This window comes from Camarhynchus parvulus, chromosome 17 (assembly GCF_901933205.1).
Source record: "Camarhynchus parvulus chromosome 17, STF_HiC, whole genome shotgun sequence".
Taxonomy (NCBI): Eukaryota; Metazoa; Chordata; class Aves; order Passeriformes; family Thraupidae; genus Camarhynchus; species Camarhynchus parvulus.
The window spans coordinates 5977837-6228639 of NC_044587.1; the positions used below are offsets into that span (position 1 = coordinate 5977837).

The 250803-nt window shown below is 48.5% G+C and overlaps 4 protein-coding genes across 10 annotated transcripts; 1 reads left to right on the forward strand and 3 right to left on the reverse strand.

Annotated features, from left to right (window-relative positions):
- Nucleotides 1-457: 457 nt before the first annotated feature.
- SLC25A25 (solute carrier family 25 member 25) lies at nt 458-27566 on the forward strand. Of its 5 annotated transcripts, none has more exons than XM_030961517.1 (11): nt 11103-11808; nt 20034-20160; nt 20248-20335; nt 20779-20814; nt 21113-21224; nt 21945-22103; nt 22818-22970; nt 23079-23186; nt 23415-23582; nt 24068-24218; nt 25038-27566. In XM_030961517.1, the coding sequence occupies exons 1-11, from the start codon at nt 11566-11568 to the stop codon at nt 25220-25222; spliced, it is 1530 nt and encodes a 509-aa protein (XP_030817377.1). In that variant the 5' UTR covers nt 11103-11565; the 3' UTR covers nt 25223-27566. The 5 variants fall into 5 exon arrangements, with proteins under 5 accessions (XP_030817375.1, XP_030817377.1, XP_030817378.1 ...); XM_030961519.1 differs by lacking the exon at nt 11103-11808 and adding an exon at nt 17363-17589; XM_030961515.1 differs by lacking the exons at nt 11103-11808; nt 20779-20814 and adding an exon at nt 458-766.
- A 1857-nt stretch (nt 27567-29423) lies between these two features.
- Nucleotides 29424-34701, reverse strand: LOC115911020 (alpha-1-acid glycoprotein-like). The gene is made up of 6 exons (XM_030961675.1): nt 34548-34701; nt 33869-34011; nt 33192-33265; nt 31823-31933; nt 30962-31065; nt 29424-29553 (listed from the first exon to the last, which is right to left on the reverse strand). Exons 1-6 carry the CDS (start codon nt 34647-34649, stop codon nt 29485-29487), a joined length of 603 nt encoding a protein of 200 aa, XP_030817535.1. The 5' UTR covers nt 34650-34701; the 3' UTR covers nt 29424-29484.
- A 1536-nt stretch (nt 34702-36237) lies between these two features.
- LOC115911018 (alpha-1-acid glycoprotein 1-like) lies at nt 36238-38780 on the reverse strand. The gene is made up of 6 exons (XM_030961672.1): nt 38670-38780; nt 37894-38036; nt 37613-37683; nt 36857-36961; nt 36548-36648; nt 36238-36357 (listed from the first exon to the last, which is right to left on the reverse strand). The coding sequence occupies exons 1-6, from the start codon at nt 38778-38780 to the stop codon at nt 36304-36306; spliced, it is 585 nt and encodes a 194-aa protein (XP_030817532.1). The 3' UTR covers nt 36238-36303.
- Nucleotides 38781-40456: 1676 nt separating this feature from the next.
- LOC115910772 (collagen alpha-1(XXVII) chain-like) lies at nt 40457-189491 on the reverse strand. Of its 3 annotated transcripts, none has more exons than XM_030961168.1 (62): nt 189299-189491; nt 184552-184850; nt 176609-176679; nt 169837-171260; nt 160900-160953; nt 152684-152737; nt 147098-147151; nt 145136-145189; nt 140198-140242; nt 139305-139358; nt 136876-136920; nt 134579-134632; nt 133350-133394; nt 123769-123822; nt 120158-120202; nt 117828-117881; nt 117443-117487; nt 112826-112879; nt 112079-112132; nt 111881-111934; nt 110880-110933; nt 110518-110571; nt 108605-108649; nt 107884-107937; nt 106690-106734; nt 101088-101141; nt 98287-98340; nt 97466-97519; nt 94296-94349; nt 86975-87028; nt 86578-86622; nt 86416-86460; nt 86160-86213; nt 85394-85447; nt 83142-83195; nt 81332-81385; nt 80030-80083; nt 78093-78200; nt 65479-65532; nt 65253-65360; nt 63807-63860; nt 63463-63516; nt 58729-58785; nt 58518-58571; nt 57552-57605; nt 56139-56192; nt 54148-54201; nt 53965-54072; nt 53524-53631; nt 51306-51413; nt 49095-49148; nt 48467-48529; nt 48055-48108; nt 47350-47385; nt 47028-47045; nt 46608-46643; nt 46271-46297; nt 45990-46055; nt 45446-45614; nt 45174-45283; nt 44227-44445; nt 40457-42489 (listed from the first exon to the last, which is right to left on the reverse strand). In XM_030961168.1, the coding sequence occupies exons 2-62, from the start codon at nt 184605-184607 to the stop codon at nt 42343-42345; spliced, it is 5226 nt and encodes a 1741-aa protein (XP_030817028.1). In that variant the 5' UTR covers nt 184608-184850; nt 189299-189491; the 3' UTR covers nt 40457-42342. The 3 variants fall into 3 exon arrangements, with proteins under 3 accessions (XP_030817028.1, XP_030817027.1, XP_030817029.1); XM_030961167.1 differs by lacking the exon at nt 189299-189491 and adding an exon at nt 185988-186425; XM_030961169.1 differs by lacking the exons at nt 44227-44445; nt 189299-189491 and having other exon boundaries at nt 184552-185225.
- Between the last annotated feature and the right edge of the window lie 61312 nt (nt 189492-250803).

Genomic DNA, 250803 nt, shown 5'->3' on the forward strand with positions numbered 1-250803 from the left:
CGTGGGGCCGTTGAGGGGTTGGGCCCACCAGTGGATTTCCTTGCTGGAATCCCATTGGGGGCTTCTCCTGTCCATCATTTCAGAGCGCGCACTGCTTTCCAACCTGCCGGATGCGCGCGACGTCCGTCAAGCTCAAACTGCCTGCTGGCTCCCGCTCTGATTGGAGGAGTTCTCCTTATCACCGCCACCCGAGCGGCTCAGCCAATCGCGGCTTGGCCCGCATGCCTGCACCGCCCCTATGCCGCACTCCGACACACCGCGGCGCTTCCTCCCGATTGGTGCAGGCGGGGCGTCCCCCGTGACGTCACGACCCGCCTCTCCGGGTGTGCGCTGGGGGCGTGTCCCAGGGCGTGTTGCCAGCTCTGATTGGCCGGCGCTGGGCGTCACGTGGCGACGACGGCGCGTGGCGCGAAGGCGGAAGCGGCGCCATTTGCCGGTGCCGCGGGCGTGAGGGGTGCTCGGGCTGCTCGGTGCCGGCGCGGCCATGCCGGGGGCGCGGCGCTCTCTCGCCTCCCCGGTGGTGAGCGGCGTTCTCTGCCCGTGTGGGTCCCCGCACGGGTCTGCGGTGGAGAGCGGCGGCAGCGGCGGCGGCGGGGGGAACGCGGGGTCCTGCGGGCGGTCGCTGTGTGAGGCCTCCGAGCAGGACCGGCGTCTCTGGGCCCTGTTCCAGAAGCTCGACGTGAACCGCGACGGCGCGCTCTGCATCCACGACCTGGCCGTGGGGCTGGGCCGCCTCGGGCTGCACCGCTCCGAGCTGGATCTGCGGGTGAGCGGCGGCGGGCGGTGGGGTCTGGCCCGGCGGGGCTGAGCGCTCCCGCCTTCGGGGGCTCAGGGAGGGTTTGGCCGCTCCCCTCGTCCCGTGTCCGCTCCGGAGCCCTCTCTGTGTTTGTCTCGGGAGCAGGACGTGGACTCTGGAGTCTTTCCAGCTGTGTCCCGCCCGGGCAGCGGTAGCACCATGGCAGCACTCGGGTCTCTTTAGCGTCCCGTTCCCCGGGCGAGAGCGGGGCTGGGATGCGACACGGGCGCTCCGCTCCCCTCCCCAAGGTCCTTGCCTCAAAGCCATCCTGCCGGCTTCCACACTAGACCCGGAGGAGTCAGCTTGCTTGCTGCCTGTAGGCATGTACGGTATTAACTGTCCGTAGTTAATAAGATTTAAACTTTAGTGTTTGGGCAGGAAAAACCATAAAAGAAATCGTGTTTCTGTACGACTCAGGACAGGGCAAGTTGCATGCTGGCTTACATTAGTGGAAGGCCCTTTGGAAGTGATTCTTGCAGTTAGAATAATTGTGCAAATTTCATTCCATCCCTGTGTTCCTCATATGAGTCTGGCAGCGTGTTGCTTCTCATGTTTGCCCAGGATGGCTTATGCCAGACTCGTTTATTTTATGGGTTTGAAAATATCTTAGAACGTCGGGAGGCTGCTGTACTGTACAGTTTGCACGTATAAAACACACAGCTCTGGGAGCTTTTTGTACTCACCGCTCTGTGTGATGCTGTACGCTGAGGGCTCCAAGGTTAAGATGATGCTGCTTTAATTACTGTGACTAGTGTGATTTACATGTCTATGTGGCTTGTCCTCAGTGCTGCACAGTCTTCCCCTGCCTAGTCGCTTGTATTTTATGTGCAGGCCCATAAAAAACTCGGTATCATGTGAAGATAGGAGATAAACGCATGGGTGCAGCCAGGGATGTGCCACTACAGAGTGCCTGAGTCCCACAGGAAGGAAGAAGAGTTTAAGAATAACTTCTGAGTCACTGAAAAGATACTTAATCCAAGTGACAGCTCCTATTCTCTCCCTGTTCTGGGAGTGGTGCCCCACTTTGAGTGTTTTAATTACACAGTCCTTTCCCGAGTTTCTTGTTCCTTTCTAACTTTGACTCTCCAGCATCTTAACTTCTGACATTTCTTTTTGGTTGGCATCTTCCCAGCTGCTGTAAAATACGAGAATTCCTTGGCAGTGTGATCTTGTGTGAGCAGTTTATTTGTGCTGTTTCTAGAAAAAACACGAGTGCCACGGGGGTTTTCTGCTGGGTGCATTTGGGTGTGTCAATCTGCTTGTACCACAAGTGACCTGTGCATGCCCTGTGACACTGACCTGCTGCCACCTCTGGGGCCAATCCTTGACCTCTGGCAAAAATCCCCCGTGACCCAGAACGTTCTGTGCTTACACCTGCACGCCTGCCTCTGTTTGCATGCAATTCAATCCAGCCTAGCATTCTGTAGGCCAGGAGGAAGCACCTTAAAACAAACTGCATTTTTACTTCCCAGCAGAGAGTTTCTTTGCTTGGCGGGAGCGGCACAGAGGAACCGTTCTGCGGGGACCGGAGCGCGCTGCCGAGGGAAGCGCTGGCTGGATGCTGCTTAACAATCCTGTCTTTCTGCTGAAGCCCTTGTCTGTCAGTATTGTTCCTCAGCCCTTTCCTTTCTCTGGCTCCTCTTCCACATCAATAGTGTGAGGGGGGTGAAACTCTGGCAACAGGGTGCACAGAGAAGCTGTGGCTGCACCATCCCTGGAAGGGTTCAAGGCCAGGCTGGAATGAGCAACTTGATTTAGTGGCAGGGGGTTGGAACTGGGTGCTCTCTAAGGTCCTTTCCCAACTCAAAACATTCTAGAGTTTGTAAAGCATTGTTAGTATGGTAGAGCATCCCCTTTAACAGGGTAAAAACCATTGAGAGTGAAAACCATTGAGAATGAGGATGCAGAGTTCAAAACTCTCAAGTTCCAGTTAAGAACGTGGCAACAGCCCTCAGCTGGCTAGCAAACTTGTGTGTCGAGCAGTTTTTAGGGAAATCAGATAAACTTCCTGTTTCCAAGGCAGTTCTATTAATAAGTCAGTCCTTTTTCTGCTTCATCCTTAGCTAATTATGGCATCTCAATGCCTAACTAATGTGAGGTCATGCTCAGGGAAAGTGCTCAAATGTCAAGATAGAAAACCCTTCTGATTTATTGAGCATGGTACTTGGAGACCAGTTTGGGCATAAATCACATGGATTGCTTGTGATTAGTAAATTACTTGGTGCCTGTGGTGCACTTTATTTTTCCTTCCATGCAGCAGTACATTTGATATGGGAGTTGCCTTCTAATGTCTGGGAGCAGATGGAGAAAACATTGGGCTCGTAAAGTGAAGTTATCTCCCATCTTAGCTGTGAGCTGCTAATCTCGCTGCGTCAGTGGGCTAAAAGTCCTCCTGGTAACAATAACTTTTGGGCTGAGCTTGGAAAGAAAATGAGCAATATTTTGGCTCCTTCAATGCTTGAGAGTTCTTGCTGAGATAAAACCCTTTGTGGCATTCTTGGAAAATTGCTGCTTTCTCTTTTAGAGGTGGCCTTCTGTGGTGGGGGAGAGAAGGGCTTGCACTCAGATGTCCTTTGGAGTGGAATTTGCTTATGTAAACGATGCTTTCTTTTTTTTCTTTGTTTTTTGGTTTTTGTTTTAAGCCATGCTGTTATCTTTAAACCAATTGACAAATAACAGTGTGCCAAACCAGTGAGCCTTGTAATGAAATGCTTGTTTGCACTGGTCAGCATGAAGCAATCCACATACTTCACTCTGTTTGGGCAGTAAAATGATAACCATGTGAAGAATTTTTTAAAAGCCTTTCTTGTTATACTGTGTGAAGGGATAGTATTTTACTGCTAAATTTCATCTACCTCTGGGATGGTAAATGTCCTGTTACTATTTCTTTCTGACTTTATATAGACCTATGGAGCTTGAAATATGCACTTAGTGGAAGTATGTTGAAACAGAATTGTTTCCTACTTTGTATCAGAGATGTCCTATTGCTGAAAGAATGTGTGATGGTAATATTTGTGTGTTTGCTAATATAACTGTTTTCCTACTGATCCTGATTAACTGCAGGGCTGGAATGCCATTCCAAAACTTCATCTCTGCTGCTGAAGTTCCAGACAGTCTGAACTGGTGGAATTAATCTCAGCTGCCTAGTGAAAGACTGAACTTTGTCTGCAGCTGCCTCTTCTATAGTGCTCAGCATCTTCTGCTGGACTAGTTCACTTTAAGAAACAGAGAAAACATAACCCTTGTCTCTTTTCAGTCCCAAATGTCCTCTTTGCCCCTACCCTAACAGTGATGTCCTCCTTGGTCTTGTGATACTCTCCCGTCCTAAGTTCATGTATTCAGCTGTGATTGCTCCCTTGGTATCAGCTTCCCCATGGAAAACTGTATCAGCTCCCAGGCTGCTGAAATCTGCTTTCATCACTTCTTCCTTAGCCTCATATCTCCACTTTAATATTCAGGTCCTGGCTGTCCAGACTTCCCCCAAGGTCTGTTTTTAACTTTTCCCGTGTACTGAAGAAGCAAAGCTGTGCTGCTGCAGCTGGACCCTGCAGTGTTCTGTTTGCGTCAGGCCTTTCTTCTGAACAGCTTCGTATTTTAAGTGTGTCCCTGGACTCTTCCAGCTGTGCCCGTGCCACTCTGGGATAATAAATCAGTTGGCTCTTTGGCAAGTGGCTCCATGGATGGATTGAGAAACTCTTTCTACTGTAGCAGTTGCAATCGTAAAAAAATTTAATCTTGTTTCTGATCAATACTTTATCTTCTGTCATGACGTCGTTTAATTCTTCCTCTCAGGCTCTGTTTCTGTAACTGTTTTGTTTTTCAGCGCTTTGGAATACTCTGTTTTATACTATGCACAATGTACTGCAATTCTTAGCAAGTGTAAGGGGCAGAAGGAGCTGGGACTTTTTCCAGTGTGATGCTTTCACCTGTTTTCCATTCACAGCCATCTGGAATTGGAGGACCTGAGTTTTGATTGTGTTACAGAAGTCAGTTTATGATAAAAAAAGCAAAATTCTAATACTGTTCTGTAATTTGGACTGGAATATCTCTCCAGCTCTCATTTAGATCTCACAATACATCTCCAAACCTATATACATTTATGCATTATCACATTTTTATGGTTTATGTGCCCTGAATCCTGCTGGGGCACTTGTGGAGCTTTTAGCTGGGCTTTTGTAATTCACCTTGAAGGGCTGAGCAACACAAGGTTGTACCAGACAAATACTGTTACAGTTTAATATTCCAGTTGATAGCCTTCCCTCTGCTGCCAACAACTTCTCATCCACCCATCTCTTTACTAATCCCAAAGGATTACCTTTTGTGAATACCCCAAACCAGTTTAATACAAGGTGGAACTATTTTCAATAACATGTTAATTAAATTCACACATTCATGAGTAATGTTTATTAAAATAATAAACAAAATAGATCATATCTGCTGGATCTGCAGGGAGTGGAGGCCTGTTCTTGCTCTTTGTAATTATGAAATGTGTGGTTTGGTGGAGACCCTGTTCTTATGCACTTGAGCAAGAGCAGAACTGTAGGTCAGTGATTTAATTGTAGATAAAACTTTCAAATCTGTGGTGAGTGGTTAGTTGGTATGAATTTGGGGGTTGTTGCCTTCTCTGATTTAGGCTGAAGACGCAAATGAACTCAAATCAATCACATGAGTTCTTGACAGCTGCAGGAAAGACTTGGAGAAGACAGGCCTTGGCTTTTCCACAAGGAAACTTCTAGTGTTGGTTATTCATAGCCTTGGCCAGCAGCCCTACAGTGAGAGCTTTGGGACAGGGAATGTCAGGGAGACAGGCTGGCACTGCAGCCACCCAGGCTGTGACCCTGCCAGGTCCTGCAGGGACAGCAGGAGGAGAGGGGTGCTGGGAGCAGGGAACCTCAGGCTGTCCTGGTGAAAGTCTTTACCCACACCTGGTGTCTGGTCAGCCCTGCCTTAGTGTGATTAATGCATGAAATGGGCAGTGTGTGTCCACTCAGTGTTCTGAGGGGAGGTTGGGAGACAGGTTTTAGATGCAAATATGCACAGGAGAAACTTGCTTCTGCATGTTTTCCTTGCATATAAACAAACAATTGCAGATAACACAAGTGTTGCTTTATGTACATATAGGACCAGGTATATAACTCTTGTGGGATGTTTGTTCTTCCAGGATTGTTTTTGTCCTGTCTTGCAGAAAATTGGAGAAGCCTGATGGTTCTCTGGTTTATTTAGCAGAGACCTTTGTCCTATTTGCACAGTGCTAATGACCAAGGGCTGCTGGCTGACCTTTGAGAGATGTAGGTGCAAATTTGACTAGAGCATATAAATTTTAAATGTCAGCATTGTGTGAGTAGAAGGGCATCCTGAATATCACTGATGTGGCCTCACAGTATTGCTTCCTGTTCTGAACTGTGTAGGGAAGTGAATGACTGTAGGAACCCTTAAGCTTTAATGGAATGAAACAACAAAACTCATCCAAAGCAGCTGATTGTGCCTGTGTAGAATATGCAGCAGTGCTTTGGTCCTTCAGTGTGTTCTGTGGGGCATTTTTTAGTGACCAGCACTCAGTGCCTTGGTAAGTAGCGGACACATCTCCTTGTCCTCATCTGCACAGATTTTTAGAATAGTTGATGTTGGAAAAGACCTCCAAGATAGAGTCCAACCTTTGATGGAGCGCCACTGTATTACCTAAACTAGCACTAAATTGTTTTGAGAACACCTCCCGGGATGGTGACCTCACTGGACAGCCTGTGCCAGTGCCTTACAATCCTTTCAGTGAAAAAATGCTTCCTGATGGCCAACCTGAACCTCCCCTGGTGTTGCTTGAGGCCATTTCCTCTTATGCAGTTGCTGGTTGATTTGGAAAAGAGGTTAACTTCCTAAAACCTCCTTTCAGAGAGGTGTCAGATTACTGAGATAACAGCAGGTAAAAAACCTCCAGACTTCAGCATACTTACTGTTTCTTTTAAATTTCATTTTTAATCTACTGAATATTGAACAGAACCTTTAAATGGTTGGTGAGCATTAATAAAAGACATCAAAGCCATAGTAAGGACTTGGTCTTTTGTTTGAGAGCCCTACAAAATGGTGATGCTGCAGCCCTGGGCCCTTGGTTGCACACGGTATAACATGATACAGTGCTGGGAGGAGGAGAAGGGGGAGGGAGCTTTTTCCTACAGCCCTACTTGTAGCAAATGGGAAATGAGTCTTTGTTCTTGTTCATGTCCTATTGCTATATTTGTCCCTGTGAATGTGGGACATGAGCACAGTTTAATGATGGCCCAGCCTTTGTCTTGGGTGAAGAAGCATAGCTGTGATAACTCATGGGAAGGCAGCTGGGATGTCTGAGTTTTTCCAACTCCCAAGTCATGAGCTGCAGGGAGGCTTCTGGCAGCTAAAATGGTTTGCAGTGGAGAATTCTGCTCTAAGAGAAATATTTGAAATTTTTAGATCATGAGTTTCCTGGAAAGGCAGAGCTGCTTGGGATGTGAACCTACGTGGTTTAGCCTAAGGAGAGCTGTGTGGGGGCAGGCCTGGGCCTGGGCTGCTGCAGGGCCATCCTTTCTCACTACCTGATTTCTTCTTAACTAACTGGTGCAGCAAGAAGTTGATTCTCTAATTTCTGGGTATTAAGGATGCTCTGTCTCTTGGTTAATCCCTCTCTTCATATAATATGATATGACCTTGGTAGAACTCTCAGTCCTGGGCAATGGCTCTGTGCTCCCTGTCCCTGGCCAGCTCTCTCTGTATTTTTGTATTTGGCACTGGCTGTGGATGCCTGAATAGATCAGCCTGGGTAGCTAATTCCTTGTGCCAGGGTTTCTGTAACAAGGAGACCTGGGTTGCTTTGTAGTGTTCCCTGAGCTATGCTGTGTCACCTTAATATATGAATGTACTTGAATGTCACCAGACAGTTTAATTATTTAAGCAGCAGTGGCCAAGACATTGAGATTTTACGTCATGGTGTGAGAAGCACCGTGCAGGGTTAACTTCAACTGTTTAAAATGTGTGAAGTAGTGACATACTTAAGGCTTTCCTCTTTCAGAAATGAAATTTGAAAAGATAAGAGGTGATTGGCAGAGTCATGGTGGCCCATCCCAGCTGGGGGCTGGGTGCACACACATGTAGGCAGCAGGGCGCCTTGGGGTGCCTCCAGGAGGCTCCCAAAGAGAGGAGTCACTGCTCATTCCTGCAGGGTCATCTAAGGAACCAGAGATGCCAGCAGCTCTTCCTGTGCTGGAGGAGGAGAGGGGTCACTGCCCCCCCCCTTTCTTTTTGCCCTTCCTCTCACATTTTTTACATGTTAGCAAGTTGTTGGTGATGAGGCTCACAAGTTCACAGGAAAACGCTGTGCATTTATTCAAAAGTCTTCTAGAAGCCATCTTAAAGCAAAAGTTAATTTCTGCCAGGTGTACCAGCCTGGAAAAGGCAAGTGTCTGTCTGAAAAGGGGAGTTTTAGACTCAGCAGGTATTATGATGTGGCTGAAAAGGGTACCAGGATACCTTAATTTATGGCTTATGCAGAACCTCCCTCTGCCAGCTTGCAGTACTCAGGAAAATAATTGAGCAAAACATGTCAGTCTCTTGCTTTTTTCTCTCTCTTTTGTCTCCATTTGGATTGATTACAGCTCTTTATTGTCAGCTTCTGCTCAGGCTATCTAATGACTCCCCATTTTGGTGTGCAGGGCTCTGAGGCCAGCTGCCACAGGCGCCTTCTGTCCCCAGTGGCTGGTGTGCTGGCCAAGAGCCAGCATTCAGATCAGCCCTCCTGCTTTTTCTGCCTTAAATCCCCAGTCTACATCATGTCAGCAGCTGGAATTGCAGAATAGCTGTCTCCTGATGGAGCTGAGGTTGGGAAAGCTGTTTCACTGTGGTCTAGGTGTTCATTCATGATTTCCAGAAAAAGTGAATTCTTGTTCCTCGTGTTCCTTTGTGTCACCTTTCATGCTGGACTCACAATATTTATTACATCTTTTTTGTGTCAATGATTGGCTTCATGGTGGTGTTGGTAGAGTAATGCTTCCCCACAAATTCCCTGTAGGAGTGCAGTTGTCTTGCTTCTAGCTATAATCATCTTGCTGTTACTAGGTTTATAATTCTGACCTAATAAAATTCCTCACTTGGTAAAATAAATGCTTTTAAATATTTTTTTCTTAAATATGATTGGAAACTTCTGTCTGTTCTCAAGGAGTTGTGTGAATTAGTGTGGTGGCAGAATTCCTCTGAGGTTTCCTTTAGTGAGGACAGAGGCCAAAGAAGCATTGCTGAGTTTCTGCTTTAATTACACCCCAGGCATGTAATTTCTTGCAGAAATGATTATTTTCTTATGAAATCTCTGCATGAACAAAGGAAGATGGGGGTCCCTGATGTGCACACACCACTAATATTAATACTAATGCAGGGGAACAATTGCAACAGTGTCAGGTAACATCAGCTGTAAAATGGGGCCTTGTGAGTATTAAGTGACCACAGAGGACAAGTCTCAAGCTCTGCTTTGGGTGCTTTGCCTTCTGTATGGTGACTTGTAGCTGTGTGAGTGGCAGGGCAGCCTGCCTGTGTCTGCAGGCAGCTCAGATGCCCTTTCCACACTTTTTTGGACCCCATCCATGAGTGGCCTTAACTGGTTACCTCAGCAGGAAAGCTCTGCAGGTATTTGGCTGGGTTCATGAGATTGTCAGAGCATGGGAACAAGGTAAGTGCAGGGCTTAAGTGGATGTGTGAGATGACTTGGAGTGGCAGTAAGCTTCAGATTAGTTCACAGCTGCTTGTGAAACCACAGCCTTAGGCTAATAGAAGCTGATTTTGAAGAACTGTGCCCAGTTCAGAAAATCTGCTTTGTTGCTCTGGCTTGAGAGCATTAAAAACTTCCAAATGTCATCTTAAAGGATCTGATTCACTATGTGTTAGAAAGTAGTTTAACTTTTGTGCTTGTAGCCGGGATGACTGACAGCAGCTCAGGGTAATGAAGGCATGACAAGAATTCCTCAGTCTTTTCTGTCTGTGCCTGAGCTGCTGACTGCATCCCAACTAGAACCAGACTGTGCCATTCCTCAGAGAGGGATTGGGCTTTCCCACACCCTCACCTCAGTGTTACTGCTCCATAATTTAAAAAATTTTTTTATGTGTGGTTACTTGTTGGTATGTGTCAAATTTTAAGATAAAAAACTTTGTTGCATACTGTACATAGACCTCGTGATTAAAAAGCATTTTTTTCTTCTTAAGTAGTTCTGGTGTATTTGCAGAAGAATTTTTTTAATGTGGTGTCTTCTATGTACTTGCCTCTCACTTTTTCCATTACTTAGGTTCATTATAGGAATTCAGTGACAGCAAGTTCCCAAAAGTGATGTTCATCTCAAAATTTATGAGCAACTTGGCTGCTTAAGGCTCTCAGACCTTTTAGATTTTGGATTGTATTTTCACATCTGATATCTGTATACCGGAAGTGTCCTGCAGTCTGTCACTCTCACAAGTTAAAAGCTGCAAACTGAGGTCCCTTGCTTGCTGTGGCTCGTGCTGTGTTGGGTATGGAGCCCCAAGTGATGGAAGCTGTGGGTTTGTACTCATTTTTTCTGCCTGTTAAGACCCCCAAACTTATGGAAGAGTCACAGTACTTTGGAAGTGAGGCATGCAGTGCCCTCTGTGGACACAAAGAATCTGGGAATATGAAGTTGATGAACTGTAAAATGGAAAATGTTGGGCTCCTCCAGGGTGGGCTCTGCTGGGAGGCTGATACAGCTCACTAATCAATGAACAACTGCTGCTGTGGCAGCAGAGGAAAGCGTGGCATTCCTTGTAGAAATCCAAGCAATATCATGTGTCCCTATGCTTGTATATATCAATATCCTACCTTTGCCTAGCCTCCTCCAGCAGAGCTCGGCCAGCCGAGCAAGCAGCGATGGTTTGAGCCCAGCTCTCACTCACACTGCTGAATGGCCGTAGGCGCTGTGCTGGCAGCACAATGCAGCACCAAGAGCTATTGTAGGCACGGATGAGACCATAATAGACCGGGGAGAGAGAGTGCGCTTAGAGGTTAATGCGGCCACGGCTGGGCAAAGCCGGCTTCTCTCTGCACAACCATCTGCTGCCCTAACAAAGAGCCGCAGCCGGGGAGCCACACGCACCCCCCGGCCGGGGCAGTGCCGGTTCCCGGGGCAGTGCCGGTTCCCGGGGCAGTGCCGGTTCCCGGGGCAGCGCCGGTTCGGGGCCGCGCTCCTCTGCGGGCGGCCTGCCGCGCCCGGGGCGCGCTCCCGGCCGGCTGCGCGCGCGGCCGCGCTCCGGAGCAGCGCAGTGTCGGGAGCGAGGATTGGCTGGGCACTGCTGCAGTGGGGACGCAGCCCCGGTGCTCAGCATCGCTGCTCGGCGTCGCTGCTCGCCTGCCGTGAGCCGGGACGCGCGGCTCGGTTGGCAGCTCTGAGAGGCTCCTTTCGGAGAGGTTCATCGTTAGCTTTCCTCCCAAGCGCGGCGTCTCGGCTTCTCTGCGCGAGCAGTCTCGGCTTCTCCGTGCCAGGGGGCTTGTGCTTTGTCTGTTGCCATCAGATTTCTGAGGCTCTGGTACAATGAGCTGCTTGTCAGGCCAGGCACGACTGCAGTAGCAGCAATTTCAAAAGGCAGGAAGCGTCCGCAGGAGCGGTCTGTAAAGAATCGGAGCCGGTGGAGTCGCTGGGTTGAAGCTCCCGCTGGCTGCCGTGCCGATTCCCGTCTCGGGGGTGCTTGGTAGTGCAGTCACATCATCCTTGGCAGCGGGCAGCTCCTGAGCGCTCAGGGTTTCCCTGCCTGGGATGCTCGCTGGAGCAGCAATGCTGCAGACCCTGTGGCATTTTCTGTCTAGCTTCCTTCCCAGGGCCATATGCCAAGGTCCTGCAGATGAAAAAGAGGATGAGGCCAGAAACACCACCCCACTTCCAGGCCCCGGGGAGAAAGGGCCAAAGGTGTTGGGGAAGACACAGGACAGAGGGACTGATCCCACTGAAAGGAGACCAACTATCCTACTGGTGGTTGGACCCGCAGAGCATTTTCCAAAGGTAATGGGATATCCAGGGGCCTGAGGAGGGGTTGGTGCACATGACAGTGAGTGTGTGGTCTGCTGGGAGAAGGGGTGTTGCAGGTGGAGTGTGTGAGTAGCTGTGTGTGTGAATTTGGGGAGGGGGGAGAGGAACAGGAAAAGGGAGCAGGGTCTAACGCGTGTGCTTGCTAGAAAGGAAGGGGGGGGGGGCAGGGGAGTGACTGAAGAGAGGAGGTGATCTAACCCTCCAAACATGATGTTCAAAGTGTGGGAGAAAAATGCTGTTTAGGGGCAAGGGGGAATATGGGGGCCTCCAGGATTCCTGGGCAACTTGTAAAAAGCATGACTGAGAGGACAGGGAATGATAATGCAGGTTAGTGGTGAGTCCCACCCCTGCACCCCAGACCAGCAAAGAATGAAATGCATCCTAAAATGTTCTGGAGTCAGTCTCTGGTAATTTGGCCAGCCTTTGGTAAAACTTGCATATTTTGAGCAAATGAATAACTGGCTGAATTATTTGAATGGCAGAGCCCGGAAGAGAGTAAAGACTGTCCCTGGGGAGCGGGTGGCATAAGGGAGAGACTAAAATCTGCGTGAGGATGGGAAGTTCCCAGGGGATGGGAGAGTGGGGAGGTGGTGGGGGCGCACAGTTGGCAGAGAATAAATGGTGAGGCTTTGTCTGGGGGAAGGTGAACAAAAGCTGCTTAGTTTAGTGCTGGAGCTCCCAGCACAGTGCTGGCCGACTGCAGTTCTGGCTTATTTAATGGAGGGAGTGCTGTCTGTCTCCCCTGAGGATGGTGCAGTCAGCTCTGACTACATGTGGTTTAAAACCAAGGGTGTGAGCTGGGATTAGGGGGGAAGGAGTTGGGGATAAGGCCTCTGAAGGGTGGGGATGATACTGAAGGGCTGCAGTAAGGATAGGGGTGTGTGACTTTCAGGATCCAGTTTATTTCACAGAGAATTGGCCATGGTTGTTGCTGTGAGCTTTCTCTTTAAAATGAGGGATGAACAGGTTTAAATTGTAGAGAGGATTAATATCTGTTTTGCTGCTGTTTTGAATGGAAACAAGCAGGGCGTCATTTCACATTCTGAAGAGCAAAAGCCACTCCCTGCTTGAATCAGGCTGAAAAATCTGCAGGGACTTTTGCCTTCATCTCTATCCTTAGCAGTTAGCACTGTGCATCCCCTTCCAAAAAAGGAGCATGCGCGTTTTCAGGAGGACTTTGGTGCACAGAGGTTGAAGAAGGACAGAGGCTCAGAACTGAAGGAAGTGCTGACGAAAACCTTGGAATTACAGGGCTGAAAATCTCTGGTGTCTTCCAGAGAACAATGGTCTCTCTGTCAGGGAGAGTCCATCTGTTCACACCTGGAAATAAAGCTTTCTCTGAAAGCTGATACCAGTCTCCTCTTTCCTGTGTGACCCTGGGAAGTTCTGCTGCATAAGAACGGTAGAATTGGCTGATGGAGAAATACCTAGAGGATAAGGATGTGGTAAAATGGAGTTATTGCATCCTAGGAAGTAATTGCCCATCTGCCAGGAGGTTGTGACTGTGTAATTTTAGCTTGCCCTGATTGTAAAGTAAAATGCAGTGTAAAGCTCTTCTGTTGAGGATTATGCAGATACGTTTCACCTTGCAGTTCAGGCTGGCTTATGCTTCATCCAGCCCATGGCTCAGCTGAGGGACAGTAAGTAACTTGTTAAGATGCAATGACTTGTTTGTGCTTGATCAGATATCAGTGTTCCAATTACTTGTCTGAAGGAGAAGTGTTGGGAAAAGTCTCATACAGCCTTAGGGATAGATAATAAACCACTGTGAGCAAAGAGCGTTATTTGGTGTTAATAGAAAATGGGGGCTTTTGTTCTCTGCCACTGGCTGGCTGTAACCTTGGGAGCAGTCTCTTGATTGGTAGGCCACTTCATTTTATAAAAACACCTGTTACTACTTCTCTTCTAAAACCACACAAAATACCACACCTGATACTGGGGTTTCTGTAAGGAATTGATGTGTATCCATAAACTTCACTAAAGGGGCTTCCTGGCCTTGGTTCTTCAGTCTTGTTATTGCTATGTTCCTCCTCAGATGTTTGCCTGTTCCAAGCTGTTCCAACATGAGGCTGTTATTGCAAATATGGGGAGAAAACAACTGATTGCAAATGTGTTATGTTGGCCCTGGATCTGTGTACACAGGAAACAGGCATGATCTGCCCCTGATGTCACCATCTGGACTTGTAACTTTGGATCCGTGTGTTGTCGGTGGAACAGGTCACCTTCCCTGGTTACCTTTATGTCAAATATCACATAGTGCTCTCTGCTGTGCCTGGTCTCTTATCCCTCCCCTGGCAAAGCCTGGGCTGCTTGCAGCTCTTTACTCTGCTGGGGTCTCTTAAATGATTAACTCCCCTCCTTCATACACTGTACACTCTCTGTGCTTTGCGAGGACTTTCTGTACTGTCCAATTAATTATAAGCTAGTTTCCAGAAATTAAAAAAGACCAAGTCAGCAGAACCCAGTGAAACCTTCTAGCAATAGGGTTGGAGCCCAGAGAGCTGTTTTGCCTCTGAAGGAGGATGTTACGTGACTGTGACGCTTGCTGGTACTTGATATTTTTAGAGCCTTTTTTTTTTAGCAAAGTAAATTCAAAATTAAACAGCATACTTTCCTGCTCCTTGTAAGGCTGCATCTTTCCATCCCTTGGGAGGTACATTCTGGAGGTGATGTAGTAAACCAGTGATGAAGCAGATGCCCAGAAGTGTACAAATGACTTGGAAAGGTTAGCGTGGATGGCAGGGAATGGAAACTGGTAACTCATACAGTATTTAAAAGAATCAAATCCTATAAATAAAATGAAAATGAGTTTGCTAAAGGGAGAAAGAGCTGTGTTTGCCTTCCTTCATGGCTCACTTTCTTGTCATCAAGGAAACTGCAGAGGGTATTAGCCAGGCTGGCTCCACATGGCCCAGAAATGTGTTGGTTCAGTGTCGGGATCGGTGGATGGAAATATCAGGGAGGAGTGACTTCATTTGAGCTCTGTGCCCTGTCCTTGGTTTGGTCAGGAATAGACAGTGCTAATGAGGGATGTACTGTCCATAACTGGTGCCTGGAGCCCTGGGCTGTGTGTGCTGCTGCCTGCAGGTGCTGGGGCAGTGGGACTGGCTCCGTGTGTGCTGAGATGTGGCCAGTGACCCCACGCCAGTGTCCCAGCAGCACTGATCCCTGCAGCTTTGGAGAGCTGCCTGGCTCTTGAGTATTTCCAGCTTTACCAGGATTTTTAAAGCTGAAATACAAAAACTTCTTAATAGTTAAGTTCCCTTTGTCATTATAACCTGAATTGCTGGTATAAACTTCATTTGTAATCTGTCTCTCCTTCTTAGCTCACTGTTCTGTAATTAATACCCTGCTTAAAATCAGCTTTAACTTCATTAGCTTTCTCCTTTCCTCTGACGTAGGTAGAAGGGCTTTTTTTCCTAAAATGTGTCGATTTTGCCTTTTGTCTCTAGCTGCCAAGTCCAAACAGAGTTTCTTAGGAAAATCTGCATCATGTTGGCATAGCAACTGAGCTGCCAAGCAGCTATAATAGTGATGCTGGGCAACTCGTGGGAAGGACTACGGAGGATCTTAAAGCTTTGTGAAGCAAATCTGAGTTAGATTTGTTCACTTACTGCCTGTTGCTGGGGGTGCCCACTCTGCTCCCCTCTGTGGGGGTGTTTGGTGTTGGACAGTGGGGTGTAGGTATCATTAGGGTGCTGCTTGCAGTGAGACTGGACTTGGTGGGAAGGCTGGGGGGTGCTGTGGGCATGCATGCAGTGAGCTGCTGCAGCAGCTGATCTTTAAGAGGATCTGGAGTCCCTGAGAAGATCCTGTTTTCATGCAGAGAGACGTCAGCAGGGAGTAGGTTAAGCCTAGTTAGGTAACCTGGCCATGGTGCCGTGGTAGGTGAGGTGCCCAGGAAGGGCAGAGGACACCATTGTAGGTCACAAATCCCAGGGGTACTGAGTTGCCGTGGGTCGTGATCCATTAAGCTTTAAAAAAAAAAATCCTTGAAATGAAGCCACAGATTAAATATTCCCCGTTGGTGTGATTGACATGCAGCTCCATGAACAGCTCATTACAGACCTTGGCTTTGCTGTAGAGAACAAAACACCGCGGTAAAGACGTCCAGGCACCCTGTGCATGAGGGCCTGAGGAGGGGAGTGCTGCTTGGACTTTGCTCTTTCAGGCAGGCTGTTCAAACACAACCAACACTTGAAAATGTTGCTGTGTCCGCAGCAGTGGGGAAGGCTGTTATCCTGGCTGGCTTGAACCAGTTCAGCAAACACACTTTGTTACTTCTGCTGCAGATAGGATTTCAGTGTTTGGGTTACAGGCTGTGGCTTTTTGCCTCTTCCCTGCATGATATCTTGTCTCTGATTAATACCAAGACTAGAACCTTATTTAAAATTGATGTCAGCAGTCAGTGATTCTGTCCTGAACAGCATTGTTACTTCCTGCATATGGGTACTCTCTCTGGAGAGTGAGGTGTTACCCTGTACCTCAAACTCCACCAAATGCTCAGGAAGCTGTAATTATACCTGCACTAAATGGTGCTTGTGCCACACTCCCTCCAGCCTGGCTTGCTCCTAATGAGAGCTCAGGAACTGCTTACAAAGCAGTTAAACTGTCAAGGGTACAAACTGGAAAATTGTTCTGCCCAGGACACTTCTTGTAGCACACAAATGACTGCAATGTTTAATTAGAGTCAGAAGAGGATGAAAAATATTAAGCTGGTGTAACTGCTGTGTGGATGCTTAGCTAGGAGGCTTAGAAGCAGCTGGGGCTGTTTTGAAGCCTGCCCTTGATTTGGGTGATTTTCTCTGTATTTGGCTCAATGACAAACCTCCACAGGCTTTATTGCTGTGTTGGTAGCTGGAGTGCTACAGAGGGGAGAGATCTTTGCGTGCAGGGGTTGTCTGCTCTTAGCTGGCACAAGTGGTTTTGGGAGGACTTGTGGACTTTTTGGTTGCAAAAGCCAGTCAACTCTGGCATAACAAAATAACCTCGTAAAAGTGGAAAACTTCTGCTTAATCTGGCTATCGTAAACGTGTATTAAAGCAGTAAGTGGCTGGCATCCTGTTCCTACTGCACTTTAAAAAATCATTTTTGGGAAGGCAGTGATAGTCCTCCTGTATTGCGTGATGGGAGAGGTTGTGATCAAGGCTGCTGCCCACTGCTGCCTGTATAAATCCCCACAGAGGTGAGAACAGGCTCAGGAAAGGACTGATGAGATGTAAGGCACAGCAAGAGAGTGTCCTGGCCCTTGGCCAAGGGGTCGAGGGTTAAGAGGGCCGCAGTAAGAGTTAAGTGCAGCGGGGGTGATGTAAGGGGCCGGGTTTGATGGGAGCCAGGTGTTGAGCAATGGCAGAGCTCACGTGTGTCCCCGCACCAGCTGGGTGGGACCGACAGCCCCGGTTCCCTTTTAAGTAGAAGGGCAGGGCTTGTGCAGCCAATCCCGCCGGAGCCGGGCTCGCTCATAGGCGTGTGTCATGAGACTCGCTGGCATTTCCTTTCCACTCGCTACTGAAATTAGCTCGGGGGAATCGCTCAGTTTGACTTCCCTTCCTCGCCGGTCGGAGTGAGCAGGGCAGCGAGTGTTGGGCTCAGAAGATGCTCTGCCTCTGTCTGTACGTGCCTGTGTTCGGGGAGAGGCAGACGGAGTTTGAATACTTTGAGTCGAAGGGGCTGCCGGCTGAACTCAAATCCATCTTCCGACTCAGCCTCCTCATTCCTTCCCAGGAATTCTCCACCTACCGCCAGTGGAAGCAGGTACAGCCCTGAGAGAGGAATGGAAGGGAGGGAGGTGGTGTTTAATACATTTAGTGGCTTGCTTGAGAGGGGGAGAAGGTCATGATGGGTCTGTTGTAATAAGTGAGTGAAGCATGGAAATGCTTCTCGTGCCCCTTGGCAGGGATTGCTGAACCGGTGTGGAGTGAACTCTTTTCTTTTTGATTCTTTTGTTTTGAATCGGGTGAAGTCTCAGTGCCTATAAGACAGTTTAAACCAGCTGATGTGAGTTAAATAGAAAAAAGGGGTTTTCCAAACTATGGAGTCTTCTGCTTCTATGGGTCTGTTCAGATACAGCATTTCACATCCTCTTCCTCCTTCTTACATCCTTCCACATGCCTCCTCCTGGCAGCAGAGCTGGAATGTAGAGTCAGCTGAAGCTGGTGAAGGTGAGCAGGTTTGTGCTGGGAGGAGGAGAGCAGCTCAGTGAGTGACTCAGCCAGGGGTGGGTGGGCTGAGCTGGGGAAGGTTATGCAAGACCCTTTTGCTTTGCTGTGGAAAGGATATGCACTGAATCCGTGGAGTTTCCCATCCTGATGTGTCACAGCTCTTGCTTTCATCTTGCTGCTACTTTTTTTTCATGAGCAGGCTGTCAAGAGCCCAGAGAGCTGATTATTGATCAGCCAAGCAGGGGAGGCTTTTTACGCCTCTGCAAAGACATGGACAGCAGGCTGGAAGGTGTGTGGTGACCACAGGAACTTCTGCAGCCAAAATAGCTGTTATTGGCCAGATTTCATGTTTGCTGTTGAAAGTGAAGAGGTTCAGGCAGATAGTTGTTCACACCTTCAGAGAAGATGCTGGGAGCTTGGCTTTCTCACCCCTCACACGTGTGCTGTGGGTTACTGTCGGGCAGGCAGTGTTTCTGTGCTGTGGCTGTGGGGGAGGAAGGGCAAAGCTTTTATTGCCTGCAGTCTCTGATCACTCAGGCTGCATTTCTGCAGCTGAGAGGGAGAGCAGTTGCAGAGTCACATCTCTCTTACAGTGCCTCCGAATTATTAATGCCTGTCAACTGGTTGGGGGTTGCCAGTGAGAGGGAAGCCCTGATTCAGCTGTTCAAGCCATGTGCTGACAGGAGAGGGGTGTTGGTCTATATTTAGCCCACAAGTTGAATGTGAGGTCGGATCTGAACTTCACAATGGTCATATGATAAATGGCAGGTTAGGAATACTGGGCATGCCTTGGAGGTCAGGGCAGCTGGGACAGCACTTTCTTATTTAAGGTTCATAAAGTGATTAGGAATAATCCTCATAGCATTAGGGCTAAAGAGGCAGGACTTGCTGGGTGAGGGGGAGCGTTTCAATAGCGAATTATTTAGTACTGAAGTAATTTAAAATGACATTGAAACAAAGACGGCTTATGAAGGGGACTGGTGGTCATAGACTGAGCACATATTACAGTGAGTTTAGGCTTGCCTAATACTTTGAAGGCCAAATATTGAACAAGATACCCGTGAATAGAGAGTTAACCCATTTCATCTCAGCTCAGAGCTTCTTTAACAGCCCATCTGCTGTTAACATAAATGTTACAAGAATTAAAACAAAACTTTGGGTGATCCACTAGACTGAATCACACCTAATTGAGTATTGCTCACTGATGTTGGAAAAGACTTAAAGGCTGGTAAAGGCAAGTGGCTGAATCAGAAGGGGGGGATAGGAACTCCCTGAGCCACATTCTTGCAGTCTGGAGATCACCTCACCTGTCAGCATGCAGCCACGTGCCCTTAGAGAGGACAGTCCATGGGCTCTTGCCTCACTGAGTTGCAGTGAGTTAATTAGTCATTTACCTTGTCCTAGATGTCTGGCACAGTTTGATCTTGACTTTAGCTTTGTCCTACTAAGAACCTATTCTTGCTCTGTATGCATCTCATGGAAACTTGTGTAATTAAAGCACGTAGCTTCAGGGTGCCTAAACCAGTTCACAAAAGTTTTTATCTTTGGCTGTGTTCACTAGAGCTGGACAGGATTTTGCTGGCTGGAGTTAGTTACTGCCAGAGGGAGCTTACTTCTCTAAGGATTGTAGTAGGCATGAAAATTCCTTCTCCTGTTATAAGCTCAAGTTTTGTGATTCACTTTTTTATGCAGATCTCTTGACTCATACTTAGGTCTAGAACCTTAACCTCCACAAGGACTTTGCAAGATGTTAATCAAGGTACAGTCCTGAGATTAGACACATGACACTAACATAATATCCCTGATAAAAACATGAGGCATTTCATCTGTGTAATGGACTTTGGGAAACAGTTGGAATCAGGTGACTTTTCAAGCTACTACATTGCTCAACTCTCTTAGAAGAATTATAATTCTGTCAGCTGCTTTTTGGAGAAAAAGTCCAAGTTGTGTGGGAAATGTTTTAAAGATGGTAGAAGGGGAGATAGATCTGTCTGAGTGAAGAAAGGAACTGACAGTTCTTGGTTGTTTTCTGAACAGAAAATTGTGAAGGCTGGAGACAAAGACCTGGATGGACAGCTGGATTTTGAAGAATTTGTTCACTATCTCCAGGACCATGAAAAGAAGCTGAGACTGGTTTTCAAGAGTTTGGATAAAAAGAATGATGGTAAGCACCTTTCTCATGCTCAGGGTGGACTGGTGCATGTGTTAGCCTGTGATGTGTATCCTTGAGCTCACTGGATTATCTTCACAGGCCGCATCGATGCCCAGGAGATTGTCCAGTCTCTCCGGGACCTGGGGGTCAAGATCTCTGAACAGCAGGCTGAGAAAATACTGAAGAGGTGAAGATTCCACTGGTTTTTCTGTTTTATGTCAAGGGAACTAGAAAGAAATATAGGGATGTAGAACCCATCTCTTTTCCCCCTGCATGCACTTTCCAGAGACTTTGGTTCCTCCCTTTTTTCCTATTACTTTCTATTTTGATTTCTCCCTGTGAATTGGCATACATTTATAAAATCATAATGCTTTATTGAGACTTACTGTCAGAGTCTCTCCCTGACCTGTTGAGGGGAAGTGCTTGCACCTAAGCTGATTTGCATCCCTGTCTGACTGTCCTGCTGCCCTAAGCTTGCTGCTGTGGAGAGGGACTGTGCAGTTGCTCTTTGGAAATGCTGAGTGCTTTATGCATGTGGCACTAACATGTTAACAACCACTTATTTGTGCTGTTTTTTTTCCTCTTTTTTTCCTCTGCTACCTTCCCTCTGTCTGTTTGCCTGTGTGTCAGAATAAGGACGGGACACTTCTGGGGTCCTGTCACCTAGTAAGTATTATTTTCCCTTCAGTGTCAGTTATGTCCCTGAATTTGGTAGGAGGGGTTGCAAATACTGTTGTGGGCTGGTTAGAAGGGAGAGAGAGGGGAGGAAAGAGAGAGCCCACTTCTACCTCAGCATTGTTTGGTGAACAGAAGGTTTCCTAGCTTTGTCTTGTCTCTTTTCAAGTCTTTTAGTGGTTGCTTTGCAAAGCTCTATTTGGTGTAGGCTTGGATAATCAAAGGGAGGGGGAGGAGGAATTTGTCACCCAGTGGGAGTCTGTACTCACCTGATGATCAATCTTTTTAGCATGGATAAAAATGGGACAATGACAATTGATTGGAATGAGTGGAGAGACTATCACCTGCTGCATCCCGTGGAGAACATTCCTGAAATCATCCTGTACTGGAAGCACTCCACGGTAAGAAAAAACTCCTGTCCAACAGGTCTTTGCCCAGCTTCTTGGTCCAAGTCCTGGCCCCCAGGAGCTGCTATCAGCAGTCCTTATCTTTCTCTTCATGGTTCACAGCTTCCCTGTAGCCCTTGAAGCTCAATTGCTTCCTGTCCTCTGCTGTAATCTTGCCACATATCACTGTCACAGCTGCTGGCACAGGTAATGCCGACTGCAGTACTGCAGGGAGCTGAGGGTGTTCTCTTGGTGTGCACCTCCAGGAGCTCCTGCCAGTGGCCAGCCCCAGCTGGTTCAGGACCTGTTAAAACTAGAATCTGATTTCAAAGGCAGCCATCCTTCCTAGAGTTATCTGTATGTGAATAGTACTTAATGAGATTTAACAGGCTACCAGCTTGGAAGGTTCTGGAGAGGTCCAGCTTTTCTGCCATGCAGCTGCCTGCAGTGGGTCAGTTTGTTCCTAAATACCTGCAGTATTTTGATGTAGACAAATGTTCAGCAGTTGCCAGGATCTTGGAGAGAAATCTTGAAATCAGAACTCAGTTTCCCCTGTGACATGTCCTAGCAGTGGCAGCTCCTGTGGCCAGGCACAGCAGTTAGGGGCTGTAGATAAGCTGCTGACTTGGAATAAGCAGATCCTGTACTTCAGCACCTGGTGCTAGTAAAGAGCAGTAAAACTTCAGCAAGATCACTGTCTGATGAAGCATTTCTCAACACCTTCTCCTTTTGCAGATCTTCGATGTAGGAGAGAATTTGACTGTCCCTGATGAGTTCACAGTGGAAGAGAGGCAGACAGGGATGTGGTGGAGACATCTGGTTGCAGGTGGAGGTGCAGGTGCCGTGTCCAGAACCTGCACAGCTCCCTTGGACCGTTTGAAAGTGCTCATGCAGGTATGATGGAGCAATTCCAGTTTGTTTAAATACCTGCGCAGATTCCTTTAATAGTTATGGTTATAATGTTCATTAACACAGTGCAGCACTCTGGCCAACGTTAATCTTGTCGTTTTTTTTGTTGCTATTTTTAAAAGCATTTTGAATTATTTGAGTGATCTAAGTCATATTAACTAGAAAAAGAATCTTTTTGGAGGTAGACATGTCAAAATTGTCAGTAGTAAGACAGTTTTATGGAAAACTTGGGTTTTGTGAAACAGGTTAAAACCCTGTGTTCCTTTGAAGAGACCCTGAGGGCACGAGAGTTGAAGTGAATGTGGTGGTCAGTTGGCAGAGCTTGTATTCAGTATTATCAACATTAGGAAGGAGTTGGAAAATTTTGATTTTAGCCTGCTTTGTCACTGCTCTTGAACCAGCTGAGAAGTTGATGGGTAGTTGATCCTGTGCTAGGTATGGGAAAAAGCCAAGACGGTTGCCTATTTAACCTTTCCTCCCATTCCAGAGGGAGATATTGATTAGATTGATTAGTTAACGCTAGACTTGGTAAAAAAGAAAAGAAGCTTGCTTTCCCATTGTAGAAGTTATCTGGAAGGGATTAAAGCCTTGGCAGCTCTCAGGGTAAATAAAAAGGCGCCCTTTTGTCCCTGGATTACAGAAAAACGTTGCACTGTCGTAATGGGGCTGGAACTGATCCAGGCTTGTCCCTGTCCCCAGGTCCACGCCTCGCGCAGTAACAACATGTGCATCATCGGCGGCTTCACGCAGATGATCCGCGAGGGTGGCCCCAGGTCACTGTGGAGAGGCAATGGCATCAACGTGCTGAAGATTGCACCCGAGTCAGCCATCAAGTTCATGGCCTATGAGCAGGTGAGGGCACAGCTGTGACTGCAGAAGGACCAGCTGAAAAGAAAGTGATGGCTGATATCAGTCAGGGAGCCTCACTGTCTGTCTGTCTGTCTGTTGTGGCTTCTGCAGATCAAGAGGTTCATTGGCACTGACCAGGAAATGCTGAGGATCCACGAGCGGCTCCTGGCTGGTTCTCTGGCTGGGGCCATTGCACAGAGCAGCATCTACCCCATGGAGGTGAGGCAGGAGGCTGAGTCCAGCCTGGGAGGACTCATGGGTGGGAAAATGTGGGTGGAACACCAGCACTGTGATAATTAGAGTTCTCAGAGGTGGTACCAAGCAGTACTGCTTGCAGGACACTTGCTGTGGGCCTGACAATTGTGCTCCTAAGAATGACTTTGTCTGTACATTGTTCTCCTGCTGATTCTCCTGTAGGCCTTCATGCTATTTATTCTTGTCCTCTAGGTTCTGAAAACACGGATGGCTCTAAGGAAGACAGGACAATATTCAGGCATGTTGGATTGTGCCAAAAACATCCTTGCAAAGGAAGGAATGGCTGCCTTCTACAAAGGCTACATCCCCAACATGTTGGGAATCATTCCATATGCTGGTATTGACCTGGCAGTCTATGAGGTATGAAGCCTTTAGCCTATTGTTAGGTTAAGCCTAACAATTATTGTATTATGTTTTATGTTATTATTAACCTATTGTAGGGCTGTGCTGCTTGTGTGGCCTTATCACTGTCAGACCTATCAGTCATGAAGGAGTTGAAGTAGTTTATCAAAGCTTTCTTGAACAGCTTTATGGGGGCACACATGTATTTTTTTACCCCAAAATGGCTTAAAAGATAATCCAGTATGATGATTCTAGTTCATAAACCATAGTCAGCATTATGCATGGTCCCGTGTTTCTTTTCTTCATGAGAAAATTGCAGCAGAAAATTAAAGGAAGGATTTTCCCCTGGCACTACAGCAACAGCAGCTCAAAAGATTTGAGAAGCCCTGTGCTTTTGGCTGAACTTTCCTGGAACTTTCTGGGCCTTTACTCTAGATCTTTCATGAAATGTGATACTCCTTTACTTGCCTCTTCCCTGCTGACCTTGGGCTGGTTCCTTTCAGACACTAAAAAATACCTGGTTGCAACGCTACGCCGTCAACAGCGCTGACCCTGGGGTCTTTGTTCTGCTGGCCTGTGGCACCATCTCCAGCACCTGTGGGCAGCTTGCCAGTTACCCACTGGCCCTTGTGAGGACACGCATGCAGGCCCAAGGTGAGAACTTCTGGAACAGTGGGAACTCCAGTGGTGGTGTTTGCAGGGGTCCCAGGACCAGGGAAGAGACAAGAATGTTGACTCCATGTTTCAAAAGGCTGGGTTATTGTTTTATGATACATATATTATATTATTTTAAAACTATACTAAATAGAAGAATGGATTTCATCAGAAGGCTAGCAGGGAATAGAACAAGAATGGAATGAATAACAAAAGCTTGTGTCTGACTGAGAGTCTGAGAGAGCTGGACTGTGATTGGCCATTAATTAGAAACAACCACATGAGACCAATCACAGATCCACCTGTTGCATTTCACAGCAGCAGATAATTATTGCTTACATTTTGTTCCTGAGGCCTCTCAGCTTCTCAGGAGAAAAATCCTAGCAAAGGAATTTTTCAGAAAATATCATGGCTATAAACTGCCTTTATTTTTGAGCAAGGCTTGAAGTTCTCTAGTGTCAGCATTGCAACAACAGCCTCAGCTGGCCCCCGCAGCTGACCAAGGGCTGTTTGTGATGCTGCAAGGGGACAGTGGACTTTGTGCTGCCCTTCTGACCTCTGGGACCAAGGACCTCCAGGACAGAGGTTCTGTTTTGCTCAGATCAGCAGTTCTGGGCTGAGGGCATCTGCAGAGCAGTTTGAGAAAATACTTGCAGTGTGGAGCACAGAATGGGTAGCTGAGTTAAGTTAATGCTGTCCCCTACAAAGCACCTTTGCTCTGGGAACATCTGAAAGCACATGGATCAGTTCTGCTCTTGGAAACAAAAGTGTTTTCACCACATTAGGCTGCATTACTTATTGTGGCTTTCCCTGTTGCAGCTTCAGTGGAGGGTGCTCCTGAAGTGACCATGAGGGGACTGTTCAAACACATTCTGAAGACGGAGGGAGCGTTTGGGCTTTACCGGGGTCTGGCACCCAACTTCATGAAGGTGATCCCAGCTGTGAGCATCAGCTACGTGGTGTATGAGAACTTGAAGATGACTCTGGGCGTGGACTCACGGTGACCAGGAGATGCTGAGGACTTGGAACTCTGAAATCTTGGGATGCAATCCCAAGACATATAAGCCATCTCTCATTCTGTGAATGTGTTGACACTAAGCTGACTAAGCAAAGCTGTGAAATCTCAGATTGTGAGTCAGTAAGGAAGGGGGAGGGGAGGATCTGGTGTCCTTTGCCATCTTGCTACTCAGAGCTCCACATAAACCATCATGGGGTCCTTTTTGTTGGGCCTTTTGGGAGACCAGGAGCTGAACTCCTGGGAGTTCTTAAGGTGGGAGTTGCTGAGGTCAGTTCCCAGCAGTATGACAGAGTAGCAAAGATTTGGGTTACAGGTCTGCTCTCAGCGTGTTGCCTGTACAGAGCTGTTTGCCTACAGATGAGCACCTTCTGACTTGCTGAAAGAGCTTCTTTTTCCATTCAGAGAGCTGCTTTTTCCATTCAGTTGTTTAACTTCCTGCCCATTGTTTAAATTTGTACAAACCTTGTGTAGGAGCTGCTGCCACACCAGGCTTGTTATGTTTACAAATGTTCCTTTGGGTGGGAGACATTTATGTTCTGCTTCCAAGAATTGACATGAAATGTAACTTTGATCTATACTGGTTTGGAGGGCTGGTGGGCAGTGGTTTATCCAGCCAGGCTGAAGGTTACTTAAGCCAGCCTGATGAAGAATTAGGATTATTTATTTTTTATAGGTTTAAGTGTGTCTCATAAACCCACTAACAAGATGCACTTACTAACAGAAGCAGCAGACTAGAGCCTGCATGCCTGTATCCTTTGCATGCCGGGATTGGCTTGTCTTACTCTCTGCAGGGGCTTGGAAAGGGGAAGGAGGAGAGCCCTGGGCTGCCCGGCACTGTGATGCATGGCTTTAGTGAACAAAGACAAAAACAACCACAGCTCCTGTGCAGCTGTGCTCCCAGCACGACAGGAGAGCCCCTGCACAGCGTTGCATGGACCTCTGAATCCCAGCCTGCCTGGTGCCAAGGAGAGCTCGTGAACCTTTTCCAAACCCCGTGCCTATGCTGCTATCTTATCTCTTTAGACCTCTTGGTAGATCCATGTTCAGGTTTCCATTGGTGCCGTGCAGGCCCCAAGTCAGGAATGTCTGCTGTGGGAAGGGGTGTTAGGGAGAGGGGCTGTCACTGGGAGAGGGGAGATTTCAGTCCTGAGGACATGCTTGCTTGCCTTTCAAAGGGTGCTTTTCATAAGGCTAAGGGAAAGAGATGGCTTTAAAATTTCTCTGATAGCATTATGGGCTGCTTTAGTTAATAGGATCCAGCTTCTGAGGCCTGGGAGATCCTCACCCAAATTTTTCATTTTGGGTAAAATGGACCAGTGTTGCATTCCACTGTTTTACTGCTTAAAGCATATTTATTTTGTATTTATTTGAACAGAGTTATTTCAGACTATTTTTATAGGTTTGTTTAAATATTGTTACTGTGCTTGTATTTCTCCTGTTTTAAAAAGTTCTCTATTAGTTCTTTTGCATCACACAGCTGAGTCGTGGGGAGGGATGCTAAAATCACTCATGTACCTTCCCTCTGGGGCTTGAACTGCCTTTCCCACGTTTGGGTTTGTTGCTGGAGGACCTCAGCCCAGAGAAATTCTGTAGCAAGAAGCCATAGGAGAGAAGGGAGCAGAAGCTTGGGGAGAGGGTGCACTGTGAGGCTTGCCTTAGCTTGGAATGGCCTCTGTGCGTGCAGAAAGGCTTTGGGGGGATGGCTAAAGGTGGGAAGTGGAAGGTCTGTGGATGTTGGATGTCACAACAGTTAATTAAGAGAGCTTGGGGGAGTTTTGAGGTAAGGGGGGAAGAGAGAAATCTCAGGGACTAAAGACAATACACATTTCCAGAGAGATGGAAGGAAACTTGCACTTGGACACAAGCTGCTACAGTTGTGCTTCAAGGCTGAATCAGCAGCCCCTGCTGCTGAGCCAGCGCTCATCACGTGCAGGAGGACACTGTGGAGATGTGTGTGAGAAATTGGAAAAGGATTTGCTAGCACTCAAACAGCTGCTTTATTTCTGACAGATTTTGGTGGTTCATGGAGAGTCTCCCACGTGAGACTCTGCCTTCACTTTCAGTGCTGTAGCCACGTGGAAATCTAACCAACAATGGATTAGTGATATGATTTTTTTTTCCACCCCCCCTCTTCCTAAGACCTAAATTCTGCAGTGGCTCCTTCCTACCAGTGTGGCCTAATGAGAATATGAATATCAGAATGCAAAAATCAATGCAAAATGACAACCATCTTTGTAGCTGTAACCACAAATTGTTATAATGCAAATCTAACTCGGATTCTTCATGTAGGGAACAGTCTGCTAATAAAGGTCTGATAAAGAGATACCATGTCTCCATCTCTTGCTCTGTGGCTTATTGGTGCTCTTTGGGGCCAGACTCTTCCTGGGTAATTCTCACCAAGGACACTGACAGTGGGAAGGATTCTCACTGGGAGGACCTGGGAGACCAGAATTCTTAAAAACAAAGCCAGCCAAGATCAAGGCTGATGATAGTGGTGATGAGTCAGGGATGTTCAGACTCTGTTTACCTGTCTGGGTATTGCTGGACTTTGCTCACCTCTGCAGTATCCACAACACTCTGTTTAGAGAAGTGAATTTCCCAGAAAAAACTGAAAGCTCTGCAGTCCAATTATCCCCTTGAAAGAACCTGGCTTATACCATTTCCCAAATAAAGGCTTTTTGTGCAAGTTTTTTCATGAAAAACAACACAGCCAGGAGCTGCCCTTGAGGGTCATTCAGGAGCCACAGCTGGTAGTGCAAGTGGACTCTGATTTGGTTAACAAAACTTGCTCTGGGGGCCAGACTGGCTTTGTTTGTTCCTTATGTCTCCTACTGTAATTCAAGGCTTTTATTCAGCTATAAATCTTCTCATAAAGTCTGGGTTTTTGTGATCTGAGCCACAGCTCTCCAGCAGTGTCAGCTGAGATGGATCCTTGAACTGCAGCCCTGGAGGCTGCTGCCAGCATCCCCTCGACCCCCTGCCCTCAGGAGAGCTGGGGAGTTGTGTTTCACATCACAAGCTGATAAAAAGGTGGGTGAAGCAAGGGCTGGCTGGGTACCTGTGCCTCAAGACCTGGAGGGAATAGGCTGAACTTATTTTTTTATCCTGCAGAAAAGCAATCTCAGGGAGAACCTTCTCTACAATTCCCTGACACAGGAGGGTGCAGTCAGGTGGGGGTCAGGTTCTGCTCCCAGGGAACTAGGGACAGCAGGAGATTTTTGCTAGAGCAGTCTCACCAAAGGCTTAGCACTGCAATTCTGCCTGGTAAAGGCAGCTGGACAGAGACAGAGCACCCTGGAGCTCCAGAGGGAGTCACAGAGCTCACTGCAGCCTTCCCTCTGGCTTCTCTCATTTTCTTCCTTTTTAAGGAAGAGAGATATTTTCAGTGCTTAATTAAGAGCTGAGACTGAATTACTCCCCAGACATGCAGCAGCAGTCTCCTGTTACACTTGCCCATTTTACAATGGCAGGGATGGTGCTGACCACGCTTTGGGGCTGGAATAACGGCTGTATCAGGAGCCTGATGAGTGCAGGGGTGTGCTGGAGGCATGGACAGCAATGTCATCCTTGGCACTTCTCATCTCCAGGGTGTTGAGCTTGCTGAGGAATGTGAAATTGTGACATTTTCTCTGAAAACTAAAAATCCAGGCTGGGTTGAGTTCGCACCCCTTCCCTCTGGCAGGAGGATCATTTCTCAGTGTCAGACATGGTGTGCAAACCAAGCTCTGGATGGACATTACATTATCAGGGAGAACTTGCCTGGTCCAGAGCCTTTGGGCAGGAACATCTGTCCCAACTGGCAGTCAAGCTGCTGTCAGGAGAACTGGGTGATCCCTTTTAGCTAAACCCCCTTTTCCTCAGGCTGCACAGTTCCAGCTCAGTTTCCACCTTCTCTACATCCCAGTTACCCCTGAAATGCTTGTTTTGCTTCTTTAAAATAGTCAATGATTGCCCTCTCCTGGCTGGTCTCTCTTACTGCTGCACTGCAGCGCTGCTTTTTGGCAGAGCACTTTTCCAAGCTCAGTGGGAAGCTCCAGGCTTGACTCTCCCAGCTCCTGGCTGGATGACACACAAAGTGAATTGGGTGCTCGTTCTCTTTTTGCAAACCCCACTTCTCAACTCCTCAGAACCTTCTTCTCTCAAACAACTGGCACCAAATAGTATCTGATTTGAAGGAAACGTTTATTGCCCTGCGTGGGGTCAGTTCCCTGCCCTCCCAGGCCAGGGGGTGCCTGGGGCAGGGGATGCTCAGGCTGCAGCCACGGGCTTTGGGCGGGGGCTGTTGATGCCTTCAGCTGCTTTCACTTGACACACGTCCTGCAAAAACAACAAACACAGGGTAAGTGAATCTGCCAAGCTGCCAGCAACAGAGAGTTTACTCCAGAAAGAAGTATTTTCCTCTCCCCTTTTAGCTGATTATGTCCAAGGGGACTTCCCTGTGCTGGCCCAGGCACAGACAATGCTTGCCCAGGCACTCAGCTCCTGCTGGTGCCATTCTCCATGCCTGTGGCGGAAAGAGGAAAAAGCTTCTGGGGCAAAGCTGGGCTATGTGTGCTCTGGAGGAAAGGGAGAACTCAGACTTTGGGGGAAATAAGTGAAAAGCTTGTGCTGCTCAGGCACTCAGCATAGGTTAAGTTCTGTTAATGCCTGCAGCTGACAGGGGTTTTTGTGAGTCTGCTCCTGTGCTCTGCTCACATCCACCTCCTTCAGCCTGATCACAAAGGGCAGCAAAAAGTTTTCTGTGGTTGTTTAGCTGTTTTTTTACTCCTCAGGTGCAGTGGCTTACTTTGGCCAGTAACTGCCAACCCCAATTGTACCAGAGCTTGTAAGCACAGACACTCCTGGCTAATTCCCCTCATTTTGGCCAAATTTAAATGTGATCCAGAGGCTGCAACCACACAGTTCACAGCTGTGTGCAGTTAATGTAGAGGAGCTGGGCTCTGCCTTTCAGGTGCTGCTCGTTTGCTAAATTGGAGAGGAGACCTGCCCCAGGTGCAGCCCCATTCCCAGGGTTCCACCCTCTGTCTCTGTCCTCTGTTCCCCTGAACCCGTGGGGCAGTTTTAAAAGCAGCTTTTAAGGCTGGAGAAGTGCTGGGGACAATGATGGATCCAGCCTGGTGGCTTGGAGTGGGGTTTTAGGCACCTCTGAAAACTCAGCCTGCTGATGTGGGTGAGCAGGTGACCAGGACAGAGCAGCAAAGGTAAGATGTTCTTCACCTTCACTTTGCAAACAGGAGCCCCTGTCAAGCTGGCTCAGGGTCTGGGTTATTTGCAGGATAAAATGTCTTAAATCAGGTGGCAGAGGTGAGAACTGGACCTGGTTAATGTTGTGGTGGAAAACCTGAAGAGTAAAATCCTTGGGGCCTCCTGCCCTTTCTGCAGCTTCTGGGGACAACTGGCCCTTGCTATGGGGCAAACCCGGGGGTTTCAAGGCACCATCAGTAACTTCAGGGCAAAAATCCCTTGCCTATTCCCCCTGGCAGGGGTGGGCAGGCTATCACCAGGGCTCCCAGAGGAGATGCTCAGGTGCAGACATTCACTTTGGGGATGCTATTTCAAACCTCAGCTGAAGCAAGCCTGTGATGATTTAATCCTCTAAATAATTTCCAACACCTTGAAAATGTGTGTCTGAGAGGCCAGTTTGGCAGCTGGGGGTGCAGCTGGGCTCCTGCAGCCCTGCCCGGAGGTGGCTTTGGGGGTTTTGGTGTCCCAGGGTGCTCAGTACCGTTTTCCAGGGCGCGTACACGATCTGCTCCGCCCTCAGCCCCAGGCACTCGGCGTGCTGCTCGAATTCCTCCCGCTCTGCTGTGCTTATGCTCAGGTTCCTGGCTGGAGAAGGATTTGTCAGGCGTTAGATACGGACTGGTGGCCTCAGCACAGCCCTTTGTGTCGCTGTCCTTGCCGCCCCCCTTCCCCAGCAGTGCTTGCAGTGGATGTGCTCTGTGTGGGGGTCTCTCACCCCCACAGTGAACCCACCTGAACAAAACCAACCCTGGGCATCACTCCTTCAACCCTGTCCCAAAAAACTCGGGTCCTGCATGGTTAAAGGGGGGTTGCAGGATGGTTTGATACTCCTGGGGTGTCAGGAGAGACCAAGGTGGAATATGGAGGCTGTTTTCTACATGTGTCTTCAAAATCTCTCAAGCAACTGCTTTGCAGCCTGGCAAGGTGATGGGGAGCCTTACCAGGGTCAAAACTGCTGCTTTATGGGTTTGTGGTTAAATCTGATCAGCCTTAGCACTGCAAAGCCACGTGCTCTGCCCTGGCAGGTAAGTACTGAAACGTCATGGTCGGCTTGAAAATGTTGAGATTTTACAATGATATCGATGCTGAATTGTATTTGCTTCCTGTTCTTTGAATATTTATGCTGTAAGTGGGTTTGGTCTTTAACTTGCTTTTCCTGCTCTGCCAAGAGATGTGGGGTTTAATGGGGTTTGCAAATCCCATGACTGGCGGGGTGTTGGTCTCAGGAAAGTCACTGACTGCTGGTGACACCGAGCTGCTGTATGGCTTTAGCTGATAACTTTGTGTGGGTGGCTGGGTGTGCCATGATAGCTTTAAATGACTTTAGGATGGAGTTTCATACCGTAGAGATACTGCCCCAAATAGGTCCTTTCCCTCTGCATTTGGTACTGGATGAGTAAAAGGTTTTCAGAGCTCACGTTCATCAGCATCCCCTCAGTCTGCTGGGTCATGGCTTGGAGAGAACAGACACACAGAGAACACAATAATTCAGATTTGCAGTGCTGCAGCAGCAATAAACTCCAGCCTAGGTGTGGCAATGTCAGTACTCCCTGGGATTCAGCCTGCAGTAGCTGGTGAGGAAAAATGTCCTGAAATGGGGTGATTTTTTTGGCTCTTGCTTTATAGAAATTGCATTTCTTAAAAATGGGGCAGGGATGTGAAGAAGCCGAAGTCCCCCAGCTCCTGTCCTGCTGTTGGAATGTGCTGAGTGATGGGGTGTGTTGGGACTCAGGGTGTGAGGGGTCAGTGCAAATGTGTCCCAGGGGGCTGCAATTCCCACCCCAGACTGGCTCACCCCACTTCCTCAGCAAGGAGGAAGAACTCGGAACAAGAGGCTTCGTTAATTCCCGAAACCTGCCCTGGGTGTTCCGTCCTGCCCCCAGGGGATTGTGAAATGACTTCACAAACAGGATGCTGTTCTCCTGCAGGGATGGGAGCAGGCTGGCTCCTGGCACAGCGTTGCTCTGTGGTTTAATGTGGCTGGATAGCAGGGCTGTGATCCCTGGGCTGCCCCAGGAGCAGGACTTCTGAGTTTCTTCATCTGTTCATTTCTAAAATAGTAACGTTCTGGATGCTGTTATATAGGAACCATAATGTTAGGACAGTATTTTTTTTCTTATTTTTGTGAGCAATCTGTTTTGTTTTGCTTAAAGCTAACAAAGTTATTAATTTCTTTAAAGCATAAAAACCTGTATCAAATTACCTTCATCTCTGTGGTTTCTGACACAAAGTGCTTACCTGAAAGCATAAAGCAGCTGTGCCTACATTGATGGATATCAGAAAGGCCAGTAAGACATAAAAGTGAAGTTACAACACCAATACTAGTAAGGCTAATATCTAAAATTACTACAATAGCAAATAAATGAGCAGTAGAACCAACCGATCCCTGTGTTATTTGCTATTGTAGTAATCTAAAATTACTACAATAGCAAATAAATAAGCAGTAAAACCAACTGATCCCTGTGTTAGCCTCACAGTATCCTTAACAGGATTTCCACCTTGCAATCCCATCAGGTATCACACTTCTGGGCTGAGTCCCCCTATCCCCTTTATTCCCGGTGCCCCCGGGTTTGGAGCCACCGGGGCTTCAAACAGGCAGAGACTCTGGAATAAAATACATCAGATAATGTAAAACAGGGAAATGGGCCCTTTGTGTGTCTCAATCCTTGTGAAACCGTGGGCTGGGTGTTAACCCCTTCCGTGCCACTCACCGTTCTTCACCAGCGTGGCGTTACCGGCAATGACTTCCAGGTAGGTGAGGTTGTTGGTAAAACATTGGTCCCCCCTGGAGAGAGAGGGAAAGGGGGTGATGCCGTTGTGTGGAAGGAGCAGCAAAGCCCCAGCCCTGCCCCGGGCACCTGCCACCTCCTCCTCAGGGTTAATTTCTCTCGCCGTTAAAATCAAGGCGTTTCTCTCCCTCCAGTGGCAGCTCATGGTCTCAGCCTTGCCATTGCTCCCCCACCCCTTGGTGGTCAGACGTTTTCCACCCTGAAATAACTGAAACCTCAAAGTGCTGCTTGTGTTGGCACAGAAAAATTCATCCCCTGAAATTCTGCCCCTGTGGGGGAAACAGCTTTTGGTGCCTGGCAGGGTCAGCAGCCACGGCACAGGGACTTGTGGAAAGTTCTCCTTCCCTGGAAAGGTCTTCTCCTTGCCTGCGTGGCTTGGTGCCTGTGAGACCTCTGTGCCCTACAAAACTTGTCTAAACCTGTTTGGTCTGTTGAAATAAACGAGGAAATAAAGGGGATGAGGGAGAGGGTGCACAGAGCAGGCAGGGGCGACTCCTTTTGGAGAAACCAATCTGGAACCGGGCTCGCATCTCGTGCTGGAAGATTTTCGGGCTGCAGCAGGGAGGGGATGGGTTCAGGGCACGGGGACCGCATCTTACACGGCCACGAAGTGGCTGATGAGCAGGTCCTGCCCGCCGGGCCCGGGCTCCAGGCGCAGCAAGGCGTGGTCGATGAGCAGCATCTCCACTTGGTGCCGGGGGAACTGGGCAGCCCCTGCCACGTACAGCCAGGTCCCCGGCAGCTGTGGGGAGAGCGGGGACAGGTGGGTTTGCAGGAGAAACCCTGAGATTTCCACCCTCCCCGGAGCAAAATTGATATTCTCGGATATTCCGCCAGGGCTCTTGCGTTGGCAGCGATAAGGTGAAATATTTGCAAATGAACCGGGGGAAAAAAATAGCTGGGTGTGGGGGTTGGGAAAGGTGCTGGCACCGAGAGGACAGCCCGGCTTTGCCGCGGGAGATTTGCACCCAAAAATACCCAGCCCACCCGCCTTGTTTCGAGGTCACTGCTGGAAACCCGAGAAAACTGGGTCATTCCAGGTGTTTTGGACACCAAACGCTTCCCGTTTGCTGCAGGTGTTTCACCGACGGCGCCTCGGCAGATGCGCTGGACGAGCAGAGGGCACACGGCGGGGCTGTGCCCTTTCCCGGGGGCACACGGCGGGGCTGTGCCCTTTCCCGGGGCACACGGCGGGGCTGTGCCCTTTCCCCCGGCTAAGCAGAGCCCCCCAGGCTGGCAGCAGGCGGGCACAGCCCCAGCCCCGCGGTTCTCTCCTACCTTGGAGGCCGTGATGCCGTCCGGGCGCTGCGCTCCGCAGGGCAGCGCGTCCGCGGGCAGCAGCGCTGCCAGCCCCAGGATGGCCACGAGTGCCGGGCCCATGGCTGTGCGAGCCCTGCACGGACAGACAGACGGACGGACGGACAGACGGTGCTGCTGGCTCCTGCAGCTCTGCTGGGAGGGGACAGGATGTGCCCGGCCGGATCTGCCCCTGTGTCGCAAGCCGTGCCCGGGATGAGCCTCGGGCTTGGCGCTCGCCCCGGCCGGGATGGGGCTGCTGTAGGAGCGGGCTGCTGGTTATTGTAAATCAGTAACCTGGTTATTGTGAATCGATAAGCTGGTTATTGTGAATCAAAGGCCACTCCGATGAAGGGGAGAGAGAATGATGCATCTGACTCCATCATCAGACGGCTAATTAATTACTTTATTATGCTATACTATGTGCATTGTATCTAAACTGAACCTGCCTGCACTCACCCTTGCTGACAGCTGCTCACACTGTACTCACCATCTCGGATTCTCTCATGTCTGTCCCGTGACAGTCCCAACACACACTCTTCTTGGCCCTGATAGGCCAAGGGAACAAAACATCCTCACTTTGGGTAAACTATCTCCATATTGCATTCTACTTTAGCAAGCGAGGTAAGAATTGTGTTTTCCTCCTTCTTGGCTTGTCTCACAGCTTCTCTCTGTTCAGAGGGTATGTGAATACCACAGCTGGTGATGCAGTTACTGCATGTAAAACTTCAACCTGCCCTAAATCTGCCCATTTTCCCTGTGAGCAGCTGCTGTAGTCACCTCCTGCTCTGCTGTTGATGTGTGCAGCCCCTCCCAGTGCTGGTTTGGCTGCGGACCCCCTTCCCAGTCTCAGGCAAAGCCCAAGGGTGTCACAGACATATTTTATGAAAAATCCTTTTGCCAGGATCTTTCCTCCTGAGAAGCTGAGAAGCTTCAGCTTCTCCGTGTTTTGCTGCTTTGGAATGTGATTTGGAGAATTGTTTACCCAGCGTGTGAAATTGTTTTTACTTGATGACCAATGACAGCCACCTGTGTCGAGGCTGGGAGCAGTCACAAGATTTTATTGTCATTCCTTTCTATTCCTTTCAAGCCTTCTGATGGAATACTTTCTTCTATTATTTTAGTATAGTTTTAACATATCGTTTTCTTTTAATATAATATATATCATAAAATAATTAATCAGCCTTCTGAAACATGGAGTCAAGATTCTCGTCTCTTCCCTTGTTACCTGCAATTCCACACAAAGGGGCTTTGGAGAGAAGGTGCTTTTGCTGTCCTTGCCAAAACTGGCTTTAAAAGTGGTGTTTAGGGGCCTCAGGGGTCACCCCTGTCCTGTGGGACACATCCCCAGTGCAGCTCCTGCCCCTCCCTGTCCTGCTGCTGTCCCTGTGGGGTCAGACAGGCAGGTCCTGTTTCTTTGGCATTTGGTGTCAGCAGAGCCTCCCTGAGCACTTTGGTCTGGCTCTGGGAGATGGTTTTTCCCATTCTCTCCCCTTTCCCCTCCTCAGGGACACCTGGGGCTGGGCAGGCAGGAGGGTGTCCCAGAGGAGATGGAGCAGGAGCAGCCAGTGGGTGAAACACAGGAGTTTATTTTGGGCTCAGCTGAGAACAGTGAAACTGGCTGTTTAATCCAGGAGGAAAAACCAAAATGTGGATAGGATAAATAGGATAAGAGGTTCTGAGGCTGTGCTGAGCCTGGAGGAGGATGAGGATGGAGCAGCTGACCCGGTCCATGGGGTTACCCCAGCTGAGGATCTGCATTGTCTTCACCCCTGGGCAGGGGGCAGGCATGCTGGGGGAGAGAGGAGATATCAGCTCCTGGGGCTCACCCCAGAACCCCTGGGAATGGCTGGGGCAGGGGGCTCGAGGGGGAGTGGGGGGAATGGCCGTGTGGGGGACTAAACTCCCGTTCCCCCAGAGCCCCATCCCAGCTGGGAACAGAGCCCGGCCTGGGGCTCAGCCACCCCAGGAGGGGTTTGTACCTCTGTGGAAGCGTAGAACACCTCCTGCTCAGTGAAGCCCAGGCACTGCAGGTGGGCTTTGAACTCCTCCATGTGCTCCTTGCTCACATTGGGTGTCCTTGCTGTCAGAGAAATGGAAAGGGAGGGAAGGAAATGGAGCTTTAGGGTTGCTTTGCCCCTGGGTGGTCTCTGTAGTGCAGATGGGGAGCTCACTGCCTGTCCCCATCTTTCCCCTCTCTGCACCAGGGGAAAAGGGGATTATTGCCCTGCTTGTGAGGACTGGAGATGTCCCTGCCCCTTGATCTGTCCCTGGGGAAAGCATCTGCTCACCTGAGAGACTCAGATTTGGGGAGTCAATGTTGATGTGGTTCAGGATCAGCAGGTCTTTGTCACTTTGGATCAGTCTGGCCGTGGAAGCCACCCCCTTATCATCAACTGGAAGGGATGGAGAGAGTAAGATTTCCCCACTGGTGAGCATCCACCTCATGCTGAGCCTCATCACCTTCCATCCTTGCCACTCATCCCAGTGGGGACCACTCTGGTCCCACAGTGCTGCCATAGATGTGCTGGGTGGTGGAAGAAATTTTTTTTCCCCTACCTCCAAACATGATTTTAGGTGTAAAAGGTTCAGGATGCCACATACTGGGGGGCAGAAGCAGGAGGGTTCAAGGGCTGGCTGAGTCCCCCATCCCCATTCCCATCCCCACCCCCATTCCCACCCCGTTATCCCATCCCACCCCGTTATCCCACCTCACCCTGTTATCCCATCCCCATGATCCCATCCCCATCCCACCCCATTATCCCATCATCCCATTATCCCATCCCACCCCATTATTGCGTTATCCCATTCCATCCCACCCCACCCCATTATCCCATTCCCATCCCCATTCCCATTCCCACCCTGTTATCCCATCCCATCCCCATGATCCCATCCCCATCCCACCCCATTATCCCATTATTCCATCCCACCCCATTATTACATTATCCCATCCCCATCCCATTCCATCCCATCCCCATCTCATCACCATCCCACCCCATTATCCCACCCCATTATCCCATCCCATTCCCATCCCAGTGGATCTTTACCATGCACCAGGGTGGAGTTCTCCTGGGAGACCTGGATATTGCTGAAGTTCCTCACCACACAGGTCTCATTCCTGTGGGGCAGAGAGGTCAGAGGGAGCAAACACCCCCCGGCTTGCCCCAACCAAACCTGAGGGATTTGGAACATGAGCAGGACTGCAGAGCTTCAATAAATGAGGCACAGCTGCTCTCCAGCCCTGAATTGGTGGGGTGTCTCAGCCCAGAGGGTGGAAATGCCCCTGGGGATGGGGGAGCCAGATCAGGGCATGAATCCCTGTCCTTACATCCTTATGATTTCAGTGATGTTGAGCTCGTCCTCGTGGCTGCCAGGAGAGAAGGAAAAAGCCTCAAACGTCACTGCTCTCAGCTCTGCCAGGTGAGGGGGGTACCTGGAGGCACCAGCGATGTAGAACCACTGCCCCAGGAGCTGCAGAGGGGAGCAGAGAGGGGAAGGTTGGAGGGGCTGTGCCGGGTTCACCCCCAGGCACCCCGTCAGGGAAAGCAGAGGCTGTGTCCAGTGTCCCAGGCCAGGAGCAGGTGTGGGGTAGGATCCAGGCTTGGTGAGGCCCTCTGGGCTTTGTCCCCTTTCTGTTAAGGCACTGCTCCAGCTCCCAGGCTGGCCAGTTCTCTCTGCAGTAGTATTTTTCCTGCTCCAGGCCAGGCTGTCATTGCTTTCCTCCCATTAAAAGCTCCCGAGGGATTCAATTCTGTTTATGCAGTGAAGAGTTTGCAGATGGAGACTCCTGACCTGAGCCACCACCACTTGAAGGACTTAAAACAGAGTGGTGAGGCATTGGGATGGTGCTGGCCAGCCTGGTTTGCTGGGAGATGGAAGCAGGACCCCCCAACAGTGCCTGGTCATGAGATTATGGGTGCAGAACTGCAAGGCTTCACCCCTTCCCTGTGCAGCAGCCTGGGTTTTTTAGGAAAACAAGCATGGACAGGCAATGAGATAAACACTGAGCTGCCAATGGTTCTCCCATGACCTCCTCCTGTGTCCACAAGGGCTGGGGGCTGACAGGAAAGGAGGGGATGGTGCCTTGGCTGAGGCAGGGCTTACCTGAGGGACGGTGGTGCTGTTGAAGGTGACGGGGACGAGCGGGGCGCAGCTCTGGGGCTCGGTGGCCAGGGCCAGGGGCAGCCCCAGAAGGAGAGTGAGGGTGGCCAACATCTCCTGGCTGTGCAGGAGGATGCTCCTGCTCCGCCAGCTCAGCTCTGTCCCTTATATAGGGCTGCCAGCAAGGCTGGACATCCCCAGCACCAATGTCCCTGTTCCGCTGCTGGGCTGTTTGCTCACGCATGAAGCAACAGCAGGTGGAGGAAATCCAGCTTGCAAAATTTTGGATTTCTCCAGCACAAAAGGAGGAAACAGCCCCCCCTTGCCCCAGCCTAATGCTTCCCCAGTGCAGGCTTTTGTTCTCAGAAACTGCAATTAATTTTGTGGGTGCCTGGCAAAGTGCTCGGCAGCTTCAGGTGTGTTTGGAGACCTTGGGGACACCAAGGGCAGCAGGACATGGCATTCCCTCACAGGGCAAAGGAACCCTCGTGGAGATGGCTGGCTGGCAGCTCTGAGAGCTTTGGTCCACACTCACCTGGGGGCACACGGGGCTGCTCAGGTGTGCCCTTGGGAGGGCAGGTGCCATGGGGGAGTCCATGGGGGTGTTCCTTGGCCAAGAGGCAGGGAACCCCTCAGTGCAGTGGGCTCTGACCTTTTTATAAACCATAAATTAGGCTCAGACCTTTTAAAAACCATAAATTACTTCTTTAAATGCAGCACCTCCCTGTCTAACAGCGCCGTGCAGCTCCTCTAATGTTGGCATCGTAATTAAGCGTGGTGATTAATTAATGAATTAAACGTGGTTGCCTTCACCCTGCCCTCTGCAGCTGCTCCAGGACAGCGGCTCGGGGGGGACAATCACCCAGCCGGGCTGCGGGGCAGCCCCAGCCCGGCGGTGCCGGGAAGGGCCGAGCGGGGCTGGCCAGACGCGGCTCTGCCCCGGCCAAGGCAGCTCCGCTGCTTTTTGTCCCCCCCAAAACCAGGATTTTTTTTTTCTTTTTCTTCCTTCTTTCCATTTTCTGCCCGCTTTTTTTTGCCCCCTCTTTCCCTGCTCTTCTTAGTTTCCCCCTCCTCCTTTCCCCCCACCCCAACTTTTTCTCTTTCCCTTAGTTTTCCTTTCCTCCTTTCCCCCCTTTCCTTTCTTTTTCCTTTCCTTTCCTTTCCTTTCCTTTCCTTTTCCTTTCCTTTCCTTTCCTTTCCTTTCCTTTCCTTTCCTTTCCTTTCCTTTCCTTTCCTTTCCTTTTCCTTTCCCTTTCCTTTCCTTTCCTTTCCTTTCCTTTCCTTTCCTTTCCTTTCCTTTCCTTTCCTTTCCTTTCCTTTCCTTTTCCTTTCCTTTCCTTTCCTTTCCTTTCCTTTTTTTCTTTCCTTTCCTTTCCTTTCCCTTTCCCTTTTCCTTTCCTTTCCTTTCCTTTTCCCTTTCCTTCCTTCCCTTTTCCTTTCCCTTTTCCCTTTTTCCCTTCCCTTCCCCTTCCCTTCCCTTTCCCCTCCATTTTTCCCCCTTCCCCCCCACTTTTCCCCCCTTTATTCCCCCTTTTCCCCTTTTCTTCTTTTCCCCCCTCCTCTTGCTCCCCAGCACTGTGGCAGGATGGGGACAGGGATGTGTCACAGCAGTTGGGTGCCAAGGGGATCCCAATTTTGTGCATTTGGCATCAAAGGAAGGTTTGGGGTGTGGGTTTTGCTCCTTGGGGGAACCCCTGGGACATGGGGTGTTTCTGCACCTCTTGCTCACCTAGTTTCTTATGAAGAGAACAAAAAAAACCAAACCATTCCAGTCCTGTTCTGTTGCCTCAGTTTTAAATATTTATTTAAAGTTAAAAAAAAAGAAAAAGAAAAGGAGGAAAAAAAGCTTTAAGGAGAACAAATGGTAACTGCAGCCTTGAGAAAACACAAAGCCAATGGCATGGGATGAGAAATGGAGGGATCTGGAGTATGGGGGGTTGCAGGGGGGCAGTGAGTGATGGGTGGTGGTGATTCTGGCCTGGGGATGAGGTATTTCTGGCAGGGGCTGCGTGGAGGGCGAGGTATTAGGGACAGATCCTGTTAACCTTTTCTGATGGTGATTGGGAACCAACCAGCAGGCAGTAGTGACAAAACAAACAAACAAAAAAAAAATACACAAAGAGAGACTCACAGATAATTTTTTTTCCCCTCAAAAAAATAAAATCCATAGTCCATATGAGACATGAAAACTCCAAACAGGCACTGAAGAGTTTCTGATACAGTACAGCTCTGATTACATCAATATTATTCCTTATATAGAATTAAAGATTACCATAATTATCCTCTTTAAAAAAAAATCCTCCAAATTTACATATAGAGACTAAATTTCTACAAAACTTAACAGAACAAAACCCTTGCAAGCTTGGCTGGGTTCTGAAACAAGGTACCATCATGTCAGTCTTGACAGAGGGGCTGAGGGAAGAGTTGCAGAGCTGGGTTTGAACGTGAGCTTAGTCCAGGGAGTCTTGTGGGCAACTCAGGACAGCCCAACTCAACCAACTCCAAAGGAGCTCTCTGAGGCTCAACACTTCCACATGAGCTGTGTCCCTCACTCCCCTCCCAAAGCAGTGAAGTGCTGATGAACAAAAAACCCAAAAAAAGCAAATTTGCTTGTAAATTATCCCGTAAGTGATGCCGGCTGTGGTGTGAGTTGTGTTATTGACACCCATGACCACTGAAGGATCCCTTTTAAGGTGGCTGTTTCTCTGATTTAACTGTAGAACATAATCTCCTCTCTTCCCAGAGAGATGATTCTATGGGGCTTGTTTTTGTTTTTTGGGTCTGTGGCAAGACATTGTAGCACCTTCACAACCTTAAATAAAGTCATATATATATAAAATAACACACTTTTTTAAGAGCACCAGAGATTTCACAGTGAGAGGTAGAAACAAATCAGATGAGCCCATTCCCTCTCTCTATTTTAGCACCAATCTCTTCCCCTCTGCTCTTTCCATTCCCCCTTCCTTGCTTCCTGACTCTCCCCCTACTCCAACACCACACCTTGAGAGGGAGTCTTGATTAAACTCATGGAAGGAGGAACTTGGCTTTTTTTTTTCTTTTTTTTTTTCCTTTTTCTTTCTGCTTTAAATAATATAATATATATATTTTGTTTCTTCTAATATTGCACATCAAAATGCTTCCTGTACACAGAGCAGCCAGATTCACCTTGCAGCTCCGCCTGGGAGACCTGATGCAGCACGTGGCTGTCCAGAAGGCAACAAGCTCTGAGAGGGAAGCTCTATTTTTTTTTAAAACATTTTTTTTTTCCAATGGGAAGAACATTTGGTAACTCAGGAACCAGACAAAAAAGGATAGGTGGGTGGATGGGGGGGGGAAGAATAAAAAAACCCACGCGCTGCAAGTCGCTTGAGGTTTCTCTCAATGTTTTCTTTGGTCGTGGAAAAAGCTTTGTGTGTGTGGAACCACAACACTCAGCCCCCTGATCCCTTTGCACTGCTCACTCCTGACTGATGCCCGCTTCCCCCACGTCCTTGTTCCTCCTCCTTTTTCAACAACTGGCTGAGTTCAGTAGATCATGGGCTCTCGGAGACCTTGAGCAGGAGTTGGCCCAAAAGGCACAGCCCAGCTGTCCCTGCTGCAGAGAGGGGCAGAGAGAGCCCCTGTGAGCACAGGCCAGGGTGGGGTTGGAGCTCAGAGCCTGGTGCCACAGCTTGGTTCAGAGGAAGCAGACAGGGCCGACCTCGAGGTGATACTGCTGTCCTGGCTGGGAGGGGGGCAGGTTCTGGATGCTGACAATTGGCAGCTGCTGAGGGTCCTGGGTCCGGAAGGAAAAGAGGGTCCTGTGCCAGCGTCCGTCCTTGATCTGCACGGGGAGGGGTGAGACATTACCTGAAATCTCAGCTCCTCTAACATCTCTAAATTCCTTAAAGTTTGAGATAAGCTTTATTGGAGTTAATCAAAAGAAATGGGTAGGCTGTGATGGAGTTAAGAGTTAGTAGTTAACTAATAATTGATTGCTTGTCAGCACCATGTTTGGTTAGCTGGGTTTATAATGAAGAATATAGAAACTGATAAATAGCATTTAGGAACATAAGACAATTGTAGGCCTCCTCTGTTCTGAAACCAATTGAAGATGGGAATGGGAGTTCTACCAAGGGTTCATTTGCCATATTTGCATTGAAAAGGTAGAAAGGTCAGAAGAAGGAAGACTTCATTTACTTCCTCATTTTGGGACCCCTCCCCATGAAAGGGACCACCGACCCATTTCAAGGAACAAACTACTCATGCTTAATGGCTTTTGAACTAATTACCATACTTACCAAAAGGGGGGAATGGGATGTACCAAGGTAATGAATATGCATTTGTATTTTGGGTATTCAGTACCTGTATGGATAAAAGGACTCTGTAATCACCTGTAAATTGTGGTGTGTATTTGGGAGCTATACCACAATAAACATTCACTTTCTAACTTCAAACTGTTAGAAAGTCTTTGTCCATCACAGTTGGATATCGGTACTAGATCAATATCCATATTTTTAGTAAATCAGGGGGACAGAGAGAAAGCTGGTGAACCAGGGGGTCAGTCCTGCTGGAAAGGAGTGTGTTCCATGAGGTGTGAGCCTGAAAATCCCTCTGTGACACACAGGACTGTCCCTTGGGCTGGGGTGGGTTTAGAGAGCATTTTGGGGAACCCTTTATCAAGCTGGTGAAAACTGAGCTTGGGTGGTACCACCAAGACAAACTCCTCATGCTGTGAGCCTGAATGCAGCCCTGTGTCTCCTGACTCTGTGTGGCACCAGACCAGAGCCAGGGTCACCATCCACGGGGAGCCATTCCCCCTTCTGCCATTTAACTGCTCCTATCCATGACAAATAACTTCAAAAATTCATCTTTGGCTTTGTATTTGAAGGCTATCTGCTTCACAGGAGCTGTATAGCATCCTGAACTGGAAAATTAGTGATAAACCTGACCCTTCTCCCTTGTAGGATAAACAGCACAGGTGTTGTTGGAGCCCCAGAGTGGGCTCTTGTGGTATTTGCAGGGGTCCCCAGGACGAGGTGAGAGATGAGTGAATCTGACTCCATGTTCTTAGAAGGCTAATTTATTATTCTATTCTATTCTATTCTATTCTATTCTATTCTATTCTATTCTATTCTATTCTATTCTATTCTATTCTATTCTATTCTATTCTATTCTATTCCATTCCATTCCATTCCATTCCATTCCATTCCATTCCATTCCAGCTATACTAAAACTATACTACTGAATTAAGGATACAGACAGAAGGCTTAACGAGAATGATCATGAAAAACTCATGACTGACTCCTCAGAGTCCAACACAGCTGATGGTGATTGGTCATTAAGTAAAAACAATTCACATGAAACCAATCAAACATGCACCTATTGGTAAACAATCTCCAGCCACATTCCAAAGCAGCAAAACAGGGAGAAGCAAATGAGATAATATTTTTTTTTTCTCTGAGGCTTCTCATCCTCCCAGGAGAAGAAACCCTGGCGAAGGGATTTTTCAGAAAATATGACAATGACAGGCTTTGGCATTTCTCTCCACTTATTTTTTCCCTCTTTCACAGCAACATACCTTGCAATCATCAGCTGCCACCTCTGGCCTGAGCTGCCCAGTGGCCTGGAACACCTGCCCGTTCCAGGCCCTGAAGCGCAGGGCGCGCTCCGAGGGGCTCTCGGAGGAGCCCTCCCTCCACACGGAGGTGTTCAGGCAGTGGATGGTGATGTGCTGCACCACCTCCGAGCTCAGCAGCCTCAGGAAGTTCATCTGGACTCTCCCGATGTCGAAATCCAGCTGGAAGGTGACACAGAGGTCATGGGGACACCCTGCACAGGGGCTGAGGGTGGGGAGCAAAGGGGGTCCCTGTCCTCTGCTTCATTCTGCACCCCTGTCCAGAGCTGGGTCTGATGTCAATATGGGCATGAGGACCAGATGCCAACTCATTTTGGAAGGTTTTTGTGACATAAAACTTTCTAGTTTGTTCTGCAAAGCAGGTCCTTTGCTTTGCAGAACAAACTAGAAGGTTCTTAAGCAGGAGGAAAAGAATGTAAACTTCAAACTCAGTACACTTGCAAAGCAGGTTCCAGTTCATCTGCAAACGAGCCCAGATACTGCTATTTGTATTTTTAGTACAGGTACTTCCTCAACAAAAAATCCCATAGCAATAACTTCACTGGAAACTTGTGTATTTAGGCTGACCTCACTTCTCCAGGTGGCAGAGAACAAACTGCAGGAGTGACCCAAACATCAGTCAAGTCAATAAAGGATTTGGGAGCAGCATGTTTGTGAAATTGCTGGTCACATTAAGCCTATGGGTTCATTAAACACCACTGGAACACAGAGCTTTGTCTTGAGCCTTGGGTGTATTTTTTAACTCCTGAGAGCAGTTCTGAGTGTCACCCTCATGCTCCCCCAGCCTGTGGGCTGTGTCCTTGTGGTCACTGTCCAGTGTCCTGGGACAGCACAGGCTGTGTAAATATTTATCAGTGGGAAATGCTGCTCTGGGGCTGGGCTCTGCCTACCTTGGAGACAGTGACAGGGCTGAGACACGTCTGGCCACCGTTGGTGAAGTTACAGATGACCTGGATGGTGTCTGAGGAGCAGCCAAGGTTTGGGTCAATCCAGTAGGTACCTGAGGAAATACAGGATTTGGGGATTAACAAGGACACTTCACCTTTTCTGAGAATGACAAAAGGACAGTTTTGGTTTCTTGGTGACTGGTCCCAGGGAAGGAGAGTGTGTGCAACAGCCCTGTGGGGGAGGATGCAGCCTTTGCACATCTGGGGCCTCCTACCATCAGTCATCTTCTGTTCACAGTTCATGAGGTCCCGGCAGATGCGTGCAGGGTTCTCCTTGGTTCCCAGGGGTCTTTTGATGCTCTGAATGAGGTTGCTGAGGTAGTGTAGAGTCTTAAAGATCTCCCCTCCATGGTCCAGCATGAGAAGGTCTGGGTGTTGGTAACCCTGGAGAGAAAAAAGCAAGTCAGGGGTGCCTTGGGGGCACTGAGGGCTGTAACCACCAGGGTTTCTACATCATTTTGATAAAAATCAGTGGTCAAAGACAGGCTGTGCTGGCTTGGGGCCAGTGAGCCACAGGCCTTGGATTGTCCCAAACAGGACATTGCTGAAATGCTGGCAAAGTCACAATGGCAAAGTCAAGAGATCTGCAGCTTCACAAATCAGTGACACAACAGAACGGGACCTTTGCTTGCATAAATTCCAGATATTCCACTAGAACAGCGACAAAGCAGGGCTCTGTATCAACCTTCTGCACACAGAAAGCACTGATGGGACCATTCCCAGTCTCCAGGCCAAGCAAAGACAGAAATGCCCTCGTACCTCTCTCTTGAGCGCGGTGTTGGAGTCGATCAGGGTCTGGAAAGCTGCCCCAAAGCCATCTTGCTGCTGGTGGGTGTGAAAAACATGGAAACTGAGGCTGTTAGAAGCTGAGCATGCCCTGATGCACAAAAACACTTCTCAATCTAAGGCTGCGGCTCAAGCACTGCTCTGCTACCCGAGCCTCTCCTGCTGTGTGTGTCTGCAAGGTCCCAGCAGCACCTGGGCTCTGCAGGACTTGTGATCATCATTACAAACAAAACATGCAGAGAATGGCAACTTACAAACGAGGCTGGAACTCCTGGTGGTCCCTGGAAATCAGAGGAGAAAAGGGGCATCAGGCAGGGAGCTGGTCAGTCACTGCTGCACAGATTTCAGCCATGGCCATTGAAATGCCCCTCAGTGCAGAGAAGTGAGAGAGGCAACAATGCTGTCTCTATAAAACTCTTGGGGGTGGTTTGGACCAAAGCACAAGAAACACTGGTGCATTCACACACATGGTTTTGCATGGGAGGGATGGGGCTAAGCCATAATTTCCAGTGAGGGAGCAGTCCCTCTGGAGAGTGTCATGGCAATGATTTCAGCTTGGTTCAGTCATGAGCTCTTCCCTCAGATACCTACCGGAGGGCCAGGGTGTCCTCGTGGGCCTGGAGGACCCTAAAGACAGAGTGGCATCAATTAGTGAAACATCTCCAGTTTTTATTTCCATTTCTCATGGTTTTTACCAGCAGGAATCTGTTCCCAGCTGGATTTTTGGCACCCCACAGCAGCCTGTCCCTCAGAACCTTCAAAAGAGAGGGGATGGCCCCATTTTGTCCCTGATCTGGGTACATCTGTCTACACCTGGTCCATTCCTGCTGCATCCCCTGTTCCCAGCCTTTCAGCTCCTCAGTTGTCACTAATGCCACCAATGCCACATCCCCAGGCACTCATCACATTCCAGATGTGCAGTTACCCACCCTGCACCTTTACACTTGCTAAAAGCAGCTGTTTTATTGAAATACAAGATATCAGTCAGAAAAAAATATGTGAGATACTCACCCTTGGACCTTGAAGACCCTGCAGAGGAAAAAAAAAGTGCAGAAGCTGTCAGAAAATGCTCATTACTGCCCCAAAATCTCCCTGTACACCCATGAGCTGTTCCCAAGGCAAGGGCAGGAGATTCCACAGCTGTGGACAGCATGGTGAAGGGTTGCTGGGTTAAGGAAATGGAAATGTTACCAGCAGAGGGGTGTGGATATGTGTACACATCTGTGAGCAGTGTCCGGCCCTCGTGGGAGGCTGATGGTCACAGCAGAGCCCAGAGTGACCCTTGGTTGTTCAGAGCCACCCTGAGGGGCACTGGGGTGGGAGCAGCACTTACCATGTCCCCACGGCTGCCTTTGTCTCCCTTGGGGCCCTGCAAGGCACAGGAGGTGCTGTCACTGACCAGGCACAAGCTGCCCCAGGAGCTCCTGGCAAGGACTCATCTCTAACTCAACAGCTCAGGCTGTCGTATTGGCCTCTCCATCCCAAAGCAAAAAATGCCATTACTGGCTGTTTTGGCAATGTCTGAGCTCATCTGACTGGTTTTTATCTCTGGACCAAGCTCTGAGTGGTGCCATGCTTGTGTTTTCACAAAGCACTGGGCTGATCTTTCATCTGTGCTCAGGGCCTTTGGCATTTTAGGACAGGCAGGGATTTTCAACACTTCCCAACATCAAGTGGTTCCCAGTTTAATACATTTTCTTAAAAAAGTTCTTTAATGTGTTTCCCCCCACCCCAGGCCAAGCTCTTTGGAAAATCTGGCTTTCAAAAATCTGCAATAACATTCTTGTCTTCCAGTCTATTGAAAACCTTGCACTTCTGCATTGCTGCTCCTCACTTCTCAGCTAATAATCTCCCAGAAATTGTCTATGCAGCCAGAGACTAAGCCTGCACTTTTCTCAAGCTGCTGATCTTAAAACCCATTTTATTTTCCTGGTTACAGCAGGATTTGGGGGTTACTTGTGCTGGCCTCAAACATCTGGGATCTCATGCATTTAAACTCTTCTAAAAATACAGGCAGGAAAGAAGTGTGGATACTTACAGGGCTTCCTGTGGGACCCTGAATGCCCAGAGGACCAATAATTCCTTCTTTTCCCTAGGAAAGAAAAGACTTGTGAGCCACCAGGTGGGACCTGACAGTCATTTTCACTCAGTGAAGACTCTGAACCTTTGCTGCTTTTTCTTTTCTTGGTGGTGGTATTTGCTGTATCTGGAATAAAAAGCCATTTCCAAAGAGACAAGGCCTCACAGTGTGGTTGCCATGAGCCTTGTTGAACCTCAGGAATTCCATAAATAAAGGATTTCAGTGTGGCTGGAGGGCTCTGTGCAGCTGTGGGGCTCAGAGGTGCTGCCATGGCCTTGGGCACTGGGCTCCTCACAGCCCCTGAGCCTCACAGGGATGGGGTTGAAGGGAGAAAAATCCTCCCAAAGCCACAAACTGGAGAAGCACTCACCATGAGACCTGGTGGCCCACGTGGTCCCTGAATGCCTTTGAACCCAAGGTCTCCTGGGGGGCCCTGTGAGCAAAAAATGAGATGTGAGGTAAATACCACTAAATACTACCATTAATTAACCAAACCCTGTGTTTGTGCCCTTGCCTAGAGCTCTGCTCTAAGGACAGGGCTGCTGCCTCTTGTCTATGGGACAAGGAAGACCCAATTTGTTGTAAATTCTTTTCTCACTCCTGTTTTGCAAGGCTTTTACTTTTGACAGAAAACAAACAGTTTCCTCTTCACCAGGGAAATGATATGGTGATAAAATGAGTCTGAATTTCAAGTCAAGGCTCTCAGAATTAGGGATGCACAGTGGTGTCTCAGGTGCAGGCTGATGGTTGATGCTGGAAATACAAATGTCAGAAAGGGGAAAACAACCACAGAATCTGTAGGACAGCCCTTTTCAACCAACAAAGCATGTGTAAGCACACACTCACTTAACAAATGAGGAGTCATAAACTAAAGAAAGTTGGGATCAAAATTCAATTTCCACAGTTCCTGCAGAGCTGCTAGCAATGCAACAAGTGTAGCATGACCTGTGCCCAGTAAAGTGAGAGTAGAAAAGCAGCTGGTCCCAGCAGCCTCTTACCTTTGGCCCAAAGAGTCCTGCAATCCCTGGGAATCCTGCCTCGCCAAAGTCTCCCTGCACAGCCAAGACAAACACAAGAACAAAGGACAGCAGTGAATTCTCACTGGTGGCTGCAGATCTCACTCAGAGATGCACCAAGAGCTCAGCAGCTCCAGAGACAGAGAAATCTGTGAGCATCCCTCAGTCTAAGCAGCACTGATGAGGAAGAAGAATGAAAAACACCTGGAGGAGGAGCTGCACAAACATCAGGTTAGAAGCAACTCACCTGATCCCTTAGAGCTCACCAGGGCCACGTTTTTGCCCCCAAAATGGGAGGCAAACCTACACTATTCCCACTATTCCTAGCAGATGCTTCTCTGGCTTGGCCCAGCAGAAGCAGGATGCAGAGCAGCTACTCTGAGATTGATCTTGGAATTTCATGCTGCAAAATAACAGCCTCAGAGTTCTTTCAAACAAGCTCCTCTTTTATTTCTAATACAAACTGGACTGACCTACTAATTCAAACTGTAATTTTAAACTATGCTCATTCAAGCTGTTAAAAAAGTGCATGTTCCTACAACACAACCTCCCACTCAAGCCCAGGAAAACCATACTTATCCCCAATTCTTTTCCTCTTCAACTCTGCAGGGATTTTCCCTCAGTTTTGTAAGAAAAATAATAATAAAATAGTTGAAAGACCATCAAGCTTGAATCAGCACATAGCATGTACTCTGAGAATAGAAAACCCACCCTGGGTAGCATGTCCTTATGTAAACATCCTCCCTTCACCATGCTGGAGATGGTCGTCCTTTGATATTTTTGGGCTTCTCAGATGTCAAAATTCAAGATGATTCAACGTTTTAAAAAAAGAAAGGGGTCAGAAACCTCCACCAGATGATTCTTCTCCAGTGTTAGGAACATCAGAGACAGATAAGGCTTGTTTGGCCTTTTGGCAGGGCTGTCTCACCCACCCTGACTGTGCTTTTTGGGGTGTAATACAATGGTTTGTGAATGACCCAAGTGATGGGGCCCCCCTTTATTGCACAGCTGTTCCAGCATCAGCCTAGGAACCTCAGGAAGTTTTCCCTTGAAAAAGGCCATGAAAGTAAGAAACTGCTTGGCAAGAAAGGGCTTGGTTGGACTTGGTGGTGTGCAAGAAACTTTCCAAGGATACAAATTGATTTAACTGCCCATTTCTGGGTTCTGGAAAGGAAAATTGCTACTATCAGGGGACTAAGGTCTTTCCTGCATTAGGGGAATCAACCAAGGCTTCTTTCTGGAGGAATTTCAGGCAAAAGCACACAGAAAGTCAGAAGGGTTTAAATGTCATGGAGTCATCTCAGCCAAAGGGACACAAGGTCACTGGTCCTGCAGCAAATCAGGCAGTGACAATATGGGCAAAGAAATGTGTCACTTGTGTCATAGAGACAAAATAATCTGTGAGATTGATCTATGACCAATGACAAAATGATATATGGTGGTGTTGGTCACTGCCTTTCAGCCTGAAAACTGTTAGCACGAGCTTTTATGTAAAACAGCCAAACAAGTGCATTTTGTTGAGGTAGTTTGGGTTCATTCTGTGCCTTGTTTCATATTGAGAGGAATAGTGGATTTGTCTTTACAAACCAGCTGTGGGTCTGCTGGGAGATAAAACCAGCACTGGGAGATAAAAGAAATAATGGGAAGGATTCCACTGATTGGTGAATGGAAAAAGATATTTGCTTTTACAAATAAACTTTAGGTTTGCTGATAAATGAAATTAGACATTGAAAGATGAAAGAAGCAACGGAAAAGAAAACCCCTAAATTCCATAAGAATTAAAAATGAAAAGGGAGGGTTATACCTTAGAGGGAAATCTTTGGTATCAGGTGTTTTGGGAAGTCTGAACTTCTCAAGTACCTCAGCCCATGGAGAAAGAAAGAAGGAAATGTGGCTGGAAATTGGGATAAAAAGGAGGCTGTGTCCTCCAAAAATCTGAGAGATCCCAGGGGAATGCCCCATGGCCTCTCCCTTTATTGGAATAAAGTAAAAGGACTCCTCTGTCTCCTTTTTGGACATAAACCTCTGGTGTTTGTGGATTAATTTTCCTAAAATATCAGTCCTAATCCCTGTCCCAGAGTCATGCTCCAGCTGGACATGGGCTCCCCTGTGCAGCCCCTCCCTGGGATCACCCTGCTGTCCCAGGCTGGATCTCCTGCAGGGCTCAGCTCTGCTCAGCCCCACCACACTAACCTGCTGCCCTTTGGCTCCTGGGTCTCCAGGGCTCCCTGGAGGGCCCGTTCCTCCTGGTGATCCTCGCTTCCCAGCTTGGCCACTCTGTCCAGGCAATCCTCTTTCACCCTGAAAAGAACAGAATTCAAGTAATTCCAAAGGAGGGGAGCTGAATATGACAGCACTCAGCTGAGAAGGCCGTAGGTGGGAGGCTGGCAGAGATGGGATGAGGAATGTGGCTCCATCAGGGGATGCCCCAGGTCTGCTGGGCAGGATGCTCAGGATGCTCAGGGTGAGAAAGGGCAGCAAATGTCTTCTCTCTGCACTTCCCATAATCTCTGTCTGCCCTGCAGTTTCCCATAATCTCTTTCCCCAGCAGGCTGGCAATTGATGATTAATTCATGGAAAATGCTGAAGGCATGCCAAGAGCAGGACTTCAATCCAGAGGCTGCAAAGCCAACATTTCCCCCTGTGTTAACCCTACAGCTTCAACCCAGAGAGGGCCTTCTGCCTCCCAGCACCACACTTTGCTCCCCACCTCTCCCCCAGTGCCAGGAGCAGCACAAGCTCCAGCTGCTCAGTCTGGGGCAGACTGGGAGAGAGGAGCAAAGGCAGGGAGAGCCCAGGATGGTGGAACAGCCGGAAAAGGAGCAAAGAAATTCCCCTGGAGCCAGGGTGTGAGTGTGACAAGGACATGGAGTCCCAGTCACCTCCTGTTGTACTGCCCAAGGCAGCTGGAGGGCAGCAAGTGACAGATCAAGGGCTGTGGAGCCCTAATTTAAATCAGATCCCAGAGCCTCTCCAAACCCAGCTGGAGTCTTCCTATTTACAGAGCCTTTCTGCAAACGACTGAATTGCTGTGGGTCCAGTTTAGATCCTGTGGTGAGTCTGGATCAGGGCAAGGACCAGGAAGAAACCCCAAGGTCACAAAAGCAGCTTGTCCCTGCTTCCACCCAGAGTGATGTCCAAGCCCATACTGGCTCCAGTCATTCTAACCAGTAAATATGCTAAAAACCAAGCAGCACAAATTTCCCTCCAGCAGTTCAGGTCTGGCAGAGCAGTAGAACACCTGAATCTCCTATGGAGTTGTCCATTCTGAACATCCTACAGCTGGCTGTAGTTCCTCTGCAACTTCTCCATGTTTTTTCTAGCCAGGTTTCTCATGATGAAACACTCAAGTGTTTGTAATGTGAATATGTGGGTCTGCAGGCTCCTGAGCTCCTTTGGTAAGGGAGGGAAGGTCTCTGGGACATTCAGCTGCTGTGTACATCAGGAAAATGGATGGAGGGATGGAGGGACGGATGGATGATGGATGGATGGATGGATGGATGGGTGGATGGATGGATGGATGGATGGATGGATGGATGGATGGATGGATGCGTGGGTGGGTGGATGGGTGGGTGGGTGGATGGGTGGGTGATAATGGATGGATGGATGGATGGATGGATGGATGGATGGATGGATGGATGGATGGATGGAGGGATGGATGGAGGGATGGATGGAGGGATGGATGGATGGATGGATGGATGGATGGATGGATGATGGATGGATGGATGATGAATGGGTGGATGGGTGGATAATGGATGGATGGGTGGATGGATGGATGGATGGATGGATGGATGGATGGATGGATGGATGGATGGGTGGGTGGATGGATAATGGATGGATGGATGGATGATGGATGGATGGATGGATGGATGGATGGATGGATGGATGGATGATGGATGGATGGATAATGGATGGGTGGATGGGTGGATAATGGATGGATGGATGGATGGATGGATGGATGGATGGATGGATGGATGATGGATGGATGGATGGATAATGGATGGATGGATGGATGGATGGATGGATGGATGGATGGATGGATGGATGGATAATGGATGGATAATGGATGGATGGATGGATGATGGATGGATGGATGGATGGATGGATGGATGGATGGATGGATGGATGGATGGATGGATGATGGATGATGGATGGATGGATGGATGGATGATGGATGGATGGATGGATGGATGGATGGATGGATGGATGGATGGATGGATGGATGGATGGATGGATGGATGATGGATGGATGGATGGATGGATGGATGAGAAGATCCACAGAGCCTCTGGCTAAGTGAGAGATGGCAGCAGGAGCTGAGACTATATTAGACCTTGGAGAGCTCAAGCTCAGAGGCATCAGGCTCACAGACTGGATCACTCACAGCAGCATCTGAGGCAGTCAGAAGCTCACCTTGAATCCTGGTGGTCCCTGGGCCCCTGGCAGTCCTGGCACGCCGGGGTTCCCTCTCTTGCCTGACATCCCGGTCACGCCTTCCTCCCCATCATCTCCCTGCTCTCCCTAGGAAAGAAACACATAGGAGGTTATGAAACAAAACCCTTCCCCTTCTGGGGGGCCAGGGGAGTGGTGGGATTCTGCCCTCAGCAAGAGGGGGCCAGGTTTGCAGGGCTGGACAGAGCTGTGTGCCTGTGAGTGTCTGTCAGGCTACAAACCCCCCTTTATTCACAGATCTGGTCATGCAGAGGAGCTGCTGCCTCTGTGTGCAAGGGATATGTGAAGATCTGCTCTGGGTGCATGCAAACTGGAATACCCATAGCTGGATCACATCATTTGTCCTGTGCTGCCTTGCAGTTTTCCAGCTCCAAGGCTGTGTTTGCTGCAGCTGAAGCTTACCAGCATCCCTGGCATGCCGTCCTTCCCGGGCACTCCGTCTACTCCAGGGGCACCCTCTTGCCCCTGCCTTCCCACCACTCCTCGAGGGCCTGGTAGCCCAAGGATGCCCTAAAATCACAAAGGTATTAGAGAAGGAGGTCCCAGACAGCATTTCCTGGGGCAGAAAACTGAATGTTCACCTACCGGTGAGCCCCGGCTCCCTGCACTGCCCTGTGCGCCTTGCTTTCCTTTTTGACCCTGCAAGCAAAAAAAAGAGAGACATCTAAAATTGCAGCAGTTCTAGCACAGCTCCACTTGGGACTGTGACTTCAGGGTGTGCTTTTGGGTAATGATTGGAAAGAGTTTTATAAAAGGGACATTTATAAAGTCAGTTGCTCCAGTGCTGGGGAATGAACTGCTATTTGGTTTTATTACAAGTGATTCTTCGTATGTCTTGAGAGTTCTAGGGCAGGAATGAATAGCTAGAAGGCAAGGACCTGCATTTTTCCTAATACAGAGCAGATGAGGACAAAAAAAAAGCAGGATGAACTTGAGGGAGGATTTGGTACACTGGCAAACATTAGAACAAGATGCTAAAAACCTGAGTCCTCCATCAGTTCATTGACAGCAAACCCAGGACCCAGAGAATGCTTTGAGGGGGTTCAGGGGGGCTTCTCTCTGAGAAGTAACTCTGTTTGGAGACCTAGTGGAAATTAAAAAGGGTGTCTTCTGTCTGAAATTTGCAATGCTGCTTTGTGAATAAAGACAGAAAATAAATACTCCTGAGGTTTATTAGCTGTAAAAAGGATTAATTTGCACAGAAAGAACGGAAAACTCAGCCTCATCACCTTCACTAGGGCTCTCTTAGTGAGGTCATGTACTAAAGCACTTTTAAATTGAAGAACTCATTTTCTGTGCATTGTTTCTCCATCTGCAGAGGACCAGGCTGGCCAGCTACATAAAAGAAATATTCCTGGGGGTGCTTCCCCTGCTATTCATTAGACCCAAAGACAGTTCCAAATTGTCCATCGATGGGCAGGATTAATTTGTCTTATCACCTGGTACACTTCTTGCCAAGAAGACCTAAAACTATCTTCTGGCATTACCCCCAGCAGGGTCAGATAAAAAACCCTGACATCTGCCAAGAGAGAGCAGGAATTTGCTGAGTATTGAGGTCACATACTTATGTTTTAGCAAATAAAGCCCCTGGTCTGTGAGAATAATTAGCAAGCTGTCATAACAGCCAGATGTGGAGGTAGGAGTAGGTGTGGGGTGCCCCAGTGAACCCTGAAGGACCCGTGTGCCCTGGGTGTTCTTGCTCAATAAGGACAAGAAGTTAAGAGGGATTGTTCCAAGAAACAACTCCATGAATAAATGGACTCCAAACCCAGAAGGTTCCAAGCCAGAAAAGTTTATGGTTCAAGTGGAAGGGACAGACTCTTGCCTGGCTCAGCTCTCCTTGGGGATGGAGGAGCCAGCTGTGGCTGGAGACAGCACTGTCGCAGACATCTTTTATAAAAAATCCTTTTACTTGGGATTTTTCCTCCTGAGAAGCTCAGAGGCCTCAGGAACAAAATGTAAACAATGATTATCTGCTGCTGTGGAATGCAACAGGTGGATCTGTGATTGGCCCATGTTAAATGTTTGTAATTAATGGCCAATCACAGCCCAGCTGGCTCAAACAGAGAGTCCGAGCCACAAACCTTTGTTATCATTCTTTCTTCTATTCTATTCTTAGCTAGCCTACTGATGAAATCCTTTCTTCTATTCTTTTAGTATAGTTTTAATGTAATATATATCATAAAATAATAAATCAAGCCTTCTGAAACATGGAGTCAGATCCTCGTCTCTGCCCTCATCCTTGGACCCCTGTGAACACGGTCACACAGCACAAAGAGGGCACAGGAAAGAGACACAGCCCATGGCAGGGACCAAAGACCTGCCCAAAGTCACCATCATGCTGGAGCTGCAATTGATCTGACCTTCTCCAGCTCCACAAAGCCAACAACCACCGGGCTTGGACACCCAAATGTTTACAGCCATCCCACAAGGATCTCCACAGCCTTTCAAGGCATAGAGCATAGGCTAAAAAAAAAATCCCACATGCTGGGCAAAACCATGAGAGTCCTCTTAATTAGAGATTTTCTTTAAATCTTTAAATTGGGACACTGTAAATCCACCCTGCTGAAACCTACCACATCACCTTTGGATCCCTTTGCTCCTGGCTTGCCTGGTGATCCAGGATCCCCCTACAAAACATGAACAAGAAAAATCTGCTTAAAATTCTCTTCTGGCAGCATCTTGCATGAAGTACAAAGAACAGCATTTTTTGTGCCCTAATAACACTGACTGTATGGAACCAATTCAGGGAAACTGCCTACACTCAGACAGGCCCCAGGGGGAAAAGGAGCAGGGAGCTGTCTCTAGAGAGCATTAACAGGGTGTCAACTGGAGAAGAAGCAACTCTGCCCCTCGCTTGGGTGGTGCCTGTATTTGTGGAAATCATTCACCACATTCCAGATGGTGCCTGGAGAGCTGGGAGGTGGGCAGGAAGGAGCCTGTGTGCAGAAATTGTGTGCACAACGAGCATTTTACACAGTGGCTGCTGGTGCCTCCTCCCTCCTGAGCACTGCAGCCCTTGCCTTGGTTTCACCTGGGGGTCAGGTGTTAGAAAGCTGCCAGTGGGGTAAAGCAGAGAGGGTATTTCACTGCTCTCTTCCCCATCACACCCATCTCAGTCTTTTCTCCTGGCCAGCCAGGCTGGGGTTTTTTGGTATTTGTGTCAGTGGCAATTTCTGGACTTACATCAAATAAATGGTAAGGAAGGACTCCCTGCAGAGCTCTGCCTTTTCAGCCTGTTTTTGAGCCACACTTCTAATGGACCTTTGCTAAAGACAATCCATCTGAATCATCTGAGGGGCTACCAACCCCCAAATAAACTACATCCACTGGGGAATGCAGCAGCTCTACTCATTTCTGGGCCATATAACAGAGCACTACCATTTTAAACCCAAAATAGAATCTGTTGTTCCTCCCAACATCCTTACAAAGAGTGGGAATTGATTCAACTTTATTTCCCAATACAAACTACATTTAATGTGCTGCTGCTCTCACAGTTGCAATAGTCACATATAAAGATTAAATGCTACTGTATGTAACAAGGGAGTAAAAAGTCCTTCCCTGGAGTTTGGATTTAATTTAGTCTTTCACAAAGTCCTTCAGTAGTTTGAGAGGAAACATCTTGCAAGTGGAATAATATGGTTTCACCTCACACTGGACCAGCAGCACATCAAATGGATCATTTCCAAGCAGACCTTTCCACTGCCATTGTCATCTCCCACCACCCATCTCCCAAGATTTCTACTCCCTCAGGGACCATTCAGGAAGGATGGTTTTGGAAACAGGCACTGGGAGTGCTCCCTGTTTTGTCACCCATTTATTAGTCTCAAACATGGCTCAAAATGCCTGTTCCATGGGCAAAATGCCTGGCTGGTGGAAGTGGCCACATTTCACAGCTCCCCACACACTCCCACTGCAGCCCTTCCCACCTCCCTGTTTCTCCTGTGCTTGGGGCATTGGGTACCTCTCAATAAAGCAGCATCTCTTACCGGTGAGCCTTGCTGCCCAGGTTTTCCTCTTTCTCCATCAAGCCCTTCCTGACCCTTAAATAAAAAACAGAGAGAGAACATGCCTTTGTTCTTTTGTGGCAATGAGAAAAAAAAAAAAAAGAATGCAGAGTGATTTAAGGGGCAGAAGAAGACACATGTGTCTGCATTCTGCTGATACAGAAATGGGGAAGTTGTGGGGAGTGCCCAAATCCTGTGGAAGTGCTGTGGAAAGAGGAACTGCTCAGCACCAGCTAAGCAGCACAGAAGGTGTTCTAATGCATCCCAAAATACACACAGCACTAATGGAAGTGAACAGTTGGAGACAGCTGTCCTAGAAAATAAGGCAGCAGCACTGCTACTCTGATGAATTCAAAATCTTCTAATTATAATGGGTCACTCTGACATGGTGCTTTTGAATGGAGGTAACACTTAATTCATGGAGCCTTTGCAGATCAGCCCCAATCTGCTGAACATGTCCTGCAAAGAGGGAATAAGGAGCACAGCAGGATATTTCATAGCCATGGTTTTGCTTTTGAGAGAAATCTTGCAAAGATTTTGGAACTCCCCAAAATCTTAAACTTCACAGATCTTCCCATGGAAGAATCTACAGCAATGGGCACATCAGTCTTGAAATTGTCCAGCACTGACATGGACTGTCATGCACACATCTTGTCTAGGATGTCTCCTTGACAATCACAGAGAACTGTGCCCAAATGGTCCTGCTCATTCTTTCAGCCCCACTCTGCAGGTGCAGGGCAGGGTGAGGTGCTGACTTTCTTGCCTTCAGCAATGTTTTTATGCTTTAGGTAAAGAATTGTTCCTTGTCTGAATCAAAGGCATGTGCAGCAGCTGGCCAGGGACAGCAGCAGGTTCTGAACTGGGACTGCAGGTCTGTGGGCTGGTGTGGGCTGGGAGCACTTCCCCAAGGCAAACATTTTTGAATCATGCACTTGGAATAAGACTCACAGGATAACCAGTGTCTCCAGGCTCCCCTCGGTCACCTCTGTCACCAACAGGGCCCTACAAGAGCACAGCAGAGACTTGAGGTGGATGTAAACAAGCTGCCATCTGCAATATCTCAGTGGCTTGTGCATGTTCTACAAGTAAGACAGCAACCCAACTAATCCACCCCCAAAACCACTCCAGGACTGATTAGAGAACGAATTTAACATCTTACTCTGTCTCCAGGTGGTCCCTGTGGGCCTTCTACCTTCCCGTCATCACCTTGTTGTCCCTGTGAGTAAAATGTTAGTATGAATATAAACAGCAGATTTTAGAGCAGATGTGTCTGTACAGACCTTACTTCCATATCATGGGAAGTCAAAGCCTCTGTTGAATTTACTCCCTTTTCATCCAAAGAAAGACTAAACAAATTTTTGTGTTGTTTGTTTCACTGACTCTCCACACTGCTTTCCTGATTTCTGGTGGTTGTTTTTCCCTGCCCTAACTCTCCTCCTTAAGTAACCAGGTGCAAAGGGTTATTTTCAACAACTCCTAAAAACTCAGCAAGCAGGATGTAATTAGGCCAACATGGGAAATAGCTCAGTGCCTCTGAATTTTATTGCTGACAGTTCAACCAAACTCTTTAATCAAGCATTTCCTCGCCCTCGCCGAGTGCTGCCTGGGCTGTCCTGGGAGCTGGGGTGGTCTGGATGGGCTCCTGGGTTGTGTGCCACCATTGTGGGCTTGTTTTACCATCAGCCAGGTGAAACAGCCTCTCACACACCCCTGTCCTCGCTGGGATGCTGTCACACACCCCTCTCCTCACTGGGATGCTCTCACACACCCCTGTCCTCGCTGGGATGCTGTCACACACCCCTCTCCTCACTGGGATGCTCTCACACACCCCTGTCCTCGCTGGGATGCTGTCACACACCCCTCTCCTCTCTGGGATGCTCTCACACACCCCTCTCCTCGCTGGGATGCTCTCACACACCCCTCTCCTCACTGGGATGCTCCATAGCACGAGCTCAGAGCTCATGGTTTGGCTGGCAGATAACATCACCCGGCTTATTTATGACTGAGGTCTCTCCAAAACATCCACAGAGAGGTCCCTAAAGACTTAACAGAGACACTATCCTTTTAAATTCTGTTGTGAAAGTCGCTCAGGGTCACAATGTCCTGTTTTCTCTGGAGCCCAGCTCAGAGATGGCTGTTTCTCAGCTCCCCATGGAAGAACGCAACATTCCAGCTCCTCCAGCTTTTCACTACTCCACAGCAGTCTCTGGCACTTTGGCTCCTTAGGATGAACATGTCTCAGAGCTCCTTTGGTGCAGTTTGGGGGGTTCTGGCACAGTGGAGGTGCTTGGGTGCTCCAAGAAGCCTTGAACATCCAAATCTCAGCAGATTGCAGAGCCAAGTTTTTCACAGACTCGTGTAATTCTCAGTGGTTGCACCAGCCCTTTCTGGTGTATTTACAGCTCTCTTTGACCTTCTCTCTGGGCTACTCTCCTGTTGGAGTTACAGCTGCTGGTAGTAAGGAAATTTCTTGGTGAGCCTGCCTGTCTCTGAGAGAAACTTGGGTGGAGGAGAGGAGAGGAGAGGAGAGGAGAGGAGAGGAGAGGAGAGGAGAGGAGAGGAGAGGAGAGGAGAGGAGAGGAGAGGAGAGGAGAGGAGAGAGAGGAGAGGAGAGGAGAGGAGAGGAGAGGAGAGGAGAGAGAGAAAGAAGAAAGAAAGAGGAGAGGAGGGGAAGGGAATCAAACCCTCACAGGCTCTGCCAACATTTCCAGTGCTACTGAACTTGCTGCTGGAAGCCAGCAGCAAAATACCTGGCAACTGGCTTGCCTTCCAGCCACTATCTAAGGAATGCTGCCTAGAAGGGAAACAAAGCCACCATGTCTCAACTCTCAGGGAAAAAAAGAAATCATCCCAGTGTGTCTGTTGCTATGCAGAAGTCTTGGCACTGATTGCTTCTTCCCAAGCAGGATGTGCTCACCTTTGCCATTTGGGACCTGAGATGAGTGTGATGAACTCAGAGAAAGCTCCTAATTCTGGGGACCCTTGAAGAGCATCAAGAATCACAGATTTTCTCCCCATTGTGGCTTTGTTTCCCCTTGAGGCTGATCCCCACCTTGTTCTCTGTCTCCTGCCTGAGAAAATCCTGCAGCCTGGTCAGCTCTAGGACTGTGAAACCGAGCTCCTCCAGAGCTTCCTGGTGCCTCAGCTGCTTGAGAGGGAGATGAAAGGTCTGTGCTCATTCTTCAGAAAGTCTCAGTGAAAAAAAGTTAGAGTAAAGGGCAGCAAAGTAAACATGTTAGGATACAAATGGAAAATGCATGGAGAAGAAGGGAAGGCTTGTTGTTGTTGGCTCCTGTCCCAAAGTGAGATACACCAGTTTGTAATTTTTAAAAGGATCCCATCTGGACTGCTTTAAGCAGCTGCCAAGAGCAGGCGTCTGCTCTGAGCAAGGCCTCTTTGAGGAGCTGCAAATGTATGAAATGTGGTGGAGTGGCTGGCTGGGATGGCACAAGGGAGCAGGATTCCACAGCCTCTCTCCAAACTTTCTTCTCTGAAAAAGGGAAGAAGACCTTCCCCACCATTGCATCCTCCTCCTTCAGCACGGCTCCATCCACCGTGTCACTTGCAGCTCACGCAGTGCTCACGGTCCCATTTCCATTTTCTCTTTAGTTCTCACTTTCAGGCTCCCATTTTTGTGTTCACACTCTTGTGAGAGGTTACAGATGTCTGGAGGGAAGGAATCTGTCTGTCTTTAGGCTGGGATCCAGGCAACTCTTGGGAGATGAGGGAGGGTGGATAGGAAAACTTAGATGCAAGATTTTGTGGAGCACCTGGATGCTGCAGGAAGGGGTGCTGGAGGCTCAGTAAATGATTCTGTGCTCTCCTGGCTCTGCATCTTCTCCTTCTGCTCCCCAGCAAGACCCACTGGCCTTCCAGGAGAACATGGGTGAGGAGATCCAGCTGCCAGTGGTCATTAACAGGGCTGACTGCTCTTAGCAGGGTGCACTGAATGCTTTGGTGGCTTCATCAGGGCTCAGCTTGGATACTTGCATGTAGAATTAATTTATCATAACATTGCTGTGCTCTTTTGATACCAGATCCACTCAGGGAATGCTTTTCCACTGTCCTTTTGCAGAGCAACATCTTGTTGATGAAGGGAAAAATGCTCCACTGAGCACTTCAGATGGATAATTTGGGGGTCATTTGCTACTGAAATTACAAGAGCTTTCAAGATGGCAACTTTAAATGTTTTCAAATAAAACTACAGCTGCAATTTCAGCAATAGACATACATATCTGCACACCTCAGTGGCTGCAGGGTCAATGGTTTGCTTTTGCTTGTCATGACTCACAACTTTTTGCCAGGATGCTCAAGGTTCGACAGTGGAATTGTGAGGAACCTCTGGGGCAGGTTCTGAGCTGACAATGTTCATGGTCATGAGCTCTCACATCATCCTGGGCTGGCTGTGCTTGTCTCACACTTGCCAGGAAGTTCAGCAAGGCAGCAATGGAGATGGGAGCAGCAGGAACATCAGCAGCTGTTCCTCCATGGATGTGTTTCAGCAGCAGGAAATGGGAGAAAAAGCACAATTGCCATTGTTCACCCCCAAAGCAGAATTTCTGTGTGTGAATATCTTAGTGGAACACAACAGCTTTCCCTGCCCCAGTGACTCCTGGCTGCAGGGGGAATCTCCAGGCAGAGCATGGTGTGAGCAGGGTAACCCCAGGAGCCTGAAGGGATCCATTGAAAGCCCCAGCAAGGGCAAGTCCTTGTAAACTCATTTTATAAGCAATGGAGCTCCTGTCTGCACTACAGCTGCCCTCCCACCTGTGTGCAGAGGCAAAGCTGAATGCTCTCTTGGTGATGGGGAGCAGAAAATGAGCAGAAAGAGTTCATGCATCTCTCCTCTTCATGGGGACCTCACAACTCACCAGCCTCCATCACCATCACTTCCCTCCCCACACCAAAGGAGAATCACAGAATGGTTTGGGTTGAAAGGGACCTTAAAACCCATCTTGTTCCACTCCTTGCCATGGACAGGGACACCTTCCACCAGACCAGGGTGCTCCAAGCTCCATCCAACCTGGCCTTGGACACTTCAGGGACAGGGCAGCCCAGACCTGTGCCAGTGCTTTACCACCCTCTGACCAGAGAACTTCCTGGCCAAAATCTTTACACTTTTGTTTTAAAAGCATTCTCCCCTGTCCATTGTAGGAAACTGTTCTCCTCTTTTAGAAAGCCCCCTTTAAGCACTGGAAGGTCACAAGGGGCTCTCCCCAGAGCCTTCTGCAGACAGGCCTCAGGAGGGAGGGAGCCTTGCTGCAGAAGGCATGTGAAGGACACCATCAGCCCTGGGAGAGCCAAGCAGCCCTGGAGCCGACAGGAAACCACTGAGGAGTGAGTCACTGCTCCAGCCTGGACTGGTTATGGCTCTGCTGACTCAGCAAAAGGGGGAAAACTCCCGGGAAAAGCCACCGTGGAAAGAGGGCTCTGAGTCAGGGCAGCTGCAGCCAGGGGGCTGTGGGAAGGTGGGGCACAGGGAACGTGGAGCAAGGGCCATGGAGAGGGGAAACACCAGCAGCTGGAGATCTGCTCCTTTGTGCAGGGAGTTACTGCGACCTGAGCACAGAAAGACACGAGTCTGATTCCTCTTGGCTTGGGGATGGAGCTGAATTCCTGTGGATGCAGGCAAAGCACATCCTCAGCCCCATGCTGGCTGGTCCAGCCCCTGGCACAGGGCACGTGGTGTCTGGGAAGGACGTGCTGGTGGCATGGGGGTCCTGGCACGGGCTGGCACAGGCAAGGCTGCAGCTTTGAGGGGTTGTGTGAGAGGCTGTGTGGTGAAGGAGGCGCCTCTGCCTCAGGCACAGGGTGAGCAGAGTGCACATGCATGGGAGTTACAGCAGTTGTCTCATCCAAGGGGAAATGAGATGGCCAAACCCCCTGAACTTACCTTTTCCCCCTTTGGCCCTGGTGGTCCAATTGGCCCTGGTGGTCCTGCATGTCCCTGTGGAGAGCAGACAGCACGTGAGGGCCAGGAAAGAGCTGTGGGACTGAAAGCCCTCCCTGGTTCCCTGATCTCACAAGCCCTGGGTGGTGCATGCCAGCTTTGGAGGGACACGTGGGGCACACGGGCAGAGATGAACCAAATGCAGGTGGTGCAAATGGGGACCTGACAGAGAACTAAACTTGAGGTCAGAAATAAATCACAGTTTAAGAACAATTTGCATCCTGGAGCGGCAGTTTTGCTGTGTTTAAGAACAGATAAAAGCTGGGAGGTGAAAATAAAACCCTTACCTGGTAACCCTTTAAGCCTGGGTCCCCTTGAGCACCCATCCTTCCTGGAGCTCCCTGGAGAGGCAAAGACAGAGGGACTGAGAGAGCAGCCCGTGGTGTTGGCACGAGGGGAGGAGGCACTGGGCTGTGCAAGGCAAAGCTCTGCACACGTGGGAGCGTGGCCTGTCCTTCTCCTGGCCACCACTGAGCTCTGCTGTAGCCACCTGATGGCTTCTCCTTGGCTTCAACCTCTTACACATGGAGAGGGGTGTGCCAGGAGGCCTTTCCATGCCTTTGCCTGCCTGCAGCAACAGATTCTCCACCTCACTACCCAGATTTGCTGTCAGAAATGGCTGCATTTGTGTGCCCTTCACCTGCCCTCCTGCACGCCTCTGCATCCAAATATCCAAATCAGTGTTGTGCTAGGAAGCCCACCAGACTTCCACAGACCAGAATCACACCCTCAGCACAGTGAACAAAGGGGTTTAAATCAGATCATCACACTGAAGTGAGTCACAACATTTCCATATAATCCCATTTAGCATGGAATAAAGCCCTTTCCACAAGACAAAGACATGTCCACCCCAATAGACTGTTGCTCAGATATTGCTTTGCTTCCTTGTGAAATAATCCATGGAGGCTTTGCCAAAGACTGTTAAGGGAGGATATGTGGTGAGGCCACAATTTTTAGTGCAGGAAAACACTATCAGCAAAACCATCACTCCATCACTCATTGGCTACTGTTCTGAAGTATCACCACCATTCCTAGTGCATAAATAATTCCTGATTTTGCACTAAGCTCTATCAAATAGAGTGCAAGAAGTTTCCTACCCAGCCTGCAATGCATGAGAGGCACTTTTATGTACCACTGCTGTCTTGATGCATTTATCTCTTGAGCCTAAAGCAATTAAATATCTTCCCTCTCTGCCATACTGTGGCTGTTCTCTCTGGAAGCCTCACCTTCAGTACCCAGTTCAAACCCTTTCCCATGCTATATTTCTTCTTGCTCCAAGTGTTTTAGATAAGTAGATCAAGAGTGGGTGTAGAAACAGGGCAGAAATCCAAGGCAGAGTTCCTTATAACAACACAGCTTGACTTGGAAGCAGCTCTTGCCATGAGTGTGCAGTCTCAAAGGGGAAGATCTTAGCAAAAAATAGCTTATCAGCTCACTCAGCTGAGGAAAAATCCCCAATATTTCAGCAATTTCAGCCTATCTGGGGAATTGTGGAGAACTGCCTCCATGCAACGTGAGCTGGGCTCACGGGGCACCAACCCAGCCACCCCTATGGACTCTCCCCTGTGCTGCTTGGGACAAGGGTTAAGATGTTTTTGGCCAATTAAACCCATCTAACAGGATTTTTCAGTGTATTTTTCAGGCTCTGCGGGGCTCTGTGCCCCAGTCAGGCCCGTCCCACCAGTGCCAGGTTTCTGTGGGTTGTGTTCAGCCGTTTGCAGAGCTCTTCTCACCATCGGTCCCAGGGTACCTCGGGATCCTTTGGGGCCTTGGTTCCCCTTCGGCCCCTGCTTCCCTGGGGATCCCATCTCTCCAAGCTGCCCCTGGTAGCCTTTGCTGCCCTGCAGAGCAAAGGCACTGACATCAGCGTGGGACAAAACTTCTGCAGGAAAACGTCAGAGACAAGGAATGGAAGGGAGAACCACAGGCTGTGAAGTTATCAAGGAGAGATGTTCCTACCTTCTGGCCAGGCTTGCCCTTTTCCCCCTGTTTTCCTGGTTTCCCTTCTGGTCCCTGGAAGGGAAAAAAAAAAAAAGGCTGTTGGAATGGGAAAGCAAAGGAGTCACATCCCAACCAGCCACTCCCAAGCTGTCTCCCTGGCACACACAAACCTGAGAGCATCCTCACCCACACACGGGGCCAACAAGGAGGCCAGGAGGTTGTGCAGGTCAGATCACAATCCACAGGTGCTACAGATGGAGGAAAACTCATTGCTTAAAGGTGGAAAGCTCTTTGTGCTCAAATGGCTATGGGGCAGCACAGCTGAAAGGTGACACTGTGATAATTTTGATGATGATGACTTTGAGGTGACACCTTGAAGATAGGTGGGTCATGGAAAACTGTGTCCATCGGCCTCCAAGGGTGCAAAAGAAGGATCTCCAGACGTGCACCTACCCAGCCTCTGCTAGAGAATGGGCTGAAATGTGGAAAACACATTTACCCTGATTCCCACAAAAGGTTTCCTCTGGTTTGCCCCTGAACCAGTAGGTATCAATACTTTTGATAGGCACTAACTTAGGTATCAACAATTTTTATATAGTTTGAGGACCCTAACAATAGAACCATTGATTCCACAGCATTTCTCTTTATTTTTTACCTTGTGAAAAAAAGCAATGGTTTCATTCTCTGTGCACCTACCACACACAGCCTCCTGCTCCCAGTGAAACCCCCTCCCTCTATTTGTGTTATTACTGCCACACACAGAAACCACAATCTACTGATCAGGCTTCTAGAAATGCAGTGGGATGCAAAACTTGGGGTGGGAGCCATGGCAAGCAGAGGCAGGAATGCTGAACTGCTTTCAGAACCCAGTGTGGGTGCAGAACCTGCAGCCCCTCCTTGCACCCACACCACAGGCATGTGCTACCATGAGCAGCTAAATACAGCAGCCTCTCCTTAGGGACCTCAGGGAACTCATTTTTTCCAGTGTTTGACCCTGTTGGCTGCAAGGGAGACAGAATATTTTTGAATTTGACAGAAAGAAGCAAAAAGTATAAGTGAAGAAAATAACTCATGCTTTTTGGCAATTGTTACAAACTTTTCAACAGCATCTCCACACCAGCACCACCTCTCTCCCTCTGCTCCCCTCCTCCCAGCTAAGAAGGTATAATTTTCACCATGGTTGGTGTTGCAGTCTCAGCTGAATAAAAGCAACTTATAAAGTGAGACATATCGGGGGGTTTTCACTCTGATCTGAAACATGGGCCTCAGAAGTGCCTGCTCTGAACACAAAGGAGCAATTCAGCCTCATTCCAACCCTAAAGGATTGTGCCAGTTCACTTCCCCAGAGGGAATAGCTCCATTTTACCTAAGTCAAACATTTCAGGAGTCCACCTTGCCAACACCATTAGGCTTCACAAAGCACAGGTCCCTGCAGAGGAGCACATGAGCCTTGTTCTGTGTCTCTTCCATACTGCTCAGGGTTGGTTTTTTTTTTTTGTGTGCGCTATTTTTTGCTGCCACTTTCCAAGAGATCACTTTTGGAGCCGCTTTCCCACAGATGCCGAGCAGCTGCAGCAGAGGAGGGGTGCCAAGCCTCCAGCATCACCCACAAGATTTACACTTCTGACAGGAGCACAGAGAATGAAAGCACTGATTTCACTGATGAAAGCATCAGAAATGGCCAGAACCTTCCAGCTCCACAGCAGCTCACTGTGGGACCTGGTACTCAGCACCTGAGTTACTCCACAGCCCCTGCTCTGCTGGAGTGCCCTGGCACATCATGGCTTAAAAATCTGGAGAGGGAATGGTGGAATCAGTCAAAAAGCCTTACTGTCAAAACAAGATGTGACTGAATAACGAGACAATTGGGGTTTTTAATCAGTTGCATAGTGTTTTTTCTATCAGTCTCCCTGGACTTGTGGAAGCACAAGCAGTAGATGCTTCCTGCAGATGGGACAAGCCCATTTTAAGCTAGATCTGTTTCTAAGCAGTGATGGCCAAGGCCTTGGTCTGCTCCAGCAGAGCAGTTTTGCACATTCAGATGTGCTCCTGGATCTGTGTGCTGTGGCAGCTCATGAAACAAAGATTGCCATGCAAAGGCTCCATCCCCAGGCTGAGAAAGTGTTATATTGTCTGTAAAAAATGCAGATAGCAGGACATTGGTGAGACACACTCTTTATCATTGGGCAGAGCAGGTGGACCCTGTTCATGGGGAGGTCATGAGGATCTCACAGCTACTTCAGAAGAGTCTGAGGTACAGCCTGGCTCCCTCCACCAGGATACATCTCCCAGGGAAGTTTCATGATTGAAACTTGAATTCTACCCTGCATTGGAAAATGTCTTTGTTTTTCGAGAAGACAAGTTTAGGCTTTAAACTTTCCCATCTGAGAAACAAAATTTCCACACTGCTCCTGAAATCTGCCAGCATTCAAGTTCCTGCTTGCACTCGCCATCGTGGAGTACAGATAGAATCATCTGGGAGAGGGTAAACAATAAAAACCAAACTTTGACAGCCCAAGTCCTGCTCACAAAACTGAGCTCAATCCACCGTGAGACTGTGCTGTGTACAAACAGCTTCTCAGACTTTCTCAGGCCTCCTTCAGCTTGTCTTTTCCCTTGCTGGTGGGTGTGAACAGAGATATGGGCTCCAACAAACTCCTTGTACCATCTTCCCCTTATGACACATCGGCCTCAGGGAGCAGGGATGTTCATCTTCTCCAGAAGGTTCTCTGGGTCCTCCAGCTGGGGTGCAGCTCTCTCTCCATTGCTGAAGGAAAAAAAAAAAACCATTGGCAGCATCACCAGCTCCTGTCAGGGCCAGTGAGAGGAGCTGTCACTCGCAGGAAGCCATGGAGACCTCGTTCCAATCCTCCCTTGCTGTTCTTGACTCTCATCCACTGGTTAAAAGCTTGGTTGGTGTATAAAATGGGTCAAACCACGCTGGTGACGCCACGGGCAGAGACGTGGCTCAGATTCTGAGTTCCTGAGTCACCTCCTCGAGAGGAACGAGCTCTATCAGTCAGGGACATTTCCCTGCTCTCCCAGCACGCTTTCTAGGACTTTGGCCAGCAAGCTCTGCTGGTGAGTGGGAAGCCTACCATGTGTCTGATTTTCCTGGATATGCTTTCTCCAACTGCGCAGGAATTCTGCCCAGATGAATTTAGAGGCAGTTCAGCACTTGTCTGAGGTTCCCAGATATGTGATATCTCTACTTGTGATGATCCAGATGTGGTTGCTGTTGCAATCCCAGATGTTCCCAGGGCACATACGCAGGGGTTTGCACAGTTCCCAGAAATCACTGCACTGCCCCACTCCACACATTTCACAGGGAAGGAAAAACCCAGCAACAACTTTGGTAGCCTGCAAAAATCCTCCCATCCTTTTTCTCTTCATTCTTCTGACTCATCTGTCCAGGGATTAAAAAAAATCAGGGCCAGAAAAGGGAGAAAAAAAAGAAAGGATAAAAATAAATATCAATGAGATGGTATCTTCATCCAGGCTCTCCCCAAAGTACAATGGGAATGCAGCACCTTTTGGTACCTCTTCTACTGCAGTGTGAAGTTCCTCAGGTTCCTAAGATTTCTTCTCTCTTTAGCAGAGATAGGAGTGAGGGCAGAAGATGTACAAAAGCCTGCACATCAAAATAATGAAACCCAAATTCCCTTTGCTGGACTCACATCAGCTGGGTCACTGTGCCAAGGCACTGAACACTTGGTGCTTTTGTTCCCAAGGTTTGTACACATTTTGTTGTAGGCCTTGGGTTACTGGTTTGCTGAGAAAATATATCTTCTTTCCAAGCTTCTTCCATCAATGGGACTATTTTTAAATGGTGATTTCTCTTTATATGCTGCAGTCTTCACTAGAGAAGCATATCAGTACCTCCAGATGATGATGGTATTTGTGACCAGAGACTGTGGAAAGCAGCAGTTTTAATAAGTCACATGCCTTCAGCTATGCCAAAATATCCAAGGAAAGAAAAAAAAATTATAGTCTTAGGTCTAGCATGTTTAAAATTTCATTGTCATCTTCAGTAAGGACGCAGATTTACAAGGATTTTTTTTTAGTATATCCTTAGATATTCCCCTAAGGGAAAGAAGAATGGTTTATTTTCCAATGCAAATTGGTTAATTTTTAAAGAAAAAGAAAAAGAGACTTCCAGCTGCTGATGGCCTTGACAGAAAAGTCAGATCTATTGCCCAGCACAACAGCAACGTTTAGTGGGAGCAAATAGATGAGCAGCTCAGCTTTAAATTCTCCAGACATCAACAGTTGAAATCTATGTTCCGACAACAGCATCCAGAAAAACAAAACAAGGAAGTTGAATGAACTGCAGAGAGATATGCCCTGAGCAGAGCCAGACAACAAACAGGGCTCAAATCCTGACCCAAGCTTCCCCACAGCCAGTGATGCTCTGGCTGCAGGCAATGGGTCGGGGAAGTGGTAACAGAGATGTGACTCACCATCCTGCTCTGGCTCTTGGCATTCCAGAGGGCAAATGTGTTCCTGCCTTCCTTGCAGCACAGGAAGGAAGCTCTCAGGGCACAGAACTGCTGTGAGAGCTTCCCCAAGCTTGCCTCAGGTTGCTTCAGGACTGCTCAGGACTGCTGTGGAGCAGGAGCATATTTTCAAACTTTTTTTGGTGTGTCATTGAGTCAAGGTCTGAGGTCACTCCTCCCTCCCAAAAAAAGGGCAGGAAGAAACAGAACCACCAGAATACAGCTACTGAGCAAAGGAAAAATGTGACATGGTGACAGGAAAAAAAAAAAAGATAAGATAGTTTGAGGCACTGGATGTAAAAAGGGCAGGAAAACTAAAAGCAGCAATAAAGGTAGGAAGCATGAACCATAGGATGACCATGCCCATATCGTCCAGGCCCAGCCAGTGAGCTCATTTAAAGGGAAATGAAAAAGCCCCATATAATTTCCTACTGCTCAGCAATGTCTCCATATGAGAACCTCTACTTAATAAACTTTGATGGAGAGAAGCCTCCCCCCATGGAGGACAGTTCACAAGCACTCAGGAAATTAGTGGGATTATTTAGGCCGGGCATTTGAAGACATAAATGTTTTGGATTTATAAGAAACACATTTCATAATCACTCTGCCTAGCAGTAGTCTGGAAGGGGAGGAGACAGGGCAGCAGCTCCTGAATGAGTATGGGGAAAGAAGAAAGACTCAACTGTTCTCGAGAAGAAAGACCTGATTGTGCTGTGAGCTTCAGAGGGTTTCACTGGGAGCACTGGGAAGTAATGGGCTCTTGGCCTGCCTGTGGAAACCCGAGTGGGGAGTGCAGGTAGAGCAGGCTGTGCTCAAAGAAACAGCAAATTGGGGAAATCCTACAAAAAGGTCTTGGATGGCAAGGCTGCAGCCAGAGTCGCTGTGACTTTCAGCTGAGCTCCTCGGCTTAAAATGGGAATCCAACCCAAAGTTGTGTATCCTGAACTCTCTGCTTAAGAGCAAACTCTTATCTGCATGCAGCTGTTGAGCTGAAACTTGCTGCTTTCAGTTTTGTGGAGGAGGAGGAGGAGGAGGTCTATTTAACTTGATTTTTCTGAGCAGCCACAGTGTAAGGCAGCAAAGAGTCATGCACAGAGCAGTGCTGTGTGCTCTGAGCTGCTCTGGCTCAGTCTGAGAGCCCTGAACTGCCACTAATTTGCTGTTTCTGGGATAATCCTTTTTCCCCTCACTCTCATTGCCTCTCCTTCCTCATCTCTAAGAAAGCACAGGAGACAAGATGCCACCGAATTATTGATGGATGAGTGGAAAGTGTAGGAAAAGTGCAAGGTCCCATCCCCACTGAGCTGTGAAGCTTTCATACACAATGAAACCAAAATGCTCCAAAAAATTAGTGTTGGAATCTGACAATGGGAAAGAAAAGAACAGAGAGAGCACCTGGACAGCACAGCTCTGACTGACACTCCCCCAAACACTAAGGGTTAATATCTTCCTTTTGAAGGACACAGATGCCCTGGGGTTGTGGAAGAGGAGGGGAATGAAATCCTCTCTTGCAATAAGGAGGGGAATCTTGGAGCAACTGCCCAAAAAGTGTGTCTCCTTCGTCTGAGTCAGGAAAGAAACTGTGCCAAGCCAATGGGATTTATTTCAACTTCTGGCTCCTTTTGACTCCTATTAACTCTAAACTAAGACCAGCTGGGATCAGGCTGCCTTCCCCAGCAGCAGAGCCTGCGAGGGCCAAATGGCCCCTCAGCTGCTGGAGAGCAGCCTCAGTTGCTGCAAGCAGCAGTTCCCTGGGGATTGGGAAAGCTCTGTGATTCCCTGCAGGATGCTCAGGGCTCACAGGCAACCCTGCTCTGCTGCAAAGGTGTCAGTGGATTTGCTGGGCTGAGTCACAGACAGCATAATGGCAAAAAAGGGGGAAAAGGCCCCACACAACATCACCCAAACAAGAAAATCCAGCATGTAGCTCTGCATGAAGTGGGATGTTCAGGAAAGGCTGACCCTGGGGCCACCAGCTGATTGTCAAAGCAAGGGGAGAATCTGATTGCAGCTGTGGGCAGGGGTGCCCAGGGATGCTCACTTGGATCCAGGAGGGGAAGCAGAGAGACCCCGACCTGCAGCTCCACAGAGAGGCACTGCCCTGACTCTTGGTCTCAAACTCTTCAAGGCAGAGGTTTTCAGCATATCTGACTGCATTTCTGAGCAACTTCATTCACCTTTGGTTTTTGATGCAGCACAAATACCTGCTTATGGCTTTCCTGCTTGTTGGTCTGCATGAGCAATGATACTCCAGGGCTGTAACTCAAGGACACACACCAAGTGCAAACACCTTCAGGCCTGGAAAATGGGCTCCAGGATAGGAGCTGGTCCCCTCATACAGCAGCTACTGGAAAGGACAGGCTGTAGGGCAGGGGGATGGCCTGCTGTGACCCCCTCTGCCACCAACTGACCTCCTGCATCACTCTGGACCCCTTTACTGTCCTGTGCATCTGCTTCTAACACATTATTCAAGGCAGGATTTGGAGTAACACCACAAATTTCTTAAGATTTAGGGTGTGAGGACCTCACTGGTACCACTGACACACTGCCCTCCCCTGCACACCCAGCCTGGTGTTCTCCATTCCTTCCTCTGCTCTGTCAGAGGGTGACCCCACACTCTCTACTGGGGGATTTTAAGAAATTTCATTCAAGTAATTACTCCACAGACAGCCCATGGTCCAGGGCACAAAAATCAGCTTTTCCAGGAAACAACAGCTCAGTACATTATCAAAAAAACCATATACAATTTCTGCATGGAGAGCAGAGATTAAAACCAGGGGTGACTCCTGGATTGTCCTCAGTGTTTTCAGGGAGCTGGATGCCATGGAAGTGGTGCTGCCAGCTGTGGCTGAGCTCATGTGCATGCAGAGAATGGCTGGATTCAGCAGCAGCAGCAGAGCGAGGGGCTTTGTTGCAAAAAAGCCTTTGAATCATGTTTTCAGCGGCAGGAAACAGAAAAGAACAAAGAGCAAAAACCACTCTGGGACAAATTCTGCTGTAAGTGATGTTTGGACAGCATTGTACAAGAGCAATGTGTCGCATGAGAAGATGCTCCTGCTCTGCCCTGGCACTGCAGAGCTCAGAGAGCAGCCTGGCATTGCAGCTCTGCCAGCTCAGAGCAGAAGGTCCATCCTGGCCAGCAAGCCATCCTTCCACTTTGGGGTTGTAGCTTGTAGATGAGAGAGGGACAGAAATGGGTGGGAAGGATCCTCAGGACACCATGCACAGCATAGAGCCAAGAGCCACGAGTTCACTCCACGCTCGGCACTGGGCTGGAGAGTGGCTGGATCTTGTGAGTTCCCTCAAAAAACCTTCTCAGCTCTCCAGCCCAGCCCAGCCCTGTCAGTCCACCCTCCTGAAGAGCAAATGAAAGGACTTTGGATCTTGTTGCACCAGAGCAAAAGGATTTACAGCCCTTCAAGCTCTTCTGGGCTGATGGTGCACATCTGCATGCCACAACAGGGCCGGCAAAGGCAGCAAGATCTGCTCTGATGTAATTGTTTACGGCAATTCAGAGCACTGGAGTGTCTGGCTCGAAGCTTTCTGAGTCTTGACATGGCTCGAATGACACTGCAGATAGGATTTCAGGTTAAAACTGAAGTGGAAAGAACTCAACTCCCAGTTTTGCTGAACAATGAGGGAATTTCTTGTTTCAGAGCATGTTGTATTTCAGTACTTCCAGGCTCTCCAATTGCTTTCCTGGAACTGTAAACCCCTTGCTATCAGATGTCTGCCGTGTATGGCAACCAGCACATTACACAAACCACAGTGCAGAGCCACAGAGCACAGCTGGAAACTCATCACCTCCCTCCTCCAACTGGCCTGGGCCTTCCTCAGCCACTGCTGCATCTGTCATCCTCCCAGGGAAGGGCTGCAATGCCACATTTGCTGTCGCTGCAGAGGAGAAGCAGAGGAAGGAAGCACTTTTTGGAGGAAGAGGTTGTTCTCAGGGCAGGTTGTTGGTGGCACACCAGTGACCTCAGCCTCTTTTACCATGCTCTGAAGCCATGAGCAGCTCTGATGGGCAGTCAGATCCTTTGTGAGTGCAGGTTGCTCTCCAGGGATGTTCTCTGGGTGTTTCAGGCTCTGTGACACTATTCCATCACAGCCTTACAGATGAGCAGATAAATGATCTTTTTATTTTGGCAAACCACACCACGACACTTGCACTGCTGAGGGATGCCTTGCCAGAGTTCATCAGGCTCTTGTGCTTTCCAGTGTCCCCACACAGTGAGGAGAATATCCTCATTCTTCCTTGCCCATGCAAAAGTTCTGGATTTCCAGCCAGTTTCTCTGAATGCAGGTGCCCAAACAGTCCCTGGTGCTCTGCAAGGGGAAGGGATTTTCAGCCTTTTGTTGCTCAAACCATGTTCAGATAGCAAATGGCCATGTTCAGAGGAGAATCAAGATCAAGTGAAGGCAGTGAGTTTGTGTTAGAAGACAGAAACCACTGGGAGGAGATAATTCATGGACAAGCAGCTCAGGAAAGGTGCACATCTCTGGAAATTCCAACTGCATCTTGCACTGGGGCTCTGATTTCTCTCTTATGGCCACGGGGACAACTGGCCCATTCCTCCACTGAGCAGGAACTGGGGCTGAAAGGAGCAGTGTGAACTTGGACAAAGTGACCAAAAGATAGAGGATACTCATTTATCTCAGCTCCAGCTGCCTCAAGCCCTGCCAGCCACAGCTGTGAAGCTCATGGACCATCTCAGCTGCCAGGTTTGTTTGCTGAAATCCACTGGCGTTGAAACACGTACAAACCACCCCTGGAGACTCAACTGGGGCCTCCCTGCCGCTTTTTGTTTGAGACTCAAAACCACAGTGGAAACTGGTTTTCAGATATGTTAATGCTGGAAATGGCTGAGCCAAGTGAGAGCTAAAGAGCTCTGAAAAACCTTTCCTGAGCACTGAGGGAAGTTTGGTTGTGCTCAGGCAGACATGTGCTATCAGCATCAGGATGAGCCTCTGGAAAATGAAGCCTTGCTCAGGAAAGCCAGATGTGCCTGTGCTGAGCCCACTGATCACCAGGTGAGTGTCTCTCTTGTGCAGGACCCAAAAAAGCAGCTCAGACCCAGCTTCCTCCAGCTCTCAAAGGTGCTCTGGGGTACATCCCTTCATCTGCCATCTCCAGGGAGCTCCAGGACTGCAGAGCCTCTAATCTCCTACCATCCTTCATGCTGGCCTGTTGCCACATTCGGTGTGAGCTGATGGTGCCAAATTCCCCAGCTCCTCTGCCTGCTCTGCCAGCACCAACCTCTGCTGCAGCCAGGATACACAAATCAGGCTGAAAATGTACCAGCAGTGAAGTCAGATCCTTTCAGAGCAATCTGGCACCTCATTTCCTACATCTGTCACAAGGACACTTGATAGTGAAGTGTCACATTCCTGTAGACATAAGCAAAATAAAGATTAAGACTAAACATTTCCTTGGCATTAAGGACAAACCTTCAGGACATGGTGTGGCTGCAGAACCCTGTGATGAAAAGGGGTTTTTTAGAGGTTGTTGCTGTCCATGGAGGGCATATCCCTGTGGGTGCTCCCTCTGGAGTAACACAGGGACAAGCCAAGGTTTAGGAGAACATTTCATGTGTCCACAATTGCAGATGGGCATCAAGGTCCTCAAACTAACTTCCAGGAGCAGAAGATGAGCTTCACACCCCAAATGGAGCTCAGCTGGTTGGCACAGGTAACTGCACAGATCCTTGTGTGTGCATCTCTCCTAAGGGCATGGAAACATCAACACCTTCCCTGTGCCCTTTGGAGCTGAGCAGGATATCCCAACAGATACTGGAGCTGAGGAAAAGCCCAGGAGAGCATCACTGGATCCAGGCAGGAATGTGGTGAAGCACAGATGCCAGGAGAGGCCAAATGGAGATGCAATAGCCAAAGATGAAGTTCTTAACACCATCTAAAGTGATTACTGGACATCATAACACTGTCACATCAGAAGTGTTAGAACCATTCACAACAGGGTGGTGTGGAATCACCCAGTACCTGCACATCCAAACCCAACATGCTCCCTCTCCCTGCAATCCAAGCACCTCCAACACCTTCCCCAACCAATTTCTGTGCCACCACGCAAATCCTGGACAGGAGCTGGTCACTTTGATCTGCCCTTGCGTGAACAACCTTCACGACCTCTCCATGACAGATTTTTTGTTATCTTAGTCCAGCAGCCTCTGAGATTTCTGTGCATTGTGCAGTTTGTGGTGGCTTTTGCAGCATGTCCTCCAGGGGATGGCTTGGCTGGATATTCCAGCTCCTGACCCTCAGAGGGGCTTGCAGTTATCTCTGAGCTGTGAACCTTATCTTGACAGAAATCTAAGGAAGATCCCATTGATATTTCTACTCTCCAAGGGAATGTAGAATGAAATTCTCAGTAATGGGAAGAGGAAAATTATTTGTGCTCCTGTCAGAGGACTTCCATATTTAAATGACCTCAGTGAGCACAGGAGCACCAGGCTGTGTATTAGGTAACAGTGTCTGGGCAGGGCAGGCAGCTCTATCTGGAGACTGTGCAGGTCTGAAAGTCTGCCTGAGCTTAGGCACAAGGAAATACAAAGAAGTATATTAAAATAGTAGATGGAAATATAGCACTTTGCAGTAAAAAAAAAAAACCAAACAGAAAGGGAGTGATTATGAGCAGGAATCTTGGCTCTATTAACTGCCTTTTTTTTTTTTAATAAAACAGAAAACACCATCATGTTCCCAGGGACATGCTGGCAAACAGCAGGGACAGAGTCTGACAGAATCTGTATTTTATGCTTTATAACTTAATATGGCTTTTGCATGATTTTAGTATTTTTATTGGTTCTTAAAACATACACAAAATGAACACGTGAAGCAGCCAGAAGTACAGCACATGGAGGCCACTGCCCAGCTGTGCCAGCCTGCAGCTGGGAAGGAGCTGGGCTGCTGGGGACCACCCTTGCCTGTGGCATGATCCCAATCCTGAAAGGGCTCCCTGTTGGGGACAGGGGCCTGTGGCCAAGGGTGCCCTTATTTGGGGCAGGACTACAGGCTGCTTCTGCACATTTATGGTGCTGCACTACAGTATTAAGCCAATGTTTCCACTTTCTAGTTGAGTCAGTGCTCAAATCCCAACCTCAGCCCAAAAATAACATAAATCCATCTCTTTTGCTGCTTCCATCCCCTCACACCCTTCTCCCTGCCCTCCTTTTAGCCAGCCACAACAGCACCAAGAGGAAAATCAACGTTTCACCACAGAGCATCCACCCAGGGCTCTGTGGTACCTGCTGGCCCTGCTGCTTCACACCCAGCCCAGGCTGGGATTTCAGAGCTGCTTTTACCCTTGGGCTTCTTGTTCCTTCTCCACAGATGTGTGGGGTTGGAGCTGGTGTGTTCCCCAGCTGCATGAGGGGCAAGGCCACAGGGGAGCAGTGCATCCCACTGAGCTGGGCTGCCCCTCTGCTCTGTGAACCTTGCTGCTGATAACTCTGATCCAAGACAACAATCACAATGAATACACCATGTCAGCAACCTGACAAACTCCACATTTCAAGCAGAAAGGCCTGACTTGCAGAGCAGCCCACTGGGGCACTGGGAAGAGCATTTTTTCACTTGGCACTGCTTTGCTTCCTCTCATCTCAGAGCCAGAATCAAACTTTTTCTTTCTACAGCACCAAGATCAGACCTCCAAAACCCAGACAGGCCCAGGATATTCACTGGGGATTCAGGAGTCATATCCTGCTGATTTCTTCTAGTTGTTTTCTATATTTAATGGGGAAATCCCCAGAAGCAAGCAAGTAACCATCAGAGAAGGCACGAGGTGGCCAATTCCAAGCTCCAGGCCCAAGCCAGCTGTGGGAACCAGGGAAAAACCAGCCTCTCTCAGTCCTCTGGACCTCCCCCCCTAATACATCTTACAGAAGTGTGGGAGGGAGGCACATCCCTCATTTCTCAATCAGATCAGATTCCCATTCTCAAGTGTGAATCCTAGCTGAAAGACCAAACCCTCTCCTGGACATATTTTGTCATGAAAAACAGCACACTTTACCATGATGTTTAGGACAAGTTACATCTCAGGGGAGCTGCTGCCCTGAGCAGTGGCCTGGGTCACAAACCCATCAGAGCAGGAGCCCAGGGGTGCCCAGGGCTGGCTCACAGACTCACTCGGACACCTGGGATGCCGGGATATCCAGGAGCTCCTTCCTTCCCCTTCAGCCCTTCACTGCCCTTCTCTCCTTTCTCTCCTTCTGGGCCTTGCTCGCCTTTGTCTCCCTGTGGAAGAGAGGAGGGTGGGAGGTTTTTGTATCCACACAACACGTGGGTGCAAAGGTCCTGTGAGGGAAAACCCCACCACATGATTAATATTTCAGGAGTCTGAGAGGAAAAGAGCCTGCAAGGAAAGGGATGAATGAGGATGAGTCATAATACACTTGACATTTAAAAAAAGGAGCAAACCCAGGTTTCTTTTCTTTAAAATCTCTTGGCTGAAGGAGAAAGAACTCCCCCATTACACAGAGTAACCTGAACCCCTTTGCTTCTCCTGAACCTCCCACGTGAATGAGGCAGGCAGACAAGATGTGAAAGTCTCCCTTGCCTCAGAAGCCCTGAGCTTGGGATACTGAAAGACTTTTAATGGGATGGGTTTGTCTGGAACAGCTGCTCAGCTCCTGCTGCCAAACAGAAATCAGCCCAGGGCTCCAATAAACACTCTGTGAAACTGTGTCACTGTGCCCTGTAAAGCATCCACGGCCTGAGCAGTGGGTATGCTGTCAAATCACTGCTCTGACAATTGCAGAATCACAGAATCAAAGAATCATTTGGGTTGGAAAAGATGTTTAAGATGAATTAATCCAAACTTCAACCCAGCACTGACAAGGCCACCACTGAACCATGTCCCCAAGTGCCACTTGTAGGGACAGTGACTCCACCACTTCCTGTTATAATGCCTGGCCACCCTTTCAGTGAAAAAAATTTTCCAATACCCATTTAAAGCTCCCCTAGTGAAACCAGTCATTGAAATTTATGAAAAAATCTGGCAGATAATAAAATTTCAGTATTTGGCAAGATCAACCAACTGGAACACAGACCAGAAGTATTATAATAGAATGTAAGAAGTAGATTTATAGCTGCTTTTCTTTTATCAAAATAAAAAAATATTGTAAATATTTTGTATTATTCAGTACTACCACTCAAAATCATAGGGAGAAAATGATAAAGGCCAGTTTTATACTGAGAGCAACATGTGCAGCCAAGCAGCCTTGAACTGAACCATTTTCCTCTTGCACCTGTGCTGGGAGAGCTCAACAAGATCCCATCTGGTTAAAGAGCACAGACACATCTGCTGAAGTGTCCAGAGACACATTTGGGGTGGAAAGAGCTGGTTTGGTTCAAGAGCTCCTGGGCACAGCCAGCACTGCAAGAGAATACAGAAGCCTTGATTGTCCTCAAGGAAGAGATTTTTGGTCCAACATTCAGAGATAAGCAGAAGCACAGACACATGGCAAATAGTTTAACTAGAAAGAAGCAATAAAGTGCATTGTTGTGGGATGGGCTGCTCTTTCTTTCCATGGAACAAAATTGTTGGCCTGTTTGGAAAGGCTGGCTGTGCAGGACAGGAATCAGAGCCCTGTTCCAAAGGCAAGGTAGCAAACTCACAGCAGTGAGAGGCAGAGCAAACCCTGAGTGAGATCCTGGGGCTCTGCCAAGGCAAGGGGATCTGGTTTCTTTACTCTCTAACATTGTTCTGGTCAGTGGTGCAGGAGAGAGTGATGGACAATCCTTGATTTCCCTTGCCAGGCCCAGGAATTCCTGATTAGTTGGAAATTTGATCTGTAAAGACTCAAATAAAACAGACAAATTGTTGGAAACCAGATTTTGAAGAACTTGACCTTTTTGGAGATCTGATCAGATGCCAAAAAACGTGGGCAGAGGAGTGAAACAGGAGGGGTTTGTTATGTGTGCTCGCAGAAAAAAATCCTTAGAGATTGCAGGGCAAAGGTTTATTCCACAGAGGACCCAGTAATCCCCTCAGCCTCACGCTGGCTCTGGGAATCACAGGGACCTGAGTGCACAGAGCTGGAGCTCCATGGAGGGAGGCTTACCTTGATCCCATCTGGCCCGAGCTGCCCGCTGTCCCCTTCCAGCCCAGGCTCTCCCTGTGGACAGAACAAACACCATAAGGCTGTGCCTAAAAGTGCTTTTCCCAGCAGTGATGGGAGCCCAGCCCTGCACTCTTACATGTCCCATCTCATACCCTGATGCTGAACAAGGAGCAGGAGCAGGAATTCAGCCTCCTGCTCTATTCTGAGCCAGTTTCTCCTCCATGGACCTGCTATGGGAAAAGGAGCTCAGGCTGAATTCATTTAAGCTGGGCCTTCCTCCTCCTGCTCCAACAACTGACCTCAGTCCTGGGAAGGGACACAGCCCCTGCCAGCCTCAATCCATGCATTCATCCCCCTGCCATGCCCACACAGTGTGTGCAGTGTTTCCCTGCTGAGCTGCCTCTGCTCCAGCCTGCACAGCCCCTGGCCAACAGGAGGGGTCTGTTCCCCCCTGTGCTCCCACACTGCCCCTTTCACACTCACTGGGGCATCTCAGGGGCTCACAGGCACTGCTGGGCTCGGGCTGATGGGCTCTGGGGGGAAGGTGCTTCCCCCAGGGGCTGGTCTCAAATCTCAGCTGCTCACAGTGACTCTGACATAGGTACAAGACTCTTTTCCCCAGCCTGGCTGTTGAAGAAGGAGTCGGGATTCTTCTGTTCTCGTTCTCAAGGTTGTTTATTGTTTCTTATCTATAAAATTCTTCCTCCTGGCCTGCCGAGGTCTGTCTGGCAGGTCGGGTTGAGGCACACTGGTGTTGTCTTTTTATACTCAAAACTACACGTACCTTATTCACAATAACTTCCCAATACCCATCACCTATGTTAGACAATGAGCTTCTACTCTAAACCAATCTAAAAATGCCAACATCACCCAGAAGATGGAGGCTAGGAAGAAGAAGGAAAAAGGACAAGGTACACCCAAATTCCTCCATCTTGGGACCCAGAGCCCCATTCTAAAAACCTCAAAAATCTATTTTTCACCCTGTGATGAATTCACTATCATTCTACTTAAACTTTCATGGTTTGTAAATCCTCATATAAGGTTGGTAATTTTTTCCATGGGTCAAGATCAAAGGCACAGGGGTCTTGTGCTGTGTGCCAAGGTCTCTGAGCCCCCTGGGCAGGGGCTGGAGCCCTCCAGGGCAGCCAGAGGAATTCCCTGGGTTCCGACGGGCTGGGGTGCAGAGAACAGGGTCAGCCTGTCCAGGCTGTGGGACAGCAAGGGCAGAACCTCTGGGGAGCTGATGAGGCACAGGAGGTGGCCAGGAAATGATGAGGCACAGGAGGTGGTGGCCATACTCACTCTTTGGCCAATGAGACCTTGCTCTCCAGGGATCCCCAGCTGGCCAGGATCACCCTAAAAGGAAGGAAGCACAGACAGGGACACAAGCTGTTTTTACTGACACCGAGGGAGCGTGAAGTACTTCCCACCGCACTCCTAATTTTGTCTATTTCTTTCATTCTCCCACACAAACACCTTCAGCTGAGGTTTCAAAGGGGGCTCAAAGGCCCAGCACAGGGGCAGCAAAGAAGGACACATCTCACAGGCTCTGTTTCAATGATGCAAACGTGGACAGGACAGGTGTCACAGAGGGTCTGAGCTGCTTGAAGCTGCAGATCCAGAAGGAATTTTTGGCATGGTCCTTCACAGACAAGCAGCAGGGTGGGTGCAATGTGGTGTGGTGGCAGACATGGCCAGAGTGAGGGAGGAAAAAACCCAACAGCTCTTTTAGACCCAGTTCCAGAAGAACCAGAATCTTTGATAGCAGTTACATGAGTGAACAGAAGGAGCTGGCAAACAAGTGGATCTTGCCAATGTGGCACTGGGGTAGGATGGCCATGGGGCAGCTCTGTCCCAGGTGTGCCCATCCAAGCCACCTGCTCTGCATGGAGGAGAGCTCAGGAAATGCAGAACATTCAAGGGAAAAAGTTTGAGATATCCATAAACCATAAATTCCATTACCATAATAACCATAAACTCAAGGGAAAAAGGTTTGAGATATCCATAATAACCATAAATTCCATAACCACAATAACCATAAATTCCATAACCACAATATCTGTAAATTCCATAACCATAATAACCATAAATTCCATAACCATAATATCCATAAACTCAAGGGAAAAAAGTTTGAGATGTCCATGAACCTCATCCCCCGGCAAACTGCTCTGCACAGACCAGTCTTGGTCCAGCTCCTTCCAGCTTGGAGAGGAGCAACTTCCCAGTGAGGCCAGCAGGTCAGGGGGTGTCTGTGCAAATCATCATGTCCTGCTCCAAGGAGGGCCAGCCAGGAGCACTGGAGCTGAAACACTCCTGCAGTGTCAGGATGCCAAAGGCACGGTAGCTCCAGTGAAGTGTCAGAAGGTTTGCCAAGGAAAACATGGCAAGGGATGGGCAGGGGGGTGGGAGGGAAGAGCAGCACAGAGGAAATTGCATTTAATCCCCACATAGAGTTTGTTCAAAAGCTCTGCTCACACGAGCAAATGCTCAGAGCGAGTGGGTTAGGATGAAATAAAACCCTCTCTGAGCAGCCCAGCATTGGGATTTTACTCAAACAAAGAGATGGCTTTTATGTGGACAAGAAGGTGCATTCATGGTCTGCAGCAGGGCACCCTTCCCCCTTAACCATCAGAGCAGCTCAGTCCCCAGAGAGCTGAGCCTTGGAAACTGTGGCAAGACCTTGTCTGAGGGTATTTTTAAGTCTGAGACCTTCCTAAGACCCTTCTGGTTTTGAATTAGAGGCTGCCTGGACCTCTGAGCCTCAAGGACTCCTCTCTCCATTGAGATTTTGGATCTGCAAAGATCCAAAGATCTTCATTTTGCAAAGATCCAAAGAGCTTCATTTCCCAGGCCCTTCACAGCTCTTGAGGCACAAGATCCCTGGGATGGGGCATTGACAGCCTCTCCCTCAGGATGGGGCTGAGGAATTTGTAAAAATGGCTAAAATTAACCCAGTTTTAGGTTTTTTAAACTTTATCTTTTATGGAATGCACTATCTATCTGCTTTGGCTGCTGGAGGGTAAACCTGCAATGTCACTCAGTCTTTCAGGAACAGAAGTTACCATTTATCTCCCCAGTTTGACAGAGAAACCACACTCAGGGTTTTTCTTACCTTCATGCCAGGTTCACCTGCAAGACCAGGTTGTCCCATTGAGCCTGGCGGTCCCTGGGAACAAAAAAAAAACCCCAACAAGATAATGAAAAAACCCATTGTAACAAAGCAGAAAGCAAGATCAAAGACATAACTCCTTTAGCAGAGCACTCCTGGGACAGCCAAGCCCTGGTTGCAATGCAATTACCTCCCTGGAGCTGGCCCGGGGTCCAGAGCATCAAAGAGGCCCCTGGTGCCTGGGAGGGCTCTGATCAGCTCTCACACCTCCCCTCTGCCCAGCCTCCTCTGCCAAGCACCTTCCTCTGCTCCTTGCAGTCCCTCTGCTCTCTAAGGTTAGCAACCCCAGCAGGGAGCAGCGCTGGAACCAGCTGGGGTGGAAGGGAAAAGGTCCAGAATTGGGTTTGGGAGCTCTTTGCAAGGGTCCAGCAGGCTGGGCTGGCACAGGAATGTTTGGCTGTGCTTTTGCTCTTGCTCTCTGCAGCTCCACTCTCCATTCCCACCTGTGTGAGCACATCCTCAGCTCCAACAGGCTCCTCCTGATGAGGGGAAAGCTGCCCCACATCTTCCAGCTGAGCCTTTGCCCCCCTTCCCAGAGAGGCAGGGGCACCATGGTGCTGCTGCTAAAGGGAGCTGAGGGTCAGCAAGGTGACACTGAGCCCTCCAGCACAAATTTTGGCCAGATTAGCCTTGACATCCATCAGCCAGCTGTCTCTGGCTGTACAGGGCCAGAAGATATTCAAAGGCCAACACCTGGGCTCAGACCAGAAATCCACAGCCCAGGCTGGATGGGCTGAGAGAAAGTTTCACCCTCTCGTGTGAGCACAGACTCTGGTAGAGGGGTTTGGCATTCCTCAAAGAGCCAAAAATGAATGCTTGACCTGGAAAAAGATAGGAATTAAGATAGAAAGATGGAAGATGTGAGAATGACCTTGCAAACTGTTCTCATTGAGTCCGGCTCCATGTGCAGCCCCTGACAGAGGGGTCACAGTCATTCACTATCTTTAGTCCCAAGATCTGTTGGGAGCTTTCATCCTTGTACATTTGCTCCTACCTCTGAGAAGCGTGGGGAATGAGAGTCTGTGAAACCAGCCCAAAGATGGGACAGTAAAGCTTCTCTTTAAAGGATTTGAGTGGTTTATTTACTTATGATATTTGCATTCCAGACAACAATCTCCCTTCTCTTTACAGTTGGGAATAAAGGAAAAAAGAGCACATAGTCAAGGGAGCTACCCAGGGAATAAAGCCAGTTCCTGGCTTGCTGAAAAGGATTCAAGCAGAGGAGGGAGCAGGGTGTGTGTTGGGTTTGTGAACAAACGCTCGTGTCACGCAATGAGAAAATTCAAGCTCCAATGAAAGCAAAAATCCTGCTTTGGTTTCTCCAGAGGTGCCAGTGCAGAGAAAGGCTCCTGGAAGAGTTACAGATTTGAATGAAGGTCTGTACTTTCTTGGTTGGCAGCATCCAGAGTGGCTCAGCAGCAGCTTTCCAGCTCCCCAGTGTGGTTTACCATGCTGAGAGCTCACTCCATCCAGTCCAGCAGCCATGAGAATGGAAACTTTCATGACTCACACACTTTGCATAGACTGCATTCAAAGGCACCTCCACGTCTGTGCTACAGCTCAGGACCTACAGAAAGGAGCTGTGCAAGGGGCACTGGCACACGGGATAAAAGAGCCAAGACTGTATTATTTTAAGAGGAGTAAAATAAAGCCAAAAATGCAGGGGAGTTGGGGGAAACCAAGGAGGCATCCCCTGCACTCCTCTGGGGCAGTGTTTGGCAGCTGCTGGTCGGTTTTGGTGTGTTTGTGTCAGTGCTTCATGGCAACCCCAGCCCAGCAGCACCGTCAGCAGCAAAGGCGTCGCTGAACTTCCTGCTGGGGCTGCCTTGGCCATCTGGGCAGACCTGTGTGTGTCAGAGAGGGAAGGACTGGCACTCAGCCTGAATTGTGCTTGTATTGGCTCCCTGACTCTGCCCCTTGGTGCAAAATGTTGGTCCCTGCCGTGGCCACCTTTGAAATGCATTTTCTGTTGGGAAGATGGGTCTGCACCTCCAGCAGCTGGGTGTCTGTGGACTGTGGTGGAAAGGGCGCTCAAATTCCTGATTTTCACTGTTGGTTTTGGAAGCTGACTGTCAGATTTCAGGGAAATCCTTCCTTGCAAGGTGTGGAGGGAAGTTCCCCTGCAGGGTCACTCCTCCCTCAGTCCTGCACTCCTGAGGGAAGGGGAAAGCAACAGCAGCAAAGCTCAGACCTACCTTCTGCCCCATTTCTCCCAAAGGCCCAGGTGGCCCCTGTGGTCCTTGGGGACCCTGCAAAATAGAGACACAAGGCTCTTTTCACACAAATGTTTTCATTCCTGAAGGGCCATCACTTCCATGGTCTGCAAGGCGAAACTCCAGTTCCCTCCCAGAGCTCAGAGGAGTTCTCACTGTGCAAGATTTGGCTAGAGGGGTGGAGAGGCCAGCAGTGGGTGTGCTGAGGCACCTTAACAGGCAAAGAGCTCAGAAGACCTTCCTGGCTCCCATCTAAAACAACTGCAGTGGCTAATCTGCAAGTGTCTGGTTTGCTCTCTCCCTTCACAGTCCAGCACTGCTGCCCCTCCTTGGGTCTGTCTGTCCCCAGTGACTCCCCCAAAGCTGTGGGTTCAGTTCTGACACCATCAGCCTCCCTCCTGCTCCTGCTTCCACTCCACCTACACTCCAACTCCTCCTGTTACATCTGACCCTGTCCCAGACCCAACCTTGCTTTTCTTTCCTACTTTCCCTTCCAAAATCCACCCCAGGCTGTATCCTACACTCTCCCTGGTAGATCCATGGCTCCCTTTGGCTTTCCAGGGGTCTGACCTTGTCTTTCCTTCTGGCTCCTAGGACTCTAGCCAAGTCTTTCCCATCTCTGACCACGCTGGAGTTGGCAAGGACAGAGAAGCTGGGAATGGGATAAGTGGTGGGAAGCGACAGACAAAGAAATGAAGTGTCTGTGTGCAAGGAAAGACAGATGGAGAGAGAGTGATAAGACACTTGCCGGGTCTCCTGGAGCCCCTTTTGCTCCTGGAGGTCCAGAAGGTCCTGGGACACCCTAGAAAAATTAAAAACACCAGGGTCAGCTCCAACCCAGCAGCAATTCAAATTCCTCAGCAGAAATTGCACCTCAAAAGTGCTCCAGTGACAGGAGGGGAGAGGTGGCCCTGCAAGTGCAAGATAGGGTCCAGATTCTTCCACCTGGACCAGGACTCAAGGACTTGAGGTTGTGAAAGGAAGCAGAAGGGATGGACACTTACTGGGAAGCCGCGTGCTCCAGTCTCCCCAGTCTCCCCCATCTTGCCCTGTGAACACACAGTTACAGCAGTTATCACCTGGGGATGTGCTGACACACCTGTGGTGCTCTGAGGACACGTGGCTGTCCCCAGGGCTGGCAGCTGTGGCTCTCCCAGAGGACATACCTGCAGCCCATCTGGGCCCACCCTGCCTGGCTCCCCTGCTCGGCCCTGCAAAACAAAGAGACAAAGACACATCCAGCAGGAGCACTGGATGTTGGTGGTGCTCTTCTGCCCCAGCCCATCTACTCTTGCATTTTTAAGCATCATCCCTTCCAGTTCCCTGCAGCTTTTGAGAAGCCAAATACCTGACATCATGCCCCAGGGAACACCCAACCAGCTGGGAGTGTGGGCAAAGGCCCCAATAGCAATGCTGGATAGATTTCACTCTGGTTGTAAGAGACTCATTCTTGCACGTTGATCCTCATGGAGCAATTGAACATCCCCGTTCCTGCAGGAGGATGTGACCTTGATCCTGCCCAGAGCATTTCTCAGCAGAGCTGGGAGCAGCCTTGGCACTCACCTTGACGCCTCGCGGCCCTGGCTCGCCCACGGGGCCATCAGGCCCTCTGGCACCCTAGGAGGAGGCAAAAGAGAGGCAAAAATAAGGACACAGAGCATATGGCTCACTGGAAAATCCAGCTGTCACTTTAGCCTTGGCCACCAGAACAGTCCATGAGATCAATCCTGGCTTAGCCAATTTATACCTGCTTGGGTTGAGCACAGCAGCTCAGAGCCCAGCACTAAAAGGATTCTTTCTGTGTTTTGTTGCCTCATTTCTCACTGTTACCAGCACACAGCACTTTTGATTCCTGTTAAACCAACTACCAACCACTAACCCAAGCCAGAGGAGAAAAGCAGGCCAGGAACAAGCTTATTTTCAGACAATGGTTACATGACAACAGTTTTGCAGCGCACAGACAAACTTGCAGTTCCAGCCTCATTGACAGCAAACCTTTTCCTTCCTAGAAACCTTGCTTTTCCAACACCTTTGCCCTTAACCCTTGCCACACCACACTGTCACATGGTCACAGTGTGGTATAGAGGTGCACAAGCCCCAGTACCTTCACATTGGGCCCCAAATTCCTCCCAAAGAGAAAGGTGTATTTGCTGGCAGCTGAACTCCAAGCCCTCAGCTACAGCTGGGTGATATTTAAAGATCTGGCTGCTGTTAAGGACCAGGCAGGTGCTCATGCATATGGAGGTGGGGAGGGTCTGGTGCCATGCCTGGCCTCTGTTCCTGGCTGTGGGAGAGTGAGGTGGGCACAGGGGCCTCGGGAGGTGTGTGGGACACACACCCTGCTGCAAATGAGCAGGTGTGAGTAGCTAAAATCAAACAGTTCATGGTACAGCTTGGGCTTCACTGAGGAAGGTGCATCCTTGCTCTTTTAGAGGGTTCCAAGTGGGGAGAGCCCTGGGAAGAGGATAAGGATATGATCAGAGAATCAAAGAAAAAATAGTTTGGGTTGAAAGGGACTTTAAAGACCATCTATCTTTCAGGAAAGCTCAGCACACAACCCTCTGCACCATTTGAGCCCCAGAGACCAGTGTGTCACACACACAGAGAATAAAGAGCCACAGTGAAAGGAAATAAAAGACTTAAAAAAGGCTGTGTGAAGAGACTCTATGAACAGACATCATGTTCATAATCGGTTCATGAGCTCAGTTAGGACTCTTAGGCACTACTGCAGTATAAATAATAAATAAAAGCACAGAGCAGTGCTAGGACGTAGTGGTAAGAGGAATTCTGAGAGCTGGCCAATGCAGAAAGGGAAAACAGGAGCCAATGTGCTTAATCGGGATGCAAAGCCAGTGCCAAAAGTAATAACAGGGCTAGGGAGCCAGTGTGTTAGAAAAGCAACTCCAGGATGACAGGCAAAGAGAGAGACTCACAAAGAAAAGCAGTGTACAGCAGAAGTGTATAGGAACCCCAGCCAAATTATTACAGCAGACAAACATTGTCAATATAAAATAATGCAAAAACTCCTACTGAGCTTGGCAAAGCCCTGTGCTGCTCAGAGGAGCAGAGACTGAATAACCAAGAGCCTACATTGCACTGCCAGTATGGCACAGCTCTGAAGAACGCTCAGCGTGGCCTCCAGGACAGACAGACAGACAGAGGGCTGTGCCCCAGATGGGACCCCCACAACCAAAGGGGTGTTTCACAGCTGGGGCTGTGCTGCACAAATGTCACAGCACCTCTCACCAGCCCAGCACCCCAAGTGCTGTGGCTGATGCTGGCCCCTAGATCAGAGAGCAGTGAAGACCAAAAGTTTTATTAATCCATGTCCCTGTAAACCTCAAAGCACAATGACGAAGACCAGAAGGTCACTAAAAAGCTGGGCTACTGTCAGCTGGAGTCAGACAGTCCTGTTACTGTGGGGTGGTGGGAGAGCAGGGCCTGGAGGCATCTTGGAGCTGCCTGGGTGATGGGACACCCAGCAAACACCCAGACCTGCACTGGGAAGGGAGGAGGCAGCATGGGTGTGATGTTGGCACTCTGGGAAAGCACCCTCAACAAGCAAATGCTCATCCTCCCTGGAAAACAGACTGTTCCCCTCTTCTTTGAGCAGCCACTTGGATATTTTGTGCAATTACATCTCTACTGTCTGAGAGGATGTGGTGAGCTGCCAGTGAAGCAGAGGGAGAATGTGCAGAGGGCAAAGATTCCTTAGCTCAGGCCTGGAAGAGGGAACAGGGATCAGAAGCAAGTGGGACATGGAAATTACAGTGATGAGCCAGGTCAGAGTTGGGAAGGAAACTGGAATGAGTCTGGGCCCTCCAGACCCATCTTCTGTAGCCTGTCCTGCCCTGTCCAGCCCTTTGCCAGTGCAGGGGCTGCTCTGAGCCTGGTGGGGTTTGTTGGGTGCCCTCAGTGGTGGCTGTGGCTCTCACCAGGGCTGGCTGGGGAGGTGTTCACAGGATCCTCATCTCTTCCAGCAGAGCCCTGTCAGCAGCATGGCAGGATCTGCCAGGGCAATCTCCCTTCCCAGCAGTCACCTGCCTAATCCCACCACAGCACCTCTCATTGGCATCTGACCTGAAGAAGGAGAAAGTGACACTCTATTCTCAAATGCATGTGACAACTTCATCTTCTCCAGCCTCCTTGGCTGAAACCTGGGATAAAGGCTTCCCCTGATCCACTCTGACAGGAAAAGTTACATTTAGTCAATTAGTTAAATTTTTAAAACTCTCTTTTACTGACAACACTGGCTGGAGATGAGTGAGTGAGGTGCTGGCAGCTCTCCAGGGAGCATCCCAAAGCCAAGAGCCTTAAGGCTCCTCAGAGGACCTCAAGGTGCCTTCCCCCTGCAGCCCTGGCAGCTTGGCCTTGCAGGTAGGGCTGAGCACAGCCCCTGGGCTCCCCTGAGACCCTCAGTGCAGGCCAGGACAGCATTTCAGCATTCCAGCATTTCCCTGTGCTGAGCCACACCCAGCAGTGCTATCAGAAACCCCAGGCTAAACAAGGGGCTCCCACAGTGCCTGGAGGTGACATCTCACACAGGAAGGCAGGGGAGCCCAGCTCCAGGCTCTGCCAGGCCAGGTGAGGCAATAGGGATATATCTGCTGCTGAGGCAGACAATGCTCCTGCAGAACTCAGCAAGGGGTTTCTGCAGAGCAGTGCTGCATTTCCTGCTGTTAAACACCTTCTCAGAGCTCAGACAGACAGTGAGCAGCCTCTCCAAAGCAGCATGAAGCTGCAGGCAGTAGCTCCTTTCCAGAAACCCAAAGCTCCTTCCTTACCCAGTTATCCAAATATTGATATTTTGCTATCACAGCCTGGCCAAACAAAAAAGCAAGCAGATGCCTTGAGTGAAGCCAAAGGGAGACATCCCTGGCCATGGATCTGGAAAAGAGCTTTTCCTCAAACACTTCTAAGGCTTTCTCAGTCAACCAGAAAGATCCCTGGAAGCAGAACAATACCCTCCACTTCTCCATGAACAACAACTCAGCTGGGCTTGGAAAGGCAAATATTTTCAGGTTTGCTTAGATAACACCACTTTACAAATGCCTGGCATTTATAAATCCCTGCAGTTGCTGATGCTGGAGACGACTGGGTCCATGTGGCAGAGGCAGCAATTCCTTCCCTCTGGCGTGGAGCAGCAAAGGGCCTGGAGTGCAGGTGTGCTCCCCTTGTCTTGGATTTACAGGAGTGGATGGATGAATGGCACAGTGGAAAAGAGAAATGGGCTTTGGGATTTGAAAAGCTCCCCTGTATCACCTGAGCCAGAACCCAGCAGTGAGAGGATATAATTCTAGAAATATTGGCAGGCACCCTGGCCAGGAGAACAGGGCAGGGTGAGGCACAGCAGGATTTCAGGTGCAGCTTTGTAATGTGGGTTACAAAATCATGGCTCTGGTTGATATTCAGCCTTTCATAGAGACTCCCAGTCTATTTGATGACATTATCCTTAGGAGACCACACATTTTCCTGCTGTGAGGAGCAGAAATGTGCTTTAGGATTTAAATGACATAGGGTGAGGGGCTTGCTGGACCAACTGCCTCCAAATTTAAACCCTGATTTGGCTAAATAATTAGGTTTAAGCATGTACATAGCTGCCATTAGCTGGTTGTTAAGCACATGTCCAAGTGTTACACTGAGTACAGATGAAGGGAAATGAGCCTGGGCTCACATGTCCAAGTTTCTTCTCCTTAGGGAAGACTAGAAAGGAAATAACATTTGAGGAAGATTGCTCAGTATCAGTTTGGTGGAATAAACAAAGACTTGTGAAGGAACAATAGCTCTGTCAGGACTAAAAAGAAGGTTACAATTTCTAAAAAGCTTTTCTTTCTACAACATACATATCTTGACACTGTGAAAGCTATCACAACATAAATGCAGACCCCAAAAATCTCCATTGTTCCTAACAATCAAAACCATATTTGCTATTTATGTTTCCTTCAAAAGCAGAATAACTTTAATGAAGCATCCACAAACAGAGCTCATGGAATCCACAAACATCTGGCAGGGGCTGCATTCATGTTTCCACTCTGAATTGAATTACATCCCTTCTGCAAGCTGGGATAGACAGAGGGTAATGGGTGAAATTACAGCTGGGGGATCATTTCCCCATCCTGAGTAAAGCAAGAGCTGGAATCACAGGAGCAAGTAGGCAAACATAGGATACTGTGTGCCTGGAATATCTTCTAAGAGTATGAAGAGAAGGAAAATGTGAATGAGACAGATTTGAACCAGAAATCCTCCAGGCAGGAGATCTGCTGGTTCTTACAGTACTGACTTCCCTACATCACATCCACTGAAATCTGTAGAATTCCACAGCAAAGCCCAGGTTTGTCCTTCCTGCTGGGGATCTCAGACGTGCATCTCTCTGCCTCACAAATTCTGCATGGATGAAATCACTGCAGTGCTCAAACAGCACCAGATCTCCACCAGAGCCCAGCCCAGCGATGGGAGCTGAGAGCAGAAGCACCAGCAGCAGATCCAGAGGCTCAGTCCTTGCTGGTAGAGCTTTAGGCAGAGTTTTACCCAATACTGGTGTCCTTAGGGCAAGACCAACTCCTTAATGCTCCCTTTTCCCCAGGCACTGCCTCCTTTCTGCCTCAATGCTCTGCACATCCAGAGGTGATTTCTGCAGGCACTGCAGCCTGTCAGGGTACAGCAGCCACTGCTGCATTCCTGTTTGCAGGGCTGGGATGCACTTTGAGGTCTGGCTCTCTCTGTGGAGGCATCTCCAGAGGGAGGGAGTGGCACAGGACCTGCTGGGCTGAACATCTGGAGGGGAAGTGTAAAGCCAGGCCATGCAGCTGAAGGTCTCTGCTGCAGGATGTGCCATTCTGAGCATGGGCAGTGCTGGTGGCAGCTGATGTTCCACAGGAATTCCCTGGAGGGTTTGACACCAGGCAACCTCCTGTCTTGGGAGCTGAATCCAGCTGTCCTTGTGGGCTGAGGAATTGAGGCCAGCATGGATGTCAGAAGCTGAAGGTGGTTTAAGTGAGGGAACCTTGGACAACCCCAGAGCCAGATACTGCAGTGCCTGTGCCTGCCTGCTGGAAGGAGAAGCTCAGGGGCAGGGATGGATCTCTGGCTGGCAGCTGGGAGGAGGCAGCTCCTGGACTCCTTCTCTGTCATTGCAAACATTAAAGGCACTGGCAGAACCACCTGATCCCCTGAGAGGACCCACCTCTCCCAGAGCCTTCACATTCACAGCCTGGATCCATCGGAAGGTGTTTCCTGTTCAGCCCTGGGCTGCAGTTTTACCTTGGGGTATTTTCCACCATCCATTCAGAGCCTGCCATGAAGGAACACCTCCAGTTTCTCATCCAACATGATCATGGATGTCCCAGACTGCCCAGGTAATCCTGCTGGGCAGCGCAGGGGAACCACACTCCCTTTGCAAGGGGATCTGGGGAGGGAACTCCATGGGCCTTCCCACCAAGGAGCACAGAGGAATGGGAGCTTTTCCTTAAAAGATGAACCCTGATAAACATCTGCCAAGCTTGGATGTAATTGGCACCCTTCTAGATGTGATTTTAAAGTTTAGAGCAGTTCCAGAGTACATAACTCCGTGGTTACAAAGCTTCCTAGCTGGTTATTCCATTTTCTTTTGCTATTTGAAGAATAGCACAGAAATAGTCCCAGCTATTTGAAGAAAACATTCACTCTGGCATAGGGAAACACAAAATTGTTGGCTGTCCTGAATCCCCCAAGCAGAAGTTGCAGGAGAAGCAGAGAGTGGGAGTAGGTAAAATGTATAGTTTACTCCAGTGTATGCTTTTGAAAATGAAACATGGAAACAGATCCTTGGAAGGAGAAATGCAAAATATGTTGTTGTTGGGGCCTTCAGCAGAACTCATGTGTGCTTGCTATTAATACTTTGTAAAGCAGCTGGACAAGGAAAAACAACCCAAAGCAGGGATGCTGCTGCCATAAATATCCAACTGGAGAGGAAAGACTGAAGAGCTCAGTGGGATGGGGGCTGGATGTCACAGGCAGGAAAACAAGCAGCTTTGGCAGGTCTGGAGGTCACTGTCCTGACAGCTGTCACCCAGACACAGCAGGGAGAGCCACACAGGAACTGACTCTGGGTGTCTGTGAGCTCTTTATGGAGGGAAATGTGAACTCACAGCACTGCCAGGGGTGCCAGGCACTGGCACCCAGCACAAGGCTGGGGCTGCTCTTGCCAGGAGGATGAGGAGTGACCTGTGCTCACAGGGTGGTACTGTGAGGTGTGTACACATCAAATCAGGGCTGGAAAAGCCCTTAGAAAGGTACAGAACATGTTTATAATTTGATCTACTGACAATGCAAGGCACACCTTCCTCACAAGCCTGTGGAGCCCTGCTGGGAGGTGTCAGTCCTGTGGGACTGGAGGGGAACACAAGGGTAGAACAGCCCAGCTCTATTTCTGTCAGACTTGTCTCTCAATTCTATGTCATGACATAACATTTCCTCCTTCATCTGCCTCTGGTTATTTCACAGCATTTCATATCTCAGCTACTTTTTCTCCCACAGCATCAAAGGCACCTTTTCTGCTTTTCTACCATTACCTTTCCCACAATTTCAGACAACTAAATCCTCATCATCCTCACCAGAAGCATCCATAAACTGTGTTTTGACATGGCAGGTAGCTGGAAAAGACAGTCTGGACCACTTCCATGATAACCTCTACTCTGGGCACCCCTCTGCCCTTACACATCCTTTGCATGCACTTTCCTGGTAAGATTTGTTCAAGGACCTTTATGTGCAGCAGAAACGTGTTTGTGGAGGTGCTGCCCAACTTCTGCTCATCTTCACACCCCCAGACCAAACCAGATTTAATAGATTATTTTAGATTATTTTTCCAGTATCTGGAAGAGGAGAGGGATGACAGCTCAGTGCTTACCCTGCGACCCTTCATCCCTCGGACCCCTGGTGCACCCCGGGCTCCTGCTGGACCCTGCAAGGGGAAAAGGACACAAAATGAGGAAGGCAGCAGCTTTGGTAGGACCCTACATCCCTATGTGATCTGCAGGGGCCTCAGATGCAGACCCTTGACCAGCAGATTGGTTCGTTAAACACTTGCTAAAAAACATCACCATTTTTACTTGCCTATAAATGGCTTTTTTTTTTGTGTGTGTGTGTGTGTGACAGATTGTCTTTGGATTGTGAACATTTAGGCCAAAGACCCTGGCTGAGTTTTGCATGCTTAATGACCTGCAGGCTGTTATCTGTGTCAGTGGTGTGATGTGAAGTTGAACATCCAGAATCCTCTCTGAATCTATTAAAAGCAGCTGTTTCTCAGCATCTGTTCAAAAATAATAATAATAATAACCAGGATCTGGTTTTTAGATGTCCAAATACAAAATCAGACACCTCATCTTGGGTATCCAAGTTTGATCTTTTCAGCCAAATACTGATTTTATCTTTAAGTAACTGTTGCCCTGTTAATGCTGCATAAATATTGATATTGGCAGCTAGATACTAATTTAATGTGAACTGTTGGTGTTGTGGATGATCCTGTTCTTACAGTTACAGAAGGATTTCAGGTTTTCTTTTAATCTGGATTTGTACACACATGATTCATTAAGGTGCATACAGAAAATGCAGAAAGCCAGGTTTTTTCCCTGCTAGAATATTTATCAGAGTGAAAAATAATAAAGGATATATTTATTTAACAGTACTAAATTTTGTATCACAGCTTTTTAACCTGATATTAAAGTTAGTGCCTTTTTGCTGTCAGAAAAGAAAACCTCAAAATGACACATTCACTCCTTGCTCTCAAATATTCCACATCAAATTTGGCTGTTTACATGTTAATAGCTTTTACCAACTGTCAGCCCTGCAAACTCCACCACAGATCAGAACAGAATTGGACAGTGATCTTCCTACTGCTCCTACAACTGCCATTTATGAGGATTTTGCTTTTGTGCACGGCATGTAAGTTCAGGATACAAATGCTGAGCTGTTCTCACCCAGGATGGAAAAGGCAGTTGACTGTAACTGTGTTTGTGCTCACAGAACATCTCAGCTGGGGTAGTGAGGACAGTGGTGACTGGCACAGGCAGGGCATGTGGCAGAGGCCTGTTTTATAGAGATTTTTATGATAACCATGTACTGAAATGAAATCCTTAGCTGGTATTTGGAATCTCCTCTGGAAGTCTCAGCCTATCCCAAACAGCTTATGAAAGTACAAGGACAGAGACATTCATTGTGCTGGCAAACGTTGAGGGAATAGCTAGATACCCTGCTGGAATTCCAGTGAACTGTTTAGGAGAACATAAGTGACCTTTAATATTCCTATATATACACATTATTTCCAAAACTGTATACAAACAGAAGAGATGCACCATAATGGTGAGCAAGGAGAGGAAAAAGGAATTCACAAGCTTCAGGAAGCTGACACCAAGGGCAAAGTTTCCTACCATTGAGTTTGCTCCCCATTTCCAGTCATCTTTTGTTGAATTAATCAGCCACCACTGCTAAGGCTCATTCAAAGATTTTAACAGTTTAGGACAAATAACAACTGCATGCCTCAGGTCTGGCTTGAAAGGCAAGTAAGGAATGTTTGGTGGAAAAACAGCTGGAGTTAATGAGTGGGGATTTGATATTAGGAGATTATTTGATTTACTGGCTCTGTGGGGAAGTTTGGCTTATTGAATTATGACTTTTTAAAATGCATTTGTGGAGCAAACATTTTGCTTGGATGAACTTGTTATTTGCCTGGAGGAGAAGAGGGAACTGAAGGAAGCAGAAGGACCTGGGGACAGCCTCCGCTCCCAGAGCTTTGCTGCGAGGTTTTGGTATCTCCACCTGCATCTGATGCCTCAGCTCTTTCTCTTGTTATGCCCCAGTGGAGACAGACAAAATTTGGCTTCACTTGAAGGTACATTTAGCGGTGCATGGGATGGTGCTCAGGGCTGGAGCTCTCTGCCACAGCACAGAAACTGCCCTGGTCATGGGTGCTCACAGGCCTGGAGCAGGAGGGAGCCCAGAGCTCCAGTTGTCCCCAAATAATGTGGCAGCTAATGATGGGAATTGTTAAAAATGAGACATCTACAGATATGCAGCTGCCTCTAGGCTTCTGTCAACAAGTGCTGCCATGAGGGGCCACAGAGCAGCTCAGTGCTGGGGGCTGTGGGTGGCATTGTGCTGCTTTTATTGGAAGGACCTGGCTGGTGCCACATCCCTGCTCTCCAGGCAGAGATGGGTCACCCTGAGGTGCTGCTTGAGCTCAGATTTTCTCTTTTCCTCACCTCCACTCACTTGTTACTGCACAGTCAGTGCCCAGGCGGCAGCTGCCTGCAGCCAGTGCACCCAGAGCATCCTGGAGCTCCTGGCAGTGGCACAGCTGACCCTGATTTGGAGGCCACACCTTTGGCACTTCCTGGGCATTTCACTGCTGTGATCTTCCTCCCTGTTACCAGCACTGTGGGAATTCACAGACTGAGCAAAATCCATTCCCTGCACCCACCCAGGGCTGCCTTTTTGTTGGCTCCAGCAGCTCTTGTGCTGCTGGGAGAGCCCGAACTACATCTAAGGAACATCTGTGGGAAACTGGAGCCAGGCTGAAATCTGCCTCCATGGCCATGGCATGCTCCAGCCACAGCTGCAGTGTGCCAGATGAACCTGTGCAGATGGAGGGTCTGTCTGGGGGAGCTGCTCTGCTGCTCCTCTCGTGCCAGCAGGGGCTTTGACCAGGCAGGACGGTCACACTGCGTGCCATGGTCACTGTGATAAATCCCCGTGATAAATCACTGTGATACATCACTATATCACATATCACCACACTGCCAACCATTCCCAGCACAGAACACCTTGAACTAGGGAGCTTGTGTCCTGCCAAAAGATTGAGGCTGGATTGTGACTTTTGCATCCCTCCTTAGGAGTACAAAATTTTGAATTAAGCACTGTGCTTTTTTTGTGTCTCTTTCCATGTTGCTCCTCCCCATGTCCCAGCCCTCTCCCCATATCTCTGGTCTGTATCAAACTCAAATAAACTGGAATACAGTTGCTGGACTTAGCCCATGCATGCCCAGGATGTGGTGTTACAAGGTGGTGATAGCCTTTACTTACTGTTGGTCCAGGGATCCCAGGAAAACCCACTGCTCCTGGCATCCCAGGGTGCCCCTAAAAGGGAAGGAAGAAGAACATGCCTGCTGTGAATGTCCACAATCTGCACAGACCTTCTTCCTCCCAGTGGGAAGACAGGAAAAATGGCATTGCTGGCTGCTGGCAAGGTCAGGCAGAGCTGATATTTGTCAGGGTAAAATTGCTCAGGGGCAGAAGGAAATGGCCAGACTGCCACTAGCCCAGCTCCAACCCAGCCAGCGATATCAGCAGCAAGACTTTCTGAACAGCCCAGAAGAGAATGGGCTGAATTAATACAAAAATATGTCTTTGGGTCTTGTACTATGGTAGACAGGAAACAAGTGTCAGAGAAGACAAGATCCAGCTGAGGTCCCCACTGTGAAATTCCTAAATGCAGTCCCCTGAAAGGCAGAGCACAGCAAGGCACAGTGACTGTGCTGCCCAAGCATTTCCAGCTGCCCTGGTCAGTTTGGACAGATCCTTGTTGGTGGGCACTGTCTGTTCTAGAGCCAGGATGGTTGGGAACAGGCAGTCCTTCAGCTCCTGGTCGTCTCCACTTGACAGAGCAGGCCCTCAGCTGATGGAGCCACAGAACACACCTCAAACTGCTGGGAAAACTGCTGGACTCAGCTGCTGGGGAGAGGCTGCACCTCAATATCCACTCAAATGCCCATTCCCATCCCCACAGACAGGGGAAGAAATTGCAGCTGTTGTCATGAAAGTCAAAGACAGGAGAAGCTGCACCCGTGGCTAGGACAGACAGAGAGGTGGCAGCAAGAGTGAGAGAATGCAGACTTACTCCTTACCATCGACCCCTTGACTCCTGGAGGGCCTGGGGGTCCCACTGGGCCACGGTCACCCTAGGAGAGAGACACAGGGAGAGTGATCTAGAGCAATGAAACAACTAAAAAAATCCACAAATTCATGTCTGTGCCATCAGCTTTCTACCAGAAATGCTTCCAGTATTACTCTCTTTCCATCCATCTCAGTAATGGAAGAATTGTAGGAATTAACTAATCCTCCACATCCCAAGAGAGGGGACTTTACTCTTGCCATCAAAAGCACCAAGGTGTGAAGGAAACAGGCACATCACCTTCAATTCCAAACAGTGCTAGGGCTGAACCCAAGGAAATCTCCAGCTCTGCCCACCCAAGGCAGGACATGGCTGTTCTGCAGTATCACAATCCCTACACATGCTGGCATTGTCAGAGCCAGGGATTTGAAGTCTGTTGTCACAAGGCCCTACTGAGAGCAGGATTCCAGCTGGAAAAAAACAGAGATGCTGCCTGGTGCTTTCAGAGGAGACTGTGGATGTTTTGGGGTAACTCTTTGTCCTGTTGCTCTTACTGAGACCACAGTTCCAGCAACCACGACCTGGAGGTCTGATTTATGAGGGGCTTGGAGCTGGATGACTCCCCAGCCCACCCTAAAGATAGGATCCCTTCTAAAACAAGCAGTTAAAGAACTTAATGTACCAAAACATCCCTTATTCACTGCAAAAGTCTTCCTTATCCCCTCATGCAGCCCATCTCTCTTTCCATGAACAGGTCCCTGACCCAAAGGTAGGAGACAAGAGGGTCAAGCCCCACCAGCACCACCACAACCTGCTGATGTGAGGGGACATGAAGGTGTGGCTTTAGTGATGGGACATCAACAACTCCTTTGGGAGATGGTGACAATTCCCACACAACTGTCTGTAGTCTCCCTGCAGCCCCGGGGGTGCACTGGGAATTAGGTGTGTTAGGTTTGTATGCTCAGGGGGATGAGGAAGGAGGAATTAGCAAATGCTGCCAATTAGTTTACGCCCAAAATCTGACCTACCTTCCAACAGCAAAAAGTGTAAGGGGAAATATTTTCTGGGCTCTAAGGAGCTTATTAAAAACAAACCCCAGAGTTTGTGTTGTCACCAGCTGGCCCTTGTAAACCAACGTATGGATTTTTTTTTCCCTGAATGGATGGATTTTATTAAGTGTGTATTAACTGTATTGTTCTCTTTGATAATCTTTGGATTCTACTGGCTTCAGTCTTAACTTTTGCAGCTCTCAGGATGGAGATTGCTGACTCAGCTATGTCTAATGAAAGCATATTTCCCACTTCATTTAGCTCACAAGAGCGTAGTAAGCTGTAGGATACTATGCCAACTGGAGGCCTGGTTGAGGTTTTGATTTGATGATAGCTATTTCTGTCATCCCTAAATTTGTCCTGGTAGAGAAGCCTGATGGAAATCCCAGCTGTGCTGAGGATCTCCAAGGGCAGACTTTCAAAGGACATTCTGGGTTTGCCTTGACACTGATGTAACATCATCCCATTACAGAGCTGATCTGGAAGTTGAGGAGATTTCATGTGGTCAAGGCTTTGGCATGGAAGGCACAGGGACAAATGTGAACTTAATGGAATGGAGGAAAAGATCTTTCCTGCATGGCAAACACCTTATTCTTCATTCAATTCAGGGCTGCAGCTGCCAGTGAGACAGCTCACTCAGGCACCAATTTGCTGTGTAACCACCCTGGACACATTACTCTTTATTCCTCTGTTTTCTTTCTCTAAAACACAGCCCACATCATGTCACTCTTTTTAGTTCTTGTGAGCCTTGACAGCTTGGACTGAGACTGACTCTGCTACTGCCCCACCGGGGCCCACAGGACAGAAAGGCCTTTCCAAAGGCTGCTGTGGACAGACAATAAAATGGATCTGCAGCAAACACAGTATAACTGTCACAGAGTCTTTACATCATTACCCAGAGGACAGGGCTTGAAGCAATAAAAGTGAGAAAGAGAGCACTGATGTGTGGAATGCATCGTTTTATGCTCCTCGCTATCTTTACAGCCGCACTGTGAATAATTAAAGCACCAATGAAAACCAGCAGCGTGCGAGTGAGGTACAATGAGTGACACACATGATTTGTCTTTGGGAGCTGCCTCTGAATAAAAGTTTACACTCTAATAGAAAACAAATTAACGTCCTTTTACGTTTTTATGTGAAATAAAGTCCTTTTCATTCCCCTGGAAGAGGTTTGTGTCTGTAGTGTACACAAGAGGGCACCAGCCCTGAGTGTGCCCAAAGCATTCAGGGGCAGCCAGATGGGATGGTCCTCAACAGATAAAAAGGGAAATATTTGGACCAGCTCAGATGGGTGGCTGCACTCTTGTACACCTGAGAAATTGCTGAGACCTCGTGTTCCATGCAGGCTCAGCCCTGGTCCTGTGTGACCCCCCCTTAGCAACCCAGAGGACACCTCTGCAGCAATCTGTAACCTCAATCCCATGGACTCCTCCCATGACCAGCAACATAGGGCTGATGGATCTCTCGTTCCCATAAAAACCACAGCTGACTGTTAAATACAAATTCCCTGGCATATTATGAATGAGGAAAGCTAATTTTTCAAAGAATATTTGACAGCATCTCCCTGGAGGACAGCGCATGTTAATTCCTGAATGGGAAGTGGATGATTTTGGCCTGCTCCTAGTCTAGCTCAGACACCCTGGACGTGCTTCATTCCCAGCTGGGTGTTGCACTCACATCACAACTTAAATCTCCACAACCCTTCTCCCACCCCAGCCTCGCTATCCTGCAAAAATTACAACAATTTCATTGCAAGCAATCTTACCTTTTCTCCTGCTATTCCAGGCTCCCCCACCGGACCAATGAAACCCATGAGACCCTGAGGAAAGAGAAGAGCACAGCTAATTTTCAGTCTTTATTTGCTGAGAAAGTAAACAGTTCCTTTGGTCCACCTTGCTGGTTGCAATAGCACAGCATCCCTTGTCTAATGCTCAGTAATTCCTACTGGCTACCAGAGCGGATGGAGTTGCTCCCGGCCATGGGAATGTCTAACTCCACAGCTGGTTCTGCTTTAGGGGCCAGCTGGAACAGCAGCACCAGGATCTGCAAGAACCACAACACACAGAGCAGTGGATGAGAGAAGGAAGGAAGGCTGAGCCCATAGTGAGGCTTCGTTCTGTGAGCTTTCCCCAAAACAGCTTCCCCAGGAGCTCCTGGGCTGTGCAGAGACAGAGAGTCAGCATCATTTTAGCAGCTGGACTGGGTAGGCTTCTTCTGGGTTAATCCAAGCTGCCTCAGCCCTTTGTGCAGACTAATTTTGCCCTGGATAGTGTTGTGCTGGTGGGATGCCAGCAGGAAATAAAGGTTCCTGCAGCCAGAGAGGCCAGCAGGGCAGTGGATCTCGCACACCACTCAGAAACCATCTTGGAACAAACCTCCAGCCTAAGCTCAGGGTTTAACAATGTTCGGGATAACGAAGAGGCAAACAGAGCTGCTTTTAATTAGGAAGATGGAAACAGATGCAATCTCAAGAGAAGATTCCTGAGAATTAAGATAAAGCAACCTCCCTACCAGCTCCAGTGGTTTCTGGCTCTGGAAATGTAAGGGACTGTCCCCTCTGCCACTGCAGGCACTCGTCTCCTCTGTGCCATGGTGGAAATACCAATCAGCCATGGGATGACAGCTACAAACAGAAAAGCTCCACACATCCTGTAGGGGTGTCACCAGCCTTTCTGAAGTGGTCTTTGCTTTGAAATGGCCTTTGTGTCAGAAACTGAGGCAGTCCTGGAGCACAACATTGTCATTGTGGCCCGGCTGCATGAACCAGATCCCCACGGCAAGCAGAGCTGGACTCAGCACAGATTGCCCAGTGCAGGAATCAACTGGAGAGCAGAAAACTCTGCAACATCTGCCTATGCAAGGTTGCCACTGGGTGGCATTGCTGAAGGCTGCTGGATCAATTATCCTTCCAGCAAGACACAAGTGCAGGTACACAACCGCATCCAGTTCCTGAATTTTTCCAATAGCCCAAGGCCACGAAGACGGCAAATGTTATGGCAGAGAATGGCAAAGCAATGAGATGCAACAGGGAAATGCATTGCTAGGCAAAAATAGACAATAAAGAGAGAAAGGCTACATCTCGTTAATTTCTAATTTCTTGGAAAACCACAGAACTCTTTCTCCCGGGAATATGATCTTTAAGAAATTTCTGGTTCCCTAGGCCAGTTCCTGCAGAAGAGGGATCCCTGCTCTGCAGAAAGTGTTGGTCCCATTCAGAACAAGACTCTTTCAAACTCCCTTCCAAGGGGTGCTGCATATCCAAGCTCAGCTTGAAGGCCAATTTTCAGACCCACTGTCCATGGCAGCTTCCACCTTAAAAGCCCCTCAGGAATCTGGATCCTGAAGCCAGGTGTACTGGTGATGCTTCTCAAGCTGGCCTGCTGGTGCTTTGCAGAGGGGTTTGCAGGGATCTGAGCACACCAAGAGCCCCCAACACCCTCCTGAGACCCCCCCCTTGCTGTCACAGATGTGCTGCTTGTTATGGCAGCTTGTGCAGAAACCTGCTGGCATGGCCAACACTGCTCCTGCTGCACAGATGGGATGGAAGGGGAGCACAGCCAACATCTCAGCCCAAACCCAGGGGAAATTCTGCCTGCGCTGGTGCACTGTGGCACTGCACAGGGGAAGATGTCACTGCTCCCCACGTGAGAGGAGCATCCCATGGTTGTGAACGTGAGATGCAGGGCTGGGACCTTGTAGCTTCCAGCACAGTAGCTCTGCAGTGTTTGCAGCCAGCACTGTCTGCTCTGGGCTAAATTAACCGACATTGCTGTGTCTGCAAGCAGACACAAATCGAGATAGATATGTCTATGCCAAATAAATCTCAGTAATTTATCAGGAGTATAAGGAAAAACAGGGGAAGATTGGGTAATGATGCTCTTCACTGGCCAAAATGGGATAGACACTAAAGGCGAGGAGATTTAGGTTTTAAGACAGAAAGATTTAGGTTTTAAGAACCAGAAGAGCTGCCAATGGCAAATATTTAATCAAAGCAGACACGAATTGTGGTCATTACACTAAAATGGCTGTGGCACAACATATTTTTCTCAGGTTCCCAGGGTTGAAAAGAGGGCCTGCACCAAGCAGGGCTCTGGGCAGTGTGTGTAATGATGCACGTGAAGTCCCAGCAGCAGTGGCTGCCCGGATAAAGGCCCACACTATAGAGGAAAGAATGTAAAACATTTATATTAGACAGGAGTTCAGCATGTCGCTCATGATTCAGTCTGCTGTACTCCCCAGCCAAGGGCACGGCGGAAAAGGGATGGAGATTGTTAAAAAGTTGCTGGGGGCTCGTGGAGGGGGGGAGCAAGGAAAGGAGGGGGGACTGGTGGGTTGTAATTCCTAACTCCTGTCTCGCTTTTCCCATTTATTGTCCAGCCCTGTCATAATTAAGCCCCCCTCTTGGCTCCGCCAACAGAGAGCAAGTCAGCACTGAAGGCTTGCATAAATCAGAGCCGGTTTGGGAGGGAGAAGCAGCCCAGCATGAGCAGGGTCTCCCAGGGACGGGCCCGCTGGTGGCTCCCAGCGGGAACCGATGGCGGCCTCTGTGTTTGACTGGTTCACCAGAACTCAAAACAAAACAAACCAGGCACAAAGGGAAGGGACGGGAGGGAGTAAATGTACAATCCTCCCATTCAGATGAAAGAAAGGGAAAGTAAAACAGTAAATATCGCGGTTTATAGACAGGAGGACGCTCTGACCCGCAAAGAACAGCCATGTGGTTTAACCCTCTGTGCACCGGGCTCAGCCCGGCCCTGGGGCTGGGTTGGGTTTCCACCATCCTGGCAGTGAGGGGAGGGAAGGTGGAGAGGTGCTGTGGAAACACCACAGTGCCTGAAAATCCCTGACTGAGATGTCTGGAGGCCAGAGACGCCCTGGAGCAGAAGGTGAAGGGTTGGAAAGGAGCAGTGCTGACATGTGGGAAACACCAGTGCACTTCCCTGCTCCATTCTTGGTGACCCTCTTGACCCTGGCCAAGACAATCACGACGTCCCCATCTGCAAACCTGACATTAGAGCCCCTCTCCTTTGGAAGGGGAAAGACATGAAGGAGATGGTGCTATTGTCCTTTGACAAATGGTCTTAGAATACTGATATTGAGACATCATACTTAGACCTTAAAGGAGAAGAGAAGGGCGTTGGGTGCCCTTCCCAGCACAGAGTGATGGGTACATGGCTGACCCTGACACAGCCCCGTGGGTGAGCAGGGCTGTCACTTCTTGTCCAGGGGAAGGGACTCAAACAGCTGCTCCTGCTGTGACAGGACCTCCCAATCCCATTGAGGACATGAGGCAATTGGAGCCTCTTTCAGCAGGCACAACTCTTCACTGGGAATTTTTGGTGCCAAGCAGGGGCTCCCTGGGGTGGCAGCACCTTCCTGCCTGCTCCAGGCTGTTGCTTCTCCCACGGGGCTCTCTGACCATCAGCATGGACATTTTGGTGACATTCTCCTTCAGCGACAGGAAGGCTGGTGGCTTCCCTGGCCAGAGGCCTTGCATTCATCTTCATATCCTTCTGACTCCATCTCCAGGCAAGGAAGGGTTAACCCACACATTTCCAGGGTACTGGGGCGCCTGGCAGCTGGAATCCTTCCAGCACAGGGAGACAACAAGCATCTCATGAATGATCTTCCCCAGTCGGTGTCCTTGCAGTGGAAAAACAACACATCAGGGGCTGCCCTGTGCCTTAAAACCTCATTTTTCAAGGAGAGCTCAAGTATCGCCGGAAACCTCACAGAAACTCCCGTGTTTTCCTACACAGATGTCCCTAAGAAAGGGAAGAAATCTCCAGTGAGATGGATGGCTGCTCTCTTCTCATACTGTCATGCTGAGATTTTCTACTCTGAGAGAAGCCATTTGTCAGGCAGAGCAGCAGGACTGAGAAGTGTGATGTTTTCCACCCTTACTGTGGAATAGAAAACATCGAGGTCTCCACAAGAGAAAACAGGGTGAGGTGATGGTGTCTTCAGTGCCAAGGGCTCTGCAAAAATCCAACCCAGCCCCAACACCAACTGCTGACGTTTAAGTGGAGGGAGGAAGGAAACCCCAATGCTCCAGCATCGTTCCGTGGAGAAGTGAGGGGAGAGGAAGTTATTTCTCACTACTCTGGTGAGACATTTTTGTTCTAATTACTTGACTGGTTCAGAAATGGAAATTTTCTGGGTGATATTTCTAGGCAGAGACTAATTGACTAAGAATAACACAGGCAGCTTTCCTACCACTGTGCTGGTTTCAGTGTCAGCAGAGGCCAGCTGTGTTTTCTTTTCGATGAACAGTGCCTACAGTTCTCATCCAAGGTCAGTCCTGAGGGAAGTTAAAGAATAATAATCCTAATGATGCTTTGCCCTTCAAGGACAATGTCTGGTTAAGGATCTCAAAGCACTTTTAAATATCCATTTTTAACAGTGTCCACAGGTGCCACTTCAGAACAGGAGGCACTGGGCTAAGGTCTGCTCAGGGCTGTCTCACACCTTCCACAGAAGGGGAAACTGAGGCACAAAGCACTGGGAAGTGTTGTCTGAGATCGTGCAGAATCTGATAAATCTGCAAGTAGAAATCAGATGTGCGGAACAACTTTGCTCCTTCAGTAGTTGCTCTTCAAGGAGCAAATTAACAACCATAACACAGAAATGGCTCTAATTTCCAAAGACAAGTAACCACCTTTGATATGTACAGAGGCTGGTATCAGACTGCTGGTACTGAAAAGGATCCACCTTGACTTTTGTAGACTTGCTTGGTCAGAAACCCTTGGAGGAAACGACCCAAAGAAGAGCCAGAGAGGCTGACAAGCTAAACCAAAGCAAACCAAGCTGACCATCCAGCAGGGAAAGTGTTGGGAAGGACAGCAGTGGTGGGAAGCAGCACCCGCAGTGCCAGGGCCAGCTGCCGCAGCCACTTTGGTGTGGTGGTGCAGGAACACACAGAATTTGTTGGAGGCTCTGTGGCTTCACTTTCAGGGCTGTTGGTGGACAAGTTTGTTGGTTTCAATCACAGAGATGTGGGAACAATTGTTGCTTTTTCCTTGATGCCTGTGGTTCCCCCAAAGCCTACAGGGATTGTGCATGTCCTGGGTTATGCCAGCAGAATGCTCTCCATGAAATTACAACAAAATGCAGCTCAGTGTCTCTCTTCCCCAGGGTCTGGTTTCTTTAGCTGCTAGCTCCTCTACTCCCCAGAAAATCTAGGGGAAGTGAAAGCACCCAAAGCAGAGAATCCTCTCCTTGAAGCCTGGAACCTGGAGCACCAGGGCTGTGGGCAGCTTTGAGGTGGCCAGAAGTGCCTGGCCACTGCTCTCTGCCTGCACTCTGGGCACCCAGGACACGTTGTGCAGAGGAGATCATCAAGGAGACAAGGAAAATGAGGAATTTACCTGCTCACCAACTTTCCCTGGTCGGCCACGGTTTCCTGGCTCACCCTGCAGGACAAGGAGACAAGGGCACATGGGTTACTGGGCGCTGCCAGCCAGACCTGGCTCTTTGTACACCCTTTATTTGGGCTGCAAAGTGTGAATCAGGGAAAATCTGTGAGAAACAACATCTTACAAAACCAACTGTGACTTGGAGGAAGAAAGAACTTTCTTACTTATCCAAAGTAAGAACACTACTGACACGAACATGGAGCAAACATTTGCTGTTCTGGAGTGAAATGCCCCAAAAGCTGGTCCTGCTGTAGTAAAATAACCTTCAGAGAACCACACTGAAACATAAGATATCTATGGTATAGGCTCAGCCTAGTCCTGGCTACTTTATCCCAAAGTTTTACAAAGCAGAAGAAGAAAATACAACCCAAATATTCCCAGGCAATGCTGGCCCCTGATTCTGTTGTTAGAAAAGCTCAGACAGGCACACGTTACAGTCACATGGAGCCTCCACAGGAAAACCACAGCAAGAACCTGTGTGAGATAAATCCCAGTGCAGGAAGAAGGAGTCCAGAGCATGAAAATGATGAGGGGTGAAGGAGAAAGCAGAAGGAGAAGGATTGCACACCCACCAGGGAGCAGGGCAGCTGTGGCAGGCAGAGTGCCCTGCATGGGCCAGCCAGGCTCACCAGTAACCAGCAGTGTCTCCAGGACAGCAGCTGTATTTTCTCAGTAGGCAGATACTCCAGATGTGCTGCCAGAGCACATTTTTGCTATTTACTGTTTGAAGAGGTTGTTTTTGTTGGGTTTTCTCTTTCCTTTCGAGTGTGGGTTTGTGGAGTGCATTGCCCTGGGATGGCTCCTGCTGATAATTAGGCAGCAAAGATAGGAATGATGTGCATTGTTTTAGAACAAAACCATGGAGAAGCAATGGAAAATGAAGTGATGATGGAGGGAAAAGTTGGTTAATATCAAAAGAGGAACACATTTGTTTATAATAGCTTAAAAATGCACCATCATTCTTTTTGAAGAAAGAAGCAGAAGCGGAGACCCCAAAATTCTGAGAAAAAGATGAACCCTCAGTTCTCTTGCTCTCTCTGGAATGAATACTTGGGAGAGTGGTCAAGGGTGAGAAAAGACATTTCCCTCTTCCTTTCCTCCCTTCTACCCACTGCTTTCCTGATCAGGAACAAACTCTTTTCTTACCTTTGGACCGTTGGGACCAGGTGTTCCTGGAAATCCCTTCCGACCAGACCGACCCTGAAATACATTGAAAAACCATAAACATCAAAAGCTTGCAGCTGCTTTGCTCACAGGTGCTGCTTACATGCTTGTAAAATAAAATAGAAATGTAAAATATTCATTTTCTGATCCACCTATTACAAATTTTTGGGATATTTTACTATCTTGAGGTGACAATTATGTACAGATCCATTACAAAATCCTGAGCTGGCAAGCTCAAATATGAAAATATTCTTTTTGCTTCTTCTAACTCTGTTTCTGTGATATATCACAGAGGTCAAAAGGACTCTCTTTGACTGTCCAGTCTTTTTTTTTTCTCTTTCTTTTTCCTCTACTCATTGAAAAATACTATAAATCAAGGAAGAAACACAAGGGCTGGTTATGGAGATGCTTTCCAATCAATGTCATTTATCTTGAGGATGAACTGTTTAAACATTAGAGGGTTTCTCAAGGTTTGAGACTCCAGGAAAGTCACAAACTCAACACCCTGTGCAAGGCACTTCCTGGACTTTCAGCCATCCTGGATCAAGCAATCGATCAAGCCCTGGACAAGACAATAATTCATAGCAGGGTAGATTAACTTCCCAAACCAGGAGGGTGGAAGCTTTATGAGAATTTAACTACAATTCCATTGCAAAGTCATCAGAGCTGGTAATGACTGAGTGAATAAATGAATGAAACCTACCTCTGGACCAGGGACTCCTGGTGGTCCTAAGGGGCCTTCATCTCCCTGAGTGGAAAAGAAATTAAAATAAAAGACAAAATTTGGACTCACCATGCAGCAAGAATGAAATGCCTGCAGTATGAGCAGCGCTTAAACACAGGCTGTGTGTTCAGCTGTCACATTTTAACAGCTGAGCCCTTCTCTATCTTAGAGCAGCCTCTGAGGTTTCTCAGGAAAAAAAAGATCTCAAGTCAAGCTCTGCCAGCAAAAGCCATCCAAAATTTGACCAAGGGAACACCAGTTGATTTGGTCTGTGATGAGCTGGATTTGGCCCCTGGGGTACCCTGGACATGCTGCCATAACTCTGCTTCATTTGATTTGGCAGGGACGTGAATGCTATAGAGTTCTCTTTTTCTCTCTTCCCCCCAAAAAAGCATGCTCCAAAATTTCCCACAGAACCACTTGGCAACTGTATGAACGTTTCCCTTTTGCTTTCAGCTGGGACTACACATGCTGCAGAATGGAGCTATCACAAAATCTCACACAGCAATTGGACTCGCTCCTCTCCCTTGGCTCCACACCAATTTCTAATGTGATAGGATCAGATCTACAGTTTCTAAGAGACCTTCAATTAAGCTTCACAAAAATTATCTCAAGTGTCTAAACCCAACTGCCAAGAGAGGAATTAAAAGCGCCCTTGGCAGCCCCAGCCTGGCTGCTCTCATTTTGGTGGGCAGCCCTGGTAATGAAGGGGCACTGGCAGGCTGAGGGATGGGACTGGGGGTCAGGAACCCAGCTCCAAGGGCACAGACAAGCCACCCACAATATGCCCCGTTTCCAGAGGGATCTAATTTAATTCAGAGCCCTGACCCGGTGCCCTGGGTGAGCACAGTGGTGAGAACACAGTGCTGTGCTCTGCTGCACACTCTGAGCCCTGCAGCACAGCTCACACCAAACTCCATGTCCATGTCTTTGGGCTCACTTTTACACTCACTAACTAGAGCAAATTGAAGGCAGCTTGGTCACGCCTGCCTGAACCTGGAATGCAGGGCTTCGATTCCCTTTGTATTTTGGCTGGAATATTTTTTTTTCCCCCCTATTTCACTGCAAATAAATGAGCTAATTTGCATTAATCCCATTTAGAGAACAAGCAGAAGAGTTCCCAGAAAAAGTTAAGAATTATTAGTGCTATTAAAACGAGCTCCTGCCCATGCATGTGCTCAGTATTATTTACACAATGTCTCGTGACTCTGGACAAACAGCTTACACTGGCCTGAGTGAGAGGAAATTACACCAATGTCACTGGAGTTACCACAGGATAAACAGGGAACCCAGACATTCTCTGCTGCTCCCATCATGTACAATTAAATCAGTGACAATTGTTCCCTTCCTAATGACTGCAAGGGGAATGATGCTTCAGGTTCTGAGGTGAAGCAGTGAGTGAAAGCTCTCAGGTGCTGGGCAAATGAATTTCTGCAGAGCAGCAATTCCCATTTCCTTCTCTTTTTACAGAGGGATGTTTCTCCGTGTGAGAGAGCAGAGTCTGCAGGTCTCATGGTTGAAAAGGAACACACTTAAAAGGAGCAGAAAGCAGATGCCAGGCCAGGGCATGTCTGTGCAAGGGGATGTGCAGGGAAAAGGGCTCTAACACCCATCTGGGGGTGGGGGAACAGGCTTTAAAAGCAAAGCCAAGGCAGATTTTAGGGTCAGCAGATGCCAGCAGTGACTGGAAGCAGAGATCACAGGCCTTGGAGATCACACAGCTCAGAGGATCTCCTCTTCTGCAGGGCTCTGATCACTCAGTATAAGCATCTGCTTCCAAATTCAGAGGGACTAGAGCATTTTGAACCACAAACACCATTTCACCATACATTAATTTAGAAAATTCAGCATTCTTCTGTAAATCAAACCTCTTTTGAGCTGAGGACACTCACCTCTTGTCCAGGCAGTCCTCTTGGCCCAGGTAAACCTCGTGCTCCTGGCTTTCCCTGAGAAAGACCCAAAGGAAAAGATACTCAGAAAATAGAAACATAAGCTCAGAAGGGCAATTAAAATGAGAAAGTCTCTTTCACAGCCATGGGACATTATCCAATGTCAATTTTGTTACAGAAAAAAACTCTGAAGAAAAGAAAACGCTGCACTTGGAGGCACCTCAAGGCAAACAGACCAAGCTGAGATGCTGGCCAGGACAATCTATAGGAATCTCCTGGGCTTTCTCTCTTCCCCCCTTCCCACTACTTTGTTTTCCCTGGCTGCTTCCAACCCCACACAGAGCTGCAGTCTCTGCTCCACTCACCTTCAGACCTTCAGGGCCGTTTTCTCCTGGTGGGCCAATGTCACCTGGGAAGCCCTGGAGGAAATGAGGAACAGTCAGGGTGCAAAGCTGGAATTCTGCAGGCAGTGTCAGCCTCTGTGAGGTTTAGTTAGAATCTAAGGGACAAGGTGTGTTACATGCTGGCAGTGTCCATGTGGGGGCCACCACAGCTTTGGGAGGGAAGGGGACACAAAGGAGCAGCACCATCAGTTTGATGGAAGAGCAGCCTTTCCCTAGCTCCCTTACAAGATTTATTGCAGTGAGGGCCTCCCTGTCATCACACAGCTAAAAGCAGCGATTTGGGTTTTAATTAATCTTTCTGAGCCAGCTCATAACCTCTGTGCTCCCAGAAAGGAGCTGCAGCCTCGGCGACAAAGGGAAGCAGGCGAGGAATTAGGAAAGGTGCTGACACCCTCGTTAGCTGCCGTCAGCCTGGCAGGGCTCCTTCCCACCCAGCCACCCACCCATCGAGCAGGAAACAAAGGAATCCCTGCTTATTTCCAATAGCAACAAAAAGGAACGATTGCTAAGTGGCAGCACTCGGCTGAGAGCCCTTCCAGACCCTGTGAAATACCAGAACGCTGATGAGGGGAAAACAGACATCAGTTGTGCTGGAAGGGGCTCTCCAGCATCTTACAGACCTTGTCTGGTCACTTAGGAAGGAGAAAAAATGATGGTGTGCTGGTGGCAGCTCATCCTGCATCTAAGGTATCACTGTGACCTTTTTTTGGTAGGGGAAGTAAGAGGCTTTTCTACTTTAAGTGGTATTTTAAAGGGGGGAAAACTGAAAAAAAAACCTCCTTCATTTTATCTATGACAAAAAAGGGGAAGGAAAAACCAGGATCTCATCTACATGAGATGTAGAATGGGTCATGCCCCATCTTGATTCTTCCTACCCCATCACCACTCGTGTGCCCTCATATCTCAGCAGAGAAGTGAAGCCTGAGGCTTGGAGGATGTGAGAAGGAGGTGGTGGGACATACCTCAGGCCCAGGTGGTCCTGGAAACCCAACTGGTCCTTTGTCACCGACTTTTCCCTGCAGGAATTGAAAGAACACGGGGAGAAGTGAGCTGGCTGCTGGCTGCCAGGTTTCCTGTTTAGAACAGCCAAGCTGTCTTTCCAGCTGGGCACAGCACCTTAGAAAGGGAGGTGAGGGAGCAGAGGGTGCTCGGTTACTTACCAGGGGGCCTGCCTTCCCTCGTGCCCCAGGGACCCCAGGCAAACCCTGGCTGCCCTGAGAGAGACACATTTTTTTCAGAACACAACGAGGCATCAAAAAAAATTCCAATTCCCCAGGCTCCAGCTTTGCTGCAGAATGAGGAGCATCTCCTAAAGGCTGAGCTCAGCCCTGCATGGAGCTGGGACAGCTGCACTGATGTCAGGGAGATGATCCTGAGGACAGCCCTGAATTTAGCCCCAGAGAACACAAACTGCTGCAGTTGGCTGTGGCTCAGAGCCACGCAGGCTCCAGCACAGGGCGATGTGCAACATTTGTCAGCCACAGGCAGTATCACATTAAATCACAGGGGAGAAGTCATTTGATCAGAAGTTATACAGAGCATTAAGTGGTTCCCTGGGTCAGGGTTTAAGTTGCTGCACTGAGCAGACAAAATCTCCTGAGTCTGCAGCCTCTGGACCACACACATTCACACACATCCCCATCAATGCCATCACTCCCAACCTCTGCTAGGAGACATAGCCCCTACAAAAAAACCCTGCAGAACTGCTTTTACTATGAGTAACTATAAAATCCATATTCTCACGTGGATTTTAGAAAGGCACAGCATACCCCAAGTGGGAACTATCCAAGCAGGGGAACCTGACAGCAGGATGCAGCTAATGCCAGCTCCTAGTGGAGGAACTGAGATAACTGGTGGCCACTGCTATGTGAGGGGAAAAGAACAAAGAAGAAAAGAAAAACAATTACCTTGTCTCCTTGGAAGCCAATATCTCCTGGAACACCTGCTCTTCCCTGATCACCCTGGGTACACATCACCAGAGAGTTAAAACAGGCAACAGCAACAGCCAAAATGCCCAGGTTGGTGCTCAGAAGGTGCAAAAGACTCAACAGCAGCTGCACTCAGAACTGAACTGCTGGCGAGCTGCAGATCACACTGAATGCAGCAACAACCCTGAACAAAGTGTGGATTTCCCAGCTTGATTCTAAGGTGAGGAAGGAAACTGCAGGAGAGCAAAACCCAGGAATTCCCCAGCATTGTGTGTCTGTAGGAGCTGCAAGAAGAGAGAGCACATTCCTCTGGCTAACAGGGACCATGATGGTGGTGAAGTGTTAAATTCAGCCGAACAGAAGAGTTCAGTTTTCAATGAATGAACCTTTTCTCTCACAAGGCTCTATAGAAAAGCAAACAATCCTCAGGGTTTCTGTGAGCATATCCTAGTCCTGACATCAAACATCAATCCTCTTCCATAAGAAAACAAGAGCAACTTCTGGTAATGCTTTAGTAGCACCTCACTGCCAATCTCTGAGCTGAGATTCCCTGGGAGGGGTCGGGGGTGCTCACTGGGATGGGGAGCCCATCACTGACAGTATTTCCTCACCAAGCTGTCTGTCTGTCTGTCTGTCCCTCATTGGACCAACATAACAGATTCTGACTCCTTGGGTGGAAGCCAAATACCCCTGAAGGTTTTCCAAGGAGCAGTGGGCTACCTTGCATTGGCTCTCAGCCCTGCTGTGAGCAGCTCTGGACCAAATCACCTCCTGATGCCCCTTCCAGCTTCACGGATTCATTGATTTACTTAAACAAAGGATGAGTCAATGATGGGGCAGAGAAAGGAAAATTCTACTTGGGAAGTCAAGGGAGGAATGACTACAATAACTTGGTACAATGACAAGACCCAACAAAAATAACTGCTGGAGGAACTCTGTCCCATGAACTTGGCTCCCCAGCAAGGGAATGAGCCACTCCAGGGCTATATGTTTAAACATAGCCCACATGGAAGACATATGGAGTCCTGCAACAGAGCCAAAGTCCACAGAGAGATGTCAGAGAAAGTCCACTTCACTCCAGAAAAACCACCCACTCTCACCCATCAGAGAGCTGAAATAATTGCAACTACTTCAGTAACATGCAGGGGATAATCAAATTGTGGACGGTTCAGGTTTGAGTTAGTAAAAACTTTTCAAAGACAATTTTTCAGAAGAAAAATAATTAAGAACTATGCAGATTCAATGATGGAAACATTTCATGGATTCATGCTAAATTTGCTTAAATGTTTTGGCAGATCTTCCCAGAACATTTCACTGAACCATCTTCAAAACAAGTCTTTTACGTAGCAAAATTAAAATGTTGCTCTTAAAAATGTTAAATTGATTTTACTCATTTGGTTTTCAACCTAAAATATTTTAATTTGAGTCAAATAACCAACATTTTGTTTCATCTGAACTATTTTCCATATTTTTTTCCTTTGGCAATGCAAAATGGAAACAATCAGCTCTTTACACAGCTTCAGTTCGGAAGAAACCCAAGTATTAGATAGAACAGAAATGGTAAAAAAGCTACTGTGTGACCCATCTCCTTCACAGATTTCTCTCATCTTCTCTGAATTTTCTACTTATTTTATGTAGTCCAAAGCTTAAAACACTGAAATCTACTTAATTCTGGCTCCCAGCTGAAGGCAGCATGGAAACAACTTTTCTGGAAGTGACAGGTTGGCTCTGAGATTTGGCTTTATCATCAGTTCTGAGGGTCAAAGAAGAAAGATTATATTTTTTATTAAGCAATTTTCTACCCAGAGAGTACAAGTGGCAATTGAAATACTGTTTCACAAGAAATACTTGGACACTAAGTAATAACTACTAAAATAAAAGAGTTTCCTGAGCATAGCAAAATGCAGGAACAAACTTTTGTTTCCAGCCTTTAGGAAAAGTGGGGCATGACAGTGAAGCCAGTTTTCAAACAACTCTGAGAAATGGGCATTAGAGAGGGTAAGAAGGAAGCAGGGAAACAAAACTCATCTCTTAACCTGAGCTGGACTTCACGCCAGATGTTCACATGTTATTGTGATAGCACAGCAAAATGTCACAGCATGAACAGTCCATCCATGGCTGTCAATCTCTTAAACCAGAACTGAGCACTGAGGCATCACCTTTTACCTGCCCTGGGACTGGGACTTGGGATCTGTGTCCTTAATATGAGGGAAAAATTACAGAGGAAAGAGGTCAGGCATGGTTGTTATTAAAAACCGAGATGCTGAGATGACGAAATGGGCCTGCAAGGACTTGGTTCATGGGGCAGGAAAAGGAATGCAGGATCTGAAATTACAAACAGCCTCTGCCCATGGGATGTTGCCTGTGCTTCATGTTTCACCTATAAAAAGAAATGCAGCTTCAGACACCCCCAGGGCTTGTGTAACCCAACACAAACAGAGAGGGGCTGCAAGGGAAAGGACCAAATGCACAGCTGTGGGATGTGTTTGCTGTCTGGGGGATGCAGAGGAGGTTGTTGTGCAAAATCCCCTCAATTTTCCTCAACTGGAGTCTCTGTTCCCAAGACTTCCTGCTCAGCAATGCAAAGGGAGCTGACGCCACACAGCTCCAGAGGTATTTGCCTGAGCCATGTCCTCCACAAGTTACAGATGTCCTGATTCATAAAACTCCTTTGTGAGAACAAGTAGCTGGGATTTCCTCTGCTTCCTCCTCCACCTTTCCCCTGCACTCATCACCCCACGTGGCCTTCTCAAGGCCAGTCCTGATTTCAGAGTCACACAGTAATTCCACTTTTCCCTCTCTTCCCCCTCTCCCTGCCTCCATGAAAACACAGGAATGCAAACAGAAGGATGACCTGGATCTGCCTGTCTAGCTTCTAGATAAAAGGATGTGATTTTAGCTGGAGGAGTGAGATGCTGTCCTTTATTCTGGTTCACACCTGGCCATGTGATGTGAGGACATTCTCCCAGTTGGATTGAGGTGGCAGATCCCAGTGACATTCCTGCTGCCTACACAACCATCCAGCCACCCTGTCACTGCTCTCAGGTTTTACCAGCATCCATCTGACTGCTGCTGACTGATGGGAGTTTTCCTCAGCTACAAAAAACCCAACCTGTACAAGGCCACGTGTTTTGGATGTGACCAAGACAGATGGGATTAATAGGAGCTTGCAGACATCCAATTAAATCTTCATCAACCCAGGAAGGCAGGATGACCTGCAGCCTGGAGCTGGCAGGGGGAGGCACCTGAGGGGGGGAAGGAAAGGTTTCCTGTACCTCAGGAGCATGGGATTGTTGGGAGGATGGATAATTCCACACTTGGGAGTATTGTAAGGATAACTCCAGAGAGAGCCACAAACCATTTGGGTACTGTGACAGCAGCGGCTGGGGAAATACTGGGCATAAACAGAGCAGTGTCCATAAAGTGATGGAGACTGAACTGTCCAGGAAGGTTAATTTTGCTAAACAATGATTTAGATCTTGGTGGTTTTTAAGGTATTTAACCATTTCTCCCAAGGAGTGGATGGAGGAGTCTGTGGACTCCAGGATCTGGGGTTTAGTCCAGAAACCAGCTACAATGCCTTAAGCTTGTCCTAAAGAAAAGCCCTTCTCTTGCCTTGTCACTGCTCTCAACAGAAGTGGCAAAGCAGCACAAGGGAGAAATGGAAATTGCAGACACAGGAGTCCTGGCAAAGAGCTGCTATAGTATAAGAAGAGTTGAATCACTGGTTTGACACTACTTTCCCCCCTGTGCAGTTTTGGGCTGCTAAATCATCCTCTAAAAGCAAACATCTAAGAAGAGAATAAAACATCCGACAGGAGGAGGAGAATACGCTTAATGGTCATTTTCCACTGCCCTCCTGAGCAATCAGAGCCAGCAATAAATAACTGCACCTCCCACTCCTTCAGACTAAATAAATCCTACAGCTGAATATCTGTAGGAGGAGGGTTCTTGTGACAGTGAGACATTTACACACACAGCTTCATGCTGATTTAGCTGAAGCTGTGTGGTTTTGTGCCAGCACCACTAAATCACTGCAATCAAGGCCCCTCTCCATTTTGCTTTTTCTACAGTGATTTATATCAGTTTGGGACAAGGCAATTTCCTCCCAGTAGGAAGCTGAACTGAGGTGAGGCTCCTTGAACAGGAGCAGAGGTATCCAACACACGACAGTTTTTCCAGAGGATCCACCTGGTTTGTTTGATACAGAGCTGCTTTTCCACACCACACCTTTCCCCCAAATGCATTAATGCAACCTCACTATCAGTGTTGGATCACCTCCTCCCCATCCCATCATGTAAATAACATAAAAACAGTGGAGCACCAGGTAATTGGACATTACTGTCATTATCAGGGGGAGATGGGAGCTCCAAAGAGGATCTGAGCTTAGCTTATCTATACTCCATGGAAAAGGGGATGGGGAAGATACCAAAGAAAGAAAAATCAAAACTAGAGTGTCACAAATGGAGGGAGAGTGAGAGGATGGGGTATAGATGGCCAGGGTGGAACCAGCACTACAATGCTGAATAAGAAGCTGGAAAGGGGGTTTCACATGCAAAATTAAAACACAGTGCAATAAGGGAGTATTCAGATCACCTTATCACCTTTCAGTCCATGTTCTCCAGGGTTCCCCATCAGCCCCTGAAACAAAAGAAAGTTCAGAGTGAGGCTGAGCCATGGTGGAGACTTGCTCAGGTCTGTGACATTGCTGTTTGCTGATGGGGCTGGTGGCTCAGTCCCACAGCACTGGCCTGGGACAGTCCCAAGGTCCAGTACCAGACTGCTCCCAAAGGGTGCTCCATCACACATTCTTCTGTGGGAAAATGCTTCTGGGATTCTCCACTGACAGCACCAGTGGGATGTTGTGTTCAACACCACTGCTGCCCATCCTTTCTCTCAGGGCAGTCACCACTGCCCCAAGGAGGAACAGAACAACCTTCAGCCCAGCTATGGAGAGATGAGAGCTCAGAGATTCCCTCACCTTTAATCCTTTTGGTCCTGGAAAGCCAATTGGTCCAACAGGGCCCATGTCACCCTAGTGAGAGAAAGAAAATTACCACAGTCATTAGGTGCAAACCCAACAGCTCCCTGCATGTGGTGTGAAATTCCTCTGATATCCAGTGTCAGTATCCCTGCACTACTGATGCAGGGAAGAAATGCACTACTGAGATCAGCAGCAGCACCCTGGCTTGAGTCAAGGCTCTTTGAATGTACAGACAGCCCCTAAATAAAGGCAGCACTCAAAGAAAGGAGAGGAGAGGCAGGAGATGGGGACAGAGGGGTCTCATCCTGCTGCAGTGAGAAGTCAGAGTGGCACTGTGTGTTGGACTCAGTCTGACACAGGAGGACAGCAGAGCTCTGGCTGTTGTGGGCACCCATGTGTGATGTACAACAGAAACCCTTCAGTGCTGGTGTTGAAACGGGCTCTGGCTGCTCCCTGCCATGAAGAGAGGCAGTGACAGGGTGCCTGGCCTGGCCTCAGTGTGTAAATAAACAGGGCAGGCTCCCTGAAGGAGCGATTCTCCAGCCTCAGCCCTGGGCCCGCAGTCACGCAGAGAGAGCTGGGCTGCAGCCACCCCAACAGAGCCCTTTTCATACCTCCCAGCATAAAGGCTGCTTGTGGAAATGCATTTACTCAGAGCTCTGCCCACATGGCTAATTAGGAGAGCAAGAGGCTTTAGTTACACCTAATTCTGCTCTTCAGCCTCTCTTACACCGTGAACCAAACTCCGCGGGGTGCGTGAGCAGAGCCTGGCTGGTCCCTGGGGCGGCTGCAGGTGGCAAGGAGGAGACTGAGCAGGGGCCATGTGTCACCTTCTCCATGCCCTGCAGTGTGTGCACACCCTGGGGAAGCAGCTGGAGCTCCTTCAGGGAGGACAGGACAGGATGGATGTGCTCCCTTCTCCTCAGGAGGATAGAGGAGGTCACTGCCAGTCTACCCTGCTAGAGATGCTTCAGCAGCCTGAATTCAGGAGCTGCATCTTACCCTGGGACACAAGATCTGACTCAGCTTGACCCGAATCTCAGTTTGAAGTTTGGCCGGGCCAGTGTGGAGGGGAGGACAGGCAGCTTCTGGCTCCATCATCTCTAGAAGGATCATGATCACATTTGCCATCTCTGACCTTACACTTTCTAACAAGCACAAAATCTGTGAGATAATGGCAACAAGGAAAAGAGAAATCTTTCCAAATATCTGTGAGATAATGGCAACAAGGAAAAGAGAAATCTTGTCAAAAGCAAGGATGCCTTCAATGGTATTGTTTTAAATAGCAATTTTCATCTTCCAGTTTTTTTGACAGGAGCGCATCCTTTCTGCTGCTATGGCTAAAGTAGCTACTTTCATCTCCACTAATGAGGGAAGCAGAGCTAATTCCTGGTTCCATGGAAAACCTTCCTCTCAATCCACCTCTGCTCCAATCCCTCATCTCCAAGATGGGTGTTCCACCAGATTCCCTGCTGTTCCTTCCAGGAATGTGAGATTTCTGGGTTTGTGCAATGCTTAGTGCAATGGAGGCCTTGATCTAAGCTGACACACACTCCTGTAATTTAAGCTTTGGAAAGGCAAAAGGGGAAGGTTTTAACCATTCCTTGTAAGTCGAGTTTCCATGATTTGTCACAGCTGAGGAGGAATCATTATGAAAGAATGCTGTAGTAGTAACAGAGCTTACCAATTTTTGTGCATGGAAGAGAATAACCTAAAACAAGTGCTGAGACCTAAAAATAAACCCTACTATGTTCTGCTGGGCATTCACTAACCCCCAGCACAGCTGCCAGAGGAGGAGCTGCCACCCATCCTTACAGCCATTTCTCTCCTGCTGGGGGAAAAGTGGTAATGAAGGGTGGAATTTGGCTGAGTAAAATTACCTGGATTAGTGATGGGATGGTGAAAGGGCTTTTAAAACTCCTGTTTACCCAGAGGACAGGCTGTTCCTGCCCTCAGACTCTCCAGTGAACAAGAACTGTGTGTCCCTGAGGTCACTGCTGACAGGGACTTGCTTTTTAAGAGATCCTGGTGTGGAAGGAATGCTGCATCTTTGAAGAAATACCCTGGCAAATGCTATCAAAAGGGCAAGCTACCATGAAAAAAAAAGACACTAACAACAGACTTCTAATCTGTCTCCTTTTGCTTGGAAAGGGTTTGTCCTCCTCCACCTCTGAATCCACCAGGACACCCCCTCTCTCCCCAGATGCCACACCTCCCCCATGCAAACAGTCATCCTGCTCACAGGAAGAAGAGAATCTGTGTGCAGTTAGGCAGGTTGAAAGGGTTAAAGCCCGACAAGGCAGATCTCCATTTGTTTTTGTACTTACAATGAGTCCAAGGACTCCAGGAGGACCTGGGGCTCCCAATTCTCCCTAAAAGGAAAGACAAACCCACACGGTTGCAGAGCACTTTATAGACAAGCAGAGGCTGAAAGGCAGCTCAGTGTTTCAGGGGTTTGAGGGAAGGGAAAAGACGGGAAAACACCATCCCTCCCCCTTCCATCCCCCTCCATCCCCAGCCCCTTTCCCCTCCAAAGCTATCCAGAACTTCCATTTGCAGGAGAGCACATCCTGGGAAGACACAGGCTGCTTGTTTTTGGCAGTTATTCCCAGGAGCAGGCTGGATGAAAGGAACATTTCACTGTGCAGGGGAGAGGTGGGAGACTGCCCCAGGTGGGACCCAGCCACTGGCAGGGAGAGGGAGCAGGGGACATGGGGAGAGCAAGGCTAAGGTGGGAAGGAGAGGAAAGCTGCTGCTTAAACATTGGGAAAGGTGAGTTTTGGGAGTGGTTATGCACCAATAAAACTCATAGAAAAAGGAAGACCTGCATGAAAATGAAACTGGGTAATTTGGGGAGAGGGTATGGCAGGTTCTGGTGCTGGCAAATGTGTCCTGGGAGTGTTTTGGCACCTTGGAGCTCATCATTCCAAGGGTCAGACTGCTGATGGGGCTGGTGGAGCTGCTTTGGCTCCTCAGCTTCACCACAAACTTTCTCTGCGTGAGCTCTCCAAAGCCATCCAGAAGCACCGGCGGGTAGGTACCTGATGGCATCTCCAAGCGAAGCACAGCAGAGAAGCTCTGCCAGACCCCCACAACTCACCCATCCAGGTCCCTGAGCAGTTCAGCAACCATGGGCTGCTCAGCCTGTCCTGTGTCCCTCTCAGTGGCCTCCCTGGCCATGCAAACAGTGAGCTGCTGGCCAGGGCAAGGACCTGCTCTGACACACCTCCATCTCCAGCAGGGCCTCTCAAAACAAGTGCATTGGAAATGCTGAACTTCCCTTTCACTCAGCCAGTCCTGCCCCTGCTCTGGATCATGCTGGCTACTTCCTCTGACAGCCCTGCTCAGTTTATGGTGCACATCTGGTGGAGCCCCCTCCAGTGCAATAGAGCTCCCCTTTTATGGAGAGGTTTGCCTAATGGAGAAGGAAAGAGAAGGGGATGCAACGTGACTGGATATGCTCAGGGCTCCTTGGCTAAAGGGTTACGTGTGTTTATTTTATGGGAAGTGGAGTAAAGGACTATTGGGCAAGCACACGCACAAAAAAGCGTTTCATAATCTCAACCAGCCTAAAATTGCCCTTTTTTTTTTTTTTTTTTAAGGCCAGTTCCTTTCCTGCATACTTGGGACATCTGTGGAGCAATTGTTCGTCATGGGTGGGATTTCTGTGTCCTCAGAGCTACTGTTATAAGGTCGGCTGCAAGCTTTCAGCCAAGGCCTGGCATTACTGGCTCAGGAAGGAGAGGGAGCATCCCAGGAATGCTGAGCACAGGAGCTGCACGGTGGCCTGGGTTCCCCAGGAAGGGTGGCTGGGCTGCAGGCTGGGGGATGCTCAGCTCTTGGTCCCAACAGCTCCAAGAGGCATTTCCCAGATTTTCTGCCTTGTGTCCTATTGCTGTTCGTCGGCAGAACGGCTGTCTGTGGAAATGCATGAGCTCACAGCTAACAGAAGAGGATTTCCTCTTGGAAGAGGAGGGGGTGGACTCCCCTGAGAGATGAGGACAGGACTAGTTGTTAATTTGAGCCATTCCCTGGTCTAGGAAATGGAGGATTTACAAGTGGCCTTTCCTGGCTATCAGTCCCTGACCTGTGAGGGAAATCAGGCTCTATTCTCCTTTTTTCAGTGCATGGACCGGGCACTGGGACAAGAGAGAAGGAGATGAATCAACAGCCCTTTCCCACGTCTAATTCCTGTGATTAAGAGCCTAATTGGAGTGGCTGGAGCACTCCGGGGGAACGTGGGATCTGGAATGCCATGGCTGACAGTTCTCATCAGCTGGCAGGAGGGAAGAATGGCCCTGGGCTGGAGGAGCTGTGCCCGGAGGGGCTGCAGAGCAGATCAGAGGCTGTGGCTCAGCCTCCGCAGCCAGCAGGGGATCAAACAGAGGATGTGGCAGCCGGGCCCGAGGCCATCCTGCCCCTGACAGCTCAGCTGCACACCCCACCTACCAAACCTAGCATATTTGTGCGCTCCACAAACAGACTTTCTGGCATTTTTCTGCGTCTGTGACTCCACTTGTGACCCTGTGAACCTCCCTTTAAGTCAGCCCAAACAGTCTGTTTTCATTCTGCCATGGCCAAGGCACATTAATATTTAAGAGCCGTTGATAAGATGAAAGAGGAGCAATCCTTCTGGATGAATTAACGGGACATTTGCTGCTCTCCCAGGCTCTGGGAACAGCCATTCAGCTGACTGGCATTGAGAACATCTTCTGAATGGGGCTTAGACAACTTGCATATTCAAAAGAAAACAAAATAAGTTATTTAGGGAAAACAAACAAAAAAAGTCTTCCTGTCCTCCAGGATTCCTGCTCTTCCTGGTGGGCTGGCTGGAAATAGCAGTACAATCAGAAAGTTTTCCACTTTGGGACTACTGATTCCACTCTGACCCATGGCTTAAGTTGACTGAAGGATGGGAAAAGTCCTGCAGAAGTGTTCCTTGGGAACATCATTCTTTCAGTTCGCTGCATTTATGATTCTTGTGCTGAATTCCCACAAAAGCTGGAGCTGTAGCTGAGCTTGGCTTGGTGATTGGAGTCTGTTGTGAAAATAACTTTTATGCTGCATACATGACAAATGGGAGCTTGCAGGCACATGTGGAGTGGGTTACTTCACACAAATCATCCCCTCAAACCCCAGAGCAGCACGGTGATTATGTGTGAATAACCAAGGCAGCAGGAATTTCAAAGATGAATCAGTGCTGCTCACATGCTAATTCGGGGAGAACCAACAAAGTCATTCAGAAAATAATTTAGGATAATTAATACATCTGAGAACTGCTGCAAACCACGAGGACATGTTCTGTGAGCAGTGGCAAACACAGCACATCCCCACAGTTTAGTGCTACAAGAGCAGAGCAAATTGAACTTTATCAGCACCCAGCTGCTTAAATGACCTCGGTGACCATCCTGACCCGATCCCCAGGAGACACATCCCACCCTTAGGAAGGCAGCAGGGGTCAGATGAAGACTGAAGGGCAAGAACTGAGGAGACTGGAGACTTTACTCCCCATGCAGCCCCAGGGCTGGCTGAGCTTGGGCTGTGGATTCTGTCCCTCAGTGCTCCCAGACACTGGAGCAGGGAATCTGTACCCTGTGGTATGGACAACATGGTCCAACACTGCCTACTCTGCCAGAGCAACATCCTTGCCCTTTTTCTCTTTATTTTCTCTTTGCCACACCTTCTGGATAAGAAGGTACCTGTCATGACTGAGGTGCAGGGAAGGCAAGAGATGGAGACAGAAAACTGATGGCAAATGACCTGACAGTTACAGGAACCAACACAGGAATTTTCAGCAGGGCAGGGATGTACATTTTTTTTTTCAGAAGGGACAAAACCAGCCAGTAGCTGCACAAAGGTTAAAAAAAACCTAGCATGATGCAGTACAGTGTGCTGTCTACTGCAAAAGAAAAAAAGAAAGGAAAACTTGTGAACTTACAGGGTTCCCATCGATGCCTGGAGGTCCTCGTTCTCCAAAATTCCCAGGAAAACCCTGAGAAGGGGAGGCAAACATGAATGTCAGTTACTGAGGCTCCCTGGTGCAGACAGTCAGTTACAACCACTCCCCTTGCACCCCGTGCAGCACTTTGGGAAGCAGCAGAACACGGGGACATGTGGGACAACCAGCCTGCCTGTGCCCATCCAAACCACTCCTGCCACACCAGCACAGCTCAGCAAGGCCAAAACCCCTGATTCACAGACTCACTGCAGGGACTGTATTAAAAATGGATTGTCAGTCTGAATTATTTAGTGCTGTCTGCTAACAGGACTCTTTGAAGAGCACCCCCTCCTCTCAGGATAGCTGGAGAGCACAAAGCCTCTTGGAGCCCATGCAGATGCTTAATGGAGCTGATGGGAGATGCCTGGTGAATTCACTCCCTTTCAGCTTGCCAGAGGAGCAAATGCTTCCAAACTCATCCCAGCCCACACCCCAGGGCTGTGAAAGGCCATGTTTACTACAGGAAAAAGTCACCACAAAAGAAGATTCATCTCATTATATCCGAGACAAGTTTGGAAGACTTCAGACAATTGTAGAGAAGGGAGGGGAGGTGCTGAGCCAGAGCCAGAACACGGTGCTGGGACACGTTCTCTCTCACTCTTGGACAGACCCTGTGCTCCTCTAAGCCCCCAGTTCCCTGCCACAAGCAGATCCCAAAGCAGATTTCTCTTCCCTGCCCTGCCATGCTCGGTCTCCCACAGGAAGAGCTCGAACTGGGAGTCAAAGTAAAAGTGCTTTATCCTCTTCTCTGCTCACCAGGACAACATGGGCATGTTCTGGAACACCTGAGAGCTTAAGAGACAGAAAAGAAAAAGAAAGGGAGAGGATGCTGTCCACTCCTGCCTGCTTCCCTTCATGCTACAAACACTGGGAAAACAAATCTGACGGAAGTGGAATGCAACAGCCAATGGTGACAATGCTTATCGGGAAACCCATCAGCAACAATGAAAACTGAAATGATCACAGCAGACAGAGCAGGAAAACTACACTGGGAAACTGTCATCCAAGACCTCCCTTGACTTTTGGGGGTTTACAACTCCTGGTGAACAGAAAAGATAAAAAGTTGCTTGGTAAAATCCAAGGTGAGAGATGGGAGACCTGTTTAAGTCAACAGAAATTCTGCTGCTGATCTCAGAGCCAGCATTTCAGCTCTTCTGTCCCAATTCCCTACAGCATGAAGGACTGAACTGACATGAGCTATTGCTTGCTTGGATTCAACACTTCTATTTTGTGGGAATCATTGAGAACAGGAAAGTTGTCTGCCTTTCTCCAGCTAGGCACTACATCCCTGAGGCCTGTGCACATGCCAAGAGGCTGTGGTAAGCAACCACTGGAAACAGCCTTCTGCCATCTAGAGACAAAGATGTCAAATATAACAAGAAGGCAGGGGGGCCTACAATTTTCGTTAATGAAAAAAGGAGAAAAATAACTCTGCTACATGCTGAATCAATCAGATCAGAAGAGAGATGTGCAGGGAAAACTCATTGCTCAGGCAAGACAGAAAAAAAAAAAAAAAGATTGCCAGAATATTTTGCTGTTTACAGTCATGTGGCTTGCCAAGGAAAATATGAGTGTGCACAAACTGATACTGTACTTACAGTGCTGAGAATTCAGCATTCCCCCATCTCCCCTTCCTTCCTCAGAGAGCCATGGGTGCCACTGAGCTGCAGCCTGGCCCTGTGGCTGCTGAGGTGTCTGCTGTGGAGCTGAGCTCTTCCCAACACAGGGATTTTACTATTTTGAATGGCACAATGAAAACAATATTGCTACAGCAGCATAATATCAGCTAGGGGAATGCTTGCTCCAGACTAAAACAGCATTGTCTGAATTTGGTTCAAAACTGTTGCAGTGTGACATAAACAATGTGCTCCTGTGCCAGAATAAAAGAACTCAGATAAGGAACTATTTAAATGCATATGTTTTGCACATGTGTTTCACTCTTTTTTTATGCCTCAGTTTCCAGCATTAACCTTGCTGCCTAAACACAGGAAATTTGAGGCACTTGGTGATAGAGTTAATAGAAGTCTACATTTACAAAAGTTTTCTAGCACTAGATCTCCAAATATCCAGATTATTCCTGTGTTTGGAAGGTGGAGCTGAGCACCTGAGGCCACTTGGCCAATATCCCCCAGCAATGAAGAGATTCAGCAATAAAACCTGTTCACAGCAGGCTGTGAATGCCCACAGAGCTCGGGGCTCTGCCAGCCCTCAAAATGGTATGGAAAAGGGTCAGAGTGGGAGGAAACTGAGAAGAAAAGCAGAACAGGCCCAGGACAATGCTCAGCGTCAAAGCCCCATCCGGGCCAACACCTTTTTTGCCCTTAACACATCATCTGCACTGCTGGCACAAGCAGCCCCAGCCCCGCTCACCCATTGCTGGGATGGTGAATGGTGTCCCCCTAAATGCCCCCTGGTACATTTTGGCCCAAACAGTAAAACAAACCCAAAGGAGGAGACAAATGCAAAGAGCAGCTTCAATTCAACTAACCCTAGGTACCCTAGCTCAGAAGTCGAGCTTAGCACAGGTTTTTTTGCACTTTAAATGAGGCTAAGGCTGGTGGCTGCGGCATGGAGAAGGATTTTTCAGCCTTCATGCAGTCTGCAAAGACCCAAACCAGGTTGTGAAAGCTGTCCCAGCACAACTCTTGCACAGCAGGAAACTATCAATCTTTTAAGCCCCTAATGAAAAGGAAAGCACTTTGTTTCCATGGGGTAAGCAGTAGCAGTTTAAACCACAATAACAGTTCCAGTGACCACAGTGTCCTAATTTATTGCATCTCACACGTCTGTAAAAGCTATTTTTTTGGTGCCTCTCCTGCCTGAGCCTAAAGGAGAGAGATGTTCCCCAGGAACAGAACTAGCACTATTCCACTAAAACAAGCAGCCCAGAAGTTACAAGCAGACTCTGTTATCCCCCCTGGTTTCACTCCCCCAAGCAGTGACACCTCTGCTCTCCCATGCTCTGCTCCAACAGCCTGAGGAGCCCAGACTGAGGGAGAACACATGGGGCAGGAAGCTCATTTTATGGTGCTGGCAGACAGCAGGGTCACAACTGGCAGCCCATTTCAGGAGGCTTTTGAAAGAGATTAAAGAACCCAGCAGATTCAGAGTCTCCTGTGAGTGCAGAAAGGGTTTTAGTACAGAAAATCCATCATTTTACAGGTTTATTTTTTTTCTGCTTTTGCCTTTTTTTTTTTTGTTTTTTTTTGTGTTTTTTTTGTTTGTTTTTTGGTTTTGTTTTTTGGTTTTTTTTTCAGAAAAACTAGTCCCTGGAAATTATGCTTAAGATTTGGGACAGCAAAGGTAAACACCCCAGTGAAAAATACAGAGCCCACTCTGTGGAAGGGACAGGATGGACAGAGAAGGGCCAGGACAGGGAAGGGAATGGCAAACGGCAGCAGAAGTAGGGAGAAAATGCTCGATTAACAAGTTGTGCTGGCCAGGAGCCAGCAGGGTGCTCCTCCACAGCGCTCCAGTCAGGTATGACAAAACTTTTGGCTCTATCTGACAGCTGGGAAATTCAGAGAGGAGGTAGGGGAAAACATCCAGCTGAATGGATTTCACATTGTCTGAAGGAGAAGTTCAATGAAGGAAGCAAGGTGAGGAGCTGGAGAGAGAGCACACAGGCAGATGCTTTGCACCAACAACCTCTGGGTGCCCCTGTGCTCCCCTGTCCCCAGCCCAAGCAGAGCTTTACAGGGGTTCACAATTTGTGAACTGAGACACAGAGATACAAACTGATTTATCCCAGGTTACACTGAGGAGTCTGCAGCTGAAGCAGTAACAGTCTCTATCTTTGAGATGTTCCAATAGTGCCTTAATTCCTTTTCATCCCCGCTCCCTGCAAAGGGCATCCTTTCACAGAGCAGGAGACTCCTGCTGAGAACAACCAGACCTAGACAGACACTGGAACCAGCTCCTCTTGCATCAGGGGATTACATCCCCCTCCACCTCCCCTTCCTTTCTTCCACTGCTCAAAGCAAACAGAGCAGCCTGCCCTTTCTGCTGGCTGCTGTCAGCCAAAGCACTGCTCCTGTCAGGGCAGCTCCTTGTCCCTTGTCCCTGGGAGCAGCTGTCCCCAAGGAGCAGGGGCTGGTGACACACACGGTGCCCTTTGCTCCCCCAAAGCCCTCTCAGGTGCTCACGTGTGGCTGGGTGTGTTGTGTGTGTACAACATCTGATTCAGTTTAAAGCACTTTCCCTGAAGGAGTAAGGGAGGCAGTCTGGCAGCTGCTGCTCTGAAGAATCCTGGCAGCTCTTCATGCCAACAGAATCGTTCTCCAAAAATAGGATTTTATTTTCCTGTTGGCTGAAGGTGAAGCTGCTCAAACCAACCAGCCCTCCTGTCTTGTCTGCAAAAGTCTCTATTTGCCAGTTGGCTCTGGCCAGGTGAATCACTGCCCAGGAGCCTCCCCAGGGACAGAACTTGCAAGTCAAATAATTTAAGTAAGGAAAAAGGAAAAAAAAAGGTGGTGGAGAAGCGGGGCTGAGGGTGAGAGAAAGCCTTCACTGGAAAAAAGAAGGAGAATAAAACAAACAAGTGTAGCTTTTGTTGGCAGCTCACACCTCTGAGAGAATTCCTGGTGTGGGGAGCAGAGTGAGCCCCTCCACAGGGGGCAGGGGGGAGGCTCAGCCCCAGCAGGAGCCACCCCAAAGGGAGCCTGGCAGACCCTGTGCTCCTGCTGTGCCTCAACAGCCACACGGCGCCCTCTGCCCTCCCCTGGGTCCAGGCAGCTCTCATCCCTGCAGAGAGGGAGATGTGGGAATGGAGGGGGGTAGTGCTGCAGCTCTGCTCCTCTGCCACCTCAAAGGAAGCTTTGCTCTCACCCCCAGGAGACTTCACAGCTCCGTGTCACCTCCTGGGACAAAGATTTCAGGGCATTTTTAAACCAAACTGTCCCTCCAGCTGTGGGAGTACAGCAGGAGCAGCACAAGAAAAATTTCTTGAAGCCCCTCCAGCCCAACATCACTCCAGTGAAATGCCAGCCCCTCCACGCTCCTGCTCCATTCCTTTCCCACTGGTACAGGATCTTTTCCTGCTCTGCAGAGCTCTAACTGAGTTACCAGTGCACAGACACGTTGGTCTAATGCCAGAGAGCACTGAGCCTGCCACTGCTCCTCCTTATCTATGGCCAACATTGCCAAACCAAGCAGCCTCCTACCCAAGGCAGTCAAGCAGCTTTAGGGCTCAAAATGCTTTCAGACTCATAGGTGACAATTGCATTATTTTTCCTTATATTTTCTAAGGAGAATAATTTTTGATCTTGATTTATGAATGAGCTTTCCCCTGAAGGATTAAAGATGCCTGGAAGACCTTGGTTCAGGTCCTCATGAAATTTCTGAATGATCATGGACAAGTCACTTCGGAGCATTCTTGGGAAAAAAAAATCTTTGGGATTGTTTCTTTTCTTTCAGTGGAAGTTGTAGCTCTTGGCACTTTTTCCCTGTGTTTTCAGTACCTTGTTTTGCCCATTCTTAAAAATATGAAATACATACTGATATTGTCCACCTCTCCAGGTTATATGGATGGTGTAATCATGGACATAGGAACATGTGAGAAATAACCATGCAAGCATCTCACCACAGAGATTTGGGAAACTCCAGACGTGTGGAACACAGCTCAGGCCAAAAAGAGATGGTGACATTTGCTCTGGGCTCAGGCCTGCATTTCAGAGTGGTGAACCAGGCCAAGAGGGGTGGAGAGACCAGACCAGCTGCCCAGCTCCAGTGTCCAACTTCAGCATTAAAAAAAGTCACTGATTGCTCAAACCACATCTATTTTAAAAATTCAGGTTAACAAAGAAAAAAAAAAAGCAAAGAATTTGCTTAAATGGCTAACAGGAAACATCTGATCCATGGGCTAAAACTCTCTCATTAAAAGAGGAGCCTTGTTCATGGCTGGTTTTCAGGACCTCCACTGGACTTTTCATGCAAACAGAATGATTAAAAGCATATTCTGTTTTTAAATTAATCAGTTCCTGAACAAGACACCAAATATTTTGTGCAATGCTGGGGTACTGGCACAAGACAGCACTACCCAGTCCTGTCCATCAGCTCCTACAGACCCTCTGTGCTCCCTCCTGAGGCTCATCTTCTGGATTTACCTGCACACAGCTCTTCAGCCCACTCATTTCTCTACTGGCTTTGGCTGGCCACACTTGAGAGTACCATGAAATGCTGTTACCAGTTTCCCAAGTGCTCATGTGGTGCAGGAGACTCTTAGCTCACTCACTCAAGGAAGGGGCTCAGCTGTACCCAAAGCAGAGAAAAGACTGGAGCAAGAGAGGAGATGTTTATCACCTTAGTCCTTACAGAGAGAAGCAGCATTTGTTTTGTCAGTGGTCTGTGGCCATGCCAGCCCCTGCAGACCCATGGCAGAGCCTGGCTCCCACTGTGTGCATGGACAGCAGCTGGGATGTGAACCTTGGCAAACCCCAGGCTCTGACATTGGATCTATCCAACGGATGGATCTATCTCAGGATGACATTGGATCTGTCCAAGGATGGATCTATCTCAGCCCTCCATCAAAAGGTTGGGAGGCTACAAAATGAAACCTTCCTGACCCAGAGGCAGCCCTGCTTTTGGCTATCCAGAGACAATTGATGCCTTTTCATAGGATGCAAGAGCCTGCTCATGCTGGTGGGGAGGGCAGGGGTACCCTGTGACCTTCTGACAGCTCATCAGATGAAGGAAAAACCAATAGGTGCTCACTGGAGGCAGGAGTTAATGCATGATAAGGCACCACAGAAGAAGAGAGCACACATGGAAAAGAGCTTGGTGAGAAGGTGCCTCTCCCTGTGAGAGCTGGAGAGGGGATCCTGCCTGTGGGCAGCTCCAGCAGCCTGTCACTGCACTGGTGCTGCTCCCAGCAAACTCTGAGGCTGGTTCCAGTGGCTGCCAGCTCTCACACTGTGTAACAGAGGGCAGGGACCCCGCTGGACTCACTCCCATGCTGATCCCTGTGACTCCAAATCCATGTGCCTTTTTACGGCACCTCCTCCTTGAGACATGAGCTGTCATCCTTGGCATTTCCACACTAAGCTTCAGCTGCTGAGCTCCAAGGAGAGCTCTCCAAAGACAGTGCTGTCCCTGGTTTGCACAGAGCTGGAAGAGCCAAGCAGCTTGTGTGACACTGTGTGTGTCATGGGGAGAGACCAGAACGATGAGCACAGAGACAGAAATATCTGCTCGTGGTGTTCATGGCTGGCTCGTGCTGCTGTTACCAAATCCTCCCCGCCCTGGGGAGGGTCTGATCCTGTGCTGTTCTGTGGAAAGAAAGCCAGGGCTTTTCTTTCACAAGGTGTTTGCATGGTGAGGCTCTGAGCACATGACCAGCAGCACCACTGGGTTCTTAGAAAAATGTAAGGAAACCTAAGTTGTGTTTAACTGACTTGTGAACAGACCTCAGACGAACCTCAAAATTACTAAGTATGTCTTTGAATTAAATTTCTCCTCCTTCCTTTCTATCTCTTTTAAAAGAATACTACTAACAAAAAGATTGTAAGCGAAAAATCATAGATAAAAATTAGCACAGCTGGTGCAGTATGAACACTCTATGTGAAAAAGAGAGATATAAGCACACATCAAAACCAAAGATGAACCAAAAAAGAGCTCAAAGCTCTTTGGATATATTTCCTGAAATTTTGCCTTTAAATCTTTTCCTCTAGCAGAGCTTAAGAACTTCTGAAAATATTCCACTCCATTTGAAGTTTAATACAATCTGCAGTGCAGACATTCCTGATTGTGGCTACCCATCTCCCACAGCACAAGAACAGCTTGGTGTTCCTTGAGCTAGTTCTATCTCCTACTCTCTTCCTATGAGTCATTTCCTACAGTGGCAGCACAGCTCCTTCCCAAAGCTGAACCAGGACTGGCATATTGTCTCTGCATGGCAAGACAAGCCATCAACACCTTCTCTCATTCCTTCCCTCAGCACCCCGATGGGGTCTTGTTTTTATAATTTTTCTTTTCCCAGCTGCTCAGCTGAACACCATGAAAATCCACAAAAATCACCATAAAAAGACATATTTTTCAGCCACTGCACTGGCAAGACTGAAGGTTTAAGCTGTATCAGCTCCAGCCCCCAGCCCACCTCTAAACCAGGCAGATCCAGAGATGTACAGCCTCCTGTTATTTTAGCCTCCTTTGTGCACTGGACTCCAACCATAAATCTGCCCTCAGCCCTCTCCCTCTCCATGGCCCATATTTTGGGATGTACTGGCCTCCTGCATCGCTGTCGGGCAGGGGGAGGTGGAGTCAGCTGTTTCCACGACAGACTCACCATGTCCCTCACAGCTCTGCAAAACTTTACTTCCCTGGAAGGATTTCAAGCTCTGACTCATGTCCAGTTCCTCTATTTTAATAATTCCCTCTTACATCATTCTCAGAGGCCCACGGTGTCACATGCAACCTCCCCCAGCCCCCAGCTCCTCCTCGGCTGAGCACTGATCCACTGCCAGCTCTCATCCCAAACAAAGCTAGGCACAGAAATATGTGTGATACCAACTCCTTCCTCCTCCCAGAGCATTCACCAGCTCTGAAGGCAGCTAAAAAGGGCTTGCAAGAGCTCCCTGCTGCAATGACAACACGGAGACAGCAGAGGAACAGCAGCCACACCAGCAAATCTAAGGGAGCAGGGATGGGAGAGACCAGAGAAATCCCAGAAGGCTCACAAAAACCCCAAGGCAGCTGGGAGGCAGCGGTGGCCAGGAGATAAGTGTTGGGAAGAGAATCAGGTCAGCTGGTTTGTGCTTTCCATTTCTCCCAGAGACTTCCTGAATAACTGTGGATGTCACTTAATCTTTCTGTTCACGCTGGGAAGTTCAAATCGTCAGCATCGGCCCATTCAAGATTTCCTATTAAACCTGATATCATAAACCAGGGATGGAGCCAGAGCCCTCTGAAGGAGCCAAGCAGAACAAAGGTGCTCACGTGTAGCCATTTAATCCCTTCCCTAGATCCCAGCCTGAATGCCTCCACAGCTGAGAGATTCCCTGCTGATCTCAGGGGAGCCCCTTGCTCATAGCACTGACCGCCAGACTGAAACCCTTGCCTGGAAGATTACAAATCCTGGCCAGCCAACAGCTGGAAGGCTTTGAGCCTGCAGCGTGCTCTGTGCAGAGAGAGCAGAGAGCAGAGCCCCTGCACCTAACAACAGTTGCTGTGTTTGTTTTGCCCTGGCCAGCGAGTCATGGTTACACCACGGACCCTGCACTTATTCATCACAGAGGTTTCTGGTGCAACCAGCAGCTTGCAGAAGATCTGGTATGGATGTTGTAGAAGAAAATCTGAGAAGTGTAAGATCCAAGGGAGCATGGGAAAAGAGCAATAATGCCTGTGAATTGAGAAGAGCATGGAAGAAAGGAAGAGAGCAATATCTCTATCTTTGGTTTTCTTCCTGCTTGAGAAGACAGACATGGAAAGGTTTGTTTGAAGATATAAAAGGACCCAGCCAAAAGCCAAATGTCTTGTTTCCAGTTTCATTCAACAAGGTCTGCATAATAGACGAGGAAAAACTTTACCGGCCTACCCATCTTGCCCCTCTTCCCAGGAACTCCAGGGATCCCCTGCAAGGAAAAAACACAGAGAGAGAGAAAAAAAAAAAAGTTCTGGTTGAGAAATCAAACAGCCAACCAACAATACAAAGCAAAATGAGAAGAGAAAGGAGAATGCAAAACAGGCTAATGACTGCGGCATTGTTTGGGAATCAAAATGTCAGCTACTTGCAGTGGGCTGCGAGAGCAGAAGACAATTAACCTTCACCCATTAACTGCGGCCTGCCGAGGCCACGCGCAGGCAGCATCCCCAGGCTGGGGCTGGGCTTAGCAGGAGCAGTCATTAAGCTACTGGTCTGGAACCAAATGAGGGCCACTGCTGAGGCACTCGCTGCAGAACTCGTGTTTGTGTTTCTTATTTAGTTCTACAAGCATTAAATCAGCGTGGCCAGAGCGCGGGGCAGGCCCCTCCCAGGCAGGCACACTCCCACATGGTCCCGCGGCCTCTCTGCTTTCTGGGGATTGCATTTTGAGGGAGGAAAGGCTGGAATCAAACACTGGTCGTCTTCCAGGGATCTTTTTAGGAGCTCTTCTAGTGGGGAGAAGGGGGAGAGATCAGGCAGGTGGAAGGATGTGGAGATGGAGAGTGGAAAAGCAAGGGATGACCTGTAAAGCTCTGGAAATTTGGGCTGGGGGAAGGCACGATGAAAAGGATGGGAGAAAGAGAGGGCACAGGCATAGCTGCCCACTCACAGCCCCAGGCTTGACTGCCCAATTCAATGCAACTGGAAATAAAGCCATTTTTAGAAGGCTCAGCACTGTCCCTTCCAAGAGCCAGGCTCTTTCCAAACACCTCCAGTCAGGCACACAAAGTGCTGAGGCAGCGTGGCTGGGAGGGGATTCCCGTGGGAGCAGGGAATCTCCATGGACATTCTCCTCACCCTGCCCCACCTCACTAAGATGAACTGGCAAGGGGGAGAGGGAAGGCAGGTTTTAAGTGAAGGAGAATATAGAAAAACTCCTCTGTAGTCAACAGCAAGGTCTGATGGCCCTGCTTGAAGCCTGAACAGCTGAACATCAGCCTTATACAGGGACACAGGTCCTCATTCAAGGGTAGGAAGAGACTAAAGAAGGGATAGGTAAGCAATAGGCATGCTTGCCTCCTTCCTCAGGGAGCAGGGATAGAGAAGGTTACATCAGGCTCTGAAGAACTGCATTCAACCAACACACCGAGGTTTTCTTCACAAAATACTCACTCGTTCTCCATCGGCTCCTGGTAGGCCAAATAATCCTGGGAGACCAATATAGCCCTAAAGAAAAGAGGAAACAAGCAGTCAAACACATTTCTCCATTAGCAGCAGTCAGTCTGTGCTTCCTGAAGAGCAGAGCAGCCTCCAGCGCTGGTCAGCGGCAGCCGTGATGAAATAAACCTTGAGGCAAGTGTATATGCCCATGGACTGCATGGTGCTGGCTTCCACGATGTAGTCCAAGGGCACATACCCTCACACCAGGGATCAGGAGGACTCCAGGCAGCAAGAGGACAGCCAGAAGAAACCTTACCTGGGCTGGCTCTAAGTGTACCTGAGGGAAATGGAGCTTGGTTCGAGGTTAGCAGAGGTAATCCACAGACCTACACCTCCTTTTGTCTCTTTCTTTGCTTTTGACACTCATTTCCAGCTGTCCTGTTGTACAAGCCCTTTCTGTCTGTCTTCTGTCACCTGGTGGTCACACACTGCAGCCCCTTCTGAGGCAAACCCCCCTTTTTCAGGGCTGCCACCACCCTGCAGTGAGTCCTGGCTCTGCCCAAAGCCTGTCCCTGCACCACCAAGACCTTGTGCAAAGGTTTTCATCATCCCAAGCACTGAAGGCCCTGCATGGGCTGGGAGAGGCTGAACCTGACATTTCAGGCTTGGGGCATTGATGTGAGGCTCAACTTGCACACCCACACTACGGGGAAACCACCTTTGCACCAGCACATTTCACATAAAACCTGCTGCTTCCACACTCATCAGAAAACCTTGTGTTTCCAGGTTTCTCTGTGGCCTTGGGGCCCTGCTGAGACAAGACACGCTGCATAAAACACAGTGTTTCCCTTCCCTTGCCACAATGGCAGCCTTGTGTTTAATCCCTTTGCTCAGCAGCCTGGACAAAGTCACCTTGTGTGCTGGGCCTCTGCAAAGGCCCCACTGGTGCCAAGCATGCCAAATCCAGAGGAAGTGAATTTCAGCAGGGAGCCCCCTCCGTGGCACCTCACTGTTACAGGAGCCAAGTGCTAACACTGCTTTTCTCTCATCTTTCTTTCTCCATCATTGCTAAATCTCTACCTGCCAACCCCACCAAACGTTTTCACCAGTCCATTGCTCCCTGTGGGTTGTGTTTCCTTTAGGGACAACACCTAGCTGGGAAATAATGCTACATTAGAGTGATCCTGTCTGCCTTTGCCTCCTGAGTCATAAAAGAAACCACATAACTCCCAAACTTTTCCTGAAGAAGGAAAAAGTAAAGGTGGAGGATGAAGAAGAATCCAGAGCTGGCTCACTTAAACCACAAAATGCACATTTCTTACCTTAGCACCCAATTCTGATTTACTGTGGTTGAACTAAGAAAGGGCTTCCTTGGGTATTTATACATATTTCAGTCCTCACCACTCAGGGGTGCAAAATAGAGAATAACTTCCAAATTTTACATTCTGCACATCTACCACCTGATAATTACACAAGGTCCTGGTCAGGGCAGTGAAGAGATGCCCCAGAGAAAACTTCAGCCCTTGCAGAAGTGGGGTGAGTCTCAGATTTTTCTCTTCTGCAGGAACTGAACGTGCCCTCTCCCTTCCCAGCTCAGGAATACTGCTAGCTACAGGGTCAGCATTTGTTTATTCCTTGCAGTTTTCCCAGTGATGAAAGCCAGCTGCTTGAATTTACTGCATATAGAGAAAGTATCACGTGCTAGAGAAGTGGGGATTTATTGGGTTAGGATCTCATTGTGAATTTATAATTGCAGGAAAAGAACAAAATGTGATTAACAAGAGCCTTAAGTAGTAATAAAAAAAGAATCCTTTGCAGTGAGAATAAAACCCCAGCAATTATTTCTGGTGAGCAAAACCAGACAGAACAGAGATATTGTTTGTATTTGCACATGGCTTCAAGATGCTGGCTTGCTGTTGTTCATAATGATATAAACCACTCCCAAACCAGGCCTGTGCCCAGATGAGCCCATACTCAGCGTGGTTAAAGTCTGCTGAACCACACTGATTGAAACTAAAGAGGCCTTTGGGACATGGGGCTTGCAGGCTTTGATAGGAATTTGTAAGCCATTCTTTCCTCCCCTGCAATGTGAGCTCTGAAGGGGCTGACTTTATCATCAGCACTACTGGGGGACTTTGATCAAGGTACATTCCATGTTTAATTAAAAAAACTTAACAGTGCATGGTTCAAATCCCCCAAACCCAACAAATTAAAGCAACCAGCTTCAGAATTGCAGAATCAAGTCTAAAGTTTCTTGAGAAGTCTTTGATAAAAACAAGCAGAGAAAAGGCAAATGAAAGGTTGCTTACCCGAGTGCCTTTTGGGCCAGATTCCCCTATGGGGCCAGGTAAACCCTAGAACAGAAGGGGAAAAAACAAAGACAAATGTGGACAAGCTTTAATTTAAAACAACAAGCAATGCCAACCCCCCAAGCACCATCCCTGCATGGTTCTGCTTTAAGTGCTTCTCAAAGCTTTAAGTGCTGCATGGTTCTGCTTTAAGGTTTTGCTTTAAGCATCCAAGGAGTATCAACAAAGGAGAAAAAAAGACCAAATAATACAAATAACAGATCTGCCATTGTTGGGGAGCTGGGATTTAGCAGAACCTGAGACTGCTGCACACAGTGAGCCTTCCCTGGGGCTGAATTTGAGATTTCTGAGGATAAAGACCACAAGGGCTGATGCAGTGGGGTGCCCAGAGGTTGTGTTACACTTGGGATGCGAGGCACAGTGATGCTCTGTGCCCAACAGCTCTCCACTCATCTTCCTGCCTGAGCAAACACATGCATAGCAAATGTATTCCAATACCTGCTTAGGGAACACTGGTGCAATGAGAAATTCCTACAGCCCAGAAATTCACTTAGCAATGCAGGTACTGTGATATCTCTAACCCTTTGCAGCATCAGCTATGGAAAGAATTGAAAATTAATTCCCCATTCTAATTCTATGCCTAATGCTGCTCACTCAAAATACTGCAAAGAAGAAAAGTGCAAAAATGCAGAATAATTTTTCAGGCTTATTGCCTTCTAGCAAGTTTCCAGATCAATTATTTTTTCAAGTTCCAAATTTTGATGGGATTTTTCTGGGGGAATGAAAAAAAAAAGCTAAGTCCATATTTTGTTCAGCTGGCAGCACTGCTGGCTCAGCCTGGGATGTGAAGGTTGGGTTGTGCTCTTTCCTGGCTCCTGCATCATTGCCAAAGATTTCAGGCATCGGGGTGAAGTTACAATCCTGCCTGTGATGCACAAACCAAACCTGAGCCAAGCACTCTCTCCCATGGCTGCAGAGCCAGCACAGCTGACAGGAGTAACAAGTAGTAAAATCTCTGTAAAGTAAACAGCCCCAATGCAGGATACACACAGTATTCAGATAGGCTGAAAAAAAGCTGCCTTAAAAAATTAAAAAAGTCACTTTCCTGACCCAAACCATGTTTTTAAGAAGGCAGATTTGTTCTTTGAATGTCAAGGCACAGATTTCATCCTGCTTATCTGATGGGCTGAATTGCTGAACAGCATTCATTAACCTTGTATGTCCAAAATCTCTTGGACCTCTTCTTATTAGCCATCTAACACACATTCACACCTAGGAGACTCTGGCATGCTCAGCTCTAAGAGCCTTTCAGAGTATGAATGGAGCATTTAGTCAGGTGCATAAAGCTCCCATCCAGTTCTGCCATCTGCACTCTCCAGTGGGCTAAGCAAGGTATCAGTTTAATTTTCAATTTAAAATGGGTCATGCTTTATTGACAGTCTGAAGGAGAGAGATGCAGACTTGTTCTGCAGGTCTAGTTCACATTTAATCCAATAACCTACACATCTGTATAAAAAATTCACATCCAAATTCATGATACGTCTGAAAGACTCAGGACAGAGCATTTGGGATCTCTGACATCTGCCTGGTCTCTTGGCTTACAGATAAACATGGCTGAATCCAACATTAAATGTGTCCATTTTAGAAAACCCTAACAAACTCACTTCACCACAAAATGTTATAGGGCTGGGTGTTCTGTCCTCCAAGAGATTCCATTTTTTAGGATCTTGCAAATTCTCCTGTTTCCTTTACACCCCTCAGCATCTTCCGTCAGTAGGACAACAAAGTGTCCAATCTTCATCCATTTCCCCATGCACACTCCTTCATTCCTAAAGTTGTCTTTGTGTAATTTTTTTCAGCATGAGAACAATGACTTGATTGTCTTTCATTATAATTTTTGAAGGTGCAAATATGATTTATATATATATATATATATTTACAGTTCATGCATAACATTGTGTGTGTATACATAGATTTATGCCAGTGCATTTTATTAATAGGAGTTCTTCTAAATCCCCTCCTCCAATAATAAATACACCTTTTTCCATCCTAGTTTTCTAACTTGTACAACATTAGATGCAAAATATGCTTAGAAAAGAAGGGTTAGCAGCTTGCATGTGTCTTTCTGTGCTCTGCTGTTCTGTTTTTTCCCTGCTGTTTTACTGAAGAAAAATCTGCCATAATTTGCTGTAGAAATTCAGCTTTTATCTATCATAGGCACAAAATACTTTCTAACAACATTTCGGAGTTGAAAGACTGTGTTATTGCTACAACATTTTGAGGAGAGCAGGAGGAAAATATTCAGAGATCAAATATTCAAATATACCAACATTTTCTAGAGGACTGCACTGTCCTTAGTGGGGCATGTCTTTATCTACCTGCACACCCAAATCCCTACTCTGTGCACAGCACGATGAGATTTACTGCACCTGCCTGCCAGGATAACCTTTGGCACCTGGACTTCCAGCTGGTCCCCGTTCACCCTTTGGAGAGAAAAAAAGAAAAGGCACAAAAAGTCAGGTGAATGTCCAGCTTGGGAAGTGTTTTTAGCTGAATCATTGTGGAGCGGATTAACCTGATGGACATTTATTGAGAAGAAAACAATATTAAGGGTAGATAATGATGTTAATTAATGAGGGGGAAAACACAGGGAAGCCAAGTCAACAGGATCCATGCATTGAGCAAGTGCTGCTGTTTCTCCTTCTCCCTCCATTTGGGGGAAAGCAGCAGAGAATCTGGAACAAGGACACTAAGAGAAGGTGTAAGGCTGCATCTATATCTGGCATATGGAACCGTTTTGCTGGTGGGAAAGCACTGCCAAAATTCTTCAAAACTAAATGGATTCATGTATAATATCCTTTAACATCATTGCTAACAGGGCCTGCTATTCATTGCCTTTTTTTTTTTTTTTTTTTTTACTGCATTGCAAACATCAAACTTAACCAAATAGAGAGGGGGGAGAAGAAAAGGGGAGGGGGGGAATGGGCTTTGGGAAGGGAATCACATATACTCAGCACGGTGTGGTTAGTAAAGTCCTGGTGAAATTAATGTAAAAAGACAAATGAAGGAGTAAGATGGTGAGCTGGCTTTTCTTCCCCCAAGTAAACTTAGCGTGGTTGAGCAGTAAAAATTAGAAATTATATGTAGAAAGTCCAAGGCAGCCTCCTCCCACCATGCCATGGATGCTGGGTCTGTGTGTGTGCCCAGATCCTGGTGCATGCCCAGCTGCCTTGGGAGCAGCTGCACCAGAGCCAAACCAGCATCACAGCCAGCAAATCCATCCCTCCTCAAAGCTCCCCTGTTGGGAAGTGGGAAAACTCACCTGGTCTCCAGGGTGACCTGGTGGTCCAGGGTAGCCTTTATATCCCTGTCAAAAGAGGATGGAAGAGATGACTACTAAGAAACAAAAATGTAGTACAATAATCTGGGTTTGGTTTCTACTTCTCTTTGCAGGTGGGACTAAAGTTCTGAGGAGAAGCAGGATTTTAGAAAGCATTACACAATCATGAAAACTTTTATCAGGCTGCTTAGTGCTTGCACCACCCAAACCTGCTGATGTGCCCTGCTGTGGTCTGGGGTGGTGAATACTCCAGAAGGAATTGCTCCATGAACACATTTGGAGTGGTCTCCACGCTCAGATCTATTTGTGATCTACACCTTGAGCGCGGTTGCCCTTAATCCTCAGGAAACCACAGAATGAAATGTTGGCTTTGGGCACACTGGGGACCACAGCAACACGAGCCACTTGTGCTTCAGAGCTCTTACTTTTGCTTTAGACTTTGAAATGCCACAGGAAACACCAAAACAACCATTTACTGCCACAGGAAACTCCAATTTTTCTACCTTGAACTTGTCCAGCTTCCAGCTTTTCTAATCTAATTATTACAAGATCCAGAGTGCTTCATTATGAAGCTACCAAAATTGGTGAGCAAGCTGCCTCCCAACCTGCTCTCTCTGCTGAATTAATTAGAATGAGTTTCTTAATCCACCTTGCTTACTGGCAAGTGTTTCAGGCTTCAAATCATTCTCACAGGCCTTTCATAATCCTGCTGCAGTTTGTCAATATTTCATTTTTTGGGGGGATGCAGACACTGGAGCAGGACAAGGGCAGCCTGTTTGACTGCAGACTGAGCACTGTGTGTCTTAAAGGGAGTTTGCTTTCTCCTAGATTTACCTAGAGCTCCCTTCAAACAGAGTGAATTTTTTATGTGATGGACAGTTCAGATTTTTTCCCTCTTCTTTATTATCTTGCTTCAGCTGTTTAAAACAAGCTTCCATCAAGAGAAGCAGATCAGGAGATTGAACTCAGTTACAGAGATGACTGTTTAGCTGGGCTAGTAGCAAGATTAAAAAAAAAAAAAAGCAGAAAATTTAACTTGAAACAAATGGGAGAGAAAAGAAATAAACATGGAAGAGTCCCTGAACAAATACTAAAGAAATAACAAATTGCTTTCAAGCTTGGGTTACAACTACTTGCCCCTCAGTCCCTGCCACTCACCCGTGCTGGCCAGGGCTCCAGCACACCTCATCTGTCTGTGAAGCCCACAGGGAGTGTCCCTGCTCTGGAAGCCATCACCAGTCACAGGGGTGACCAAGCACTTGGCCTTTGGCTCCACTCTCCACACAAACCCAGGACTGTTTCTGCTCCCAGGCCCACACCTCTGCTTAACAGCTTTTTTATTCTTCCCACGGGCCATTCCAGACCTGCAGCCTGAGCCTTTGCTGGCAGGGTGTGCAATGCTCCCAGCCATGCTGGCCACTGCCCTCTCCCCTTTGCATTCCTCCTGCTTTGTTATTTCAGACAGTCTGGCCTGCAGTGATGCTGATTCCCTTCTCATCAGGTCTCTCCTGCTTGGCTTTGCTGATATGCCATGGCTCTGGACAGAGCTGCACCTTCTGACAAGGCTGCCCTGAAAAACCCTTGGTGGAACCACCTTGAGGGTTGTTTCTCCAAATGCTGTGAGGACATTTCAGTCAGAGACTCCTCACTGGAAGTTCTTGGAGTAGCACACAGGATTCCCTGCCCCTCTGCAGGAATCTGCCCCATGAAATCCTCCCCTGCTCATCCTCTCCCTGGCTCCCTGACAGAGGCTCACAGAGAGGAGGGAGGATGCTCCACCCTGCTTGGGTGTCTGGCCTGAAGGTGAGAGCTTCCAACAGAAACATCCCTGAGTTCAGCATCCCCAGCCATTCCCTGAAATTTAGATTTCCATGGGGTTTTCTCCTGGGACCTCTGCCCAGTTCTTCCAGTCTGCAGCAGGAGCTGCCTTGTCTCTAGACAAATGGAGCACCAAGCTTAACAATACCTTACTTTTCCACTGATAAGAAATATGTGCCTGGCTTGGCTGCTCTGAACCATTCTGCTCCAGCTGGATTTCTGCAGGATGGATGTTTTGAGCCTGCAATGCCCACCCAAAGTAAGTGGTTGCATGATGGTGCCTTGAGATGCTCAAAGAACTTCCTGAACTAAATTTTGCACCAATTCTGTAGTGGTAAGTGAATGGCAATTAGGTTAAATATGTTATGTTCTTAACTATATAGGCACTGTTATGTGCTACTGTTATGTTCTATTAAATATCCTCCTCACAACATATTCTGGGCTCTGGAGGGTTTCAAACATGTATTTCTTCACAATATACCCCAGTTATTTCTGCCTCAGGTGAATTACAATGAAGGAAAACCAGGAAAGCTTGTGTATGTTACAGCTTTGTGTGAAAGTATTTACCTGCTAAAATCCTCTTCAAATAGCACTAAAATGACAGGGCAGAGGGTATGAAAACAACTGCATTTGCTCTTTTATCCAGATACTTCATGATGATTACAGGGCACTCCACACAAAGGGCTGTGATTTGGAAAGGAAATTGCACTCCAGTGAAGGATTTACTCATCTGTGATGATATTTATAATCCACTCTCTCCTAGCTAAAGGGATCATCCTGCACTTTGGTAGGAAATGTGAAGAATTAAGGGGCCAGGGTATGAGACCTGCATACAGGATGTTTTGAAGCTCTGACCACTTCCCAGCTCTGTCTTTGCTCCCTGACTCCAGTGAAGCTTTGCCTCTCTCACTGCTGCTGTTTTCTCCTCTGGAGCAATGATGCTGCTCTGCTGAGATCTGTCTCCAAGGCAGCTGGGGTCTGCAGCCCCAAACCAAAAGGCAAAGGCCACAGATACCTCATAGGCACCAGAGGGGACATCCAAATCCTGCCACCCTTCCTGGTCTGCAGAAGCATCAATTGCTCCGTGTGGAGAGGATGAGAAATACACCTGCTGCTCCTAAGGCAGTCTCATGTACTTGTAGATGTGTGGAGCTAAAACAGCTTCAGGGGTGCTCTGAGATCAGCCTTTCCAATCCTGCAAGCCCAATCCAAGTCTGTCAGCATTCCCAAGGCAGGCACTGAGGACTGAGCCACACTGTCCAAAACCACACACTGCTGGTTGTGGCTCCAGCTCACGCTGCTGAGACAGTGGTTTCATTTAGTGGGAAATGCATTTTGTTTCTTCTGGTGAAATATTTTATCCATTTGAAGGTTTCTACGTGGTATTCTCTGATCAAAGCCCTCAGAGCCCTTTTTGCAGCACTTCCATGGAGTGAGAGGAGGGATGTCCACTTCCAAGGCATTGCTGTTTTCCAGTAGCCAAGATATGTTGCCCACCCTCAGCCAAGCAGCAGTGTATTTTCACTGGGACAATGCCAGCAGGCAACCCAGATTGAAAAAAAAAAAAAAAAGAATTTTCCAAACATTTCTCCAACAGCTGTAAATTTTTTCTTAATGCAAGATGCTAATAAAAGCCAGGTTACACCAAACCCACTGCCAGACTAGTGCTACTGGGAGGTGTTTTTAAGCTGCACCAAAGGAAAAATTTCAACATCCAACTTGTTCATTACTTGAAGAAACAGAAGCATATCCCTGCTTTTACCCTGTCCTGGGGGAGTTAAGATCAGATGTGAAGGCCATGTGCTGGACTTGGGAATGTTTGTTCAATCTCCTATTCCTTCTCTGCTTTTTCCACTATGAGTTCTTGCACTCCTGACATTGCATTTTGCTGATCGTAACCACAAGGTTTTGTTTTATGAGCTGTTACACCAGGAAAATGGTATTCTTTGCACCCTATTAGTTAGAACTTGTTTGTGACAGCAAAAGATCTATAATTAATCACTCAATTGCTCCTACTCCACACAGCACCCCAAGCATGACCAGCCTTGGAGTAGAAAAATAAACTCAGCCCCTCCTCTTGGCAATTTGGTTCTAGTATGAAGCATACAACAAATAATGGTGGAGAGGGAGGGCTCCTTTCAGCCTCCTCCACACCTTCTCTCTCTCTTTGGAGTCTTAAAACATACCAGAGGAGGTGTTTGTGTGCAGCTAATTGACCTGAGCAACAGTGTATGGTCAATGGCCCATTGACTGATGAAGTGATGGAAACAAGATGCTGATTTTAACTGTTCAGGTTAGCTGTGGCAGTATTGGCTTGCTGGGAGAGGGAGTTATGGCCACTGAGCCCCACTCAGCTCCCTGCAACAGGCCCAGCTTCCCAAAAAAAGAAACCAACCTACCAACACAGCCTGGAGCTGGAAACTCAGCTGAAATGTCCTTGATATATGAAAGATCTGAGCTCCAGGTATGGATGGCTCAGGTATTGCTGTGAAGGCTTGAATGCATGGATAGAAACACACCCTGCTGCCTCAGGAAAACAGGGATGGAGCTTGTGATTTATCCCTACATACCCTTTTCTAGGCATGAATGTGTTTGGGATGTTAATGGTGTTGAAGCATCAATATGGAAGCAAATAAAGCAAAACCTGAACAGTGTTGACAGTCTCCAAGCAAAATAAAGAGGGAAGGAACACAGATATGTTCTTGAAATGTGCTTTACCAGGATAGACAGCTGTGGTTTCCTTGGGATGCCAGCACTGTTCTGAATCCATGTTTTGAGTATTGCTGTTGGTTGCAGATCCCTTTAGAAATGCACTGGCTGCACGAGGCCTAAACTGAGCTTGCTGAGGAGCACCCAGTGTCAGGGTGCAGAGGGATGAGGAATACAAAGAAGGAACAGAGTTCTGTACCCAGAATTTCATTTCATACTCTAACACAGTCTTCAGCAGCTGCTTCAGCCCATCTCCCCAGGTTATACACCTGCTGAACAGGCATAAGGCTCTAAGGATCCCGGGTCTTTAAATTAAATTTTTCAGGCAGAGTTATAGAAGAAAATTTTAAAATAAAATTACTGATCTGATTCACTAGAAAAGAACACTCTTACCTTTCTACCAGGTGGTCCAGGGAACCCAGTTAAACCAGGTAAGCCCACATCTCCCTGTAGGAAGCAAGCAAGTTCAATTAGTTTGCAGCAACATTTTCCCTATGCCTACTGGAGTTACCACAATTATTTTGCTGACACCAGCCCCCAGCTATTGATATTTCTGGTTCTAATCACAACTCTTCAAAACCTGAGTGGATAAGAAGAGTAGATTTAAACAACATCTCTATTAAGTGGCTCATATAAATAATAACCCCAGTTAATTAATGGCAGCTGCTGCTGGAGTCCAGCTCTTTGCAAGCAGAATGAATGTGCTTTTTTTCCCCTCAATGATCTCATTCAGTCACATGCTTCATTCGCCTTTCAATAGGCATTGAAATCGCCAAGGCAAGGAAATTTTAGAGTTTAAATGCAATAAGAACAACAGGTACCTGCTGCCAAATCCTGTGATTTGCTCTCACACTCTGCTACTGCACTGGCTCAGCCCATGGCTCCCGTTGGGATGGTGCTGGTGGTATAATTATTTAACCTGTCTGTCTGACATGGACTGAACCTTTGCAGGCTGCTGGTGGGAGGGTTTGCTCAGTGGCCTGTGCTTCTGAAAAGGGATTGCATCACATCCCAGCTGGCAAACCCAAAGCATCACAGAACGGGTGAGCGCGTTGCTGTGAGACCTCTCCAACACCCAGACTGGCTGTGTGAGCCCACTTGGCCTCCTCTGACCAGGATCAAAAAACCCTGGAGTGCCTTCTTACTGAAAATCAACAGATTTCCAGTATCTAGCTTGAAAATTAGGCATCACTCCAAACTCCTGCTGGAAATTCCTTATTCCTATTGCTGCTATCAGGGATAAAGCCTCGTTAACACAAGCTAAAGGTCATCTGGGTCTCTCCCTTTTTTACACCAAGCATTGTCTTCAAGAAAACAGTTCCAGACCCTGCAGGTCGATGATTTCCAAGTGATGCCACTCCAATATAGTGTACCAGAAATTTCAGAAGATATCTCATGGCCTTAAGTTATAAGCATCATTTCAGTCTTAGCCTTCTGAATGTTTTCTAGCATTGCCTTCCATCCTGCAGTTGTGTGGCCTCACTGTGCTTTATGAGGGCATCTAGTGTCAAATGAAGAGCCCAGGCTCCTCATGGCTGCTGCTTTCAATGAGCTGTGCAATTATAGCAAGACTTATGGTGAGAGGAAGAGAACCAGGCTTCTGCCCTGGACTTGAGTAACCAATGATTGTGCAGGCATCACTGAAAGAGGTAATTGAGGTAGGTGATGTGGAGCCCTGATTGCCCTACTGTTCATTTCTAGAATTCTGTGAGGGCTTGTTGCCTCAGTAAAAATTACTCAGCTGTGAAACAGCAAAAATGGGAGTTGTAACTTATTGAAAGGCATTAGCAGAACTCTGATCCTCAAAAACTGTTAAACCCAGAAAGCAGCTTTCCTTCCCAGCTGGGAGCTTTGTGTTGGTTTGAGCAGCCCTTGGTGGAAACCTGTCAGCAAGGTCCATCCCTTAGAAGCCTCCACCAAGAAACCTCTACCCTGATGGGGCTGCAGCATGAGGCAAACCCCTGTTCCTCATCTCCTGAGCAAGAACATCCTTTCCTTGGCCTCCAAGGTTTTTATTCCTTACCCCGGGATTGCCTTCTTGCTGCAGCTGCATGCCCAGAGTGTGGCTGTACCTCAGATATGCTACTTGAAACACTTGGCTGAAGCAGCCACGTGCCTGTGGCAGCAGGGACTTCAGCTGGGCTGCAGATTGTGGATAAAGTGGATAAACTGGTGGCCAGGTGGCACCTCAGTGCACTGTGATCATTGAGAGCTACCTCTCTTCAGTCCTGAATCCAAGATCTAAGCCTTATTTCCCAGTCCTCAGCAGCTGGGGTGCTGGTGGCTGCATACAGACCCCCTGTGTGTGTGTGCACAGTTCTGGAAGCCCACCATGGCCTCGGGGTGACATCTCACCTTCTGCCCATTGCGAGCTTTTCCAGGTGACAGCCCAGGATCACCTTTCTGACCCTGAAATGAAAAACTTAAATTAGTGACATAACCCAAGGGCCCAGCCCACAGATGTGGTTCTGCTTCCACCAAGCCTCCAAATTAGAAAAACATTTTGTTTTATCCCAGTCTTCCCTGACATCCCAAATGTATTAAAGTGGCCTGGAATAGCTGTTGTGCTGGGGGTGGATTTGGTGAGTGATTGCTGCTGCTAAAGAGTTGAGTTTTAAATAGTAGTTGACAGTATTCAATTGGCTAAAGAAAGGATAACTGGAAGAAAGCAATGTCAGGACTTTTGATACTTATTAGACCAGACAGCTGCAATTCCTTCCTTGTCTACAGCTACCATCACAAAAATAATTACCAAGCCTATTACTGGGGCTGAACCGTCCCTCTCGACAACTCACTAGATGCTGTTGCTTTTTTAACTGTGAGGAACAGATGAGGCTGCAGAGAAAGTTGTATTAATTAGACACCCCCAACAGGCAGAGCAATTGTGAGGCTCCCAGGCTGGCAGAAAGCAGCACTTGACCTTAAGTGGCAGTATTCCTTATTTTCCTCCTTAACAACCGTGACGAGGGAAATTACAGTTTGAGGCTGTGATCTTCTGACAAACACAGGCTGGAATCTCAGCAGCATTTGATCATCTAATTCCAGCAGATTCCTTTGGAAATCCCACTTTTCAAGAGGTGGAAAGGTACTGTGAGCACCCAACAGGGAGAGATGCAAGTAGGAGAATCTAGAAGAGATTGAAGAGTGCCAGGTTCTTTGGGTAGGGGATAGGTACAGCTCAGCACACAGAACATCTCTTCTGGCATAGCTAGGATGGGTATCCCAGGGTCAGTCACTATTTAACACCCATGAATCATAAACAAGCCACAACCTCTGTGTGCCCATCAGCACAGGACATCTGGGAGGGTGAACTAATGGCTGTCAAGTGAAGGCTTGGAGGGGAGACCCAGAAAGGAGCAATAGTTGTCAGGATTCAGGACATCCCTCTGGCTGTCCTGGATTGCCAGGACCCCTGCCAGGGGGCTCAGAGACCTTGGCACAGAGCCCAAGACCCCTGTGATTTTGATTATGACCCATGGAGCAAGTTACCAACCTTATATGAGGATCTGCAAGCCACAAAAGTCTAAGCAGAAAAATAATTTGTCTTTCATGGGGTGAAAAATTGATTTTTGGGGTTTTTAGAATGGGGGTTCAGGGGGCAAGATGGAGGAATCTGGGTGTGTCCAGCCTTTCTCCTTCTTCTTCTTGGCCTCCATCTTCTGCTGTGATGTTGGCACTTTGGAATTGGTTTAGAGTAGAAGCTCACTGTCTAACATAGGTGATAGGTATTGGGAATTATTGTAAATATTGTACATGTAGTTTTTAGTATAAAAAGATAATACTGCCCTGGGAGCAGGCAGTGTGCCTCTGTCTGTCCTGCTGAATGGACCTCGGCAGGTCAGGAGAAAGAATTTTATAGATAAGATACAATAAACCTTGAGACTGAGAACTGAAGAGTTCTGATTCCTTCTTTGAGTGCCAGGCTGGGAAAAGAGACTTTCAGATGTATCTCAGGGTCACTCTGAGCAGCTAAAGCCCTGAGAAATAATGGGTATAAACTGGCATTTCTCATGAGCAGCACAGAGCTCTGGTCACAGCCTCACTGGGAATGCATTCCACGTGTACTTCCCACCTCGCCCAGAGTGTAAACCCCCCCATTCTGCTCCTCCTCCAGCATCCACCACAGGCTGTGAGACTCAGGAGTGAGACTGCTTGGCTCTGGACTGTAGGGAGCACTGCTGATTCAAGGCAGATGTATCTGCACAAATTCTCAATGAAGGCTACAGCTTTCCAAACAGTAAATGAAGTCATGCAGATAATCTTGCTTTGCATGCAGCTGTTATCAGGGCAATTCTCCCACTCCCTGAGCTTCAGAGCAGTCAGTGGGTGCTGGCACTGCTGGGAACAGATTAGAGCAGCCCTTGGGATCCCTGAGTGTTCATTTCTGCTCTGCAAAATTCATTTGCTGCAGCAGGTAGACACCCACCACTTTCCCTAAATCTTCCCATATGCTCCATGCAGTGACTTTGAGACGTGGAAAAGAGCTTGTGTTTTCCCCTGGGAAGCTGCAGATCACATTAGCCAGGTCTCTGCCTTGCACTGGCTCCGTGTTCAGCCCTGCTGAGCCCATCACACAGGTGCAGAGCTCAGCCACGAGCAGGATCACATGTCCCCAAGATCAATCAGCAATGGCACCAGCTGGATGTGAGGGCTGAAATTGTGGATTAATTGCTTCAGTCTTCTTACACAGCAATGACAACGGGGGAATTAACCTAAATCTTGTCCAAGCCAGGCCACAACACCTTTCCCACAAGTTTCTCTCTTTCCCATCCTAACTTACTGAGAACATCTTCCTCTTGTAAAGTAAAAAAAATGTTTTCTTCTGGGAATTGCACAGTCTAGAGCTGTGCAACTTAAACATCTCAGTTTTGCAATCCCACTAATACTATTTTAATTATCAGTGAGCCAAACTGATGAGCTACCTTGGAGAGAAAAAGCACTCACTAAACTGAAAATACAATATTTTTTAAGTGCTTTAAGAAGAGATTTATCCAGGGCAGCAAACCATCCTAATACCTGATGCCAAAAGCCTCCAGGTGAGAAATGCAAACCAAACTTGCAATGGCTTTTGAAAACACACCTTGTCTGACCATCTGCCTCATCCCAAATGCTTTTAGGGCATCCTGAGAGCTACAAGACAAAGCAAAACCACCCCTCCTGTCCCCAGCAGCTTTCAGGTGACAGCCCCAGCCCAGCCTGTGGCTGCAGCTGTTGCAGAGGTTATCTGCAATAATCAGTCTCTGCCAAAAAGATGCAACAGCGATTTTACAACTGCCAGGGACAACAAGCAGAATGCAGGAAGTGGCAAGAATCGCCCTTTAAGCAGTTTGACATCAGGAATTGCTGAGCTGAGCACCACAGGCTGAACTCCCAGGTGGTACAAGCAGGTGCAATGCCATGGGGTCAGTGGAACCATGCCCAAGCAGATCAGCAGGATTTTGGCTCAACAGCTACAAACAGCTCTGTGCACAAGATCAGCTCCCTAAGCCCTGGGAATTACAAGTGCTCAGCTCCAGGGGTGAGGATAAACTGGGCTCTGCACAGGGCTGACTGTGAAATGCAGAAACACAACCAAAGCCCTGCAGCCAGGCAGGAGACACAGGAAAACACCCAGAGGCTGCAGTGCCACTCCACAGCCCTTGCACAGAGCTGCCTGACCTCACAAGGGCCCTGCTCATTCAGCTGATAAATGTTATGCTCCTGGGTCCCTTCTTAAGTGACAATGACTTGGTGTTAGTCATGGTTTCCAAGCTGTATCTATCTGCGAAACTTCAGTTTCCTTTCTTAGATTGGTTGTTTTGTGTGGGTTTAACTGCTATCTAAGCCAGACCAAGCCCAGCAGCCTCTCAGCAAGAGAAGTTCCACTTGGAGCTGCTTTGCCCTGCTGTGCAGGCTGAGCTTTCACAAATCCAGAATTTCTGCCATGTGCTGGGTCTGTCAAGAAGGTTCCCATCTCTGAAAGTGGCCAAGGCCAGGTTGGATGGAGCTCTGTGACCTGGTCTAGGGGAGGATGTCCCTGCCCATAATGAGATGAACTCTCAGGTTCCAACCCAAACCATTCTTTGATGATGAAGAAATCAGGTCCCAGGTGCAGGCAATTAAAACATAAGGGGTGAAAAATCACTTTTTGGGGCAACGTCCATTTTCTGGGACTGCTGTAACACCAGAGAATTGAAGGGGAGGAGGGGAGTCAAAACTCTGGCATCTGATCCACACCTTCCAAAGAGCATTTCTGAGGCAGAGATGATGTAACCACGGCTCACCAGGCTCTCCCTGCTAGAGGTGAACCTTCACCATGGCTTGGGCTGAGCTCCAGCTCTCACATCCCATTGCAAACCTAATATTCCTTTTGACAAAGCACCACGAGCAGAACAATCCTGCAAATGGTGGCTGGACAAAACTAAAATACATCACAGAGCCTGATGAGACCAGATCTCTGCTGCAGACTTACAGCTCTCCATCCACTGAGACTTCCTGCTGCCAGACTGTGCATTGAGATGGAGGAAAAATGCTTACAGAAAGACTTAATTTCTATTAGGCGACCAACTGAAGAGAACTTTACAGCCAAATGATGATTTCTGACGAGTCATTAGGCTAGAAGTCTTAAAAAAAAAACAATTTGTAGAATAGAAACTTAGCCTGAGTCCACAGCTTGGACCAGGCTGGATTTGCAGGGCTGGAAGTTAGATAAAAGAAGTTTGATTTGACTTATAAAACTCAACAAGTGTGATCTGGAAGTCATTGATGGAGAATAAATGCAGAGCACTAAGATGTAGAACTTTTACAGGCTCACTTTTCAGGCTGTATGTGGAATTTAAACCAGCTGCTGTTCACCAGCATGTCTCCAGTGCCTAATTTTTAATCACGTAGAGGCAGTATGCCAAGTTTCCAGAATCTTTTTCCCAGAGCATCAATAGTGCTCATAACATCTCTGCCTACTGATGAGATCATGAAAAGACAGAACTATTGCTCACACCTTTCTCTGTTTGGCTGAGATGTCCTACAGCTCCCTGGTACTGAAAATCCCTGTTCAATATTGCCTCTCCAAGCTCCATCGTTCTTCAGTCCAACCCAGATGTTATAAAATATAAACCTATTCCTTTGTAAACAATCACACCAAAGCAATCCAAACCAGTTTTCCAGGAACTTCAGTCTTTCGGTAACACAAACCCTTAAACACGGAATGAGCTGGGATTTAAAACACCTTTTGGAAGGGTTTTGCTGCACACTGCAGGGTTAGGACCCCTCCAGAGCCACATCTGTACTCAATCCCAGGCAAAGGGAGAGGGTGCAGCTGCAGGGGGGGACTCCCACCCGGAGGGAACTTGTGTGTGCAGGAGAAAAGCACAAAGCACAGGGCCCCTGGCACTGCAGGAGGCTCTGAGCCCTCCTGGGAGAGCTGAGGGTGTCTAGAGGGAAGCCATGAGATCACTTTGGGAGGACTGGGGGAGTTCAGAGTTCCCAGAAACTCTGGGGAGGGAAGGACAGAGGGAGGAGTTTCAGGAGGAGGAAGGCAGAGGAAGATGCTGGGTGCTGCCACTCACTCCTGCCACTGTCCAGACTCAGAGGAACTGCAAAATCCAGAGGAAAAAAATGAGAAAGCAAAGGAATTCTGAGCTGCTGGAGCTCTGGAGCAAGGATTCCACTGCCCTTGTCTGACACAGCAGTTTGTGCCTGGCACAGGCACAGCTTAAGCAGGATCCTAATTTGGCAGTTTTGAAATTGAGGAGAAGCAAGGCTGGGGGCACAGAGCAGGGTCTCTCTGGGCACAGGAAAAGGCTCAGCTGTGCTGCTGGAGAGCCCCTGGGACAGCAGGAGGGAGGGAGGAATGGCTTCAGCTGCTGTCCTTTTGTCCAGAGCAGGAGAAAAGGAAGCTGTCCTTCCCCCAGGATGTCCTGTGGGACGGGAAGGTGAAAGTTCCTCACACCAGTTCATACTTACTTTCAGTCCTGGGGGGCCAGGTGAGCCAGGGTTTCCATGGGGGCCTGGGGGACCCTAAAACACACAACAAACACAAAACAGAGTCAAAAGGAGACGGTGGGATCTGCATGAATGCTGGAGCAGTGCTGTGCCAGACTTACAGAGCCCTGGGGTGCCCTGGCAGGGAATGGTGGCACTGGGACCCTCCCTGGCACCCACAGAGGGAAACTCAGCTGTGGGCTCCCAGCAGGCTCTGTGGATGTGTGTCTGCCACCACAGGACATGTCATGACACCGAGATAATTCGGGTAAACCAAACATTCCACGGGTCAGGGGAGTCCAGGCTCTGGGAGGAGCCCAGCAGAAGGGGATGGAGGCAGGCAGAGGGGAGAGGAAGTGTGGGGGGGTGTTAACAACTTGGTTTTTGCTCAGGATTGAAGAGAACAGAAGTAATTACTGAAGGAAAATTTTTCAGCTCTTTGGGGTGAACTCATTTTCCCTACAAGCCAACCAGATTTTTTGCCTTTGGAGATTGGAAAGAAAATGGGTAATCAGACAGCAAAACAGTGGGAATAGCAGTACATCCATGTAAACTTTTAAAATCCATATTTGACATAGTTAAATCTATATTTTTCCTTAGTTCTCACAAGCCAGTGACACTGCCAGAGTATCTACCTCAAATCACACACACCAGTATCTCCTTTTACATCATATTTTAAAAGCACCCTGCATATTTTCCAAGGCCTATTTAAGGAGTTATCTGGAATAAGCAGCTAAGAATAGTTTATGCCTGGGTTATACACAGCACAGAAGATCTGCTAACCTTTCAGGCAGGGTAATAACAATTCTAAGTCCTCTTGAGCACGTTCCTGGGAGATGAAACAACCTGAAAATTCAACTCCAAGAATTCTGCCAAGAACGTGTGAGGGCTCTACCCTGCCATGAGGAGGTCTTTATGTACCCTCAAGTTAGGGCAGCACAGGCAAGGGGATAAAAACCCACTCAGGCACTTTCTCAGCAAGCTGTAGGATTTCCAATGAGCATTTTGGGGCCAAAATCTTGAGGGTCTGATTTCCAAGGAAAATCACTGCAGTTAAACATTTCACTGGAGCCAAGTTCAGTGCCCTTGCTGTCCTCTTAAAGAAACATCAGTGCACTGATCTCTAGTCAGTTTTATTTTTACTGCATTTTAATAGAAAATAATGCCTTTTTAAATTGCATCTTGTGGAACATTCAGTTGCTGAATGCTCAGTGCTGTTTCACAACATGCTGCTCTGCTGCAAGACGCTGTTTAATTAAAAGACTGGGACTGAACTTTTCAAATGGCAGTTTTTACCCAAATTAACATCCCATTCTTAAATTCCTTCCAAATTTTCAGCCTGAACCCAAATACATTTATTGCCCCATTCTTAATTTCCTTCTAAATTTTCACCTGAAATTCTTGTTTAGCACGTCTGTGAATTTCCAGTGAAACTGAAAGAGCTTTAATTAAAATTAAAATGTTTGAGTATCACCTTATTATTTGAAAACCCATACAGCTGCTGGAGCCAGAGAACCTGGATGCTGAGGAGTTTTAAATAAATTCATCTTCCCAGCAAACTGTGGAATCACCTGCCCACCTTATTGGATGGAACACTGAAACAGAGACTGAATGTGCTGCTTAGAGGTAATTCAACAAGTCTGTGGTGGCAAAAATGTTTCAGCCCAAGACTTTCCAGTCTCAAATATGCAGGATAATGAATAATAAGTGACAGAAATCAGGCCAGCAAAGTCTCTATAAAAGATGAGTTCCTAAAAAGCTTTTACACACAAGCAATAATCGAGGTAGCTCTGAATAGGGTTCATAAATCCAGCCTGCTGCTGGATTTGAGGAGGGAATTCAGCTGTAATTCAGCTTTGGAGTGAGGCAGCTTGGCCCAAAGCCCACAGCAGAGCAATCATCTGAAGTTTGTGCTCCAGCACAGCCCAGGGCAGGCTCTCAGCAGTGTCGGGGAGCAGCTCGGTGCGCTGTGACCCCCAGATGAAAGTGATGGATTCCAGAGGAAACCTGGATTGTGGGAAGATCAGCTGCCAATCCAGAGCTCCTGGATGAGAGACTAATCACACCCCCAGCAAAATCTGGTGCAAGTTCTTTCAGAGCAAACCAAAGCACAGGAACAAAATCCCAATGTCACCGTCACATTTTCTGGAAAAATCCCTTCGCCCAGGATTCTTCTCCTGGGAAGCTGAGAAGCCTCAGAGAAAAAGGAAAACAATAATTATCTCATTGCTTCTCCTGTGTTTTGCTGCATTAGAATGTGTTTAGACATTGTTTACCCACAGGTGATTGTTTCATTGGTTTCATGTGAATTGTTTTGACTCTTGGCCAATCATGGCCAAGCTGTGTCAAGGCTCTGGAAAGAGTCAGGAGTTTTCATTATTATCTTTTTAGCCTTCTGTCTGTATCCTTTCTGTATTCTTTAATATCGTTTAGTATAGTATTTCTTTAATATAATATAGTATCATAAAATAATAAATTAGCCTGCTAAGAACTTGGAGTCAGATTCTTCATTCCTGCCTTCATCTGGGAACCCTTCAAATACAAAATCCTAAAAAGCCTCAAGTAGAAGGAGGGGAGAGAGAGGAGGAAGAATCCAGTCACAGTTTCTAGTGATTAAAAGTGTGATTATGAAAACAGAGACTCTTGAGCTAAAACAGAGCCTTCAGCACCGAGTTCAATGAGTCTGACAGAGTGCATCCAGTGTAATCCAGGCAAAGGAAGGTCAGGGACTCATCCTGTCCCTAAAGACTGATGTGGTTTTACCCTAGTGGAAGTGGCCACATCCTGGTGATGAAATGATAGTGGGAAGTCCAGTCTGGCATGAAGGAAACTGCTGTGACCAGTTCTGGGGCTTGTGTTAGACATCTGAAGCTGCTCTGGCAGCTCTGGAGAGAAAAGGGTGTAGTCTGCCAGCAATCCTAAAAATTGTAAAAAATAATTGATCTTGATGTGTTCCAACATGGTGAGTCCTGAATTTGGGATTCCACCCACATTCTTGGCAGAGGAGGAGGATGCTGTGTGGCACAGTTAGATGGGCTGAGTAACAAAAGGTGCAGGATAGCAGCTGCCTCAGGAGCTGTCAGCAGCAGTTAATTGCTCTATTGCATTAATTAATTCAATTTACCACTCCCACCTAGAAATTTGTATTCTCCCAAATATATTTATCATCAATACATCAGTTTTGCTCCTCTTATCTGCACACAGGGTAGGACAGCGCTGAGACCACTAAATGAAAAAATCCCACTGCACGTGTCACATTTGCTCATTTCCCCACCCACTTTAGCTTCCTATATCTGCTGAAACAATCCAACCTAGCAGCAGCAGGCTTGCATCTGGAAGCTTCCAAGCCTTGTACCAGAAACTGCATGGAAAATGTGACCATGGGACAGCAGCAGCCCCAGGCTGCTCCGTGGCACGGAGAGCAGAACAATCCCTGGATGTGTTCTCCAAGGCAGGAGGGGTTTCCCTTCTCCCTGGAATGCCTTCTGTGTGAATGATGCTGCTTGAGAAGGACACTGAGCCACCCAGCAGGGCTTGGGGGTGCCTGGAGATGGGACCCTGCTCACAGAAGCCCTTTTATGCCTCATGGTTCCCAGCCTACAAAAATTAACAAAAGTGTAACTGTGCATAGCTCCCCCCCAAACCCTCCAGCATTCACAAGGAAGGGGAAAAAAATCCTCCCAGCTCCTGCTAAATGCTAAAGAGCTCCAGTCAGAGGAATGACCACTCATTTGAAACTCATTAAGTCTTGGGGTTTCACTGTGTAAAGCAACTTTTTCTGCTTCTGACCTACAGATCCCACTGTGACCTCTGGCTTGCTGAAAAAGAGCTAAATATTTGAAGTGAAGCCAAGCAAACTGTTTCTTTAAACACTTTTCAGAAATTGGAAAATCTTCCTAATGGCATGAGGATACTGGGGAATCTCCCCAGCTGACTGAGCTGCTTGTTTCAGGAGGGAAGCCCTGCATTTTGAAGGCAAGGGAGATTTTTTCCAAGCACAGACCAAATGTAACAGGGACATGTTACACTGGGACCTCCCAGTCTTTCAAGCTGCTGTGGTTCACAGGAGGATGGCAAATGCATCCTGAAGCATCAGGGAGTGAACGTGTGTTCCCTTCACCCAAACCCATTTGGATTTCTGAGTTTCTGAGTTTAAATAAACCAAGAGCAATTACAGCACCTCAGGCTTTTTATTGCTGATTCTGCCTCTGTGTGGACAGGGATGGAACACTTCTTGTACCTGTGTTTGCCCACCTGTTGGAGAGGGAGTGACTACCAGTGGGACCTGGATTATTAAAGTGAATTCCTGAATTCTTTAAGTGCTTTGGAAAGTCTGACTGTTGCTCTTTTCTTGCTGTCCTGGGGGCTGAGCAAATAACCAAGGCCAGGCTGGACAGGGCTTGGAGCAGCCTGGTCTAGAGGAAGGTTCCCTGCCCATGATGTCAGGTTAGAACAAGATGATCTTTAGGGTCCTTTTCAGCCCAATCCATCCCATGAGCTGCACTCCTGTCCGGCATGTGCCTCAGAATTGTTGTTTCCTTCATGCAGAGGCAAACCAGGTAAGTGGGATTTGCACAGCCTCATCTGGAGGGCAGGGTTTGAGACCAAGTGTCACTCAGACCCCCTCAAACCGTGGGTACTTTGCTGGTCAAACCAAACCAGTGGAACGAGCCCCAGCTTGTGGTGGATGCAGATGTGCTGTTCAATGCAGATGTGCTGTTCAATGCAGATGTGCTGTGCAAAGCCCCTCATGCAGACAGCCCTGGGTGAAGCTCCCAGAGCCTGCAGTGAGGCAGGAACAAGCTGCAGTGGTGAAGGAATGATTGCTCCAGTGGGAGCCCTTCGCTGACAGCTCCTTGCAGAGCTTGCTGGCACATCCCTGAGAGAAAATCCCAGCCCCAGCCTCTGCCTCCCTGGGAGACCCTGATGGAGAAATGCAAAAAGCTTAACACCCATGGCTTGTACAGAACTGGGGGTGTCACTCAGTGCCACCACTCACACTTTCCACCATGGAAAAGGTGTCCTGTGAGCTGCCTGGCATTTCACATCATACAAAGCTGGGGAAATCCTTCATTGCTAACACTGCCATTCCCTCAGACCTTACACAGACACCTGATCAGGCACACAGCACATTTATCCAAGAACAAACAGTGTGGACAGACCTTATATCTCAAATTCTTTAATGCAGACATGAAAGCTGAAAACCATCCTGAAAACCAGCTGGATAGAGACAGAGAAACCCTTCCTGGAGAGCACACATGGCAGCACAGCAATATCTCTGCAGACTGGAGAGCTCCTGAGATAGTGTTATTAGCCACTCCTGGGATAGTGTTATAAGCCTGTTATTAGCCATTCCCATTGCAATTTTTAACTCATTTCTCTTGGAGTCCCTCAGGAAATAATGAGAAGAAGAAACACCCAGTTTTCACTTGTTATGAAAATGAAAATTTGCTTTCATAGCTGCAGAGAGGAGAGCACGGGAATAGCCTGAATCTGTCTCAGTGGGCCCCTGCTGCTGGAGTGATAGGGTGTGCAATTAATTCCATGCTTCTGAAATGGGGATTGGCTTTTAAAAATGGAGAAACTGTAATTTTCAACAAGACTACCCCACTATCCATTCTGCTACCCTGCCTTGGATTGCTCTTGGATGCTGAGACATGTCCCAGTCAGAATGTGTTCCATGCTGTCACAGAGGCTGGGGTGTGTTTTTGCAAAGCAGGTGGCATTACCTACATGGAAGAGCCACCCTCAGACTACACAGGCAGGTCTGGTGATACTCATCTGCTGAAAACCAGGAGACAGATCCATGGAGCAGCCAGATTTCCTGACAGACTCTCACCCACCACAGGCTCACTCTCAAGGCAAAGGCTGACCAGAGATTTCATTTTACCCTCACCAATATGGAGGGAACAAAGGGAGGAGACAATATGGGGTGGAAATTCTGCCCTACACATCAGCATGAGGCAAATTCACACTACAGAAAGTCACAAGTCAAATGCTGCTACTGGATTTTCAGATGTGCCAGGCAGCTGTATAAGCATTAATAACACAGAAGTTATACAAGGGCAATTAATCTCATGCATTAGGCCAAAAATTGCATTGGGGACAGAAAGATCCTTCCTTTCCTCTGCATCCAGCACTGCAATGTTCACCTCTCCTGTGGAGCTCCAGACTTGGGCTGTACCTGATGGGACACTCATGGCTTATCCATGGGCTGGTGCAGGAACTCTGCAGCTGCTTTTTTGGAGGATCAGGTTAGGAGAGGTAGAACACGACCCCTGCAATGTTGCACGTTTATTTTTAAGTTTTTCAAGCACTACAAAAGCAAAAGATGCAAGAATTCCCCTAAGCCTGTCTCAGTTCCTGGCAGCTTCACTTTCCAACGAAATCCCTAAATCCCAAAGAGACACAAGAAAAAATTACCAGGAGAAACACTGCCCAAAGCCAAAACAATTGAGGCACAGAACAGTCCTGTTTCCAGCGCCAGACATTCACAGAGTGACCCTTCTGCCCCCTCCCAAAATTAGCACAGCCTCTCTGAAGGGGTCTGAGCCAGGCCAGGCTCAGCTGTGCTGGACACTTCCTAACTGGGAACTCTTTCCTGCACCAATTCTCAGCACCTCTGGCAGGGGCTGAGCTCAGAAACCCTCTGTTGCTTATTGTCTTTCAGAGGATCATCTTAAATATAGGATGGAGCACGCCACAGCTGGGGAATAACAGACAATTATGACACAGCTTCCATGATGCTATTTCCTTCAGAAGAAACTCAAGTGGAATTGGGATGTGGAGCTGAAATTTGGTCACTCATACAGCAGGCAGGGGATGCAGCTGGGACTCCAGACCTGGAGTTTAGTTTGCAAACCACAGGATTGCCAGAAGTAACAGCAAACACCCCTCATAATCAATGAGCTGGGGTAGGAACCAACTTCCAGCTCTCATGGGGATGCCAAGAAATGCAAACTCTGGGCAATCTACTGATGTGGGAGCTGCTTGGACACTTGTGAAGAAGATATCAGGGCTGATGTTTCACTAAAAAACAGGCCTGGTGCTGCCTAACCCCCTCACTTACAGCCCAAATCAGCTTTTGTTTCCCACAGGCCCAGGCTCCAGGGGTCCTGCAGAGCTGCATTTCACTGTTGGAGAAAGGAGATGAGTTTGGTTTTTGCTGGTCACTGTGAGACCTCACAGGAGTGTTACAAGTGTCCTGGGGGAATGCCTGAGAGCCTCCCAGCTCAGCCTCTTGCTTGCTCTTTAAAGACATTACACGGGGCTTGAGGCTCAGCCAAGTATGTGTGAGGAAATCTCCCTCTGCTGCCAGGCCAGGATGCTGCCTGCATCACAGATCCAAATATTCCCTTCCTCCAGCCTCAGACACTCACACCTCTGGATTCCCAGCCCACAGCAGTGCTGAGGAAGGGGCTCCATGGCTGCACCCTGTGGACAGCCCTGTGCTCCCAGGAAAGCAGCCCCAAGCTGCCAGGAGAGCAGTGCCAGCACTGCACCGCATCCAGGTCAGGCACACTGCCCAGCCCTGGGAGAGCTGGGCCAGAGCAGGAGGCTTTTCTGCTTTTCTCACAGCTAGTTGCAGCACTCAGCTCCAGATGTTTCCTCAGCACAGCACTCAGTGTTCAAATATCTGCAGCAGAATTTCTTTTTGGTGAGGAAGAAATTCTGCGAGAGCCATTGCGAATTCCTGAGCTGATAAGGCATTCTGCTTTAGAGCTTGAAAAGGAGTCAGAGAGCAGGTCTGGGGAACAAAAACCCCTCATCTCTGTGTGTGCTGAGTCCTTGGTCCTGGACCTTGGTCCCACCAATGAAGGACCTTGAACTAAACAATTTGTGAAGCTGGGGAGGGGGAAGGGGAGTACAAAAAGCAGCCAAAGCTAATATTCAGCTAATATTCAGCTCGCAAGGAGGAACAGATACTGGAAACAAAATGAGGCAGACAGATCTCATTCTTCTGACAGCCATTTGGAAACATCCATCCCCAGCCTTTGCTGATGCCAAACCTTAGCTCAGGGAGGCTGCAAAACACCAGTGTGAAAACCTCCAGCAGGGAATGAGAGAGAAGGAGACCAGAGCTCAACAGAGAGGATCCTGAAGAAATCATCACTCAGCCACAGGAGCTACAGCAGCCCTTGGAACAACAGCACAGGCAGATTCAAATACAAATAGAAGGAGTTTTTTAAAGCACTTACTCGAGAACCTCTCTTGCCAGGGGGTCCTGGTAAGCCTGGCAGACCTGGTGGGCCCTAGAAAAACAAAAACAGGTATTAGTGATGGTTCTGTGTCAGAATGGTGCTCCTGACATTGCTTCACAGAGACCCATAACACAGTAATTTGGAGAAGACCAGGGGAGAAGGGCCAATTACAGCATCACAGCCAAAACTTCCCTTCAGCTTATGCTATTGCTATAAAGGGATAAAAAGCCACGCACAAAAACATCTGCAGGAGCACGTATTTCCAGAGAGCAGAGACAGAGCATCCCCATCTTCCTGCTGCAGCCTGCATTCCCAGGATCACAGCTGTGCCTCGTGCTTCCCCTCTCCTGGACCTGTGCTGTGCCACAGGGGTAACACAAGTGTGTCCAGCTTTGGATTTTCCTGCTCTGTGTTAGCACCTTGGCAAGGGAAGCACATTGTGTGTTCTAATCTCTGTCAGATGGACACGTGCAGCTCTTGGTGTTGGAGGTTCCTACATGAGTTACAACAAAATCTGTGATTATGTGCAACCCCAGCACTTCATATTTCAGAGCAGCAGGTTATAAAATGTAATAAAATTGGTGTCAATGTTGGAAATTCTTAAATACGGTTCTGTAGCAAAGGAAAGGTCAGGTCATACACGCCAGAGTAGTGGGGATCTTGTAAGAGGGAGGAACAAAGTGGAGATATCAGGAGCCCAGCTGTGCACTGATCTGAAACAGGTTAGGAAAAAATACTTAACAAATGAGGTTTGAACTCCTTTGAATTTGTTCATCTATTTATTCTTTTTTTTTTTCAATGGGATGGAGAATTCAGATTTCTGGAGAGCCATCTGCAACTCCTAGTAACTCCTCAAAACTTATTTTTCCCCCAAGCCAAACACGTCTGACAAGAGTAACTGCTGATTAAAGTGTCTCCCAGAGGATTTATATTCTGGTAGCTTGCTACAAAAGACAAGTTTCCATTGCATTCGGTGGAGACACATCCAGAGCAGCCTGTGAGGGGTGTTTGGAAGGCAGCCTGAGCTCTCTGCCTGCATGGCAGGTCCCAGGAACAGCATTCCACAGGGATGAAGGTGCAGGGCATGGAGCAGGGGCAGGATGAGCCCCATGGCCACATTCTGGCCTTGCTCCCTTCCCGCTGGGTGATCTCTCTGGGATCTCCTCCCTGCCAGGCTGGCCCTGCTGCTCAGAGCTGCTCAGGCTAGTGATGCCCATGAGCAGGAACAAAAAAGCTCAAGATCTCTAGTGCAGCTCCCAGGAGTCATCAAGGACATGATTCAGTAAGGAAAAAATCGACCCAGGAGATCCCTACCCTAAATCTCATGCCCAGGAAAAGATTTTGGAAAGAGAAAACTTGCCTGAACCATACAGGTAACCAATGGATAAACATTCCCCTGATATGACCAACCCTCCCACGTGTAAACAGCACATTAAGTTGTATAAAAGTCTATTATCTAAAGTCTTATGTACCTGTTTTAAGAGCCAAACTTGTCACAGTAGGAAAAAAAAAGTCAAGGAAGGCATAAGCAAAGCCCAGTGTCCTCTGCGCTGTTCATTTATCAGCACAACAAATAAATAGCAACTTTTTATCCCTGTAGTGAAGATAACAAGAAAAGGTTTGTTTTAAAGGAGCCTACACAGCCCAGAACAGGTAATGTCCCTCAGTGTGACACAAGGGATGGGCCTCTGTCACCACATGAGCCCCTGCTGCTGCCCAGCCCTGCCTGCCCTGGACATGTCAATCTCCAGTGTGGGACACTTCATCTGACCCCTCTGCCAGCTGCAGACTGCTGGCTAACACAGTATTACTGCTCTTTGTATTAACAACCCTCACTGATACAGCTGACCCTGATTTTAGCAATATCCCAGTGTTTTAACCTGCCATTGTGCCAGCTCAGGGCCCCGTGCATAATGCAATTATACAGCTGTGCAAATAGACACGTAATTGTAGGGGTTTTTTAAGCTTCATGTATAATTGTGCTCCAGAATCCCAGATTTTATTAAAAATATCCCCCTGCCCTTTTAGTTGGGATGATAACTATCAAACCACGAATCCAGTGCAACTGAGGCAGCAACAGGTTTAATAAGAGTTTATCAGAAATTAAACCAAGTCCTTAATCTCTCCTCCACCAAAACCCATCCCCATTTACACCCTTAGAGGAGGTAAAAGAGGAGATGCAACTGTCTGAGCATGGTGTTCCCCATGTACCAGAATTGAGGTGACCTTTTCCACCTTCCTGCTAGCAGCAGCTGCAATTGTACTTGGCTGCTTGAGCAAAGACCTTCTCCAAAAATGTGAGCTGCTCAGAACAGACTGAAGCTAACACAAAAATAAGGAGAGAGTTAATACCAGCACTGGAGTGGGAATAGAGAGCTGAGAGAAAGGCTTCTAGCTGGAAAAGCACAGAGCAGTACACAGCTCAGGAGTCCCTGCCATGGTGCTTTGATCTGCCATCCCTTCAGACTCATTTTTGCTTGCTTGAGGAGTAAGAGGGATAAGGGGAAGGTGGGATGGGTGGTTCAAAGGTGCCAGGCACTAGAGTAAGTGCAAAATGTAAGGATGTGACCACTTAAATTGAAGCCAGTGAGGGTGGAAGAGGACTGGGGCAGGATGGGCACAGGCAGTGCTGAGAAGTGACACCCTGTGAGGCCACTTTTTACTTGTCACATTTCTCAGTTCCATGGTGGCTGGGCTGGGTGGGACATGGGCTGTGCCTTCCTGGTGCCTCCTTTCCCCTGTGCCTCTCTGTCACCCAGCCCATGCTCTCAGACAAGAGGCTCAAGCTCAGGGACAAGAGCCCCACATGTCACAGCTGGGGAGAGCAATGCTGAAATTCACTCAAGGAAAATGTGCATCCAGAGGAGAAGGGCTGGGTCAGGGCCCAGCTTCTCACAGATGATGGATGCAGTCCCCTTCAGGTGCAGGGGGAGCAGGAGATGTCTGTCAGTGAGCCTGCACACACAGCCCCAGCCTCACCCCCAGCTCAGGTCAGAGCCTTTGGGGACCTCTCCACTGTCCCTTAGGGCACCCCTGGGGAATTTCCCCAGGAACAGAGGGCAGTGCTCCAAGGGCAGGAGGATTTCCTGCTGCTGGCAGTGGGATGAGGGTATCAGCGCTCTGCCCTGCCCTCCCATCACAGGGATGGAGCCTCCTGTGGTGAGCTCCTGCCCCTGGCACTGCAGCTCTTGTCTCCCTGGCTCCTTGCCTGCTCCTTCTGCAAACGGATGGCAGAGAACACCCACCCTGTTATCACACAAAGCAAAGCAGAGATCAAGGAGAAGCTCAGCAGCAGCAGCTACTCTCTCTCTTCTCAAGCCAAACAGCTGAGCTGTTAACCAGCCTGAACAGCTCCTGAAGCAGCTCAGGGCAGCCACAATAAAGTTTAACCCTTCTCAGTTTCCCACGGTAGCATTAGCAATGACGACCGACCCCACCAAATGATCACAGGATTTATTCTAAGCTGCTGCTGGGAAACTTGCTGCTGCAAAAGGGACTTTTTGGTTTTTTTAATCTTAGCTCTCTGAGCTTCAAATTGCAAATGGAAAATTAAACATACTTGTCTGAAAAGAAAATACATGGGACCCTGAGGATAAGGGAAATCTTGCCATTTCCTCTTGCTGTTAATTTATACCTCTGCCTCTCCCACACTGTGACTCCCCTTCACTGCTTCCTCTGCCCACAGCAGTGCTGCAGGGAGCAAGGTGCCTTCTGAGCTCCAAACTCAGCAAGGCCAAACCTGCTGTTGAATTAAAGCACACTGAGTACAAGAACTGGTGCTGGAAATTGGGAAATGACTGCTGAATCAACTTGGTCAGACAGGAAAGGATTCCTGTAATTGTTTCCCCAGGGGTGAGTACTCAGCCTGGCAGCAAAGAGCTGAGATTTCCCAGGAAACTATTAAAGCTCATATTCCAGTGCACACAGAGAGATGGACAAATTTACTTTAGGGTATTCCCAATGTATTTCTGTCCAGCCACTGGTGGCACAGTTCTCCTGTGTCCCAGAAAATTCAGTTTCAGAAGTGCAAAATGCTGCTGGGACTGAGGAGAGGAGAGAGAACACTCCTCTTTGTCAGGTGTTAATGCCTGTAGTAAAAGTCAACTTAAAAAGGAGTTCAGAAAACACACCAAAAGCTTCTCCCCACATTGGCACCATGTTCTGAGCAGGGAGTGACATTCCTCCTGCAGATAAAGGACCTGAACTGTTTTCTTCCAAGAAGAGAAATATTCCTACAGGAAAGACGGCCACTGCCACAAACCTACCCTTCAGCCCTGTACATCTGGGAAGCACCAGCAAGGAAGGACTGAACAGCTACAGGGACAGCACTGGAATTCAAAATTCCCTGCTCAGGAGAATAGAAAATGAGGAGAAAAACCCTCATTTTCAACAGCCTGGCAACCTCTCCTCACCTCCCCGTCATTGCCAGGCTTCAAAAACTGCCTAAAACAAAGCTAGAATTTTAGGGGGGGGAAACTCCCAATGCTTTGGTTACTTTCTTCTCCAAGGCAGGCTTATCGTATTAAAATTTGGACACGTCTGGGTTTCAAACAGTGTAAAAACAAAAAGCCCTCATAATTCTGGCAGGAGCTGAGCTGCTGGTGCAGAGCCAGCCTTGTAACACGATTTCCTCACCAGGCACAGATGTTTGCTCTGGGTCTGTGCAACACCTATCACACAAAGGTCCTTGTCCACACCTGGGTTCCTCACAGAGCAGCAGCACAATGCACAGCAAAATATGAGTGTTCTGGCTTGATGAAAGCCACTTTTCTGCAGAGACATTTCAGGAACAGGCTCTGCAGGGCACTGGAGTGATCCCAGACCTTGGAAGGGAGCCTGAAAGGCTGGGAAGGAATAGAGGAATCACCTACTCTACTACTCACTTTCTATATTTAAAAATTTATAAAAATACTTGTATATACTTGTACAATCCTAGATCCTTTGCAGCTCATTTATCTCAAATGCACAATCAACTGTCTCTCTTCAAAATTAACTTTATTTTACACAAATAGACCTCTCTGATGCTTGGTCATTTGCCGGCAAGATTTCCCTTCTGGGATATTTCCGGTTAAATCACCAAAAAAATGTGATCCAATTATGTGAGCAAGGATAAAACTTTCCCCATGCATTATACAAAGCATGCAGTCTCTCTTTTTTTATTATTAATATGACTCATTCATTAATAGATATTCCAACACGTTGTGTGTTCCTTAATTTATCATGGGCTGGCAGCTCAAACATCCTTTTCTGGTGTGAGGAGGACTGGAAATAGGCACTTCATACATTTTATCTGTGTTTCCAGTCACCTCTCTCCCCTGCCCACTGATTGAATTGGCTGGGATTGTTTCTTTAGGGAAGGAGCTGTGCTCCAAGACAAACTGCTCGTGCAGAGGATGGCAGCTGGAGCAGTCTAGACTGGGGACCTTGGAAACACATGTGCCTTGCAGAGAGGGAGACAGACAGGGAGGGAGGGGGAGCAGCAGCTTGCCAGGCACCACCACTGCCTCCAGCCTGGCCATGCAGCTGGAACTGAGGGTGTGAGCCCCCCTGTCCTCTGGCTGGGATATTGGGGTGTCCCTGAAAAGCACCCCCTGCTCCTCTTACCTGAGCACTTCACAGCCTCTCAGTGACCCCAGCCTGCACATTCTGCATAAGGGGTGGTTTTCTTGCTCTAAAAAGAACCTTTGGCTTGTCAAGAGGCTTGCCTGTAGGGACAGAATCGCAGCTTTGTATAGGAGGAGAAAGGTCTGACTTAGGGTACCCTGTGCTAGAGCCCAGCCATGCCAGGGAAGGGGTTTAGCACAGCCTCACCTGGCAGGTGGTGCTGGTGGGCAGGGGAGAGGCTACAGCAGCCCCCCAAAATCTCCCTGCCAAGCCTGCTGCTGGTCTAGACAAGCAAATGACACCCCATCCACTGGAGGATTCAAATACCCAAATCATCACATATCACAGCCTCAGTTCAAGAGTTTGACATGCTTGCAACAGATATTATTTTCCAGTATGAATTTTTCTTTTTGAGAGGGGTTTCAGGCTACTTCCAGCCACGTGCTGGGGTCATGCTGCAGGGCCTGGAGCTCTGGAGCAAGGCTGGCTGGGATGCTTTGGGCAGTGGGGATGATCCAGAGGGACTTTTGCCAGCTGCTGAGTCAGTGCTGTGTTACTAACTTCGCACGATATCTGGGTGTTCCTTTTGTTATTTCTCCCCTCCAAAAAAACATAGAGCTGAGATCCCAAATGCTTGTGGTTATTAATGGTTCCCAAGAAGTTTTTCTTTTTTAAGAACATATTACCCTCCCTCCTCTAGCTGCTCAGCTAATCCAGTTCTCCTGAAGAATTAATGCTCTGCCTGAGTTCTATGTGGGATGCAGCGTCTCCCTTTTGCACAGCATCCTAGTGGTCCTTCAGGACAGATTAATACATGGAGGGTGCTGGATTTTATTCCTAAATAAATCCTTTCAGTCCTTTGCTTACACTCCTCTAACCATCAAACCCTTCCTCTACTGTTGGATGGGGCCTTTCTGCACAGCTAAGAATATTTCATTGGTTATTTTAGTAGAATTCACAAAGCCTCAAGTGCAGACACCACAGAGCCTGAGTCATCACTGCCTCACACCATGGCTGCCATTGGGATGATCAGGATGAACAACAGTCCTTTCTCTCTAGGTGGAGGGGTTCAGTGGCTGCCAGCCTGCCCAGAAATCACAGCCAAGGTGGCCCCAATCCCTGCTGAACATGCAGAAGGCAGTTCCCCTCCCCACACCTCCCTCCTCAGGGTGACAATCTTCTTGGAGAGACCTCGTATCAGGCAGCAGCTGGGAAAACTAATTAATCACCTTCTCCTTCCCTCGGTGTGCCAGACAGCAGATGACATTCCCAGCCCATTCCCTGCCCTGGCCAGGCTGGGACACCACTGACCTCATCAGGAACAGCAGCACGAGGACGGCGCCAGGTAATTACTCAGGCACAGAACATTTATCAGCACTTTGCCCTCAAACATGCTCATCTGGCCATGGACGTGCTGCATTAACTTCTCAACATGTCATCCCCATTCTGATCTTTTTTTCCTCTTTCCCTTCCCACGTCAGAGACATCCAAGGAAGCGTGGTACAGAGATCTCTGAGTGACTCACAGGAGCTGCTGAGCACCGTGTGGCAGCCAGCTCCAGCCAAGCCACAACCTTTCCCTGCCCAAGCCCTGATTTTGTTTCCAGCAGTCAAAGAGAATAAGGCCAGACAGAGCCTCAGAAAGTTCTCCTTTCCCTCGGTTCAGGACTCCAGTTGTTCTCAGACAGGATGGAAAAATCCTGCCATCTCTTCCCTCAGCCCTCCACAGCCTGAATCCATTTCTTTGCTATGATTCACAAGCCTGAGAGAGATTTTCCACTCCAGTTCAATAATAAGCTCTTTACATTGCAGGGGCTTAGAGCTTGGTCACCCTCATGACACTTGAAGAGCAAGAAGGTGGCAGGGGTCAGGATTGTGGTGGGCTTGGAGCAGGCATCCAGATTCACCCCTTAAAGCTAAGTGATGTTTTAAGGGAAATGCACAACTGCTGGATTTCTTCTCTTGGAAATATGCCTGAAATGACTCTCCACAAAACACAGAAGCCTGCTCAAAGATCAAATTGCTGGAGCTTGTTCTGTCTACTCGGGGGTTTAGCAAAACTTCTCCAAGCATCAAGACTCCATCAGGGATGGGTGCCTGCAGCCCACTCTCAACCCCTGCCCAGGATCACCTTCACTCTCCCAGGGGCAGGAACTGGGAACAAAACACCACCCTGGGTGACTCCACAGCCAAAGAACAGGGAGAGAAATCACCAGCCAGCTCTGAGATGGGACAGGAGGAAACACAAACTGCTCATCTCCCACTGAGGACCTGGGGAGACCCAACCATTCCACTTTGGGTGTTACTTGCACCAAGGAGCAGCTCTGCAGAGACAAGTGCTGGTCATTCCTTACACCAGCCTCAATATTTCCATTGTAAACTCTTCTTTCACTATTTTAAGAAGTCAGCTATAAAAATTCCCTCTAGGCTGGATCTTGGCAACTGAAGGCTCTGTCTGGGAGAAACTTATTTTACATGTACAACCCCCCTCTCCTATTGACAGTTTGGGTTGGAACACCAAATCCCCCTAAAAGTTGGCCAGTTTAAAGATCATGTTTGCATTCTCAAATTTGGAAAAAAAAAAAGAAGAACAGCCAGCAGATAATTAGTGGGGCCTGAGTGCTTTTAACATTACAAAACGTGTGTATGCTTTTATAATGGCCAATATATACAACCTGAAAGGAGTTATTTTTTATGTGGAATGTAGTAGTTAAATTTATAAAGGAAACTTTTTGCATGTTTTAAGTGCAGGCTATGAGAAATAAAAACCAGAACAAAACACCCAAGAAAAACTTATACCATAAAAACAAATGAGACTTTGTTTAAAAAAATAAATCCTGAAGCCATCTCTGCATTTGAATTTGCTGGAACAGGGCACTTTTCTAGATTTGAGAATATCAGATACAAAACAAATTAATAACAAGTGCCAAGAAATAGTTAACTTGAGGCATGTTTTCAAGGCATCTGGGTTTTCTATGGAAGATGACCAGAGATAAACCAAGGGTGTGGAAGACAGTGCCAACCTGGTCATTAAAATTTTAGCCAGCAATTTAAAGGAAAAGAAGGTGGAATTTATCTTTTTTTTTTTCCTTTCTTTTTAAAAATCTGACATAAAGCAGCAACTTTAACCGCAAATGTTTCACAGCATCCACCATCACTGAATACTCATGTTCAAACTGAGATTTATGCTAAAATTGTGATGATCAGGAATGCAGCAGGGCTTGGCTGCCACACTTGGATGAGCTTCACAGAAACCCTTGGAGCCTGTGGTCTGCTAGCCCTTGAGCCGAGCTGTGACCGGGAACAGCCACCACGAAGAGCCTGAACCTACCTGAGGTCCCCTCTCTCCTTTCACTCCTGGAAATCCCAGTAAAAATGGAAACGGAGTGGGTCCCAAGGGGTCAAAGATTTGATAGCCGTCTGTGGCAGCCGGGGTTGTGAGGTTGAAGGCCCTGGCTCTGGAGCTGGGCCGGGCAGAGCCCAGGGGTGGCTTGGTGTGCACCAGAGGGATGACGCTGGGATCCACTCTCCTGGTGGGGGATGGCTTCTTTGGGATGGGCCCACGGCTCGGGTTCTGTGGGGTTTGCTTCAGGGTAACCAGGTGGACACTGCTCGTTGTGTTATCAGTCACCCTCCTCAGTGGCTTTGCAGTACTGAGCGCTTCGGGGGGCTCAGTGATTGGTTTTTGGTTGTTCTTCTTTTTGGTCTCTTGCTCAGACTCCTTCCTGCTGGCCGTGACCAGGCTCTGGCTCGTTGGTGGGGCCCTTTTGGTAGTGGGAAGAGGAGTTTTCTCCCTGCGTGTGCTGGGAGTGGGCTGAGACACCCTGAGGGTTGTCCCCATGCCCCGAGGGGACTGGGTGGGTACCTGTGGTTTGGTACTTGACACAACAGGCGGGGCCACCGTGACCTTGGTGGCTTTGGTAGTCAGTCTTGGCCGTGATGGTGGGGTTGACAGCAACGTGGGGGTTGTTGTACCTGAACCCCTCGTCTTGAGGGGTGCAGTGACCCTGCCAAACTCCAAGTTTGGGGCAGCAGTGGTCAGGTTTTTCAGACCCTGCAGTGAGGGCTCTGTATGCTGTGGGGTACTGGGGGAGGCACTGGGATCCCTGGGCAGGAGGGGGATGAGAGGGGGCAGGTTTGGCCTGTAGGTATCTGCTTGCCTGCACTGTTTTTTCAGGTATTTACAGTAATGATGAGCTGCCTTGGCGGAAGGATAAATATCAAACTGGCAGATGGCTCCTTCAAACTGCACGGAGTGCTGGCTTATCTTCCCAAAGAGGAAAGATCCCTGTGGATCCAACGCCTCGTCCTTTTTAAAATGCAAATCCGCATGTACTCTGCGCTTCCCACAAGAAGTAAATAAAGTGACAGTCTGGCCACGAATGTTGATGGCCATATTGTGCCACCGGCCATCGTGGACATTGTAATCAAAATATACAGAGCGCTTGTGGCCCACGTACACGATGATCTTCCCGGGCACAAACTGGACCCCCAGCTGCAGTTTTTTCTTTTTGCTCCTGACAGCAAAGAGGAAGGCGTTGTTGATGCGGTGGGAGCAGAGGCTCAGCACCAGGAGCAGGTCAGAGCTGGAGCCTGCGGGGAGCAGGGCGCTGAGCGGGGCTTCCACACGGGCTCGCTGGGTGAAGATGACCCCTGATTTGAAAGGAATGACTCCTTGAGGAGCTGCACGTGAGGAGGACCATCCACCCGATGGCCTTTTCCCTGACAGGCCCAGTCTTTGAAGAACATCCACATCTGAAAGGGGAGCACAAAGATTATGTGAGGCGCTGGATGGGTGTGGAGGGAGGTCAAACCAATCCGTGCACAAAGGCAACAGGCTACAGGAAATCCCAGTTTGCATATCTAATCCCACCTTCTCACATATATAATCCCATAACCAGCATAGAGAACTCACAGCTCTTCTCACATCATGCGAGGAGCAAGTTCATGCTCAATGTGATTACCAGGAAATGCCAAAATGTGTCAGCTCCATGGTGCATCTGGTGAGTTCTCCTGTCCCACCAGGGACCGGCTCAGATGTTCTGGAGGGAGCTGACCTCACTACAAGGAAATTTCCCACTGAGCACCCCTAGTCCTCTTCCTGGGATTTAATTCTGAGTACTGACCACATAGCTGGAAAGGAATTTGAACAACAGATTGAGCTGGGATTGCAAAATTTTGTATCCCCAGAGGGCAAGTAACAAAACTTCCAGAGGAAGCATAAGCCTTGTATCTGTCTCTCTCCAAGCTAGCAAGCAGCAGCTTTTGATCTTTGGAGAGTTTAGGGAAGTGCAGGTGCCTCCCAGCATGAAAAACATTACACCCAGATTTCAGTGAACTGCTCAAAGTTCTCAACAGTACTTTTTTTTTCCCCCAGAAGATCATCTTACAGCAATGAATTATTTTAATAGGTTGGAACCAGACCTGGTTTGTGAAGAGCTCAGAAATTGGTTATGGCTGCCACTGAGTAGTGGAGGTGAGATTTGCCTCCTGTATAATGTCACCTAGGAGCCAGGTGCCTTGCTCAAGCCAGGAGGAGAGGGACTGATGCCCAGAGAACCTTTCTTCCCCAACTCCAGGAGGAATTTGCAATGGACAGACAAGCAGAACCCCCTGCCTTCTGCCCCGAGGTCTATCAGGAGTCATTCACAGCTCAGATTAGCAGGCAACAGCAACACAAACTGGGGCCAGCTGGCAGCAGCCTCAGCTGAATTATTTAGGAGAAGACGCTGAGGTCTACGTGAGCAAAGCTGCAAAGGCAAATGTGCCCAGACCTGAAAAAGGTCCTTGTTGAGCAGCTAAAGGAGCTCAGCCTAGAGGAAAAGGAGGCTCAGGGGAAGAACTTCTCACACTCTACAACTCCTTGATGTTGTAGCCAGGTTCTGCTCCCAGGTGACAAGCAATAGGATGAGAGGAAAAGCCCTCAAGTTGTGCTAGGGGTGAGGGGTGTTAGAATGAAGGGTAGGAAGGGCTTCTTTACCAAAAGGTTTGTAAAGCATTGGAATGAGCTGCCCAGTGAAGTGGTGGAGTCACCATCCACGGAAATGCTCAAAAAACATCAGATGTCACCCTTGGGGACATCTAATGGTTTAGTGGTGGGCTTGGCAGCCCTGGGTAAGCAGTTGGATTTGATGATTGTAAGGGTTTTCCAGCCCAAATGAACCTGTTAAGATGTTCATGATTCCTGTGACACCAGCACTGTGACAGTGAGCTAAGGAAATTGCACTCCCTCCCTTCTTCCTTGCCCAAATGCCATCCCCACCACTCCTGCACCAGCCAGCTCTCCCATCTCAGTGCTCTTTGGGGAAGCCAGTCAGGGTAAACAACCCAAATGCTAATGTTGCAAGGCAAGAATTAAACACTCAGGAAGCTGCTGGTGCCAATCATAGCTAACACCATGGGACTGCAACTTTCCTTGATTAAAAGTAAATCAACAATCCTCCAAAGAAAAAAACCCTAGCTCGTTTTCTAAAGGGGCCTTGGTATTCAGCTGCTTTCACCCTTAAATGTTCTGTACAGAACACAATATTTGGAGAACTGGCACATAAAGAGCCCCTTAGTGTTGGCCAGAAGGGTTGTAGACTCAAGCAGTCTGAGACCTGTAATGCTGCTGGCCAAGAAGGGAGGAGAATGATGAGAAAACCTCTGTTCCTTGACTTTGGCAAAAACCTCAGCCATTTTTGTATATTAAGAACAAGTCCATCAGTATTTACTTCGCCTGAGTTTAGCTTTATTCCCACCTTCCTTTTTTAAAGCAGCTTGACTCATTTTCTAGCAGACACTACCCTGGAGAAGGTGTGTCAGATGTAGAAAAGGATGGAAACGTTCCCACTCTGTGCAGAGGGGTAATTTATGCGCAGCATATTCAAGTGTTAATGACAGCCTTTCTCCCATACTCTGAAATCCTTGGTCCCCCACTGGTTTTATTCCGTATTGTCCAACAGATCTGTCTCTCAGTAGCCTTCCCCTCTCTGCTCTGAGCAGTGTCTTCATTCTGGATAATCTCCAGGGCCCATGAAACACCAAAGGCCAAAGCCTGGCTTTAGTGAAGTGAAGTGGGACCTTTGCCATAGACTTCAAAGGCATCAGGATTTATCCCTAAGAAAATAAATTTACCACTTAAGCAAGCAGCTCTTCTCCAGCTTCCAATTTCTACGCGTATTTTTAGGCTCTCCCTCAGAGGCAGACAGGGCTGTCTCTGCTGGAGATGCTGCATGCTCTAGGAGTTATTTATTTGGTAGCTGCTCTGCAAAGACCTGAGGATGTTTCCATGCTCAGAGGATGCTGCTGCTGCTGTTTGCAATCCCAATGCCTCGTTAGCAACAGCATCCAGGAGTGCTGAAGGGAAAAAAGCACAACCCAAACACTGCTCTCCCTCAAAAGCCGCTAAGGTGGAGCCAAACTCTGGTGCCCACGCAAAATCCCAATAAAGCATCCTCCTGCAGGACACACATGTGAACTTTCCAGCACCAGGTCCAGGCACAGAGCTCAGGGCTCCTGTGCACCCATCTCCTCTCCTCTCCTCTCCTCTCCTCTCCTCTCCTCTCCTCTCCTCTCCTCTCCTCTCCTCTCCTCTCCTCTCCTCTCCTCTCCTCTCCTCTCCTCTCCTCTCCTCTCCTCTCCTCTCCTCTCCTCTCCTCTCCTCTCCTCTCCTCTCCTCTCCTCTCCTCTCCTCTCCTCTCCTCTCCTCTCCTCTCCTCTCCTCTCCTCTCCTCTCCTCCTCCTCCCTCTCCTCCCCCCCCCCTCCTCTCCTCTCCCCCCCCTCCTCCTCCCTCCTCTCCTCTCCTCTCCTCTCCTCTCCTCTCCTCTCCTCTCCTCTCCTCTCCTCTCCTCTCCTCTCCTCTCCTCTCCTCTCCTCTCCTCTCCTCTCCTCTCCTCTCCTCTCCTCTCCTCTCCTCCCCATTCAACTGTCCTGGGCTGTTGGGTCACATCTCCTGGGATACGGGATGTCATCAACCAGTGTGAAATGCAAGGTAATTCTGACTTCCTGAAGCAGCTCCAAGTTTAGCAGAGGATTTTTTTTCCCCTTCAAACTTTTTCCTCTGTGGATTTTTCCATCAAAACACATTATTTAAAAAGAACATTCACTTAGAGCTGCCTGATCCCAGGTGCCTCAAAGCTAGTAGCAACATTCCTGTAGCAACATTTGAGCAACTGGGAAAAAACTCTTCTATCAGATGCTGTGTGTGAAGTGAGATACACAGAGATTCCTGAACAACCCCATGATCTGAAAAAGGGGAAAAAATATTTTATTGTTCTCCTTCCCCTCTCTTTCTTTCCCTCTCCCTTTCACCACACAAAAAGCTGTATAAGAAAAAGAAGCCAAAAGGCAGGAGAGGAATAACTTGCAGCTTCCCGGATTCCAACAGCCAAGGTGTGATGCCCACAGCTAAAACTGGGTTGAATAAGTGCAGCAGTTCCAAAAGTTACTGCTCAGACCTTTAGTCAGCACACAACAAATGAACTCACCTCACAATCTTTGGGATTTGTAACACTTATGGAAAGATCATCCTCTGTGTTCCCTGATTTTCCAGCATACAGGAAGACTCCTAATCCTTAGAGTAACAGCCAGAGTGTTTTCAAAATCCCACAGCATTGGCTGAATTTCATCCTCACACTGCCCTGTGAACAAGTTCTTACCGCTGCTGAGTCTCATGTTTGGAAATCCTGGCTGATAACACAGCCCCAAGTCACCCATGTTTTCTTGCAGCCTTTACTTCCCTGGAAGGTTTTGTTTTCTGGAAATGCTCTCTCTAATTGTGTGGAAACCAGGCCAATTTTCCAAAATTCTTTTATCACAGACAAAGCATCTCAGAGAGGAGCTATCGACTACACCAAGGTAAACACAGTGAGAGTGAAATGAAAGAGTTTGGTTTAGGTTGATGGTAACAAAAGACATGGCCCCATCCCATAATTATCTTAGGAGTAAAATGATGGATGGAGGTGAATCTAAAGAGCATATTATAATCTACTTAAAAAGCAAGATGCCAAGACACAGTATTTGTTCTGCCTCTTTATGAGCTGACATAAAACTTGCTCTGAAAACTGCTTGACTAAGTAATTCAGCCAGATGTTCACCTCCTTTGCATGGAGGCAGAATTTGGAAAATATTACATTTTTCAAAATTGCTGATGGCAGGGATCTATTCCCTCCCTCCTGTAAAAAGTGGTCCATGGGCTGGCTGACAGCTGAGTGTTGACCAAATTTCTATTTTTCCTTCATGTTTTAGAGGCTGAGAGGAGAGCCCTGGAGCCTGCTAGTCCACTTAGTGTTGTCTGCTGACGGCAGGGGAAGCTGTTCACTTCCAGCAAATACCCATGTAAAGCATCCATGTGGGAAAGGGGTTGCTATTTTGAGAGGAGAAGGCTCCTTTTCAAACAGATATTGCAAAGATGATCAGCACCCACTATCAGCTGTTAAAGATGAATTTTTTTTGGTGTTTTTGTTGGCTTTCAAGTTTTAATCTCTTTTGTAGGGTCATTGGTACCTCAGCCTAGTCCTGTCCCTGGCAGCACCAGGGAGGTGAGGACAGGCTGAAGGCGTCACTTCCCTATAGAATATTCCCTTACAGCACAGAGACTGAACCTGCTATAGCCATTTTATTGTCAACCAACCCCGTGGGATTTTCCTCCCTTAAATTTGCTCTTACCTTTGGAACTCGCATTATTTCTGTACGTGACAACCCCTGTGCTGGCAGAGGTGTGCCTGGGTGCACCAAAGTCACAGAAAAATCTGCCAGAGACATTTAATTCCATAAATTCCCCAGTCTCAAGGGGCACTTTCTAAGAGCAGTTAAGTCCAGGCAAGTGCAAGTAGATGCCAGTGACATTTTAGACACAAAGTGCTTCACTCCCACCGTTCCACCAGACAGACAGACTCTGAAAATCCTGGTGGACACATAATCACCTGTACAAAACCTGATTTTTTGCCAGCTCTTAACTGTACTATCTATATCATCTGTACTGCAACCATCAGCAATAAATGCATCTAACTGTGCACTGGGCTCAGACAGTGATTGTTAAGTTAAAATCCTACACTGGTACCAAAGCACTTGGCTATTACTTTTGTTGAAAGAGGAGAGAAAAAATAAAAGTGTAGTTTACCTTCAGAATTTCCCTGTGTGAATCCCAGGAACCAAGTAAAACACAATATTGTCCAGAGAAAGCAGAATCCCCTAAAAATGGAAGAAAAAAAAAATGCATTTCTACAACAACAGTAACAAAACCAATTCCATTGTTAAAGTTCTTCTCCTTGATCCCAAGTCCAGCAAAGGCAGTGACAGGAAGTAGATCCAGGCTGAGACCTTCTTTTTCTGTTTCAAAGTAATCTGAACCCACTGAACTTAGTGGAAAGGTTTCCCAGGGGAATTAGGAGCTTTGAACAAGGAGCAGCCCTGTGTTTTGAGAGGCAGGGCCATCACTGCTGGGCCATCAGTGCCTTTGCTGCTGCTGCTCTTTGGCACTCAGCCCACCCAGGACAGACCACCAGAAATGCAGGGGAATGGAGAAATCATTCAGAGCTGGGAGGCCCCAAAGCCCTGCCAGGAGTGCACTGTGGAGACACGGGTAGGAAATGGGCTGGCACTCAGTGCCCTGTCACCTCAGCAAACACATCCTGAGTCCTCCTGCTTAACAGTATCCTAAGCATGCAAAACCCTACATGGGTCTGTTTCTCATTTTACACCCAGGTGCAAAGCTGGGGGCAGCTTCTCACCACTCAGCACCCACTGAGAACCTTCTCACAAGCCTGGCATGGCAGGAAAGTTTGGAAAATGGGAGATGCACAGACTTCCAACCCTGTGCTCTCACAGACCCTTCCATGGCTGAGAGGGAATTCGACAAACCTCTCTGTTAGCTCAGCTTTAAGCCTTCAAGTGCCATTGAAAACAGCAGCTCAGGGGAAAAAACCTTTTACCAGAAAGGTAGCTAAAACCCCCCCTTTCCCCCATCAGCTTCCTTGATTTGTAGCCAGCTAAAGAACATGGGAAACTCCTCGGTTAGGCTCACTAAAAGCTGTCAGTGGAAAGTTTGAAGATTGAATTCCCTCATCTTCTAGAGAGGATATTTAACAGCTTCATCAGCAGAGGCTGCTGGAAGAACAGACAGAAATGTAAGCTACAGAAAGTGCTCAGGCAGGACGCAGCAGTGTGGGACATCCACAGGTTGTTTGTCACTTCAGCCCAGCCAGGGTGAGCACTGGACTGTGCAAAGCCATGCCAAAGTGCAGCTTGCTCCTCTCTCCACATCTGATGCATAAGCCATGAATCAAACCACTCTCCTCCTGCCATCAAGCCTCAGCTTTAGCCCAAGAAATCATTCTCTGAGACAATGTATTACCCTGGCCAATCCTCACCCAGCGCAGGACACCCTTTCCCAGACCTAAAACAAAGCCACAGTGATTTACATCAGTGGGGAAACCTGGCCTTGAATGTAAAAATCCATCCAGGAATCCAGCCACTAACTAATATTTTAAGGATTAAAGAGATAAAATCCTGGAGTGCTCCCACATCAACTGGGAAAGAAATGAGCTGAAGCAATCCATGTCCTCCTTTGCTGTTTCCATCACCCTGACACTGGGCTGCACATTTCAGGAGCTCTGGGAGTGCTTTAGTTTATGGAAGAACAGCCAGGAATAGCCCAGTCCTGGTGTTCTTTTGCCATATCCTAACCAGGAGACCCTCACCACACTGCAGGGATCTCCAGCTGGGGTGCCCTGGCCCTTTTCTGACAGCTGCATCCCTTGGGATGCTGTTGGGATGGAGACACTGCCAGGCCCAAGGAGAGCTGCCCCAGCACCTCCAGGGAGTGCAGGAAGGGAAGCAGAACAGGATGATTCTTCATGGCCACTTCTGCCAGTTTTTTTTCTTTTTTTTTGCAATGAGAGACGCTAAAATCCACTTCACAAGATAACCTGAATTTCTGTGCTCATCTCCAACACAGTTTAAGATGTGGACACAATTCCATGTGTGCATGGAGCAAAGACCTGACTGGGTATCACCAGCTGGGCTTGACTGCCTGATGGAGCACAGGAGGGCAGGGATGGGGATCATCACCAGCAGCACCCCCAGGTGTTAAGAACCTGGTGAGGTGAGGACCTGATCTGGTGAGGATCAATTTGTACAACCACTGCCACCCACAACACTCTCAAGTCCACTTTTTGGGGTTTTTTTGAGGGGTACCTTGACAAACCAAACTCCCTGTTGATTGACACAATGAGGAGAACAAGTCTTGGGGGAAAATCCAGCACGTAATTTCATTCCAGTGACACTCTTGGGCTGTAAAGGAGACTGCACAGTGTGGGATCCAGCTGGCCCCAGCCCTGCTCCTGGACCCCTCACATGGCCAACACCGTCAGAGCTGAGAGCGGGGCCGGGTGCCAAAACACTGGAGAAAAACACTTTGGCAAAATTCACCAACTTAATGGAAAAAGCAAAAGCAGCTTCCAAATGGCAGCTGTGTGAGTGATGGGGCTGTTAATTATCCCAGGGTTTTTAATGCAGGCTCTTTTTCCGTTACAGCTCTGCAGCCACAGAGCTGCACAAGCAGCTCAAGTATTTTCTCCTTATATAGAGCTATCAAACCCACCTTGCCTTTATCTCAGCTTCCTCCCGTGAGCAGTCATTTCCACTCTATCAAGAGACACCACTGAAGGTGTTTATTTATTTTATTCACAGGCTCTGGGAGTACCACAATGAGGATCCTGGAGAAGAGAATGCTCAAGAGAGAACTCAGAGCACCTTCCAGTGCCTAAAGGGGCTCCAATAGAGATGGAAAGTGACTTTGGACAGGGGCATGGAGGGATAGGACAAAGAGGAATGCTTTAAACTGAAGATGGGCACATTTAGAATTGATATTGGGAATAAATTGTTGCCTGTGAAGGTTGTGAGACACAGGTTGGCCAGAGCAGCTGTGGCTGCCCCATCACTGCAAGTGTCCAAGGCCAGGCTGGACAGGGCTTGGAGCAGTCTGGGATAGTGGAAGGTGTCCTTGCCTATGGCAGGGGATGGAATGGGATGAACTTTCATGGTTCCTTCCAACCCAAAGCACTGCTGCAGCCCCTGGGTGTAGAGGTGCCCCAGAGCACACATGATGCAAGCTCACATGAGCCTTTAAAGGTTTCCAATGCAGACACCAACTCCCTTTATAGCAAACTGAAGTTACTGACTGACTGCAGCTCAATTTTACTTCCCTACTTTTGGCAAAGCCCTGTGGATCAGTCCACGGGAACTGCCCAGTGCCAGGAGTCCAAGGAAAAGTACAACTGAGAGGGACAGAGAAGCACAAAACCCTCATTCCCTTCTGACCAGACAAGGGCTGGAATGGAGCCCTGCACTGAGTTAAGGACAGCGGGAACACAACAGCCTTCAGGGTAAACTTGGTCACAAATTATCCTCGAGGAAGTGACAATTTGACAAAGCTGAGGCAACCTGTAAAATAATTGTGATCAGCTAATTCCCCACTATTTCTGGAATTGGTTTGGAACAATTTCAGCTTTTTTTTTAAATAAAAGGGTTGCCCTGACTTAAAATAAGAAGTCCAAATGATTTTGACATCTTGTTTGTTTAGATGATGGGTTGAAGCTGAAGGAAATATTTCAAGTGCCCATGGCAGCATTTAATTTTTTATTTTGTTTTCTCCCTCATTTACAGTGGGGAAATGGCTTTGAGATTGCAAACATTACTGCAAGGTGGAAAAACAATTCCCCCACCACTTTTCTCCACTCAGGTGTATATTCTTCCTGCTCAAAAGACCACAAAGCCAGCTGGAGGCTGAAAATTGCTTTTCAAGAAAAGCAAACCCGCATTTCTAGCTGTATCTTAAAAAGGAGAAAATGCACGTGTGGCTTAAGATCCTTTGCACATGACTGGAGGTGATATTCTGTAAGTTTAGACAAACAGGAAGCAAATCACAACCTATAAACTGAGGCTCTAAATTGTACTGTGCATTGATTCCATCCCAGCTTTTTGGGGTAGAAATCTTATTTTGTACCAGCGACCTCCTCTGTGGAGCTTCTGGGGCTTCTGGAAATGATGGTATTTCTCCACTCCCCCTCAATTTCTGGCAAGAGCAATGGAAACACACAACTATGTGGATGTCCCCATATTGACCCTGCTCAGTCCTTTGCTGGACCTCTCCTGCAGTATAAATGAGGTATTGACTTACACCTCCAGGCAAAGATTTTGTACACAGGCACTGCTGCAAAACCCCAGTGTGATAAGGGCAAAGTTTCTGAAACATCTGAAATACTATTACTTTTCAATCCCCATTCAGCAGCTACATTTTTAAGGAAAAGTATTGAGCAGACAAAGAGATATGGCCCCTAGAAATCCATTCTTAAGGTCATTTAAAAATACTAAAAAACCAGAGTGGTCTAGAAAATGTCAGTATTAAGTAAGGAAAAATTATATCCCTATCCCTGGAAATGCTCAAGGCCAAGTTGGATAGGGCTTAGACCAACCTGGTCTACAGGGAGGTGTCCCTGCCTATAGCAGGAGAGTTGGATCCATAAAGATCTGATCTTTGCTCCTCTGGCACCTACAGCTCCTCTGAGGGCTTTTCCAGAGGGCCATCCTGACCTGCAGTGCACAGAGGTGGGGATGAGGCACCAGCATGGCCAGGGTGACCTCACCCCTTGTCCTCTCAGGGGTTTAGGTTGGCGCCTGCAGACAGAGGGCTGAAGGGTCCCAAATTGCTGGTTCTTGTCCTCCTGAGCGGAGCTGGAGCCTGTGCACTCACTGCACAGAGCTGTCCCAGAGCTGAGCTGCTCCTGCGGCCAACCTGCTTGCCCACATGAGAGATGCCACAGTGATAGGGCTCAAACACCCTGCAGGCAGCTCCCAGCAGCTCTCCACAGTGGGGGATCCTTCCTGGGAACCCATCACTCGCCTGCCCTTCCCTCCCATCCCTGTCTGTCTGTCTGTCTGTCTGTCTGTCTGGGATATTGGCTTTGCTGCTGTGTGAAGTGACAACACTCAGTGCTGGCCCTGGCCTTTGTGTTCTCCAGTAACTGGAGCCCTCCACAAACAGAAGTGCTAAGCCTGATCTGTCATCTAACTCCTTTTTTGTCCTTCCAACAAACGCCTTTGCATTCCTTCATTTTGTGAATGGGGTTTGGCAGAGCCATATAGAATTCCCCATTGTTTCCATTTGCTTCACTAAAAGCGTCCATCACTTCTACTCATGTCCCCAACAAATTGGCAAAGAAAGGGAAGGGGGAAAAATAAACCCCACAAACCCAGGGTTTGTCCCTGGGCAGAGATTTACAACACCAATCTCACCACAAACCTGGGCAGCCTTCAGTCAGTAGCAGAATCCCCATGAACAGAGATATTAAGCAGGGCAGATTTTAACCCCTCAACCCATTGCAGAAAGGGGATGAAGCTGGAGCTTTATTTTAATAAAGCACTCAGACAGACACATGGAAATAGCAGGAGGGTGGTCCTGGACTATGACACTGTCTATCCCTCATGGGACGCATCTCCAGGTGCAATTGCCTCCTCTCTACCCCCAAGCACCCAGCACACACATCATTTGCCACCCTATTGCTGGATTTGTCCAGCAGTGCCATAATCTGTCCCCAGATCACCTGCCCAGCTTGCAAGCAATCCTCTTTTCCTCTTGAAAAGGATCCATGCCTCCCTGCAGCCCTTTTAGGCCTTCCCAGGGCTGACCCACCCTGATGATGGTGCCTGATGGTGCCACCAGCCCAGGGCTGGGACAGCAGGCTGTCACCATCAGAGGTCTCCAGGAGCACTGAGCCTCCCCCATGGCCAGCAAGGGGCCCTGGGGCTGAACGGGCCAAAGACACACAACCTCAGTGGAACAGCACCTGGACCCGTGCTCCACGTGCAGTGCAATGCAAACCCCTGTGTTTTGGGGCACCTGTGCTCACCAAAAATTACCAAGAGAACCACTCTAATCTTGAATAGCCTGTACAACTTGGTGTTCTTCTGCTTTTGCAAACCTTGGCAGCTCAAGTCTTCCAGCACACTCTGCGACTGCCGCTCCTCCCCTGGGGAGCGAGCCCTGCCACTGTCACCTGCAGGTCTCCTGTGGGGCCACCAGCTCCCCGGCCACCAGCTCTGCTCCAGAGACAGCTGCAGGAGTGCTGGAACAAGAGGGACCCCAGTGCCACCAGCCCTGCTCCAGAAGGACCTGCAGGAGTGCTGGAACAAGAAGGGACCCCCAGAGCCACACGGGGATCACTCCCATCACCAGCTGTCCCCAGGTAGCAAGGGTGGCCTGGTGACCCCAAGGACAGGCCAGCCGCGGGCTCAGGGCACCGTCCCCAGGAGCAGTGACCTCAAGGGGACCCTGGAGCCGTGGGATGCACGGCGCTCTGCCAAGGGAATCCAACCCAGCACCGAAATTCCCTCCGGGAGAGGATGCGAAGGGCAGCAAGCGACCTCTGCTGAGGAGGGACCGGAGCAGCACACGGCGGGGGACAGGCCAGGGGCACCCCGGACAAAAGGCGCTGGTTCCGAGGCACCGGGACACGCCACAGGCACATTGCCCAGGGCACTGCACGGCTCCAGGGCTGTGCCAGCCGGGGACACCCCGGGGCACACCGGCAGCTGCTCTGGCCACTCCTGGGTCCGAGCCGCGCTCGCACGGCTCCGGGCTGTCCCCGGGCAGGAGCTGGCACCTGGGCATCATCTCGCTGTCCCCATAGGCAGAGTGATGCCTGCTGCCCAGTCAGAGGCTGTGCTGGTGCCGAGTGTCGCTGCAGAGCGCTGCCCGTCCCCTCGCCGTGTGTGACACGCTGCTCCTGCTCATTCAAAGGAACCTTTCTCTGCCCGTCCTCCCCTTGGGGCTGCTCCCTTTCTGACGCCAGCCACCCTTGCACGGTCCCAGGCGGTTCTCCCAGACCATGCCCAGCAGTACAAAGGTGTAAATGCGAGATGCTGCAGTTACCAGCGGCTCCAGACACGCCACAGCCACATCCACGCGAAAAAACCAAAAAAAATCCCAAACAAAACCCCCACACCGCAAGAACCCTAAAGCGCTGAGGTTCAGCCCTTGTGAGTATATAAACACACAGAAAACTTGTCAAGGAGAGCAGTTGCAGCCCCTGGAAGGGGTCAGGGCTCTCCGTGTGACTCCACACACAGACTGAGCCTCCAAAGGGAGCTGCACATTCACGCACCCCCGGCTCCGGAATGGGGTGGATGCGGCAGGATGACCCCGGCCCTGGAGGGGGGCTGCCCCCAAACCCCCCGGCCCCGGTCCCCCTCTTTCCCCCATCTCCCAGCCCAGCCGGGCACAGGGATCCCTGTACACAACTTTTTCAAACTGCCAGGCAGAAGAATCCCAGCCTTTCCAAGGGAGTGTCGGTAAATCATTAGTACATCCGACAACGCAGCCAGCGGGATTAACCCTTTGCGGGATCCCGGGAAAACAACAACAACAAACAACAAAACCGCCACCAACAACGCGTTTAACACTGAAAACAGTAAAATCTGGTCCCGGCTGTGGCAGAAGGGGGGCGGGCAGGGTGTGCGCCGGGATCTTTCCATGCACGGATGGAGAGGGAGCCGCGTTTTGTGTGTGCCGAGCACATGAAGAGCACCGAGCCTCAGCCCCCCGGGCTCTCCCAGCTCCCGCAGCACCACCCAGGTGCCCGTGTCCCCAAAGGACAGGGTGGCAGCAGCATCCCCAGGATCTCCCAGGAGGGGCTGGGACCCCCCCGTGCAGGGCAGCGCTGCGAGGGGCAGCGGATCCGCTCCTGCATCAGCCTGGGGGCTGCACGGGCCTCCCGGAGCAGCCCCCGGGGCTGGGAGCCGCTGTCCCTGTACTGGGTTTGGGGGGGCCGGGGGGCTCCTCCTGCCCATCCCCGCACAGCGCAGCCCCATTTCCCCGCGCCCCGCTCCGCAGCGTGGCCTCCCTGCCCGCAGCCCGTTCTCCTCTGCAGAGCGGGAGTTTTCACATCATCCCCTGGCACAGGAATGTCTTCCCCCGGCCCGTTCCCAAATCCCTGCGGCTCCCCGGCACCCCCAGCCCGCCCGGGATTCCCTTCCCCAGCGCGGAGTAGCGGAGTTTGTACTCACCCCCTGCCTGCCGCTGTAGCTCTGAGTCTGGAGACCGGCTCTGATTCCGGCTCCATCACGTTTTAGTGCATTGTCTCTTTCGGGCAATTTTTGCGGCAATCCATCAGAAATCGGGGGGTAAGGCGGTTTGTGGGTACATCCTTCCCAGGAGCTCGGCTCTCTGCCTCGCTAAGGGGTTCGGCTGTGTCACAGACACCCCTGGCCCGGACGGCTCACTCCTTCCTCCTTCTCTTCTGGGTCCTTTTGCTTACACAGATCTTTTAATCCCATTTAACTCCCTCTCGGCAGACTGCAATTACCTTGGAAAAAGGAGAGAGAACACAAAGTACACTCTAGGAAGCCAGGCTGGCCCATGGTCGCTGGATTTCTTGCCTTTTTTCTCCTCTCCTTATAAATAGTGCAATTTCTGTGATCTCTGATTCCCAAAGTCCGTGATTTCAAGTGTTTTCTCTTAGCTGTTACATTTTTTGTTGTTGGTTGGTTGGTGGTTGTAATTATTATTTTTATTTGCAATGCAGATGTGCCTCCCACCCCCCAAGGATCTCTCCTCTGGACTTAGAGAGAAGACGAAAAGGCAGATTTTGAGAAATGAAAATTATTTAAGGATGTCCTTACTGCCTCTCTCTGCTGCCCTCCTCTGTAATAGTGAAGCATTTGCGAGAAATTATACAAAATAAATAAATAAATTGGGGAAAAAAAAAAAAGAGAGAGAGAAGAGAAGAAGAAGAAGGAAGAAAGAAAGAAAAAAAGAAACTCTTTTGGCCAGAACTGCAGGGAAATAATTGAAGACCCTGTCCAGGCTCCAAGGAGGGAAGCACAGGCCCTTCTGCTGATGGAAATTGCAGCCCCCTGCACTCACCTGTCCAGGAGCCCCAAACTGGCCTGGACCCGCCTTATAAAGTATCTGCCATGGCTTTTCCCTTGGGATCAGCGCTTGGTGCAGGCAAGCACCAAGCTGGGAGCCTGTGGATGGGACTCAGGCTTGGGGGAGAAAAGTCCTCCATGCCCCTGTTCCCCTCCTTGAGCTGCTCTGCTTCCCCAGGGCATCTCCAGAGCCCCTCTCGGCCCAGCCCCGAGGGATGGAAGGAACGGGGCAGTGAGTTTCCCTATGCGAGCTCCACCAGAACAAGCTGGATCCCAAATCCTCTTGGCCAGCTCTGGCAGGAGAGGGGACTTCCACATGTGGATAAAACCTTCATCCCTGCTTCCCCTCCTCATCCAAAGTCCCACCCAGCCAGCCCTGGACGCACCGGCAGCTCCCTGAGGCAGGTGAGGGCAGCGGTGCCACCTCCTGCCTGCACCCCTGGGTGCCCCCTGGGTGTCCCTGCATCCCTGGGTGTCCCTGCACCCCTGGGTGTCCCCTGGATGTCCCCGCACCCCTGGGTGTCCCCTGCCCTGCTCCCTCCCCTGCCAGCCCCTCTGCCTCGGGCACTTACTCTGCAGCGAGCTGAGAGCCTGAGCAGCATCTCCGTGCAACCCCATGGCCCTGGGCATTCATTGTCCCAGCAGCTCACGGCAATTGCTACTTCTTAAAAAATAATACTAACAACTAAAATTAAAAAAAAAAAAAAAAAAAAAAGGAGACAAAAAAAGAAGAGGAAACTGAAACCAAGCCCCTTCCTCCCTCCTTCTCCTTCAAGGTGTCTCCGGCGCTGCCAGCCCGGGAGAGGCGGCCGGGGTGAGGGGCCCGGGGCCAGCCGGGGCTCTCTGGGCTCCCCCCAAATTCAGCAGATAATCCTTCCCCGGGGCTGGCGCGTCCCCCTCGGGCCGTGGCGGCACTCGTGGGTCATGGATGCTGCAGGGATCCAGGAGAGAAGGGCGGTGGGGAGCGGGCGCTGGGAGGGACATGGATGTGAGAGAGGTGGGAGCTCTGAGGCCGCCCTTGTCCTTTTAAATAGCTGCAGCGCGGGGACTCCGCGCTGGCGGGGGTGCCCCAGGTGTCCGGTTTCAGCAAACAGCAGCTAATGAGCGGAGATCCAGCCTCCGAGGGGCAGGATCAGCGCTGCCGCCGGGCAGGGGGGCACCCCGGGCACCCCAGCTGCAGGGGAGGGCAGCGCTGAGGGGCAGGGGACAGGGCAGGGGACAGGGCTGCAGGGGCTACAGAATCCCCCAGAACAAGGGGACAGAGCTTCAGGATAAGGGACAGGGCTGAAGGGGTTACAGGATCCCCCAGGACAAGGAGACAGGGCTGCAGGGTAAGGGATGGGGTGCAGGGTAAAGGGATGGGGCTGCAGGGTCAGGGGACCCCCAGGGCAAGGGGACAGGGCTGCAGAGACTACAGGACCCCCAGGACAAGGGGACAGGGCTGCAGGGCCTACAGGAGCCCCAGGGCAAGGGGACAGGGCTGCAGGGTCAGGGGACCCCCAGGGCAAGGGGACAGGGCTGCAGAGACTACAGGACCCCCAGGACAAGGGGGCAGGGCTGCAGGGCTTACAGGATCCCCCAGGACAAGGGGACAGGGCTGCAGAGACTACAGGACCCCCAGGACAAGGGGGCAGGGCTGCAGGGCTTACAGGATCCCCCAGGACAAGGGGGCAGGGCTGAAGGGCTTACAGGAGCCCCAGGACAAGGGGACAGGGCTGCAGGGCTTACAGGATCCCCCAGGACAAGGGGACAGGGCTGAAGGGCTTACAGGACCCCCAGGACAAGGGGACAGGGCTGCAGGGCTTACAGGAGCCCCAGGGCAAGGGGACAGGGCTGCAGGGCCTACAGGAGCCCCAGGGCAAGGGGACAGGGCTGCAGGGCTTACAGGATCCCCCAGGACAAGGGGGCAGGGCTGAAGGGCTTACAGGATCCCCCAGGACAAGGGGGCAGGGCTGCAGGGCACAGGGCAGGTCCTGCGAGGTGCTGAGCACCCAGCACAGCCCCCAGACCCCAGCGTGGCTCTGCCATCAAGGCTGAGCCGCCCCAGGGGCTCCCCCCACAAAGGTGCTCTGTGTCTTACTGCATTATCCGTCCCCTGAGATGGGGAAGGGCTGAAGCGCCTCACAGCTGGGCATGGGCACTGAACTTATCCACTCCCCGTGAAAAATACACAAAAAATACACAAAACACAGCCACAGGCAGGTCCCCGCATCGACCCACCAAGTACCTGAACTCGAGGCTAGAGGAGAGTGATGTCACATCACGTTCAGACCAGAAAATTCAAGGACCCACTGGCCTGACTCAGCAATGCAGGCTTTACTCAAAAACCTGACCTCAGAGCGTGGCCAAAAGTTGAGGTTTTCCCCATAAATCAGATCTCTTGTATGACATCTTCTGCTACCACGCATGCCAAGGGCTTCTCTCCCTTAATGCATATATTTGGTTTAGTTGTGCTTGCTGGCTGGAGCTGTGGTTTTCCATCTCCCAGTTTCTATAGGCAGAAGATTTTATTCATACCTTTGCTCTGAAGCATCTGCATTTTGCTTCCTTTCTCGCTGTAGCGGATGAAGTTTTTAAGTAGAGACAGCAAAAAAAATTTGAAACAAGCAGCGTTGGCACTGGGGTTAACTAACAGCCTCACAGTTCCTCTGTCCTCCACAAAACCTTCTCAGAAGGGTGCAGCTAAGTTACACATCCTTGTCAGAAATTCCTGTTCACAGAAAAACGTGTCCCAAACCCCTCTGAAAGGCCAGGAACTCAGATGACCCAAACAGTGCAGCTTTGAGGACTGTGACTTTAGGGACAGCAGGCAGTGACACAGCTTGTCAGAATCACCATAAAATCTCTATTTTTCTTAGCTATTTTTTCCCCCAGCTGTTCTTTCCATGTTTCTCAGTCACACATTCCTCACTGAGAAACATATTCTAGCCATGCTGAAGTGTTTAAGATAAAGCTTTAATCAATTAAAAAAACCTCCATCTTCACATAATTGTGGGTTAATCCCTCTGCTGTTGAATATACCTTAGGTTCTCCTACTTATTTCTTCCTTTTCTATTTTCTGAATGCAGCAAATATTTAGTAAACTCCCTTTCCCTCAAAGAAAACCAAACCCCACCCTACCCAGAAATGAACAAGGCCTGGCTTTTCAGACAGAGGGACAAAAGGAAAGGAAAACGATGTGCTGCATCTTTTTGCAAAGATTTATCCAAAGTGGATGTGCATGGGTAGTGGGAAAAGACTGGTGATGCTTCAGGTCCACAGCATCTCACCAAGGACCACCATAAAACTCACTGACAGCCTCAGCCTCAAATCCTCTGCCCACATTTGCTCCCATGAACATTTTCAAACCAAACACATGCCTGAAAGCTTTGCTAGCACGAAGACATAAATGTATCCCAGCAGTAGGAAAAAGGGAATTACTTTAAAACAAAAGGAAACCCAACATTGCTGAAGCCAAGACTTGTGCCAAGTGAATTCAGGTTCAAAAATTAGACCTCATTCTTCAACAAGAGAAAAGCCACAACATATGATCTGAATAGAAATATATTTAGCAGATTTATTTTTCTTCCCTTCCAAATTTAAATAGAAGCCATTTTAAAACACTAAATAAACTGAAGTAAAACAGCACGGCAGTGAAACGTGAAAAAGGAAAAAAAAAAGAAAAAAAAGGAATTGGAATTGAATAGTTTAATTAGCCAAAAAAATAAAAAGTACAGGGGAGGAAGAAATGCCACCGCACAACATGGGGGACAGGGAACAGAACACTTGCTTTTGATGAAACACACTCTCTCAAAAAAAGCAGCATGTCATTACAGCCTGAATCAATACAGCACCTTAAACATTCCCCCCTATTTAGCCACTTGCCAGAGGAACCAGTACCCACCTCTGCTCAGGAGCTGCAGCTCGGTTAAGCATCAAGGCTCTCATTAATGCAGTTTTGTCCCTTTGCTCCTCTCAGCAAAGCGAGTGTGGAGGCAGCTGGAGCCAGGGCCGGCGGTGTCACAGTGCCTGTGTGACACACAGAGCCCAGCTCCACAGAACAGAGGATCCCAGCCCAACCTGGACCTACCACTTTGGCTTGGCCTGGAGGACAAGCTGAATTACACTGCAGTCATTTGCACCTTTGCCCAAGCCCAAAAAGTATCCTGGATCACTCACTGCCCCCAGAACTCACAAGGAATTACAGGGATGTATTTGGATATATTTAGATAAATACTCCATTCAGGTTTCAAAACCGTGGCAGAACCAGGCAGAAGTGAAAACCGCGGCACCGGAAAAACTTGTGGGAGGGATCAAACAAACAGGCGAAGGAAAGGTGGGATAAAGAGCCTTTCACTCCCTGCTGGGCTGGGGATCCACACCCAGCCTGGAGCAGGAGTGTCTAAACTTGGTGCCCGGCTAAGAGCTGCTGGAGCCAGGGGAGAAGGGAGCAGGGTGATGGTGCCAGCCGGGGTGGGAGAGCTGTGCAGGGAGAGCAGGGCTGCGGGCACGGCTGGGGCAGGGACCGGGGATTCAGCAGGCACAGGAGAGGGGCTCATCCCAGCCCAGACACGGGCACAGCACCCAGCAGGGTACAGCAGGGCTGATCCCAGCCCAGACACGGGCACGGCACCCCGGGCAGGGCACAGCACCCTGGGCACAGCACCTGGCAGGGCACAGCATCCCAGCAAGGGCACAGCACCCTAGGCACAGCATCCCAGGAAGGCAGAGCAGGGCCAATCCCAGCCCAGACACGGGCACAGCACCCCGGGCAGGGCACAGCACCCTGGGCACAGCATCCCCAGGAAAGCACAGCACCCGGCAGGGACACAGCAGGGCTGATCCCAGCCCGCACACGGGCATATAACCCTGGCAGGGCACAACACCCGGCAGGGCACAGGACGGCTCATCCCAATCCACACCCAGGCACAGCACCCCTGGCAGGGCCCAGCAGGGCCCAGCAGGGCTGATCCCAGCCCGCACACGGGCACAGCACCCCTGGCAGGGCCCAGCAGGGCTGATCCCAGCTCCACAGCCTAGCAGGTCAGCGAAGAACCCTGGCAGGCCGCTAGGGCCCCGGGCACACGGGCACAGCACCCTGCAGGGCCCAGCAGGCTCCCGCCCACGGGCACAGCACCCCTGCAGGGAACAACACAGGCTATCCCAGCGCACACGGGCACAGCACCCCTGGCAGGGCCCAGCAGGGCTGATCCCCCGCACACGGGCACAGCACCCCTGGCAGGGCACAGCAGTGCCCAGGAACGAGCCCTGCTGACTCAGCGCCCGCGCTGCAGCATCAGCAGCCTCGGCAGCCAGAGCCCCCAGGCTGGGGCTGATCCCTGCCTGCCGGGCTGGCACGGAGCTGGTTCTGCCAAAGAGGCCATTTCTATGCCTTTTCCCCGCCATACTTGGCTGCAGGGCTCTCTCAGGTATGTAATTCCCTGTGCAGGATTTCCTAATCCCGACACGGGTTTTCTATTCGGATAACATGGCACTTTTCACATCCGTGAGCTCTACTCAAATGACTGGCACTAAGTTCAAGCCCTGGATTAAAGTCTTCCCCACCCTGTAGGGACACGACCATGAGCAGAAACCTGTTCAAGAGCTTCATTTGCCTGCTGAGAAGTCTCACCATCCATGGCAGAGTCAAGATCTCAAGGAAGGCAGAAGTTGGCCCAGCTGGGATTTAGTCAATGGATGCTCCTAATTTGGTCTCTCTGGCCTCAGCCATCACTGCAAGTCAGGAGGTTTCTGCAGAGGGGCAGAGCATGCAGCACTCCTGGTTTTAGGGTTTGCTGTTTGACAGCTATTCATGATCCAAAAGCTGCTGTGGGTTGTGTTTCTCGTTCCCAGTGCACTGTGGAAGGTATTAATTATAGAGGAGATGCACAGAAAGCTTGAAAATCACGTATGTAAGAGAACTGCTGCTCAGTGTTATTCCCGCCCTCTCCACAACCCTCCTGACAAAGCCATTCCTGTCCTGTGCCACCGGCTGCCGGTGACACGTTTGAACTCCTGCAGCCTTTTGATGTAAAATGTTTTAAATTCTTTTTGGGAACACTAAAGGTTTTTGTGTCCTGGCCGGTGCTGTGGGGATGCCACGTGTGGCAGAGACTGATCCTTCTGTGCTTTCCAAGTGCACCATGTCACACGGGGCTGCCCAGCCAGCCGAGAGGTGGGAATGGCTGTTAATCATTAAATGGAGCCCTTTTCCACGGGAATGAAAGGGAACACAATGCAGCCAAGCCCACCCTTCCCATGGCAAGGCTGCCTGCTGCTTACAGCTCTGTCCTACCCTGCCATGGAGGTATTTGGGGAGCTGCAGTCTCGCAGGATGGCTGTGAGGTGATTGTTCAGCTGATGGCAGCAGCAGCGGCGTTGGGCTGACAGGTCAGCCCCGACAGGGTAATGCATCACCAGGCTCTGACAGGGAGATATTACAGCTCCTAAACCCTGCCTGCCTTTAAGGTATCAGGCAAAGACTGCCTGATTTTGTGAACATCCCTTAATTTCCCTGTTTGTCCGTGTGCTCTCTCTGGTTTAGTACCAATTCAGTCACTGGTGCTGGTGGAAAACACAGGAGAATCAACATCCCCAGCCAGTTTGAAGCTGTGTTCTCCAGCCTGAACACCAGCCCAGGGCCTTTGGCACAGTGTGGTGATCCTACATTTGAACAGAAGAATACCAAGACCTGTTTCCCCCTTTTACCACGGAGGGAAAAGAAATAATTCACCATGAAATGCCCTCTGGGCTGCTGCACATGAGGAGCAGCTCTCCCTGCCTGGGATTTGCTGGTTAAGTGCAGAAATGCATCAGCAAGCACAAAGCACTTTTCCCACCAGTGTGCAAAGGAGTTCGTTCATGCCATGGGCTCATGGAGATGCTGAGAGCTGTCCTGGATGAGTGCAGGTAACATGAGCTCTCTAAAGACACAGCCTATCTGTTCTTCATGAAACAGAACCACCCTGAGAGTGCCTTCCCCCTCAGCAGAGGAATCACACCAGCACAGTAAAGCGCCTGCTGATCTCAATAATTCCCTGCACATTAAGGACAAAAGGACAACTGCCCCTGTGGCTGCTGCTGCTATGACAGCAATTTACCATGGCAGGGAGCACACAGCAGTGTGTCATGTTGCAGCCTGAATTCTGCAGGTCACACAACCCTTATGATTTTAGGCAGCAGTGCCCAGTCCTGGTGTGGTCTGCCAGAGTTCTGGATATCCCAGTGATGCTGGGGCAGCTGTGGCTCAGTGCCTGTGCCACAGCCCTGCACCCACCACACACAACTGATGCAGGAGAGATGAGTCTGACCGGCTCTGAACACTCTGGACAAGGATTTGGGAGCTGCAGGCAGCAAACAGGGGAAGGTACAGGCTGTGGAGTCACTCCAGGTCCTTCTGGAGCAGGGATGCTGTTTGCTCTGAGGATGAGGAACAAGCCTGAGGGTGAGAACACAGTGCTGGTGGCAGCTGGAGCTCATGGGCACACCCAGGCAGCCTCGAGGCAGAGTTCAAAGGGAGATGGAAATCAGTACAAGATCTTGGCCCTGTGTGCTACAGCACAAGTGCCTGGGACAAAGGTTTTGTGCAAGACAGAAACTAAGCCTGAGTCAGATTCTGAGTAGTTTCAGTGGGAAAGGGAGAGGAAAAAGAGCTTAGAAAACATCAAAGCAAACGTTGGTCATAACAAAACGTTAGGGTAATACTATTTAAATCCAAAAGGTAGTTTTTCTACTGTCTAAGCAAGATGTATTCTTTGTTTCCCACTGCTGTGGGAAGACAATTCTGTGTCCTGTTGCTGGGCAGGCCTGTGGGAGCAGTTCACTGTGCAAAGGGAAACCTTACCTGCAGGAGGAAGCTGAAATGGAAATGAAAGTCCAGGCAAAGTGAAGGAAGGGTGAGACTGGACAGATTTGAGATGAGAATTTCTTAGGCTCCACCCTGCACTGGGCTCAGTAATGACAACGGAGGAGCTCCTTCAGCAGTGACAAGGATGAGGCAGCCCTTGCACAAACACATATGGATATATTAAGCAAAAGCCTGTTCTCTGCTACATCCTGAGGTATCAACACCAAAAAGCAACTGCAATTTGGTTTGTGTAACCAGAGGAATTCTAAGATATGACCCAGCCATATCAAGGAATTGCTGAACCCAATCTGAGCCACAGCGCTGCTACACCAGCACCTCCTTGTGCAGGGTGCTGAGCTATTTCTGTGAGCAGCTGCTGCCATGAGAGGTGCTGGGGCTGCACAGAGGGGTCTGTCTGTCTGTCTGTCCCTTCCTTGGAGGGTGTTTACTGCTGGGTCCTGGGGCAGGGCCAGGCAGCTCTGCCCTGCCTCCCCTGGCTGGGGCTCACACACTAACCCAGATCCCAGCAGGGCTCAGGTTTGCCTTTCACTGCTCCAGTGACCTGCAGGGTGACCTGAAGCAACTCAAACCACTGCTTTTGTGCCATTATTTTCTTGTCTCTAAAGTGAAGCTTGTGATATAGATCATCCTATGTGTAAAGAGGTGTGAGACCCTCAGACAGCAAGCCCTGCCAGGGGCTGTTATTGCTGCACTGTGCAGCTGGCAGCAGCCCCTCGTGCAGGAGCAAGTGTAAATCTATTTCCCAACCAGTTCTGCATTCAGCACAACCTGCCATCCTCCAGATGCACAGTTCATTAGACACTGCTTGGGTTTATCTGGCTGTAAAGGCCTGTGTAAAAAAAAATAAAATAAAGCTCTGCTGATTAAACATGCAATTCAAATCCTGGAGCAGAGCAGACAGTTCCTGGTGCTTTATCTGCACTGACTGAAATGCAATCTGGGCCACTTAGAGCAGAACAATGCTGGATTTCTTCATACTTCACTCAAATTGTTAACACATAAAGCAGAAGCACAGCCCATTTCCACAGAGAAGGTCTCTTCTGACACACTCAGTGTGTTAACCCAGAGTACACAAATCTGCTTCAAAGCTAATAGGCTTTTTTTCCTTCCTGCAAACACACTTCTCCACATCTGCACACTCTCACTCTCTCTACATCAACAGCAATAGTATTTGGTAAAGCTCTCCAAACAGGACCCACTGCAGAAAGGCTGTATTTACTGATGTTTGGGTAAGAACTAATGAGAGACCTGGTTGTGTCTCTGTTCCTTAAAAAAAAAAAATCAAGTCAATAAGTCAATATTTATACACCCACTGGTGAAATAAATCCTGCCCTCCCCAAGAAGAGGGAAATGAAATGAAGTGATTGAATCAGGGTTTCATGGAAGGGGACTTTGTTTCCTTATTTGTTTTCAGAGTTTGGGATAAGTTTGGGATTTTAAAAAAATTATTGTAATTTGAATGCAATTGTACTGTACAGAGCCAATCAGAGCAGCTTCACAGTGGGATCTGTCACTGAGGAACAAAAAAAAAAAAAAAGGGGGTGCAGAGAGGTGATCCTTAAATGTCCAACCCAGACCTTTCTTTGACTCTGTGTTCTGTGATTCTGTGATATTTCAGAAATGTAGCCAAGTCCTCATTTGCAGCATCCAGAGGAGCCTTTGTACAGACCAGATCAGGATATTTTTATTCCCATTCTCCCAGAATCTGTGGGATTGAAGAGCCTTGTCACCGACCAGAGTTAGCTCAGGGTCAAGCTCTACACTCCAAAAACCAAGGGAAAAAATGCTGTTTACTCTCCAGTTTCTTAGAAAACAGTCAAATCCGCCTTCAATGGAACTTCTCATTTGTGTGCCATCAGCAAACTTTTCCACTTAGCACAGGTAAACAAAGTTTTTGTTTTATCATTGTAATCTCCCTTCAGAGCCAGCCTGGATACCTGCCCTGCTGCTGTTTGTTGCTTTTCTCTGGTTTTCTTCATTATGAGCTAACGTTAAGCTATTTCTTGTTTAGCTTAAAAAGGGCAACTTTCAATCTCACTCTACTGCTCAGTGTATCTTGAGATGCTCCTCTCTGAACAGCTCTGACTCTTTTCCCACCAAACCCCACATTTAGCACACAAACTCGCTGCAAAACTTGCATTAATCAGCAGAATGGGATAAATGAGACTATTTATATTTCCCATCTCCAAAAGCCTTGAATAAGCAACAATGTTCTGCTGATTTTCTTGCCAGTGGCTGTGCCCCAGGCAGGGAGCAGGTTCAGTGTTTGCACCTGACCCCTCGTTATTAAAAGGCCAGCAGTCATTAGCTGATGTGGGAAACGAGGCTCTCCCCTCTGCCTTCCTCAGAACAGCATCCCAAACAGCCATCACAAAAACCCCCTCACTTTGATGTCCCTAAAGTGCCTTTCATCACATCCTAAAAGCACTTTGCAACATTGCTGTTGATGATCCTTGATTCATCACCCCCTCCCCAAGCAGCTTTCCCCAACTCCCAGCTGGATGTACAGAGAGCTGCAGGTACAGAAAGGGTTAATTCTGACTCTCTGGGAGCTGCATTCACCACCCCAGCTCCAGAAAGTGAAACCAGACCCTTTGTGATGGTCCCATTCCCATCCCAGGGAGAAGCAAAGCAAGGAGAGCCCAGGAATCCCTGCCCTTGACCACTGGGAGCTACTGGAAAACTCCTGTCCTGTGCACACATCCAGCAAAGGGACCTTGTGCAGAAAATAAAGTTTCTCTGTATCCTTCACCCCTTCATCCTCAGCTGGCTTTTACTGTTTTTTCCCCCTGACATGCAATTATTAAACAACAGGAACAAACTCGCTTCTGGGTAAAACTTCCCCCTTTCAAAGTAGTTGAAAGACAGCAAGAAATGCCAAGATTTCTATTTCCCTCCTTCTTTAAAGGGGAAATAACATTAAATTTAAATATTTGTAAATGCCACTGATTAGCATTTTATTTTATAGCTTTGATTTTAAAAAATATTTCTATTTTTCAGCCCAACAAAGACCCCCCTTTCCCCGCAGCGATGCTAGGAGGGGACTCTGCTGAAAATTATAGATTCCAGAGTTTGCAAGAGAACCACAAAGGCTTAATTATAGTTATTGACATTCCAAACACCCACTGAAGGCCTAATCTTCCCTTGGCCAGAAATAACCACACAAAGTGAAGGTAGAAAAGTAACACCAGGAGCTGGATACTGCAGTGGGGACAGAGAGGGGACAGAGAGGGGTCCTGGTCCCCTCCTGCAGGGGACACTGATGGGGCTGGTTTCCTTGGGGGGATTTATCCCCCATAAATCAGGGCTGCACAAGGTACCCCTTTCTGCAAGGGAGGACCTGGAGGAGCTCCTGTCCCTGCTGTGGGATTCAATCCCCGTGTTCTGCGTTTTTAATGCATTTGTGCTGCTCCCAGCCCACATGGGTGCACCCCACCCTCCTGGGGACCTGTGGCAAAGGTGCTGGGCGGGAGGAAGGCTTTTCAGAGAGAGGTGTGACACTCCTTGGAATTAGAAACTCCTTGGAATTAGAAACTCCTTGGAATTAACAAGTGCTTTGACTGCTGTCCCCCATCCCTTCTGTCCCGGGCTGTGCTGGCAGATCCCCAAGGAAGGGTGCAGCAGACTCCACACCCCAACAGCTGCAGCCACATCAAAGGCTGTGTGCCTACAGAGATGCTAAGAGGGTTAGAAAAGGTGCAGCATCCCAGGGAGCCTCCTGAGCATCATCCCCTCTGAGGGATCCTGGATGTGCCCCCGTGGTGAGGCTGAGCACATTGAGAGCAGGGCCCCAGTGATTTAGGGGCTGCACTGCTCACACAGAGCCCCCTCAAACCCAGTGACAGAGGCAGGAGGAGCCCAGGGGGAGGCAGCAGCAAGGACCTGGGTCATTGTCACAGGCAGAGACTGAGCCAGAGCTTGGGACTCAAAGCACAGCTCCCTGCAAGAACCCAGCCTGTTGGAACCCAGGAAATCCCTCTGGCTGCCCTGGAGGACTTGAGCCCCTGCCCAGGGGGCTCAGAGACCTTGGCCCAAGCCCCAGACCAGTGTGCCTTTGATTTAGCCCTTGGAAAAAACAATTACCAACCTTCTATGAAGAATTATAAGCCATGAAAGTTTAAGTAGAATGATAGTGAATTTATCACAGGGTGAAAAATAGATTTTTTGGGGTTTTTAGAATGGGGGTTCAGGGGGCAAGATGGAGGAATCTGGGTGTGTCCAGCCTTTCTCCTTCTTCTTCTTGGCCTCCATCTTCTGCTGTGATGTTGGCACTTTTGGGTTGGTTTAGAGTAGAAGCTCACTGTCTAACATAGGTGATAGGTATTGGGAAGTAATTGTAAATATTATACAGGTAGTTTTTAGTGTAAAAAATAACACTGCCCCAGGGGGCAGGCAGAGTGCCTCTGTCTGACCTGCTGAACGGACCTTGGCAGGACAGGAGAAAGAATTTTATAAGAAACAATGAACAACCATGAGAGTGAGAAATGAAGAGTCCTGACTCCTTCTTTGAGTACCGGGCTGGGAAAAGAGAATTTCTGACACATCTGGGGAAAAGAGACTTTCTGACACATCTCGGGGTCCCTGTGAGCAGCCAAAGCCCCAGCCCAGCTGCTCTTGCACTGCCCCAGCAGGGTCAGTCCCTGCTGCTGTCCCCACCAAGGACAGGCTGTTTGCTCAGGCCTGGGGAAGGTTTTTCCCCTGGGCTGCCTTTGCCCCAGGGCACTGCTCCCCATCCCCTCCACTGCTCCCAGCACTGCAGAGAACTACGGGCTCCACCACAATCCCCCGCCCACACCAGAGCAAGGGGGTCCATGCAAAACCCTCAGGGAAGCTTGAGGAGCTGCAGGAATAAAGTGCTGACTGCAGGAAGGTGTTTCACACCCAGACCCTGCCCCTCTCCATGGGGCTGTAGGGATCAGAAGGCCCAAGGGAAGATGGAGAGACCGAGGCTGGTGCACTCCATGGGCTGTGTGGGGCATGAGGCTCATGGCTATGATGAAAGCAAGTCCAGGCAGGCTTGAATTCCCTCCCCTTGTGTTTTCTCCACCAAGAGATGCTGCCTTTGCCCTGGCACTGGACAGCAGGGCTGTACCTGCAGCTCAGGGCGCTGCCCCCAGCCAGCAGCCAGTGGGATTCCATCCCTGCTCCTGTCACCAGCCTGGATGGGAGCAGCTCCCCAGCCCCCCACAGGGCAGACAAAAAGCTTTTGTGACAAGGGGAAGGTCGGAATTAACCCTTTTCTGACCTGCAGGGCAGGCACACCCAGGAGATTTGTCACTCAGCAGCATGGCCCTGTGCCCATGCCGTGCCCTCCCTGGCCCTCTGAGGCACAGGTGGCACCTGCAGCCCCAGGCACAACCTGGAGGCTGATGGAAAACTTCTGAGGAAAGGAGACTGGGAAGCAGAGACCTTCCCAGGAGAAGTGTGGTACCAACATAGATGGTTACAGCAAATGCTTGGTGATCCCATTCACAAGGGTGATCAAATAAATCTCCTTAAATCCAGAAGAGAGAAAGTAAATGGAGTAAAAGCTAAAACTGAGCAGGCTGGTTCTTGCAAACAGCAGTATTATACTTATTTGTTTCCCCTCTCCTGTGCACCAGCTTTTGTCCACTGAATAGCTACAGAATTCACTGGCATTATTCCTAATTTTACAATGATTTGGAAGAAGAGGAGACAAAGGCAAGCAAACAAAGCTAATTGCCTTCAGTGTTTTGTTTATCTGGGTTTTGTTCAGCCAAACAAAGAGGACGTTCAGGTCCAAGCTGACTGTGGAGCCACAGATCTCTTTTGCTTGGCTGGTCTGTTTCAAAACACAGTTTGCAATTTTGGCATCCAGCATCTTCAGCAACCACCACTTGACACGACTTTCTTATCTCCAGCTGGTCACTATAGAAACTCTGGTCACTCCAGCCACCATTACTACAGATTAATCAACCTTGCAAAGCCCCTCCAAAAAAGCAGGAAGTCCTCCATGAGCCAACCCCTTGGTCATAAAAAGAACAAAGCCAGCAGGAGATTAATCACTGGATGCTGTTTCCAATGCAAGAATCCTAGCAGGACAAGTCCCAATTTTAATAACAAAGCTATGCATTGTCACCCATCCATACCAGCAGGCTTTTGTTCTTGGAGCCAGGGAGGAACATGCTGAGCACAAATGTAAATAATATGGCGAGGAGAGCATGCTGCTGGCAACACCCCCCAGAACAGGGGCTGCAGGAACCACAACCAACCAGTTCTGCCAGCTCTGCTTGCCTTCCCTGCATCTCACATTTCCCAGCGCAGGCTGAGGGAGGCACAGCAGGATTTCCAGGCATCAGGCAGAGGAGAAAACCAAGGAAGAGGAGTCTGGGAAGGCAAATCCAGCCTGCTGTGGTTGCTGCATTGTTAGAACACAGATGTGCCCAGAACTGAGGTCTCCTGTACCTGTAAGGAACTAAGAGAGGCTCTAACCAAAGATCCCCAGGTGTTAAATGTGCTGGTGAGAAACAGTCCCAGGTGTCCCCACAGGTCTCTAAAGGCTGCAGGTGGGACCTGAGAGCTTTACAAGGAGCTGCACAGAAGAAAAAGGAGATTCCTAACAGCATCACCTGTGCCAAAGTGCCAAAGCCAGCAGGATGCAGGGTTTGGGAACAACCTGTGGTGATCAGAGCATCAACAGCTTCGTTTAGTCCTTGCATTTTCTCAACCAGGGAGCAGGATCTGTTCTCTGTTAGTAATTCTTAACTGTGTGCAAGAATAGAGGTTTCCTAGAGCTTGGGAATGTGTGTAACATTTTCTCATTCAGAGGAAAAAAAAGTGTTGGCAATAATTTCTATTTCTAGAAGGAAAAATGAAAAAGTCAGGTTTGAGAACCTTGCTGCGCTCACTGCCTTGAACACCTTCTTCAAAATTATTTCATGCTTCAGGTTACATTGGGATCTTGGGAATAATTTGTAAAAGGCTCCTAGAGGCTTTTCTGTTTCTAGAGTACCACAGGCTGCCCTGTGACATGAAATGAAGGGTGAATTTGGATGAGCCTTTTGCAGTGTCCAGGACAGACAAGGAAAAGGAGCCTGACCTGCTCAAGGCTTGTTGCTCAGTAACCAGAGCTGTTACAGTGCTGACTCTACAGGAATTTACCATTAATCCTTCCAGCTCAACTATAAAAAGATGCTTTAAAAAAATTTAATTAATTAATATGATTATTTTTGTGTTTGCACAGGCTATTCTCAGAGTGGGCTCACACGGAGCACAGGAAGGTGAGAAACAAGGAGAAGCCAAAGCAAACAGTTTGGGAGGGACCCTCTGGAAATCAGGCAGGGTTCAAAGCTTTCTCTTTCAAGTGGCCTTGACTCTCCTCACATCAGGGAGGGAGCACAGAGGGACTGGGTCACTGAATCCAGGGAAAAGTCAAACAAGCAAAGCTCAGCTGAAACCCCCAAGGCTGGCACGTCACGATCCCATTTCCAAGCTAAGCTTGACTGAAATGTGAGCAAGACGGGCTTTAAATAAACCAAGGGGGTGAAACACATTAAACACTGCCCAACTTGATTCTAAATATTGAGGAAAATGAGAAAGAAAAATTAGGTGCAAGGCATTGGATCACCAGACCCCCATTTTTGCATTGGGATGGAAGCCAGGAGGGGAAAAGGAGAGCAGCAGCCCACTCTAAAGTCATGTTGAACTCAGACCTGCATTTGGCAAAGGGATTTAGGGTCCTTGGTTAGTTGTAAGGCTCTTAAACCCCAGCTTTCAATAACAGAGTGGAAATTAAACTCTTAATCTCAGTTTGTAAACACAGACAGAGGCAGACAAATGTCAAAGACTTCAAAAATGACTGGGTCAAGATGCTTCCACTTTTGTAACTCTACTTGTGATCCCAGGAAAAAAAAAACCTGTTTCCAAAAGCACTCCTCATCTGCATCCAGAAATTATCCTATTGATAGCAAAGGGTTTCCTACACCAAAAATTACTAATTAGATACACTAAGGTGTTGCCCATCTTCTCTATTTATCCCTCTACTTTTTCCTTCTGACTGTACAGCATTGATAAAATGATACTCGGTGTTCGTCAGTCAATCTTCCAGTTTGAGATTCCTCCTTTTTCTCTTACATGAACCAGGCACAGAAGCACAGTGCTTCAGCACAAGCTCAAGGTCACTGTCATTTCCGAGATTGTTGCCAAGGTGATGCTCTCTTCCCTCCTGACAAATCACCCCCAACACAAGTGGATGCTCTCCTGGTTTGACTGGTGTCAGGGGAGAGGGGGCACCACAAGAGAAACTGCCTTGAAAATGCCTTGGCTGGGTTTGGAACAGCCCTGCTCCTGCAGAATTTCTACATTAAATATCACCAAAAATGCTTAAAATTACTGTTATTTAAACAGCATCAAAAGAAACATTCTGATTTCTTTAATTCCTGAAGAGAGGTGAAGATGATCAGGAGTAGGAAAGTAGCAGCAGAAATACTGAATTTAAAACTGACTTAATAGAAAGCAATATAATGTAAAGCTCTAGAATTTAGCTTTGATTCTGTTCTCTTTGAATCACTGAACAAAACTTGCTTTCTCCACTCCTGAGAATTCCCTAGAATGGGGAAAATCCCAGCGAGATCAGAGTAGGTGTAACTAGCCACTGTCTGGTACATACAATTTACTGGCCTTCCGTGATTCTCACAACTGAACAAATGCAAAGGAGAGAACAGTTCTTGCCTCCAACATAATACAACATTGTGGTGAAAAAGTCTCAGACCTCCTCTGGATCTGGCTTAACATTTTGGTTTAGCCTGGATCTGTTTTATTCCCTCCCGCCTTTTAGCCAGGGGACAAACCCAAGCTCTGGAATTAAAGAGATTTTCACACAGAACAGCAAATCCAGCTCAATTCCCCACAGTCTTTGCCTCCTGCTGCCAGCCTGTGGTGCTCCTGCTGCACCTCCTGTGCTGGATGTGCTCTGGCTGTCTGACCCTCCTGGCTACAGCAGCTGCATTTCCCACTCTGCCATCCTGGGACTGCCCCAGGGGTCACCTCAGACCCCCAGGTGCTCTCAGTGTCTGCATTTCAGCCTGACACTCCCCAGGGGCTCCCTCAGCTGCAGGGTCTGGTTAGAGCATCTCAGAGCAGGCACTGCCAGGGGTTTACCAGAGCTCAGAGATCCCATGGAAAGAGACATTCACAGTGGGTTTAGGAGGCTCAAAATAGACCTTGCACCTTCCTCCTGGACTTGCAATACCTGTGGTTGCTTTAACAGATGCCTTTTCCTCAATTCTGCATCATTGTGTTAACCTTTTTCCACATTATTACATCTTTCCCCCACATCCTTTGAATTGCAACAGATTTATTTCTTTTTAACGTGCTTTTATATCACAGACACACAACCAGCAGAAATTATTAATTTCCTTAGGACACTTGTGCATACAGCAAAGTATATTCCCATTATATTGCATCAAAAGATGCATACAGCTCATCCAGGATCCTTCCATTATTCCACACTTTATAGAAACAACTCCAAGCACCCAGCTGGGACCTCTTTGTTCTCAACCTGGACAAGTGCAAATAAAATGTTCCCAGCACTCAAAACTCTACAAGTGAAATTCTGAAGGAAAGGAGGGAAAGGGAAGGGAGGGAAAGGAAGGAAAGGGAGGAAAGAAGGAAAGGAAGGAAAGGAAGGAAAGAAGGAAAGGAAGGAAAGGAAGGAAAGGAAGGAAAGGAAAGGAGCCCTGAGGGGACTCTAGCCCAAGCTCCTCACATGAGCCTCACCTTTCATCCCACCTCACTTCCTTTCCTTATGGATGGAGCAACCTTAGGAGCAGCCAAAGGCTTGGACAAGCTGAGGTTTTTTTGCACAGCAGGTTTTCAGTGCACTGAGCACTAAAGGAAACACTCATTACAGCCTCCTCAGGCCATCACATCACAGTGATTATTCCCTGTTTTCCCATCAGCATGGCAGGCTTTGCACACAGCAGCCATGTGCTGAAGGGAAAAAGTTCCCACAAATCTGCTTTTTTATTTTTGGAAAGGGCCTGACAGGACTATCCGTGTCTATCTTTGTCCCACTCTCCTGGGGAAAACCTCATTCACAGTGAGGAGAATATTCGAAGAACACCAGCAAAGAAGAAAACAAAATCACTAAAATATAAAGACAGAATTCATTCCAGCATCACAGAAGTTCTGGTGTGGGGACAGCAGGGATGCCACAAAGCCACAGACACTGACTGGACCTTCTGCAGAGCTTGTGATGGAGCTCTTGGCTTCCTCAGAGGTTCACTGGTTGTGGAGAGAAGCACAGAGCTCATCCATGGATCCTGGCCCTTTGCACATTCCTCCCTCCCTGCTCCAAATGAGGGAGTTTCTGCTCACTCAGCAGAAATTGGACTGGTTTGCTTGAAAAAAAAAAAAAGGCAATTATTAACCTCTGCTTTTGCTTCTTGTGTGCCAGGTGAGAACAAGAGCAGAAAGCAGAGAGGCAGAGTTGGAGAAGTAGGGGAACTTCCAGGCATCCAGCTGCCACTGCTAGCAAAGGTGTGAGCTCTAAAAACTCTGTGGAGCTCTAGGTTCCCCTGCAAGCTTCTTAAGAAAATCACTAGAAAGCTTCGCTCCTATCCCAGAAATCTAATTCCATCCTTAAACTGCAAAAACATGAACCTGTCTTTAATTATAAAGGGCTGTCTCTTGTTAGCAGTTGGTCCTAAACTTGCCATGAACTAGAAAGGATTAAAACATTGTCCAGATGAAAAAAAAAACCAGAAAAAAAAAAAAAAAGGCATAATGCCCCAAAGGATTATTTGATGGTCTTATCTTAATATTTCATTACTTTAGCAGACTTGAGTTCAGTGCTCAGACACAGGGAAGTGTTTTAGGATTCTCCTCTATTCCCTATGAAAGCAAACTGGAAATGGGACTCTCAGTTTGCCAAGACCCGAATTTCTGCCTTTTCTCCCATCACCACGACAGGGACAGCCCGGGCCCTGCTGGGGACAAGGGGACACCAGAGGGACACAAAGGCTCCCAGGTGCTCCTTGGATAATGAAAGCTTTAGCCATGGGTGCCCCCTTGTGCTCTGTGAGTAACTCAGCACAGCGAGGGACTCCAACAGAACCCTGGGATGGTTTGGGGTAGAAAGGACCTTAAAGAAGGAAAAGATCCCTCTGAAAAGGGAAAACTGAATTTCCAGACGGTTGGACTTCATGAGCAAGGCCAGGTTGGACAGGGCTTGGAGCACCCTGGTCCAGTGGAAGGCGTCCCTGCCCATGGCAGCAGGATGAGGATCCTCATCCATGCATCTGGGTGAGGTTTAAGGTCCTCCCAGCCCAAACCACCCCACAGTTCTGTGCTCCAGCTGCTCCCTGGCTGCTGCACACCCTGGGGTGGGGATGAGCCGTGTCCACCCTCAGCCAGAGGCAGGAGTACACGAAGGCTGTGCCTTCCTATCTTTCTCTCAGCAGCATCCTTCAATCTCTCTGGCATTTTGGCACAAGCAGAGATGGATTTTTCCTCTCCCACTGCTTGGCAGCTCGTGGCTGGGGGCTGTCTGTGCCCTGCTGTTCCTGCTGCAGAGGGCCAGTCCTGTCCCTCCCCATCTGCCCTGCCCTGGATCTCAGGCAGGGCCAGGGTCACTCTGAACCTCTGGATCCAACAACAGCCACTGCACTGCTGAGCCTCAATCAATGCTGTCATGGGCCTCATTTTCCAGCTTTTGATCAAAATGCCTTCAGAGCAGCTCATCTTCAGATACTGCCTCTGGCATTCCAAAACAAGCAGAAAGAACAAGATAACCTTTGTGAGGCTTCTCTCCCTACAATCTACAGCTGAATCTATACAACCTCATTTTAGTGTGGCTGGTACATGAGAGTTGAGCAAAGCTGGATGTGAAATGGCTCCCAGCCTCTCAATTTGATTATTATCTTCTTGGGAAGGCACGGCAGTTTCTTCATCTTTAAGGAGATGAATGGATATTTTGTCTCTGGAACCCCACCACAGTGTGCAGATTCGACATTTGAAGTCCAAGCTAAATTTAGTTGTGAGCAATGACACAAGTCAAAGGGTCTGGCTTTGGGACTTCAATGAATACAAAAACATATAATTTTTATAATATATAAATATAATATAAATATATATTATAGAATATAAAATATATAATAATATTATATAATATTATTGTATACACATATAATATATAATTATATAATGTTATACTTTATAAATATTTTATAAAGTATTTATCTATATATTTATCTATAGAAATAAATAAAATAAAAATATAAAAACACTCTAAACCCTACAAAACTATTCTCCTCATGTTTGAATCCCAAGTACAGATGTCAGGGAATTTTAGGTTGTTCTTATAATTTATTCAATATTAGCCAAACAGGCTTCTTTTAAGCCATTGCTAAAAAAAATTAGTGTTTTTTCCAAGAGTAACCTACAAAGGTTAACTCTGTTGAATATAGATGTTAAAATGCAGTTATTTCTCTGTCATTGCATGTTTACATGGCTTTGGGCGCTTTAGGACTTGGCAGAACCTTAACAGGCTTCACTGCTTTGGTGCAGAAGGTGGAATTAGAAATTTTGGGATTCTGGTTTCAAGATCCTATCAGTCAATACCATCATCCTTTCAGAAATGAGGAGATGCCACTGGTAAAGATTCCCAGTGGTTTGTGGCACAGCCAGGCTGTTCTTGTAGCCAGCACCAGAGCTGAGAACAGACAATACTCTGGCCACCATAAAGACCCAAATATTTAATGCTGAACCAAAACTTTCTGATCAGTTTTCAAAGTTCCTTTCAGAAAAAATATAAAATTAGAAAAGGTAATGCTTCAGTATTCAAAGGGTGTGGAAAATGTCCTGGGTTTGCTTCAGCTTTTCCTTCTCCAGCTGAAGAGCTCTCAGAGCTGGGCACGACTCACAAACATCTTTGGTTGACCTAAAGTGAACAGCTTTTAGCATGTACATAATTCATCTAGGACTCCTTGCCCAGCTCTGAAATTACACATCTCCAGAGTGAATTGCACAGTGCAGGTGGACAAGCAGCACCTCTGGGGGGTTATTTACTGCCCACACACAGGACTCTGGACCTGCATCGTCCAGGGCAGGATCATTTCCCTGGTGCTGTGGCCTCAGGTGAGGGTCAATTCCCAAGGCAAAGCTGATACCTGAAGCACCCAGAATTCACATTTATTTGCATCTCTCCTGTTTGGTGAGGACACCAAAGCCACTCAATAAATCCACAAAGGAGCAAACCATTTTCTGATATTTGCTCTTGCTCCCCAGAAGAGCAACATCAGCTCAGGGGCATCAAAGGGGTGACAGGATTGTTCACCCATGAACAGCTGAGTACTCTGAAGCAATTTCAGAGATGTACACATGGATCTCTGGTCCTCATTAAAATTAATGAGAGGTTTGTATTCAAATGCCAGTGCTCCCTCAGAAACCTCACTTATTACGGCTCAGAAGTTGCCTCTGTCATACAAAACCTCTCAGGATTATTTACAAAGTTGTACAAGAGTTAGTTGTATGTCAAGTCACAGTTATTACCTAAGGTTAAATTATATATTGGGGGGGGGGAAAGAGGAAGAGAAGGTTTCAGGACAGACAGATGGACAGACTCACTACAGGGGGGTGCAGTTTTTTAGGAGCTGAGGCACCAACAGCACGTGGGCTTAGGAAAGCAAAGAGCACAAAACCAGCTGGACTGAGCACAGCAGAGGCAGCAGGGACTCCTCAGATCCCAGTGCTCAGATTCTGTTTTAAAGTTCACAGAGCCAAAAAGGAAAAGAAACAGCAGCAGGAGTAGTGCAGCCAGCCTCTCTCACACTCAGGCCCAGAAAGAGCATCCCCAAAGATTTCTATTAACCTCATATTTTACACACACACAATCCCCATTCCTCCCCCTCATATGATCATATTTTCACAGCAATCATTTCTCTGCCTCTGTTGCCAAAAGGTTCTGCTTCTCACCAGGCTCCTGCTCCCAGCAGAGTGGAATGGGAGTGAAATGAATCCTGAGCAGAGTCAGGCTCCAAAGATTGCCATTACCTAATCTTGTACCATTACACAAATGGATTTGCTAGGAATATTCCAAGGTTTTGGGAAAAGGCTGACAAGAGTTTGCAGTGTTCCTGTGCCCACCACGAACACTGCCTGTATCCGTGGTGGAACCACATTTGCACTCCTACATGGAAAAAACAGGGCATTACAGTGAACCTCAGAAATGCTGAGGAAAAATGCCTTCAAACTCTGAAAAGACTGGTTTATTATGTTATTACAATTCCCTGGAAATTGCTGTGTAGTCATCACTAGAGCATAAAATTTCATCAGAAGCCTCTGAAACATTCCTGCATATGGATTTCAGGAGAAGCTTAAAAAAAGCCTCATATGCCCAGAGAACCATAACAAACCTCTTGTCCATCTACAGCACCAGAGTGTGCATCTGGCAACACACAACCTCTTGCTTGTAGCCACCCACTAAATGGATTTTTGATTAGCCACGTTGTTTTAAGCAAGCACAAACCTTTAGAGCAAAGCCAGGGCAAAGGGTCAGTCCAAGGCTCAGCCCAACATCACCAAATTCCTCCCCTGGGTTTGGGCTGAAGTTCAAGTGAACCCCTAGATGGGGAGATGAGTTTCAGCTTAGAATTGGCAACCCTGCCTGGTTTTACCAAAGGTCTCATGATGCTGGCATATTGCTTAAAACCCCAGCTCTTGGGATCTTGTGCAAGAAATTTGAATTCTGCTTAAAACCCCCCAAAACCTCTCTTTGTATGTAAGTGTCCTGCAGACCTGAGATAATTCCAGAATTATCCTCCAGAAGCCAGAGGAAAGAATGATGCATGACGTCTCATTTAAGTGTCCTTGGTTTTGGGAAATGTATTGATGACTTTATTTAAGCATCTGGTATTAATAATGGTGTTTCTGGAATCATTACATGAAAATTTTCTTTCAAAACCCTAACTTTAACTTGTTTGCTTTGAAATTCTGGATATATTAATGCACAGAAAAATACAAAAAGAGAGAAAGGGAAATGAAACAGCGGCAAACATTCAAATATTTTTAAAAGCAGAATGAACTATTTCCTCTCTAAAACCAACTGCTGCACTTATTTTGCTGTGGGTTGAGATATTCCTGACTGACCTACAGCCTCTAGAACGTGATAAGTTGAGCAGGACCTTGGAGTAAATCATCTTAAAGTCCTAGTCAATGATCTGCTTTAAAGCTGCAGACTGACTCCAAATAATCCCACAAAATCTGCCCCAGCCACCACACCTGAGGCCAATTTATGAACAGTGACCATAATTTAGGGCCCAACAGAGCTGTACCTGTGATCTCCCTCTGGCTTCTCTAACAGCATTTACTTTCCAGCGCTGGTTTTATCTTTCCCTTTTCATCCTCCCCCTCCCTCCTCACACAGTGGCTCTTTCATCTGCTCTCAATAGGTGCTGCTCTACGTAATTAATTGAGTACTTAACAAGTGCACTTTCTAATTAAAGTAAATAAGCCTGTACTTGGAACAGGGGCTCAGTGTTACCCAGCCCTCCTTCCTCAGGAACAGGGTGTTATGGGCTCCACCTCCTCAGTGGCAAATTAATCTATTAAACTAATAGAGCAGGGAAAAAAAAAGTCTCTTCAAGCATCATTTAGAAAAATGGTTCTAAAGCAAAGCAATTTTCAACCTCACGTCTCTGCACGCAATGAGATCAATATTATTTGGCAGAGAATCAGACTTTAGGAAGAGGGAAAACAAAAAGCCATAGATCTCATTTTCATAGATCTCGTTTTCAAACCCCAGCTCCCATTTGGTGCTCCCAGTGCTCCTGGATGGATTGGGAAGAGGCTGCAGGAAGAGGCCAGGGACAGAATCACAGTGGGGTATTTCTGTTATCTCCTGTGGTGCCTAAATGTGTCCAAAAAAACACCCAATATTGGGATTTTCCTCCTTCTTTAGGGTTGCTTCTGTGCCATGAATCCAAGAAGAAAATTAATAGGAGTTGTTTGGAAAATTCCCATCTGTCCTCACCCTTGATCTGTATCTGAAATTTTATGTGGGTCTCCACCTCTGCTGTTAAACTCGTGATGAAAGCCTTAATGTACAAATGACTCAAACCAGATGCATTTAAAAGCAAACTGGTTATTAATCCCACCACTTTCCCTGGGTTAAGCAGGGACATTCACTGTCTCCTCCATGGAACGGGTCAGGCTGTGGGAGCATTTGCAAAAGCTGCTGAAGGAGAAGTCTGAAGCAAGAGAGGTCAAATACAGCAGGCACTGTTCTGGCAGGGAGGAAAATCACTTTATCACTTTTTCTGATCCCCATTGCAGTGTAAGCAGTGAAAGGCAGCAGCAGGAGCTTGGGGATGGTGGTGGCACCCACCTGAAGGCTCCACCTGCAACAGGAACAGCCCCATCTGCAGTCCCAGCCTGTGAAAACCCAGGCAAAAATTGATTTCCAGCACAAATCAAGTTACACATCATCTTCTTCTGTTACTGAAGACCTTTCTGTAGCAGTAAGGATGAAACTAAAATCCTGAGGATTTCACAGTATTCCATAAATGCTCAAAAGTGCTTCCAAATCAGCGTTTGAATTTTTGTCAGTTTGTTTCCACAGATGGGCTGGGAGCAAAACTGTGTTAGTTTAGGCCTTAAGTACCTGAAACTCATTAAGTCAAAGGAAAGCTTTGTGTATTTCCCTGGATTTTGGATGAGCCTGCAGGTTTCAATAGCCTGGACAGGAAGAAGTAATAGGAAAGAGGGAATGGAGGTGTATGGGGCAATGAGGAGTGTGAAAAGAACTGCATTTTGCATGAAATTATTCTCTGCTTCTTGTAAGCTCCTGGCTTTGAGCAGTTAGTCCAGAAATAAAGATTTGTTTGTGTTCTTCACAGTGTTGCTCTGTTGTGGAGACCAGACAGAAAGCCAAACAAAATTGTGCTCTTCTCACTGCATTTCCTTCAGCCATAAACACCTTCATTTATGTATATTAAAAAAAAAAAAGCAAACAAAAATGCCAGGAAGTGCAGTTTAAATCTTATTTAGCTCTATAGGAAAATCAGCCAGAGCCCAGGCAGAGCAGTTGAGCAGATCCCAGCTTCAAGCTCTACTCTTTAACATTAATTTTATCGAAAATTCTTGCGTGTTTTGGTTTCATAAAAAAGTAGGAAAAAGCGATTCCCTCAAAATTGGTTGGAGTTTGGATCAGCACAGCTGTCAGAGCTCATTTGCCAGCCAGAGCCCCTGGTATCACTCTTTCCCCCTTGTGCCACATGGCCTGGGCATTGCTAGCAACAGCAATGTGTCCACTAAAATCAAAACCATTTTTAAACTATTCTTCTTTTAAACTATTCATTCTGCTGTGTGGCAGCACAGATGTGTCCACTAAATTAAAAACCATTTTTAAACGATTCTTTTTAAGAAATCAGGAATTATTTTCTCCGCCTGAGACTCTCGGTCACACTCCGTTTTCCAGGGGGGAGCTGCTGGTTTTCAGCAGCTCCAAAGCCTCAAGTTAGCCCTTCAAATAGAAATCCATTTGTCTTTGCTAGAATTAAAGGCAATTGAGAAACAGCAACTCTGCTCCAGCCTGACACCCTGAGCCACGAGAGGGAGCGAGGGGAGCAGGAGGGATGGAGCAGAGCAGGGAGTAAGTTACACTCAGAGTAGTGCCCACAAACCCACTGCAGGCAGGACAGGAAAAGCATCATTTCAGCTGCATTATGTTATTAATTTGGCTAAAAGCCATCACCTTCTCCAGATTGTATTCAAACAACCATTTCCCACTGAAACAGCCTCTTTTCTGCCCAGCCAAACACTAAAAGTAGCTGGGTTTGGGGATGTGCAGGAGAAAAAGGGCCCCCAGGGTTTTTTCCCCAGTTTTTAGGCCTGTGGAAACTTCAGAGAACACACACACACACAGAAGTGATGGAAGTGCAAAGGGCTGCAGGGTTTGGTGCTTGTTTTTGTTCCCTCCCCTGTTCTTTCCTTCGTGCCTGGCCCTGGCAGGAGCAGCCTCTGCTCCTGGTGCCACCACAGCCCTTGGCACCCTCTTGCAGCTCTGCTGTCCTGAGCTGATCCTTTTATTCCATGGCACTCACCTCAGATGGATTTCAGCTGGCTTGGTGGCCTTGCTATTAAAATAAAACCCAGGATGAATCACCTCCAGTTTATACATGGAGAGAGTCACAAGCTTGCTGCTCCTGTTAGCCACTGTTTGTCCCACATGCCAAAATATCCACCCTTTTCTGGGCATTTCAGCCACCAGAGCCACCCAAAAAACCCTCTTCTTCAACAGGGTGGGTGTTTTCAAAGTTTATTTTAGCCCTTAAAGAAAATAATCCTGACTTCTCCCTGACAGCTTGCTCCTGAGAGCAGCCTCCTCACACTAATTTTATTATTCATTTCCAAGTTCTGCTCCTTTGGAAGCCTTTTCTGTTCATTTGATGCTGAAGCAAAAATCTTTGGGTTATTTTAATCTGTAAACACCAATATTTGCTCTTGCAGTGACCTAAAGAGTAAGGATGCTCTTCCGTGAAAAGGAAGGATGGGAACTGAGATAGACTTCAGATTGTGCCAAGACCTCCTCACCAAACCCAGCAGAACAGGAGCCTTGTTTTGTTGTTTTATTTAAAACCTGTCAAACTCTTTGTGTAAGCCTGATCCTGTTCTCCAGGAAATTATTCCTGCTGCCACTGAAGCTGAGTTTTGTGATTTTATGGAAATATGGCACAGAGCTCTCACTCAACTCTCCCCAAGAGTTTCGTTGTCAGAGCCAGAATTTTCCTGCAAATCCCTCAGTAGTAGAAATACAGATTTGTTCTGCTACCAGTGAGGCTTGAGCTGGTAGAAGAAAAGAGGATTATCAGTAAAATGTCAACAAAACCACTGCATTAAACTGTGACACCTGGCCAGGACCCAGCAAAGGTGGAAAGGCAGAATAGGTAGAATAGAGAGAATATGTGGAAGAAATGCTGTGAGCTCAATGCAGGATTGAGCATTGAGCATTAACATTCACAGGATCCTTTCCACCACATTAAACTGCTATTGATGCCACTGGAGTGTCAGATGCAGTGCACAGACTAACCAGAGCCTGATAGCATCAATACAGGTGTGAAAATCAGATGCATCCCAGGCAAAATGCAGTCAGAAGGAGCAGGGTGCAGGTCCAGTTAAACTGTGCGACCCATTGATAGCTGGGAAAGCAATTGGAAAAATCTGTCCATGGGTGTTAAATAAAAATGGCACTATCACAAAAAAACCCAAAAAACCCCAAAAAAACCCAAAACGAAAAACAAATGAACAAACAAACCCAAAAAACCAAAACAACAACAAAAACAAAAACCAAACAAAACCCCAAAACAAACAAACAAACAAAAAAAAAACCAACCAAAAACCCAAAAACCAACCAAAAAAAACCAAAACAAAAACCCCCCAAAAACCAAAAAATCCCCAGGCTGAAGTCACTGGAAAAAACCCAAACATGTAGGGAAATTCTGTGCTGGTTTTTAGCCTCTCACTGGGGACAGGGCCATGAGTCTGGCCAGATTTTCACCCTGAGCTCCTTTGTGCTCAGGGTCTCTGAGCAGGGACAGGCATTGCCTTCACTCCACATCAGCACTGCTGTTTTTTGAACAGGATTAAGGCCAATGCCCAGCTTTGTGCTCCTGCTCCTGTCTTTGAGAGCAGGGCTTTGCCTGCATGGGGAGTGCAAAGCGCAGGGGAATAGAGAGGGAGCAGGGCCAGGTAGGAGCAGAATCATCATAAACAGGGGATTTGCACATCATCTGTGAGAGCTTTCTGGGCAGGGACCACCCTGCTGGCACAGGGGCACGTGCATGCTCTGATTGTAAGCAGACAAGTCTAGAAATTTTGGTTTTTTTGTTGTTTTTTTTTTTTCCCACAGGCCTGCACTTGTCTTCTTCTTGTCCAAGCTAACAAGATCTGCCCCCAAAGAATGAAAAATAAATCTCTTGTTATGTAATGTGAGCACACAGACAAAGCCCAAAGCCTTGAAAGGGTTCACAGGGAGTCCAAGAAAGGCACAGGAGCGGGATGCAGAGGAGACAGGAGTGCTGCACCTGTTTGGCACCTGAGGAAAGGGAACCTCAGCTCTGCTGCAGCAGATTAGGGACCAGATTCCTGTCCCCAGGAAAAAAACAGGACTGGGAAGGAACAAACCCCTTGAGCTGTGATCCTCCTGGATCACAAAACACATCACTAAATCCTGGGCAAGGAGATTGGGCAGCTCTGTGCTCCCATCTGGGCACCCATTTTCTCCCAAAAATAAGCAAAAAGCTTCTCAGATTGATTCTCCTCCCCCCAGAGTAAGGATTTAGGCACATCAGGGATTTTAGGGGTGAAAAAGGCCTGTAACAAATGCCAAGCTGCTGTCTCTGGCTGCCTTGACACCCCTGCCTCCCAAGTGTGCTCTTTCCAAGCAGCTCCCCTGCCTGGTGCAAGCTCTTTTCTTCCAGCAAGCAACCTTGGGACACTCAAGGAACTGAAGGATTTGCACCCAAACTATTAAACAGCATTTTTAAGGCAGCAAATGAGCCAGCCCAGCCATCTCCCATGAAGGACAAAAAGGGAAAGGGTTTGAACTCAAGCTCTTGCAAGAAGGCTGAGCCCATCAACAGCTGGAGGGCTTTTGGATGTGTTTCACACTTTTCCATGGCACAAGAGTTTGGATTTTGGGGTTTGGATTCGTCCCAGTCACCCCCTTGTCCTGCTCCTGCACAGCCAAAAGGAGAATTTGTCCTCTGGTGTCTCTGCACCCCACTGCAGAGCTCAGACCCCAAGGACCAATCTCCTCCTCAAGCAGTAATTTCCCAAGTGCCCTTCCTGGCCTGTTCTTTCTAATCCTCTACTTCTCAGAAACCTTTAAATATATATTTTAAATTCCAACCAGATTCTGGGACTTGGCAGATAAACTATGGGTCCCATAAGAGTTATATTTGCTTTGAAAGCCTTGAATGAAGCCTTTATAAAAAACTTCATTAATATTGCTACCTATATGCCTGCTCCCCACTTCCTGCACAAATCCAAACAGATTCTCCACACAGAAAGACTTTTGAAATTTGCATATTTACTTCCCCCAAACAGTGAGAGTGTTACTGAGGAGTTTGTGGTACAGTCAGGCCACATGTGCCTTGTCCTGCTGGAGTTTAAAGAGATGAAGCCTTCTATTCATTGGAGATGAAAAAGTAGATGCAAGAGGGGAGGACATAAAGCTGGGGAGATTAGGGCTCTGGACTCCTGTGCCCTGGCTCTGTGCCTTTGGCAGAATTTGGCCCATTTTTGCTGTTAAGGAGTCAGTAAAGAGTCATTCCAGCTCATGCAGTACAGTGTGTACAAGGGTGTAAAAGCTGCTTTTGCCAAACTAGTCAAAATTAGTAAAGGAGTTGTTTCAAAAGTAGCAAAGACTTTATTTTTTTTTTTTTGGTTGGTTGTGGCTTTTAAAAAAAAACCCAAACCACAAACACCCCCAAGTCCCCCAAACTATTCTGCTTCACCCATCAATATCTAACCATTCCCTCAAGGAGCTGTGACCCCAAACAAACCCTGCTCCCACTTCAGTCAGAGAGTGCAGGACCCCAGCTGAAACAGGGTTGGCAAAACTGGGATGCAGAGGTTGGAGTGAAACAATGCCAGAGGGCAACAGGAATCCAACAGCTCATGGTATTCCTGTTTTTAAAAGTCAGCTTCTTCCAAAGGTGCATTATCCAAGTTTGGGTAGCAGCAAAGGGCAGCAGGCTGGGTAAAGATGGGCAGGAGCAGAGCAGGCACCTGGGACAGCCCCACTTCTCTCCCCCACCACATTTTCAATTTCCATTTTCCCATTCAAGGCCAAAAGACACGTAACTCTTCTTGAAAAGCTACAGCCTACATGCCATGACATGCAAGTAATCCCTCTGAAGACTACTTAAATGTTTAAAATTATTCATGCTTGTAAACAGATCTCAGACCAGGCAGGGGTAGGAGAGGGACTGGGAAATGTTTCAGAGGTTCCCATTCCCTCAGTGTGAGGTGGTCTGTGGGGCTGGCAGCCACGTGTGCACACACCAAGGACACTCAGCAACTCCAGACCTCCTTCTGGGCAGCATTAGAGGTAGCAGAATTCAAGGAAGGGACCAAACAGGGCACCAAACCTCCTACACCTCCAACTGACTTGGTGGCGTCATTTCCTCTGGCCAGGCTTTGACTGATGGCTTTAGAAATTCTCCTTTGACACAAAGTCAGTTTGCTGCTTGAATCCTTGAGCAGCCCAGATGTTTGAATCCTTGAGCAGGGAGCAGGGCTCATTCCAGGCATCAGAAAAAGGATCACAGATCTGACCTTCAAACAGGACTAAAAGGAGGAGATGCTTTGGATATCCCATTAGGACTTGTGGTCCTTGTTAAAACAAGTAGCTTGTTTTAAACTGGGCTTTTAAAATTAAAAATGCAGCAAGCAAAGGAAAATAAAATAAGAAAGAAAATCCATTTGAACTTCTTCAGCTGGAAATTAGATTTCTGATTGAGGGTTGTGTGACCTTCCCTTCCAAAGGAGCACCAGAAAATTCTGAACAAAACACGAAATATCTCACAGGAAGTTGAATCAGTTATTCACAATCCCTCTGCTCCTCCTGAGGCAGCATTCCCAGCACAGAACATCCCCCCAACCCCACTGCTGGGGGCTCCCATGGCACAAACACAGGGAAGTGCTTGGGGAGCAGACGTGGAGCTCTGCTGGAGAACACTGAGAGCACAAAGTGTCACAGAAGAACTGAAATACTCTGGATTGGAGTTCTCCAATAAAAAAAACAAAAAACATTCCTATTGGAAGGAGAATGTTTTCCAAGCAGCTCTTTTTTAATTATTTGTCAGGGACTGTTACAGCCCACTCCAGTTTGTTTGGCACAAATAATCCAAATCAGAATTGCATCAGATTTTGGCTGCAGGAGGGAGGTTTGGGGGGGCTGTTTCAGCTCCAGGCTGGGAGAGATTTCTCCCACCCTCTCACATCCCAGGGATTCAGCCAGGCTGCCCTCCAGCTGAGCAGAGCCTGCTCTGTGCCCAGGACACCTCTGTGCCCAGGGGTGGCACATGCTGCAGCTCTGGGCACAGCTGGCACCTCACCAGAAACGCAGGCAAAGCCACCTCCACCCCTCACACCTCCTGCCTCGCAGGGAGTTCTTTCACAGGTGGGGTGGGAAGGTGTTTTCTTGGCACCTGGAATGGAGTTTGAACCTCTGAGATAGGAAAACCTCAGGATTACCGTGAAATAATTTGGAAATTGCCCTGAAACACTTCTCTTCCATAGAATTCTCTGTCTTAGGGATTACCTTGGGAAGTGCTGAGCACCCCATGGAATTAAAATCCTTCCTGGGGCAGAGATTCCATCAGGAGGAGCCCCTGTATCACAGGACCACCACACCTGCCTGAGCTGTAACCCAACATTTCCAACTGGAAATAACACATTAAATTGGAACTACTGCAGCTGTGGGTAAGAGTTCAGTTTTAATGGGAACCCACTGTGAGGGGAGAGAAAACTCCAGCACTGGCTGGTTCTTTGAAAGGAACAAAGGCCAGCAATGTCTCAGCAGAGAGTATGGGAAGGGTAAATATCCATCAGCAGCAAAGCCAAGGATTGTTGTCTAAAAAATCCTTTACAGAACAAAGGAAAGGTTGAAACTTGAAGAAGCTTGAGGCTGTTTGTTTTCTTTTTTCTCTATTTTTAAGGAACAAACATCTGTGGGAAGTATTTATGAGACATATAATGCACCTCACATAGTACCCTAAGGGCCATCTTTAGAGTGGAAATAAAGCTTCTGTAGCAGGAGTTTGTTAACATTGAGACAGGAATCAGATGCAAACACAAAAGCTCACTTGTTTTGTAATGACTTGCTGAGATAAGTGTCCCTTATCAGCAATCCTGTTTTCTTTTGGAAAGGAAGGGGCTCTGTGTGTACAAGCAGGGTTGGAAGTCAATGAAAACAGGAGGCTGGAGAGGTCTGAATGGGTATTTTGTACTGTAATTCTAGCTTGGGGCTGCTTTTTTGGGTGTGGAAATATCAAACACTGACCTCCCACTGACGGTCCTTGGCAGTGGGATAAGTCACTCATTTATTTTTGCTCAGCCACAAAGCTGCTGTGTAACATGGCAAGGTCCTTCCCACGTTCCACAGGGTGGATGCATCTCCCAGCAAACCCAGCTCCACTCCCAGCCCTCCATTGCCCCTGCTCAAAATATCGCCCAGCTCCTGAGAGCCCCCAGAGCAGCACTGCCCAGGCAGCTCTTTTGGTCTGGGAAGAAAAGAAAATTTGTGCAGAAGAAATGTGGGGTCTTGATTGCATTTGCCAGGTCCCCAGATGAAGGCAGGAGTGATGAATCTGACTCCATGCTCTCAGAAATCTAATTTATTATTTTAAGATACTATATTATATTAAAGAATACTAAACTAAACTATACCAAAGAATACATCAAGGATACTTACAGAATGCTAAAAAGATAATAATGAAAACTCCTGACTCTTTCCAGAGCCCTGATACAGCTTGGCCCTGATTGGCCAAAGAGTGAAAACAACTCCCAGCAGAATCCAATGGAACAATCACCTGTGGGTAAACAATCTCCAAACACATTCCACATGTGAGCACAACACAGGAGAAGCAAATGAGACAAGAATTGTTTTCCTTTTCTCTGAGGCCTCTCAGCTTCCCAGGAGAAAAAGCCTGGGTGAAGGGATTTTTTCAGAGAATGTGAATGTGACAGGGCTGTGGTGGTGGAGCTGGGGCCTTTTCTGCTTCGGACCCAGAAACCCAAAACGCACCAGGCTGGGATGAGCTGCATGAAAGCATCACACACACAGGAGAAGGGTGGGCAGGAACTCCTCTGTCCGAATAACCACAACATCCTGTTAAACAGGAGGAAAGGTCTGCAGAGATCATCTCTGATCTGGTATTTGCTCAGCAGGAAGGTGCCCATGGGCTCTTTGGGCATCCACAAGGAGCTAACCCTGGCCTTGGAGCCACTTTAACACCTGAGAGTGTGCTGTTATAGACTGATGGTACCTGAGTGAAGTGAGAACCTACAGGGAAGTGCTGGGCTCTTCTCTTGAGCACTGCAAACTCAGAAACTAATGTGTGGCATCAAGGTTCACGATAATTAAAGCAGAACCACAACAGTGGGGAGTTATGAGCAGAAAATGAATGAACTTGGCATCTCTGCTCTCGGAGAGCATTTCAGACCTTTCTGCTGAATCAGGAGGTTCAACCAAATCAATCAGCAGCTCTGACGTTGCAGAGACCATCACAGCTCCCTCAAGCAGCAGCACAGCTTTGGGATGTGCTGTCACCAGATCACAAGATGTTTTCCCTGTTTGTCTCCCAGTAATTGCATTGGCAGGTGTGAAAGGTGGAGCTGTAGCACAGCCTGGCTGGAAAAGCACGGGATCCATCAGCAGGATGCATCAGCAATCCTGTGCCAGCAGCCCATGGCAGAGGCAGAAACTCTCGCTGCTTCCCAAGCACGTCTTGGGAAACATCTGTTACTGCTCCACTCATTTTAGAAAGAAGCTATTGCCTTGTTTCTTCTTTCTTGTTCCTGATAAGGTCCTTACTGCCTTTGATTGCCCCTAATAAGCTTGCAAAAATTTTCTTCCCACCTCCAGCATTTGAATAAGTTCCCTTACTGATCACCATCCCTTTGCCTTAATGGATAAGGGACTACAAACTGAGATTGGTAAGGATAAACAGGTGTGGTCAGCACATCCAGACACGAGTTTTAGAGTGCACTCCATCACACATCACTTCTACTGGGTTTTAAAAGTTTAGTGAGCTATTCCACAGGCTGTGCACGGGCACATGCTGCTCCTTGGACACAGGGAGGCTCAAAAGTCTGGATCAAATCAAAGGAAAACAGCCCTGTAGGCATCAGTGTATCAGTGAACACTGCATTTCCACACTGCTCCACACACACTGAGAGGAAAGGGTGCAGGAAAGAGGAAGCTTTCACTGATGTCTTGTCAGGCAGCAGAAGCCAAGACACTGAAGGGATGGCTGTGCTGTCAAGGCAATGTGCATCACTGGCCAAAACACCACAGCTGAGGTTTGAATTTTCATATTTAAGGCTACCCAGCTCAGCCCCATTCTGCCTCCAGAGTGATCCAGGCTGGAACATCCTCAGAGCAAGCATGAGGACATGATTTCTTTGACCTGCGCCAAGGACTGCTGAAAAGCCAGCCTGACACTGTGCTGCATTTTTGCTCCTCCATTTCTAATTCAGACACTAATACCTACACAGACTCTGTTCCATAAACAAGTCTGGAACTGGACAGGGAGGGATCAAGGGATTTTGTGAGATTCAGATGATACAGCCAAGGAATGCTCTGACACCATCCATCAGAGACAAAATCTAAAAAGGCAGGTTCAAGGGAAGACATCCACCAGGAGAGCACTCATGGGCAAAGGAATGGCTTGAGCTGGAAGTAATTGTCACTTCAAAACACTTTCTCTGTGTCTGCTGTGGGTTTGGCACTTGGCTTGCCACGAGAAGGTCACTGTGAAATAATTGGCTGTTAGAGAGCAAATGCCAGCTCCCTGAGATTGAGACACTCCTACTGCAGCAGGAGAAGAACAGAACAGCCCAAAGCCCTCGTGATCCATCCCAGCAGCCAGCTGTGTGCTGCAGCAGCCACCACAGGGACAGGAGATGCTCTGACACCAAAGCAGGGAGGGCTCTGCATCAACTGCTGCATGGAGAAACAGAATCAGGCACTTTGGTGCCATCTCACTCCCTCCAGTGTGAATTTGAGCATACATTTATTTAATGGATGTATAAAGTGGTCCTAAAATCCAGATAAAGCACCAATGAACTGCTCTTGACCTCATTGGAGCCTGGAAACTTCTTCTTCTTACCTCCAGTTTGGCAATATTCTGAGAGCAATGAGTAATTTGGGAAAATGAACTGCTGTTGTGCACATTACCAAAATCTATATCATACCAGATTGACTGCAAGGACATCAAGCACTAAAAATGTCAAAAACCTCAGCTACATCATCATCTGCTGCTCCTCCCCATGCACACACCCTCCTGCCATATCACTGCCACTGACCTGCTGGATTTCACAGCTTTCACTTCTGCCAGAGCCCTGTGACCCCTCAGGCAGCCATCAGCCATTCCCTGACTCCAGGAGCCAGAGAGGAGAAATTCTGCCCTGCAGCTCCTGATTTCTTCCCCCCCTGCACTTATTAAAGCAGAGTTTGCTCTTTCAGTTCTCAGGGACATCACTCATCCCCAGAGCCTCTGAAGGGAGCCAGGAGCAAACTGGTGCTCAGAACCCTCTTTGGCACCATTTTGGGTCCTTGAGGGTGAATTTTATCCTATCCAAGTGTGAGCCCACACCATCAATGCCTGCAGAGCAGTAACTGGAATATCAAGCTGCAGTCATACAGGTTTGGATGGATGTTCTGAAGACGTGGAATGTTCTGGACTCTTTTACCGCACAGCTGGGCAGAGGATGGCTGTCTAATCAGTCTCATTCACAATGACTCTTCCTTCTACTGTTTTTTGTTTGTTTGGTTGGTTTTTTTTTTTTTTTTTTTTAAGGTATGCCTACTTGTTCAATCTAGCTTCTACCCTTTTGATTCTCAGGGCACTGAGCAGCTCCCAGCTCAGCTGAGCTGATCTCTTTTTACACTCCCTCTGTTTCCTTTCATCAGGATAATTTGTGCTAATGTCCGTCATCAGTCAGTCTTTCCCACATTACAGCAATCAACTGATCTGAGGGAAACAAGACAAAAATCACTGTGTTCTGAGAGACTTGTGAAGATACTGGGGGCCATATGTTCCCATCCCCAAATGGAATGGAACTTATGCTTTCCATCACAACTTGCTGCTATAGAAGCCTCTTTTATCCAGCTTAAACCCGAGTTGGTGAAGCCTCTCAGCTCCCAGCAAGGAGGCCAGCATCCCTCAGCTGGGAAAAGGGTCTGTGGTCAGGGAGGAGCAGCCAGGACATGCCATCCCTACAACCCACAGAGCCAGCTCAAACCACAGCCCCTCATGCAGAGTCAGCCTTGCAGGGAGCAGCATCCTCCTGGGCCACAAAGGTACTTGGGTGTCGCCCTGATTTTTTAAGATTTTCTAAGCCTTCTGATGTTTACATTCTTGTAACAAACTTTCTCACACACTTTCTGTAAGTGACTCATTGTTTTGCATTCCTTTATGGAAGAAAAGAAATTTGATGGGCTGTTGGTTTGTCCAGTGACGTTGGAGAGGTGTCACTTTCACCCTCCAATCCCCTGTCACTTTTAGAAAACTATAAATGTTGAAGTCAGAAAATAAACTTCCCTTTTTCTTCACCTCGAGAGCAGCAGTGTGTGCTTAGTGACACTTGGGGACTCGTGCCATGGGGCTGTGCACGTGGCACTGAGTGTGTCTGCATCCCACAGCCTCCACCCCTGCATTTGTGCTCTCCCAGCTGTGCATTGGAAAGCCCTGACAGCCACAGCAGGCTGGTGTCACCCTGCTGTTCCATGCAGTGCCAGCGTCCTGCAGAGGGACACTGAGGGGTCCAAGCCTGGTCCCTGTGCCTGGGGGAGGGCAGCACTGCAGCCACACTGCTCCCAGATCATCCTCTATGGAGTCTGAGGCCAAACCCACATGAGGGTGTAATCATGAGCCCATAATCACCTCCATCAGCATTTAATCTTCATCTTATCACACTGTGCAACACATCGAGCAATTGCAGCTTTCTTCACCTGCTGCTGATTTCTCATTTATATTCTCTGGGACACAGTGTCTTCTACCCAGCCTTGCTCCAGTTAAAACTCTTCACTTCTCTCCCCACATTCCCTAAAGCCTCCCCACAGGTCTGTGATTGCTGTAGATGGGATGGGATGCACAAGACCATAACCAAAGGATCCCATCCCAGGGTGATCTCATTCCTCTTATTGAGTACTCTGCTCTTCTGCTGAGTGTGGCCACAACAAAACCCAGCCTCTGTCCACCAAAACAGCCAGGCCATTGCACAATAACTGGGTTATTGCACCAAAACCAAGGGATTTGCCCATCCTGGAGCCTCCCACCCTCCTGCAGCACCCCAGCCATGGCTGCAGCTCACTCAGCTCTCTCCCTGCGACAGGACCCGACCCAAGTGCAGTAACTCTGGGGGGTTTGCCATTTCCAGAACCTGGCCTCTCATTCCCCACCCTGCCAAAATCCCCATCCCACCCTGCCAAAGCCCCTCTCAGGTCCCACGTGTTGGCTCATCCTCCCATGGCTGCCTCTGCTCTGGCCTTGGCTGAGGTTCTGCCTCAGCCCGTATCTGCCTGGAGCAGCACTGGGATGATTTTGTTTTCAATCTCTTTGCTTCCCCCTAGTAATTCTCCCTTTTCTTTCATCTTTTGATTTCCTCTTTGGCACTGCAGGCAAAGCCACTTCCCTGCACTCTCAAGGACCCTTCAGAGCCCCACCACAAACAGCAGCAAAGTGCACCCCTCTCCTCCCTTGGAGCTTTTCCAGCTCTTTCCCCTCAAAGAAATTGCCCCAAACAGCCAGGCTGCTGCTGTGCCAATGCTCCTGAAAGCTGCATTTTGCTCTTGGTGCTCCCAAGCTCAGCGTGCCCTGTCGCTGTGGGCTCTGTCCCTGTCCCCACCTGGCATCCCCTGCAGCAGCAGAGCTGATAAAGTGCCTGTCAGGGAGACTCGTGCATCCAGACAATCCAAACTCCAATTCCTTCCATCTCCCTCCTAAAGGAAAAATTCATCCTTTGCAATTTCTTTTTATGAGGCCAGCTTTTACAGACCCTCCAGCTCTCGTTATGGAAAATAAGTGGAAACTCCTGGCAGGGGATTATATTCTTTGGGTTGTTTTTTTTTTTAATATATACAAGCAAAAGCTTATATTATGCACTGCCTACATTGGCTTTGCCAACAAAATTTGCTGATGCTTGCAAAAACTGTAGGATAGTTGTCCAAATTTGCCTGCCACTTGCTACCCATAGACAGTCATGAATTGTCCCTCTTGCTGACAAGTTAATGTTGCATCATAAACTGCAAGTTTTGTTGCTATAACACATGGCTGAATTCAATATGTCAGGAAAATGATTAATTGCCCCAGAGATTTGGATCTTTAAAAATAGCAGAAATTCAAAAGCCCAATGTTCTTTATTCTAATGCTGGTAGAATTTACATCATGGTTAATAAATAACAGGCCTCCTTCAGAAATTAGGTCATTAGATTATTCTATTTGCAAACATAAAAATTGGATCAGATGGAACTGGTAATATCCAGGATACATTGATGAGACTGTTGTGACATCTCAAAACTTATGGGGATTATTTCAAGGAAATCTTGGTCTGACTTTCAAGTTGTTTGCAGGCGTAGGTGCTCCAGTATTGGGGTAAGATTTTAAAAAAGAGAGAGAAGAGGAAGAGGGGAAAGGAAAGGGGAAAGGAAAGGGGAAAGGGGTGATTTGCAGCACCTCAGAAATTTGTATCTTATTATATCCCAAAAGAGTGGGGCATGTTGTCACTGGGGCAGACACTGATCTCTCTGTGACAGGGACAGGACCCAAGGGAACAGCTGGAGCTGTGTCAGGGAAGGTTAAGTTGGATTTCAGGGAAAGGTTCTTCCCCCAGAGGTGCTGGCACTGCCCAGGGAATGGGCACGGCCCCGAGGCTGCCAGAGCTCCAGGAGAATTGGACAGCACTGCCTGGGATGGACAGGGTGGGGTTGCTGGGGGGTCTGGGCAGGGCAGGAGCTGCACTGGGTGATCCCTGTGGGTCCCTTCCCTCTCAGGATATCCCATGAAAACAGAACATGTGCTTTCAGCATTTGGGGTTGCAGCTGCAGGTGGTTCTTCCAAGGCCTGTCTGCATTGTGCAGAGCCACGATGACAGATGTGCTCTGAACTCACATATTCTCCTCTCCTGCTGCTGCTTTTTGTGTGGCTGGGATGCACAAGACCACGACCAAAGGATCCCATTGCAGGGTGACACCTCACATTGAGCACTCTGCTCCTCTGCTGAGCGTGGCCACAACCAAACCCAGCCTCTGTCCCCCAAAACAGCCAAACCATTGCACAATAACTGGGTTATTACACCAAAACCAGGGGATTTGCCCAGCCCAAAGATGATGCACTCACTGCAGTGCACCCACAGCCCTCAGAGATGGCTTTTGCCAGGGCTTGGCAGCAAATCTGCAGAGGGAGCTGCTTTTGGTGGGATGCTCAGGCAAACGCAGAGAGGGGCAGGAAGGGGCCACATTTCCCTTCCTGAGCCCGTCCTGCCCATTTTCACACACCTCTCCTGCCCAGAGCAGCCTTCCCAGACCCAGCACCCCACCAAGAGTCTGGGAAGAGCTGCTGTTGCCAGGAGGCTCATGGAAAAATAGAAGCCAATTATAAGTGATGGCTGGGCTGACAGTGAGCACTTTTAATACAGCTACCACACACAAATGCCAATACACTGGGCTGAATCCCTTTCTCCTCAGCCCTTTGTGTGCTGCAGGCTGCCAGGGGGAGCATGGCCCCCAGCAGGACAGAGCCTGACCTCAGGGCTGCCTCCATGGGGTGTGGGATGAGGGAATTGGTGCTCTGAGCCTGCAGGAAGCAGATGTGGATAAAACCCACTGGGACATGACAGTTTGTTAAGCCTGTACCTGTGTCTGCTTCATTTCTCAGACGTCCTGGCAATGCAGGAAGAATCAATTTTTCCCCAGTGTTGGAGGATGCCTGGGATTAGAACAGGCTGCTTTTACGCACAGCACACCCACTCCCAAGAGCTGCAGGGAAATTTGGCACATAAATGCAATTGATTGAGTGGCTTTGTCATAAACCAGAGCTGGGGTCACGCTGGGGGGAGGAGAGGGAAACCTGCAGGGAGACCTTGTCCCCTCAGAGGGACAGAGCAGCCTGTGGGGACTCCAGAGGGTGTCAGGAGCCAGGACACCCCTCTGGCTGTCCTGAGCAGCCAAGACCCCTGCCAGGGGGCTCAGAGACCCTGGCACAGAGCCCAGAACACCTGTGGGTTTGATTATGACCCGTGGAGCAAATTACCAACCTTAGATGAAGATCTGCAAGCCACAACAAATTAAGTAGAATGATAGTGAATTTATCACAAGGTGAAAAAGTAGATTTTGGGGTTTTTAGAATGGGGGTTCAGGGGGCAAGATGGAGGAATCTGGGTGTGTCCAGCCTTTCTCCTTCTTCTTCTTCTTGGCCTCCATCTTCTGCTGTGATGTTGGCACTTTGAGATTGGTTTAGAGTAGAAGCTCACTGTCTAACATAGGTGACAGGTATTGGGAAGTAACTGTAAATATTGTACACGTAGCTTTTAGTATAAAAAGATAACTCTGCTCCAGGGCAGGCAGAGTGCCTTGGACTGTCCTGCTGAGCAGACCTCGGCTGGACAGGAGAAAGAATTTTATAGATAAGATACAATGAACAACCTTGAGACTGAGAACTGGAGAGCTCTGACTCCTTCTTCGACCGCCGGGCTGGGAAAAGAGACTTTCTGACACATCTTGGGGTCACTGTGAGCAGCTAAAGCCCCAACAAGAGGGGAGATCACACCAGGCTCTCCATCCCTCTGCCCCTGCCCTGGGCCAGGGCTGGCTGTGACAGCAGCCTTGGTGTTAAACCCCATGTGCAGCCTGTGCTCCCAGAGCCCTGCACAGCCCAGCACTCCAGCAAGCACAGCTCTCAGTACAGAGGGCTCTTTCCCATTTTCTCTTTAAACGCCTCCCTGCTTCTCCTGGGGCACAGGAAGGTTGGTAAATAGAGCCCATGCTAGCACAGAAACACAAGCCTGGCCTGTCCCTGGGTTGTTTTTTCAGAAAATGTTCTCCACTGAGGCTTTTCTGTTCCCTCCAGTCTCCACACCGGGACCCCAAGCTTTGGCCAAGCCTCTGCTCCCAACACTTTTTTGTTTTCTTAAATGGACTGAGAAGCCCTTTCATAAAGTTCACTTGAGGAAAACGCATTCATGCCAGGGGCCAAGCAGGATTTCAGCTCAGCCCCTCACTCCCATCAACAGTGAGCCCATCTCATGACAATGTCCCAGTCCTGAAGAGCTACATCCATGCAAAAAAATCCATTTCTGAGAAGGTTTTTGCACCCATGGAGCTGCAGGGATTTACAGCAATTCTCTCACTCCAGGTGATGGACACCAACGCAAGGCTCTCCCTCAGCTGCCTCCTGCTGATGTGGTCTTGGGAAAACACAGTATTAAAGACATCTTCCCTCCCCATTTTCAAGCCTGGTCACCTAAGTGCGAATATAAATATCTGTTTTTGCAAGTGTCCTGTAGTTTTTCCAATCTTAAAGTGTGGAAGGCAAAGTTTAAAAAATAAGTAGAAGCACTTCTGTGTCAGATTCATGTTTCAGACACTATGTTTTGAAGGGCAAGTTCTCACTGCTGGAGGAAGGCACAATAAAGTCCAACAGTGCTTTACAGGGTGACTCACCCTGACTCAACAAACAGGTCCTGGGACTAACCCTGACCCTGCTGTGTGGACCTGGCCAGACAACTTGCCCATCTCCTATGTTAATTTCCATCACAATTTAGGACAGGCACAGAAATGAGCAAGAAGACAACAATGAGCTACAGAGACACCTGGAAAACAAACCCCTGGCTGCAAAACAATTCAGTAAAGTCACAAAATAAGCCCAGCAGAATGAGTTGTCTTTCCTGGCTGTCCAGTCCCAGCCACCTCCCAGGATGTCTGAAACATCAGCATGGGATGGAGATGAGTTTCCCAGAGGTCCAGGGAGGAAGGGACCAGGAGTGGAGGCAGCAGGGAAAGTTTGGTGTCCCAGGGGAGCAGCCACACACTGCTCCAAAAGCTGAGCTTCCAGTCCTGCACAACGAGGGGGAGGCTTTAATCAGAGCTCAGAAAAGCAGGCAGATGGGAAGGGGCAGATGTGACAATCTGGGGGGGGTTCCCTCCTGTGAGGATGAGTGGGCACCACAGGAATGAGGAATGAAACCCAGCACAGAGGTGGAGCCTGCCTGAAAACTGGCACAACACATCCCTGCACTGAAGGATTTCAGCTCTCACATGCTCCATTTTTCCAACCCAACAACATGAATTTTTCCACAGAATGCAGATGCTTTTCTTGAAAGATTTCTTTGAGCAGAAATGCCAAATTCTCCATCAGGAAACTGTTCTGATGGAAGCATTTTCAAGCAGCCCCGTTCGAGGTCTATTTCAGGACTGGCCTTTGCTGGCCTGAGTCAGTCCTTTAACTCATCGTGGGTTGTTTTTCCTGCCATTAAGTACATTTAAATGGAGAGTGTCTCTGCTCAGTTAAAGAGCTCCTGCTACTGTTTAGACAAGCCCTTGCTCCGAGTCAGGTCATGAGCGCAGAGCAGGCATCACCTCCCAGCAGGGAAACCCCTTCCCAGCAGGACTGTGGCTCTTGTACAGGGATTGCTCATCCCTCCACGCTTCCCTCTAACCTCCCCCCACCCAAATCCAACTATTTCAAACCAGTTTTAAGGCATTTTTCAGCCCGCTCCACCCATTTCCAGAGTGATGGCAGAAGAGTTTAAAACCATTGTCTGATCCCACGGGGTCATTTCCACTCACGTTGCCATGGATGAGCTGGGAATGATTTCTTTCCCTGCTCAGTTTCAGCTGCATCCATTGCATCCCCTGCCCTCCAAGTGCAGGAACAGGGTGCCAAGGAGCAGCAGATGCCACCAGGACAGCAGAGAATGGCATCAAGCAGCTTGGGATGCTCCAACCATGTCTCCAGGCCTCACTTCAGGGTTTTGCCACCCTTCCCAAGGAGTGCTCTGAGCAAACCCCTGTGTTTTCCATTCCTGGGATGGGATCTAGGCAAGCTGGGCTGCAAACAATTTTCAATTATCAGAGTCCCATAGCTCTGACCTGTGCTGAGAGCAGCAACCTCTGCCTTGAGCCACAAGGGAGAGAAGCATCCAGCAGGAATTTCACATATTTCCATTTAGATTGGCAAAGACCTTTAGTTCAGCAGCTCCAACTGCTAGCCCAGCAGCACCACAACCACCAGCAAAATCCTGTCCCTAAGAGCCAGGCTTTTGGAATACCCCCAAAGATGGCAATTTAGCCTGTTCAGTGCCTGACCACCCTGTCAGGGAAACAATTTCCCCCTAATATCCCAATCTAAACTCCCCCAGCATAATTTCAGAACATTTGATTTTGTCTAATTGCTTGTTATTTGGGAGAAGGGACTGGTCCCCACCTTGCTCTCCTCAGCCCTGAAAGGATGTTGGAACTACAAGGTTGCTCTCAGCCTCCTTTTCTCCCAGCTAAAAACCCCATTTGTCCCAGCCACTTTTCTCAAGGCTTGTGTGTCACTTTGACTTTTTAAGACATTTTAAGCCTTCTGATGTTTATGTTCTTGTCATGAACTTTTTTACACACTTTACGTAAATAACTTCTTGTTTTACATTCTTTCATGGAAGAAAAGCAATTTGATGGACTGTTGGTCTGTCCAGTGTCATTGGAGAGGTGGCACTGTCACCCTCCAACTCACTGCCACTTTTAGAAATCCATAAATGTTGGAGTCAGAAATTAAAAACTCTTTTTTTTACCTTGAAAGAGCAGCATGTCCACATTGTGTTATTTCGTGTCCTATAGTGACACTTGTGCTCCAGACCCTTCCCTCAAAGCACAACATTTAAATTTAACACAGCATTTCACACACACCACAGAGTCTCTCCCTGTTAAAAAACCACCTGTAACCGGCACAGCAGAGCAGAACTCGCTGCCCCTGCCCTGCCCCTGGTGCTGGGGACCTTTTCCCACATCTCACCCTTCTCACATCTCCTCCCAGGAGGGAGCAGAGGATTTGCGGCCTCCGCTTGCCCTCTTGTGGTGCAGCTCTATTCAGGCACCGCAGCGATTTTCAGCGTTTACCCCTCAGTGGAGCTGCAAGCTCAGATCTCCACATCACACCTGCAAACATCACCACAGCATCCCCTGGGACCTTTCCAAAGCAGCAGCTCTGCCGAGCTGCCCATCTCTGCAGCTCACAGCTTCATCCTTCCACTCAATGCTGGTTTTCATAGAAGCATTAAAAAAAAATTTTCTATGCATAAGAGGATTGGATTTCCAGTAAAAACTCCGGCCAAAAAACCATTTGAAAGTTTGTGTTTGTTTGTTTTCTTTAAACAAATCAAAACAAACTCTGCTTTAGCCAAGAACTGAACCAGAAAGTTATTCTTGTCCCTCCACAAATAAGTCCTGTGGAACACTGGATCCTTTCAAAGCAACAACAAAAGCTGTACCATAAATAGAGATTACTTGTTTTCACTTCTATCATTTCCATTACAAAGACACTTCATCTTTTATTGAACTAGCTCGTGGTTTAAATTAAAATTTGTTTTTAAATAGAAATATTGTTCTCTTCACTCAGTGGGGAAAGCACACCAGGGTGGGAGATCAGTAACACTGGTGGCTCTTAGACTGCCCCTGTCATTTAGGGAGGTTTCTAAATTCAGAGACTGCCTGAAGTGAGTTAAATACACCACAGAGGACCTTGGAGTGCTGGGTCTCCTGAGCTCAGCCTCACCTCCAACTCTCTCTAGAAACCTACCATAGCTCTGGTGCCTCAATGACACAAGGACGTGTTTGGTATTGTTGGACAACCTTCAGAAAGGTCCTGCACATCCCACACCTGATCCCTCCCTTCATGCCCTTCACTGGAACCACTGGGATCCACAAGGTTTTTCACTCAGGCATGTGCTGTGAGCTCCAAGCAAGAAACACTGGATTAAAACCAAAAGACATCCCACATTTCATTCGACTCCATTCCTGATAGCGTTCCCAGGTGGCACAGAAGAAGGTGGCACAGAAGAACCTGGTCTAGGGCAGGTGTCCCTGCCTGTGACAGGGGATTGTAACAAGATCTTTAAAGGCCCTTCCACCCAAACCACTCTAGGGTTCTGTGATTTACAGCCACAGTTTAGTGTAAAACACTCAGACAAGCAAACCCAGCAAGGGTTTGGGGTCACCATTCCCCAAAACAACCCAGCCCCCAGGCAGAGAAATCTGCTTTGATTGAACCCCAGCTCAGGACAGAGCCCAGAGGATGGAGCTGTATGTCCTGTGCAGGCAAGGCCAGATGATTTAATAGCTCTTTTGAGATGTGCTCTCAGAAACTGGATTTCAGAAAAACAACAATCCCAAGAAAAATCAATGGAAAAGCAATTTGCTGAATGGTGAAGACATAAGAGCCAGTCCATATTTTGACCAGCCCATCACAAGCACACCAAGCACTTTAAAAAGCCATTATTGCTCCAACTTGCAAACAGCCTAAGGCACAAAGGGAGAAAAAGCAGATTTAAATGAGGAGATGCACAGGGGGAGACGCTGCACAGTTTGGAATTGCAGGAGGCGCAGCCAGGAGTGCTCTGCTGCCATCTCCAGTGCAAGGGACAAACCTGCCTTGTCCTGCACTGCCACTGCCTGTGCCTCGGGGTGGGTGCTGCACACATGCTGCAAGTTAGAGAAATCCACTGGCCACTTGCTAGGGGTGAAGGTCAGCTCACATGAGATTTCCTTGAAATGACCTCCCTAAAAATCATCTCCTTCTGCCACAGCTGGGAAACTCGGTCTGATCCCCTTGGGGCATTCCCTGCTCCCCAGATCTGAGCACTGTCCCCTGTGACCATGCAGGAGGGGAGGTGATAGCTTCAAGAGATGCTTGTGAGGTGCCAGAACCAGCTGGGACACAGAGATCCCACCCACCACACACAAGTGCTTCTTTTGTGAGCGTCACACAAACACCAATCAGCAAACACAAGCGCCAGCACACATTCAGGCTGGAGCTGTGCCCTCCAAGCCTCAGTGAGCTCATTCAGGGGGCTCCAGGGTGCCCTGGGCACCCCCCAGGCTCGGTGCTCTTTCACCCCAGCAGGAGACAGGGCAGGGCTCTTCACACCCTGGCACTGAGCTGGGGACAAGTGAAACAGCCCAGCGGCACTAATTGGTTCATTGCACCCCCTGCCAGGCATGGGGCAGCTTTTGGGCACTGCCAGCACCCCAGGCTGGGTTGGTGCTGCCCCACAGAAGGCAGTGCTGGAGGGATTTATTTCTCCTGGCTCTCTGCTCTGCAAGGACCTTCCCTAGATCTGCACCCACTGCAGAGTCAGAGTCTTACTGGAAAAGCAGAAAACTGGCATGCCACAAGGAAAACAACCCAAACAAGCCCAGGCAGGGCTGCTGGGGCCCTGCCAGCCCCAGGAGGGGTGGCATGAGCTTCTCACCAGCTGCAAGGGGCCACCAGCTCCCCCCACGTGTCACCTCTGTCCCAAGGGCTCAGCTCACCCTCCAGGACCCCTAAAGCACCCCCAAACCCCCAGTCCCCCCTCACCCACGTTCACACGGAGCCAGGAGGATGCTCAGAGCCCCTGGCACCGCTCCCTGCTGGGGCAGGGCCACCCAGCCTGGAGCAGAGGGAGGCCAAGTTCTCATTACTGCAGATCGTCGGCTGGGCAGGGACAGCCTCCCCTTATCACCGTCCCACGCTGACACCAAAGGAGCTGCATCACTCTGCTGGTTCACGTCGAGGTGAGCCTCAGCCCAAGGGCATTAACCCTTTCTGCACCACTGCAGCACCTTTCACTGCTGTTTCAGCCCCTCCGAGGGCAGCCAAGCGACTTAGAGCAGTAGCTGGCCACGTTTCATGTTTCACTTGTTCATGTTTTCAGCACTGACACAGTTTAACCAGAGCCAAAACCCCACCTGAAAGGTGATTAGTGTCAGACTGGGGCCATGCCAGCTGCTGTCTGGGACTCTTCATTGTCCCTTACCCACAACCAGGCCAGGTGCCAGGGGGTTCAGAATTACTGTGGGTAAAGCCTTGCTCTGCCCCCTCACCAGGCAGCCCCTCAGCCAATGGGAGAAAGAAGTTTGGGAATGCCCAAATCTTATATTTTCACCACCAATTTAGTGATTATTTAGCTCAGTGTCTGACAGGTCTTTTAGCAGCAAGGATTTTTTATCAATAAAGCAAATTAGGGAAGCTTTGCATGTCAATGAGAGCAGAGGCACAGGTGCAGAGCAGTGAAGGTGACAGACAAGCCACAGCCACCCTCAGTGGCACCAGAAACCACTGACACAGGCTCAGAGGTGGGAAACAGGGATGGGCATTCCCACAGGGAAACAAAAACCCCACAAATCTGCAGCAAATCCCTCAGCTGGGCAGGAGAGTGCTCCATCCAGCAGGCTAAGCCCTCTCCCCAGCAGGGCCTGTGAGCCTGAGCCCTCCATTAACCCCTTCTGGGTGAGGGCACACTCTGGCAGCAGTGCAGTCACAGCAGTCCCACAGCAAAACCACCAGGCCATCCCACTCTGGGCAGCAGCTGGGACACAGCTCACTGGGAGCACTCAAACCACCTGGAAAACCCAAACCCCAGCTCAGCTCAACTCAGCCCAGCTGGAGGAATTCCCCTCTAATCACCCCACAGGCTCTGCTGCAGCCTGGGGTCTCTGCCAATGTTCCCTGACCTTCCCCAGAGGAGCCAGAATGCCCTGACAGGGGCTTTGATCCCATTTCTGACTGCTGTCCTTCTCCTGAAGGGCACCTTGTTGTCATCCCCCAGCACCATCTGTTCCCCCTTTACACTCCCAAAATGTTCTTTTTTTCTCCCAGGTATTTCCCACTGCTGCACCTCCTGCCCCTTCAGAGAGCCCAGATTACAGCACTCTGTGCTGGAACTGCTGGCTGTATCCTGTGAACAATCTAGCAGCTAATTAGTAATTAATGATTTGCACATCCCTAATGCTTCCTTTCCAGGCTAGCAGAGCATTTTATGAGCAGAAAGAAACCAAAACTCATCATTCCCCAGAGGCAGCAGGGAGCCCAGCACACCCAGGGCTGCCAAAAGCTGCTCTGCTGCTCACACCAGCTGCTGGGACAGGGCAGCTCTGGGGCATCAGCCCCATCCTCATGTGCACCATCCACAGCAGAGCACTCCTGGCTGCCACCTCCTAAAATTCCAAACAGTGCAGGGTGCACATCCTTGAGCTACAGACAATTTTCCTCTGTGCCCTTCCATCCAACAGAGCCACGTGCAGCCACATCCAACACAGAACACCACATTCCCCCCTCGTTTTCCTTCTCCCCTAGCCCAACATAAGCGTTACATTCTTTTTGAGACAGCACTCTGGTGTTGAACACCATGATTTAGGAATTTAAGCGCCATTGAACCCCCTGCCTGCTGCCTCTCTCCCCTCCCAGGGCTGCAGAGGGGAGCAGGACCCCAAATCAGCAGCAGCTGCCAGCAGCAATTGGCATCCCAGCTGCAAAGAACTCTGGCTCCCTTGGCCCTCATAAATAAGAGGAAAAGAAGTTAAGAATTGCTTTGCCAGATGGCTGTAGATCATAAGTGATCTGTCAGAGGAAAAATAAAACTGCTCACTGCTTTTCCCCCACAGGACTGAAGCATACCTGGATTTCCACTTTGATAACAGCAGAAACTTCACCCATACAGGGAGAAACAACATGAACTCTGCAGAGCTGGAGCTGCAGGCCCATCACCCTCAATCCTGTGTGCTTTGTGCCCCTTCCTTGTGTTTATTTAGAGGTCAATACGGCTCTCCCAGGAGATCTGAGCCCACCACACCACACAGGCAGGTACCTGGCCCCAGGAGCAGCTCCCTGCTCCAGCACCCTCTGGAGAGGCAAAACTCAGAGACCACTCTGCAGAGCCCATAAGCTGCAGCTGTTGGGAACCTGCTCCAGAAAGGCTGCTCCTGCCTTTTCACACAGATTAAACACCCCAAGCACTCTTTTGGCTTTAAGGCAGAAAAGCACAGGGGCCTCAGGCCTGTCTCTGCCTCAGCCCACCTGCTGCTGGGACAAATCCCTCTGGCCAGCCTGTGTCACATGCCAGTGCTCACCTCCTGAGCACCCCATGCTCAGTGGTACCACCAGAGGAGATGAGTTACCTGTCCCTGAGTCTGAGGAGAGCAGGATTTCTCACCCCAACAGCCCCTGCACCCCAAAACACAACCATCCCCTCAACACAGAGCCCACCCTACCCCAAGGGCACAGCCTCACTGGCACAGCCTTACCCGGGACAGCCAGGGGTCCTGCACCCACACCTCAGAGAGCAGAGCAGCCCTTCCTGGGGCAGAGACACCTCCTGAAACTGCTGCCAGCAGCAGATGGTGCCCACTGGGGCTGGCCCTGATCATCAGCACCTGTGCCAGGGCAGGCTCAGGGCTCTGCTGCCACCTGCAGCCACTGATCTGCTGATGGGCTGCAGCTGTGGCAGGAGCTGGCCGCTCATCAGAGCATCCAGAATCAGGTGTGATCTCCCCTGAGACGGTTCTCCCATGAGAACCATCCAGTCCAAGCCCTTCTCCGTGCAGGAGTAGCTCACACTGACCTGGACATGAGCACCTTGCTGCCCTCAGGCTCAGGTGCTTTGGGCTCCAGCTGCCACTTGTCACTGGGAGGATCCCAGTCTGCACTGGGATGTGGCCAGTACAGGGGATCTGGTTTGTCCTGAGCCCTTCAGGTCAGGACAGACCTTCCCTTGAGTAATTCCATCATATTTACACATCAATAGAGAAATTTCCACAAATGACTAAAGCTCATGCTGGGCTTAGCAGAGAGCCATAGGGTTTCATCCAATGCTGGTGTTCCTCTAGCTCTAGTTTTGAAGGAAACTAAATAGGAATTAGCCAGAGACAGCAGATCCTGAAGCTGGATCTTTTCATCACACCTGCTCAAGAGGTGAGTGGGACAGAAGACACTGCCCCATTACAAACCCTTACCTCCAGCAGAGCCCACAACAGGCCCAACGTACCTGCCAGGCCTCTTCTTGCCAGATTTTTAGACTCTTTATGGGCCAGGCTGACTCAAGGGGCATCATCCAAATTTCCTTGTCCTGAGATTTCCCTTTTTGCCTGGTTTCTGGCCTCAGCCCACCTTGCCCACATCAAGCAGATGGTGCCCTGAGCTCGTGCTGGAAGTGCTGTTGGCCCCAGTGAAGCGTGACACGCCGAGTTGTGCCTAACAAAGGGCTCCTCTGTCTGCCTTTCCCGGGAGGGTGATTATAGCCAGCGTTTATTTTGGCCTGGGACCAAAACATGCATCAGTGTGCCTCATCCTGTGCACTTCTGTGTGCAGCTCTGACAGGCGTGGGGGGCTTGCAGATGCCAGGCCAGGCTGGAGGGAGGATTTTCAGGAGTTTAAAATATTCGTCTTGTACACACATTGTTCAGAGGAATGGGCCCAGGGCATCCTGGCACCCTGGGGAAGGTCCATACTGGCCCCATGTGTGCCCATCCGTGCCCAGTTTGCTGTGGGGCACTGGTGGGTGCCAGGGATGTGCCCCACAGTCCCAGCTGTGGTGCTGGGCTGTGCAGTCATTAATTCTGGCTTCTCATAGTGGGATAGTGATACTGAACCTGCATCATAAATGTGTCAGGAAGCAGCAAGAAGAGCAGCAGGTTCAGAATGTGCAGGGAGGATGGCTCTGCAGAGGCTGGGGGTGTTCCCATTCCCATTCCCAGTGCACAGAGCTCCTGGAGAAACGTGGCTCTCCACACCAGGTGGGGCAGGTGCTGTTCCCTGTCACAGACATCTTTTATGAAAAATCCTTTCCTTAGGATTTTTCCTCCTGAGAAGCTGAGAGGCCTCAGGAACAAAATGTAAACTTTGATTATCTGCTGCTGTGGAATGCAACAGGTGGATCTTTGATTGGCCCACGTTGGATGTTTGTAATTAATGGCCAATCACGGTCAGCTGGCTTGGACAGAGAGTCTGAGACACAAACCTTTGTTATCATTCCTTTCTACTCTATTCTTAGCTAGCCTTCTGATGAAATCCTTTCTTCTATTCTTTTAGTATAGTTTTAATGTAATATATATCATAAAATAATAAATCAAGCCTTCTGAAACACGGAGTCAGATCCTCATCTCTTCCCTCAACCTGGGACCCCTGTGAACACAGTCACATTTCCCCACCCTAGAGATCAGTTCCTTTGAGGATGATGCCACCCTTTCCCTGCAAAGTGGTGCACCAGGGTCAGGAGAGGCCCTGAAACAGCATTTTGTAGCCTCAAAAGAAACATCAGCAGGTGTGGTGGTGTTCACAGGGGTCCCAGGATGAGGGAAGAGATGAGAATCTTGACTCCATGTTTCAGAAAGCTGATTTATTATTTTATGATATATATTATATTAAAAGAAAATTATGTACTAAAGCTATACTAAAAGAATAGAAGAAAGGATTTCATGAGAAGGCTTGAAAGGAAAAAAATTGAATGATAAAATCTTGTGACTGATCAGAGTCCCAGCACAGCTGGACCTGTGATTGGTCATCAAGTAGAAACAACTCACATGGACCAATCAAAGATGCACCTGTTGCTTTCCACAGCAGCAGATAATTATTGTTTACAGTTTGTTTCTGAGGCCTCTCAGCTTCTCAGGAGAAAAATCCTGGCAAAAGTATTTTTCAGAAAACATGTCTGTGACATGCAGGGTGCCGGGCAGCAGCAGTAGCTCACCTGGGGTGACAGGAGCCCCAGGTCAGAGGCTGGGACACTCAGTACCACCACTGCTGCTGCCACAGGTGCTGCCCCTGTGTCCCTGGGTGAGCAGTTCCCTGCTGTGCTTTTGGCACATCCTTTGCTGAGCTGTGACCGTCAAAGCAGACAGCGTCTGCTCCCTGTGCCGTGCTGTAATTAGGAAACAATATTATTAAAACCACTTCCCATCTCTGCTTTCTTTTCATCTCCCCTCCTTCTCCTTGTTCCTCTTTTCTCTCTGTGGCCTTCGGGCTGCATGCTGAGGAGCTGTTGTTTGGTCTAATCTGCAGTGCTTGTTAACAGGGTTGTTAACACAGTTTGGAACCACCTGCTCTGGGCTGGCTTCCCCCAAGTCCTGCCCCTCCAAACCAGAGCCCATTGCTGGGGAGATGCTGGGCTTGTTGCTCTTTTCTGCTCCAGATGCTCACGGGCACAAGCTCTGCCACCCACGTTGAAACTGAGCTCTGCCCATGTTTGCTGTGATGGCATCTGTGCCAATGTGATGTTTTTGTAAATCACTACAGACAGCCATTGCATATCTATCAATATATCTATCTATCTACGTATACATATATAAAGATATATAAATATATATAATATATATCTATATCTATATCTATATAGATATCAATATATACATCAATATATATCAATATATAGCATATATATATCAATATCTATATATATCCCTATATATCTATATAGATATCTATATATAATATATATCAATATCTATATCTATATATCATATCTATCTACTATCTATCTATCTATCTATCTACTATCTATCTATCTATCTATCATATATATCAATATCTATATTTATACACCCAGACTTGTAACCTTCCCCACAATTATCTAGTTCCAAAAGGAGCATGGTCAGAGCTGGCAGCCACCAAAGGGGTTACAGGGATGGAGCACCTCTCCTGTAAGGGAAGGCTGAGAGAATTTGGTTTGTTCAGCCTGGAAAAGAGAAGGATTGGGGCTCACCTTATTGTGGCCTTTCAGGATCTGAGGGGAGCTTACAAGAAAGATGGAGAGAGGGCATGGAGTGACCAGACAAGGTGGAATGACTTCAAACTGAAAGAGAGTAGGTTTACATGAGATATTAGGAGAGATTGTTCCCTGTGAGGATGCCCAGAGAAGCTGTAGCTGCCTCTGGATCCCTGAAGTGCCCAAGGCCAGGTTGGATGGGGCTTGGAGCACCCTGGGATGGTGGAAGGTGTCCCTGTCATGGCAGGAGGTGGAATGAGGTGATCCTTTCCAAACCAAACCAGTCTGTGATTCTGATTTCTCCCAGGCCATCCACTCCCACCTGAGACATCCAAGTGCCAGCACTGGATGAGGGATGTTTCCCAGCACTCTTTGCACAGCAAGGATTTTGCCTTCAATTCATGCATCTAACAGTCAAATTTCAAATGTAAAATGTGGGCACAACACCCACAGATACCCCTCCCTCTGCTGAGTGGGCTGAGTGAGAAGATGCAGATGGCAAGTGGGGAGGAACAGGGCTGCAGGAAGGGACAGGAACAGCCAGGTGGCCAAAAAAGGAGATGCCAGTGGAGCCGAGACCTGGTGGGGTTACTGGGCCAGGGAACTGGAGTCTCCTCTCTGCCAGACACAGCATAGCTCACACTTCCCTGAGAAGTGCTTTGAGCTCCCTGGGCAGCAGCTGGGCCGGAGGAGTTGAGCTCTGTTTGTACCTGGCACTCCAGGGTGTGTTAAGTGACATTTCAACCCCAGTTTAACACACCCTGGGCACATCAGTGACACCCCAGCCCTGAGTTACCCCACCCTGAGCTGCTGTGAGGGCTGGCAGGGAAGCCAGCTGCAATCCACTGCTGGAGAAGCAGCTGGAAAGGCTCCTCCACCTGCCAGCCTGAGCACACCTGGGGCTCTTGTTTTGGTACCACTTTAGTCTAGGAGTGGGTGAAAACTTCTGCAAGTTGAGGTAACTTCTAAGAAGCAGTTAGTAACATCCTAAAAAAGTACCAAAAGTGTATTGAAGACATTTGTACCATTTTCCTGCCCAGTTTTCTCCTTCTGCTGAGGGCTGTGTTTTGGGCTAAATGAGAACCCTGGTCTCTCCAGAGTGCTCCCATAACTGGTACTGGGATCTGGAGCTGCAGCCATCAATCTGCCAAGCACAAAGATGCCTTTGAACCTAATAACTTGCAGAAAATAATACTCTTTTACATGCTAATAGCTAGCATTGTTCTTCAAATGTCTGACATTTATAGCAGTATAATATCTCTGGTGGAAAGCGTGCCAGGCATAGGCACGACTTCCCAAGGCTGGTGAAAGAAAGGGATGGAACAGGAATTAACAGACAAGATTTGTGACTGAATTTCACTTTAGGTTTTCCTCCAATTGCTGCTGTTTCCTTCCCATATTTCAAAAGCTATGACTGCCCTGGAAGGTAATTCACACAAAGGCCCCTAAACAAAGCAGTGGAAATGGAGCAGCAAAGGGAGATGGGCTGTAAATCAGCATCATCCACCTGGAAGCTTTGCTGGCTGCTGTCCAACTGAAAAATCAGGGCCAGGCCTCAGTAGCTCTGCTTAATATCAGAGAGACAATAGGCAGGAATGCCAGCCTGGAGATGTTTGCTTGAAATGGATGAATTATTAATAAACTTATTGTTATTTGTTATTGTTCTTAAGCAGCTTGTCTCGGTACACATGTTAAAGTGGATTTCAGTCTTCCCTTTTTATGCCTAACAAATATTTGTGTACAGATGCAAAGTGGGGATGGCATCTCAATTCTAAAGAGAGATGGCCAGAGGGAATTTGTGTCTATGGGGCAGTGGGAAATCCAGGTTTGTGTTTGCATCCTTGCCCACCTGAGGTTACTGTTTGTTTGCTTGAGTGAAGCATCTTCCCAGTGGCCAGCCATACCATAATATTGTTGGAAAAGCTGCTAGGAGGAGATGTGCAGCAGCTCTGAGGGGCAGAGCTGGCACTGCACCCAAAACTCCAGGTGACTCCTTCCCCAGGCTGAGTCCTGCCAATATCTCTGCTGCATTCCCAGCAGAGAGGAGGGCTTGAGGAGCAGCAAGCTTTACATTTTTGGTGCTAGTTCATGGCTGAGGCAGGAGCAGGAATGTTGCCATGATGTCTACTGAATAAATATGTGCTACTGCTGCTCTCATTTGTCTGTACAGTTTTGGAGGCATTGCAGATGGCCCTTTAAATACTTGCAAGGCCTGCAGCTTTTCCAGAGTGGTTTTATTTTTTCCCCCCCCTTTCTCCAAGCTACTTGGCTCCCTACAGTAATTAATATTATTTAATAGGGTGAAAAGCAAAGCAAAGCCTTCATATTTGAGATTATTCACACAAACAAAAATGTAAACAGCTGTCTGAGAGAGAAGGGCTCTGAGACAGGAATGAGCTGCCTGGAGCTGTGCAGAAGCCTGTGTGCTGGGATGGCTGGTGCTCACTGGGCACAGCCAGGAGATGCTGTGCTGCCACATCCTGGACAAGGACTGCAGCCCCAGGGCACTGTCCAGAGAATTTGGGGGTTTGATTCCCTAGAAATCTCAATTCTCACAAAACCCTCTCGTCTTCAATGCCAAAACTTATCACTGTGCTCATCCAAATGGCTCAGCCTGGCTGAAAGCTTCCAGGGCTCAGGGGACCACAAGGAGAAAAACATCCCCCATTATGTAAGACTAGGGCAACCCCAACAAAGGGGGAAAGACAAGGAGGACCCCATGGATATCAGAAGACTAAATAATTACTTTATTATACTATATTATTCTATATTACATTACATCTAAACTGAACCTGCACAAGCATCAACTCAACTGCACAGAATCTCGTGACTGTCAGCTGCCAGTCCTGACACACACACCTGGATTAAATTGGCCAATGAATCAAAACACTCACACAGAATCCAGTTACCAATTCCCTTCAGGTACACAGAGCAATTGGGTATCTGAGATCTGGTGAGGACTTGCGTTCCAGCCAGGAGAGACATGGGAAACTTTCAAAATCCTCTGCAAGAGGCTGGAAGGAATATTTTTTGCTTGTTCAAATAGGTTTTAATAATTTAAAACATTTTTATTTTCATGGTGATTTATATTCCAAAATTAGATCCTATTAATTGTTTCAAACTGGAGAAACTCAAGATAACTCATTCCACAAATTTGGGAAGAGGATGTTGTGACTCAGTGGGAGCAATGTGTTTCTCTTTCTGTCCCTGACATAATTTTTCTGTGAAATGGCCACGACCTTTTGCTGTTTTCATTTTGCCACACCTTCATTGCCAACAAGTGGTGGCTCTGGAAGTGGCTTTTCCAAGCACCTGCACCAAGAGCTGAATTTCTGCTGCTTGCAGGCAGAGCAGGCAAGAGCCTGTGGGCACCATCACCATGGATATTCCCTGCAGAGAGAAATCATGCATCCTGGGGAATGCACTTTATATAACTCCTGGCTGAGGGAAGAGTTCCCAAGTTTATGCTGCAGCCACTGAGCAAATCTCTTGGCTGCACAGAAGCATCCCTGGAGTACAAAGCTGGGGCGGGGGAAGGCCAGACCCAGCTCAGGGAGCCAAGCTGCAGCCAAAATATGGTTCTGAGCTTCCAAAGCATTCTGGTGCTGCCATGTTGGAACCTCCTGTTTGCTCCCTGGCAGCCACCAGGCAGTTTGCAAGGCCATTGCCAACTGCAGAGCGGCTGCTTGCAGGATTCGAGCAGGTCAAGCCCATGGAAGCTCTGGGTGAGGGAGCCTTGCAGGATTGACAATCCCTGATCTGATTTCCAGGATTTGAAAATCCAGGATTTGATTTCCTGACGCCTTGCCCATCATCCAGCTGCTGCTCGGGCTCTGGGATGATGCAGACCCTGGGTACACAGGGTCTGCTTGTGCTGGGGGGTCCTCCCAGCGTCTCCATGGCTCTCCACAGCTCTGCCTCAGCCTCTGGCTCAGCCCTACAAGCTCATCCTTCCCTGCTGTTCATTCTTGTGGTGTGAGTAATCTGCCCCAGAGCCTCCCTCACGGGTCATGGAGCCTCCTGGGCTGACCAGAACAGGGTCACGAATTTCTGCTGCTTTCACAGCTCCAGCTTGATGGCTCCCTGTGGGGTTCAGGCTGGAGTGAGCCAGGGTTTGGCCTGTCATCTCCCTGGAGCACAGCAGTGTTTTGTGGATACTGCTCTAGCAAATGGTTTTGAAATAAAAAAAGTGCTGATTAACCCTATTCCAGCAGTGTGTGTGTGACTCAGAGTGTGGTGGGTATCAGGACGCTCTCAGGCCATGTCCATGCCAGCTTCTGGACTTCCTCTGCAACAAATGATGCTGTGCAACAAGCTCCAGTCTAACACTAAACTTGCATATGAAAACCCCCAATGCCATTTAGCTGGTAGCTCCTGCTCATGCCCCTCAATCCCCAGTGGTGTCCCTTTGGGGCAGGTGTTAGGGAAATGTTAGTTCTGAGAGCTTCGACAAGTAAATCCTCATTGTAAGGCTGCAAAGTCTCCTACCTCTCCATTTCTGGAGGAAATGAAGCACAGACAAACATTGCTGATCTGGAGGATGGCCTCTCTTCCAGAGCTCAGCATTGGATCTTGTGAATGGAGAGGGAACTGCCTCACTTCAGTCCTGGTGGAACACCTGGACAAGTTTTCTGGCTCATTGTAGGACTTGGGCATGAAGCCAACACGTCTGCAGCCTTTGACTTCAACACCTCCCTCTCCCCCCAAAATCAACAAGAGCTTTGTTCACCTCTGGACAGCTGAATTTCCACTTTATAAATCCAGCCCCCTTCTAACCTGGCATGGGGAGCCATCAGAACTGTTATTCCATTAAATCAGAGTAAAATTATTATATTTTGTTTCCTTTTTCTTGAAACCACAGGTCCACCCTGGCAGCAGTGTGGTTAATCCCAGAGCTGATTCTGCAGGTGGGAAGTCTGTGAGTTCCCAGAACAAAGTGTTTCCTCCAGTGGCCACAGCACTTTTCACCTTTTCCCTCACACCTTTAGCAGATATTTCTTTGAGGTGATGGATACAACATGTTACCAAGGCAATGGAAAATCCAGGCCCCATATTGCAGATTTCTTCTCCAGCAGGACTGGGAGGGAATGGGGGAGGAGTCAAGAGCATTATTATTGAATTTATTATTAAATTAATTATTATTGAATTTATTATTGAATTCATTATTGTTGAATGCATTATTATTGAATTCGTTACCATTGAATTCAGAGGGAGCTCCATGAGACTGGTGGGGAGGGTGACCCTGGCGGGCGGCAGATGTTGCACAGCTGGATGGAGCAACACTGACATGCAGCGGTCGGCAGCTGCATCTCTGCCTGCCCCTGCCCATCCCCGAGCTCAGCCTCACCAGGGATGCCCCAGGCATTGCTTCCCAAAAATTCAGCTACTTCCCCGTGGAAAAACCCCATCCCAGCTGGTGATCACCCTCCCAGAAAAGCGGTGTTCAGCCCCTTTTCAGTGCCAAACCCTGTAACCTCTGAATAATGTGGAGAAATCTTCCACAGATTTCTCGCATTTCCCACAGAGAAATCACCTGCTGGTTAAAGAGGGGGAATTGCTAGCAGAAGCTTTTTTTTTTTCCCAGCATGTTATTTAAATTCGTGTAAAATTCCCTGTAACACTGCTTGTAAGTGACCATGCTGCACCCCAGAGGGTGCTGACAGGCAGCTGTTCCCAGATGGAAAAGTAGCTGCAATGCTGACCCAGGGAGGGGAGTGATTTCAGATGTCTGAGCTCTCAGGAGCTCTGGGTGTGATGTTGGCAGTGACATTGCTCAGAAGAGTTTGGCCACACTGAGTGCCTGTGCTGAAAATCTGTCCCTTTTATCGGTGCTGAAGTGTTTTGAAGCCTGGCCAGGGAAATGGGACAAGGTTGGGGCTAGCCTGGCTGCCAGCCCTGCTGCCCAGAGCTGCCACATGGTCACGGTGTCAGCTCATGTGGCACCTGGGTATGAGCCAGCTGGGCCCATCCTCTGCTCTGCAAGGGTCCTCAGACCTGAGCCCAGTTGTGGATGGATGTCTGCCAGCCTGAAGCACCAAAACCCAGGAGTGGTGATGACAGGGAACAGGCAAAAAGAGAAAACAGGGAAATTACAACATCTGATGCAAGGAAAATCTCCCTTTTCCCAGGTTCAGTGCCCAGTGTTTAGCAAACCAGGCATTTACAGTAAAAGCCCAAAAGATGCTGTTGTGGCAAGAGAAATTGGAGCAGCTCAGGGAGGAACACTGAGGAAGGAAGAAGGAGCTCCAGTCTTAGCAAAGAGGCTGCTTTGGCTGGTTTGGTTCTGTTTAAGTGGTCAAGCCAGGGCTGTAGTGGAGCACCAGCTCAGTGGAAGCTTCCTGGCAATGTGTGGTGTTTTAGGCAAAAGACTGAATCACATTCTTGAATATGTGAGAGGGGAAACAGTGAGTAGGTGCTGGGAGAGGATTTTACCTTTGTGTGGGGATGGAGAGACGGATTCAGGAATTTTGCATCCCATTCAGGTGTCTGCATTTAAGAGAGGGTGTTGGAGAGTGTTGAAAAGGGCTACAAAAATGATTGAAAGGCTGGAGAAACAGCTTTACAGGGGAGAGAACTTAAAGACCTCCATCTGTTTGCATTATTAAAAAAAAGAGGTTGAGAGGTGACTTGATGACAGTGTATAAATACCTTCAGAGGAGAAAAGAGTGGGCATTGCAGGATCTGGAATTTAGTAGGGGAAAACCGTGGATGGCTGGAAGCAAGAGCCAGATGAACTCAAACTGGAAATTAATCACCTTCATTGTTTAAAAAAAAACCCCAACAGGTCCAACATTTTGGAACAAATTCAAAGGAAAAGTGTGGTTTTTTTCAGTCTCAGTGTAGGAAAATGAAGTCTGGGAGCTTTTCTCAAAGACCTGTGTTAGCTAAGGCACAAGTCAGCACAGAAGGGCTGGAGCTTAATGTGGAGATTATTGGGTGGAAATGCTTGTGTGGATACACTCAGCATTGCAGGGGCATCCCAAAAGATGCACTAGTTTATCCACCAGGTTCCTGAGCAGGACTCATGAAGAATGTTAACTCAGGAGCAAGGATGAAGTGAAAAAAAGAAAATTAAAAAAGTCCATAATGGGGTTGATTTTACTTACTGGCTTTTAAGCAAAAAAATAAATCAGAGACAAGGAAGAGCAACCCCCTTGACCCAGATACCTGCAGGTGTGGAGCACCTGGCCAGGTATGGTCAGTCAGAAGAACCCTCTGGAAGGAGGAGGAGGAGTTGCTGTCCTGAATTAATGACATGAATTCCAGAAGGGATTTTGCTGTGCTGGTGTAGAACACACTCCCAATGACAGCCTTGAGGCCCTTCTGAGTGCAAACAGCAGATCTGGCTGTGGGAGGGTGGGATTTTCCCTACCCTGGGTGCACATCTGGTGCTTTGTTCAGGACAATGGGAAGGCCCCTTCCTCTGCACTGCTGCCCTTGCTGCTGTTCCTGGCCCTGTTCCCACTGGCTCAGCCCAGCCCCTGCCTCCTCTCAGGCTCCTCACCCCCACCCTGCTCCCAGCAGCTGGGAGCAGTTGGATTTTGGGATGTGGTGGTGCCAGGTTCTGGGTTCCCATTGCAGCAGGGAAGCTCAGGCCCCAGCACTCAGTGGAGAAGCAGAAATAAAAGGTTTTGCTTTGTTGGCTGATGGATTGTCCAGTGTTAGAGCCCAAATGGCCTCTCAATGTCCCACCTGCACCCCTGGGAATGCCAAGGACTTTGTGTCCTGCCTTCACACTGACACTTTCCTAAATTATTCAGGGGTTACAGGGTTTGGCAGCTGAAAAGGTCAAACACTGACAGGTGTGTTGTCCCCAGCACTGTCCTTGGCTGGGCTTTATTTCCCAACTCCAGCCCTGCTGCTCGTGTGATGCTCCAGCCCTGGCCACTGCCAGGAGTCAGGATGAGCCCCAGCCTTGCTGGAGCCTCCTGGGGAATCATTGAAACAAAAACGTGGAAAGAATCAAACACTTTGAGTGTTTTAGGAGGGAACTTGGGCTCTGAGACAGCATGTGGCTCGGTGTGGGCAGACCCCTGCCTTAGGCAGTGTGGGAATAGCTAATAACCTGTCTAACTTGGACAGGCCTCTCAATCCCTCATCCCCTCCCTCCTGTGTCCCAGGTAATAAGATTCTTTCAATGGAAAAAACCCGAGTGAAAGTGAGTGAAAGGTGAAGTGTCTGTCTGTGGCAGGAAGCGAGAGATTGAAAGTGTTACCAGAGCTTTGGGGTGGGTAATAGCAGGAGATTTATGAAAAGGATCTGGAAGAAAAGCCCCTTTTCAAAGGAATTGTATAATCACTGGTAGCTCAGTGTTTCACGCTCGAGGATTGCCTTCAGGATCTGCCATCAGAGGAGAGGATTTGCTGCTCTCTTCTGTAGATGAGCACTACAAAAACCCTTCCCACTCTGCTTTTCTAAATCTTCTTTGAAGGGATGCTCCTCTCCTCCTAGAGAGTGGCAGGGCTGTGCCTGTTTTGTGACAAACATTTGTAGAAATAATCAGGAATAAAAAGGGGAGCAGAAAGCACCTGCCAAGGAGGGGTGTCCCTCCAAATCCCAGTGCCCCCAGAGCCAGGGGCTGGGGAGAGGGATCCAGAATGATGCTTGGGGCTGCACTGGAGAGGAAATATTCCCCACTTGTAGATCTGTGGGGTGCTCAGCTGCAGGCAGAGCTCTTTTGGCAGCAGGAAGGATAGAAAGGGTTTCAGTGGAAATGATCTTTATTGGCAAGCATAGCTTTGCTGAAATCAACCCATTTTGTGGGAACACGTAGGAAACTATTGATGGGAAGAAAAATCTGAACCATTCATTTTGACCTTCAGAGGATCATTTTTTCTTCCAAAGCATTTAATTTCAACAAATTGCTCCGTTTAGTTTTGACATTACCACTCAAATTGATGCCATTTTAATCTCCCACGTGTGAGAGCTGCTGGTTCCTGGCTGTACCCGGGCAGTGCTGGGCACCCACAGCACCTTTCCATGGCACAAAAAAAGGAGTCATTCCCCATCAATGCTTCTGAAAGCCTTCTCCAGCAAATTTGGGATGAACAAGAGGATTTGGAGATGAAAATGCATCTGAAAGCACCACAATTTCCTGTGGAAGAGAAATTGTACTTTCCAAGCGCTCTGAGTCAGCAGAGCAGAGCCTGACCCTCCCTGCTCAGCCCTTCTGATCCAGCCTCTCAGAGAACAGCAATAAATATATACATTAGGCAATTTATTCTGTGTTTTGCATTTGTAGGACATTGATGCAAAAAGGAGCTTAGCTTTAAATTGTTGTGACCTTGACGTGCTTAAAGTTAAGCTGCTCTTTAAATCTGTGTAGAATTTGGATTTGTTAGCGGTCCACACACCCCCACCGTGTCCTGCTGATGTCCCCCTGGCAAGAGAGGGGGGTCTGGCAGCTGATTGCATTGACCTGGGGTGGAGCAGACCTGTGCCAGTGTAGGAGTGGTGGTGGCTGCAGCACACAGTGTTTGCAGCCCCGTTCACCAGGGCTGGGACTCTGCTGCTGTCTGGGAAGTTGCAGCAAGGACAACAACTGCTCCCTGTTTCCTCCCTGCAGGGCTTTGTGCAGATAAAAAGGTGTGTGAGGCTGCAGAGGCTGCAGGGGGCTCATGGCCAGGCAAAGGTGTGCCCCTTCTCATCCACACCCCGATCCAAGGCTCCTCCTGGGTGGATTTGCAGGGAGCTGGAGGGAGGGAGGGATGCTCAGGGCTGAGCTCACTGCAGTGACAGGGCTCTCCTGGGCTCACCTTTAAAGCAACATCATCATTTCAGAGACATGTGCAAGGGCAAACTCCCCGTGAGCACAGTGTGTGAGCGAGCTGGAATTTGTCACCTTTAGGTGATGCTGTGGATGCTCCTCCTGCACACTGAGGTGAGGCTCCAGGCTTCTGCCCACCCAGCCCTGCCACCAGCAGCTGTGGGCCTGCAGAGACAGCTCCCCAGGCTCCCTTTTTAACTCCCTTGCTTTCATTTATATTCAAATCAGAGGATAAATGTAGGCAATGCGTGCGCTCAGCTCAGGCAAGGCTGCTGCTCCAAAGCAACCACAGAGAAGGTGTTTTATTTTTAAAATAGATTAAGGAAGAGATGAAGACAGGGAATTCTGCATCTTAACTATCACCTTCTTGTTGTGAATGTTGGCCTGGCCATGAAAACAGAAAGATTTGTAAAAATTATTTGTTTTCCAACACACATGCTGTTTACTTGGCTCCAGCAGGGAAAATAAAGCCAAGGCTTCTGCTGGTGCTTTAAGCCAGTTCCTGTGTCTCATGACCAGGTTTTAGAGATGCTCCCGGGGATTTCAATCCCCAATCACTCTTTATTTGATGATTTAAATAAATGATAAATATGCATATGGAATAATGGAAATAGTCATGGAAGAAGTGCAGCCTAAAGGATATACTGATCTCCCTTGGATCAGGGCAGTGCCTGACAGGGCTCTGCTAAGGGAGTGGAGGGCATCCTGCTCAGGGGCAAGCCCTGGGGCTCTTAAATGAAGGTGGAAAAGTTCCCAGCACTGTGTGTGGCTCAGTCTCACAGGCTGTGTGCCCTGATAAGGCACATGGGATCTCACTAACAACCCTCCGCATTTAGAGCAGAATTTTGCCCTAAAAGATGATCCTGACGTTGTTAAAAGTGACAGTGCCCTTTTGCAGTGTGTTTTAAGCACATGTGTGCTGACACCTCCATGTGTTGACCAGGCTGGACTCAGCCTTGTGCCTCAGTCCCCACGGCAGAGTTGTGCTGCTTTGTATTTTCTGGGCTTCGCCCACCCCAGAGCACACAGAACTGTCAAAACCTACTTAATACACATTGACTTAATGGGAGTTGTGCAGCAAAATGCTACTGGGTGCTTGGAAGGCAAAGTCTGTGCAGAGGATTCATTACTCCTGGATAGCAATTAATGATAATTAAAAAAAAAAAAAGAGAGAGAGAGAAGGTTTTGTATTGAGAGTTATGCTGGATGTCAGAATTAACATCTCATTGAATTATCAAAGCTTTCAAGTAGTGGGTGGTGGAGAGTGGCTTGGGGCTTGCAAATAGGTCAGAGAAAGAGCTGGTTGCTAAATATCTGATAGAAACTTTCCACTGGGGAAGAAAATCTTGCTGATTTGATGGAATAGGAACAATTCTTGGGAGGATATCTATTCCCTTAAAACTTATGGAAAAAGCAGGCATGGAGGCTGGGCTGCCTGCATGTGACCTGGGCTCTGTGGCTTGTTCCCCGGGGATCCCTCCTGCCCACATGTGCATTCCTCCCCTTCCCATTGCAAAATGAAAACACAAAAAGAAGGGAAGTGTGAACATTTTGGTGGCGTGGTGCCAGCCCAGGTCTGCTCTGTGCCTTTGGCAGCTCCAGCTGAATGCCCTTGAAAGCAGCCGCCGGTTTTTTGGGCGCTTGGGTTGTTGGGTTCAGCCAGGGATGGTTTGGCTCCGGTGCTCTGGGCTGGGGAGTGCTTGCAACTCTGTGTGACATCAACAGGGGGAGCGGCAAGTCCTGCGGAACTGTCCCTCCGCTGGGACGAGCCATCCTCCAGTCCCTTCACCAGCATCCTCCAGCCTTTTCACCCGGCATCCTTCATCCTCTTCATCATGCAGCATCCTGCATCCACTTCATCCAGCATCCTCCATCCCCTTCATCCAGGATCCTTCACCCCCTTCATCCAACATCCTCCATCCCCTTCATCATCCAACATCCTCCATCCCCTTCATCCAGCATCCTCCATCCCCTTCATCATCCAACATCCTCCATCCCCTTCATCCAGCCTCCTCCATCCCCTTCATCCAGGATCCTTCACCCCCTTCATCCAGCATCCTCCATCCCCTTCATCATCCAACATCCTCCATCCCCTTCATCCAGGATCCTTCACCCCCTTCGTCCAGGATCCTCCATCCCCTTCATCCAACATTTTCCATCCCCTTTGCCCAGTGTTTTTTGGCATTTTTCTTTCTCCAGCCTTCAACTCAGCCTTCTCCTGGCAGTTTGGGGGGTTGGCAGTGGTTTTCATCTAGGTGGGAATTCATCCCTCATGTTTTCTACCCCTGCTGCCACTAGGATGTGGCATTACCATGAAGGCTCTGTGTGTACCCACAACGTGGCAGAGACAGTAAATTTTATTGCTGTGGTTCTTTGTGTGGATTCTCATAATAATTCAGCCAGCTGGGCAGGTGGAGTCTCTGTTTTTGCATGTGATCCCACCTCCAAGGGGTGGCCAGTCCTTTTTCATGGGTCCTGCTGGGTTAAAGATGCCCAAGAACCCCTGACACTGCCAAGACCTTCCTGTCTCCCTCCTTTGTTGGGGTGACAGCAGAGGATAAAGAGATGAAGGACTGACATGCTTAACCTGCTCCTCCCAAGCAGAGGTGAGAACGTAGTATTTTGGGAACCAGATGTGCAGATCTGGCAGCCTGTGCTGTGCTGGCTCTGGGCTGAGAGGTGGGCACAGGGTCTGTCCTTTGGCTCCTGAGGCTGTGCAACTTCTATTTCAACCTAAAAATTGCTTTGTTCCAGGTAACTCTTCCCTTAATCTCTTTCCTCTGCTTGGTTTCTTTATCCTGTTCCCATAGACAACAACCTTGTGTGAGCTGCTGGAGGAGACAGTGGCTCAGCAAACCCTCCTGCCCCCCTGCCAGCTGTGTTCCCCTGATCAGAGGGACCCTCTGCTCCAGTGGGGAGCGGCAGGCTGGTGGTGATTATGGAAAGCAGATCTCAGAAGGGTTTGTCTCTGTGGGGGAAATGGTGCAGCACAGCTGCAGGGAAATAATAATTGTAATATTATACAGGTATAAAGTCCTGTTTATTTCTGAGAAATGGATGGGTATGGGGGAAGAGCGGTGAGTAACTACAGAATAATTATCCTACAGTAGCAATGCTGGGCAGTGTTTCCCTTGAAGGCAACTCCTAAATATTGTGCTGGAGAAGGACTGGGAGCCTGGACCATGCAGTGGGTGAAGGTGGGGCTGTCCCATCCCAAAGGACACTCGTCAGCATCCATTGGCTCCTGCAGGAACAGGAGATGATGCAAACACTCACCTGGCAGTGCCACACACCTGCAGGCAGGGCTGGG

What these genes read in the sequence shown, in the direction of transcription:
- SLC25A25 (XM_030961515.1), top strand. Translation starts at nt 485, where the DNA reads ATGCCGGGGGCGCGGCGCTCTCTCGCCTCCCCGGTGGTGAGCGGCGTT. An exon ending in TTTGGATAAAAAGAATGATG is followed by an intron (nt 20,161 to 20,247) that starts GTAAGCACCTTT and finishes TTATCTTCACAG; the next exon opens with GCCGCATCGATGCCCAGGAG. An exon ending in AGTTCATGGCCTATGAGCAG is followed by an intron (nt 22,971 to 23,078) that starts GTGAGGGCACAG and finishes TGGCTTCTGCAG; the next exon opens with ATCAAGAGGTTCATTGGCAC.
- LOC115911020 (XM_030961675.1), bottom strand. Translation starts at nt 34,649, where the DNA reads ATGGGCCCGGCACTCGTGGCCATCCTGGGGCTGGCAGCGCTGCTGCCC. An exon ending in ACGGCATCACGGCCTCCAAG is followed by an intron (nt 34,012 to 34,547) that starts GTAGGAGAGAAC and finishes CTCTCCCCACAG; the next exon opens with CTGCCGGGGACCTGGCTGTA. An exon ending in TTTGGGGCAGTATCTCTACG is followed by an intron (nt 31,066 to 31,822) that starts GTATGAAACTCC and finishes ATCCTTCTCCAG; the next exon opens with CCAGGAACCTGAGCATAAGC.
- LOC115911018 (XM_030961672.1), bottom strand. Translation starts at nt 38,780, where the DNA reads ATGTTGGCCACCCTCACTCTCCTTCTGGGGCTGCCCCTGGCCCTGGCC. An exon ending in GAACTCCACCCTGGTGCATG is followed by an intron (nt 36,962 to 37,612) that starts GTAAAGATCCAC and finishes CATCCCTTCCAG; the next exon opens with TTGATGATAAGGGGGTGGCT. An exon ending in CCCAAATCTGAGTCTCTCAG is followed by an intron (nt 36,649 to 36,856) that starts GTGAGCAGATGC and finishes TTTCTCTGACAG; the next exon opens with CAAGGACACCCAATGTGAGC.
- LOC115910772 (XM_030961168.1), bottom strand. Translation starts at nt 184,607, where the DNA reads ATGGAGCCGGAATCAGAGCCGGTCTCCAGACTCAGAGCTACAGCGGCA. An exon ending in CAGGAGCCGATGGAGAACGA is followed by an intron (nt 133,395 to 134,578) that starts GTGAGTATTTTG and finishes TTTTCCTTGCAG; the next exon opens with GGGATCCCTGGAGTTCCTGG. An exon ending in TCGGGCCAGATGGGATCAAG is followed by an intron (nt 78,201 to 80,029) that starts GTAAGCCTCCCT and finishes TCTCTTCCACAG; the next exon opens with GGAGACAAAGGCGAGCAAGG.